This window comes from Symphalangus syndactylus, chromosome 21, assembly GCF_028878055.3.
Source record: "Symphalangus syndactylus isolate Jambi chromosome 21, NHGRI_mSymSyn1-v2.1_pri, whole genome shotgun sequence".
Taxonomy (NCBI): Eukaryota; Metazoa; Chordata; class Mammalia; order Primates; family Hylobatidae; genus Symphalangus; species Symphalangus syndactylus.
This window is the reverse complement of record NC_072443.2, coordinates 25,186,982-25,457,755: the sequence shown is the minus strand read 5'-3', so window position 1 is coordinate 25,457,755 and position 270,774 is coordinate 25,186,982. Positions and strand designations below refer to the sequence as shown.

Here is a 270,774-nt window from a genome sequence, read left to right as displayed (position 1 = left end):
TTACAGAAGGGGAGTGGTGTAAAGTTGTTAAATATTTTGGTGTAGGGGAAGAAATATGACTATCTTCCCTTCATGAGTTCTTAGCTGAGACTCTGTAAAAAAAGACAGATTGAACAAGAGAAAAACAAGTTTAATAACTTGTATGCCTCTTGTATGCATGGGACATAACCCAGAGAGATGAGTAAATCTTAAAAAATAAAAATTAACAAAAAAGATTTTAAACTTCAGACTTGAATATTATCATTTCCTGAAAACAACAACAACAACAACAACAAAGAAGGATGTGGAGACAGAGACAGATTCAGTTAAGTTGAGATGACCAGCAAAATTACCTTAAACAGAGATAAGGTTTGTTATGCAGATTTCAGTTGATTCTGTCTTGATTGTTTAAGAGTCTCTAGTGATTTAGGGCCGGACTGGTGGCTCATGTCTGTAATGCCAGCACTTTGGGAGGACGAGGTGGGCTGATCACCTGAGCTCAGGAATTTGAGACCAGCCTGGCCAACATGGCAAAGCCCAATTTCCACTAAAAATACCAAAAAAAAAAAGATTAGCTAGGCATGGAGGTGCATGCCTATAGTCCCAGCTACTCGGGAGACTGAGGCAGGAGAATTGCTTGAACCCTGGAGGCAGAGGTCATGCCACTGCACTCCAGCCTGGGCAACAGAGTGAGACTCCATGTCAAAAAAACAAAAAGCGTATCTAGTGATTTAATAATCAGTGTCTTCTTGGTGCAGAGAGGGAGACATCCTTATCAATGGAGATTTCCTTTATTGAGATAAAAGGACAACTTTTCATAGCTGCTTCTGTGTCTGCAGCTTCCCAGAATAACTAGATCAGAATAATCAATATGTCAAAGAGGCATATTTTAGGGTTATGTGTTCTAGTCTCCTATGGTCATATTTTGGGTTGGTGTATCCTGAGCCCCATCATCAGCATCAGAGTGGCTGCAGGAGTGGTCTATAGAGTCTATAGGAGATCAAAATATACCATCCCAAAAAATGTCTCTCTGGTGTAAGGATTATTTTGAACTGAAGACAATTAATAAAAAGCAGACATAACATGAGCTCTCTGCCCTCTCCTATCTGCCTGAGAGTAAAACATACATTTCCTCTTGTGAAGGTGTTCCTCCCACCCGCTCACACACTTAATGAAGTTGTTGTCACAGGGTTAGCAAGAATAATGGACAGAAATACAATTATAATTAAGCATTAATCAAGCTGCACTTTGACTCACTTCCTCATAACCAAAAATTACATAGCACCAGATTTGCATCCCCATTGTTCCTATAAATAGAATTTCTGATGTTAAAATCATAACGTTTTTAAGATAGGTAGGAGCTCTGATATTAGAATCATAAGAATTTTATTTAAAAAGTGCTTGGCCAGGCTTAGTGGCTCACCCCTATAATCCCAGCATTTTAGGAAGCTGAAGCGGGAGGATCAGTTGAGTCCAGGAGTTTGAGACCAGCCTGGGCAATATAATGAGATTCTGTCTCTATAGAAACTAAAAAAAATTAGCTGGGCATGGTGGTGCATGCCTATAGTCCTGTTACTGATGGAAGGTATCTGAGTTACTGGCAGCAGCGACTTTGTATGGGTCTGCAGCAACTTCAGTTCTTGTCTCCTCGGAAGAAAGATTTCAACTGAGGGGCATAAGGCAGAAGAAGAGACAGAGGTGAGTTTCAGAGCAGGAGTGGAAGTTTATTTTAAAGGCTTTAGAACAGGAAAGAAGGAAAATTCACTTGGACGAGATCCAAGTGGGCACCTGATGGTCAAGTGTGGTGTTTAATCTCGATCCTAGGATTTTATAGGTGTGTTAGTCTGTTTTCATGCTGCTGATAAAGACATACCTGAGACTGGGCAATTTACAAAAAAAGAGGTTTAATGGGCTTACAGTTCCATGTGGCTGGGGAGGCCTCACAATCATGGCAGAAGGCAAAAGGCACTTCTTACATAGTGGCGGCAAGAGAGAGCTTGTGCAGAGAAACTCCCATTTTTAAAACCATAAGATCTCATGAGACCCATTCACTATCATGAGAACAGCCTAGGAAAGACCCACCCCCATCATTTGATCATCTCCCACCATGTCTCTCCCACAAGTGGGAATTATGGGAGCTACAAGATGAGATTTGGGTGGGGTCACAGAGCTAAACCATATCATTCTGCTCCTGGCCCTTTCCAAATCTCTTATCTTCACATTTCAAAACCAATCATGCCTTCCCAACAGTCCTCCAAAGCCTTAACTCATCTCAGCATTAACTCAAAAGTCCACGGTCCAAAGTCTTATCCAAGACAAGGCAAGTTCCTTCTGCCTATGAGCCTGTAAAATCAAAGGCAAGTTCCTAGATACAATAGTGGTACTGGCATTGGGTAAATACAGCCATTCCAAATGGGAGAAATTGGCCAAAACGAAGGGGCTACAGGGCCCCTGCAAGTCCAAAATCCAGCAGGGCAGTCAAATCTGAAAGCTCCAAAATCATCTCCTTTGACTCTATGTCTCACATCCAGGTCATGCTGATGCAAGAGGTGGGCTCCCATGGTCTTGGGCAGCTCCGCCCCTGTGGCTTTGCAGGGTAGAGCTTCCCTCCTGGCTGTCTTCATGGGGTGGCATTGAGTGTCTGCAGCATTCCCAGATGCATGGTGCAAAGCTGGCAGTGGATCTACAAATCTGGGGTCTGGAGGACAGTGGCCCTCTTCTCATAGCTCCACTAGGGAGTACCCCAGTAGTAGGGACTCTGTTTGGGGGCTCCCATCCCACATTTCTCCTCTGCACTGCCCTAGCAGAGGTTCTCCATAAGGACCCTGCCCCACAGCAAACTTCTGCCTAGGCATCCAGGCGTTTCCATACATCTTTTGAAATCTAGGCAGAAGCTCCCAAACCTCAATTCTTGACTTCTGTGCACTCGCAGGTTCAACACCACATGGAAGCTGCTAAGGCTTGAGGCTTGCACCCTTTGAAGCCATGGCCCAAGCTCTATGTTTGCCCCTTTCAGCCATGGCTGGAGTGGCTGGGATGCAGAGCATTAAGTCCCTAAGCTGCGCACAGCAGGTGGACCCTGGGCCCAGCCCACAAAATCACTTTTTTCCTCCTAGGCCTCTGCCTGTGATGGGAGGGGCTGTCACAAAGGTCTCTGACATGCCCTGGAGACATTTTCCCCATTGTCTTGGTGATTAACATTCAGCTCCTCCTTACTTATGCAAGTTTCTGCAGCCAGCTTGAATTTCTCCTCAGAAAATAGGATTTTCTTTTCTATTGCATTGTCAGGCTGCAAATTTTCTGAACTTTTATGCTTTGTTTCCCTTTTGAAACGGAATGCCTTTAACAGTACACAAATAGCCTCTTGAATGCTTTGCTGCTTAGAAATTTCTTCCACCAGATACCCTAAATCATCTCTCTCAAGTTCAAAGTTCCACAAATCTCTAGGGCAAGGGCAAAATGCTGCCAATCTGTTTGCTAAAACATAACAAGAGTCACCTTTGCTCCAGTTCCCAATAAGCTCCTCATCTCCATCTGAGACCACCTCAGCCTGGACCTTATTGTTCATATCATTATCAGCATTTTTGTCAAAGCCATTCAACAAGTCTCTATGAAGTTCCAAACTTTCCCACCTTTTCCTTCTTTTGAGCCCTCCAAACTGTTCCAGCCTCCGCCTGTTACCCGGTTCCAAAGTCACTTCCACATTTTTGGGTATCTTTTCAGCAACGCCCCACTCCACTGGTACCAATTTACCATATTAGTCCATCTTCATGCTGCTGATAAAGACATACCCAATACTGTGCAATTTACAAAAGAAAGAGGTTTAATGGGTTTACAGTTCCACATGGCTGGAGAGGCCTCACAATCATGGCAGAAGGGGAAAGGCACTTCTTACACGGTGGTGGTAAGAGAGAGCTTGTGCAGAGAAACTCCTGTTTTAAAAACCATCAGATTTTGTGAGACCCAATCACTATCATGAGAACAGCACAGGAAAGACCCATCCTCATGATTCAGTTGTCTCCCGCCAGGTCCTTCCACAACACATGAGAATTATGGGAGCTACAAGATGAAATTTGGGTGTGGACACAGAGCCAAACCATATCAATAAGCTTGCTTCTTTCCCGTGATTCTTCCCTTAGGATGGGCTGTCTGCATGCACAGTGCCCTTTTTACCCTTGGAAAATGAGCACATACATGAAGTGTGTTTAGGCAGTTGTACGCATGCCCATCTGAGGCTTTCTTCCCTTTTCCAGTGGAGTGTCCCTGGAAGGTCATACTTCACCATTTTGTCTCTTAATGTGCATGCCCAGGAAATTGCTTCTCCCTGGCGTCTGCATTCAGTTAACACTTTAATTAGTTTTTTTTGTTTTTCTTTTTAAGACAGAATGTCACTCTGTCACCCAGGCTGGAATACAGTGGCACAATCTTGGCTCACTGCAACATCTGCCTCCCAGGTTCAAGCGATTCTCCCACCTCAGCCTTCCGAGTAGCTGGGACTACAAGTGTGTACCACTAAGCCCAAATACTTTTTGTATTTTTTGGTAAAGACAGGGTTTCACCATGTGGGCCAGGTTGGTCTTGAACTCCTAACCTCACATGATCCACCTGCCTTGGCCCCCGAAAGTGCTGGAGTTACAGGCATGAGCCACCGTGCTCGGGCTTTTTTTTTTTTTGAGACAGAGTTTCACTCCTTCACCCAGGCTGGAGTGCGGTAGTGCCATCTCGACTCACTGTAACCTCTGCCTCCAGGTTCAAGTGATTCTCGTGCCTCAGCCTCCTGAGGAGCTGGGATTACAGGCATGCACCACAATGCCTGGCTAATTTTTTTTTGTATTTTTAGTAGAGGCAGGGTTTTGTCATGTTGGCTAGGTTGTTCTTGCACTCCTGACCTCAAGTGATCCACCTGCCTTGGCCACCCAAAGTGCTGGGATTACAGGAGTGAGCCAATGTGCTTGCCTAACACTTTAATGGTAATAGCTGTGGGTCATCAGGAGATTGTCCCTCCCTGTCACTGGCTGCCAAATTATTTTTAGAGAGTCAGTGTGAAAATTGTTGAACCATCACCTGACATTCTTAGTGGGTGGGGAAGAAGAGCCCTGTCCTGACCCACACATGCCTATTTAACTACCTGTAACAGTCCCAGCCATTCAGGAAGCTGAGTTGGGAGGATTGCTTGAGCCCAGGAGGTCAAGGCTGCAGGGAGCTGTGATTGTGCCACTACACTCAGCCTGGGCAACAGAGTGAGACAGTGTGTAAAAAAAAAAATAAATAAAATAAAAGTGCTTAAGCAGATTCCGAATTCCAGTGGTACAACTTGAATGTTTGAAGACCCCCACAGAGGAACTGAATCAACATGAGAATACAGTTTCTTTGAGCCCAGGAGGTCAAGGCTACATTGAACTGTTATTGTGCTACTGCACTCCAGCCTGGGAGACAGAGTGAGACTCTGTCTAAAAAAAATATATATAGATATACAGTTTATTCATCTCCCTCTTCCATGGCTTCACTCTATAATTTTCTACAAATCAACAGTCTCCATACTTCAGCCCACTGCAAAACCCTTAAAATCTCTAACCCCAAACCCCTTGGGGAGATGGATTTGAGGTTTCTTCTTGTCTCCTTGTTTGCAGCCCTATGATTAAAACTCTTTGCTGCAACCTGGTATCTCAGTATATTGACTTGCTGAGTGCATCAGGAAACAAATCTATTATGGTTACATACCAGGAAGAAAACAACTTATCACCAGAGATGAGATGGCACTGAGAAAGAGTCTACATAAACAAACCTACTGACTAGCCCTTATCTATTGTCAGTTTCCCCATATATTTGCCTTTCCTCAATTTGTTACTCATAGAAGCTCAAAGTCCCTTTCCTTTGCCTTGTCTCTTCTCTCTAAGTTTATCTTTCTTATGAAAAAACTAGCTGAGCATGGTTGTTTGCACCTGTAGTCACAGCTACTTGGGAAGCTGAGGCAGGAGGATTGCTTGAGTCTGGGAGTTTGAGACTGCAGTGAGCCATGATCACACGACTGCACTTCAGCCTGGGTGACAGAGTGAGATCCTGTCTTGAAAAAAAAAATTATCTTTCCCAGTCCAAATTCTCCAAGCCTAGCTGTTTTTTGGGGGATTTTCTTTTTTTCTATGAGGACTCCTGTGCCATGTAAAACATTTAACATCAAATAAATTTGTATGCCTTTTCTCCTGTTAATTTGTATGTTGTCAGTTTATTTCAAAGACCCAGCTGGAGAACCTGAGAGGGTAGAGGAAAGTTTTCCTCCCCTACAAGTCCCAGCTGTATAATGAGAGGCAAATAATAATAGAAGGTGGGATGAAAGACTGTAGAAAGTAAATGAACAGTTGACTGAAGATTTCAGAGGAGTTGAGAAACAGGTTAGTAGATGTAATTGAGTAAGCAAGCTGAAGTGATAGGAGGTTGTGGTAGAATCAGGTATCTGCTTTTGTGAATGTCCTGATGGAGCAATATCAGGTAATGCCAAGATTTATAATATAACCACAAAAGTGAGTGGTAGGCATATAAGAGAAGAGGTCACTAGAGATGATCTAGGAATGGAGGTCAAAGTATAATTACTTTTGTTTCAAAAGTCAGTTTTGTTCTCTGTATTTAGTACCATATGAATGTTCTCTTTTGCTTTTGGTGTAGGTATTTCTGTCCTAGAGCCTGCCAAAATTAGGAAGGCCCCTTCTTTCTGGGCCCGTAATTGCCTGGTGAGTTCTTCCTGAGTGCTGCACAGACAAAATCAATTCACTGAGATCCCCACATTGCAGTAATGAAAGTTTAATTGACGTGAGGCCAGCATAGAGGAACTTGAATTCTCAAATCAGTTCTCTGAGAACTAACAGGCTAGACATTTTATGGACCATTTGGTGGCCAGGTGGCTAGGGAATGGGTGCTGCTGATTGGTTGGAAATGAAGTCATGGGGGTGTGGAAACAGTCATCATGTGCTAAGTCTACCTCTGGGTGGGCCACAGGACCAGCTGAGTCAAGAGTCATGGGTCCTGGTGGGATCAGTTGGTTGCCAGAAAGTCTGAAAAAAATCTCAAAAGACCAATCTTAGTGATGTTATCTATAGGAGCAATTGGGAAAGTCATAAATCCTGTGGCCACATGACTCCTGAGGAACAAGGGATTATAGAAACTATACTAGAATTCAGGCCCCTCCCATAATCCTAATCTTGTGGCATTTCATCAATCTTATAAATGTGGTTTTCAATCTCTGAACAAGGAGGAGGTTAGTTTTAGAGAGGAACTATTATTGTCCTTGCTTTCAAGTTAAAATATAAATTCCTCCCATGCTTAGCTTAGGCTACACTGAGGAATAAGCACAGACAGCTTAGAGTTTAGAAGAAAGATGGAGTCAGCCATGTCAGACTTCTTTTACTATCATAATTTTGCAAAGGTTGTTGAAGGCCAGGCCTTTTTTGCTTTTTAAAACTTTTAATTTAATTTTTTTTTTTTTTTTTTTTGAGACAGAGTCTCGCTCTTTCACCCAGGCTGGACTGCAGTGGTGCTATCTAGGCTCACTGCAAGCTCCGCCTCCTGGGTTCATGCCATTCTCCTGCCTCAGCCTCTCGAGTAGCTGAGACTACAGGCGCCCGCCACCGCGCCTGGCTAATTTTTTTGTATTTTTAGTAGAGATGGCGTTTCACCATGTTAGCCAGGATGGTCTCGATCTCCTGACCTCGTGATCCGCCCGCCTCGGCCTCCCAAAGTGCTGGAATTACAGGCGTGAGCCACCGCACCCGGCCTGCTTTTTAAAACTTTAATGAAATGAAAGTCTTTGGACAAAGAGAATCAGAGGCCTAACAAAAGAATTGTGCTGTACAGCAGGTACTCAAATAATATGGGTGTGGGTTTTCTCTTAGTACTCCAGTTTCCTTTCACAATCTAAAGATGTGCACATTAGGTTAATTGGCATGTGTACATTGTACCAATCAGAGTTAATTCAGGTGTGTGTGAGGGCACTGTGCAATAGGATGATGTTCTGTTCAGGTCTGGTTTCTGCATTATGCCCTGAGCTGCTGGATAGACTCTGGCTATCCCTGACCCTGAACTGGTGGAATAAATAGATTGGAAAATGAATGAAAAAGTTAATACAGATTATTGTAAAATAAAATTTGTAAATTATACAATGATCATACAAAATATATGACAATAAACAATGTGGTATGAAAGCGCTCAATGACTCTGCCATGTTCGTGATTGTTATTGAACTGCATGGTGGGAGGAAGTGCTGTTTATGTCAGAGACATTTGAACCAAAGCAACTCCATCTTTTTTTTTTTTTTCGGAGACAGAGTTTTGTTTTTGTTGCCCAGGCTGGAGTGCAATGGCTCCATCTCGGCTCACGGCAACCTCCGCCTCCTGGGTTCAAGCAGTTCTCCTGCCTCAGCCTCTGGAGTAGCTGCGATTACAAGCATAGGCCACCATGCCTGGCTAATTTTTTTGCATTTTTAGTAGAGACAAGAGTTTCTCCATGTTGGTCAGGCTGGTCTCAAACTCCCGACCTCAGGTGATCCGCCCGCCTCGGCCTCCCAAAGTGCTGGGATTACGGGTGTGAGCCACCACGCCCGGCCTGCAACTCCATCTTTTGTAGGGACTGGGTAAAATAAGGCTGAGACCTACTGGACTGCATTCCCAGGAGGTTAGGCATTCTTAGTCACAGGATGAGACAGGAGGTCGGCACAAGATACAGGTGGCAAAGACATTGCTGGTAAAACATCATGTTATAAAGAAGCCGACCAAAACCAAGATGGTGACCAAATTGACCTCTGATAATTCTCACTGTTCATTATATGCTAATTACAATGCATTAGGATGCTAAAAGACACTCGCATCAGCACCATGACAGTCTACAAATGCCATAGCAATGTTGGGAAGTTACCCTATATGGTCTAAAAAGGGGAGAAACCCTCAGTTCTGGGAATTGTCCTTTCCTGGAAAACTCATGAATAATCCACCCCATGTTTAGCATATAATAAAGAAATAACTATAAGTATTATCAGTTGAGCATTCCAAGCTGCTGCTCTGCCTATGCAGTAGCCATTATTTTGTTTCTTTACTTCTCTAATAAACTTGCTCTCAGTTTCTGGATTCGCTTCAAATTCTTTCTGGCATGACATCCAATAACCTTCTCTTGGGGTCTGGTTTGGGACCCCTTTCCAGTAACCCCTTTCCAAAAACTTAACAGTTTTTGCTTTGCAAAAGTATATTTCTTGATTTAACCCAACACCATTATGACTTTCATCACTTACTGATTCACCAAAAATTGGACAATTATCTTGTTTTTATTAATCCTTTAAAAACGTATGTATAGCTCACATTTATTTCAGTGTTTAATATTGGGGTGTTTTTTCTCTTTATTTAGAAGTTTTGTAATGTTTTCGTTACTGGAAATATGCCTTAGGAACTTAACTCTTGTTTATATCAATTAGCATAAGGTAAATTTGGTTTTATTATGCATTATTTAGCTTAAAGTAACAGCTTCAATAACCTATTGAGGAAAGAAAAATAGCTCAGAGCAGTCTCAGCTGTGTGAAGTTTGCAAAATTTTTAAGCCCAGAGAAACATGAGTATGGGACTTTGGCCACATATACCCCCATTTCCACTGCTCTCCAACCCAGGCCCAGGGGTGTTTTTTGTTTGTTTTTGAGATGGAGTCTTGCTCTGTCGCCCAGGCTGGAGTGCAGTGGTGTGATCTCGGATCACTGCAACCTCCGCCTCCTGGGTTCAAGCAATTCTCCTGCCTCAGCCTCCTGAGTAGCTGGTATTACAGGCACCTGCCACCACACCCAGTAATTTTTGTACTTTTAGTAGAGACAGGGTTTCACCATGTTGGTCAGGCTGGTCTTGAACCCCTGACCTCGTGATCCACCCATCTTGACCTCCCAAAGTGCTGGGATTACAGGTGTGAGCCACCATGCCCGGCCGCCCAGGTGTAATTGTTTAAAAGCAATTGTTCTCATGACTAGGTGCTTCACTTATTATTTTCATGCTCCTGGAATTTGTGATACAAAGAACAATGTATAGACAATCAATAGCTTATGTTATTTTGATGTAAATTCTTGGTAAAAAATGTATGAACTGCCTCTTCTCTTTTGCTTTAAAAAGCCACTTGTAACTGCTGCTAATCAGAGTGTACATTTAGGACAACTTGAATCTATGCTCCTGGGTAGCCATCCTTAAGTTTTGAGATCAGATAAACTATATTTAATCATATTTTCTGAATCTCATTATTTTAAGGTTGACACTATCTATGAAGTTAAATGAGGACTTACTGTAGTTTAATGCTTTGCAAAATTCATTGCTCTGTAATACCTTTGCTGCTTCCTCCTCTCTCTGCCTGAAGGTGGTGTCTTCTATTACCTGATTGCTCCAGGACTTAGGAAATGGTATATTATTGTTGGGAAAATGCAATTAAAAACAAAATCTTCCCAGCATTTTGGGAGGCCAAGGCAGGAGGATCACTAGAGCCCAGGAGTTCAAGACCAGCCTGGGCAACATAGTGAGACCCTGTCTCTCTTAAAAAAAAAAAATCGCCCAACCCCAAAATCCTCTCCACAATGATATTAGAGATAGAAAACAGTTTTATTATTGAATGAGCATTAAACCACAATGTGATGGACATCATAGGCAACTCATTAAGAGATTGAAAAGACACATGGAATCTCACCCCTTTATACTGACAAGCAGATGCAATCTATTACATACATGTTTTCAAGATAAACAAAAATAGGCTTCAAGTAAGAAAACTTGACAGCATATTTTGTCACATATAGTTCATCTTAAGTTTAGCATAATTGTTAGGAGGACCACCAGTGTTAGCTAATTGGTTTTATCCAAATGAGAAGAAGCAAACTCCTCAAATCTTTTCATAAGGATATAGTTTTGAAGATTGGGCCAAGGCACCCTGCCCACCAAAATTCAGTTCATATCCTCCCAGAACTATGAGAGCTATCTCCCTTGAATATGCATTTTGAAACATGGCTCCCAGGCCCTAAATTGTGAGACTGAGAAGAGGTTTATTTAGCCATTATAAAGATGTAACATACATTTGAAAAGGACAGAGGATTAAATTCTGAAAGAAAAAGGAGGGGTCAGAGCTGTGTCTTCCCTTATTTCCACAGAAAAAAAAATTAAGTCTTTTACTTTTTTTTTTTTTTTTTTTGAGATAGAGTCTCATTCTGTTGCCCAGGCTGGAGTGCAGTTGTGCAATCTCTGCTCACTGCAACCTTCACCTCCTGGGTTCAAGCAATTGTTGTGCCTCAGCCTCCTGAGTAGCTTGGGTCACAGGCCCACACCACCATGCCCAGATAATTTTTGTATTTTTAGTAGAGATGGAGTTTCACCATGTTGGCCAGGCTGGTCTCAAACTCCTGATCTCAGATGATCCGCCCACCTCAGCCTCCCAAAGTTCTGGGATTACAGGTGTGAGCCACCACGCCCAGCCTGGGGCAATTGTTTACAAGGCATTTTATGCCTGACTAGCTACCTAAGCCATTATCTTCATGTTCCTAGAATTTGTGATACAAAGAAAAATGTATAGCCAATCAGTAGTTTATTTTAACGTAAATACTTGCTAAATAATTTAAGAACTGCCTCTTCTTTTCTGCTTTAAAAACCCATTGTTACTACTGCTAATTGAAGTGTATATTCAGGGCAACTTGAATGTATGCTCCTGGGTGGCCATCCTCAATCTTTGAGCTCTAGTAAACTCTATACGTAATCATATTTTCTAAATCTCTTTATTTAAGGTTGACACATTATTGTAAAACAACAGGAAGATTGGTCTTATGAAATGCACCACTTCCTTTACTACAGGAGGAAAAGATAAATGTTTCAGTTTGAGTCTTTGGGTGAACAAAACTGGTTTAGCTAACAACCTCCTTTTGTTGCTTTTCTCAGGGGTGGAACTATGGGGCTGATGATATCCATCATAACTCACACCTCATGTAAGGTAGATTCAGCTTTCTTTTTCTTTCTTTTTTTTTTTTTTTTTTGAGATGGAGTTTCGCTCTTGTTGCCCAGGCTAGAGTGCAATGGCACGATCTTGGCTCACCCCACAACCTCTGCCTCCTGAGTTCAAGTGATTCTCCTGCCTCAGCCTCCTGAGTAGGTGGGATTACAGGCATGTGCCACCATGCCTGGCTAATTTTGTATTTTTTTTTTTTTTTTTTTTTTTTTTTTTTTTTTTGAGACGGAGTCTTGCTCTTTCGCCCAGGCTGGAGTGCAGTGGCGCAATCTCGGCTCACTGTAAGCTCCGCGTCCCGGGTTCACGCCATTCTCCTGCCTCAGCCTCTCCAAGTAGCTGGGACTACAGGCGCCCGCCACCACGCCCGGCTAATTTTTTGTATTTTTTTTAGTAGAGACGGGGTTTCACCGTGGTCTCGATCTCCTGACCTTGTGATCCGCCCGCCTCGGCCTCCCAAAGTGCTGGGGTTACAAGCGTGAGCCACCGCGCCCGGCCTAATTTTGTATTTTCAATAGAGATGGGGTTTCTCCATGTTGGTCAGGCTGGTCTCAAACTCTGACCTCAGGTGATCCACCTGACTCAGCCTCCCAAAGTGCTGGGATTACAGGCATGAGCCACTGTGCCTGGCCAGATCCAACTTTCTTACTGTAAACCAAAAATAAAATTATAAGCCCCCAACTGACTGATGGACCCTCCTCTTGGCCAAGGGCATTCCAAAATTAATCCGAAAAACTAGTTCAGGCCATGATGGGAAGTAGAGGGTGGTGGGTGTCAGACATGCCTCACACATGACCAACATTAACATAAACATAGAGACCTTAAGACTGATAGAAAAGACTCCAAGTCTGGTAAGAAACATCTATAATCTATTCTCTCTGAAGCCTGCTACGTGGAGGCCTTATCTGCATGATGAAACCTTGGTCTCTATAACCCCCTATCATAACCCAGACATTTCTTTCTATTGATTCCAAGTCTTTAGATAATAACTCTGTAAACCAATTGCCAATCAGAAAATCTTTAAATTTCTAAAATGTATGACCTGGAAGATACCCATCTCCAAACCCCACTCCCAGTTGTCCCACCTTTCTGGACCAAACCAATGTACATCCTACATGTATTGATTAATGTCCTATGTCTCCCTAAAATGTATAAAATCAAGTTGTAGCTCGAGTTGTAGGGCACATGTTCTCAGGACCTCCCAAGGGCTGTGTCACAGACCAACGGTCACTCATATTTGTTTGTTTTTGAGACAAGGTCTTGCTCTGTCACCCAGGCTGGAGAGCAGTGGTGTGATCTTGGCTCACTGCAGCTTCAACTTCTTGGGCTCAAGTGATCCTCCCACCTCAGACACCTGAGTAGCTAGGACTACATGCATGCACCACCATGCCAAGCTAATTTTGCTTATTTATTTTTAGAGATGATATCTGACTATGTTGCCCAGGCTGGTCTCAAACTCCTGCACTTAAGCTATCCTTCCATCTAGGCCTTCTAAAGTGCTGAGATTAAAGGCATGAGACACCATGCCTGGCCAGTCACTTATATTTGTCTCAGAATAAATATCTTCAAATATTTGAGATTTATTTGACTCTTTTCTTTTTTTTTTTTCCTTCCGAGATGGAGTCTTGCTCTGTCACCCAGGCTGGAGTGCAGTGGCACGATCTTGGCTCACTGCAACCTCCACCTCCTGGGTTCAAGCAATTCTCCTACCTCAGCTTCCCTAGTAGCTGGGATTACAGGCCTGCACTACCACGCCCAGATAATTTTTGTGTTTTTAGTAGAGATGGGGTTTCACTATGTTGGCCAGGCTGATCTCAAACTCCTGACCTCAAGTGTCCTCCTGCCTTGGCCTCCCAAAGTACTGGGATAACAGGTGTGAGCTGCCACACTTGGCCTATTTGACTCTTTTCATCAATATAACTGACAAGGATTATTTCCTTGACCTAACTTTACTCAAGTTCCCAAAACTTCTCCTGAGCCCATCTGTGCACTTCTTTGTAAAATCCAATTTTAGGAATGTAGGCTTGCGGTTCCAAGATGGCCGAATAGGAACAGCTGCAGTCTACAGCCCCCAGCGTGAGCGATGCAGAAGATGGGTGATTTCTGCATTTCCAGCTGAGGTACCAGGTTCATCTCACTGGGGCTTGTCGGACAGTGGGTGCAGGACAGTTGGTGCAGCCCACCGAGTGTGAGCCGAAGCAGGGCGAGGCATCGCCTCATCTGGGAATTGTAAGGGGTCAGGGAATTCCTTTTCCTAGCCAAGGGAAGGGGTAACAGATGGCACCTAGAAAACCATCCTAATACTACGCTTTTCCAATGGTCTTAGCAAACAGCACACCAGAAGATTATATCCCATGCCTGGCTCGGAGGGTCCCATGCCCGCGGAGCCTTGCTCATTGCTAGCACAGCAGTCTGAGATTGAACTGCAAGGCAGCAGTGAGGCTGGGGGAGGGGCACCCACCATTGCTGAGGCTTGAGTAGGTAAACAAAGTGGCCAGGAAGCTCGAACTGGGTGGAGCCCACCACAGCTCAAGGAGGCCTGCCTGCCTCTGTAGACTCTACCTCTGGGGGCAGGACATAGCTGAACAAAAGGCAGCAGAAACTTCTGCAGACTTAAATGTCCCTGTCTGACAGCTTTGAAGAGAGTAGTGGTTCTCCCAGCACAGAGTTTGAGATCTGAGAATGGACAGATTGCCTCCTCAAGTGGGTCCCTGACTGCTGAGTAGCCTAACTGGGAGGCACCTCCCAGTAGGGGCTGACTGACACCTCACACGGTCGGGTGCGCCTCTGAGACGAAGCTTCCAGAGGAATGATCAGGCAGCAACATTTGCTGTTCTGCAATATTCGCTGTTCTGTAGGCTCCACTGCTGATACCTAGGTAAACAGGGTCTGGAGTGGACCTCCAGCAAACTGCAACAGACCTGCAGCTGAGGGTCCTGACTGTTAGAAGGAAAACTAACAAACAGAAAGGACATCCACACAAAAACCCCATCTGTATGTCACCATCATCAAAGACCAAAGGTAGATAAAACCACAAAGATGGGGAGAAACCAGAGCAGAAAAGCTGAAAATTCTAAAAATCAGAATGTCTCTTCTCCTCCAAAGAAACGCGGCTCCTTGCCAGCCACGGAACAAAGCTGGATGGAGAATGACTTTGATGAGTTGAGAAGAAGAAGGCTTCAGACGATCAAACTTCTCCGAGCTAAAGGAGGATGTTCGAACCCATTGCAAAGAAGCTAAAAACCTTGGAAACAGATTAGACAAATGGCTAACTAGAATAACCAGTGTAGAGAAGTCCTTAAATGACCTGATGGAGATGAAAACCATGGCACGAGAACTACATGACGCATGCACAAGCTTCAGTAGCCAATTTGATCAACTGGAAGAAAGGGTATCAGTGATTGAAGATCAAATGAATGAAATGAAGTGAGAGGAGAAGTTTAGAGAAAAAAGAGTAAAAAGAAATGAATGAAGCCTCCAAGAAATATGGAACTATGTGAAAAGAACAAACCTACGCCTGATTGGTGTATCTGAAAGTGACAGGGAGAATGGAACCAAGTTGGAAAACACTCTGCAGGATATTATCCAGGAGAACTTCCCCAACCTAGCAAGGCAGGCCAATATTCAAATTCAGGAAATACAGAAAACACCACAAAGATACTCCTCGAGAAGAGCAACTCCAAGATACATAATTGTCAGATTCACCAAAGTTGAAATGAAGGAGAAAATGTTAAGGGCAGCCAGAGAAAGGTCGGGTTACCCACAAAGGGAAGCCCATCAGACTAAGAGCTGATCTCTCAGCAGAAACTCTACAAGCCAGAAGAGAGTGCAGGTCAATATTCAACATTCATAAAGAAAAGAATTTTAAACCCAAAATTTCATATCCAGCCAAACCAAATTTCATAAGTGAAGGAGAAATAAAATACTTTACACACAAGCAAATGCTGAGAGATTTTGTCACCACCAGGCCTGCCTTACAAGAGCTCCTGAAGGAAGCACTAAACATGGAAAGGAACAACTGATGCCAGCCACTGCAAAAACCTGACAAATTGTAAAGACCATCGATGCTATGAAGAAACTGCATCAACTAATGGGCAAAATAACCAGCTAACATCATAATGACAGGATCAAATTCACACATAACAATATTAACCTTAAAGGTAAATGGGCTAAATGCTCCAATTAAAAGACACAGACTGGCAAATTGGATAAAGAGTCAAGACCTATCAGTGTGCTGTATTCAGGAAACCCATCTCACGTGCACAGACAAACATAGGCTCAAAATAAAGGGATGGAGGGAGATCTACCAAGCAAATGGAAAACAAAAAAAAAGCAGGGGTTGCAATCCTAGTCTCTGATAAAATAGACTTTAAACCAACAAAGATCAAAAGAGACAAAGAAGGCCACTACGTAATGGTAAAGGGATCAATTCAACAAGAAGAGCTAACTATCCTAAATATATATGCGCTCAATACAGGAGCACCCAGATTCATAAAACAAGTCCTTAGAGACCTACAAAGAGACTTAGACTCCCACACAATAATAATGGGAGACTTTAACGCCCCACTGTCAGCATTAGACAGATTAACGAGACAGAAAGTTAACAAGGATATCCAGGAATTGAATTCAGCTCTGCACCAAGCAGACCTAATAGATATCTACAGAACTGTCCATCCCAAATCAACAGAATATACATTCTTCTCAGCACCACATCACGCTTATTCCAAAACTGACCACATAGTTGGAAGTAAAGCACTCCTCAGCAAATGTAAAAGAACAGAAATTATAATAAACTGTCTCTCTCAGACCACAGTGTAATCAAACTAGAACTCAGGATTAAGAAACTCCCTCAAAACTGCTCAACTACATGGAAACTGAAAAACCTGCTCCTGAATGACTACTGGGTACATAATGAAATGAAGGCAGAAATAAAGATGTTTTTTGAAACCAACAAGAACAAAGACACAACATACCAGAATCTCTGGGACACGTTCAAAGCAGTGTGTAGAGGGAAATTTATAGCACTAAATGCCCACAAGAGAAAGCAGGAAAGATCCAAAATTGACACCCTAACGTCACAATTAAAAGAACTGGAGGAGCAAGAGCAAACACATTCAAAACTAGCAGAAGACAAGGAATAACTAAGATCAGAGCAGAACTGAAGGAGATAGAGACAGAAAAAAACCCTTCAAAAAATCAATGAATCCAGGAGCTGGTTTTTTGAAAAGATCAACAAAATTGATAGACTGCTAGCAAGACTAATAAAGAAGAAAAGAGAGAAGAATCAAATAGATGCAATAAAAAATCACAAAGCGGATATCACCACTGATCCCACAGAAATACAAACTACCATCAGAGAATACTATAAACACCTCTACACAAATAAACTAGAAAACCTAGAAGAAATGGATAGATTCCTCAACACATACACCCTCCCAAGACTAAATCAGGAAGAAGTTGAATCCCTGAATAGACCAGTAACAGGCTCTGAAATTGAGGCAATAGTTAATGGCCTGCCAACCAAAAAAAGTCCAGGACCAGATGGATTCACAGCCGACATCTACCAGAGGTACAAAGAGGAGCTGGTACCATTCCTTCTGAAACTATTCCAATCAATAGAAAAAGAGGGAATCCTCCCTAAGTCATTTTATGAGGCCAGTATCATCCTGATACCAAAGCCTGGCGGAGACACAACAAAAAAAGAGAATTTTAGACCAATATCCCTGACGAACATCCATGCAAAAATCCTCAATAAAATACTGGCAAACCGAATCCAGCAGCACATCAAAAAGTTTATCCACCATGATCAAGTGGGCTTCATCCCTGGGATGCAAGGCTGGTTCAACATATGCAAATCAATAAACATAATCCAGCATATAAACAGAACCAAAGACAAAAACCACATGATTATCTCAATAGATGCAGAAAAGGCCTTTGACAAAATTCAACAGCCCTTCATGCTAAAAACTCTCAATAAATTAGGTACTGATGGGATGTATCTCAAAGTAATAAGAGCTATTTATGACAAACCCACAGCCAATATCATACTGAATGGGAAAAAACTGGAAGCATTCCTTTTGAAAACTAGCACAAGACAGGGATGCCCTATCTCACCACTCTTATTCAACATAGTGTTAGAAGTTTTGGCCAGGGCAATCAGGCAGGATAAAGAAATAAAGGGTATTCAAGTAGGAAAAGAGGAAGTCAAATTGTCTCTGTTTGCAGATGACATGATTGTATATTTAGAAAACCCTATCATCAGGCCGGGCGCGGTGGCTCACGCTTGTAATCCCAGCACTTTGGGAGGCCGAGGCGGGCGGATCACGAGGTCAGGAGATCGAGACCATGGTGAAACCCCGTCTCTACTAAAAATACAAAAAATTAGCCGGGCGTGGTGGCGGGCGCCTGTAGTCCCAGCACTCGGAGAGGCTGAGGCAGGAGAATGGCGTGAACCCGGGAGGCGGAGCTTGCAGTGAGCCGAGATTGGGCCACTGCACTCCAGCCTGGGCGACAGAGCAAGACTCCTTCTCAAAAAAAAAAAAAAAAAAAAAAAAAGAAAACCCTATCATCTTAGCCCAAAATCTCCTTAAGCTGAGAAGCAACTTCAGCAAAGTCTCAGGATACAAAATCAATGTGCAAAAATCACAAGCATTCCTATACACCATTAATAGACAAACAGAGAGTCAAATCATGAGTGAACTCCTATTCACAATTGCTACAAAGAGAATAAAATACCTAGGAATCCAACTTACTTTGAGATGGAGTTTCGCTCTGTCGCCAGGCTGGAGTGCAGTGGCGCCATCTCGGCTCACTGCAACCTCCGCGTGGGTTCAAGTGATTCTCCTGCCTCAGCCTCCTGAGTAGCTGGGACTACAGGTGCCACCACACCCATCTAACTTTTGTATTTTTAGTAGAGACAGGGTTTCACCATGTTGGCCAGGATGGTCTTGATCTTTTGACCTTGTGATCTGCCTGCCTCAGCTTCCCGAAGTGCTAGGATTACAGGCATGAGCCACTGCACCTGGCCACTTTCCTACTTTATTAAATGCAGCATTTACGGTTTTCAATAGCTGGGAGGAAACATCAAAAATAAGAAAGGCCCAATTGCAGGAGGAAAAATGCTGCCACCAAGCTAATTACATGGCAACAGCATTGGCATATCATTTTTCATTAGCTGATAACTGCAAGGCTCATCCCTATAATACTAACAGAATGGGGCCCTGTAATTTTGGCAGGAATCCAGGACACTGGAATAGAGAACATTCTAAACCTCTGGGTAACAAGCCATTCATGGGACCCTATCATCCTTGCAAACAAGAGGGTCACTGGAAGAGTGAGTGCCTCTCTCTCTCTCATGATTGGAGGCCACCTCTTCCTTCTAGGCTATCACACCCACAACCTCACCAAACCATCTGACAAAGAGGTCCTGCAGAATGAGGACAAGGGCAAGGGCAAGGGCAAAGGCAAAGACAAGCACCTCTAACTCTTTTCCAGGATTCTGATCAAGCCTCTGAAAGTCATCCTCTAGATGACTGATAGGGCCTTGAGGCCTTCCAGGCTCCTATCATTTCCATCTCTACAGACAAGCCTTGGGTAAATCTGATTGTGGCTGAACAGGAGATAATGTTCCTCGTAGATACAGGAGCCAGTTATTCAGCTTTAAATGTTTACTATGGCCCAATATGCCAGTCCTCCATTTTCCTCATGGGTACTGATGGAAAACCCCAACAAACCTGTTTCATGCCACTACTCCCTTGAAAAATGGAAGGCTCTTCCTTTACCCACTTCTTTTTCATCCTGCCAAGCTGTCCTGTTCCATTATTAGGTTGTGACTTAACTCAAGCTAATTTATAATTACAAGCTAATTTTTAGACAAGGCCCCACCTTCTGGCTGTATTAACTCACACTTCACAAAACGAGCTCCTGCAGTCGATAAAATCTTACATTCTGGCTGGGCATGGTGGCTTATGCCTGTAATCCCAGCATTTTGGGAGGCCAAGACGGGTGGATCACCTGAGGTCAGGAGTTGGTGACCAGCCTGGGCAACATGGTGAAACCCTGTCTCTACTAAAATACGAAAAATTTGCCAGGCATGGTGGCACAATCCCTGTATTCCCAGCTATTTGGGAGCCTGAGGCAGGAGAATCACTTGAACCTGGGAGGCGGAGGTTGCAGTGAGCTGAGATTGCGCCACTGCACACCAACCTCGGTGACAGATCAAGACTCCTGTCTCAAAAATAAATAAATAAATAAAACCTTACATTTTAAAACAAATGCCATTTGAGTTTTGGAATACTTCTATTCCTGTCCATTCAATATCAGCTGCTCCCATCATTATTCAGCTTAAAAATCCCAATAAGTTCCCTAGAAACCCTCAATACCCCTTGAAACCTGAAGCACAAAAAGGGTTAAAGCCCCTAATAACAAAATTTTTAACCCATGGATTCTTATGCCCATGCTATTCATCTGGCAACACTCTTATTTTAGCTGTATAGAAACCTGATGGCTCCTATTGACTAATACACGACCTTATGATTATTAATGAAGCTGTTATTCCTATTCATCCTATTGTCCTAAACCCTTGGGCTCTTTTGGGACACACTCCCTCCACCACAGCTTGATTTACTCTACTTGATCCTAAGGATGCCTTTTTCTGCCTATTTGTACACCCAGATAGCCAATTTTTGTTTGGTTTTGAATGGCAAGACCCAGATACTCAAATTATCAAGTTAACTCAGACACTTTTGCCCTAGCAATTCAGAGATAGTCTCTACTCTTTTGGATAGGTCCTAGCTAAAGACCTGTATACCCTGCAGCTTCTCCCAGATAGCAATCTATTCCAGTATGTGGATGACCTACTAATCTGTAGTCCTAACAATGCTATTTCAGACCAAAATATGGTATTAATACTAAAAGAACTTGTTGATTGTGGGTACAAAGTATCTCCTTCTAAGGCACAAATATGCATACAAAGAATTCAATTTTGGAGTCTTATCTTAACTCCGGTTACAAAGAGCCTTCCTAGTGTTCATAAAGATCTTATTTTACATGTGAGAACCCCAGTAAATAAACAACAGCTTTAGTCCTTCTTGGGTATGGCCAGGTTTTGCAGTATATGAATTCCTTCCTTTGGAGTACTAACAAAACCTTTATAGGAAGCTCTCAGGGAACTGAGGAACAACCTCAATGCTGGACTATTGATATGAAGCATGCTCTAAACATTTTTTTTTAGGGGGACACAGGCTCCAGTGTGAACTAAAAGAATGCTCCCTCTAAACACTGTAAAACAAACTTTAATCTGAGCTCCGGCCTTATCCCTACCAGATCTGACTAAGCCTTTCTTTTTGTATGTGTATGAATGAAGAGGAATATCTTTGGGAGCCTTATCCCAAGATCTGGGGTCCTCTAAGTGCCACGTAGCATATTTTTCAAGAACTTTTGACCTGGTATCCCAGGGATACCCCTGGCTTAAGAGCCTTAGCAGCCATGGCCCTCTTAGTCCAAGAAGACTCAAACTATATTATCTGCCCTTCCTGGACTCTTATGGCTTTATGGCATTGCTAATACTTATTTAAACCTTTTTCAAGCTTTGGTCCTATCCCACCTTGATAATTCTCTTCATTATAGTGATTGTACTCTGGGAACAATGGCTCCCACTGAATTCACTGTCTTGAACATAACTTCCAACCTAGAACTACATTCTAGAAGAAAAAGTGCCCTAGGAGTTATTGTGGCTGGAGTTGTGGGAACTATCACAACTCTCACCCCTTGTTAGGTTTTACTTACCATGAAATCATAACCATGAGAATTTAATGCCTCCCTTGAAATAGTCTTAGTGAAAGCTGGCACAAGTCTATCGGCACTAGAAAAGTCCTTAAACTGACTAGTAGGAATGGTTTTTGATAATAAATGAACTCTGGTTTAACTTCTAGTAGCTGAACAAGGAGGAGTCTGTGCTGTCATCAAGAAAACCTGTTGCACCTACATTAATGTGTCTGGAGAAGTAGAAACTAATGTCCAAGGAATTTTCAAAGAAGCCAGATGGCTACACACACACTTTTCTGAAGAAACCAAGACTGAGTCAAAACCTTTACTGATTTTAATTTTCCAAAAATAACTTGGCTTCTCCCATTCCTTGGACCTTTGCTCCTTTTCAATCTTCCTTTAATATTTGGTTCCTGCCTTTTTAATGCTGTCATTAAGTTTATATCTTCCAGATTACAACGATTCTATTTATAGATGACTATGCAATCCCAATACTGGCCTGCAACAGCAACTTCCATTTACACGAGGCCTCTTGATGAAGTCTCATTCCTCTGTGACCTCTGTGCCTGCCCTGTGAACAAGTTTGTCGTGACCCTTCATCGCCTAATGACAGGGAGCAAGAAGGAGAAAAACACAACTTATCCTTTCAATGTCCCCTTTCAGCAGAAAGTAGCCAGACAGACTCGACGTCCCTTTTCACTGTGCTGTTTTTCCTTTCTTCAGACCCTAATAGGCAGCAGGTAGACATGAGCATGGGGGAATATAAAAGGTCAAAGATTTGACCAAGATATTTATCGGGGGGAAATGAGGACAGCAAAGATCGCCTGGTGACCATCAAGCACAAAACTCCTTATTTGAGGAATTCAGAAATAATTAGACTTCCCTATTATCTAAAGCAGGCATCTGGTACGAGGCTTAAGAAAACTGTAAGTAACTAGAATTTCTATACATCTCTGGAATGTATGCATGTCAAAACTTGTTGTACAGCCCTCACTGACATCAAGGCACCAAAATGTCTACAAATGTAACCATCTATCATGACCTATGTGGCTAATACGGTCCAAATTACCCTTAAGCTCCCACTTTAAGTTCCATAGATATCCCTAAGGAAAAATCCACCGTGTCTGCACTGTGGCAGTCCTCTCTTTCTGAGGCAACCTACTGCACTCTTCTGCAGTGTTCTTTCTATCTGATAAAATTTTCCTTTTCAAACCTATTCTGTTGTCAGTAAATTCTTCTTACCAACCTGTGAGTCGACCAGTTTCTGATGCTGGGGCTCTGACACCTCACCTGGCAAATATATGATCAAGTTCCTCATCTTCCATCATTCCCCAGTTGATGTTTGATCACACTGGCCTGTTTTCAGCAAGAATTGTGTTAGGTTTAGACATAATCCCCTTTACCCTGTCCTCCAGAGAACTTTCTGTCACTGACACTCCACTCCTTGGCTATAAATTCCCACTTGCCCATGCTGTTTACAGTTGAGCCCAACTTTCTTCCTCACTGTAAAATCATACTGCTATAGTCCCTATCCCTATTGCATGGTCCTGAATAGTCTTCCTTACCATGCTTTATTAAGTATCATTGATTATTTTTTTCTTTAACATTACCTCCCTAGCCTGTCAACTGAAATGAAAGACTGAGGCAGGAGTCTCAATCAGTTGAGGTTTATTGAGCCAGAGTTTGAGGATGCCCCTGGGAAAAACCCAAGTCAAAGAGGCATCTGTGGCCTGTACTCTCCAAAGAGGTTTTCAAGAAGCTCAGTATTTACATTTTTCTTTAAGGAGGAGAGAACATTCAGGAAAATGTGGAGGTGGGGTGGGGGTGAGGGAGGGTAGGCAGTGAGGCAAATGATTACATTCTTGTGAGGCTCCAATTAGTACCCAGTGATCTACATTTTACATAAGATAATGTGAACATTCAAAGAAAAGGGAATAAAGAGCCAATTATACAGTCGTTTCAGTGTAGGCAGAATGATTGATCTCATCTTGTCCTTGCTCTGACCTGTGAAGATAAGCTTGTAACTGACATTGTCAATGTGAGATTTAACATATCTTAGTTTTAAAAGTTAAACAGGTTGCAGACCTATGGTAACAATTGATAAGTGCTTATTTTATAGAAGGATATATGTCCTGAAAAATTTAGGGGCCACCGAAGATTTCCTTGTAAACAATTTGTGAGGGCAGCCCTTTGCAGAGGCATGAAGCCTTTTGTCTGTGGGGATGTGGTATGACACAGGGTTTCAAAGTAATAGTTATCTGTTTGGGGAAAAAGGATGGCAATGTTGCATGACTCATTTCCCAGGCTTAACTCTCCCCTTGGCATAATGAGTTTGGGCATCCTGAGATTTTTCTTTTCCTTTACAAGCCATTCTTATCATTTCTTTTCTTTTTTTTTTTTAAGATGGAGTCTTGCTCTGTATCCCAGGCTGGAGTGCAGTGGCATGATCTCAGCTCACTGCAATCTCTGCCTCCTGGGTTCAAGTGATTTCCAGCTAATTTTTGTATTTTTAGTAGAGACAGGGTTTCACCGTGTTGGCCAGGCTGGTCTCTAATTCCTTACCTCAAGTGATCCACCCACCTTGGCCTCCCAAAGTGTTAGGATTACAGGTGTGAGCCACCATGCCCAGTGCATTCTTAGTCTTTCTAACAGTGGTTCATGAAATGTGGTCCTTGGACCAGCAGCATCACCATCACTTAGGAACTGGTTAGAAGTGGAAATTTTTGGCTTTCACCTACTGATTTTACTGAATCAGAAACGCTGGCAGTGGGCCCCAGCAATCTTTGTCTTAACAAGACTTCCAGGTTATACCGATGCACTCTAAATTTAGAGAACCATTTCTTTTGAAGAAACATTGAAAAGCAAATAAGTGTAATTTCCAGTTAATGAGACGTCCCATAGCAAATCTGTAAAAATAATGATAGAGGAGATAGAAATTATTTAGGTAGTTAGGGTAAAAGAGTCCCTGACAGAAACTTTTCTTCTAACAAAAAGCAGCTCAGAAATTACTTCCTTTCTAACAACATGAAGTTCAAAGAAATCACTTCTTTTTTTTTTTTTTTATTTATTTTTTATTTTTATTTTTTTTTTTTTTTTTTGAGACGGAGTCTTGCTCTATCACCCAGGCTGGAGTGCAGTGGCCCGATCTCGGCTCACTGCAAGCTCCGCCTCCCGGGTTCACGCCATTCTCCTGCCTCAGCCTCTCCGAGTAGCTGGGATTACAGGCGCCCGCCACCACGCCCGGCTAATTTTTTTTTTTGTATTTTTAGTAGAGACGGGGTTTCACTGTGGTCTCGATCTCCTGACCTCGTGATCCGCCCGCCTCGGCCTCCCAAAGTGCTGGGATTACAAGCGTGAGCCACCGCGCCCGGCAGAAATCACTTCTAACAGAAACAGCCTAGAAGATTGGGCTATAAAAATAGATAAGCAACTCTGACATAGAGGGAGAGTTTCCTGGGTAATCACCAAACTTCATATACATACAATGGGTCCCAGTAAAGACAGTGGGCCTTAATGAGCACATTCCTTTCCCTTTTTGGGGGACACTAATATAGGGAAACTGGAAGCTTGCACAGGGTGGCAGATGCCTGCAGTTGCAATGAGGTACCCGCCACCAGGCACAGAAACTCCCCCTCCGCTTTTTAGCACATGCATGGTGGAAGGAGATAAGCAGTGTGGAGTAGCCCAAGCTAAGAGCCCAACTGCATGATAAAGGAGTGGGGTGGGGGCTGCCAGAGACTCTGCTCTATGCAGATGGCACACCTGGTTCTAACTGTTTTTTCATGCCCTATGTAGATAAGATACCCCCTTCCCCACTAGCTCATTTATAAAAACCCTTACATTTTACACAGTAACCCATTTGGAATCCCTCTCTGTGATAGACAGCTGTTCTTTTCCTTTCACCTATTAAACTTCTGCTCTAACCTCACCCTTTGTGTGTCTATGTCCTTGATTTTCATGGCCATGAGACAAAGAATCTCAGGTGATGTCCCAGACAATGCAGCTGCTTCAATAATATGTTCTCCTTTTTTGTTGAGCTATATTTGGTCTAGTATTGGAAAGTAATACACCAATTTTCGCGTGCCTTGCTTAAGAACAACGATCAATTGATCAATTATCTCCAACTATTTTCCACAAGAAAGCAAAAAAATCATTACATGGTGATGTCAGAAGTTTTAGGATTTCCCTAAAGGCCTCCCATATCAGTCTTCTGTCAGCATACATCCCTGGTTTTCAGTTGACAGCCAAAAAAGCAGAGATGTTCTTTATTGACTTCAAGCTGTAAAGACAGATCAATATCAGAAGTCAGAGTAAGGGAATAATAAGGGACTAGGAGAGAAAGCTTAAAATAAGCTGTGCTTTCAACACAAACATTTCCTGTCTGGAGCAAAAATGATGATGCTTTGCATAGAAAAACTGTTTCTAAATATACAGAGCTGTTTATCAAAACATGAAATATTTTGAAGTGACAAGATAAACACATTCTGCTTTGGTCTATTTGGGCTGAAATTGTTGAAAAATTTCTTCAATGATACCTGTTAAAGCATGGTAAGGAAGACTTTATTCAAGACCATGCAATAGGTATAGGGGCCACAGTAATGGCATCACAATATTGGCAAGTAGGAATTTATAGCCAAGTAGTAGGGTGGGGTCAATAGATGAAAATTTCCTAAGAGGAAACATCAAGGATAAGGAGGATTATGGCTAAACCAACCTAACAGGATTTTTGCTGAGGATAGGCCAGGGTGATCAGGCATCACTGGTGGGTGGTAGAGGATGAGAAACCTGATCAGGTATTGAGGGTGATCTGGCATTAAGGGTGAGGGATTCTTGCTAAACTGACTTAGCAGGGTTCTTTACTAAAATTGGATTTTACAACAAAGTGCACAGTGGGCCTAGAGCAAGGTTCAGGAGCCTGAGTAAAGTTTGGCCAAGCAAAGAATTGTTACTTTAGCAAAAATACCACAGACTAGGTGGCTTGTAAACAACAGATGTTTGGCCAGGCACGGTGGCTCACACCTGTAATCCCAGCACTTTGGGAGGCTGAGGAGGGTGGATCACGAGGTCAGGGGTTCAAGACCAGCCTGGCCAATATGGTGAAACCCCGTCTCTACTAAAAATACAAAAATTAGTCAGGTGCAATGGCAGGCACCTGTAATCCCAGCTACTTGGGAGGCTGGGGCAGGAGAATCGCTTGAACTCAGGTGGCAGAGGTTGCAGTGAGCCAAGATCGCATCACTGCACTCCAGCCTGGGTGATAGAGTGAGACTCCATCTCAAAAAACAAAATCAAAAAATAAAACCCCAACACACACACACACACACACACACACACACACACACACCCCAGAAATTTATTTCTCACAGTTCTGGAGGCTGGAAAGTTCAAGTCAAGGCACCAGCAAATGTCTGGGTCTACTTCCTGGTTCACAGATGGCCATCTCTTCACTGTGTCTTCACATGGCAGATGGGGCAAGACATCTCTCTGGGCCCTCTCTTATAAGAATACTAACCCCATTCATGAGACTGGAGGCCTTATGAACGAATAATCTCCCCTAATCACACCCTACCTCCAGATACTATCATATTAAAGATTAGGTTTCAACATATAAATTTTGTAGGGAGAGAAGGGGACACAAATATTTAGTCTATAGCACTCCCAGAGCAATATAATCTTATAACCACGACTGAGTTGAGCTACTTCATTTTTTTTTGCCATTTAAATGGCAAAAAACACAATAACTTTTGCACCAACCTAATGGTTTCAGTTAGCCTGCTTAGTCCAGTTGTAGCAAGAATTCTGTTAGGGCTGGGCACAGTGGCTCATGCCTGTAATCCCAGCACTGTGGGAGGCCAAGGCAGGAGAATTGATTGAGCCCAGGAGTTTGTGACCAGCCTGGGCAACAGAGCAAGACCTCATCTCTACAAAAAGTTTTAAAAATAGTGAAGTTTTGGTGGCACTTGCCTGTAGTCCCAGCCACTCAAAAAGCTGAGGTGTGAAAGTCACATGAGGCTTGGAAGGTCAAGGCTGCAGTGAGCCATAATTGTACCACTGCATTTCAGCATGGGTGAGAGTGAGACCCAGTCTCAAGAAAAGGAAAAAAGAAAAGAATCCTCTTGAGTCATTTTAGTGAAAATCCCCACCCTTGATAGCTGAAAACCTTTGATATCTGATCAAATTCTTCACCCTCCATGCATGATGTCTTATCACCCTGGCCTGCCTTAGCAAGAATCCCTCTTAGCCTGTATTAGTCAGGGTTTTCTTAGAGAGACAGAACTAATAGGATGTGTGTGTGTGTGTGTGTGTGTGTGTGTGTGTGTATAGGGAAGTTTATTAAGCATTAATTTACATGATCACAAGGTCCCACAATAGGCTGTCTGCGAGCTGAGGAGCAAGGAGAGCCAGTCTGAATCCCAAAACTGAGGAACCTGGAGTCCGATGTTTGAGGGCAGGAAGCACCCAGCACAGGAGAAAGATGTAGGCTGGGACGCTAGGCCCATCTCTCTTTTTTCATGTTTTTCTGCCTGCTTTATATTCGCTGGAAGCTGATTAGATAGTGCCCACCAGATTAAGGGTGGATCTGTTTTCCCCAGCCCACTGACTCAAATGTTAATCTCTTTTGGCAACACCCTCACAGACATACTCAAGATCAATACTTTGTATCCTTTAACCCAACCAAGTTGACACTCAGTATTAACCATCACATAGCCCTGATATTTTCTTTTACTAATTTTTCATCCACTGACCCCACCTTGCTCCTTGGCTATAAATCCCCACTAGTCCTTGTATTCAGAGTTGAGCCTGATCTTTCTCTCCTACTGCAAATTCCTCACTGCAGTAGTCCTTTTTGTATAAGGTCTTCCTTACTGTCTTTAACAAGTATATTAGGCCATTCTTGCATTGCTATAAGGAAATACCCAAGAGTGGGGAATACATAAGAAAATAAGTTTAATTGGCTCACAGTTCTGCAGGCTGTACAGGAAGCATAGCATCAGCATCTACTTCTGGAGAGGCCTCAGGAAGCTTACAATCATGGAAGAAGGTGAGAGGGGGGCAGGCATCTCACATGGTAAGAGCAGGGGCAAGCAAGGTAAGCAGAGGTACCACACACTTGTAAATGATCAGATTTTTTGAAAACTCACTATCATGAAGACTGCACCAAGCCATGAGGAATCTGCCCCCATGACCCAAACACCTCCCATTAGGTCCCATCTCCAGCATTGGGGATTACAATTCAACATGAAATTTGGGCAGGGACAAATATCCAAACTTTATCATTCTGCCCCTAGCCCAAATCTCATGTCCTCCTCACTTTGCAAAATACAATCACGCCTTTCCAACAGTCCCCCAAAATCTTAACTCATTCCAGCATTAACTCAAAAGTCCAGAGTCTCATCTGAGGCAAGGCAAGGTCCTTCCATGTATGAACCTATAAAATAAAAAAGAAGTTAGTTACTTCCAGGATACAATGGAGGTATAGGCATTGGGTAAACATTCCTATTCCAAAAGGGAGAAATCAGCCAAAAGAAAGGGGCTACAGGCCCTATACAAGCTTGAAACCTAGCAGGGCAGTCATTAAATTTTAGAGCTCCAAAAATAACCTCCTTTGACTCCATGTCCCACATCCAGAGCACATTAGTATAAGGGGTGGGGCCCCAAGGCCTTGGGCAGCTCCACTCCTGTGGCTTTGCAGGATCTAGCCCCTACAACTGTTCTCATGGGTTGTTGGCAGCCAGGAGCTTTTCTAGGTACAGGTTGCAAGCTGCCAGTGGCTCTACCACTCTGGGGTCTGGAGGATGGTGGTCTCCTTCTCACAGCTTCACTAGGCAGTGCCCCAGTAGAAACTCTGTGTTGGGCCTCCAACCCCATATTTCCCCTTGGCACTGTACTAAGAGAAGTTCTCTGTGAGGGCTCTGCCCCTACAGCAGGCTTCTGTCTAGACACTCAGGATTTTTTTTTTTTTTTTTAGACAGGGTCTCACTCTGTTGCCCAGGCTGGAGTGCAGTGGCACCATCATGGCTCACTGTGGGCCTAGGCATTCCAGGCTCAATCTTCCCAACTCAGCTTCTTGATTAGGTGGGACTACAGGCGTGTTCCATCATACCTGGCTAATTTTTGTATTTTTTGTGGAGATGGGGTTTTGCCATGTTGCCCAGGCAGGTCTTGAACTCCTAGGTTTAAGTGATCCACCTACTTTGGCCTCCCAAAGTGCTAGGATTACAGGTGTGAGCCACCATGCCTAATCACTCAGGCTTTTTCATATATCCTCTGAAATCCAGGCAGAGGCTGCCAAGCCTCAACTCTTGCACTCTGTGCACCCACAGGCTTACCATTATGTTGAAGCCCCCAAGACTTATGGCCTGCACCCTCTGGAGCTGTGGTCTGAGCTGAACCTGGGCCCCTTTGAGTCCTAGCTGAAGCTTGAGTAGCTGGGATATGGGAAGCAGTGTCTGAGGCTGCACAGGGCACTGGGGCCCTTGGTCTGGCCCATGAAACCATTCTTCCTTCCTAGGCCTCTGGGCCTATAATGGGATGGGCTGCCTCAAATGTCCCTGAAATGTCTGTCCTCAAGGACTTTTCCCACTGCCTTGGATATTAGCATTTAGCTCCCTGTCAGTTATGCAAATATCTCTAGCAAGTGGTTATTCCACAGCTCACTTGAATTCCTCTCCAGAAAAAGCCTTTTCTCTACCACATGGGCAGGTTTCAAATTTTCCAAACATTCACTCTCTGCTTCCTGCTTAAATATAAATTTTAAATTTGAGTCATTTCTTTGCTCCCACATTTGAATGTAGGCTGTTAGAAGTAGCCAGGCGACATCTTGAATGCTTTGCTGTGTAGAAATTTCTTTCTGTCAGATACCTAAATCATCACTCTCACGTTCAAATTTCCACAGAACCTAGGGCAATGACACAATGAGCCAAGCTCTTTGCTAAGGCATAACGTGTGAACTTTGCTCCAGTCCCTAAGTTCCACATTTCCATCTAAGACCTCGTCAGCCTGGTCTTCACTGTCCATATCACTATCAGCATTTTAGTCACAACCATTTAACCAGTCTCTACAAAATTACAAGCTTTCCCTCATCTTCTTGTCTTCTTTTGAGCCCTGCAAACCATTCCAACCTCTGCCCATTACCCAGTTCCAAAGCTGCTTCCACATTTTCAGGTATCTTTCTAGCAACATCTTTCTCCTTGGGACTAATTTTCTGTGTTAGGGTGTTCTTGCATGCTATAAAGAAATACCTGAGACTGGGTAATTTATAAAGAATAGGGGTTTAATTGGCTTATGGTTTTGGAGGCCTCACAGGAACATGGTACTGGAATCTGCTTGGCTTCTGGGAAGGCCTCAGGAGCTTTCATTCATGGTGGAAGGTGAAGGGGAGTAGGCCACTCACATGGCAGAGCAGGAGAAAGAGAGAGAGAGGGTTGGGGAGGCGCCACACACTTTCAAATGACCAGATCTCACTAGAACTCAGTATTGTGAAGACAGCACCAAGCTATGAGGGATCTGCCCCCATGACCCAAACACCTCCTACTGGGCCTCACATTCAGCACGGGGGATTACAATTCAACATGAGATTTGGGTAGGGACAAATATCCAAATCCAAACTATATTAACAAGTGTCATAAATAATTTATTTCTGAACACACTACTCCTTCTCAGTCTTTCAGCTGTAGCTGAGCTAGCCTTCTTTCTCCTGACTGAACACCTTTACATAGGCTGTTCATTTGTCTGTGACTTTGTTCCCCTAGCCAACTACTATTATTCTTCAAACTAAGCATCATTTTCTTTGGGAAATATTCCCTGAACCCCAAGGCTAGTTAGGTCTCATGCTAGATATTCCATGGCACCTTTTCCTTTTCCTTTTTTTTTTTAAGGATGGAGTTTCGCTCTTGTCGTCCAGGTTGAAGTGGAGTGGCACGATCTTGGCTCACTGCAACTTTTGCCTCCCAGATTCAAGTGATTCTCCTGCCTCAGCCTCCCAAGTAGCTGGGATTACAGGCGCTCGCCACCATGCTTGGCTAATTTTTGTATTTTTAGTAGAGATGGGGTTTCACCATGTTGGCCAGGCTGATCTCAAACTCCTGACCTCAGGTGATCCGCCCACCTCGGCCTCCCAAAGTGCTGGGATTACAGGCATGAGACACCGTGCCCAGTCTCCTTTACTATTTAACACTCTTCACATTTGTAATTTCTTGGCCATTGTAAACTCTGTAAACAGAAAGGCAATGTTGGGGTTGTTTGCTATGGTGTCCCAAACACCTAGTCTTGACTGGCACATAGCAAGCACTCAGATATTAGTTGAAGATATGAGTGAACACACGCACAAGACCAAGAAATTTATTAAAAATTTTTTTTTCTTCAGACCTGGTGAACAGGGAGTACAACAAATTTTAACAAAAAACATAAACATACAAAGAATGCAGTTTGCTTATGATGTTTAATTTTTATGTTCACTTGTAATTTTACTATGGTATTAATATTATAGAAATCAAAGATTGATTCAATATCTAATTTTTATCAATTGCCATTTTGTTGTCATTATATCAAACCATAGCTTTTTAAAAGAAAGATCTTCACACTTAACACTGTAAAATATTAATGATGACACTGAATTCCCAGTTCATCAATAGGCTATAAGAGAGAATATGTTCACTTTTCAAAGAAGCAACAAAATGGCCAGGTGCAGTGGCTTATGCCTATAAGCCTAGCACTTTGGGAAGCCGAGGTGGGTGGATCACCTGAGGTCAGGAGTTCTAGACCAGCCTGGTGAACATGGCGAAACCCCGTCTCTAGTAAAAATACAAAAATTAGCTGGCTGTGGTGGCACGTGCCTGTAGTACCAGCTACTTGGGAGGCTGAGGCAGGAGAATTGCTTGAAACTGGGAGGTGGAGGTTGCAGTGAGCTGAGGTCGTGCCATTGCACTCCAGCCTGGGCGACAGAGTGAGACTCCTCCTCCTCCAAAAAAACAACAACAACAACAACAACAACAAACCTGGCCATGTGCAGAACCTGGCCATGGCCATGTGCAGTGGCTAATGCCTATAATCTCAGCACTTTGGGAGGGTGAGGTGGGAGGTTCGCTTGAGGCCAGATTTCCATACCACCCTGGGCAGCAAAGTCAGACCCTGCCTCATAAAAACAAAATAATAAAAACTAACAAATCAAACCTCAAGCCAGAACATCATATTGTGTGTGAGTTGAAAGTGTTTTTTTTTCTTCCAGAATCTATATTAGCAAAGTTGCAGAAGGACAAAAAAAATCTTAGATGACAAAAGTAGTTTAAGCACTTTGCTTTCTTTTGGTGGAGCTTCTAGTCACTATTGGCATTCGGGAGAAATTAATGGTTGTTCTGGCTTTTAAAGCTTTTTTAAAGTACTTAAAAATTGACTGAAGGCTAGAGGAAGGGGCTAAGCTATACTTTTCTGTACCAGCAGAAACCATAGGAAATTCCTTTTTGAAAACAGTAGCTGTAGGTTTATCCAAAGGCTTAGGACTTGTCACCCATTCACGGCAGTGGTGCTTTATCCATGCTAATAACTGTACATCACTTCCCAGCTGGTGTCCTACATGATGTTCAGAGTCAATAAGTGCAACAGCATATACTTTGCTCATCACTTCCCACCTTCTACGAACAAGCAAGTCCATAAAAACCAAGCCTCCATAACCATGTACAATGAAGGCAATATCCTTGTCTTCAGTCTTTGAAATGAAGTAATCCCATATGTAAGCCATGTGTTCTTCAGGGGTGTTGCTGCATCTTTTTGGAATGCATTTGGGAGGATTCTGGAGAGAGAAAAAGCTCCCACCTTGAACCATTTTTAGAGAAGACTCAATATTTTGTGTTAAAAGGCCTTTCCACTCTTTTTCCATCTTTAGTTCCACAAAATTATCATTGGGGTTTAGCACAATTACATCATAATGTGCCTGCATAGCCATTTGAATACATGGTATCTGACTTCCATGTTGGAGACCATGATGTATTATTGCCTGCTGACTCCACTGACCGGCTCGAAAGACCCCATGGTCTTGAAGAAGGACAAGAAGAGCAGAATGGTGATTTGTTAATGCTTTCTCGCTCATGAAAAAGAAGCTTCTTTGTTCTTCTTTATCAGCCTCAGGTGGGATATATACTTTTTCTAATTTGCACACTTTCTCCAAAAGCTCATAAATGTATTGTTCAAGCAAATGGCCAAGGGCCTGGTAGCGCATGCTATTTTTCTCAAGGACATTTTCATAATAGTTAAAGACAAAAGGCCTTTGTGTCTCAGTGTGTCTGAATTCAGCTTTTTCATTGAAGTCATATTTAAGTTCTCCTAGTAAGTCAGATTGTTCAATAAATTTTTGGAAGCTCAGCTCCTGTGTCATTGGTAACCACTGAAAGTTAAAAGAGTAATAGTATATAAGTGCTAGCAAAAGTAAAATGAAAATTTCAGCTTGCCAAATTCTTCCTATGGCACATGTTGCTAAATTAAGCATGTCAGAAAGACATTAACCTTCTAACCTATGGTAAAGATGTCAATTCGAAACAATTGTGAATGATTCAAAGCAGTGAAAGACTGAATATATGAAGGGACAATGGAGAGACTATATGTAAATATGGATTTTTTTGACACACAACCTGCAGCAACCTGCCCAGGAAGCCAACCCCTCATTTACAATAAACAACTCAGGAAGTCAGTCTGGTATAAGTAAGACTGGCAGGAAACCAGATTTCTATCACTAGTGAAAATTCAGGAAACTAACAAGTAACTTCTATAATAATTGGTGCCAAAGGGCAAGAACTTCATTAATAACTGACAACTTTCCTAATTTTGTCTCTATTTCCAACTTGAGACCAACCACAGAGAGCCAAATATGTACCCCTAGCCAATCATGCAAGATGTCCCCATTTCTAGTTAGCTTACCTACAGCTTCCCCATGACAACTTGCAATCAGGGCAAATGTGAAGTCTTCACTTTTTTTCCCCACTGTACAGCTCTCCTACTCTTCTGCCTGCCTTGAGTCTCAGCCAAAACGCAAGGGATAGTGGTGGACTCCCTTGCTACAGCAGGTTCAGAATAAATAGGCTTTTCTCATTTGGTTGGTCTTCATTTATTTCTACAGAAGTTATTTAATAACTTTTGCTGTTAAATGAACGGCAGAAGATAGAAGCGGGAGTGAAATGTGAATCAGGCAATGGAGATTATGATCAATTCAGCGAATACTAGAAGATACAGTTATTCTGATGTCTGAGAAGGAAAAAAATAGGCTAGATGAGAAGTTAACTTAGTTCCTGTAGGTAGAGCTTAAAGCGGGGGAAAAAAGGCTTTGAAAGGTTAAGTGGCTTTCTCTAAAGCCAAACAACTACCAAAGAAATGATTGCGTATGAGGCTGACTCTCAAATGCACATTCTTAACAGATATATTAACACTCTGCCTTCTTAATTGCTTAACACTGACACTGGCAAGCTACAACCTACTTCCAATAAGTTGCACTCAAAATGATTTTCAGTGCAACTCGAGTTGCTATTAGGCCTAAGGCAAAATTCAAATGGTGCTTGCTTGGATGTCTTAAATCTCTTTTAATTTTTTTTTTTTTTTTTTTTTTTTTTTGAGATGGAGTCTCATCTGTCGCCCAAGCTGGAGTGCAGTGGTGTGATCTCGGCTCACTGCAACCTCCACCTCCCAGGTTCAAGCAATTCTCCTGTCTCAGCCTCCCAAGTAGCTAGGATTACAGGTCCGCGCCACCACACCCAGCTAATCTTTTTGTATTTTAGTAGAGATGGGCTTTCACCGTGTTGCCAGACTGGTCTTGAACTCCTGAGCTCAGGCAATCCACCTGCCTCGGCCTCCCAAAGTGTTAGGATTACAGGCATGAGCCACCACACCTGGCCAAATCTTTTTAAATTTTTAATTTTTTTCCCCACTTCAATAAGCTGGTCTAAGATTTCTTAACTCCCTTCTCACTTTCTAAATCTTATTCTCTAACCCCTCTAACCCAACAGGTACTTTATAAAGGTTTTTGGTTGTCCAAAGCACTATCCACACTGCTCTCCATTCCTTCCTTTTCTATTAAAAATGCTTCTAGTCTTTGCTGATCTCAGGTGTTATTTTTGAGAGACAGGGTCTGACTCTGTCACCCAGGATGGAGTGTGGTGGTGTGATAACAGTTCACTGCAGCCTCGACCTTCTTATCTTAGGGAAAAAAAAATATTAAAAGAGATTTAAGACATCCAAGCAAGCACCCCCTCAGCCTCCCAAGTAGCTAGGACTACAGGCACATGCCACCGTGCCTGGCTAATTAATACAAATTTTTTTTAGAGATGGGATCTCACTATGTTGCCTAGACTGGTTTGAAACTCCTGGGCTCAAGTGATCCTCCTGCCTTGGCTTTCCAAAGCGCTGGGATTACAGGTGTGAGTCACCATGCCCAGCCTCTCTCTCAGATGTTATTATGTAATTAATTTACTTTTTCTAAAGTGTAAATAATTGACAGACTTAACTATCCTTAAAAAAAAAAAAAAAGGCCTTGAAAATGGATGCAATTCACGGCAAAAATCCATGGTCCAAAAATCCAAGAATTTTTTTTTTTTTTAGACAGAGTCTCGCTCTGTTCCCCAGGCTGGGGTGCAATGGCATGACCTTGGCTCACTGCAACCTCCGCCTCCCAGGTTCAAGCTATTCTCCTGCCTCAGCCTCCCAAGTAGCTGGGATTACAGACATGTGCCACCAAGCGTGGCTAATTTTTTCTATTTTTAGTAGAGAGAGGGTTTCACCATGTTGGCCAGCCTGGTCTCGAACTCCTGACCTCAGGCGATCCACCTGCCACGGCCTCCCAAAGTGCTGGGATTACAGGCATGAGCTACCGCGCCCAGCAAATCCAAGAATGTTTTACATTGAGGCCGTGGTGAAACAATCTAATGGGATGTCACAACCTTGTTCAAAATTTTCAATGGTGATGTTTGTTGACTTCTTGTTTCCAGACTGGCATGTAAAAATCTTGGAAGTTGCTACTCAGTCCTAAAAACAAGTAAAAAGCTAGACAAACCAAAAATCAACAGCTCTTCTTCATAAGATCCATAAAATAAGTAAGGTTACTGGGCATACTACCACCTCCAAAACTGGAGGGACTGAAAGCAGGTGAATGTAGAGAATCACAACTTACCAGAGCAGAAACTAGCTGCTGAAGCCTCCAATGGAACAAGTACCAGGATAGGTAAACCTGAAGGATCAGTGTGGACAAGTCAGAGGGACCTAGCCATTCCCTCTTCCCCGCTCCCCAATTTTTTTTAAGCTCCTGGAGCTCTCACATGTCCTCAGGGCGACTATCCACGCCTCTGGTAGTGGGTGGGGAAAAGCAGCCATTTTGAAATACGCCAGAGCGTTTTGTTCTTCTTAACAAGGTCTGCCCTCAGGAGAAGCTATTTAATCAGAAGCTAACCTGCTGGGGTTTTATCAGAGCCTAACTGACTTGGGGGAAGGGAAATACCCAACTCTAGCCCACTCTAGTTACCCTGCCCTACCCAAGGGGGTTGTAGTGAACTGAGACCTGTGAAGTTCACAGTCTAGATGCATAGGCTTACTAAAATTCTCAATGGTCTCCCTTCTCACTCAGAATGAAAACTAAGTTCTTACCATGGCCGACAAGGTCTCACATGGCCCTTAGCTCTCCGATGTCATTTCCTACCACTCTCTCACTGGCTTACTCATCCAGTTACATGATCCGGGTCTTAGCTGTTTCTCAGGTGTCATTTCCTACCACTCACTCGCTGGCTTACTTATCTAGTTACATGATCTGGGTCTTAGCTCTTTCTCAGGTGTCATTGCCTACCACGCTCTTGTTTACTTCACCATAGTGGCACCTGGTCTGCTTTGCCGTCAATTTGTGAAGCAAGCTCCTGTTTTAAGGGTATTCACTCTTGCTATGCCCACAGCCTGGAATATTCCTCCCCATTATAGATATCTATAGGGCTTTTATTTTAAAGTTTCTGCCCACTTTTTATCTCATCAGAGTGATTTTCTTTGAGCAGTCTATCTGAAAGAGCAACTCTCTCCCTTCCTTTTTTTTTTTTTTGGCACTTATTACCAACTGACGTATGTTTGCTTAGTGTCTACTTCTCTCCATTAGAATGTAAGTTCCATGACAGTAGAAACAGGGACTTTGTTTTGTTCACTACTGTATCTCTAGTTCTTGGAATAGTGTCTGGTGCACAGTAGGCACTTAAATATTGTTAGAATTTTACAATTTTTTGCCAAGCACATAAAGAAGTAAAGCACACTTTAAAAGTTCTCTAGCAATATATTAATACATAAGAGAAAGATGCAAAGCTTTTGAAAAATTATAGAGACTTCTTTTATAATTCTAAACGTAATAAATGTCAAAGGTTTATGAATTATTCTTAGAGAATATCCCATCCATCAATTTATATATGCTTTGTCTTTTGCAAATCAAGATAAACCATCTCTCAAGCAAATTCAACATGGTTCATTAAAATAAAGAGGGAGAGAATCAAACAATTTTTATGCTTAATTTTCCAAAGAATGGATTAGAATAAGAGAGTGTAGGGGAGGAAAAATAATTATTTCCTTAACTCTCGTGAGTTCTTAGTTGGAATGAACCCTTGTAACAACAGAAAAACAAAGAAGTTTATTAATGCATGCAGCGCACATCACCTTAGAGAAACCTAAATGCGGAGTAACTCAAAACAGTGGCTTACAACTCTGGCTTATGTATCTTCAACGAAGAACAATACATTTGTGGAGAGAAGAAAGAACAAAGGAAAGAGTTTCAGGCTTCCCAGGGTGAGAAATTGTGGGAATGTAAATCTACAGAAGGAAACTAATACAGTAAGATTTGTTTGTAGATTCGTCTAGGGCTTTCTGGGCTGGTAAGAGTCTAGACAGAATTTATGTCCTGCCTTTTAGGCAGAAAAAAGAGGAGAGAGAGAGCTTTCTCTCCATTTTCTGCTTCTTAATTGCCTTCAGCTCAAAAATAATTTTTATATAAAAGAGGTATATTTTGGTCTGGCGCAGTAGCTCACGCCTGTAATCCCAGCACTTTGGGAGTCTGAGGCAGGTGGATCACGAGGTCAGGGCGTCAGAGACCAGCCTGGCCAACATGGTGAACCCTCGTCTCTACTAAAAATACAAAAATTAGCCGGGCATAGTGGCGGGCGCCTGTAATCTCAGCTACTCAGGAGGCTGAGGCAGGAGAATCACCTGAATCTGGGAGGCGGAGGTTGTAGTGAGCTGAGATTGTGCTATTGCACTCCAGCCTGGGCAGTAAGAGCAAAACTCAGTCTCAGAAAAAAAAAAAAAAAAAAAAAAAGGCATATTTTGAGGTGACATTCTGGTTTCCTTCAATAGTTTACCTTCAAGAATAAGACTGTTAGAGCTAGAAGGGACCTTATTGATATTCTTAGCTAACATGTTTATTTTATAAATGGAGAAGTTGAGGCTTTCAAAGGTAAAGTGGCATGCCCAAAGTAGCTGAGGCAGCTCAGGAGCCTGAGAGATTTTTTTTCCCCTTTTTTGACTTTTATTTTAGGGTCGGGGGAACGTGCAAATGTGTTACAAGGGTAAATTTTGTGTCACTGGGGTTTGGTATACAAATGATTTCATTACCCAGGTAGCAAGCATAGTATCTGATAGGTAGTTTTACAATGCTCACCCTCCTCCCACCCCAAGATTAGTTTTTACCAAAGATTTAAAAATGCATAGTATTTGACTTTTTATTTCATTAATTTACCAAAAATTTAGTGAGGCCATTTGGTAGGCACTTTGTTTCCTATGTCAAGTACTCCAGTCGTTTTATGTAGACTAAAATTTTAAAAAAGGAGAACAGCATATATGGATTAGAGAAAATTTGAAATTAGGCTTTTCCAGTATCCTGGATTAGGTGGTGACACAGCTGTAATGATTTGTTCTAGGTGTGGTTATTTCTTAAAATAAAAAACAATTGTGAAAATATACATAACAAAATTTACCATTCTAACCATTTTTAAGTGTGCAGTTCAGAGGCATTACGTACATTCACATTGTTGTGTAACCATTACTGACATCCATCCACAGAATGCTTTTCATTGTACAAAACTGTAACTCTATACTCATTCAACAGTAACTCCCCATTCTCCTCACCCTAGGCACTAGCAACCACCATTCTACTTTCGATCTCTCTGAATTTGACTTCTCTGGGTTAGGTGTGATTATCTTTAAAGAAGAGGGTGGGTGGGACACCAGAATCATAGACGCAAATAACTTTAATTAGCATATTTGGATTTTTAAGGAACCCCTTTCCTTTCTAGGATCAAAAGTGGTTACATTTAACAATATTTACATTTTTCATAGGTGATTAGTAAGCTTTTATAAAAGGTAATTTTATAATCTGAGAAGTTAGGAAATCCCCTGGTTACAGAGTAATAATCTAACACAGTAATTATAATCCTTTTTTATATTTAGGAAGGTCCTTTTGTATATACCATGCCATTAATAAGCACAGAATAGAGAATATTTTTACTCAGAAGATTTAAAAATGTCTAATGATACTTTTTTTTTTTTTACAATGAGTAAGTTTGCATTTATTTTCATATTTAGGAAAGCAAAACAAAACAAAAAACCTCTAGAAAATATGTTTTAAAGAAAGAATACTGTTTTGGTACAAAAGCAGTACCATTTTTCTTTTCCCAACACAGAAAGCAATTATGCAGTTTTTTAGAAAAATAATAATGCCTGTATTACAATTCCACTTAGTAAATTGTAGAAAATAATAGTGGTTGTGAAATTATATCTGTAGAAATTTCAAAATAAGATGAAAGTACATAATGTTCCTCCCCACTGTTCACCTCTCCCTAGGAAACAAAAAAGCTGTATTTAATCCACCAGAGGCAAGGACACATAGAAAAAAGAATATTAGAGATAGGAAAAAGAAAAAAGCAGATGTCACTAAGTGTTGGTTTTACCAAATTGGAGTATGCAACAGAATCGTCTGGGAAGTTTATTTTTTATTTTTTTTTTGAGACAGGGTACCTGTGTGTCACCCAGGCTGGAGTACCATGTAGTGATCATAGCTCACTGCAGCCTCAAAGTCCTGGACTCAAGTAATCCTTAAATCTCATCTTCCCCAGTAGCAGGGACTATAGGTGTGCTCCACCATGCCTGGGTCATTTTTTTTTTTTTTTTTTTTTTTTGAGACAGTCTGGCTCTGTCGCCCAGGCTGGAATGCAGTGGCCTGATCAAGGCTCACTGCAACTTCAACTCCATGGGCTTAAGTGATCTTCCTGCCTTAGCCTCTTGAGTAGCTGGGACTACAGGCATGCGCCACCATGCGTGGCTAGTTTTTAATTTTTTTTGTAGAGAGGAGGTCTCACTATATTGCCCAGGCTGGTATCAAACTCCTGCATCTGGCCTGTATATTTTTGTGGAGAGGGGGGTCTTGCTTTGTTGCCCAGGATGGTCTTAAATGTCTGGGCTCAAGCTATTCTGCCTCGGCCTCCCAAAGTGCTGGGATTACAGACTTGAGCCACTGTGCCTGGCCCAGCTTGACTTTAGAGTCAGTTAAGTTCTTTAGTTAAAAAAGTTAATTTGGGCCGGGCGCGGTGGCTCATGCCTGTAATCCCAGCACTTTGGGAGGCTGAGGCGGGCGTATCACGAGGTCAGGAGATCGAGACCATCCCGGCTAACATGGTGAAACCCTGTCTCTACTAAAAAAATACAAAAAATTAGCCGGGCGTGGTGGCGGGCGCCTATAGTCCCAGCTACTCGGGAGGCTGAGGCAGGAGAATGGCGTGAACCCAGGAGGTGGAGCTTGCAGCAAGCTGCGATGGCGCCACTGCACTCCAGCCTGGGCGACAGAGCGAGACTCTGTCTCAAAAAAAAAAAAAAAGTTAATTTGTGAGAAAACTGAAAATTCAATTATTTTTCAGAAAGCAATGTTTTTGTTAAACAGAAATTAACCAAATAAACCAACAAAATGAAATCCTTACAGTGAACTTTAATCCCAGCAAGACTTAAAGTATTTCTGCTTTGCAGTCATTCCTGCCATGTAGAACACTTCCCCAAGCCCAACACCCCACAACACCTGGGGCCTTACCTCTACCTGGGGACTGAACACATTATAATTAAGAAGGTTTGACTCACGATGAAGGGGACTGCTATAGTGGACGAGTTGGGCCGATCCCTTTATTGACTCCCGTAGGATGGGAGTTGGGGGTTGGAGGGATAGGGGTTAGAGGTATAAAGGGGCCAGCTTGGGAATCAAACCCTATTTCCAGAGTCCCTTCGGGCTTGGAACATGCCAGAAACATTTTCCCTGCTTAGAGCACTGTGCTGAATTTTGTTAAACTTGTGATTAAATCGTCATGAAAGCTTACACGTTCATTTAAAAATTATTCAGATATGCACCATTAGGGATAATCAGGCTAATAGTACCAGACGTTGAGTTCATTCAGGACTGGGCTAGTCCCTTAAGTATCGTGGTAAATGTTAATTGAACAAATTCCAGTTTATAGCCACCCACTTTCTGTCATATCAGCATTTCAGTTATTGAAAAATTAAGTTCTAGCTTTTCTTTTAAGGAACTTTAAAAATCACAAGTTTGAATTTTAAAAATAAATCCTAAGACATTTTTCCTCGTCTGCTGACATATTTCCACAGCAAACGCTAAACTAAAAGCTAGGCTATTATTAGGTGATTTTGCCATCTTAAAATCTTTTGGTTTCTGAGTTCGAGTTAGGGCGTTGGGGGCAAATATGTAAGAGAGGCTGTGAGGAATGTAATACTGCAAACGCTAACGTGTTGTTTTCATAGTTGTTTGGCCACCTCGCGAGATCCAGTGAACAGGAGGAGTTCCTGTTTTTCTCTTTTAATTTTTGTCAATCTAATCTTCAAAGTCAACAAAGCTAAAATCGAGCACCCAGGTGGTTCACTTCCCCAGAGGGGCTCAGATCATGAAATAAACGCCACCAAAAAAACGCTGGGAGAGGCAGCCCACAGTCAAAAGTCCCAGGAAGTGCTTTCCGGTTGAAGGTGGGAGGGGCGGCTGATTTCCGGTCGAAGGGCAGGCGACGGCTCTTGCGCAAGCGCGCTTCGCACTTTGCTGGCTTTTTTTTTTTTCCCCCTCCCCCTCCCTCTCCCAAGCCGGAGGGGTCCTGAGGTGACAGCGCCTGCAACTGAAATTTCAGCAGCGGGAGAAGATGGACAAGAGAAAGCTCGGGCGACGGCCATCTTCATCCGGTGAGAAAGGGTCGGAGAAGGGCTGAACATATTGTCTTCTACCCGGGGCAAACGGGAGGCGCAGGCGGCAGCTGGGGTTGCGGCCCGAAGCCGCGAGGGCGAGGGCAGGGGCGGGGAGAGGAGGGGGCGCGCACAATGGAAGGCTCCCGGGTCGCCCCCGCCCCTCGAGTCGAAGACCCAGTCCGAGCTGTCATCGAAGCCTCGGGCGCTCTTCACCTCAAAACCCCTTTTATTTTTTCCCTCCTCCCGCGAACACCCTCCTTGCGTCTCATCGGCCCATGGATCTCCCCGGTTGGCTTGTCACTCTCTGCCACGCCTTCCTCGTAATTCCACCAATGTTCCAATTTCATTTCGGCTTCTCAGCGCCTGACCCCACTTTCCTCTCTTCCTTTGATTCTCGACTTTGCGTCCCTTCCCCTCTCCCTCCTCTTTTCCCTCAGCAGGTAGCTGCTGCTGGGGAGGAAAGGTGGGGCTTGCGAACGGAGACTCTTTTTCTTTGATACAATGCCTCGCCGGGTCTCTCGTTCTGCTGAACAGGCCCGCCTAATAGCCTTTTTCTTTTCCAGCCTCCCCTGCGTCTTCCAAAAGTGATTGGAAAGTCAAACAAAGGATTTGAAGCCGTGCTTTCGTTGTGTTTTTATTTTCAGCATATTTTTGTTTTGGACGTTACTTTGTTTTAAATGACTATCTTCAGTTTTGTGAACAACGTCTTGGAAACAAGAAAGTGGAGTTATAAAGACGTGAGGTAGAGCTCCTCCCAGTCGAGAAGTTTTTGTCAAACGTTTCATCCATTAAGGGGTCCTCAAGTCCTTGTGTTAAGTCCTATGGATGGTAGGAGGAGAGGACGAGGACTCATATACTTACAGTCCAGTACACAAACGAACGCCCAATGAATCAATTATTTCATTTCATTTTTCTGTTTCTTATGGTACCGTTGATTTCTGCAGAGACAGTGTTAACAATTCCAAATTTATTGGCCGGGCACGGTGGCTCACGCCTGTAATCCCAGCACTTTGGGAGGCCGAGGCGGTCAGATCACAAAGTCAGGAGATCGAGACCGTCCTGGCTAACATTGTGAAACCCCGTCTCTACTAAAAAATGCAAAAAATTAGCCGGGTATGGTGGCGGGCGCCTGTAGTCCCAGCTACTCGGGAGGCTGAGGCAGAATGGCGTGAACCCAGGAGGCGGAGCTTGCAGTGAGCCGAGATTGCACCACTGCACTCCAGCCTGGGCAACAGAGTGAGACTCCGTATCAAAAATCAAAAAAACAAAAAAAAAAAATTCAAAATTTATTTAGGAGTGCCCTGTGGCAGTGCATCTCAAACTGCTTTCTGCCTTAATTGCAAAGGAGAGTGATTATGGATCTCTGGGGACACTGCTTGAAGCAGTTGAAAACCTGAAATCCCTTTTCATATGCAACCAATGTTATTGATGTTCTTGGTGTGTATTCTGGAGATAATAGTTTTTTCCTTTGAAAGCACATGTATAAATGATATATACATGTATATTTATACATACATGTAGGTGTATGCCTCCAACTGATGAGTGTTTTAATAGTCTCCACCCCCCACCAAACCTCTAAGTAAAATGGACACATTAGGAAAACGCACAATGCTTAGCGGGTGTCATTTGCGTGCTTCCAACACAGAACTTTATCTTCGTTTGAGATGCACAGTCTTTTTTAAGTAAATGCATTTTTAAGTAAATGCATTTCATCTAGGTTTAATACATTTTTGAGGAGGGAAGGTAAGATATTTGCCTTGTACTTAAACAAGTCACATTCCCCTTTACCTGATTGCACTTAGATTTATTTATTTGTCACAGTAACTTGATGTAAGTAGTTGTGGGAAGTGGATTTTGATAATAAAGCTGTTAATCCTTAAAAGACATTGATATTTACGTTAGTTATATCTCTAGAGAGCGTTTTCTTTTTCTCGTGATCTCTCTTTTGGAGCTGTCCTTTCTGAAAAGTAAGGTATAATAAAATCCATACCCAAATCTAATGTTACCTAGCTGTTCTCCAGTATGCCTCTAGTTTTAAGATGTGCACTGATTAATTTTGAAGTATGCTTCTGCTTTTCTTAATAGTGTATATTTAATTTCCTGAATAAATTCTCAGAAATAAAAAATCAGCTGGTTGAAAGATTCCGTGTAATGGTTGTATGCATGCAGTTGCCATTTCCTTGTAAGTTGTTGCTAACTGGAACCCAAATGAAGTGACTTTTTTTTTTTGAGATGGAGTCTCGCTCTGTTGCCCAGGCTGGAGCGCAGTGGTGCAATCTACCACCTCTGCCTCCCAGGTTCAAGCGATTCTCCTGCCTTAGCCACCCTAGCAGCTGAGATTACAGGTGCCTGTCACCATGCCCAGTTAATTTTTGTACTTTTAGTAAAGACGGGGTTTCACAGTGTTGGCCAGGCTGGTCTTGAACTCCTGAGCTCAGGTGATCCACCTGCCTCGGCCCCCCAAAGTGCTGGAATTACAGGTGTGAGCCACGGCGCCTGGCCATGAAGTGACATTTATAGTCATCAAAGTTTCCTAAGTACACAGAAGAGTTTGATTAATAAAACAGGAAGAAGAGGTAGAAGGAGGGTGGGTAGCAGTAGAAAGATAAAATAAAACACAAAATTTGAAGTTTTATCTGTGAGACTATATTAGGCTGCCCTAAACTTTCTGCTAAACAAGGAAGAACTGTAAAATGTTCACAGTGTACCGCTCAAAACTTTTTCAGTTGCAAGTAGCAGAAACCCAATTCCAGCTGGTTTAAGCTAAACACATGTATTTGTAACTCATATAACTGATAACTATAAAGCAGTATGTTAGATGGTGATACACATTAAAAAATGGCTGGCATCAGAGACAGGTTCATTGAAGTTGAATGATAAAGTGTGTGGAAGCAAGGGAGAATGACCATTAAAAGTGTTAACAAAAATACAGCACAGATAAATTAGAATCATAGACTGCAATTTTCAAGTGAATTTTTGAATCAAAATAGGAAACGTCAAGTAAATTTGAACCAGTTTTCAACTGATTGCTTCAGGCAATATTCTTGGAGGCCTGTGTCACTCTCATTTGCAGTTAAGGATGCATGCGTTCTTTAAGTACTTAGGCAGTAGACACTGTGCTAAGAACTTTACAAACTTCAATATTTTCAAAAGCCTTATAAGGTAATTGTTTTTCATTTACAGATGAGAAAACTGGGATTTAGGGGCAGGATAAAGATTAGTAATAGCTAGTAAGAAACAGAATTCAAAATGTGGTCTCTAATTACAAAATCGATAGTTTTAACTTCATTTACTGCTACTAGTGTCCCTGGTGATATAACTTTCTTAAATCTTTCAGTGGGTCCAGATGATGTTTGTTTTGCATTGAAAGTGTAATGAATGATAATTGAAGCTCGAGATGAGAACTTAACAATTAGTTATTATAAAGCTGCATTATTTGCAGAGATCTTAGTTGAAGTCATTGGAATGAATGGAATTGCCCACAAAAATAGTATAGAGTGAGGAAGGTCTTAAATCACGTACAACTAATTTCAAAGTGGGGAGGAAGAGATATTACTAAGCAGTTAGATAGGCCGATTAGGATTGTGACAGGTTCGGGAAGAAAGGGAGGAGAGTAAAAAATATGTTAGCCTTTCAGAGAGTTAAAGTAGCATGAGGGTACTGGATTTGGCAATTAGGAGGCCACTTTTACTGATGGTAAGAGTGGTTAGTAGACTAGTAGACAAAAGCCAGATTTCAACAGGCTAGAGGAATGAGTGGCAGTGAGGAAATGGGGCAGCAAAAGTAAGCTGAGAAAATGAGATGGGAAGGAAAGATTTCTAGAACAAGCTTGAGTAGGAAATTAGGTAGAAAGGCTTGTTTTTTTTAAGAATATAAGAGACTTAAATCAGGTTGGTAGGGAGTGGGAAAGGGGTGGAGAGGGAAAGATTGAATATATATCAGGTAAGAGATAATGGAGTGAGGTCCCAGAAGAAATGGGAGAGAGGGATGACATCAAGGAACAGTTTGGTGAGATATAGGGAAAGGAGAAAAGATGGATAAAGATATAGACAAATCTTGAGAAGCTAAAGATGCTGCAGTTGTGGCTTCTAAAATGAAATAATAAGGTAATTTTTTGAGAAAGGGACTTTTAAATGGTACTGGGAATGCAAAATAGGTCAATTAGGGATGAATATATATTAAGTACTCTTGCAGTCTTAGTTAAAGCAAGTGTGAGTTTTATAGTAGTTGGAGCTGTTAATACTTTGTGACTTAGTAGTGCCAAGCAGTACAAGAGCAAGAGTTTGGAAGAAAAATGAGTTTAATTTTACTTAAAGGGTGTAGCAAGATAAAAGGGCAAAGAGTGGATTTAGTGGCAGTGAGGAAGACAGTATATAGAATGAAAGGTTTGCATTTGAGAACTTGAGAGTTTTCCTTAAAGCCATAAGGAACAGTTTTCCTTAAAGCCATTCTTTTTTTTTTGGGGGGGCGGAGTCTCGCTCTGTCCCCCAGGCTGGAGTGCAGTGGCACTTTCTCGGCTCACTGCAAACTCCGCCTCCCGGGTTCCTATCATTCTCCTGCTTCAGCCTCCTGAGTAACTGAGAATACAGGAGCCTGTCACCATGCCCGGCTAATTGTTTTTTGTATTTTTAGTAGAGATGGGGTTTCACCGTGTTAGCCAGGATAGTCTTGATCTCCTGACCTCGTGATCTGCCTGCCTCGGCCTCCCAAAGTGCTGGGATTACAGACGTGAGCCACTGCGCCCAGCCTCCTTAAAGCCATTCTTGAATGCATATTGCTGAAATGGAGATATGTAGAAGTTTGTACCATTAAATGAAGATGAGTCCATTGTTTTGAGTGAGTTGATTAATGGATGTTTTAGTGCTTCAGAATGATGGTGAATTTTGATGATACATAAACTATGAACCAAGAATCAGAGTATTCTAGACATGTTGGAGGGGATCTTGGGTCAGTAGATGGCAGTCATAAATATGGGAAAGGGAATATATCCAATTTTTTTTTTTTTTCTTGAGATGGAGTCTCGCTCTGTTGCCAGGCTGGAGTGCAGTGACGTGATCTCAGCTCACTGCAACCTCTGCCTCCTGGGTTCAAGTGATTCTCTTGCATCAGCCTCCTGAGTAGCTAGGACTACAGGTGAGTGCCACCATGCCCAGCTAATTTTTGTATTTTTAGTAGAGACAGGGTTTCACCATGTTGGCTAGGATGGTCTCAATCTCTTGATATCATGATCCACCTGCCTTGGCCTCCCAAAGTGCTGGGATTACAGGTGTGAGCCACTGTGCCCAGCCAGGAATGTATACAATTTATGTTAATTTTAAAGGAGGAATTATTATAATAAAGTTAGAATATTAATGGGAGATGGTGGCGGTGGGGAAGGAGATTTTTTTTTTGTCTTCCTCCCCCAGGAAACAATGGAGATTGTTCATCTCTACTTCTGTTTTATAAGTGGGAGAGTTTTAACAAAGTAATATATCTAATAAAAAGCTAGGATTTAGTTAACCTAAGGTGGAGGAGAAGTTCAAGGAAAATATTCAAAATTTAAGGAAACTGTATTGACTTTGGAAAAGAATTTGGTAAACTAGGGAAGAGATGGAGAAGATGTAGATGAGGGGGTAGAATTCAATTATATGAGGTGTGATAATAAGAAGGTGATAGGCTATAGGGATTGACATCTTGGTGGTGATTCCCAGGCCTGATGATGGAAGGCAGAGGATTGAAAAGTAAATTAAGGGGGTATGGTAACACAGAGAATGGGTTATGAATAAGATTGAGTAGCTCCAAAGATCCAGACTAGAATTCTGTTATAATGCCTTCCTGATGAATAACTTTCATTTGGGTTTTCAGTAATTTATGAATCTGGCTGATGTGGTCTGCTTCATCCTAGTTCGTGTGTGCTTGTATTGGTAAATCACCCTTGGGTTCTGCCTGTCTAAACCTTATTCTTCAAAGTCCAGTTCTTTTTTTTTTTTTTTTTTGAGATGGGATCTTGCTCTGTTGCCTGGGCTGGAGTGCAGTGGCACGATCATAGCTCACTGCAGCCTTGAACTCCTGGGCTCAGGCTATCCTCCTACTTCAGGCTCCGGAGTAGCTAGGACTATAGGCCTGCACTATCACGCCTGGCTATTTTTTTAAAAAACTTAGTTTTTGTAGAGATGGGGTCTCACTGTGTTACCTGGGATGGTCTTGAACTCTTCACCTCAAGCGATCCTCCCACCTTGGCCTCCCAAAGTGCTGGGATTATAGGCATGAGCCACCATGCCTGGCCCAAGCCCAGTTCAGTTGTGCCTTTCCAAGAACCATTTCCTTAATTAACTCAAACTTAAATTTATGCCTGTTTCTGCACTTCTGTGGGTTTTTATGCCTCTTATATGATAATTATCAGATTCCATCATATATTCTAGCTTGCTGAGTTGTCTAATGTCTACTGCTATACTATTAACACTGTGACAGGGACTGTCATTAATTTTATTTCCCCATAGCATCCAGTATGCCTAGAGTGTACTGGTTTAGAGTACCATCTCTGGAATATGACCAGTGATGGATCACTATGGTAACATTGGGCAAGTTATTTGGATTCCTCAAATCTTAATTTCTTAATCTATGAGATGGAGATAATACATTATTGATTTCATGATATAAGGATTAAGGAAAATAATTTGTGTAAAGCACTTAGCATAATTCCAGGCAATGATAATTACTATTATGTCAAATAAATAGGCTGGGCGCGGTGGCCCATGCCTGTAATCCCAGCACTTTGGGAGGCCAAGGTGGGCAGATCACTTGAGCTTAGGAGTTCGAGACCAGCCTGGCCAATATGGTGAAACCCTCTCTCTACTAAACACATAAAAAATTAGCCAGGCGTGGTGGTTCCTGCCTGTAGTCCCAGGTACTCAGGAGGCTGAAGCAGGAGAATCGCTTGAACCTGGGAGGTGGAGGTTGCAGTGAGCCGAGATCGTGCCACTGCACTCCAGCCTGGGTGACAGAGCAAGACTCAGTCTCAAAAAAAAAAAAAAAATTATAGAATAAATAAGTGAATGAATGGGAAAAGTTATGCTTTTAGTTTTTTGACTCATATATTTAGAATGAGATTAATTGGAGAGATTTTCCTATATGCTAATGCTAATATACTGCGGTCTCTTAAAGGGAGATACTTGACTATAAAATGTTATAGTTACCATTTCTTTTGCACTAACTATAGGTTAGACATAATGCTAAATGCCTTAATATAGACTATCATGCTTTTATCTTAATGATTAAAAAGGCAGATATTCTCCCCCATTTTACAGATGAGAAACTGAGACTCAGAGAAGTCACACCTAGTAAGCTGAGATACAAATTTAGGTTGTCTAGCTTTAAAATATGTACTCTTGAGTATGATAACTATACCATACAGTCTCAAGTCGAGGCACATCATATGCTTATTTAAACACTCCAGAGCTAACCTGGTATAAGATGGAACAAGTCAGCTATAAGAAAATTGTAAATTTTTTTATTAGACAAAGTTGGCCAAGAAGAAAAAAACATACATATTTGGGAATTCACAGTAGCTTTAATGAAAGGAAATAGGGGAACATACTACAAAACAGGATGGAAGCACTTTTAACCCAGTGAGATATTTTGGGGATATAAATTTGTAAATTAAAATTTAAGGAACTGATATTCCTTTAAAAATGACATGTACTTTTTTATTTGTGTAAATTTACGGGGTACAAATACAGCTTTGTTATGTGGGTATATTGTGTGGTGGTGAAATCTGGGCTTTTAGTGTAATCATCACCTGAATAGTGTACATTGTGCCCATTAAGTAATTTCTCATCCCTCACTGCACTACTCTTAGCCTTCCAAGTCTTCAATGACTGTTATTCCACACTCTATGTCCATGTGTACACACATTATTTAGCCCCTACTTATAGTAAGAATATGTGTATTTGACTTTCTGAGTTCTTTTTTCTTTTTCTTTTTGAAATGGTTTCGCTCTGTGGTCCAGACTGGAGTGCAGTGGTGCAAAAACGGCCCACTGCAGCCTCGACCTCCTGGGCTCAAGCGATTCTTTCACCTTAGCCTTCCAAGCAGCTGAGACCACAGGTGGTGTCACTGTACCCAGCTAATTCAAATAAATATTTTTAGAGACAGGGTCTCACCATGTGGTGCAGGCTGGTCTCAAACTCCTGGGCTCAAGAAGTCATCCTGCCTTGGCCTGTCAAAGTGTTGGGATTATAGGTGTGAGCTTCTAATCTGAGTTGTTTCACTGAAGATGAAGGTCTCCAGTTCTGTGTTACTGTAAAAGACGTGAGTTCATTCGTTTTTCATTCCTGAATAGTATTCCATTGTGTACATATAGATAATGTGTTTTGTTAAATTTAAAATTGACTAGAAAATGAATTTCTACAGGATACTTTCTTATCACTTACTTAAAAAATTCTTTATTTTTGGTAGTCAACTTGAGTACTAGTTTATTGAAATTATTTGAAGTTATCAAAAGCTTAAGTATAGAGGTGAAAATAATTTTTTTTTTTTTTTTGTGATGGAGTTTCACCCTTGTTGCCTAGGATGGAGTGCAATGGTGTGATCTTGGCTCACTGCAACCTCTGCTCCTGGGTTTGAGCGATTTTCCTGTCTCAGCCTCCTGAGTAGCTGGGATTATAGGTGCCTGCCACTACACCCAGCTAGTTTTTTTTTTGTATTTTTAATAGAGACGGGTTTCCCCTTGTTGACCAGGCTAGTCTCGAACTCCTGACCTCAAGTGATCCAACCACTTCGGCCTCCCATTAGTGCTGGGATTACAGGCGTAAGCCACTGTGCCTGGCCCAAAAATAATTTTTTTTTTTTTTTTTTTTTTTTGAGACAGAGTCTTGCTGTTGCCCAGGTTGGAGTGCAGTGGCGTGATCTCAGCTCACTGCAGGCTCCACCTCCCGGGGTTCACGCCATTCTCCTGCCTCAGCCTCCCAAGTAGCTGGGGCTACAGGCGCCTGCCACCTCGCCTGGCTAATTTTTTGTATTTTTAGTGGAGACGGGGTTTCACTGTGTTAGCTAGGGTGGTCTCGATCTCCTGACCTCGTGATCCGCCCGCCTCGGCCTCCCAAAGTGCTGGGATTACAGGCGTGAGCCACCGTGCCCGGCCCCAAAAATAATTTTTTAGATCAGGAAAACATTACATGGTTTCTCAGGAAATGCATATAGTGAAACTAATGCTGTGTATTATGAACTTAGAAGAAATCATTTCAGCAATATAGATTTCTGGGCAGTCTATATTTCATTAGTTATTATTATTTCTGATTTTAACTACCATATAGTACACATATCTTTAGTATATAGTTCTGTGACTTTTTTTTTTTTTTTTTAAATTTGAGACAGTGTCTTGCTCTGTTGCCCAGGCTGGAGTGCAGTGGTGCCATCATGGCTCACTGCAGCCTCAACTGCCTGGTTCAAGTGATCTTCCCACCTCAGCCTACTGAGTAGCTGGGAGTACAGGTGCACACCACCACACTCGGCTAATTTTTGTACTTTTTTATGCAGACGGGGTTTCACCCTTTTGCCCAGGCTGGTCTCAAACTCCTGAGCTCAAGCGATCTACCCACCTCAGCCTCCCAAAGTGCTGGGATTACAGGCATGTGCCACCATGCCTGGCCCCCGTCACTGTTTTAACTAGTGTTACCATAGGTTTATTTAAACTCTTCTTGAATTTCAGAGAAATAGAATCATATATTCTTCTGCATCTGGTTTCCTTTGAGCATGCCTGAGAGATGTATCCATATTGTGTGTAGCAGTAATTCATTATCTTTTATTGCTGTATAGTTTTCCATTATATAAATATGTTTATCCATACTTGATGGATATTGGGGTTGTTTCCAGTTTTTGGATATTAAGAACAAAAATACCTGAATATTCTTATTTCTGTTGGTTATTTATCTAAAAGTGTAATTGTTGGACATTGCATAGGCAGGTGTCTAACTTCAGTAGATGCTGGTGAAGCAGATGTACTCATTTACACTCTTATCAAGAGTATATGAGTTCTAGTCTCTCACCAATACTTGGTGTTGTCAGTCTTTTTACTTTTACCCATTCTAAATGGCTGTTTAATGGTTTTCATTGCCATTTTAATTTTGCATTTCCCTAGTGATTATGAAATTGAGCACCTGTTTATATGTTTATTGGCCATTTGGATATTCTTTTTTTGTGAAGTGCCTATTCAGGCTTTTGTCCATTTTGAAGATAGGATTATCTTGCTTTTGCTTTGTAGGAGTTCTTTATATATTCTGGTCATGAATTCTTTGACAAATACATGTATTATAAATATTTTTCTTTTAATCTTGACATGCCTTTTCACTCGATGATTTTTGATGAACAGAAGTTCTTTTTTTTAAATCTGAGACAAGGTTTCACTCTGTCACCCAGGCTGGAGTGCAGCGTTGCAGTCATGGCTCACTGCAGCTGTAACCTCCCAGGCTCGAGTGATCCTTCCATCTCAGCCTCCTGAGTAGCTGGAACTACAGGCATGTGCTACCATGTCCAGCTACTTTTTAAATATTTTTGTAGAGATGGGGTCCCACTGTGTTGCCTAGGCTGGTCTCAAACTCCTGGGCTCAAGTGATCCCCATGCCTTGGCCTTCCAAAGTGTTGGGATTACAGGCATGAGCCACTGTACCTGACCCTTTTTTTTCTTTTTTCTTTTTCAAAGTGAATCCAGGCCAGGCTCGGTGGCTCATGCCTGTAATCTCAGCACTTTGAGAGGCCGAGGTGGGTGGATCACCTGAGGTCAGGAGACCAGCCTGACCAACATGGAGAAACTCTGCCTCTACTAAAAATACAAAATTAGCCGGGCGTGGTGGCACATGCCTATAATCCCAGCTACTTGGGAGGCTGAGGCAGAAGAATCGCTTGAACCCGGGAGGTGGAGGTTGCGGTGAGCCGAGATTGCGCCACTGCACTCCAGCCCGGGCAATAAGAGCAAAACTCCGTCTCAAAAACAAAACAAAACAAAAAAACACGCTAATCCAGTGTGGTTCTTTATTTTTTTTTCATGTCAGATGGGTAATACGCTGACCTGGTAACAAGGTTCAAGGTGGCGCATCTCACAGATGCGTGTGAACACCCAGTCATCATGCTCATGAGCTACAGTAGGATCAGAAGTTCTTAATTTTAATGAAGTACAGTTTATTAACGTTTTCATTTGTGGTTAGTACTACTTGTGTCCTCTTTGAAAAATCTTTGCCTACCCAAAGGTCATGAAGATATTCTCCTACTTAAATGTAGATGCTTTGTTTTTATCTTTGACATTTCAATCTATGATTCATTTCAAATTAATTTTGTGTATGGTGTGAGGTAGTCAAGGGTGTTATTCCCCCATTTGGTTATCAGATTGCCTCAGCATCATTTTGAAAATCATCCCTTTCCTATGGAATTGCAGTTGTGCATTTGCCACAAGCAGGTCACCATATAGATGAATCTCTGCCATTTATTTTTTTAGTAAAATCTGTGATATATTCCAGTAGACTATAAGTTCCAGGAAAGTTTGGAATTTGCTCACTATACTGTACTGCCTAATTTGCCCACTATACTGTACTCATTGCCTAGCACAGTGTCAGGCACATAATAGACATTGAATTAATGTTTGCTGGTTGGAAGTTAGAACTCAGAAAAATCCACAGCAAGTCTGAAAAATGTTGGTGAGTAAAAGAGAGTTAAGCTGTTCCCAGTTGCACAGCATGCTTAGATATGTAGTAGAACTGAAAGTGTTTTTATAGAATATTCTCAACTTCTAACTTCTAGAATGTCACCTGCTTCTACCTCCCCCATTATAAGAATTTGTCTGATCAAATGGTTCCACTACTAGGTGTGAGGTCTTTGGTCAGGGAATTTCTGTTTAGTTCTTAGAGCCAAGTTTTCCTCTTTCTTTTCTATTGTCATGATATATATATTTATATATATAAATATTTTACTGGAGACATTTTGTGAGAATCTGCTATTCTTCTGACACATGTAGTTATTTTTTGACTTTTGTGTTTAGCCCTTCAGTTTTGTAAAATGTGTAAGTTCTAAATCTAACAAGTTAATTTAAAACAAAGGATGAATGTGAAAGAATCTCCTTTGTCAAACTGTTTATCTCATTTAGATGTTAAACGATAATTTTTACCACATCTTTGGTTTTTGTAGAAATCATCACAGAAGGAAAAAGGAAAAAGTCATCTTCTGATTTATCGGAGGTAGGCATTTGTTTTGCTTTTAACCTATTATCTTTGGAATTACTGATATTGAAAGTATTTTGCTGTTTGTCTTTTTAATAACATTTTAAAGAAAATAGTATAAAACTTCAGTCAGTGTTTTGGGAGAGTGGTGTATTCTAATTAACTGAAGGTTAACCAGGAGACTCTTCTACCAACTTTGTTTAAATAGTTGACTGGTATACTTTCTGGACCAGATGACTGGTATACTTTCCAGAGCTCATTTTAGATTTTATTTAAAACATAGCACAGCATTTCTTTGATGACTTAATCTATTAGAGTACCAATGTTTATTCATTAGTAATGCTGTAGATGCAGAATAGTTGTACTCAAGGTATGTGCTGAACATTACTATTGGGAATATGTCCTTTTAAGCCTCTTTTTTTCATTTATTTCTTCTACATAAGCCAAGAGTAGCAAAACAAACAAAATGAAGTTTCTACCTATATAGGAAGTGTTTTAAAAAATTAATTCCTTTTAAGAAAGATAATCTTTTTCTTTTCTTTTTTTTTTTAAGAGACAGGGTCTTGCTCTGTTGCCCAGGCTCAAGTACAGCTCACTGCAGCCTTGAACTCGTGGGCTTTGGTGATCCTCCTGCCTCAGCCTCCCATGTAGCTGGGAATACAGGGATGTGCCACCATGACCAGCTAATTTTAATTTTTTCTTGTAGAGACAGGGGTCTTGCTATGTTGCCCAGGCTGGTCTTACATTCCTGGCCTCAAGCAATCCTCCTGCCTTGGCCTCCCAAAGTGTTGGGATTATAGTATAAGCCACCATACCTGACATACAGAGATAATTTTTTTTCTAGAATTTTGTTCTTTAAATGCAGTAATATCCCGATTTACATTATAAGAATTTATTAAACCCTTTTCTCTGAAGCAGTCTAAGTTATGCACAGAGAACTTTAATATAATACATCTTCATGTTACATAGTTACAGCATTTAACAAAGAAGGAGAAGTCATAAAGGAAGACAATGAGAGGAAATCAAGAGTACCTTGGAAGACCATATAGAAAGTATGGCTTTAGATACACTTTCTTTTTTGGCTTAAGATTTGCACGGTGTGGTTTCTCTATTTAAAACTCTGGATTTAGTTTAAGTGGGGTAAATAGGAGGTTAAAAAAAATCTTATGCTGAGGTGGGCAGATCACTTGAGGTCAGGAGTTCAAGACCAGCCTGGCTAACATGGTGAAACCCCGTCTCTACAAAAATACAAAAATTGTCTGGGCGCAGTGGCTCATGCCTGTAATCCCAGCACTTTGGGAGGCTGAGGCGGGCAGATCACGAGGTCAGGAGATCGAGACCATCCTGGCTAACATGGTGAAACCCCATCTCTACTAAAAATACCAAAAATTAGCCGGGTGTGGTGGCGGGTGCCTGTAGTCCCAGCTACTTGGGAGGCTGAGGCAGAAGAATGATGTGAACCTGGGAGGCGGAGCTTGCAGTGAGCTGAAATCATGCCACTGCACTCCAGCCTGGGTGACAGAGCGAGACTCTGTCTCAAAGAAAAAAAAAATTAGCCCGGCATGATGGCGGGTGCCTGTAGTCCCAGCTACTTGGGAGGCTGAGGCAGGAGAATCACTTGAATCTGGGAGGCAGAGGTTGCAGTAAGCCGAGATTGCGCCATTGCACTCCAGTCTGGGTGACAGAGCGAGACTCTGTCCCCCACTCCCCCCCAAAGAAAATCTTACGTTGCCAGGATGAATACTATCATATCTACTTTGAAATACCTCTGTATTAACTACCACTATTTTTGTTTTTATTCTATCCAGTGAAGTGAAATATCCTGCTTTAGACTATTGCATTATTCATGCAATTAATCTGAAATCCTGCCATTAGAAATTAATACTGAGTTAATCCATTTCTCTGATTTTTAGATGTACTACAGTGTTTCTTAAATTTTTTGTTTACAGGGAAGTTGAGACTTACAGAAAAGTTACAGAAATTTTACAGAGTTCCTGTACAATTCACTCAGATTCTCCCAATGTTATTATCTTATATAACTTTAGTATGATTTTAAAAAACAAGGAATTTATATTGATACAGTACCTTAAACCAGTGGTCCCCAACCTGTTTGGCACCAGGGACCAGTATCGTGGAAGACAGTTTTCCCATGGACAGGGTCAGGAGGATGGTTTCGGGATGAAACTGTTCTACCTCAAATTTTCAGTCATTGGGTTCTCATGAGGAGTGTGCAACCTAGATCCCTTGCATGCACAGTTCACAATAGTGTTTGTGCTCCTATGAGAATCTAATGCCACTGCTGATCTGACAGGAGGTGGAGCTCAGGCCCTAATGGTCCCGTGCTGCCCACCTCCTGCTGTGTTGTCCTTGGCCTGGGGGTTGGGGACACCTGCTTTAAACTATAGACATCATTTGTATTTCTTCAGTTTCACTAATGTCCCTTTTCTGTTGCCAGATCCAATCCAGGATCCCACACTGCATTTAGTTGTTAGGTCTCCCTAGTTTTCTTAAGTCTATGACAATTCTTCAGTCTTTTTTCTTTCATGACCATGACACTTTTGAAGAAAACTGGACAGTATTTTGTAGAATATCTCTCACTTTGGGTTTGTTTCAGGTTTCTCAAGATTAGATTAAGGTTATGACTTTTTGGGAGGAATACCACAGAAGTGATGGTGACCTTCTTAGTACATTATATCAGGGGGTACATGATAGTGATATATCTTAATACTGGTAATGTCAGCCTTGATTGTTTGGTTAAGATGGTATCTGCCTGTTTCCTCCATTGTAAAGTTACTTTTTTCCTCTTTATAATTAATAAATATCTTAGGGGAGATGCTTTGAATCTATGCAAATATACTATTTCTTCTCAAACTTTTGTTTACTATTTTAGCATCTATCAGTGTATCTTGCCTGCAAATTTGTATATGTGGTATTTTGGTGGTTTTCTCTTTTGTTCATTCATTATAGATTTATGAATGTAAATTCTTCTATAAGGGGCCAGTGTGGTGGCTCACAACTGTAATCTCAGCACTTTGGGAGGCCGGGGTGGGAGGATCACTTGAGGTCAGGAATTTGAGGCCAGCCTGGGCAACATAGTGAGACCCCGTATCTAAAAAAAAAAAATTAGCTGGGCATGTTGGCATATGCCTGGAATCCCAGCTACTTGGGAGGCCGACATAGGAAGATTGCTTGAGCCAGGGAGGTTGGGGCTGTGGTCAGCTGTGATCGCACCACTGCATTCCAGCCTGGATAACAGAGTGAGACACTGTCTCTAAAAAATAAAAACTCTTCTGTAAGGCAGAGCTGATCCTCTTCCCCCACTTACTTACGTATTTATTTATTTATTTATTTAGAGATCCTCCCGCTTCAGCTTCCCAAAGTGTGAGGATTCTAGGCGTGAGCCACTATACTTGGCTTCACTTATTTATTTATATCAATATGGACTCATAGAATATTTAGTTTATTCTATGAGTTATAATCCACTACTGTCATTACAGATTTGTTGGTCAAAGTATTCCAGCCTTGGGAGATCTTTCATGTTGGCTGTACCCTTGTGATGTGCTCCTATCATTTTTTTTTTTTTTTGAACACTTACTTTCTGACACTGTATATCTTTTGGCACTGCAAGATGCTTATGTTGTGTTTTCCCTGCCCCAGGCTTGGAATCAACCACTTTCCCAGGGAGCCCTGGTTCTTTCAATTGAAGGATGATATTTAGAAACCCAGGTCTGTGCTAGGTGTATTTGCAACTGGGATGTCATTGTTTTTAGGCTTTCTCAACAGACAAGACTAGAAAAATATATGTTCACACATACAACATACATATGTCTATTTATTTTCCCACACAAACACACATATCTATATTTATTTCTCTATCTCTATCTATATATCTATAAAAAAATGAATACTGATACTTCTGATTCCAGTCCAACACCACAAGGCTTATTCTAGCTTTTCTTCTTTCCTTATTTTTTTCTGTTTCTCATTATCTACAATATATTTACTTATTTCTTAATCCCATAATTTATATATAAAGTTGTGTTAGTGCATTTAAAAAAGGTAGACTTTTTTAGAAAATTAGCATATTTCATTATTGTTAGTAGTTTATATTACTGCCTTTTCCCTCCAGGCTGCTAGTGGAAATAAGTTACCAAAAGGATAAGAGCTTTGATGGATATAGGGAGAAGATACTAATACATGTTGAATTTAAAGTGTTTGGCCTGGGTCTGGCGGGTTGGCTCATGCCTATAATCCCAGCACTTTAGGAGGCCAAGGCGGGTGGATCACTTGAGGTCAGGACTTCAAGACCAACCTGGCCAAGATGGTAAAAGCCCATTTCTACTGAAAATATGAAAATTAGCTGGGTATGGTGGTGCATTTTTGTAATCCCAGCTACTTTGGAGGCTGAGGTGGGAGGATTGTTTGAACCCAGAGGCGGAGGTTGCAGTTAGCTGAGGTTGTGCCACTGTACTTCAGCCTGGGAAACAGAATGAGACTCTGTCTCAAAAAAAAAAAAAAAAAAAAAAAAAAGCGTTTGAAGTGTTTGTCTGGGCGTGGGAGCTCATGCCTCTAAACCCAGCACTTAGGGAGGCCAAGGTGGGAGGATTGCTTGAGCCCCGGAGCCCAGGAATTCGGGACTAGCCTGGGCAACAAAGTAAGACCCTGTGTCTGCAAAAAATAAAAAAATAAGTCAGATATGATGGTGCATGCCTGTGGTCCCAGCTACACAGGAGGCTGATGCAGGAAGATTGCCTGGGCCCAAGAGGTAGAAGCAGAAGTAAGTTGAGTCACTACACGCCAGCCTAGGTGACAGAACGAGACCCTGTCTCGAATAAATAAATACATGTTTAAGAAATATTTCTAAAATGACACTAGATTGTTGTAGAGATATTCTAAAGTTCAATTAAACAAAAAGAAGACCACCCAGACACAACCAGAATTAATACTTTGGTGTGTATCCTTCCAGTTTATTTGTCTCTTTATAAGAAACAAATATTAAAAAATAGAAAACCACAAAATACTGTCTTGTAATCTTTTTTCCTACTTACCTATATATCATGAACATTATTTTCTGAAATCTAATTGATTAAAGCATTGGTCAGTAGATATTTATTGGGTATTCAACATGTATTGGACACTGTGTGAGGCATAAGTACCAGGGAAACAGTGGTGAACATTTTTTTCTTTGACTTCTATTTAAGTTTGGGGTACACGTGCAGGATGTGTAGGATCGTTGCATAGGTAAATGTGCACCATGGTGGTTTGCTGCAAGAACAACCCATCACCTAGATATTAAGGCCAGCATCCATTAGCTATTCTTCCTGATGCTCTCTCTACCCGTCTGACAGGCCCCGGTGTGTGTTGTTCCCCCGTTGTGTCCATCTATTCTCATCATTCAGTTCCCACTTAAAAGTAAGAACGTGCATTGTTTGGTTTTCTGTTTCTGCGTTAGTTTTGGCTTCCAACTCCATCCATGTCCCTGCAAAAGACATCATTGTGTTCCTTTTTATGGCTGCATAGTATTCTATGTATATATGTTTTATATTTTCTTTATTCAGTCTATCATTGATGGGGATTTGGGTTGATTCCATGTCTTTGCTATTGTGAATAGTGTTGCAGCAAACATGTGCATGCATATATCTTTGTAATAGAATGATTTATATTCCTTTGGGTATATACCCAGTAATGGTGTTGCTGGGTCAAATGGTATGTTTGCCTCTAGGTCTTTGAGGAATCACCACACTGTCTTCCACAATGGTTGAACTAATTTACAATCCCAGCAGTGGTGTAAAAGTGTTCCTTTTTCTCTGCAACATTGCCAGCATCTGTTGTTTTTTGACTTTTTAATAATAGCCATTCTGAGTGGTGTGAGATAGTGTCTCATTGTCATTTTGATTTGCATTTCTCTAATGATCAGTGATGTTGGCCACATGTGTGTCCTCCTTTATGAACTGTTTGTTCATATCGTTTGCCCACTTTTTAATGGGGATGTTTTTTCTTATAAATTTATGTTCCTTGTAGACTCTGGATATTAGACTTTGTCAGATGGATAGACTACAAAATTTTTCTCCCGATCTGTAGGTTGTCTGTTCACTCTTTTGCTGTACAGAAGTTCCTTAGTTTAATTAGATCCCATTTATCAATTTTTGCTTTTATCGCAATTGCTTTTGGCATTTTTGTTATGAGATATTTGCCTGTGCCTATGTCCTGAATGGTACTGCCTTGATTTTCTTGTAGGGTTTTTATAGTTTTGTGTTTTACATTTAAGTCTTTAATCCATCTTGAATTAATTTTTGTATATGGTATAAGGAAGGTGTCCAGTTTCAATTTTTTACTTATGGCTAGGCAGTTCTCACAGCACCGTTTATTAAATAGAGCATTATTTCCCCATTGCTTGTTTTTGTCAGGTGTGTCAAAGATCAGATGGTTGTAGGTGTGTGGTCTTATTTCAGAGTTCTCTATTCTGTTCCATTGATCTGTTCCATTGATTCTGTTCCAGGAATGCGTGGTATGGTGTGATGGTTGTGTAGATAAAATAGTAATTTTGACAAGAATCTGGAGTACTTCACTAGGGAGAAAAGGAAGAGCATTCTAGATTGTGGGAGGAGTATGTGCAAAGGTTTAGAGATATAAAATAATATAGTGTGTTTGAAGAAGGTTGATTCATTCAGTATGGTTGAGTTGTGGTTTTGATGTGATGTGATGTGATGTGAAAGAGCCCAAATGGTAAAGAGTTTTACAATTGTAAAGAGTTTTATCTGTAAGTAATGGCTACCATTGTTGAATTTTAAGTATTGCAGCCATAATTAAGTTTTATGTATTAGAGAACTCTGGGGCTGACATTTGAAAGATTAAAAGGGGAAGAGACAGCAGACAAGAGAATAGTTAGGAAGCTCTTGTGATTCTTCATTTAACTTTCATTTGACTTTCAGAGTCAAGGAGAGGTTTCTTGTAAATAAAATTATATTTAATTGCATATAAATTAAGCACTGAATTTAAAACTCTTTAAAACTGTTAGCAAATTATTGATGCAGGGTAATATAGTGGTTCTGTTAGCTGAATTAGCTCTTGTATATAGTTCAATTAAACTAATTATTTTCTCATCCTATTTTCAGATAAGAAAGATGTTAAATGCAAAACCAGAGGAGGTCCATGTTCAATCACCACTGTCCAAATTCAGAAGCTCAGAACGCTGGACTCTCCCTTTGCAGGTGGTAAATAAAATTAATTTATTTTAAGTATACAGTTTTATTTGGTATGTTTAAAATATTGTAATAAAACTGAATGTTTATTTTCTGATACGTCCCTTTTTTGGTTTTCTTGTAATTGCAGAGTTTAGTTCACTTTTGGCATGTTGAAATGATACTTTGAGGTTAGGCTCTTCAGTTTAAAACTATGTATATATAATTAGGCATAATTGATTTCTTCATGAAATTTAAATCTTTTTTTTTTTTTTTGAGACGGAGTCTCGCTCTGTCACCCAGGCTGGAGCGCAGTGGCGCAATCTCGGCTCACTGCAAGCTCCACCTCCCGGGTTCACGCCATTCTCCTGCCTCAGCCTCTCGGAGTAGCTGGGACTACAGGCACCCGCCACCACGCCCGGCTAATTTTTTTTTTTTTTTTTGTATTTTTAGTAGAGACGGGGTTTCACCGTGGTCTCGATCTCCTGACCTCATGATCCGCCTGCCTTGGCCTCCCAAAGTGCTGGGATTACAAGCGTGAGCCACCGTGCCCGGCCAGGGCATTTAGGTTCTTTAGAGTCAGGGTCTGTGTTGCTCACACTGGAGTGCAGTGGCACAATCATAGCTCATTGAATCCTTGAACTCCTGGGCTCAAGTGATCTTGCTGCCCAGCCTCCTGAGTAGCTGGGAATACAAGCAGATGCCTGGCTACTTAAAATTTTTTTCTGTTGAGGTGGGATCTTGCTATGTTGCCTAGGCTTGTCTTGAACTTCTGGCCTTAAGCAGTCTTCCTACTTTGGTCTGCCAGAGTGCTGGGATTAGAGGCATGAGCCATTGTGCCTGGCTTTGGAATGTGGAAGTCCAAGATGAAGGTGCTGGCAGGGTTGACTTCTGAGGCCTCTTTGCTTGGATTGCAGATGGCTGTCTTCTCTCTGTGTTTTCACATGGCTTTTTCTCTGGGCACACGTATCCCTAGTGTCTCTTCTTCTTATAAGGACATTAGTCCTATTGGATATGGACTCCACGCACGTGACCTCATTCAACCCCTTTTAAGGCCCTGTCTCTGCATACAGTCACACTGGGAGTTGGGGCTTCAACATATGAATTACGGAGGAATACAATTCAGTCCATAACTAGCATTTATTTTAGGATAACATGTTTTAAGTAATGTTAAATATGTATATTTTTGGTTACAAGAAAAATTAACCCTTATTTATTTACTTATTTTTTTTTGAGACAGGTTGTTGCTCTGTCACCCAGGCTGGAGTGCACTGGCGCACTCACGGCTCATTGCAGCCTCAGCTTCCTGGGCTCAAGCTGTCCTCCCACCTCAGCCTCCTGAGTATCTCGGATTAGAGGCATGCGCCACCATGCTTAGCTAGTTTCTAAAATTTTTTTGCAGAGACAAAGTTTTGCTATGTTGCTTAGGTGATCCTCCCACCTCAGCCTCCTGAAGCGCTGGGGTTACAGGCGTGAGCCCCCGCACTTGGCCCTATTAACCATTTTTTTTTTTTTTGAGATGGCGTTTTGCTCTTGTTGCCCAGGCTGGAGTGCAATGGCGTGATCTTGGCTCACTGCAACCTCTGCCTTCCGGGTTCAAGCGATTCTCCTGCCTCAGCCTCCTCAGTAGCTGGGATTACTGGCATGCGCCACCACGCCTGGCTAATTTTGTATTTTTTAGTAGAGGTGGGGTTTCTCCATGTTGGTCAGGCTGGTCTCGAACTCCTAACCTCAGGTGATCCACCTGCCTTGGCCTCCCAAAGTGCTGGGATTACAGGCCTGAGGCACCATGCCCGGTCTCCTATTAACCATTTTTAAAATTTGTTCTTAGAGGAGAGATTTGTCCTCAGTATTTTTTGCTTAAAATTAGTGTAAAAGAACATTTAGAAATTTTGTTATTAAATAATACATTTGTTGGTTTGTATTGGATACAAAAAGTACATAAAATGGGAAACAATAAAGGAGACCAGGTGACTTCTGTTTACTTAAAAAGAAAATAATATATTTGCATAAGGTTAGAAAATTTGGGCTGTGTATAAAGGTACAAGGTGGGCTGTGTGTGGTGGCTCACACCTGTTATCCTAGCACTTTGAGAGGCTGAGGTGGGAGGATCTCTTGAGCCCAGGAGTTGGAGACCAGCCTAGGAAATATAGCGAGATCCTGTTTCTACTAAAAATTAAAAAATAAGCTAGGCATGGTCTTGTGCACCTGTAGTTCCAGCTACTCAGGAGGCTGAGGTGGGAGGATCCTTTGAGCCCAGGAGTTCAAGATTAAAGAAAGCTATGATTGTGCCACTGTACTCCAGCCTGGGAAACAATGAGACCCTGTCTCAAAAAAAAATATATATATATATAAAATGAAGCAAATAAAATCTCGTTCTGTCCTTTTTTCTCTAAAGGCAACCACTATTAATGAGTTTTTTTCATTTATTTCTAGAAAAAAAGCATATTTCCATATATATGGGTTTATACTGTTTTTTGATATTCGCAAAAGTTGAGTGATACTTAAATTTTGGGAAATCGACATCCTGTTTGTGATTGGAATTGGCACATGTCAACCTTACTGTGCTCTGTGCTTGGCTTAAAGTTCACCATATTTGCTAAATATTTGCTCATACTTTGTGTAGTGTTTGAGGCTGTGCAAGTATCTTGCCACATTTCCACTACTCAACTTCTTTGTTGTTGTTTTTAGTGGTTTTCAATGGAAGAGAAAGGAATAAATGCTCCTTTCCATAGTCTTTAGGAGAATTTTAACTCATCTATTGATTTGTTTGTGATTTTTATTGACATATAGTTACATTAAACAGGCAATCTTAAGTGTAAAGTTAGATGAGCTCTGACTAGAGTAACATATTGTCATGCTCCAGAAATTTTCCTTGTTTTCATTTTATCTTTTAAAAAAAATCAAAAGAATTTAATATATTTTTAATTAATTCATTTTTCTTTTTTATGTGACTCCAGTATATGACTCAACCATTGTGTCTTTTCCTCTTCTGTTGCTTGTACCTCCACCATGATTCTGGCAACCATTCTTCTGATTTCTGTTTCCATAGTTTTGCCTGTTCTTAAATTTCATAAAAATGGAATCACATAATAGGTACTCTTTTGTGTTTGGCTTCTTTTTATTCAGTATAATATTGCTAACATTTATCCATGTTTTGCATCTGTCACTGGTTTGTTTCTTTTTATTGCTATGTAATATTCCATTATGTGAATATATCATGGTTTATTTAATTCTCTATTGACTGACTTTTAGGCTTTTTTTTTTTTTTTTTTTTTTTTGAGACGGAGTTTCTCCCTTGTTGCCCAGGCTGGAGTGCAATGGCACGATCTTGGCTCACCACAACCTCTGCCTCCCGGATTCAAGCGATTTCTCCTGCCTCAGCCTCCCGAGTAGCTGGGATTACAGGCATGCACCACCATATCCGGCTAGTAGAGATGGGGTTTATCCATGTTGGTCAGGCTGGTCTTGAACTCCTGACCTCAGGTGATCCGCCCACCTCAGCCTCCCAGAATGCAGGGATTACAGGCGTGAACCACTGTGCTCGGCCTGGGCGTGGTTTTAATTTGCATTTTTGTGATGACTAATGATGTTAAAAACATTTTCTGTGGCTGTTAGGTGGAGTGTTCTGTAGATGTCTATTAGGTCCAGTTAATCACATCTGAGTTTAAGTGAGAGTCTCTTTGTCAGCTTTCTGCCTCAGTGATCTGTCTAATGCTGTCAGTGGGGTGTTGAAGTCTTTCACTATTATGATGTGTTTGCCTAACTAAGTCTTTTTGTAGGTCATGCAAAACTTGTTTTATGAATCTGGGTGTACCAATAGTGGGTGCATATATAATTAGATAGTTAAGTCTTTTTGTTGGATTTTACCATTTATCATTATGTAATACCTATCTTTGTCTTTCTTAATTGTTATTTGTTTAAAGTCTATTTTATCTGATACAAGAATAGTGGCTCCTGCTCTTTTTTATTTTCTATTTGCATGGTAGATCTGTCTCTATCCCTTTACTTTGAGCCTGTGAATGTTGTTACATGTGAGATGGGTATCTTGAAGATAGCAGATGGTTGGGTCTTGTCTTTTTATCCACCTTGACACTCCATGTCTTTTAAGAGGGACGTTTAGCCATTTATACTCAGGATTAGGATTAGTATTGATATGTGATATTTTGATCCTGTCATTACGTTGTTGGTTGTTGTATAGACTTGATTGTATGGTTACTTTATAGTGTCTGTGGGCTATGTGCTTAAGTGTATTTTTGTGGTAGTAGGTGTCATTCTTATGATTCCATGTTTAATACTCCCTTAAGGACCTCTTTCTTGTAAGGCTGGTGTAGTTGAAGCAAATTCCCTCAGTATTTGCTTGTCTTAGAAGGATTTCATTTCTCTTTCACTTATGAGTGTTAGGCTGGTAGGACATGAAATTCTTAGTTGGAATATCTTTTCTTTAATGTTGCCTAAAAGAAGCCCCCAGTCTCTTCTGGTTTGCAAGGTTTCTGCCAAGAAGTCTGCTGCTAGCCTGATGGGAGTTCCTTCTGTACGTGACCTGACCCTTCTCTCTAGCTGCCTTTAAGATTTTTTCTTTTGCGTTGACTTTGGTGATTTGATGACGATGTGCCTTGGGGATGGAGTCTCTCTCTGTCGCCAGGCTGGAGTACAGTGGCGCGATCTTGGCTCACTGCAACCTCTGCCTCCTAGGTTCAAGCAATTCTCCTGCGTCAGCCTCCCGAGTAGCTGGGACTACAGGTGCATGCTGTCATGCCTGGCTAATTTTTTGTGTTTTAGTAGAGAAGGTTTCACTCTGTTGCCCAGGCTGGTCTCGAACTTCTGAGCTCAGGCAATCCACCTGCCTCGGCCTCCCAAAGTGTTAGGATTGCAGGCATGAGCCACCGCACCTGGCCTGCATGTCAACCTTTCTATTGTGATTAGGGAAATTTTTGTGAACCATATCCTCAAATATATTTTCCAGTTTGCTTATTCTCTCCCATTCTTTCTCAGGAATGCCAGTGAGTGACAGATTTAGTCTCTTTACATAATCTTATATAAATTATCCCTCCACTGATGAAATGTTTCTATACCTATAAAACTCTGAAGACTCTGCCAAAGGGTTCCTAGAACTGATAAAGAACTTTAGCAACCTTTCAGGATACAAAATCAATGTAGAAAAAATCAGTAGCATTTCTAGACACCAGATAATGTCCAGGCTGAGAATCAAATCAAGAACACAATCCCATTTGCAGTAGCCACAAAGAAAATGAAATACCTAGGAGTACAGTTGACCAAGAAGGTGAAAGAGTCTACAAGAACCACAAAACACTGCAGAAAAAAATCAGAGGTGGCACAAATAAATGGAAAAACAATCCATGCACATGGATTGGAAGCATCAACGTCACAAAAATGACCATACTGGCCCAAAGCAGTCTACAGATTCAATGCTATTCCTATGATACTACCAATGTCATTTTTTGGAGAATTAGAAGAAACTATTCTAAAATTTATATGGAGCAAAAAAGAGCCCAAATAGCTAAAAGAATCCTAAACAAAAATAATAAAGCTGGAGGCATCACAGTACCTGACTTCAAATTATATTATAAGCCCACAGTAACCAAAATAGCATGGTACAGGTATAAAAACAGACACATAGAGCAATGGAGAAGAATAGAAAACTCAGAAATAATGCTGCACACCTACAACCATCTGATCTTTGAAAGGCTGACAAAAACAAGTAATGGGGAAAGGATTCCCTATTCAATAAATGCTGCTGGGACAGCTGGCTAGCCATATGCAACAGAATGAAACTGGACCCTTACCTTTTACCATATACAAAAATTAACTCAAGATGGATTAAAGATTTAAATGTAAAACCTCAAACTATAAAAATCTTAGGAAAAATATTTAGGAAATACCCTTCTTGTTATCAGCCTTGGCAAATAATTTTTGGCTAATTCCCCAAAAGCAATTGCAACAAATACAAAATTGACAAATGAGACTTAATTTAATTAAAGAGCTTCTGTACAACAAAAAACCAAAAAAACAAAATCCCTAAGGAATGGGAGAAAATATTCACAAACTATGCCTCTGACAAAGGTCTAATATCCAGATTCTATAAGGAACTTAAACAAATCAACACATGAAAAACCAATAACCTTATTAAAAAATAGGCAAAGGACATGAACAGATATTTCTCAAAAGAAGACATACAGGTGCTCAGAATTCCTATGAAAAAGTGCTCATTGTGACTAATCATCAGGGAAATACAAATCAAAACCACAGTGAGATACCATCTTACACCAATCAGAATGACTATGATTAAAAAGTGAAAAAACAGATGCCGGCAAGACTATGGAAAAAAGAGAACACTTACATACTGTTTGTGGGCATGTAAATTAGTTCAGCCACTGTGGAAAGCAGCTTGGAGGTTTCTCAAAGAACTTAAAGCAGAGCTACCATTTGAACCATCAGTGCTATTACTGGGTATATATCCAAAAGAAAATAAATAGTTTTTCCAAAAAGACACATGCAGTTAAATGTTCATCATTGAGCTATTCATAATAGCAGAAACATGGAATCAACCCAGGTACCCATCAATGGTGGATTGGATAGAGAAAATGTGGTTTTATATGTCATGGAATACTACGTAGCCATGAAAAAGAATGAAATAATGTCCTTTGCAGCAACATGGATGCAGCTGGAGGCTATTATCCTATGCAAATTAATGCAGGAACAGAAAACCAAATAGTACATGTTCTCATTTATAAGTGGTAAACACTGAGCACACATGGACATAAAGATGGGAACAACAGATGCTGGGGACTACTAGAGGAGTTAGGGAGAGATGGGGGAATAGGTTAAAAAACTACATATTGGGTACTATATTCACTACCTGGGTGATGGGATCTGCACCACCACCCCAGCACCGCTCAATATACCCATGTAAGAAACCTCCACATGTACCCCCTGTATCTAAAATAAAATTTGAAATAAAAAAATCCATCTCTATTAAAAAAATACAAAAAACTAGCCAGATGTGACCCATGACTGTAATCCCAGTTACTCACATGGCTAAAGTGGGAGGATCTCTTGAGCCTGGGAGGTGGAGGTTGCATTGAGCTGAGATTGTGCCACTGCACTGCAGTCTAGGCAACAGAGTGAGACCCTGTCTCAAAAAAGAAAAAAAATCCTCAGATTTGAAAATAAAACCTTTTCAGCTGTTGATTACCAATTCTTTTTTTTATTATTATACTTTAAGTTTTAGGGTACATGTGCACAACGTGCAGGTTTGTTACATATGTATACATGTGCCATGTTGGTGTGCTGCATTCTATGTCTTCTTTTGTGAAATGTCTTCTAAATTTTTTTGCACTTTAAAAAACAAATTTTTCTGTTTTTGTTTATTCATTTATTTAATTTTTTTGGGTTGAGATGGGGTCTTGCTGTGTTGCCCAGGCTGGTCTTAAACTCCTGGCCTCAAGTGATCCTCCCACCTTGGCCTCCCAAAATTCTGAGATTACAGGTGTGAGCTGTTGTACCTGGCCTAAAATAAATTTCCTTGTTGATTAATTTAGAATTACATTCATCCATCTTATTCTCTGAATTTTGATAAATGTATACACATCGCAACTACCATCATAATAAAGATGTGTGTGGGTGTATGTGAATGAGAGAGAAAGAGAGAGAGAGAGAGAGAGAGAGGAAATTTGTATACTCACACCTTAGAGATACTGCTGGTTTGGTTCCACATCACTGCACTAAAGCAAATATTGCAGCAAAGCGTCATCTGATTTTTTTTTTTTTTTGGTTTCACAGTATATACAAAAGTTATGTTTACACTATACTGTAATCTATTAAGTGTGTAATAACATATCTAAAAATGTACATACCTTCATTAAAAAGTACTTTACTGCTTAAATATTCTATCCATCTTCTGAGCCTTCAGCAAATCATTGTATTGCCACTTGAGCATGGCTCAAAGTTGCCTCAAAATTGATGGCTACTGACTGATCAGGGAGGTGGTCACTGCTGAAGGTTGGGATGGCTGTGACAATTTCTTAAAATAAGACAACAATGAATTTTTCCACTTTGATAGACTCTTCTTTTCATGAAAGATTTGTCTGTATTGTGCCATGCTGTTTGACAGCATTTTATTTACAGTAGAACAGCTTTCAAAATTGGAGTCACAGTAGAACTTCTCTCAAACCCTGCCACTGCTTTATCAACTAAACTTATGTGATATTCTAAATCCTTTGTTGTCATTTCAGCGATGTTCACAGCATCTTCACTAGAACTAGATTCCATCCAAGAAACTACTTTCTTTTAAAAAAGAAGCAACTCCTCATCTGTTTAAGTTTTTGCATAAGGTTGTAGCAATTCTGTCCTATCTTCAGGCTCCACTTTTTTTTTTTTTTTGAGATGGAGTCTCCCTTTGTCACCCAGGCTGGAGTGCAGAGGTGTGATCTCGGCTCACTTGCAACCTCCGCCTCCCAGGTTCAAGCGATTCTCCCGCCTCAGTCTCCTGAGTGACTGGTACTACAGGCGTGCACCACCATGCCTGGCTAATTTTTATATTTTTAGTAAAGACAAGGTTGCATCATGTTGGCCATGCTGGTCTCGAACTGCTGACCTCAGGTGATCCACCTGCCTCAGCCTCCCGAAGTGCTAGGATTACATGCATGAGCCACCATGCCTGGCCCAGGCTCCACTTACAATTTTAGTTCTCTTGCTGCTTCCACCACATCTGCAGTTACTTCCTCCACTGAGGTCTTCAACCGCTCCAAAGTATCCGTAAGGGTTGTAGTCAGCTTCTTCCAAACTCGTGTTAATGTTGATATTTTGACCTTCACCCATGAATAACAAATGTTGTTAATGGTGTCTACAATGGTAGATCCTTTCCAGAAAGTTTTCAGTTTACTTTGCCCAGATCCAGCAGAGGAATCACTATATATGGTAGCTATATGATGTATTTCTTAAATTATAAGACTTGAAAGTTGAAGTTACTCCCTGATCCATGGGTTGCAGAATAGATGCTGTGTTAGCAGGCATGAAAACAACATTAATCTCCTTGTACATCTCCATCAGCGCTCTTAAGTAACAAGGTGCATTGTTAATGATCAGTAATATTTTGAAAGGAATCTTAAAAAAATTTTTTTTCTTTACTTTTAAGCTCCATTGGATTTGAGGACTCTCTTTCTGAGTAGTAGTTCTCAAAGCTTAAAAGATTCAGAAAGTCATGCTGTAACAGATGTTCTGTCATCCAGGCTTTCTTGTTCCATTTCTAGAGCACAAGCAGAGTAGATTTGGCATAATTCTTAAGGGGCCTAGAATTTTTCATATGGTAAATGAGCACTGGCTTCAACTTTAAGTTACTAGCTGCATTAGCCCCTAACAAGAGAGTTATCCTGTTGTTTGAAGCTTTGAAGCCAGGCATTGACTTCTCCTCCTTGGCTATGGAAGTCCTGGATGGTATCTTCTTCCAATAGAAGGCTGTTTCATCTACTTTGAAAATGTATTGTTTAGTGTAGCGACCTTCAGCAATTATCTTAACTAGATCTTCTAAATAGCTTGCTGTAGCTTCTGCATCAGCACTTCCTGCTTCACCTTGCAATTTTATGTTATGAATATGGCTTCTTTCCTTCAACATCATGAACCAACCTCTGCTAGCTTCAGACTTTTGTTTTGCAACTTCCTTACCTCTCTCAGCCTTCATAGAATTGAAGAGAGTTAGGATCTTACTTTGGATTAGATTTTGGCTTAAGAGAACATTGTGGCCGGTTTGATGTTCTATCCAGACCACTAAAACTTTCCCTATCAGCAGTAAGACTGTTTTGCTTTCTTATCATTGGTGTGCTCACTGGAGTTGCACTTTTAGTTTCCTTCAAGAATTGCTCCTTTGCATTCAGAACTTTGCTAACTGGTGCAAAAGTCATAGCTCTTGGCCTGTCTCGACTTTCATCATGCCTTCCTCACTAAACTTAATCATTTTTAGTTTTTGATTTAGAGTGAGACACTTAAGACTCTTCCTTTCACTTTGAATACTTAGAGGCTACTGTAGGGTTATTAATTGGACTAATATCAATATCCTTGTGTCTCAGATAATAGGTAGGCCCTAGGAAGAGAGAAACTGAAAAATGACCAGTTGTTGGAGCAGCAGAACACCTACATTTATTAACTTTGCTATCTTACGTGGATACAGTTGGTTGCACCCCAAAACCGTTACAGTAGTAACATCAAATGATCAGAGATTGCCATAACAGATGCAATAATAATGAAAAAATTTGAAATATTGTGAGAATTAGAAAAATGTGTCAGAGAGACATAAAGTGTGCATGTGTTGGAGAAATGTTATTGATAGACTTGTCCGGTGCAGGATTGCCACAATCCTTCAATTTGTTAAAAATGTAATATCTGGGCCAGGTGCGGTAGCTCACACCTGTAATCCCAGCACTTTGGGATGCCGAGGCGGGCGGATCATGAGGTCAGGAGATCGAGACCATCCTGGCTAACATGGTGAAACCCCGTCTCTACTAAAAATACAAAAAATTAGCCGGGTGTGGTGGTGGGCACCTGTAGTCCCAGCTACTCGGGAGGCTGAGGCAGGAGAATGGTGTGAGCCCTGGAGGCGGAGCTTGCAGTGAGCTGAAATTGTGCCACTGCCCTCCAGCCTGGGCGACAGAGCGAGACTCTGTCTCAAAAAAAAAAAAAAAAGTAATATCTGATAAGCACAACAAATAAAGCAAAGCACAATAAAACAAGGTATGCCTATATTATAGTTTTTTTGATGTGTTTACAGTAGTATGAATTACAAAACTTGCATAGACGCATATAGTTATCACAACTAAAATATTAGGTCCATGACTTCAAAAAATATATTTGTGCTGTCCACTTTGTAGTAATTCCTCCTCTTACCCCTAACCTCTGGTGACATTGGTGTTTTTGTGCCTATAATTCTCTGTTTTCTAGAATGCCACATAAATACAATCATACAGTATGTAATGTTTTGAGAGTGGCTTTTTTCACTCAGTATAATGCCATTGAGATTGATCTCTGTCCTTGAAGGACATTTGGATTGTTTCCAAGTTTTGATGATTATGAATAAAGCTGCTATAAATATTCATAGGTTTTTATGTGAATGTAAGTTTTAATTTCTCTGGGGTAAATAGGAGTGAAATTTCTAGATTATATGGTAAATGTGTATTTAACTGTCAAACTGTTCTAGAGTGGTTGTAACATTTTACATTCCCACCAGTAATGAGTGGGATGAGATTTCTGGATGCTGTCTGTCTTTGGTAGTACTTGGTATTGTCAAGGTATATTTATTGGGTTGCCACAAAAGTAATAACAGTTTTGCCACTAAAAGCAAAAACTGCAATTACATTAGCACCAATCATATTTCTTAAAATAATAGACTTAACTTTGTTGGAGGAGTTTTAGGTTTACAGAAAAATTGAGGGGAAAGTACAGAGAATTCCTATATATTCTTTTATAGCCTGTCACTCTTTTCCCCTAGTTTCTTCTACTACTATCTTACTGTGAAAGTTGTCAGAATCCAAATGGAGTCACTAATGTTAAAAAAGCCCTTAAAAGTAGAGCTGGGGAAGGCTTTCACACTTGTATGCCTGTTAACAAAAACTGTCACAGAAGACTCTGAAAACCACAACCTTGCACAAAGGCCATTACAGCCTTGCACAAAAAAATCTCTGCATGGATATTTGCACAACTGCCTGTCTAACCTTGTGTAGGGGTCACCCTTGTTAATGATTTTTGTAGCCAGGGTTACTTATTTTGAAACAGTTGTGTAAGCCTCCTCATATTTTACTTTAAGAACCTTTGTCTTTCTTTCCTCCCTGAAAACACATAGTTTGCTATGACACATATATTCCCATTGTAATGCTCGACTCCCCAGTAAATATCTTCTTTTAGAGAGCTTCTCTGTTTTATAGGTACACATTATATTAGTGTGGTACATTTGTTACAATTGATGAGCTGATATGAATATGTTATTATTTAACTAAAGTGTACAGTTTTACATGAGGGTTCACTCCTTGCATTGTATATTCTATAGATTTTGACAAATATGCAGTGACATGTGTCTATCATTACAGTGTAGTACAGAAAAATGTTATGGCTCTAAAAATCCTCTATATCCTACTGATTTAAAAAATGTCCATCGTGTTTCCCTTTTCAGAATTCATATAATACTTGGAATCATAGCCTTTTCAGGTTGGCTTCTTTCAGTTAACAATATACTGTTAAGATCACTCCTTGTTTTCTAGTAGCTTATAGTTCATTTTATCTCAAAATTAAAAAAACATACTTTTTCTCTTTTTCTTTCTTTTTTTTTTTTTTTTGAGACAGTGTCTCGCTTTGTTGCCCAGGCTGGAGTGCAGTGGTGCAATCACAGTTCACTGCAGCCTCGATCTCCTGGGCTCAAGCCATCCTCCCACCTCAGCCTCCTGAATAGCTGGGACAACTGATGTGTGCCATCACACCTGGCTAATTTTTACTTTTTTTGTATAGATGGAGTCTCCCTATGTTGCCCAGGCTGGTCTCAAACAAACTCCTGGGCTTTAGCAGTCTGCCCACTTCACCCTCCCAAAGTGCTGGGATTATAAGCGTGAGCCACTCTGTCCAGCAAACAAAACAAAACGAAACAAAAAAAACAAAAAAACACCCAGGTATATATCTATATACACTTTGTTTTTTTATAGCAGTTATTGGTTCATGGCAAAATTGGGCAGAAAGTACAGAGTTCACATATACCATCTGTCTCCCCTGGAGAGTCTCCCTGATATCCTTTTTTAAATTGCTAGACACATTCTAAAAGAGTTGTAACACTATCATTTCTTTTTATTGGTGAATAATATTCGATTGTGTACATGTATAACAGTTTGCCCATTCACCTATTGAAAAAACAACTTCTTGTTAGGGGGGTGGAGCCAAGATGGCCGAATAGGAACAGCTCCGGTCTACAGCTCCCAGCCTGAGCGACACAGAAGACGGGTGATTTCTACATTTCTGTTTGAGGTACCGGTTTCATCTCACTAGGGAGTGCCAAACAGTGGGTGCAGGACAGTCGGTGAAGCGCACTGTGTGCGAGCCAAAGCAGGGCGAGGCATTGCCTCACTCAGGAAGTGCAAGGGGTCAGGGAGTTCCCTTTCCTAGTCAAAGAAAGGGGTATCAGACGGCACCTGGAATATTGGGTCACTCCCACCCTAATACTGTGCTTTTCCAACAGGCCTGGAAAACGGCACACTAGGAGATTGTGTCCCGCACCTGGCTCGGAGGGTCCTATGCCCACGGAGTCTCGCTGATTGCTAGCACAGCAGTCTGAGATCAAGCTGCAACACAGCAGCGACACTGGGGTAGGGGCGCCCACCATTGCCCAGGCTTGCTTAGGTAAACAAAACAGCCAGGAAGCTCGAACTGGGTGGAGCCCACCACAGCTCAAGGAGGCCTGCCTGCCTCTGTAGGCTCCACCTCTAGGGGCAGGGCACAGACAAACAAAAACTCAGCAGGAACCTCCACAGACTTAAATGTCCCTGTCTGACTGACAGCTTTGAAGAGAGTAGTGGTTCTCCCAGCACGCAGCTGGAGATCTGAGAATGGACAGACTGCCTCCTAAAGTGGGTCCCTCACCCCTGAGCAGCCTAACTGGGAGGCATCCCCCCAGTAGGGACAGACTGACACCTCACTCGGCCAGGTACTCCTCTGAGACAAAACTTCCAGAGGAACTATCAGACAGCTGAATTTGTGGTCTCACGAAAATCCACTGTTCTGCAGCCACCGCTGCTGACACCCAGCCAAACAGGGTCTGGAGTGGACCTCTAGTAAACTCCAACAGACCTGCAGCTGAGGGTCCTGTCTGGTAGAAGGAAAATTAACAAACAGAAAGGACATCCACACCAAAAACCCGTCGGTACATCACCATCATCAAAGACCAAAAGTAGATAAAACCACAAAGATGGGGAAAAAACAGAGCAGAAAAACTGGAAACTCTAAAAAGCACAGCACCTCTCCTCCTCCCAAGGAACGCAGTTCCTCACTAGCAACGGAACAAAGCTGGATGGAGGATGACTTTGACGAGTTGAGAGAAGAAGGCTTCAGACGATCAAACTACTCTGAGCTACGGGAGGAAATTCAAAACAATAGCAAAGAAGTTAAAAACTTTGAAAAAAATTAGAAGAATGATAACTAGAATAACCAATGGAGAGAAGGGCTTAAAGGAGCTGATGGAGCTGAAAGCCAAGTTTCGAGAACTACGCGAAGATTGCAGAAGCCTCCGTAGCAGATGCAATCAACTGGAAGAAAGGGTATCACTGATGGAAGATGAAATGAATGAAATGAAGCGAGAAGGGAAGTGTAGAGAAAAAAGAATAAAAAGAAATGAACAAAGCCTCCAAGAAATTTGGGACTATGTGAAAAGACCAAACCTACGTCTGATTGGTGTACCTGAAAATGACGGGGAGAATGGAACCAAGTTGGAAAACACTCTGCAAGATATTATCCAGGAGAACTTCCCCAATCTAGCAAGGCAGGCCAACATTCAGATTCAGGAAATACAGAGAACGCCACAAAGATGCTCCTCGAGAAGAGCAACTCTAAGACACATAATTGTCAGATTCACCAAAGTTGAAATGAAGGAAAAAATGTTAAGGGCAGCCAGAGAGAAAGGTCGGGTTACCCACAAAGGGAAGCCCATCAGACTAACAGCTGATCTCTCGGCAGAAACTCTACAAGCCAGAAGAGAGTGGGGGCCGATATTCAACATTCTTAAAGAAAAGAATTTTCAACCCAGAATTTCCTATCCCGCCAAACTAAGCTTCATAAGTGAAGGAGAAATAAAATACTTTACAGACAAGCAAACGCTGAGTGATTTTGTCACCACCAGGCCTGCCCTAAAAGAGCTCCTGAAGGAAGCACTAAACATGGAAAGGAACAACCGGTACCAGCCCCTGCAAAAACATGCCAAATTGTAAAGACCATCAAGGCTAGGAAGAAACTGCATCAACTAACGAGCAAAATAACCAGCTAACATCATAGTGACAGGATCAGATTCACACATAACAATATTAACTTTAAATGTAAATGGGCTAAATGCTCCAATTAAAAGACACAGACTGGCAAACTGGGTAAGGAGTCAGGACCCATCAGTGTGCTGTATTCAGGAAACCCATCTCACGTGCAGAGACACACATAGACTCAAAATAAAGGGATGGAGGAAGATCTATCAAGCAAATGGAAAACAAAAAAAGGCAGGGGTTGCAATCCTAGTCTCTGATAAAATAGACTTCAAACCAACAAAGATCAAAAGAGACAAAGAAGGCCATTACATAATGGTAAAGGGATCAATTCAACAAGAAGAGCTAACTATCCTAAATATATATGCACCCAACACAGGAGCACCCAGATTCATAAAGCAAGTCCTGAGTGACCTACAAAGGGACTTAAACTCCCACACAATAATAATGGGAGATTTTAACACCCCACTGTCAACATTAGATAGACAGATCAACGAGACAGAAAATTAACAAGGATATACAGGAATTGAACTCAGCTCTGCACAAAGTGGACCTAATAGACATCTACAAAACTCTTCACCCCAAATCAACAGAATATACATTTTTTTCAGCACCACACCACACCTATTCCAAAATTGACCTCATAGTTGGAAGTAAAGCTCTTCTCAGCAAATGTAAAAGAACAGAAATTATAACAAACTGTCTCTCAGACCACAGTGCAATCAAACTAGAACTCAGGATTAAGAAACTCACTCAAAACTGCTCAACTACATGGAAACTGAACAACCTGCTCCTGAATGACTATTGGGTACATAATGAAATGAAGGCAGAAATAAAGATGTTCTTTGAAACCAACGAGAACAAAGACACAACATACCAGAATCTCTGGGACACGTTCAAAGCAGTGTGTAGAGGGAAATTTATAGCACTAAATGCCCACAAGAGAAAGCAGGAAAGATTCAAAATTGACACCCTAACATCACAATTAAAAGAACTAGAAAAGCAAGAGCAAACACATTCAAAAGCTAGCAGAAGGCTAGAAATAACTAAAATCAGAGCAGAACTGAAGGAAATAGAGACACAAAAAACCCTTCAACAAATTAATGAATCCAGGAGCTGGTTTTTTGAAAAGATCAACAAAATTGATAGACCGCTAGCAAGACTAATAAAGAAGAAAAGAGAGAAGAATCAAATAGATGCAATAAAAAAAAGGGGATATCACCACCAATCCCACAGAAATACAATCTACCATCAGAGAATACTACAAACACCTCTATGCAAATAAACTAGAAAATCTAGAAGAAATGGATAAATTCCTCAACAAATACACCCTCCCAAGACTAAACCAGGAGCCGGGCGCGGTGGCTCACGCTTGTAATCCCAGCACTTTGGGAGGCCGAGGCGGGCGAATCACGAGGTCAGGAGATCGAGACCACGGTGAAACCCTGTCTCTACTAAAAATATAAAAAAATCAGCCGGGCGTGGTGGCGGGCGCCTGTAGTCCCAGCTACTCGGAGAGGTTGAGGCAGGAGAATGGCGTGAACCCGGGAGGCGGAGCTTGCAGTGAGCCGAGATCGCGCCACTGCACTCCAGTCTGGGCGGCAGAGCGAGACTCCGCCTCAATAAAAAAAAAAAAAAAAAAAAAAAGACTAAACCAGGAAGAAGTTGAATCTCTGAATAGACCAATAACAGGTTCTGAAATTGTGGCAATAATCAATAGCTTACCAACCAAAAAGAGTCCAGGACCTGATGGATTCACAGCTGAATTCTACCAGAGGTACAAGGAGGAACTGGTACCATTCCTTCTAAAACTCTTCCAATTGATAGAAAAAGACGGAATCCTCCCTAACACATTTTATGAGGCCAGCATCGTCCTGATACCAAAGCCTGGCAGAGACATAACCAAAAAAGAGAATTTCAGACCAATATCCTTGATGAACATTGATGCAAAAATCCTCAATAAAATACTGGCAAACCGAATCCAGCAGCACATCAAAAAGCTTATCCACCATAATGAAGTGGGCTTCATCCCTGGGATGCAAGGCTGGTTCACCATACGTAAATCAATAAATATAATCCAGCATATAAACAGAACCAAAGACAAAAACCACATGATTATCTCAATAGATGCAGAAAAGGCCTTTGACAAAATTCAACAACCCTTCATGCTAAAAACTCTCAATAAATTAGGTATTGATGGGATGTATCTCAAAATAATAAGAGCTATCTATGACAAACCCACAGCCAATATCATACTGAATGGGCAAAAACTGGAAGCATTCCCTCTGAAAACTGGCACAAGACAGGGATGCCCTCTCTCACCACTCCTATTCAACATAGTGCTGGAAGTTCTGGCCAGAGCAATCATACAGGAGAAGGAAATAAAGGGTATTCAATTAGGAAAAGAGGAAGTCAAATTGTCCCTGTTTGCAGATGGCATGATTGTATATCTAGAAAACCCCATCGTCTCAGCCCAAAATCTCCTTAAGCTGATTAGCAACTTCAGCAAAGTCTCAGGATACAAAATCAATGTATAAAAATCACTAGCATTCCTGTATACCAATCACAGACAAACAGAGAGCCAAATCATGAGTGAACTGCCATTCACAATTGCTTCAAAGAGAATAAAATACCTAGGAATCCAACTTAAAAGGAATGCGAAGGACCTCTTCAAGGAGAATTACAAACCACTGCTCAAGGAAATAAAAGAGGATACAAACAAATGGAAGAACATTCCATGCTCATGGGTTGGAAGAATCAATATCGTGAAGTCAATCCTAAGCCAAAAGAACAAAGATGGAGGCATCACACTACCTGATTTCAAACTATACTACAAGGCTACAGTAACCAAAACAGCATGGTACTGGTACCACAACAGAGACATAGATCAATGGAACAGAACAGAGCCCTCAGAAATGATGCTGCATATCTACAACTATCTGATCTTTGACAAACCTGACAAAAACAAGAAATGGGGAAAGGATTCCCTATTTAATAGATGGTGCTGGGAAAACTGGCTAGCCATATGTAGAAAGCTGAAACTGGATCCCTTCCTTACACCTTATAGAAAAATTAATTCAAGATGGATTAAAGACTTACATGTTAGACCTAAAACCATAAAAACCCTAGAAGAAAACCTAGGCAATACCATTCAGGACATAGGCGTGGGCAAGGACTTCATGTCTAAAACACCAAAAGCAATGGTAACAAAAGCCAAAATTGACAAATGGGATCTAATTAAACTAAAGAGCTTCTGCACAGGAAAAGAAACTACCATCAGAGTGAACAGGCAACCTACAGAATGGGAGAAAATTTTTGCAACCTACTCATCTGACAAAGGGCTAATATCCAGAATCTACAATGAACTCAAACAAATTTACAAGAAAAAAACAACCCCATCAAAAAGTGGGCAAAGGACAGGAACAGACACATCTCAAAAGAAGACATTTATGCAGCCAAAAAACACATGAAGAAATGCTCATCATCACTGGCCATCAGAGAAATGCAAATCAAAACCACAGTGAGATACCATCTCACACCAGTTAGAATGGCCATCATTAAAAAATCAGGAAACAACAGGTGCTGGAGAGGATGTGGAGAAATAGGAACACTTTTACACAGTTGGTGGGACTGTAAACTAGTTCAACCATTGTGGAAGTCAGTGTGGCGATTCCTCAGGGATCTAGAACTAGAAATACCATTTGACCCAGCCATCCCATTACTGGGTATATACCGAAAGGACTATAAATCACGCTGCCATAAAGACACGTGCACACGTATATTTATTGCAGCACTATTCACAATAGCAAAGAGTTGGAACCAAGCCAAATGTCCAACAACGATAGACTGGATTAAGAAAATGTGGCACATATACACCATGGAATACTATGCAGCCATAAAAAATGATGAGTTCATGTCCTTTGTAGGGACATGGATGAAAGTGGAAAACATCATTCTCAGTAAACGATCGCAAGGACAAAAAACCAAACACCGCATGTTCTCACTCATAGGTGGGAATTGCACAACGAGAACTCATGGACACAGGAAGGGGAATATCACACTCCGGGGACTGTTGTCGGGTTGGGGGAGGGGGGAGGGACAGCATTAGGAGATATACCTAATGCTAAATGACGAGTTAATGGGTGCAGGAAATCAACACGGCACATGGATACCTATGTAACAAACGTGCACATTGTGCACGTGTACCCTAAAACCTAAAGTATAATAATAAAAAAAAAAATAAAAATAGAAAGAAAAAAAGAAAAAACAACTTGTTGCTTCCAAGTTGTTAGCAGTTATGAATAAAGCTGCTATAAACGTTTGTGTGCAGGCTTTTGGGTAGACCTAAGTTTTCACCTTATTTGAGTAAATACCAAGGAGGACAATTGCTGAATTGTGTTGTAAGAATATGTTCAGTTTTTGTCAGAAACTGCCAAAGTTTCTTCCAAAGTGGTTGTATCATTTTGTATTCCCACCAGCAACTAATGAGACTTCCTGTTGCTCCAAATTCTTGCCAGAATTTGGTTTGTCAATGTTTTGGATTTTAGTTATTCTAACCTATGTATAGTGGTATTTTTATTTTATTTTATTTTTTAAACTTAAAAGTTTTAAATTTTATTTTTAAGGATTTTTTTTAGAGCAGTTTTAGGTTCACAGCGGAATTGAGAGGAAAGTACAGAGATTTTTCATATGCCCCTTTCCCCCATACATGTATAGCCTCCCACATTATCAGTATTCCCCACCAGAGTGATACATTTGTTATGATTAACGAACCTACCTTGACACCATCCCCAAAGTCCATAGTTTACATTAGGGTTTACTCTTGGTGATGTGCATTCTATGAGTTTGGACAAACGTCTAATGACATATATCTACCCTTATAGTATTATATACATTATTTTCACTGTCCCCCATATCTTCTGTGCTCCAATCATCCCTCCCCGCCGCCGAACCCTGGCAACTACCAACCTTTTTACTTTCTCCATAGTTTTGCCTTTTCTAGAATGTCATATAGTTGAAATCATACAGTACATAGCCTTTTCAGATTGGCTTCTTTCACTTAGTAATTTGCATTTAAGTTTTCTCCATGTCTTTTCATGGCTTCATTGCTCATTTCTTTTTAGTGCTGAATAACATTGCATTGCCTGGATGTCTTACAGTCTATTTCTGCATTCGTATACCTAGGACATTTTGGTCACTTCCAAGTTTTGGCAACTATGAATAAAGCTACTGTTAACATCTGTGTACAAGGTTTTGTGTGGACATTTTTTCAGCTTCTTTGGGTAATAAGTAATAAGGAGCAAGATTGTTAGATCTTATGGTAGGAATGTGTTTAGTTTTGTGAGGAAACTACAAAACTACCTTCCAAAGTGGTAGTACCATTGCGCATTCCCTACAGCAATGAATGAGAGTTCCTGTTGCTTCTCATCTTTGCCAGCATTTGGTGGTATTAATATTCTGGATTTTTGCTGTTTTAATAGGCATGTAGTAGTATCTCATGGTTGTTTTATTTTCATTTTTCTGATTGCATGTGATGTGGAGCATCTTTTCATATGCTTATTTGCCATCTGTGTATCTTTGGTGTTATGTTTGTTAAGATATTTGGTCCATTCTTTAATCAAGATTTTCATTTTCTTTTTTTAATTATTTATTTTCCATAAGTTATTGGGGTACAGGTGGTATTTGGTGCCACAAGTAAGTTCTTCAGTGGTGATTTGTGAGATTTTGGTGCATCCATCACCTGAGCAGTGTACAGTACACCATATTTGTAGTCTTTTGTCCCTCGCCCCCCTCCCACTCTTCCCCCAAGTCCCCAAAGTCTATTGTATCATACTTATGTCTTTGCATCCTCATAGCTTAGCTGCCACATATCAGTGAGAACATATGATATTTGGTTTTCCATTCCTGAGTTACTTCACTTAGAATAATAGTCCCCAATCTCATGCAGGTAATTGCAAATGCTGTTAATTCATTCTTTTTTTAGGGCAGCTCACAGTTTCTTTATCCACTTGTTGACGGATGGACATTTGAGTTGGTTCCACAATTTTGCAATTGTGAACTGTGCTGCTATAAACATGCATGTGCAAGTATCTCTTTCGAATAATGACTTCTCTTCTTCTGGATAGATACCCAGTAGTGGGATTGCTGGATCAAATGGTAGTTCTACTTTTAGTTCTTTAAGCAATCTCCACACTGTTTCCATAGTGGCTGTACTAGTTTACATTCCCACCAGCAGTGTAGAAGTGTTCCCTGTTGGCTGCATCCATGCCAACGTCTACTGTTTTTTGATTTTTTGATTATGGCCATTCTTTCAGGAGTCAGGTGGTATTGCATTGTGGTTTTGATTTGCATTTCCCTGATTATTAGTGATGTTGAGCATTTTTCATATGTTTATTGGCCATTTGTGTATCTTCTTTTGAGAATTGTCAATTCATGTCCTTAGCCCACTTTTTGATGGGATTGTTTTTTTCTTACTTATTTGTTTGAGTTCGTTGTAGATTCTGGATATTAGTCCTTTGTCAGATGTATAGATTGTGAAGATTTTCTCCTACTCTGTGGGTTGTCTTTTTACTCTGCTGACTGTTCCTTTTGGCCTGCAAAAGCTCTTTAGTTAATTAGGTCTCAGATATTTATCTTTGTTTTTATTGCATTTGCTTTTCAGTTCTTGGTTCATGAAATCCTTGCTTAATCCAATGTCTAGAAGGGTTTTTCCAATGTTATCTTCTAGAATTTTTATAGTTTCAGGTCTTAGGTTTAAGTCTTTAATCCATCTTGAATTGATTTTTGTATAAGGTGAGAGATGAGAATCCAGTTTCATTTTCCTACATGTGGCTAATCAATTATCCCAGCACCATTTGTTGAAAAGGGTGTCCTTTCCACATTTTATATTTTTGTTTGCTTTGTTGAAGATCAGTTGGCTGTAAGTATTTGGGTTTATTTCTGGGTTCTTTATTCTGTCTCATTGGTCTATGTACCTATTTTTTTCTTTTTTAAATTTTATTATTATTATACTTTAAGTTTTAGGGTACATGTGCACAATGTACAGGTTTGTTAAATATGTATACATGTGCCATGTTGGTGTGCTGCACCCATTAACTCATCATTTAGCATTAGATATATCTCCTAATGCTATCCCTCCCCCCTCCCCCCACCCCACAAGGACAAAAAAACCAAACACTACATGTTCTCACTCATAGGTGGGAATTGAACAATATGTGCCTATTTTTATACCAGTACCATGCTGTTTTGGTGACTATGGCCTTATAGTATAGTTTGAAATGAGGTAGTGTGATGCCTACAGATTTGTTCCTTTTGCTTAGTCTTGCTTTGGTTATGCGGGCTCTTTTTTGGTTCCATATAAATTTTAGAATTGTTTTTTCTCATTCTGTGAAGAATGATGGTGGTATTTTGATGGGGATTGCATTGGATTTGTGGATTGCATTTGGAGAATGGTCATTTTCACAATATTGATTTTAACATCTGTGAGCATGGGATGTGTTTCCATTTGTTTGTGTCATCTATGATTTCTTTCAGCAGTGTTTTTTAGTTTTCCATGTAGAGGTCTTTTGACTCCTTGTTTAGGTTTATTTCTCAGTATTTTATTTTATTTTTTTTGCAGCTATTGTAAAAAGGGTTGAGTTATTGATTTGATTCTTTGCTTGGTTGCTGTTGGTTTATAGAAGAGCTACTGATTTGTGTACATTAATCTTGTATCCAAAAGCTTTGCTGAATTATTTTACCAGTTCTAGGAGCTTTCTGGAGGAGTCATTAGAGTTTTCAAGGTAAATGATCATATCTTAAGCAAAAAGTGACAGTTTGACTTCCTCTCTACCGATTTGGATGCCCTTTATTTCTTTCTCTTGTGTGATTGCTTTGGCTAGGACTTCCAGTACTGTGTTGAAGAAGAGTGGTGAGAGTGGGCATCCTTGTCTTGTTCCAGTTCTCAGAGGAAATGCTTTCAACTTTTCCTCATTCAGTATTATGTTGGCTGTGGGTTTGTCATAGATGGCTTTTATTATATTGAGATATATCCCTTGTATGCTGATTTTGCTGAGAGTTTTAATCATAAAGGGATGCTGGATTTTGTCAAATGTTTTTTCTGCATCTATTGAGGTGATCTTGGGGGTTTTTGTTTTTAATTCTGTTTATGTGGTGTATCACGTTTATTGTGTGTTAAACCATCCCTGCATCCCTGCTATGAAACCACTTGATCATGGCAAATTATCTTTTTGATATGTTGTTGGATTCAGTTAGCTAGTATTTTGTTAAGGATTTTTGCATCTATGTTCATTAGGGATATTGGTCTGTAGTTTTCTTTTTTTGTTTTGTTTTTTCCTGGTTTTGGTATTAGGGTGATACTGTCTTCATGGAATGATTTAGGGAGGGTTCCCTCTTTATCTTGTGGAATAGTGTCAATAGGATTAGTATCAATTCTTCTTTGAATGTCTAGTAGAATTCTGCTGTGAATCCATCTGGTCCTGGACATTTTTTTGTTGGTAATTTTTAAATTACTATTTCAGTCTCGCTGCTCATTATTGGTCTGTTCAGGGTATCTAATTCTTCCGGATTTAAGCTGGGAAGGTTGTATTTTTTCCAGGAGTTTAGCTATCTCTTCTAGGTTTTCTAGTTAATGTGCATAAAGGTGTTCATAGTAGCCATGGATGATCTTTTGTATTTCAGTGGTGTCAGTTGTAATATCTCCTGTTTTGTTCCTTAGGTTATTTGGATTTTCTCTCATCTTTTCTTGGTTAATCTTGCTTATGGTCTATTAATTTTATTTGTCTTTTCAAAGAACCAGCTTTTTGTTTCATTTATCTTTTGTATTTTTTTGGTTTGTTTATATTTCTTTAGTTGTGCTCTGATCTTGGTAATTTCCTTTCTTCTGTTGGGTTTGGGTTTGGTTTATTCTTGTTTCTCTAGTTCCTTGCGGTGTAACCTTAGAATGTCAGTTTGTGCACTTTCAATCTTCTTGATGTAGGTGCTTATGGCTATGAACTTTCCTCTTAACACTGCCTTTGCTGTATCCCATAGGTTTTAATAGGTTGTGTCATTATTGTCATTCAGTTCAAAGAATTTTTAAATTTCTGTCTTGATTTCATTTTTGACCCATTGCTTATTCAGGAGCAGGTTATTTAATTTCCATATATTTGCATGGTTCTGAAGTTTCCTTGTGGAGTTGATTTCCAGATTTATTCCATTGTGGTCTAAGAGAGTGTTGATATAATTTCAGTTTTCTTAAATTTACTGAGGCTCGTTTTATGGCCTATCATATTGTCTTGGAGAAAGTTCCATGTACTGTTGAATAGAATGTGTATTCCGCAGTTACTGGGTGAAATGTTTTATATATAGTCCCCCACTATTATTATGTTGATGTCTATTTTATTTCTTAGGTCTATTCGTAATTGTTTTATGAATTTGGGAGTGCCAGTGTTAGGTGTGTATATGTTTAGGATTGTGATATTTTCTTGTTGGACAAAGCCTTTTACCATTATATAATGCCCCTCTTTGTCTCTTTTAACTGCTGTTGCTTTAAAATTTGTTTTGTCTGATACAAGAATAGCTACCCCTGCTCGCTTTTAGTGTCCATTTGCATGAAATGCCATTTTCCACCTCTTTACCTTAAGTTTATGTGATTCCTTATGTGTTAGGTGAGTTTTCTGAAGGCAGCAGATGGTTGGTGAGTTCTTATCCATTCTGCAGTTCTGTATCTTTTAAATGGAGCATTTAGGCCATTTACATTCAATATTAGTATTGAAATGTGAGGTACCGTTGCATTTATCATACTTTTTGTTGCTGGTGTACTTTGGTTTTTTGTTTTTGCTTTTTGACTTGTATTTTTGTTTTATATGTCCTGTGTAATTTATGCTTTGAAGAGGTTCTGTTTTGGTGTGTTTCCAGGATTTGTTTCAAGATTTAGAGCTCCTTTTCTCAGTTCTTGTAGTGGTAGCTTGGTAGTGGCAAATTCTCTCTGCATTTGTTTGTCTGAAAACGACTGTATGTTTCCTTCATAAATAATACTTACTTTCGTTGGATACAAAATTCTTGGCTGATAATTGTTTGAGGAGTCTGAAGATAGCCCCAATTCCCTTCTAGCTTCTAGAGTTTTTACTGATAAACCCAGTGTTAATCTGATAGGTTTTCCTTATAGGTTACCTGGTGCTTCTGTCTCACAGCTCTTAAGATTCTTTCCTTTGTCTTAACTTTTGATAACCTGATTGCCGTGTGCCTAGGTGAAGATCTTTTTGTGATGAAATTTCCAGGTGTTCTTTGTGCTTCTTGTATTTGGATGTCTAGGTCTCTAGCAAGGCCAGGGAAGTTTTCCTTGATTATTCCAGAATATGTTTTCCAAGCTTTTAGAATTCTCTTCTTCCTCAGCAACACTGATTATTCTTATGTTTGGTTGTTTAACATAATCTCAGACTTCTTGGAGACTCTGTTCATATTTTCTTGTTCTTTTGTCTTTGTTGTATTGGGTTAATTCGAAGACCTTGTCTTCGAGTTCTGAATTTTTCTTCTACTTGTTTAATTCTATTGCTGAGACTTTCCAGAGCATTTCACATTTCTAAAAGTGTGTCCAAAGTTTCCTGAACTTTTTATTGTTTTTTTTCTTTATCTATTTCCTTGAATATTTGTCCCTTCACTTCTTGTATCATTTTTTGGATTTCCTTGCATTGGGCTTCACCTTTCTCTGTTCCCTCCCTGATTAGCTTTATGACTATCCTCCTGAATTATTTTTCAGGTAAATCATGGATTTCTTCTGGGTTTGGATCCATTGCTGGTGAACTAGTGTGATTTTGGGGGGGGATGTTGAAGAGCCTTGTTTTGTCATATTATCAGAGTTATTTCTGGTTCCTTCTCATTTGGGTAGGCTCTGTCAGAGGGAAGGTCTAGGGCTGAAGGCTGTTGTTCAGATTCTTTTGTCCCATGGGGTGTTCCCTTGATGTAGTACTCTCCCCCTTTTCCTACGGATGTGGCTTCCTGTGAGCTGAACTGCAGTGATTGTTGTCTCTCTTCTGGGTCTAGCCACCCAGCGAGTCTTCCCAGCTCTGGTCTCGTGCTGGGGGTTGTCTGGACAGAGTCCTGTGATGTGAGTCATCTGTGGATCTCTCAGCCGTGGATACCAATGCCTTTTCCAGTGGAGGTAGTGGCGGGGTGCAATCGACTCTGTGAGGGTTCTTAGCTTTGGTGTTTTAATGTTATATTTTTGTGCTGGTTGACCTCCTGCCAGGAGGTGACACTTTCCAGAAAGCATCAGCTATGGTAGGATAGAGAGGCACTGGTGGTGGGAGGGGCTCTAGAACTCCCAAGGTTATATTTCCTTTGTCTTATGCTACCAGGGTGGATAGGGAAGGACCATCAGGTGGGGGTGGGGCTAGGCATGTCTGAGCTCAGATTCTACTTGGGCGGGTCTTGTTTTGGCTACTGTGGGGGATGTGGGTGAGATTCCCAGGTCACTGGAGTTGGGTACCTAGGAGGATTATGGCTGCCTTTGCTGAGTCATGCAGGTTGTCAGGGCAGTGGGGGAAAGCTGACAGTCACAGACCTCACCCAGCTACCAGGTAAAATGAAGGGCCAGTCTCTTTCCCACTGTGCTCCCCTCAACAACCCTGAGTCTGTTTCTAGTCTGAGGGCGTGAATGGGCTTCTCACACCGTTCAAATGGTTAGAAAGTTCTGCTAGAGATTTCCTTCTCCCTGTGGAGTTATACCCCTGCTCCTCTGGTCATCCACCCAATGGATTCCTGTGGTGCCAGGCAGGAATGGCTTGCTAGGGGACGCAGCGAGCTCCCAGGGCCTTTTTGCTGCTTCCTCTACCCCTGTATTTCACCTGGCTCTCTAAATTGGCTCAGCTCCAGGTTAGGTCGGAAACTTCTCCTGCAAACAGAACTTCAGCTTCTCCAGTGGGGGGCACGTGTTCGGGAGAGGAAGATCTCCCTTTCCCACTTCTGCATTTGGGGCACTCACAGTATTTGGAGTGTCTCCTGGGTCCTGCAGGAGCAGTCCACTTGCTTTAGAGGGTCTGTGGGCCCTCTTGGGATTGCTGGTTTGTTGTTGCTGTCGATCTGGGGCTAAAATCCACAATAAGAGCTTCTGCAAGCTGCTCTGCATGTAGCTGCAATCTGGTCCTGCCTCCTGTCCACCATGATGATTTCAAGCTGTTCATTTTCTTACTGTTGAGTTGTAAGAGTTCTTCGTATATTTAGATAACAGTCCCATACCAGATATGTCATTTTCAAATATTTTCTCTCAGTCTTTGGCTTGCCTTCTCATTCTCTTGACATTATCTTTCCAGAGCAGAAATTTTTAATTTTAATGAAGCCCAGCTTATCAATTCATTCTTTCATGGATTGTGGCTTTGGTGTCATGTTTAAAAAGTCATTGATAAACTCAAAGCCATCTAGATTTTCTCCTATGTTATCTTCTAGGAGTTTTATGGTTTTGCATTTTGCATTCAGGTTTGTGATCCAGTTTGAGTTAATTTTTTTTTTTTTTGAGACAGAGTCTTGCTCTGTTGCCCAGGCTGGAGTGCAGTGGTGTAATTTCGGCTTACTGCAACCGCCGTCTCCTGGGTTCAAGCAGTCTCCTGCTGCAGCCTTCTGAGTAGCTGGGATTACAGGTACCTGCCACCATGTCTGGACCTGGCTAATTTTTGTATTTTTAGTAGTGGTGAGGTTTCACCATGTTGGCCAGGCTGGTCTCAAGCTCCTGACTTCAAGTGATCAGCCAGCCTCGGCCTCCCAAACTGCTGGGATTACAGGTGCAAGCCACCATGTCCGGCCCAGTTTGTGTTAATTTTTATGAAGGATGTGAGGTCTTTGTCCAGATCATTCTTTTGCATGTGGATATCCAGTTGCTCAAGCACAGTTTGTTGAAAATACCTTTTTCTTTTTAATAATTTGAACTTTCAGACTCAGCTAGTACATATGCAGGTTTGTTACATGGGTATACTGCTTGATGCTGAGGTTTAGGGTACTATTATGCCATCACGCAGGTAGGGAGCATAGTATCCAATAGTTAGCTTTTCAACCCTTTTCCCACCTCCTTTATTCTCCACTAGTAGTCCCCAATGTCTGTTTTTGCCATCTTTATGTCCATGATTACCCAATGTTTAGCTCCCACATTGGATGCTCATGGACATAAAGATGGTATGGGTGGCCATAAGTGAGAATATGTAGTATTTTGTTTTCTGTTCCTGCATTAATTAACTTAGATGATCCTACGTTGCTGCAAGGGACATGATCTTGTTCTTTTTTTATGGCCGCATAGCATTCCATGGTGTGTATGTAGCACTTTTTTTAAATCCAATCCACCACTGATGGGCACCTACGTTGATTCCATGTCTTTGCTATTGTGAATAGCACTGCAGTAAACATTTGACTGCATGTGTCTTTTTGGCAGAATGACTTATTTTCTTTTGGACATATACTCAGTAATGGGATTGCTGGTTTAAATGGTAGGTCTATTTTAAGTTCTTTGAGAAATTTCCAAACTGCTTTCCACAGTGGCAGAACTAATTCCCACCAACAGTGGATAAGCATTCCCTTTTCTTTACAGCCTTGCCAGCATTTGTTGTTGTTGTTTTGACTTTTTAATAATAGCCATTCTGACTGGTGTGAGTTGGTATCTCATTGTGGTTTTGATTTGGATTGAGAGGAACTTTTTTCATTCTATTGCTTTTGCCTCTTGGGCAAAGATCAGTTGACTATATTTATGTGGGTCTATTTTTGGGCTGTGTGTTCTGTTTCTTTGATCTGTTTATTAAAAAAATTAAAAAGATAGGTCACCATAGTGTCTAAGAAAAAGTAAGAAAAAATATTCTTTCACCCATACCACACTCTTGATTAGTGTAGCTTTGTAATAAGTCTTCAAGTTTGGCAGTGTCAGTCCTCTATGTTTTTCTCTTTAAAAATTTTGTTTGTTATGCCTAGTCATTTGCTTCTCTATAAACTTTCTAGTCAGTTTGTTGATATCCACAAAGTAACTTGCTGGGATTTTGATTGACATTGCATTGAATCTGTTGATCAACTTGTGAAGAAATGACATCTGAATAATATTGAGTCTTCTTATCTATGAACATGGAATATTTTTCTGTTTATTTGGTTCTTTGATTTCTTTCATCAGAGTTTTGTAGCTTTCCTCATACAGATCTTGTACATATTTTGTTAGAGTTATACCAAAGTATTTCTTTCTTTCTTTCTTTTTTTTTGTTGAGACAGAGTCTCGCTCTGTTGCCCAGGCTGGAGTGCAGTGGTGCGATCTCAGCTCACTGCAAGCTCTGTCTCCTGGATTCATGCCATTCTCCTGCCTCAGCCTCCCGAGTAGCTGGGACTACAGGTGCCTGCCACCACACCTGGCTGATTTGTTTGTATTTTTAGTAGAGACAGGGTTTCACCATATTAGCCAGGATGGTTTCGATCTCCTGACCTCATGATCCGCCTGCCTTGGCCTCCCAAAGTGCTGGGATTATAGACATGAGCCACCGCGCCTGGCCAAGTATTTCATTTTTTATGTGCTAATGTAAATGATACTGTGTTTTTAATTTCAAATTCCAGTTATTTATGCAGGTATATAGGAAAGTGATTGACTTTTGTATATTAATCTTGTATCATGCGACCTTGCTGTAATTACTTATTGGTTTCAGTTTTTTTGTTCATTCTTTTGGAATTTCCACATCAACAGTTACATCATCTGCAAACAAAGACAGTTTTATTTCCCAATCAGCATATCTTTTTAAAAAGTGATAAATATTTGTACATATTTATGGCATACATGTGATATTTTGTTACATATAAAGAATGTATAATGACCAAATCAGGGTTTTCAGCATATCCATCATCACAAGCATTTATTATTTCTATATATTGAGAATATTTCAAGTTCTTACTTCTAGTTACTTTGAAATATACAATACATTGATGTTAACTATAGTCACCGTATTCTACTACTGAATATTAGAACTTACTCCTTCTATCTAGCTGTATGTTTGTAGCCATTAACCAACCTCTCTCCATTGTGAACTCTCCCTTCTACACCCTTCCCAGTCTCTAGTGTCTATAATTCTACCCTCTACCTTCATGAGATCAACTTTTTCAGCACCCACATATGAGCGAATACGTGGAATATTTTTCTTTCTGTTTCTGGCTTACTTCACTTAACATAATGACCTTCAGTTGCATCCATGTTGCTGTACATGACAGAATTTTATTCTTTTTTATGGCCAAATTATGTTTAATTGTGTAAATACACCATATTTTCTTTATCCATTTGTCCATTGATGGGCAGTTTGGTTGGTTCTATATCATTGCTGTTGTGAGTAGTGCTGCAGTAAACATGGGAGTGTATGTATCCTATTGAAATATTGTTTTCCTTTCCTTTGGATAAATACCCAGTAGTGGGATTACTGTATCATGGGTTAGTTCTATTTTTAGTTTTTTTTTTTTTTTTTGGGATATCTCCATACTGTTTTTCATAATGGCTATACTAATTTACATTCCCACCAACAGTGTATGTGAGTTCCTTTTTTCCCGCATCCTCACCAGCATCTGTTAATTTTTTGTCTTTCTGATAATATCTATTCTGACTGGGATAAGACGATATCTCATTGTGGTTTTATTTACATTTCCCTAGTGGTTAGTGATGTTGAGCATTTTTTCATGTACCTGTTGGCCATTTGTATGTCTTCTTTTAAGAAATGTCTTTGTAGGGACATGGATGAAACTGGAAACCATCATTCTCAGCAAACCGTCACAAGGACAAAAAACCAAACACCGCATGTTCTCACTCATAGGTGGGAATTGAACAATGAGAACACATGGACACAGAAGGGGGAACATCACACACCGGGGACTGTTGTGGGGAGAGGGGAAGGGGGAGGGATAGCATTAGGAGATAGATCTAATGCTAAATGATGAGTTAATGGGTGCAGCACACCAATATGGCACATGTATACATATGTAACAAACCTGCACGTTGTGCACATGTACCCTAAAACTTAAAGTATAATAATAATAAAATTAAAATAAAAAGAAATGTCTATTCACGCCCTTTGCCCACTGTTTAATGGGATTCGTTGTTTTTGTTGAGTTTTTGACTTCCTTGTGTATTCTGGACATTAGTCCCTTGTCAGATGAGTATTTTGCAAATATTTTCTCCTATTCTTTAGACTATCTCTTCATTCTATTGATTGTTTCCTTAGCCGTACAGAAGCCATTGTCTATTTTTGTTTTTGTTGCTTTGCTTTTGAGGTCTTAGTCATAAAATCTTTGCCTAGACCGATGTCCTGAGGTGTTTCCTTCTAGTAGTTTTATAGTTTCAGGTATTATGTTTAAGTTGTCAATCCATCTTAAGTTGATTTTTGTATATGGTGAGGAATAGGGGTCTGGTTTTATTTTTCTGCATATGGATATCCTGTTTTCTCAGCACCATTTATTGAAGAGAGTGTTCCTTCCCCAGTGTATGTTAGGGTGCCTGAGTTGAAAATCATTTTACTTTAACTACATGAATTTATTTATGAGTTCTTTATTCTGTTCCATTGCTCTGTGGGTCTGTTTTTATACCAATACTATGCTGTTTTGGTTACCATAGCCTTATAATATAGTTTGAAGTCAGGTGGTATGATGCCTCTAGCTTTGTTCTTTTCGCTTAGGATTGCCTTGACCATTCGGGCTCTTTTTTGGTTCCATATGAATTTTAAAATAGTTTTCTCTAGTTCTGTAAAGAATGTCAGTGGTAGTTTGATAAGAATAGCATTAAATCTATAAATTGCTTTGGGCAGTATGACCATTTTAACAATATTGATTGTTCCTATCCATGAGCATGGAATGTGCTCGTGTCATCTCTGATTTCTTTGAACAATGTTTTGTGGTTCTCCTTGAAGAGATCTTTCACCTCCCTCGTTAGATGTATTCCTAGGTATTTTATTCTTTTTGTGGCAATTCTGAATGAGTTCGTTCCTAATCTGGCTCTCAGTTTGATTGTTGTTGGTATATAGGAGTGCTAGTGATTTTTGGACACTGATTTTGTATACTGACACTTTGCAGAAGTTGCTTATCAGTTTAAGAAGCCTTTGGGCTGAGAATACGGGGTTTTCTACATCTAGGATCATGTTGTCTGCAAATAGGAATAGTTTGACTTCTTCTCTTCCTATTTGGATGCCTTTATTTCTTTCTCTTACCTGACTGTCCTGGCCAGGACTTCCAATACTATCTTGAATAGGAGTGATGAGAGTGGGCATCCTGGTCTTCTGGCAGTTTTTAAGGGGAATACTTCCAGCTTTTGCCCATTCAGTATGATGTTGGGTGTGGGCTTGTCATACATGGTTCGTACTATTTTGAGGAATATGAGAGGAGTAAGTCTTCACTACCAATAACAACCTGAACATAACTGGTTTAAACTCCACAATTAAAAGATTTAGACTGGCTGCATAGATAAAACACAAGACCCAACAGAATGCTGCCTACAAGAAACTTCACTTCACCTATAAAGACACACATGAAGTGAAAGTGAAGGGACGTGATGGATACATATATATATCCCATGTAAATGGAAACCAAAAGTATGCAGGAGTAGCCATACTTACATCAGACAAATAGACATGAAGTTAAAAAAAAAAACTTAAAAAGAGACAAGACAGTGTGGTGATTCCTCAAAGATCTAGAAGCAGAAATGCCATTTGACCCAGCAATCCCATTACTGGGTATACACCCAAAGGAATATAAATCATTTTATTATAAAGATACATGCACACGTATGTTCACTGCAGCATTATTCACAATAACCAAGACGTGGAATCAACCCAAATGCCCAACAATGATAGACTGGATTAAAAAAATGTGGTACATGTACATCAGGGAACACTATGCACCCATAAAAAGGAAAAAGATCATGTCCTTTGCAGGGACATGGATGGAGCTGGAAGCCGTTATCCTCAGCAAACTAACGCAGGAACAGAAAACCAAACACCACATGTCCTCACTCATAAGTGGGAGTTGAACAATGAGAACACATTGGTGGGGAATAATACACACTGGAGCCTGTCAGGGGGACTGAAGGGAAAAAGAACGTCAGGAAGAACAGGTTTGTTACATATGTATGTATCCATGTGCTATGTTGGTGTGCTGCACCGACTAACTCTTCATTTAGCATTAGGTATATCTCCTAATGCTGTCCCTCCCCCCTCCCCCGACCCCACAACAGTCCCCGGAGTGTGATGTTCCCCTTCCTCTGTCCATGTGTTCTCATTGTTCAATTCCCACCTATGAATGAGAACATGCGGTGTTTGGTTTTTTGTCCTTGTGATAGTTTACTGAGAATGATGGTTTCCAGTTTCATCCATGTCCCTACAAAGGACATGAACTCATCATTTTTTATGGCTGCATAGTATTCCATGGCGTATATGTGCCACATTTTCTTAATCCAGTCTATTGTTGTTGGACATTTGGGTTGGTTCCAAGTTTTTGCTATTGTGAATAGTGCCACAATAAACATACGTGTGCATGTGTCTTTATAGCAGCATGATTTATAGTCCTTTGGGTGTATACCCAGTAATGAGATGGCTGGATCAAATGGTATTTCTAGTTCTAGATCCCTGAGGAATCGCCACACTGACTTCCACAATGGTTGAACTAGTTTACAGTCCCACCAACAGTGTAAAAGTGTTCCTGTTTCTCCACATCCTCTCCAGCACCTGTTGTTTCCTGACTTTTTAATGATGGCCATTCTAACTGGTGTGAGATGGTATCTCATCGTGGTTTTGATTTGCATTTCTCTGATGGCCAGTGATGATGAGCATTTCTTCATGTGTTTTTTGGCTGCATAAATGTCTTCTTTTGAGAAGTGTCTGTTCATGTCCTTTGCCAACTTTTTGATGGGGTTGTTTGCTTTTTTCTTGTAAATTTGTTTGAGTTCATTGTAGATTCTGGATATTAGCCCTTTGTCAGGTGAGTAGGTTGCAAAAATTTTCTCCCATTGTGTAGGTTGCCTGTTCACTCTGATGGTAGTTTCTTTTGCTGTGCAGAAGCTCTTTAGTTTAATTACATCCCATTTGTCAATTTTGGCTTTTGTTGCCATTGCTTTTGGTGTTTTAGACATGAAGTCCTTGCCCACGCCTATGTCCTGAATGGTATTGCCTAGGTTTTCTTCTAGGGTTTTTATGGTTTTAGGTCTAACATGTAAGTCTTTAATCCATCTTGAATTAGTTTTTGTATAAGGTGTAAGGAAGGGATCCAGTTTCAGCTTTCTACATATGGCTAGCCAGTTTTCCCAGCACCATTTATTAAATAGGGAATCCTTTCCCCATTTCTTGTTTTTGTCAGGTTTGTCAAAGATCAGATAGTTGTAGATATGCGGCATTATTTCTGAGGGCTCTGTTCTGTTCCATTGATCTATATCTCTGTTGTGGTACCAGTACCATGCTGTTTTGGTTACTGTAGCCTTGTAGTATAGTTTGAAGTCAGGTAGCATGATGCCTCCAGCTTTGTTCTTTTGGCTTAGGATTGACTTGGTGATGCGGGCTCTTTTTTGGTTCCATATGAACTTTAAAGTAGTTTTTTCCAATTCTGTGAAGAAAGTCAGTGGTAGCCTGATGGGGATGGCATTGAATCTATAAATTACCCTGGGCAGTATGGCTATTTTCATGATATTGATTCTTCCAACCCATGAGCATGGAATGTTCTTCCATTTGTTTATATCCTCTTTTATTTCATTGAGCAGTGGTTTGTAGTTCTCCTTGAAGAGGTCCTTCACATCCCTTGTAAGTTGGATTCCTAGGTATTTTATTCTCTTTGAAGCAATTGTGAATGGGAGTTCACTCATGATTTGGTTCTCTGTTTGTCTGTGATTCGTGTACAAGAATGCTTGTAATTTTTGTACATTGATGTTGTATCCTGAGACTTCTCTGAAGTTGCTTATCAGGTTAAGGAGATTTTGGGCTGAGACAGTGGGGTTTTCTAGATATACAATCATGTTATCTGCAAACAGGGACAATTTGACTTCCTCTTTTCCTAATTGAATGCCCTTTATTTCCTTCTCCTGCCTGATTGCCCTGGCCAGAACTTCCAACACTATGTTGAATAGGAGTGGTGAGAGAGGGCATCCCTGTCTTGTGCCAGTTTTCAAAGGGAATGCTTCCAGTTTTTGCCCATTCAGTATGATACTGCTGTGGGTTTGTCATAGATAGCTCTTATTATTTTGAGATGCATCCCATCAATACCTAATTTATTGAGAGTTTTTAGCATGAATGTTGTTGAATTTTGTTAAAGGCCTTTTCTGCATCTATTGAGATAATCATGTGGTTTTTGTCTTTGGTTGTTTATATGCTGGATTACTGATTATTAAAATTTATTAAATTTATTGATTTATTAAATTTATTGATTTGCGTATGTTGAACCAGCCTTGCATCCCAGGGATGAAGCCCACTTGATCATGGTGGATAAGCTTTTTGATGTGCTGCTGGATTCGGTTTGCCAGTATTTTATTGAGGATTTTTGCATCAATGTTCATCAAGGATATTGGTCTGAAATTCTCTTTTTTGGTTATGTCTCTGCCAGGCTTTGGTATCAGGACGATGCTGGCCTCATAAAATGTGTTAGGGAGGATTCCCTCTTTTTCTATCGATTGGAATAGTTTCAGAAGGAATGATACCAGTTCCTCCTTGTACCTCTGGTAGAATTCAGCTGTGAATCCATCAGGTCCTGGACTCTTTTTGGTTGGTAAGCTATTGATTATTGCCACAATTTCAGAACCTGTTATTGGTCTATTCAGAGATTCAACTTCTTCCTGGTTTAGTCTTGGGAGGGTGTATTTGTCGAGGAATTTATCCATTTCTTCTAGATTTTCTAGTTTATTTGCATAGAGGTGTTTGTAGTATTCTCTGATGGTAGATTATATTTCTGTGGGATCGGTGGTGATATCCCCTTTTTCATTTTTTATTGCATCTATTTGATTCTTCTCTCTTTTCTTCTTTATTAGTCTTGCTAGCGGTCTATCAATTTTGTTGATCTTTTCAAAAATCCAGCTCCTGGATTCATTAGTTTGTTGAAGGGTTTTTTGTGTCTCTATTTCCTTCAGTTCTGCTCTGATGTTAGTTATTTCTTGCCTTCTGCTAGTTTTTGAATGTGTTTGCTCTTGCTTTTCTAGTTCTTTTAACTGTGATGTTAGGGTGTCAATTTTGGATCTTTCCTGCTTTCTCTTGTGGGCATTTAGTTCTACAAATTTCCCTCTACACACTGCTTTGAATGTGTCCCAGAGATTCTGGTATGTTGTGTCTTTGTTCTCGTTGGTTTCAAATAATATCTTTATTTCTGCCTTCATTTCATTATGTACCCAGTAGTCATTCAGGAACAGGTTGTTCAGTTTCCATGTAGTTGAGCGGTTTTGAGTGAGTTTCTTAATCCTGAGTTCTAGTTTGATTGCACTGTGGTCTGAGAGACAGTTTGTCATAATTTCTGTTCTTTTACATTTGCTGAGGAGTGCTTTACTCCAACTATGTGGTCAATTTTGGAATAGGTGTGGTGTGGTGGTAAAAAAAAATGTATAGTCTGTTGATTTGGGGTGGAGAGTTCTGTGGATGTCTATTAGGTCTGCTTGGTGCAAAGCTGAGTTCAATTCCTGGATATCCTTGTTAACTTTCTGTCTCGTTGATCTGTCTAATGTTGACAGTGGGGTGTTAAAATCTCCCATTATTATTGTGTGGGAGTCTAAGTCTCTTTGTAGGTCACTCAGGACTTGCTTTATGAATCTGGGTGCTCCTGTATTGGGTGCATATATATTTAGGATAGTTAGCTCTTCTTGTTGAATTGATCCCTTTACCATTATGTAATGGCCTTCTTTGTCTCTTTTGATCTTTGTTGGTTTAAAGTCTATTTTATCAGAGGCTAGGATTGCACCCTGCCTTTTTTTTGTTTTCCATTTGCTTGGTAGATCTTCCTCCATCCCTTTATTTTGAGTCCATATGTGTCTCTGCACATGAGATGGGTTTCCTGAATACAGCACACTGATGGGTCTTGACTCCTTATTCAATTTGCCAGTCTGTGCCTTTTAATTGGAGCATTTACCCCATTTACTTTTAAAGTTAATATTGTTATGTGTGAATATGATCCTGTCATTATAATGTTAGCTGGTTATTTTGCTTGTTATTTGATGCAGTTTCTTCCTAGCCTTGATGGTCTTTACAATTTGGCATGTTTTTGCAGTGGCTGGTACCGGTTGTTCCTTTCCATGTTTAGTGCTTCTTTCAGAAGCTCTTTTAGGGCAGGCCTGGTGGTGACAAAATCTCTCAGCATTTGCTTGTCTGTAAAGTGTTTTATTTCTCCTTCACTTGTGAAGCTTAGTTTGGCTGGATATGAAATTCTGGGTTGAAAATTCTTTTCTTTAAGAATGTTGAATATCGGCCCCCACTCTCTTCTGGCTTGTAGAGTTTCTGCCGAGAGATCAGCTGTTTGTCTGATGGGCTTCCCTTTGTGGGTAACCGAACGTTTCTCTCTGGCCGCCCTTAACATTTTTTCCTTCATTTCAACTTTGGTGAATCTGACAATTATGTGTCTTGGAGTTGCTCTTCTCGGGGAGTATATTTGTAGCATTCTCAGTATTTCCTGAATCTGAATGTTGGCCTGCCTTGCTAGATTGGGGAAGTTCTCCTGGATAATATCTTGTGGAGTGTTTTCCAACTTGGTTCCATTCTTCCCGTCACTTTCAAGTACACCAATGAGGCGTAGGTTTGTTCTTTTCACACAGTCCCATATTTCTTGGAGGCTTGGTTCATTTCTTTTTATTCTTTTTTCTCTAAACTTCCCTTCTCGCTTCATTTCATTCATTTCATCTTCCATCACTGATACCCTTTCTTCCAGTTGATCACAACAGTTACTGAGGCTTCTGCATTCTTCACGTAGTTCTCGAAACTTGGCTTTCTGCTCCATCAGCTCCTTCTAGCACTTCTATGCATTGGTTTTAGTTATACTTTCATCTAATTGTTTTTCAGAGTTCTTAATTTCTTTGCCATTGGTTTGAATTTCCTCCTTTAGCTCGGAGTAGTTTGATCGTCTGAAGCCTTCTTCTCTCAGCTCGTCAAAGTCATTCTCCATCCAGCTTTGTTCCATTGCTGGTGAGGAACTGCGTTCCTTTGGAGGTGGAGAAGCGCTCTGCTTTTTAGAGTTTCCAGTTTTTCTGCTCTGTTTTCTCCCCATCTTTGTAGTTTTTTCTACTTTTGGTCTCTGATGATGGTGAAGTACGGATGGGTTTTTGGTGTGGGTGTCCTTTCTGTTTGTTAGTTTTCCTTCTAACAGACAGGACCCTCAGCTGCAGGTCTGTTGGATTTTGCTAGAGGTCCACTCCAGACCCTGTTTGGCTGGGTGTCAGCAGCGGTGGCTGCAGAACAGCGGATTTTCGTGAACCGCATATTCAGCTGTCCGATCGTTCCTTTGGAAGTTTTGTCTCAGAGGAGTACCGGGCCAAGTGAGGTGTCAGTCTGTCCCTACTGGAGGGTGCCTCCCAGTTAGGCTGCTGGGGGGTCAGGGACCCACTTTAGGAGGCAGTCTGCCCGTTCTCAGATCTCCAGCTGCTTGCTGGGAGAACCACTACTCTCTTCAGAGCTGTCAGACAGGGACATTTAAGTCTGCAGGGGTTACTGCTGGCTTTTTGTTTGTCTGTGCCCTGCCCCCAGAGGTGGAGCCTACAGAGGCAGGCAGGCCTCCTTGAGCTGTGGTGGGCTCCACCCAGTTCGAGCTTCCTGGCTGCTTTGTTTACCTAAGCAAGCCTGGGCAATGGCGGGCGCCCCTCCCCCAGCCTCACTGGGGCCTTGCAGTTTGATCTCAGACTGCTGTGCTAGCAATCAGCGAGACTCCGTGGGCATAGGTCCCTCCGAGCCAGGTGCGGGACACAATCTCCTGGTGTGCCGTTTCCCAAGCCCTTTGGAAAAGCGCACTATCAGGGTGGGAGTGACCCAATTTTCCAGGTGCCGTCTGTCACCCCTTTCTTTGACTAGGAAAGCGAACTCCGTGACCCCTTGTGCTTCCTGGGTGAGGCAGTGCCTCACCCTGCTTCAGCTCGTGCATGGTGCGCTGCACCGACTTTCCTGCACCCACTGTTTGGCACTCCCTAGTGAGATAAACCTGGTACCTCAGATGGAAATGTAGAAATCACCCATCTTCTGCGTCGCTCATGCTGGGAGCTGTAGACTGGAACTGTTCCTATTCGGCCATCTTTAGAGGATTATTCTTATTCTATTTTATTTCAAGTAGAATTCTTGCTGATTTTTTAAATCCGAGTTTTTATTTTATATATTTATTTATTTTTTTATTTATGGTACAGGTTTTTGCAGTGTCACCGAGGCCTGAGTGCAGTGGTACGATTATAGCTCACTGCAGCCTCAAACTCCTAGGCTCAAGTGATCCTCCTGCCTCAGCCTCCTGAGTAGCTGGGACTACAGACACGTGCTACCACCTTTATTGTAGATATAGGGTCTCACTGTGTTTATCAGACTGGTCTCAAACTTCTCACCTCAAGTGGTCTTCCTGCCTCAGCCCCCCAAAGTGTTGGGATTACAGGCATAAGCCACTGTACCTGGCTCAAGTCTGAGTTTTAGTCTTTGTTATTGATGTGTAGGAATTCTTTATATAATAAGGATATGAGTCTGTTGTCAGTATGGTTATTGCAAATACTTGCAATCTGTGGCTCTTTTATTTCTTAATTGTATGTCTTTTGATGAGCAGAAATATTTGATTTTGATGAATGTAGTTTATCAGTCTTTTCCTTTATTCTTAGTGGTTTCCTTCCTTTTTTTTTCTAGGCAGAGTCTCACTCTTTTGCTGAGATTGGAGTGCAATGGTGTGATCTCAGCTCACTGCAACCTCTGCCTCCTAGGTTCCAGCGATTCTCATGCCTCAGCCTCCCCAGTAGCTGGTACTACAGGCCTGCACCACCACGCCCAGCTAATTTTTGTATTTTTAGTAGAGGTGGGGTTTTATCGTGTTGCCCAGGCTGGTCTTGAACTCCTGGCCTCTAGCGATCCATCCACCTTGGCCTCCCAAAGTGCTGGGATTACAGATGTGAGCCACTGCACCTGGTCTCTTTATTCTTAGTGTTTCTTTTCTTTCTTTTTCTTTTCTTTTCTTTTTTTTTTTTTTGAGACAGTTTCACTCTTGTTGCCCAGGCTGGAGTGTAATGGTGCGATCTTGGCTCACCCCAACCTCCACCTCCTGGGTTCAAGTCATTCTTCTGCCTCAGCTTCCCGAGTAGCTGGGATTATAGGCATGTGCCACCACGCCTGCCTAATTTTGTATTTTAGTAGAGACGGGGTTTCTCCATGTTGGTCAGGCTGGTCTCGAACTCATGACCTGAGGTTATCTACCAGCCTCAGCCTCCCAAAGTGCTGGGATTACAGGCTTGAGCCACTGTATTCTTAGTGGTTTCTTAATGCTGTATTTCTTACTGGAGATTTAGTCATATGCTTTTTTGCTATTGTTGTGACAAAATACATATAACACAAAATTTACCATATTAGCCATTTTATAGCATTCAATTTAGTGGCATTTAGTTCACTCACAGTGTTGTGCAACCACTTTCTCTGTCTAGTTTCAGAAGTTTTTCATCACCCCAAATGGAAACTCTTTAACCATTAAGCATTCACTTCTTATTTTATCTCTCTATTCACCCCACTTCCCAGCCCCTGGAAATTACTACTTTGTGTTCTGTTGCCTGGATTTTCCTGTTCTAGATATTTCACAAAAACAGAATCACTCAATATATGATCTTTTGTGTCTATGGCTTCTTTCACTTAGCACAAATGCTTTCAAATTTCATCCATGTTATAGTATGTGGTAGTACTTTAGTTCTTTTTATGGTCTAATAATATTCCATTGTATGGATATATCACGTTTGTTCATCTGTTCATCTGTTTGTATTGTTTTCACCTTTTTTGCTGTTATTGAATAATGCTTCTATGAACATACAAGTATCTGTTAGAAAACCTGTTTTCCATTCTTTTGTTTTATACTTAGGATGGGAATTGCTGTGTTAGGTGGTAATTTTATGTTTAAGTTATCGAGGAACTGCGATACTGTTTTTTTTTTCTTACAGTAGCTGTACCATTTACATTCCCACTAGCAATGTATGAAGTTTCCAGGTTCTTTATATACTTACCAACACTTATTTTTTTTCTCTCTTTCTTGCGCTTTTACTTCCTTTTCCTTCTCTCTTCCTTCATTCTTCATCCTAGTGTGTACAAAATGATATGTCACTGGGGTTTTGACTTGCATTTATTTGTGTTTCCATATAAATTTTAGGGGTATTTTTCCTTCTTCTGGGAAGAATGTTATTGATATTTTTATAGGGATTTTGGTGAATCTATAGATTTCTTCATTTCGTGTGGACGTTTTAACAACACTGATTCTTTTTTCATTTTTCTTTTTTTCTTCTTGAAGGAGATAAACAATATTTATTCAAACCATGTCCATGGAGTATCTTTCCGTTATTTTGACGTTCTCCAGTTTCTTTCATCAATGTTTTATGGTTTTCATTGTGGAGATCTTTCACTTCTTTGGTTTGGATTTGCATTTCCTAATGACCAATGACATTGAGTGTCTTCTAATGTGCTTTTTGTCATTTGTGTAGTTTTTTGGAGAAATATCTATTCACATTCTTTGCCCATTAAAAAAGTATTTTTGTCTTTATCTTACTGAATTGTAAGAGGTTTTTTTTTTTAATTTTGAATACTATACCTTTATTCTTTTAAGAGATGGGGTCTTGCTATGTTGCCCAGGCTGACCTGGAACTCTTGGCCTCAAGCAATCCTCCTGCCTTGGCCTTCCAGAGTGCTGGGATTACAGGTGTGAGCCATTGTGGTTGACCTGGATACTATACTTTTATCAGTTATATTATTTGCAAATATTTCCTCCCATTTGGTGGGTTGGTTGCCTTTTCACTATTCCAGTAGTGTACTTTGATGAATAAAAGTTTCAAATTTTGCTGATGTCCAATTTATAATTTTTCTCTTGTTACTTGTGGTTTTTTTGGTCATATCTGTGAAGTCATTGCCAAATACAAGTCATGAAAATGTACTGCTGTGTTTTTTTCTAAGAGCTTCATAATTTTAGCTCTTCTCTCCATTTGAATTTAGGTTTTCTCTCCATTTGAATTCATTTTTGAATATGGTGTGAGGCAAGGGTCAAAGTTCATACTTTTGCATGTGGTGGTTCAGTTGTTCAAGAACTATTTGTTGAAAGTTTATTTTTCTCCCATGAATGGTTTTGGCATCCTTGTTGAAAATCAATTATTGGTCCTAGATATATGGGTTTATTTCTAGACTTTCAATTCTGTCCCATAAATCTGTATGTTTACCCTTTGCCAACATTGTTTTGATTACTATAGCTTCATAGTAAATTTTGAAACTGAAATGTGAGTCCTCTAATTTTGCCCTCCTTCTTCAAGATTGTTTTGGTTCTTCTGAGCCTCTCGTAATTAATCGTCAGATCAGTTTGTCCATTTCTGCAAAACAGGCTGTTGGAATTTTGGAAGGGAGCGAATGGAATCTGGAGGTCATTTTGGGGAGTAATGCCCAACTGCTAACCAAAATAGTTGATATAGTTAATAAAGTCTTTCAGTCCTTGATTAGGGGATGTCTTTTCATTTATTTAGGGTTTCTTTAATTTCTTACAGCATGTTTTGATATTTTCAGCAGAAAAGTCTTACATTGCCTTGACTAAATTTATTATTGGGTGTTTTATTCTTTTTGATATGCTATTGTAAGTGGAATTTTTTTTTTTTTTTTTTTTTTTTCAAAAATATGGAACGCTTCACGAATTTGCGTGTCATCCTTGCGCAGGGGCCATGCTAATCTTCTCTGTATCGGTTCAATTTTAGTATATGTGCTGCCGAAGCGAGCACTGTAAGTGGAATTTTTTTCTTAATTTCTCTTTCAGATTTCTCATTGCCATTAAATAGAAATACAACTGATTTTGGCCTTTCGATCTTATATCCTGCAACTTTTCTGAATTAGTCGATCAACCTTAACATATTCTTTTTGGTGGATTCTTCCCTCTTTTGGTTACTGCGAATCATGGACTACAAATATGACTGTACAAATATCTCTTTTATGAAGACAGTCTTGTAAATTTATTACAAATGTCTGTTCTGTGATGTGGAAGTAAAACCAAAACTTAATACAGATGTAATCATTGTATATCTTTGTGAGGTAGCTACTGTTATTATATCCCTTTTCAGATAAAGAAACTAAGACATAGAGAATATAAATGACTTATTTGCCTAGGCTAACACTGTGTATTAAATAAATTAATTTGAACCTTTTATTCTAGTCATATTTAATCTAAACTCTATCAATAAGGTGTCTGGCTCTTTCCTAAAATTTTCCATGTGGCAGTTCCTAGGTAACTAATTTTAATATCTTTCAATTTTTATAGGTACAGTTACTTTAGAATCATAGGCCCTATTTAACCTTCTGTGTAATAATTTTTGTCACTTCCTTTAAGTACATTCCAGATTTTAATAGCTATTTAAGCTTTGGAATCTCAAAGTGTTGATTTTTTTATTAAATTACCTTGGTATTTTAAAATGTCTTCCTAGTATTTTTTGGTGGACTTACATTTATGCATTAGCAAAAGAGCCAGATATTCCATAGATTGCACTTATTATTTTTCTTTGTGAACTATGTAGTTGATCGTTTATAACAAATTTCCAAATAAAAACGAACAGTTTAAATACCTCTTGTCATATTGATGTGTTTATTATTAAAATTTCATTTTTTTTCCTAGTGGGAAAGAAGCCTAAGGAATAAAGTCATCTCTCTAGACCATAAAAATAAAAAACATATCCGAGGATGTCCTGCTACTTCCAAGTCATCACCAGAAAGGTAAGTAAGATATGTGTGTGTGTGTGTGTGTGTGTGTGACATAGTATGGGCTTATCCTATAAAGTTGACCATAAATGATTCATTTAATCTTGTTGGATCTCAATTATGATCACATGTTTAAAATAGAAGGTTTGAATTCAGTGGACTCTAAGATTCTTTCAGCCTCTAACTTTCTGTGATTTTAAGTATCTTAACTCCCTTGTTTTTGTGCATTTGGAAATCTTGATAAACTTTTGCTGATAATGCAAGAGTTATACATAGACTGATAATGATGATTGAGTCATTGTTTGCGATCAGCAGTGAGAAAGGGTGCTCTATTTCTTCTTCTTTTTTATTTTTTAAAGGCTAGTCAAATGAAGCAGTGGGAGTGGAGCAGAAACAGACATCTGCAACTTGTAATCAACTGGTTGTAAACACCTCTGTACTTGGGCCAGCCAAAAATGCTCCGTTTAGCAACTATGGTCCTGCTATAGTCATAGTGTTAACAAATTATTTGTATAGGGGAATTAAATATCTGGAGGATTCAAATTACAGTTGTTAGTAGAAATAATTTAGAACATTTCAGAATAGGACATAAATCAATGATTAGAAAGTTATTTTAAAAAGAGTATTGAATTTTCTTTTTAACATATTGAATGAAAAAATGACAATAGCAAATTATAATTATTGGAAAGTCACACAAATTTAGAAGACTCATTGGGGTCCTTGAATTTATCTCAAAGTACTTCTATAAACTACTTAGTCTAATTCTCCCTTTTCAAGTAAATTGTGTGTAGGAAATATAAACACATATTAGTGACTCCATAGCAGTTTATGAGCCTCTTGACATTATTACCATACCATGGATAAATTGTCAAGGTGAATAAGGCAGGTCTATTGATGCAGTGATGATGCTTTCATCCTTAGAACAAGCACACACTCAGTTTTCAGACTTGGTTTCTCAAAAAGATTTACATGAAAAATTGTACTTGGTTTGAGAGATGGAATTCTAGAAGTAAAGGAATGATAATTTTTAATTAATAAAAACCAAGCCACATTTTCAGAAAGGTTTGCACATACAAAGTTGTTTTATCTTATGGGAGACATACCCTGAAGACTTTGCATGCTTCACAACATATATCATTCCCCTTTAGCTGCCATCTTGCATCTCCGCATGTGTGCGCCTAATCTCAGCTGGTCCACCCGAGACCCTCTGAGCACCAACCCTAGTTCTCTGCATGGCCCTTTATCTGCTCTGATAGGATGAAAGAAACAATCATGAACCAGGAAAAACTTGCCAAACTGCAGGCACAAGTGCTTATTGGTGGAAAAGGAACTGCTCGTAGAAGGAAGGTGGTTCATAGAACAGCCACAGCAGATGATAAAAAACTTCAGTTCTCCTTAAAGAAGTTACGGGTAAACAATATCTTTGGTATTGAAGAGGTGCATATGTTTACAAACCAAGGAACGGTGATCCACTTTAACAACCCTAAAGTTCAGGCATCTCTGGCAGCAAACACTTTCACCATTACAGGCCATGTCGAGACAAAGCAGCTGACAGAAATGCTACCCGGCATCTTAAACCAGCTTGGTGCAGACAGTCTGACTAGTTTAAGCAGACTGGCTCAAGCTTTGCCCAAACAATCTGTGGATGGAAAAGCACCACTTGCTACTGGGGAGGATGATGATGATGAAGTTCCTGATCTTGTGGAGAATTTTGATGAGGCTTCCAAGAATGAGGCAAACTGAATTGAGTCAACTTCTGAAGATAAAACTTGAAGAAGTTACTGGGAGCTGCTATTTTATATTATGACTACTTTTAAAGAAATTTTTGTTTATGGATCTGATAAAATCCAGATCTCTAATATTTTTAAGCCCAAGCCCTTTGGACACTGCATCTCTTTTCAGTTTTTGCTTATACACAATTCATTCTTTGCAGCTAATTAAGCCGAAGAAGCCTGAGAATAAACTTTGAAACAAAGGTTAATAAAGTTCTTTGCCTAGTCAAAACAAAACAAAACAAAAAACTTGTATCATTCAGGCCGGGCACGGTGGCTCACACCTGTAGTCCCAGCACTTTTGGAGACCGAGGCAGGTGGATCACTTGAGTGCAGGAGTTCAAGTACAGCTTGGGCAACATGGCGAAACACCATCTCTACAAAAAACTAATAAAAGTAAAATTTAAAAAATACTTACATTATTTAAATCTCACTTTTCCATACGAATGCTTGTAAAGTGGTGAGCACAGGTTCTTTGGGATATCAATCAATAATTTTGCAACATATTATTACTTTAATTTTGCCTTTTAGTTTTCTGGCATTATCTCTAATTTTTTTTTTCAGTTTATTTTTTGCTAAATTATCAGCCTAGCATAAAAAGATAATTGTTTGGCCTTCCTTATAGAATTTACGACATCTGACTTCTGTTCCAGAGTTAGTGATTTTCAGGCATGGTCACGGCATTAACGTTATAACATCTATTTAATATACACTTAATGATATTGTTAGAGGATAAAAAGGTTTTAAAATTCAATAGCAGTAGAAATAGAATTAAAAATACAATAATGACCCAAATCACCATATTTTTAATAAACAAAAAGAACAATGTGGTTGACATGATCCTAACAAAGGAAAATGATATATTTTTTAAACTGATAAAAGTGATGTAGCCAACAGGCAATAGTGTAATTAATTAGTTTTATAGTTTACTCAGCCAATTTTTGAATAATATAATGTGATTTTTGACAGATTTTTAAAATCTAGAGGGCTTTGTATCATTTCAAAATTTTGTACCGAAGACACATATATGTCTTATATAACTAATTATCTATATTAATGCATAATTAGTTTAAATTCACAATGTTAAAATGTTCATAAAAGATTCCCGGGGGATGTGTATGAATATTAAAAAGTGGAATTTAAAAAGTATCTCTGATGTATGGTAGAAAGGACCTGAGTCATTTCCAAATCCTGGTTGTCTTAAGCTAGGAGCAGGCATCTTGTCTATACTTTAGTTTTTCTCTACTGAAAGTTCTGGAGCTTTTGATTCTTAACCTTTTTCTGAATGTTCTACTTCTAAAAGGTAGGTAAAATGGGATGGTTAGGATATCTAGACTATCTGGAAACTAAGGTGGGACAGAACATGATGAGTTGTTTAGATGAAACTGGATTATGACAGTTAAGTTAGTAGGCAGAATTAGAAGTGACTTGGTTCAAAACAACAGGAATGGGAAATTATGATGTATTTGCTTCACAGCACAAGAATTTTGTAAAATTCTCTTGGGCAGATTATTTTTAGAAGAGAACCAGTTTGGTTTTTCTCTTTTAATGGGATTCTTTATTCCTTGCTTGATCTCATTTTCATTATCAGTGAGCTTACATAATTTGTACCTACAGATTTGGTTGTCTTGTAGTGTAATTTTTTTTAAATCAAGTTATGCTGTTCTTCCTACTCCACTAATTATTTGGCATATCAGTCATAAGAGTACATGAGCAATATCAGGTTGGAACTGAAAACCCTCTATTTATAATTATGGCAGCTAATATCTGTTGAGTACTTATTATATGTTAAGCATTAGGCTAAGCCTGAACTGTCCTATTTAGTTTTCATAAGTCTGTGAGATGTAAGTAGCATTGGCCTTATCTCATAGTTGAGGAAATTTAGGCCTTCTTACTATAATGGAGAGGAATGTTATTAATGCATCTCTAGGAAACCTAGTTCAGTATTAACAGGCTTAAATTTTTTTTTTTAATTATACTTTAAGTTTTAGGGTACATGTGCACAACGTGCAGGTTCGTTACATATGTATCCATGTGTCATGTTGCTGTGCTGCACCCATTAACTCGTCATTTAGCATTAGGTATATCTCCTAATGCTGTCCCTCCCTCCTCCTCCCACCCCACAACAGTCCCCGGAGTGTGATGTTCCCCTTCCTGTGTCCATGAGTTCTCATTGTTCAGTTCCCACCTATGAGTGAGAACATGCGGTGTTTGGTTTTTTTGTCCTTGCGATAGGTTACTGAGAATGATGGTTTCCAGTTTCATCCATGTCCCTACAAAGGACATGAACTCATCATTTTTTTATGGCTGCATAGTATTCCATGGTGTATATGTGCCACATTTTCTTAATCCAGTCTATTGTTGTTAGACATTTGGGTTGGTTCCAAGTCTTTGCTATTGTGAATAGTGCCGCAATAAACATACGTGTGCATGTGTCTTTATAGCAGCATGATTTATAGTCCTTTGGGTATATACCCATTAATGGGATGTCTGGGTCAAATGGTAAAGCTAGCAGAAGGCTAGAAATAACTAAAATCAGAGCAGAACTGAAGGAAATAGAGACACAAAAAACCCTTCAAAAAATTAATGAATCCAGGAGCTGGTTTTTTGAAAAGATCAACAAAATTGATAGACCGCTAGCAAGACTAATGAAGAAAAGAGAGAAGAATCAAATAGATGCAATAAAAAATGAAAAAGGGGATATCACCACCGATCCCACAGAAATACAATCTACCATCAGAGAATACTACAAACACCTCTATGCAAATAAACTAGAAAATCTAGAAGAAATGGATAAATTCCTCAACAAATACACCCTCCCAAGACTAAACCAGGAAGAAGTTGAATCTCTGAATAGACCAATAACAGGCTCTGAAATTGTGGCAATAATCAATAGCTTACCAACCAAAAAGAGTCCGGGACCTGATGGATTCACAGCTGAATTCTACCAGAGGTACAAGGAGGAACTGGTACCATTCCTTCTGAAACTATTCCAATCAATAGAAAAAGAGGGAATCCTCCCTAACACATTTTATGAGGCCAGCATCGTCCTGATACCAAAGCCTGGCAGAGACATAACCAAAAAAGAGAATTTCAGACCAATATCCTTGATGAACATTGATGCAAAAATCCTCAATAAAATACTGGCAAACCGAATCCAGCAGCACATCAAAAAGCTTATCCACCATGATCAAGTGGGCTTCATCCCTGGGATGCAAGGCTGGTTCAACATACGCAAATCAATAAATGTAATCCAGCATATAAACAGAACCAAAGACAAAAACCACATGATTATCTCAATAGATGCAGAAAAGGCCTTTGACAAAATTCAACAACCTTCATGCTAAAAACTCTCAATAAATTAGGTATTGATGGGATGTATCTCAAAATAATAAGAGCTATCTATGACAAACCCACAGCCAATATCATACTGAATGGGCAAAAACTGGAAGCATTCCCTTTGAAAACTGGCACAAGACAGGGATGCCCTCTCTCACCACTCCTATTCAACATTTTGTTTACTCTTATGTCTTGGTGGTTTTCTGTAGTGATAATGACTGATTCCTCTCTCTCATTTGTGTCTGCTCTTCCAGTTAGTTTTATACTTTTGTGTGTTTTCATGATGGTAGATACTGTCTTTTTGCTTCTAGATATATGACTCCCTTAAGCATTTTTCATAGCATCAGTCAACCAGTTATAAATTACTGTTTTTGTTTGTCTGAGAAAGACTTTATTTATTCTTCATTTCTGAAGGATAGCTTTGCTGAAAATATCATTCTTGGCTGGTAGCTCTTTATTTCAGTGCTTTGAAGATATCATCCCATTCTCTTCTGGCCTAGAAAGTTTTTGTTGAGAAATTTAGTCTGATGGAGATTCCCTTATATGTGACTTGATGCTCTTCTCTTGCTATTTTTAGATTTCTGTCTTTGGCTTTGATTTTTGACAGTTTGATCATAATGTCTGGGAGAAGTATAGTGTCTTGGATTGAATCCATTTGGTAAAATTTGAACTTACTGTATGTTGATGTGTATTATCTCTCATAAGAGTTGAGAAATTTTAGCTATTATTTTGTTAAATAGGTTTTCTATGTCTTTGCCCATCTCTTCTCCTCTGAAACAACTGAAATCTGAATATTTGGTCTTTTTATAATGTAACATGTGTCCTGTTGGCTTTATTAATTATTGTTTTTTGTCTGACTGGTTTATTTCAAAAGAAATGTCTTCAAGTTCAGAATTTTTTTCTTCTGCTTTGTCTATTGTTGAAGTTCTTAATTGTGTTTTTTATTTCATTAATTGAACTCTTCTATTCCAGGATTTTTGTTTGGTTCTTTTTAATGAGACCTATCTCTTTGTTGATTTCTCATTTATATCCTGAATTTCTTTTCTGATTTTTTTTGTATTGCTTTTCTGTGTTCTCTTGTAACTTTTTGAGTTTCCTTAGATTGGGATCCCCAACCCCTGGGGCCATGGACTGGTACTGGTCCGTGGCCTGTTAGGAACCAGGCCGCAGAGCCAGGGGGTGAGTGGCAGGTGAGTGAACATTATTGCCTGAGCTCTGCCTCCTGTCAGATTTGTGGGAGCATTAGATTGTCACAGGAGCATGAACCCTATTGTGAACTGTGCATGCAAGGGACCTAGGCTGCATGTTCCTTGTGAGAATCTCATGCCTGATGATCTGAGATGGAACAGTTTTGTCCTGAAACAATCCATACTCCCCTGCCATCCCCTGGTCTGTGGAAAAATTGTCTTCCCTGAAACTGGTGCCTGGTGCCAAGAAGTTGGGGATTGCTGCCTTAGTTAATTATTTTGAGTTTGTTTTCAGGCATTTCATACATGTATTTTTCTCTGTGTTACGTTACTGGAGAATTATTGTATTTTTTTGGAGGTGTCATGCTTTCTTGCTTTGTCATGTTTCTTATGTTCTTATGTTGATATCCATGCATCTGGTGTGACAGTTGTTTCTTTCAGTTTTACGGATTAACTTCATCTGGTAGAGACTTTTTCCTGTAGATGTATCTATGATGTTTGTTAGGGTTGTATTCTGAGTAGATGCAGTGGTATAATCTCCGTGTTATTTCTTTGCGTCGTAATCAGTGATATTGGTGTCTGCAAGGTCCTTATTGTCTTATACTGCAATTTATTTATTTATTTTTAAAATTTTCAGACTCGTCAGCAGGAAGTGAATCTGTGGTTTCTAACGGAGACTGTGGCAAGGCTTTACTGGGGACAGGTACACCAGGCTTGCTAGTCTTTGGACCCCTGGGTGGCATGTATGAGCATCAGTCATGGTAGGGATGAGCCATTTGTGCCAGTTCTTGGGATTCCTGGTGGTAACATGGGTTAGGGTGGTGGTTAGGGTCCAGGCAGGTCAGTTCTTGGGTCCCCGGTCAGCATGTTTGGTGCCGGCTGTGGCCGAGGTAGGTGGCAGGAAACAATGGGTGGGTTCTCAGGTCACTGGATGGTGTACTTGGGCATTGGCAATGGTGAGTAGGGTGGGCTAGTACTTAGGCCCCTTGATGGTGTGTGTGGGCTGTGGTAGTGGCAGTGGACAGGGCAGCCCTGTCTTTAGGCATAGTATTGTGCGGGCAGGTTCTGGTGGCAGCAGATTGGGTGGGCCTGTTCTTTCTTCCTGGGACAGTGCCTGTGGATACTGTTTGCAGGGGACAGGGTGTACCTGTCCTTGGGTCCCCAGGTGGTGTGCATGGGTGTTGGCTGTAGCCATAGTGGTGGGCGGTGGCAGCTGTTTTTCAAGTTATTGGTGCTGTTGGGCACTGGCGGCAATGAGTGGGCCTGGCCAATACTCATGCTTCTGGACAGCATGGGCATAGGCTTGTCCTCAGGCCCTTACTGTACAGGTAAGCACTGGTGGCAGCAAATGAAGTGTTACTATTTGGTTCTGGGATGACATGCTTGTGTGCTGTTTGGAGTAGGCAGGTCTCACTTGTCTTTAGGCACCTGGATGGCGGGTGTGGGTGCTGATGGTTGTGGTGAGCTGGGCAGGCCTCCATAGATGTACTTTATCATGTTGGAGAATTTCCTTCCTATTCTTAATTTGGTAGCGGCTTTCAAAATAATGTATGCATGTTTGAATTTCCTGCATTCTCCTACTGTAATTTATATTCTTTATTTTACTAATCAAATTTATTGGATAAATTCATATTCATATTTTAAAGTAACTTTTCATTCCTGGGATAAATCTCTTTGATCTGATTTATAATATTCTTAATATGTTATATTAAGTTTTCTTGGAGATGTTTTCTTGAGGATGTTTATGTTTCTTGATTCAGGTTTGTTGAGGATGTTTATGTTTGTATACAAGAGAGAGATTCATATATGGTTTTTTTTTTTGTACTGTCTTTTTCTGGTTTTGGTATCAGGCTAATACCATCATAGAATGAGTTGGAAAACTTTCTCTCCTTCATTGTTTTCTGGAAGAGTTTTTGGGGAAATTGATACTCGTTCTTTTTTAAATGTTCAGTTGAATTCATCAGTGAAGCCATCTGGTCACACGCTTATAGGACAATTCAAGTTTTCTATTTACTCACTTGTTGAAACCAACTTTATTTATTTATGATTTACATAGAAGAACATATATCTATTTTAAATATAAATTTCTATGCTTTTGGACAAGTGTACTAAATGATTTTTAAGACTCTAAAGTTTTTTTATTATAGTAAAATACACTTGACATAAATTTTACCATCTTAATCATTTTTAATTGTACAGTTTAATGTTGTTAAATAAATTCATAATGTGCAGCCATCACCATCATCAATCTCCACAATATTTTCCATCTTGTAAAACTGAAACCCATTAAAAAAATAAATTCCCATTTCTCCCTCCACCCCATTCCCCTTACCACCACCAGTTTACTGTTTGTTTTGATGATTTTAACTTTTTAAAGTACCTCATATAGTATTTGTCTTCTTGTGACTGGCTAATTTCACTTAGCTTAATGTCCTCAAGGTTCATTCATGTTGTAGAATATGCCAGATTTTCTTCCTTTTGAAAGGTGAATAATTTTCCATTGTATTTATATGCCACATTTTGTTTCTGTATTTATTCATCTGTGGGCACTTGGTTTACTTTAATATTTTAGCTATCATTAACATGGGTGTACAAATATCTCAGCTCCCTGTTTTTAATTCTTTTGGGTGTATATCCAGAAGTGGAATTGCTTGATCTTATAGTAATTATATTTTTAATTTCTTGAACAACTGCTGTATTATTTTCTGCAATGGCCGTACCTCATTTTATGTTCCTGCTAGCAGTGCGTAAGTTTCCAGTTTCTTCACATCCACATCAACACTTGTTACTTTCTGTTTTTTTTTTAAATTTGTAGTAGCCATCCTAATGGTATGAGGTGGCATTTCATTGTAGTCTTAATTGCATTTTCCTATTTATAAATGATACTAAGCATCTTTTTATGTATTTATTAGAGATTCATATATCTTCTTTGGAGAAATGGCTACATGAGCCCTATGCTTATTTTTAAATTGTTTTTTTTGGTTTTTTATTGTTGAGTTTTAGGATATTTTTTCTTTTTTTGAGACTGGGTCTTGCTGTGTTGCCCAGGCTGGAGTGCAGTGGCATGATCACATAGCTCACTGTAGCCTCAACCTCCTGGGCTCAAGCCCTCCCACCTCAGCCTCCCAAGTAGCTAGGACTACAGGCACATGCCACCATGCCTAGCTATTTTATTTTTTATTCTTTTTAAAAAATTTAAAATCATTAAAAATTTTTTTTGTGGGTACATATTAGGTGTATATATTTATGGTCTACATGAGATGTTTTGATATATAGGCATGCAATGTGAAATAGGCACGTCATGGAGAATGGGGTATCCATCCCCTCAAGCATTTATCCTTTGAGTTACAAACAATCCAATTACATTCATTAAGGTATTTAAAAATATATGATTAAGTAATATTGACTATATTACTGTATTGTACTATCAATAGTAGGTTTTATTCATTTGTTCTATTTTTATTATAGCCATTAACTGTCCCCACCTGCCTCCCAGCCCACTAGTTCTCTTCCCAGCCTCTGGTAACCATCCTTCTACTCTCTAGGTCCATGAATTCAATTGTTTTGATTTTTAGATCCCACAAATAAGTGAGAACATGTGATGTTTGTCTTTCCATGCCTGGCTTGTTTTACTTAACGTAATGATCTCTAATCCCATCTATGTTGTTGCACATGATTGAATCTCATTTTCTTTTATGGCTGAATATACTCCATTGTATATAATGTACTACATTTTGTTTATTTATTCATCTATTAATGGGCACTTAGATCACTTCCAAATCTACTGATTTCCTGTTTCTGGTGTAAACCAGCAGTGGAATGGCTGGATCATATGGTAGTTCAATTTTCAGTTTTTTAAGGAACCTCCAACCTGTTTTCCATAGTGGTTATATTAATTTACATTCCTGCCTAAAGTGTGTAGGTGTTCCCTTTTCTCCACATCCTCGCCAGCATTTGTTATTGCCTGTTTTTTGGCTATAAGCCATTTTAACTGGGGTGAGATGATATCTCATTGTAGTTTTGATTTGCATTTCTCTGATGATCAGTGATGTTGAACACATTTTCATATGCCTGTTTGCCAATTGTATGTCTTTTTTTTTGGAAAAATACCTATTCAAATCTTTTGCCTATTTTTTGATCACATTATTAGATTTTTTCCTGTAGGGTTGTTTGGACTCCTTATATATTCTGGTTATTGATCCCTTGTCAGATGGGTAGTTTGCAAATATTTTCTCACATTCTGTGGGCTGTCTCTTCACTTTGTTGATTGTATCCTTTCATGTACAGAAGCTTTTTAACTTGATGTGATCTTATTTGTCCACTTTTGCTTTGGTTGTCTGTGCTTGTGGGGTGTTGTTGAAGAAATATTAGCCCAGACCAATGTCCTGGAGATTTTCCCGTGTTTTCTTGTAGTATTTTCATAGTTTGAGGTTTTAGATTTCAGTCTGTAATCCATTTTAATTTGATTTGTGTATATGACGAGAGATAGGGGTCTAGTTTATTGTTTCGCCTATCAATATTCAGTTTTCCCAGGATCGCTTAATGAAGAGGTGTCTTTCCTTCAGTGTATGTTCTTGGCACCTGTATGAAAAATGAGTTCACTGTAGGTGTATGGGTTTGTTTCTGGGTTCTCTATTTTGTTCCACTGGTCTATGTGTTTGTTTTTATGCCATTTCCATGCTGTTTTGGTTAGTATAGCTCTGTAGTATAATATGAAGTCAGGTAATGTGATTCTTCCAGTTTTGTTCTTTTTGCTCAGGATAGCTTTGCCTATTCTGGCTCTTTTGTGGTTCCATATAAATTTTAGGATTATTTTTTCTATTTCTGTGAAGAATGTCACTGGTGTTTTGATGGGGATCGCATTGAATCTGTAGATTGCTTTGAGTGGTATGGAGATTTTAACAAATTGATTCTTTCAATCCATGAATATGGAGTAATTTTCCATTTTTTGGTGTTCTCATCATATTTCTTAATAATTGTTTTATAGTTTTTATTGTAGATATCTTTCCTTCTTTGGTTAATTCCTAGGTAATTTTATGTGTGGCTATTATTGTAAACGAGATTACTTTTTAATTTTTTTCATGTTTTTCACTGTTGGCATATAGAAATGCTGCTGATTTTTTTATGTTGATACTGTATCCTGCAACTTTACTGAATTTGTTTATCAGTTCTAATAGTTTTTTCGTGGAGTCTGTAGGTTTTTCCAAACGTTGGATCATGTCATCAGCAAACGAGTAATATGACTTCTTCCTTTCCAATTTGGATGTCCTTTATATTTTTCTGTTATCTGATTGCTCTAGCTAGGACTTCCAATACTATGTTAAATAACAGTGGTGACAGTAGACATCCTTGTTGTGTTCTAGATCTTAAGGGAAAGTTTTCAGTGTTTCCCTATTTAGTATGATACTAGCTGTGGGTCTGTCATATATGGCTTTTATTATGTGAGGCATGTTCTTTTTATTCCCAGTTTTTTAAATTATGAAGAACTGTTGAATTTTATCAAATGGTTTTTCAGCATCAACAGAAATGACCATATGATTTTTATCCTTTATTCTGTTGATATGATGAATCATGTTGATTGATTTTTGTATGTTGAACCATCTTTGCATCATAGGGATAAATCCCACGTGGTTATGGTGAATGAGCTTTCTAATGTATTGTTGAATTTGGTTTGCTAGTATTTTGTTGAGGATTTTTACATGAATGTTCATCAGAGATACTGGCCTGTGGTTTTCTTTTTTTTGATGTTTCTTTGTTTGGTTTTGGTGTTAGGGTAATACTGGACTTGCAGAATGAGTTTGGAAGTATTCCCTCCTCCTCTCTTTTTCGGAATAGTTTGAGTAGGATTGGCATTTGTTCTTACTTGAATGTTTGGTAGAATTTAGCAGTGAACCCACTGGGTCCCGGGGTTTCCTTTACTGGGAGACTTTTAATTACAGTTTTGATCTCATTGCTTGCTATTGGTCTGTTCAGATTTCGGATTTCTTCCTGGTTCAATCTTGTTAGATTGTATGTATCCAGGAATTTGTCCATTTCTTCTAGATTTTCCAATTTATTGGCATATAATTGCTCATTGTAGCCACTAATGATCCTCTGAATTCCTGTAGTATCAGTTGTAATGCCTCCTTTTTAATTTCTGATTTTATTTGTTTGTATTTTCTCTTTTTGTTTTTCCTTAGATTGGCTAAAGGTTGGTAAATTTTCTTTTAACTTTTGGAAAAACCAACTTTTTGTTTCATTAATCTTTTGTATTTTTAAAATTTCAATTTCATTTGTTTTTTCTCTCTTTATTCTCTTCTAATTTTGGGTTTGGTTTGCTCTTGCTATTTTAGTTTTTTAAGATGCGCATCATTAGATAGTTTACTTGAAGTTTTTTCTCTTTTTTGATGTATGCACTTAAAGCTGTAAACTTTCCTCTGAATATTACTTTTTCTGTATCCTGTAGGTTTTGCTATATTGTGTTTCCAATATCATTTGTTTCAAGAAATTTTTCAGTTTTCTTTCTTAATGTCTTCATTGGCCCATTGGCCATTCAGGAACATATTGTTTTATTTCCATATATTTGTATAGTATCTAAAATACCTCTTGTTATTGATTTCTAATTTTCCTTTGTAGTCAGAGAAGATGCTTGATATTATTTCAGTTTTTTGGAAAGTTTTTAAGACTCGCTTATTGACCTAACATATGGTCTGTTCTTAAGAATGATCTATGTGCTGAGGAAAAGAATGTGTATTCTGCAGCTCTTGGATGAAATAGCCTGTAAATATGTATTAGATCCATTTGGTCTATAGTGTGGATTAAGTCTGATGTTTCTTTGTTGATTTTCTGTCTGGAAGATCTGTTCAGTGCTGAAAGTGGGGTCCTGAAGTCTCCAGGTATTATTTTATTGGGGTCTATCTCTCACTTTAGCTCTAATATTATTTCCTTGGTATATCTGGGTGCTCCAGGGTTGGGTGCCTATGTATTTTAAATTGTTATATCCTCTTACTGAATTGACCTCTTTATCATTATATAGTGACCCATTTGTCTCTTCTTATCATTTCAGTCTTGAGATCTGTTTTGTCTCATAGAAGTATAATGACTCCTGTTCTTTTTTGGTTTTCGTTGGCATGGAGTACATTTTTCTATCCCTTTATTTTTAGTTTATGTGTGTCTTTACAGGTGAAGTGTGTTTCTTGTAGGCAACAGATCAATGGGTTTTTCATCCATTCAGTCAGTCGATGTTTTTAAGTTGGAGAGTTTAGTCCATTTATATTCAATGTTATTATTGATAAGTAAGAACTCATTTCCTGCCATTTTGTTAATTGTTTTCTGATTGTTTTGTGGTATTCTCTTTCTTGTTTTTTTTTTTTTCCTTCCTGTCTTCCTCTAGTGAAGGTGATTTTCTCTGATAATATGATTTGGTTTAATGCTTTTTATTTTTTGTGTATCCATTGTATGTTTTTTGGTTTGAGGTTACCATGAGGCTTGCAGATACTATCTTATTACCCTTTATGTTAACCTGATAACAATACTATTTGCATAAACAACAAGCAAATGAAAATTAATAAAAACTCTAAGCCTTAACTTTGTCTCCCTGCTTTTTAACTTTTTTGTTGCTTCTATTTATATCTTTATTGTATTGACTCTCTTGAAAAGTTCTTATAGTTATTACTTTTGGTTGGTTTATCATGTAGTCTTTCTACGTAGGATAAGAGTAGTTTACACACCACAGTTACAGTGTTATGATATTCTTCGTTTTTCTATGTACTTACTACCAGTGAGTTTTGTAGCTTCCAGTGATTATTTTCCTTGGTGATGTTGATGCTAGTAGATGTTCTTCATTGTCTGGGCATTGAAGAGTTAGGTTTTTATTGTAGTCTTCTCTATCTATGCTTATTTGTAGCCATCCTTTTTGGGAAGGCTTTTCAGATATTTGAAAGGAGCTGGGTGTTATGCTCTAAGCTTTAGGGTGCGCCCCAGCTCAGTAATGCTGTGATTCTTACAGACTCATAGAGGTACTGTCTTGATAGTCTGTACAAGAACTGGGAGAATTCTCTGGATTACCAGGCAGAGACTCTTGTTCTTTTCCCTTACTTTCTCTCAAACATACAGTCTCTATTCCAAGCCACCTAAAGATGGGGGTGAAGTGACTTAAGCACCCCTGTGGCCATCAGCATTGTGACTGTGCTGGGTCAGACCTGAAGCCAGCACAGCCTGGGTCTCTCCCAAGGCCTGCTGTCACTACTCCCTGGCTACTGCCTATGTTTGCTTAAGGGTCCAGGGCTCTATGATCAGCAAGTGGCAAAGCCAGCCAGGCCCGTGTCCTTCCCTTCAGGATGGCAAGATCTCCCAAGCCCTTGGTGAGTCCAGAAGTGCTGTCTGGGAGTCAGGGACTAGAGTCAAAAACCTTAGAAGTCTACCTGGTGTTCTATTGTATTGTGGCTGAGCTGGCACTCAAAGGACAAGATGCAATCCTCTCTACTCTTCCCTCCCTTTCCCAAAAGCAGAAGAGCCTCACCCCATAGCCATTGCTACTCCAGGCCACAAGGAGTACAGCCAGACTACCTACGATTTCCCTTAAGGCCCGAAGTCTCTTAAGTTGGCTTGTTGTGAATGGTGCCTGGCCTGGGACTCAACCTTTAGGGCAGCGAGCTCCCCTCTGCTCCAGGTCAGGTCCAAAAGTGCTATCATAGGGTCACGTCCTGGAATTAGGGACCCCAAGAGCCTCTTTGGTGCTCTACCCTGCTGTGGCCATGCTGGTACCTAAGGTGTAAGACAAAATCCCCTTTTAATTTCAAAGAATAAGATAACTCCTTTTCTTTCAAAAACTGCTTTCCTTAGTATTTGGCCACTTGTCAAGTAACAAATGCATGTACTGGAAAGGTAGAGTCTAAGGCAGATTTCAGGGATGATGATTTATTTATTTATTTTTTTGAGATGGAGTCTCGCTCTGTCCACCAGGCTGGAGTGCAGTGGTGCAATCTCGGCACACTGCAACCTCTGCCTCCTGGGTTCAAGCAATTCTCTTTGCTTGGCCTCCCGAGTAGCTAGGACTACAGACCCATGCCACCACACCTAGCTAATTTTTCTATTTTTAGTAGAGACAGGGTTTCACCATGTTGGCCAGGATGGTCTCGATCTCTTGACCTCAAATGATGGAGAAAGATCTACTAGGCAAATGGAAAGCAAAAAAAAAAAGAGGCAGGGGTTGCAATCCTAGTCTCTGATAAAACAGACTTTAAACCAACCAAGATCAGAAAAACCAAAGAAAGGCATTACATAATGGTAAAGGGATCAATGCAACAAGAAGAGCTAACTATCCTAAATATATATGCACCCACTACAGGAGCACCCAGATTCATAAAGCAAGTTCTTAGAGACCTACAAAGAGACTTAGACTCCCAAACAATAATAGTGTGAGACTTTAAAACCCTACTGTTAATATTAGACAGATCAATGAGACAGAAGGTTAACAAGGATATCCAGGACTTGAACTCAGCTCTGAACCAAGCAGACCTAATAGACATCTACAGAACTCTCCACCCCAAATCAACAGAATGTACATTCTTCTGAGCACCACATTGCACCTATTCCAAAATTGACCACATAATTGGAAGTAAAACACTCCTCAGCAAATGTAAAAGAACAGAAATCACAACAAATTATCTCTCAGACCACAGTTAAATCAAATTAGAACTCAGGATTAAGAAACCCACTCGAACCGCACAACTACAAGGAAACTGAACAACCTGCTCCTGAATGACTGCTGGGTAAATAGCGAAATGAAGGCAGAAATAAAGATGTTCTTTGAAACCAATGAGAACAAAGACACAACATACCAGAATCTCTGGGACACATTTAAAGCGGTGTGTAGAGGGAAATTTATAGCACTAAATGCCCACAAGAGAAAGCAGGAAAGATCTAAAATCGAAACCCTAACATCACAATTAAAAGAACTAGAGAAGGAAGGGCAAACAAATTCAAAAGCTAGAAGAAGGCAAGAAATAGATCAGAGCAGAACTGAAGGAGATAGAGACACAAAATCCCTTCAAAAAATCAGTGAATCCAGGAGCTGGTTTTTTGAAAAGATCAACAAAATAGATAAACCAATAGCCAGACTAATAAGAAAAGAGCGGAGAATCAAATAGACGCAATAAAAAATCATAAAGGGGATATCACCACTGATCCCACAGAAATACAAACTACCATCAGAGAATAAACACCTCTATGCAAATAAGCTAGAAAATCTAGAAGAAATGGATAAATTCCTGGACAAATATACCCTCCTAAGACTAAACCAGGAAGAAATTGAATCTCTGAATAGACCAATAACCGGCTCTGAAATTGAGGCAATAACTAATAGCCTGCCAACCAAAAAAAGTCTAGGACCAGATGGATTAACAGCTAAATTCTATCAGAAATACAAAGAGGAGCTGGTACCATTCCTTCTGAAACTATTCCAATCAATAGAAAAAGAGGAAAATCTCCCTAACTCATTTTACGAGGCCAGCATCATCCTGATACCAAAACCTGGCAGAGACACAACAAAAAAAGAAAATTTTAGGCCAATATCTCTGATGAACATCGGTATGAAAATCCTCAATAAAATATGGGCAAACCGAATCCAGCAGCACTTCAAAAAGCTTATCCACCATGATCAAGTCTGCTTCATCCCTGGAATGCAAGGCTGGTTCAACATACACAAATCAATAAACGTAATCCATCACATAAACAGAACCAATGGCAAAAACCACATGATTATCTCAATAGATGGCAGCAAAGGCCTTTCACAAAAGTCAGCCCTTCATGCTAAAAGCTCTCAATAAACTAGGTGTCGATGGAACGTATCTCAATAATAAGAGCTATTTATAACAAACCCACAGCCAATATCATACTGAATGGGCAAAAACTGGAAGCATTCCATTTGAAAACTGGCACAAGACAAGGATGCCCTCTCTTACTACTCCTATTCAATATAGTATTGGAAGTTCTGGCCAGGGCAATCAGGCAAGAGAAAGAAATAAAGGGTATTCAGATAGGAAGGGAGGAAGTCAAATTGTCTCTGTTTACAGATGACATGATTATATATTTAGGAAACCCCATCATCTCAGCCCAAAATCTCCTTAAGCTGATAAGCAACTTCAGCAAAGTCTCAGGTTACAAAATCAATGTGCAAAAATCACAAGCATTCCTATACACCAATAACAGACAAACAGAGAGCCAAATCATGAGTGAATTCCCATCCACAACTGCTACAAAGAGAATAAAATACCTAGAAATCCAACTTACAAGGGATGTGAAGGACCTCTTCAAGAAGAACTACAAACCACTACTCCAGGAAATGAAAGAGGACACAAACAAATGGAAAAACATTCCATGCTCATGGATAGGAAGAATCAATATTGTGAAAGTGGCCATACTGCCCAAAGTAATTTATAGATTCAATGCTATCCCTATCAAGCTACCAATTACTTTCTTCACAGAATTGCAAAAAAACTACTTTAAATTTCGTATGGAACCAAAAAAAGAGCCGGCAAAACCAAGACAATCCTAAGCAAAAAGAACAAAGCTGGAGGCATCATGCTATCTGACTTCAAACTATACTACAAGGGTACAGTAACCAAAACAGCATGGTGCTGGTACCAAAACAGAGATATAGACCAATGGAACAGAACAGAGGCCTCAGAAATCACACCACACATCTACAACCATCAGATCTTTGACAAACCTGACAAAAGCAGCGGGGAAGGGATTCCCTATTTAATAAATGGTGTTGGTTAAACTGGCCAGCCATATGCAGGAAGCTGAAACTGGACTCCTTCTTTAGACCTTATACAAAAATTAACTCAAGATGGATTAAAGACTTAACTGTAAGACCTAAAACCATAAAAACCCTAGAAGAAAACCTAGGCAATACCATTCAGGACATAGGCATGGGCAAAGATTTCATGACTCAAACACCAAAAGCAATGGCAACAAAAGCCAAAATTGACAAATGGGGTCTAATTAAAGAGCTCCTGCACAGCAAAAGAAACTATCAGCTGAGTGAACAGGAAACCTATGGAATGGGAGAAAATTTTTGCAATCTATCCATCTGACAAAGGGCTAATATCCAGAATCTACAAAGAATTTAAACAAATTTACAAGAAAAAAAGAGAACCCCATCAAAAAGTGGGCAAAGGGTATGAACAGACACTTCTCAAAAGAAGACATTTATACAGCCAACAAACTTCTGAAAAAAATTCTCATCATCACTGGTCATTAAAGAAATGCAAATTAAAACCATAATGAGATACCATTTCACGCCAGTTAGAATGGTGATCATTAAAAAGTCAGGAAACAGCAGATGCTGGAGAGGATATGGAGAAATAAGAACACTTTTACACTGTTGGTGGGACTGTAAATTAGATCAACCATTGTGGAAGACAGTGTGGTGACTCCTCAAGGATGTAGAACTAGAAATACCATTTGACCCAGCAATCCCATTACTGGGTATATACCCAAAGGATTGTAAATCATTCTACTATAAAGACACATGCACATGTATGTTTATTGCAGCACTGTTCACAATTTGGAACGAACCCAAATGCTCATCAATGATAGACTGGATAAAGAAAACGTGGCACATATACATATACACATATACACATATACACCATGGAATACTATGCAGGCATAAAAAAGGATGATTTCACGTCCTTTTGCCAGGACATGGATGGAAGTGGAAACCATCATTCTCACAAAAGTAACACAAGAAGAGAAAACAAAACACTGCATGTTCTCACTCATAAGTGGGAGTTGAACAATGGGAACACATGGATACAGGGCAGGGCATATCACACACCAGGGGCTGTTGGGGGTGGGGGCTGGCGGAGGGATAGCATTAGGAGAAATACCTAATGTAAATGATGAGTGGATGAGTGCAGCAAAGCACCATGGCACATGTATACCTATGTAATAAATCTGCACGTTGTGCACATGTACCCCAGAACTTAAAGTATAATAATAAAAAAATTTAGGCAGTGGAGCCAAGATGGCCGAATAGGAACAGCTCCGGTCTCCAGCTCCCAGCCCCAGCGACACAGAAGACGGGTGATTTCTGCATTTCTGCTTGAGGTACCGGTTTCATCTCACTAGGGAGTGCCTAACAGTGGGTTCAGGACAGTCGGTGAAGCGCACTGTGCGTGAGTCGAAGCAGGGCGAGGCATTGCCTCACTCGGGAAGCGCAAGGGGTCAGGGAGTTCCCTTTCCTAGTCAAAGAAAGGGGAAACAGACGGCACCTGGAATATCGGGTCAGTCCCGTCCTAATACTGCGCTTTTCCAACGGGCCTGGAAAACGGCACACTAGGAGATTGTGTCCCGCACCTGGCTCGGAGGGTCCTATGCCCACAGAGTCTTGCTGATTGCTAGCACAGCAGTCTGAGATGACACTGCAAGGTGGCAACGAGGCTGGGGGAGGGGCGCCCGCCATTGCCCAGGCTTGCTTAGGTAAACAAAGCAGCCAGGAAGCTCGAACTGGGTGGAGCCCACCACAGCTCAAGGAGGCCTGCCTGCCTCTGTAGGCTCCACCTCTGGGGGCAGGGCACAGACAACCAAAAACTCAGCGAGAACCTCCACAGCCTTAAATGTCCCTGTCTGACTGACAGCTTTGAAGAGAGTAGTGGTTCTCCCAGCACGCAGCTGGAGATCTGAGAACGGACAGACTGCCTCCTAAAGTGGGTCCCTCACCCCTGAGCAGCCTAACTGGGAGGCACCCCCCCAGTAGGGACAGACTGACACCTCATTCAACCGGGTACTCCTCTGAGAGAAAACTTTCAGAGGAACTATCAGACAGCTGAATTTGTGGTCTCACGAAAATCCACTGTTCTGCAGCCACCGGTGCTGACACCAAGCCAAACAGGGTCTGGAGTGGACCTCTAGTAAACTCCAACAGACCTGCAGCTGAGGGTCTTGTCTGGTAGAAGGAAAATTAACAAACAGAAAGGACATCCACACCAAAAACCCATCTGTACATCACCATCATCGAAGACAAAAAGTAGACAAAACCACAAAGATGGGGAAAAAACAGACCAAAAAAACTGGAAACTCTAAAAAACAGAGCACCTCTCCTCCTCCAAAGGAACGCAGTTCCTCACCAGCAACGGAACAAAGGTGGATGGAGGATGACTTTGATGAGTTGAGAGAAGAAGGCTTCAGACGATCAAACTACTCTGAGCTACGAGAGGAAATTCAAAACAATAGCAAAGAAGTTAAAAACTTTGAAAAAAAATTAGAAGAATGGATAACTAGAATAACCAATGGAGAGAAGGGCTTAAAGGAGATGATGGAGCTGAAAGCCAAGTTTCGAGAACTATGCGAAGAATGCAGAAGCCTCAGTAGCAGATGCGATCAACTGGAAGAAAGGGTATCGCTGATAGAAGATGAAATGAATGAAATGAAGAGAGAAGGGAAGTTTAGAGAAAAAAGAATAAAAAGAAATGAACAAAGCCTCCAAGAAATTTGGGACTATGTGAAAAGACCAAACCTGCGTCTGATTGGTGTACCTGAAAATGACGGGGAGAATGGAACCAAGTTGGAAAACACTCTGCAAGATATTATCCAGGAGAACTTCCCCAATCTAGCAAGGCAGGCCAGCATTCAGATTCAGGAAATACAGAGAACGCCACAAAGATACTCCTCTAGAAGGGCAACTCCAAGACACGTAATTGTCAGATTCACCAAAGTTGAAATGAAGGAAAAAATGTTAAGGGCAGCCAGAGAGAAAGGTCGGGTTACCCACAAAGGGAAGCCCATCAGACTAACAGCTGATCTCTCAGCAGAAACTCTACAAGCCAGAAGAGAGTGGGGGCCGATATTCAACATTCTTAAAGAAAAGAATTTTCAACCCAGAATTTCCTATCCCGCCAAACTAAGCTTCATAAGTGAAGGAGAAATAAAATACTTTACAGACAAGCAAACGCTGAGTGATTTTGTCACCACCAGGCCTGCCCTAAAAGAGCTCCTGAAGGAAGCACTAAACATGGAAAGGAACAACCGGTACCAGCCCCTGCAAAAACATGCCAAATTGTAAAGACCATCGAGGCTAGGAAGAAACTATAGCAACTAACAAGCAAAATAACCAACTAACATCATAATGACAGGATCAGATTCACACATAACAATATTCACGTTAAATGTAAATGGGCTAAATGCTCCAATCAAAAGACACAGACTGGCAAACTGGGTAAGGAGTCAGGACCCATCAGTGTGCTGTATTCAGGAAACCCATCTCACGTGCAGAGACACACATAGACTCAAAATAAAGGGATGGAGGAAGATCTACCAAGCAACTGGAAAACAAAAAAAGGCAGGGGTTGCAATCCTAGTCTCTGATAAAATAGACTTTAAACCAACAAAGATCAAAAGAGACAAAGAAGGCCATTACATAATGGTAAAGGGATCAATTCAACAAGAAGAGCTAACTATCCTAAATATATATGCACCCAACACAGGAGCACCCAGATTCATAAAGCAAGTCCTCAGTGACCTACAAAGGGACTTAAACTCCCACACAATAATAATGGGAGATTTTAACACCCCACTGTCAGCATTAGACAGATCAACGAGACAGAAAGTTAACAAGGATATCCAGGAATTGAACTCAGCTCTACATAAAGTGGACCTAATAGACATCTACAGAACTCTCCACCCCAAAACAACAGAATATACATTTTTTTCAGCACCACACCACACCTATTCCAAAATTGACCACATAGTTGGAAGTAAAGCTCTTTTCAGCAAATGTAAAAGAACAGAGATTATAACAAACTGTCTCTCAGACCACAGTGCAATCAAACTAGAACTCAGGATTAAGAAACTCGTCAAAACCGCTCAACTACATGGAAACTGAACAACCTGCTCCTGAATGACTATTGGGTACATAATGAAATGAAGGCAGAAATAAAGATGTTCTTTGAAACCAACGAGAACAAAGACACAACATACCAGAATCTCTGGGACACGTTCAAAGCAGTGTGTAGAGGGAAATTTATAGCACTAAATGCCCACAAGAGAAAGCAGGAAAGATTCAAAATTGACACCCTAACATCACAATTAAAAGAACTAGAAAAGCAAGAGCAAACACATTCAAAAGCTAGCAGAAGGCTAGAAATAACTAAAATCAGAGCAGAACTGAAGGAAATAGAGACACAAAAAACCCTTCAACAAATTAATGAATCCAGGAGCTGGTTTTTTGAAAAGATCAACAAAATTGATAGACCGCTAGCAAGACTAATAAAGAAGAAAAGAGAGAAGAATCAAATAGATGCAATAAAAAACGAAAAAGGGGATATCACCACCAATCCCACAGAAATGCAATCTACCATCAGAGAATACTACAAACACCTCTATGCAAATAAACTAGAAAATCTATAAGAAATGGATAAATTCCTCGACAAATACACCCTCCCAAGACTAAACCAGGAAGAAGTTGAATCTCTGAATAGACCAATAACAGGTTCTGAAATTGTGGCAATAATCAATAGCTTACCAACCAAAAAGAGTCCAGGACCTGATGGATTCACAGCTGAATTCTACCAGAGGTACAAGGAGGAACTGGTACCATTCCTTCTGAAACTATTCCAATCGATAGAAAAAGAGGGAATCCTCCCTAACACATTTTACGAAGCCAGCATCGTCCTGATACCAAAACCTGGAAGAGACATAACCAAAAAAGAGAATTTCAGACCAATATCCTTGATGAACATTGATGCAAAAATCCTCAATAAAATACTGGCAAACCGAATCCAGCAGCACATCAAAAAGCTTATCCACCATGATCAAGTGGGCTTCATCCCTCGGATGCAAGGCTGGTTCAACATATGCAAATCAATAAATGTAATCCAGCATATAAACAGAACCAAAGACAAAAACCACATGATTATCTCAATAGATGCAGAAAAGGCCTTTGACAAAATTCAACAACCCTTCATGCTAAAAACTCAATAAATTAGGTATTGATGGGACGTATCTCAAAATAATAAGAGCTATCTACAACAAACCCACAGCCAATATCATACTGAATGGGCAAAAACTGGAAGCATTCCCTCTGAAAACTGGCACAAGACAGGGATGCCCTCTCTCACTGCTCCTATTCAACATAGTGCTGGAAGTTCTGGCCAGAGCAATCAGGCAGGAGAAGGAAATAAAGGGTATTCAATTAGGAAAAGAGGAAGTCAAATTGTCCCTGTTTGCAGATGACATGATTGTATATCTAGAAAACCCCATTGTCTCAGCCCAAAATCTCCTTAAGCTGATTAGCAACTTCAGCAAAGTCTCAGGATACAAAATTAATGTACAAAAATCACAAGCATTCTTGTACACCAATAACAGACAAACAGAGAGCCAAATCATGAGTGAACTCCCATTCACAATTGCTTCAAAGAGAATAAAATACCTAGGAATCCAACTTACAAGGGATGTGAAGGACCTCTTTAATGAGAACTACAAACCACTGCTCAATGAAATAAAAGAGGATACAAACAAATGGAAGAACATTCCATGCTCATGGGTTGGAAGGATCAATATCGTGATAATGGCCATACTGCCCAAGGTAATTTATAGATTCAATGCCATCCCCATCAAGCTACCAATGACTTTCTTCACAGAATTGGAAAAAACTACTTTAAAGTTCATATGGAACCAAAAAAGAGCCTGCATCGCCAAGTCAATCCTAAGCCAAAAGAACAAAGCTGGAGGCATCATGCTACCTGACTTTAAACTATACTACAAGGCTACAATAACCAAAACAGCATGGTACTGGTACCACAACAGAGACGTAGATCAATGGAACAGAACAGAGCCCTCAGAAATGATGCCGCATAGCTACAACTATCTGATCTTTGACAAACCTGACAAAAACAAGAAATGGGGTAAGGATTCCCTATTTAATAAATGGTGCTGGGAAAACTGGCTAGCCATATGTAGAAAGCTGCAACTGGATCCCTTCCTTACACCTTATACAAAAATTAATTCAAGATGGATTAAAGACTTATATGTTAGACCTAAAACCATTAAAATCCTACAAGAAAACCTAGGCAATACCATTCAGGACATAGGCGTGGGCAAGGACTTCATGTCTAAAACACCAAAAGCAATGGCAACAAAAGCCAAAATCGACAAATGGGATCTCATTAAACTAAAGAGCTTCTGCACAGCAAAAGAAACTATCATCAGAGTGAACAGGCAACCTACACAATGGGAGAAAATTTTTGCAACCTACTCATCTGACAAAGGGCTAATATCCAGAATCTACAATGAACTCAAACAAATTTACAAGAAAAAAACAAACAACCCCATCAAAAAGTGGGCAGAGGACATGAACAGACACTTCTCAAAAGAAGACATTTATGCAGCCAAAAAACACATGAAGAAATGCTCATCATCACTGGCCATCAGAGAAATGCAAATCAAAACCACAGTGAGATACCATCTCACACCAGTTAGAATGGCCATCATTAAAAAATCTGGAAACAACAGGTGCTGGAGAGGATGTGGAGAAATAGGAACACTTTTACACTGTTGGTGGGACTGTAAACTAGTTCAACCATTGTGGAAGTCAGTGTGGCGATTCCTCAGGGATCTAGAACTAGAAATACCATTTGACCCAGCCATCCCATTACTGGGTATATACCCAAAGGACTATAAATCATGCTGCTATAAAGACACATGCACACGTATGTTTGTTGCGGCACTATTCACAATAGCAAAGATTTGGAACCAACCCAAATGTCCAACAACAATAGACTGGATTAAGAAAATGTGGCACATATACACCATGGAATACTATGCAGCCATAAAAAATGATGAGTTCGTGTCCTTTGTAGGGACATGGATGAAACTGGAAAACATCATTCTCAGTAAACTATCGCAAGGACAAAAAACCAAACACCGCATGTTCTCACTCATAGGTGGGAATTGAACAATGAGCACTCATGGACACAGGAAGGGGAACATCACACTCCGGGGACTGTTGGGGGGTGGGGGGAGGGGGGAGGGACAGCATTAGGAGATACATCTAATGCTAAATGACGAGTTAATGGGTGCAGGAAATCAACATGGCACATGGATACATATGTAACAAACCTGCACATTGTGCACATGTACCCTAAAACCCTAAAGTATAATAAAAAAAAAAAAAAGAAAAAAAAAATTTATTTGATATTCTTTTCTTCAAAAGAAAAAAAAGAAAAAGGAAATTCTGTGCTGAGGCATTGTACCTGAATGAAAGCAGAGGTGCATTTTGCCAGGTCCCACAGAAATTTAATTTTGCATGTATTGAGGTAATCACGTGGTTTTTGTCTTTAGCTGTGTTTATGTGATGAATCAGATTTTTTTTTTTTTTTTTTTTTTTTTTTTTTGGCGACAGAGTCTTGCTCTGTCACCCAGCCTGGAGTTCAGTGGTGCTATCTGGGCTCACTGCAACCGCCACCTCCTGGCTTTAAGTGATTCTCGTGCTTTAGCTCCCCGAGTAGCTGAGACTAAAGGTGTGCACCACCACTCCTGGGTAGTTTTTTTTGTATTTTCAGTAGAGACAGGGTTTTGCCCTGTTGCCCAGGCTGATCTCAAACTCCTGAGCTCAGGCAATCCTCTTGCCTTGGTCTCCCCAAGTGCTAGGACTACAGGTGTGAGCCACTGCACCTGGCCTCAAATTTCTGTTTTGCATATGTTGAACCCTCATTTCATCCCAGGTGTAAAGCCTGCTTGATCGTGGTGAATAAGCTTTTTGATACGCTGCTGGATTTTATTTGCCTGTATTTTGTTGAGGACTTTTGCGTTGATGTTCATAAAGGATACTGGCCTTAAATTTTTCATTTTGTCTCTGCCAAGTTTTTGTATCAGGATGATGCTGTCCTCATTGAATGAGTTGGGGATGTTAGCTAGTTATTATGCAGACTTGTTTCTGTAGTTGCTTTATAGTGTCACTAGTCTGTGTACTTCAGTGTGTTTTTGTAGTGGCTGGTAACATTGTTTCCTTTCCATATTTAGTGCTGCTTTCAGGAGCTCTTCCAAGGCAGGTCGTGTGGTAACCAATTTCCTCAGCATTTGCTTGTCTGAAAAGAGTCTTATTAGGCCAGGTGCCGTGGCTCACGCCTGTAATCCTAGTACTTTGGGAGGCTGTGGTGGGAGGATCACTTGAGGTCTGGCGTTCAAGATCAGCCTGGCCAACATGGTGAAACCCCCATCCCTACTGAAAATAAAAAAAATTAGCTGGGCGTGGTGGCGGGTGCCTGTAATCCCAGCTACTCGGGAGGCTGAGACAGGAGAATCACTTGAGCCTGGGCGGCAGAGGTTGCAGTGAGCCAAGATGGTGCCACTTCACTCCATCCTGGGCAGCAGAGTGAGACTCTATCTCAAAAAAAAAAAAAAAATCTTATTTCTCCTTCACTTATGAAGCTTAGTTTGGCTGCATATCACATTTTGGGTTAGAATTTATTTTCTTTAAGAACACTGAATACTGTTCCCCAATCTGTTCTGACTTTTATGGTTTCTGCTGAGATGTCTGCTGTTAGTCTGATGGGCATCCCTTTGTAGGTGACCTGACCTTTTTAGCTGTCTGTAACATTTTTTCTTTGATTTTGACCTTGGAGAATCTGATGAATATGTGTCTTTGGGATGATCTTGTGAAATATCTTACTCGGGTTCTCTGCTAGGCCTCTCTAGCTAGGCTGGAGAAGTTCTTATGAGTGACAGAACTCATGAATGATAGGTTGGGGAATGTTGGCCTCTCTCACTAGGTTGGGGAAGTTCTCATGGATGATATTCAGAAATATGTTTTCCATGTTGGTTACCATCTCTCCATCTCTTTCAGGTACACTAGTGAGTTGTAGATTTAGTCTCTTTACATAATCCTTTATTTCTCAGAGGTTTCATTTGTTTCTTTTCATTCTTTTTTCTCTATTTTTGTCTGACTGTCTTATTTCAGAAAGTCAGTCTTCAGGCACTGAGATTCTTTGCTCCACTTGGTCTATTCTGCTATTAATACTTGCAATTGCATTATGAAATTCTTGTATTTTTTTTTAGCTATATCAGGTTGGTTGGTTTCTTTGTGTACTGGCTATTTTGTCTGTTAGCTCCTGCATTTTTTTTTTATTATGATTCTTAGCTTCCTTGGATTGGTTTTCAACATACTCTTGCATCTCAATGATTTTCATTCTTACTCATATTCTGAATTCTGTTTCTGTCATTTCAGCCATCTCAGCCCAGTTCAGAACCCTTGCTGGAGAGATGGTTCGGTTCTTTGGAAGAAAGAAGGCACTCGGGCTTTCTGAGTTGTCAGTGTTCTTTTGCTGGTTCTTTCTCATCTTTGTGGGCTTATGTTCCTTCAATCTTTGAAGTTGCTAACCTTTGGGTAGAGTCTTTTTCTTTTATCTTATTTGATGACTTTGAGGGTTTGATTGTGGTAAAAGGTGGAGTCAGCCAACTGGCTTTGTTTCTGGAAGATTTTAGGGTACCAGCGCTCAGCTCCCAACTCCTCCTGGACTGTGTGCTCTAACTCTGTGAGACTTGTATCAGACCCCGACTTTGTTCTCTGGTACCTCAAGGTCAGGCATCCACTGTGTTGGGGGGCTGAGGTGCTCCTGGACTGCTGGTCACTACTCTCCAATGGGTGGTGTCAGCCAAAGCATTTCGTAGTGCAGTGGCAGCTGGATGTATCCTCATTTGCATGTGCCAGCAGCAGTGGCAATGTATTAGTGTGTTCTTAGGCTGCTGATAAAGGCATACCCCTGACTGGGTAATTTATAAAGAAAAAGAGGTTTAATAGACTCACAGTTCCATGTGGCTGTGGGGGGACTCACAATTATGGCAGAAGGTGAAAGGAACGTCTTACATGGTGGTGGACAAGAGGGAATGAAAACCAAGTGAAAGGGGTTTCCCTTTATAAAACCATTAGATCTCATGAGACGTATTCACTTCCATGAGAACAGTATGGGGAAACTGACCCTATGATTCAGTGAACTCCCACTAGGTCCCTTGCACAACATGTGGGAAGATGAGATTTGGGTGGGGACACAGCCAAACCGTACCACACAGTGTGGCCTAGTGCATGTCCGTTGGCTGTGGCAAGGTGCTAGTGGGCGCCAGGGTGCCTGTCTTCATGTGAGTGTTCACCACAGTGGCAGTGGCAATGTGGCTGGGGAGGAGCAGGAGTCCCTGCTGGTGACTGTGTGTGTGGTTGTGCTGTTGGTGGTGTTGGCACGGGTGTGGTGGTGCTGGTGGGTGCAGGTCTTTGTGCTTTCTCTGTGCGCTGTAGGCAGGGGTGGTTGCTCAGGGTGGGGGGAAGGTGTGCTGTTCTTTGTGCCTGGCTTCACCTCCTGGCAGTGTTGGTGCAAGGGTGAGTTACCTCCAGGGGCAAGGCTGGCTGGCTTTGTGATCGCCATGGTTTGCACTGCAATGGTGGTCAGTTGGAGCCGGGTGGACTGCACTCACACTGTGGCAGGGCAGGGTGCATGCACAGTCACATGCTGCTGGGGCAAGGAAAGCAAAACCCTCCTGCACACATATACATCAGCAAAGCAATGTGCGGGGGTTGGGGGTGGGTTGCCATGGGCCACCGGGAAGCTGTGGTGTGTGGAGGGAGTGGCAGGCTTGTGCATGGTTTTGGGGGCCACCCCACTGGAGCTCTCTGTCTGTTAGGCAGGTCCTCCAGTGATACAGGACCCCAGGGCACCAAATGCTGCCCTGCAAGTAGACACCACCAGGCTCTGGGAGTGGCCACAGACCAAGGATGGTCAGGTCAGACTGGCCTTGTTTGATAGGCAAGACAACCCTGCAGAGTTCAGGTCCAACAGTTCCCTGTCTTATGGGAGCAAGTCAAGCCTAGAGGGATGGCCCTCACTGGTCATGCTCTGCTACAGACTCTCCCACACCAAACCTTCTGGGCTCCACATCAGCTGGTGTGCTGCCCCTACCACTTCTCTAAGCAGCTCTCCCTGCCAACTGAAGTGTCCGTGATGGTTGAGGGGTCTCCTCCTACTAGGATTCCAGAGACCCTTCAGGAGAGTGGATTGCTCCTTGCCAGTTCAACTCACCCGTTGCCTCCCAGAGTCACTGGGGTCTATGAATGAGTCCTGGTACATGGTAAGCCTGTGCAAGGTTCCCACCTTCCTCCCTCTTCAGCCTAGCTTCTGTGTCTTCCCTCCATCCAGTCTCTGTGCCTTCCCTCTGAATATCTATTAGGAGTGCACCCATCATCTTGGTCCCTTGGTGGTAGCTATTCCACCTGGCTGTGTCTAGTCAGCCATTGTGTTGGAAGCCTGTTTTCATTTCTTTTGGGTAAATACCTAGGAGTTGGATTGCTGGGTCATATGGTAGGTGCATTCTTAACTTTGTAAGAAACTGCCAAGCTGCCATAAGTGATTGTGCCATATTACATTCCCACCACTAGCCATGTAGGAGGGTTTCGTTTTCTCCACACCCCTGCCAACACTTATATAGTCATCTTTATTATCATCCTTTCTAATGGAGGTGTAGTAGTATCTCTGTGGTTTTAATTGCATTTCCTTGATGACTGATGATGTTGAACATTTTTTCATGTGCTTTATTGAACTTTAAAAAATCTTCTCTAGAATATCTGTTGAATTTCTTTTGCTCCTTCCTCCTTTTTAAAACTTCTTTTAAAGACCAGAAAGATAAGATTAATGATATTGAATGTCTTTTTGTATGCATGTTGGGCATTTGTGCATTTTTTTGGTGAAGTGTCCAAATGTTTTGTCCGTTTTTTTTTTTTGAAGGACAAGAAATACCCTAAATAAAATTATCACAAAAGACATGAAAACAATGCCTTCATCCCAATTGTTAGTTTATTTTCCAGAATCAAAATGTAGGACTCCAAGTCTGAGGGAGAATTCTTTTTTCTGATTTCTGAATTTATTTGGCCAAGCTATATAATTAAGTCATGTTTATGTATTCATTGATAAACTACTTTTGTTGAAAAATTTTTAAAAATTGAGGTTTTCTGGAAAACCAGTGTATTTTTTTTTATTCATAGGCAAAAAAATGTTATTTTTTTTCTGCTGTGATTATGCTGGGTCTTCCTACAATTATAAAATTTCTCATATATAAAATAGAAAAGATACAGTATATTTCTTATTTTTTAGGAATGCGATTTTTTTAAAGAATCTGAGTATATGGATCAATGATCATTTCCCCTCATAAAAAATTAAGTGAGTATGAGTATAATGGTTTGGAGCTTTCAAAGGGACATTTTATAAATAGATAATTGGATGGTTCTAAAAAGCTTAGGCAAGTAACAGGAACCAGCCTACCTAAGTAGATAGATTGTTGGGTTAGGTGGAGTTCTCTGTTTAGCTGCCTTTTACTTTTCATTTTTACTGTGAAATATAATGTAACTAACAAAAAATGACTAAAAGGTAAACAGTTCAATGAATTATTCATTAAATTTAATGTATTTTTAATAAGGTAGATTTTAACCACCACTGAGGTACAAAACAGAAAACTGCCCCAGAAGTTCTCAACCCCTGCAAATGATAACCCTTTAAAGCAGCAGTCCCCAACCTTTTTGGCACCAGGGACTGGTTTCATGGAAGATGATTTTTCCACGATGGGGTTGAGAGTGGGGGTGGGTGGGTGTTGTGGGGAATGGTTTAGGCATGAAACTGTTCCACCTCAGATCATCAGGCATTAGATTCTCATAAGGCGTGCACAAGTTAGATCCCTCGCATGTGAAGTTCACAACAGGGTTTGTGCTTCTATGCGAATCCAATGCTGCTGCTGATCTGACAGGAGGCAGAGCTCAGGTGGTAATGCTCGCTCGCCCGCCGTTCACCTCCTGCTGTGTGGCCCAGTTCCTAACAGGCCACAGACTGGTACAAGGCAGCCTGGGGGCTGGGGACCCCTGCTTTAACGATAACCACTCACCTAACTTTCAAAGTAATTACTTTCTTATTTTTGTTGGATAGTATTGTTACCTAAGTATATATCCCAAAATACTAAATTTAGGTTTTATTTTGCCTGGTTTGAATGTTGTTCTTTACTCTTAAGTTTCACTTCTGGTATACAGAGAAATCTTATGACACTTAAATGTTGTAGATGTTTAGAATTTTTTCACCTTACTAGTTTGGGGGAAAAAGATTACTGACTTCTGTTGCTGGATATTTTTAGTCAGACAAATTATAATAAAGCCAAATGTGAAATAAGTATTTTCCTGGAGAAGCCAAATTGCCCATCTCATTTAGAGCCTCATTATTACAATAATCAGTAAAATTACCAATGATTTGTTATTTTCCAACATAAATTCTTATTTGGTCTGAGTGAATAGAAAAATGGCTTTTTCCAGCATTGAATAGTCTCATATTTGAAATTATTAAAATTACCATTGAGATACTAATTTCCCCAATAATTTAGCAAATACCTAAGTCATATAGTTTTTCCATTAGACTTAATTACATTTTATCCTTAAAATAAATTTCCTTAAAGTTTTGTTTGCATTTTTATTTGGTCATTTAGAATTTTAAATTGTACAGTTGTAAAACTTATAAATAATAGACTGGTAGTCTTTAAACATTTTGGCACATTTGCCGTCTCTCGGTGTCTCTTTATGCATGTATATAGATGGGCATCACATACATATATATATACATACACATATACATACATTTTTGGGGGACCCATTTGAGAGTCAGTTGCAGGCATCATGGTATTTTATCTTCAGATACTTCAGCTTGCTTTTCCTAAGAACAATGACATTCTCTTACATAACAATTATAATATACTATCAAGAAAATTAACAGTAATTTCATATCATCATCTGCTATGAAGTCCACAATCAGAATTTCCCGAGTGTTCCCAAAATGTCTTTTATTTATTTATTTTTAAATCTATTTGGCCAAAACCGCAGTTACTTTTGTGCCTGCCTAATAGAATCAAATTCAGATTCATGCATTGTATTTGGTTATTATACCCCATTAGTCTCTTAATCTAGAAGAGTTCCCACCTGCTGTGCCCTTTCCCTTTTAACCATCACATTGAGTTTTGAGGAGTCCAGACCAGTCGTTCTGTAGAATGCCTCACAGTCTATATTTTTATTATTTTTCTGGGCTTGCCCGTATGATTAGGTCCAGGTTACGTTTTTGGCAGGAATATTTCATACCTGATGTCATGTACTTCTTATTGCACATATCAGGGGATAACATAATTTCTGGTTGTTTCACTCTTAGTAGTCCTATGTTTGATCATTTGCGTAAGATGGTGCCTGCCAGATCTGTTCATTGTAAAGACACCTTTTCCTCTTTGCATCTGTGAGCTCAATTATCTGTTTGCAGGAAAAAAGGATATTTGTGGCATTATACATGCGTTAATCTCACAGGGATTTCTTAACTGTAAGACAGCCTTACTGTGTTTCTTTAGTAAGCTTGTGTACCCCCTCTCTACAATGATTATTTGAAAACTTTTTTCAGACCTATGTTCCTTTATCTTTCCTATCACTTTTAAGAGAAGGTCTTGGTTGGAATGCCTCTTCTCCTATCATAAACCAGTGTAGTGTGAAGCAGTTAAGAATGCTGGCAAGAAATTTGAGAGTGTATGGTTCTGGATCCCATTTTCACTACTCACTCGTTTTACTTAGATATTGATCCCGTTTTCACTACTCACTCGTTTTACTTAGATATTAATCAGTCTATCTTGGTCTCCTCAACTGCATGAGAAGAATAATTTGTAAGCCCCTCATGGAGTGGTTGTGACGATTAAATGAAATAAATCATTGTAAAATGCTTAGCACAGTGCCTGGTATATAGTACATGTTCAATAAATATTAGCACTTATGCAATTTCTTAGGAAACTTACTGTGTTAATTATCCTGCCTTCTGTGTCTTCAACCCTTACGTGCTTCCCATAAGCATTTAAACTTACACAAATCTCTATCTTAAACTAACTAATCAACCAATAACTGACTAAAAACCTTTCCTGCTTCTCACGTCTATTTTCAGGTCTTGTCTTACTTTCCACTTTCACAACCATGTTTCTCAACTACTTTGATTTGCTCTATCCCTTTGCTCCTTTCCCTTTACTGATCCCACTGTATTCTGGTTTCTGCTCCCACCATTCTACTAAACTACCTCTGATAAAGTCATCATCTCCGTAAATTAATTTTTATTCCCCATTATTCCTAGCACTTCCATTTTATTCTTCATAAACATCAGAATGATCTTTTAAAAATGTAGCTCTGATCTCACTGTTTTCTAATTAAGACTAGTGGATTTCCATTGTTGTTGACATAAAGTCTCAGATCCTTAATATGGTTTGCTAAGTCCTGCCTAACTGCCCATTCTTAGACACATTACCTCTTTATTCTAAGTAAATGAGTCAGGTAAGTCCTTTAATTTCTTTGAAGAAGCTTTACTCAATACATTTGCATTTTGTCCTGTTTTTTGGACCTTTCTCCATTTTTTACTTGTTTCCTTTGGGTAGTGCCTGTCCTTCTTTGAGACTTCAGCTTCAAGGTCATATTCTCAGAAACTTGGCTCAGAAGAAATGCAGCATCTGTATTTCTTCTTCATAGCACATATTAGAATTCTAATTAAATAATGAATTGGTTTATTCTCTGTAATGTACACCCCATGAAGGCAAAAACTCAACTATTTTCTTTGTAGCTGAAACTCCAGATTATACTAGCATAGTTGTTTTGCTGGAAGATGTTAAGTGCTTGTAGAATGAATTATTATTGATCCATAGAGATGTCACTTATTTATTTTTTAATAATTTTAAAACTAATAGCTTAACTTTTTTTGTGTGTGTGCAACATGTTTGGAGTTTTCAGTGTGTTCTATGGAAGTACCCTGGGGACTTGTACCCTCTTCCCGCTAGATGGTCTGGGGATATACACTCAAGTGGCTGCTGCAAACAAGTGATTTTTTTTGAGAGTTCCCGTTTTATCTTGAAAATATGTGAACATATTGCTGTTTTTTAATATTCTTGTGTTTGTTAAGCAAACAAACAAAAAGTGCCTAAAACTGTTTCATAGGTAGTAAAATAGACACTCTTCTGATTAAACATTTCCCAGTACTTTCAGCCATTCCTTACTTGACGTTGTTTTAAGTGCACTTGGTAGTCTATTCACACCACTGCAGAAACTATATTCCATAGTTTTTGGAATTCCAGAACTAAACATAGTTATTCAAGTATTCAGCATAAGGATGTATTGAATGAGAAGATGGGTAAAACATGATGGGCAAAACTGTTGCTGGAACTGCTTGCATTTGTCAGTCTTTTTTTTTTTTTTGAAATTGGTATAGGTACAGTAAGGTAAATGTTTTAAGTTGACCTATTTTAGAAATAAGGTAAAATTAAATCTGTATCTTAAGACTCTATAGCCTTAAGAATGTAAGTGATACAGCAGTGCACACTTAGTTTTAATAATGTTTTCTGAATCAACAAATGCCAAAACAAAAAATACATTTTTAGCGCAAACAGCGGTTACATCTGTGATGAGATCTGCAAATGAACACTGTCCTTCAACTAACATTGTTAATAAACATGAATGCATTGCCAGGAGTCTAGCAGCTGTATGTGTGTAATGATAGTTGTAGTATACTTGACAGAATTCTGAAGAAAATCCCAACTTACGTGAAACAGACTTTACTTTTTAAGGTATCTTTGGTAATAGGCATTTTTTCTTTTTTTCTTAGGGTATTTACTATAGTTGCTTGAAGAACTGAAATTTAGAATTTCTGGAGATATTAGTTTGTGATGAATTCATGTATTCTACAATGTGTAGTACCATATATACTAATTATTTATGTGTATAACAGGCAACTCAAAGTTATGTTGACGAATGTCCTATGGACGGATTTAGGACGAAAATTCAGAAAGACCCTACCTAGAAACGATGCTAATTTATGTGATGCCAACAAGGTGCAATCAGACTCATTGCCTTCGACATCTGTTGACAGCCTAGAGACATGTCAAAAATTAGAACCTCTTCACCAAAGCCTTAATTTATCTGAAAGGTATGTTGTTCAGTATTGATTTTGTTCAACTCACCACATTTGAAATATGAATCCCGTACTCCTAACGATAAAATTGTTGAAATGACCTCAAAGAAGATTTGCATATATAGGCATACCACACTATAAAGCAAATCTTAAAGCTGCCTATCTTAATTTACAAAGTTAGCTGATGTTTCTGTACTTCATTAAGCAGATTGACATGGAATTATATTTAAAAATGAGTATCAGTAGTACATTTAACTTATTTTAATTTGATACATGTACACATCTTTTTAGGGATTATTTTATGATTAAAATGAAGATACATATATATACGTGTGTGTATATGTATTATATGCATATAAATGTGTGTGTATATATATGCATTAATATTTTCTTCATCTTTAACATCGTTTCAAAATGTTATCTAATCTAGATCCTAACCACTTTTGACTTTTGTGAGCTTGTATTTTAAATGAATTTTTAAAAACGGAGATGATGTTAAAATATTGCCTCTAGGTTTTTAATAGTAAATGTTCAGTTTAATTTTGTAGAGTAACAAGACCAATTTTTGTTTTGTGTTTTTTGAAAGAATTATATGGGAGTTTGGGGCTGAAAACTAGGAATTAGCTCTAGGAATCTATAACATAATATCTTTTATATATTACCATTTACAGTTTCAGCCATTAAATGAATGTTTTGGGGGGAAGGTACTTTATTTTCAGTTAGAATAACCTAAATTAGCGAGACAGTACTTTGGTTATATGGTCTGTAATCTGAATGACAGTATATAAGTGCTTTAAGCCAAGACCCAGATAAAAACTGCTTTCAACACAGTTATTTTTAAAATAAAAGTAGAATTCTTGTCAAAACATCTGAAGATATTATACATTAATTTTTAAAGAGAATACTTCTTTTAAAAAGACAAAATCATAAAAAGCCAAGTTTAATGAAGAAATGTCTCACTAGCTCATACCTGGTATAAATTATTTTTCTAAAACACTGTAAATCTTAGAGTCAGACAGCTTAGCATCAGTAATTTATGAAGCAGCTTGCTCTCATTCTATATTCTAGCAGATTTCCTCCCCAGTACAGGTTAACTAGTCTCTTACTGTGCTGACAGATGTAAATAAAAGGGCTACTTAAAGGAGTGGCTTTCTAATATCTTTGACTCTTTTGAAAGGAAGCTTTAAACTCTCTTCAAATGACAACAAACTCATCAATCTCCTCATCCCACATCTATCCTTTTTCCAATCAGAACAGTGTGGTAGTCCATTCTCTCAGAATAATAGTTTTACCACTAGGAATTTTTAGCACATAGATTATGTGCTCATGAAATTTAAATATAATATGAAGTAAAGAGTCCCAGTAAGATTCTAATTTGTTTTTTGCTGTGTTTTTAAATTGTTGTTGTTTTTTGTTCAGTTAGTGGGTGAACTACCAGCTAGTCCAGACCTCTTTCCTCAGCTCCAGGTGTCCTAAACTCAACTTGTTGTAAAGTGAGAACCTCATCTTTTCTCAAACTTGTGCCTGTTTTTGTATTCCCCCCGTCTGAGTGATTGACACTACTTACAAATTAGAACTTGGGAATTGTCTTTGACTCCTCTTTTTTCCTTATCCTTATATCCAGTCATTTAACATATATACATATATATATATTTTTTTTTGGGGGTAGAAAATTAAACCTTATTTGTTTTTAAAACCAAAGCACTAGGAAAATATATCATAGCCTGGAAACAGTAAATGGACAGGCTATATTATCACTTCAAGTAATAAGTTGGTGAAAATACAGTGAGGTTGCTATCAAAACAATAAGGTGCCATGCTGGGGCAGGAACACTGTGTTTCAAAAGCCCCAGGCAAAAATGGTATTTGGTAATGGGGTCTGCCTCTCCTTTGCTTTAAAGGAGTCAGCTCATCCTAGCCCAAGTTGCTTACTTTTTCTTCCTTGAATTTCCTGTTGCCAGGGGTTTGTCTCAGTTGGGATCTGTTAATTCAGGGGGCTAAGTATGCAATGTTAGGTTTAGGCTTTCATTCTATCTCTTCTATAAAAACCAGGTTTTTCCAAATCCAGTACTTTATGACTTTTATAATCAAGTAGCCAACTGCTTCTCTTTTACTGTTCATTCCTAGATACTAGTATATATCACAGTCAAAACCCCTTTCTCTTCCAAGGGGAAAGTGTTGCTGCAAGATTGTCCTTTCATTTTGCTACACACAGCCTCAGGGTCCATCAGCCAGTAATTATGCTTCCCATAATTAGTGTGTCGTCGCCTCTCATGTTTTTGCACGGTCTCCAGGCTGAAAGATACAGCATGTAATAATATTAAGAAATGTACCTCCACATCTTGATGACCAGAAATGGGGATCCACAAGGAACCTTTCAAAGTTCTTATCCAAACTATTCTGCCTCCCAATTCGACATCTTAAAATCAACTTGTATGCCCTTGTATAAATTACACAAAAGCAAGAAAACAAAGACCCAGAAAACTTTTTTTCCCTTCTAAGTTAGTGACCTCATGGATTTTGTTTCACAGCTTATGGAAAATGGTGTGGTGACACTTCTGGTAAACAGGATGTTGGCAACAAAGAGAAAATATCTCTCTTCAAACTCCACCAACTCTAACCTGCCAGCCTGTTGGTACCTGTGTAGTAAGAAGAGTCTGGTGCCTTGGAGGGCTCTGGCCTGTTACAGGGGAGATCCTTACTGCCAGGACAAGCACTAGCCACAGGAAATATAAGATCTAAAACTCTCCTGTAATATCTCTGACCCAATTTAGCCCCACTTTTTTCCATTTCATTTTTTAGGACTGAAACATAAAAGAACCACTGTCTAGAGGCAAGTGACATATGCATTACACTTGTGGCCATCCTTAATTTCTTCATTCATAAACTTTGGTTAAAAGACTAAAGTTCCCAAATTCCTTATAAAAAATATATTCTTGTCCTCAGCCCCGATGGCCACTGGCAAAGACTTTTATTTCCCAATGGCTAAGAGAGCTTCATTCATCTTCTTGGTCATAGTTGGGATGAGGTGCATGTGGTCATCCACACACTTGGTCACACAACCGGACGTCCAGCTGCTGCTTCACCTGAAGTTCCTTACTCCCAGCAGCTATTGAATCTTTGGCTTTGTTGTTGCATTGCATGGTGCATCGGGCCAGGTGGTCCTGGAACATCTCCAACTCACTGGTGACCAAAGCCTGGGCTTGAGCCAGAGGCACATGCAGCACTTGATGCACTGGTGCACCTGCTGCAGGGAGGCCTGGCTGTCCTCACAACAGCTGGTGCTGCACCGGAACACGAGACCCTGCATCTTCCAGATGTTCTCTCTCTCCAGACTCTTCACCATGGATTCTACCACCTCCTCACCTGCAGCTGCTGTAGATCTGTCACGGTGACCCCGCGCTGCCCCATGCTGTGCGGCCATATATAGTTATTTTTAACCCCTAAATCTGTCTTATAAAGGATCTGTTCTCCATCTTTATTGCCAGTGCATCAGTTCAAGCCCTAATAACTTCGTGCCTTTATTACTATGGTAGTAACTTGATTAGGTTTCCTTTACGTAGTCTTTTTCTTTTTGTTTTATTCTTTATATTGTTGTCAAAATATTTATTCTAAAAGGCAGATCTTACTTGGCACTTACTGGTTTAACATCTTTCAATGGCTCCATATGATCTTCTGGATAAAGTTCAAACTTCTTAGTTTGGCACACAAGGCCCTTAATGATCTCGCCTTTGCTTATCTCTAGCTTTGTGTCTGTCTGTTCCTCCATATTCACAATGTACTTCAGATTTAGGGAACTATTTTCAGCTTACTGAATGTATATACTGTTGTATACATCCTGTTTGTTTTCTTGTCTTGGAAACTATCCTCCCCCCCCGCTTTTTTAAGGAAGCCTTCCTTGATTCCACCCTCCAAATCTATATATGATCCCTTTCTTTGTCTTGCTAAACAGCTTGTTAGTATATCATAACACTTATCACACTATGTTGTGATATTTTGTTTCTCTTCCTCCCTGCAGCAAACTTCCTGAGGATAGGAACTATATTTTATTTCTTATTTTTTCTTTATTTCTAATCTGGTACTGGACACTTATTAAATGCTTAATAAATGTTTGCTGGATAAAAGAGATTGCTTCTCACCAGAGTTACATCTCTAGACTCTTTGTCTAACATATATTTTCCCTGTAAGAACCAATTATATACTCAGTAATTTTGGTGACAACCAGGAAAAGAGATATTACAAGCGTCAAATAAGGAAACTGGAGAACTCTTTTGTGTATGGCTTTGGATAGATGTTTTCTACCTGAGACTTGCTATATATAATAGGAGACGTATGCTTTCTTGCTTAACTTTGATATGAGGCTTTTTGTTTTATTTTCATTCCTACTCAGGACTTAAAATTTTAGAAAGATAAGAGGGAGAAACATTTATTTTTGCATTTTAATTTTATCCTAAAGTTTAATCATTGAGTAAACCAAAATTACTCATTCAGTTCCAGAAATGGTATTTTGTTGGACATTTTATTTGCTTTCTGGAATCTAAAGTAGTGAACTAAGTATCTTGCCTTTTATGTGAGGGCGGTTTGGCTTTTTGATTTCAGGATAAAATTGAGGAGAAAAATAGAAAAGACAGTTCAAATCAATCTTGTACGTAATGGAGAAAAGGGTTTTCGCAATATCAAAAGAGTTTTAGAAATATCAAACTAGCAGTATGTGGAATGCACATTTATTTTTTAAAAATATGTAAACTGCATTTTAGTGTTAGTTTTATCTCCATGTATGGTTCATATCTATTTTCCTGGGAGAAAATTCCAGACATCTATAAGTCTTTGTCAATAGGAAAGAAAGAACCTAGTGGGACACATATACAAGGCTTTTGAGAAAATAAACTATCTTTTTTCTGCTTTCATCAGTTTGTACCAGAGATTGTTAGAGAAATAAGGAGATAGTGTACCCCATATTCCATTAAGAAGAGTTAGCTGCTGGTACTTGGAATTTCTGTAAATATATTTATTTATCTTTGTCTTAAATTTATATGTGTTTGAAGTTGAAAAAAAAATTACGTATTCCAGATACGTGATGGTAAAACTACTTGGATATTGCAGTGTTCCTGTCATTTTAAGATTTTTAAAGCCAGTAATCTAGTTGAGTGATAATTATTCACTTAAAATTTAGCTTAATAAAAGAACAAATTTGGAAACTAATCTGTGAATCTCTTTAATAAAGTTACTCAAAGATTAAATTTTTTATACATACCTTTAAGATGCTGATTTAGAAGGTATATTTTAAATTATATCATCTGGGACAAGCATAGAGTTATGAGAATCCTCTTAAAATGCCACATAGCACAATTTTAGAAAGGAATTCATTGCAGCAAAATGAAAACTAAATTAGTATTGTAATTTTTGGCTCATTATAGATTTATTAGTGGATATAATTATGTTATCTTTCAGCAAGGACTTCATTTCTCTAAAAATTTGCTCTATATATGAAGTTGTATGTTAATAGCTCTTTCTAGTTCTTCAGAGTTTTCCCTGCATTATTAAGTTATTTGAATATGACAGTTTCCTTGCTATTTAAGGAAGGAACCTGTAGTTTGCAATTGAGAAAACTAAGAGTCAGAGAGAATAACCATGCAGAGACACAGTCAGAAAATGGTACTACTTCTCAGGCCAGTATACTTTCTGCTACCTCTCACTGCATTTCAAAATTTGTTTCTGCTTTGGTTTAGTATATTTATGATATTTTGAAGTGGGATTTCATAATATTAGTAAATAAAATTAAATAAATTATATCCTACGTACTGATACTGTTTACATACTTAGGAAAAATTGTGTAAATGTGTGAAATGAGAACTTTTAGTTCTTCCTTCCAGATAGAGATAGTATGAAAGATGAAGTATACACCTTTATATACTTAATTCCTTGCAGAAATTCAGAACTTCTGAAATGCTGGCTAGCCCTGGAATATCTTTGACTGTACTAATTTATAAACCTGTACTGCAAAAGACAGCTTAGGTATTGTTAATTTAGTTCTCAGTTTATAGATTTGTGTTCTTTAAGGCTATCACACAGAATTCCTTGTTTCCTCAGGGTACCCAAACTGGATAAGTTTTCAATAGTTGATGAAAGGTGTTTGGGCTGTGGCTGTGTGCTATGAAGAGCTATGTGTACCGTAGTCATTGCTGTTTAATTATATACTTTAATTGTATGTTGAAAATTGCAAACATCTAGTAAGATTTTTTATCAAGATTGCAGAGCATAGTAAATTGTAAGTATTATTTGAAAGGGTAGTTTATAGCTTTGAGCAAGACTACAGTAATATGAAAATTATTATAGAAATATGAAAATTAAGTGTTATTCCATTTATTGTGTATTTACTATGTGCCAGGAATTATGCTAACTGCTTTCCATCTATTATCTCATTGAATCTTAACAACTTTATGAGGGAGATATTATTCTTCCCATTTTAGAGATGAGAAGATCAATGTGTAGAGGTAGAAATTATGGTAATTAACTTGCCCAAAGATTTATAGTTATAAGGTGGTAAAATAAGAATCCAAACCTATGTTGGTCTAACTTCAAAGTCCTTGCTGTTAATTCCTGTGCCATACTGCTTCTCTTTGCATTTTCACCCTTCTGAACTTTAATTTTTGTCATCAGTAAAGTAGGAATTGGACTTTGCTACAGATACCATATCTAATTCTTTATTTTATTTTATTTTATTTATTTTATTTTATTTTTGAGACAGAATCTCACTCTGTCATCCAGGCTAGAGTGCAGTGGCGCAGTCTCTGCTCACTGCAACCTCTGCCTTCCAGGTTCAAGTGCCTATATTCTTGTGCCTCAGCCTCCCGAGTAGCTGGGATCGCAGGTGTGTGCCACCATGCCCGGCTAATCTTTGTATTTTTAGTAGAGATGGAGTTTTGCCATGTTGGCTAAGCTGGTCTCGAACTCCTGACCTCAGGTGATCCACCCACCTTGGTGTCCCAAAGTGCTGGGATTACAGGCGTCAGCCACTGTGCCCGGCCTTTACCACAGTTTCTTTATCCACTTGTTGATGGATGGGCATTTGGGTTAGTTTCACGTTTTTGCAATTGTGAATTGTGCTGCTATAAACACATGTGTGCAAGTAGCTTTTGCCTATAATGACTTCCTTTCCTCTGGGTAGATAGCCAGGAGTGGGATTGCTGGATCAAATGGTAGTTCTACTTTTAGTTCTTTAAGGAATCTCCACACTTTTCCACAGTGGTTGTCCTAGTTTACATTCCCACCAGCAGTGTAGAAAAGTTCCCTTTTCATCACATCCATGCCAACGTCTACTATTTTTTGATTTTTTGATTATGGCCATTCTAGCAGGAGTAAGGTGGTACTGCATTGTGGTTTTGATTTGCATTTCCCTGATCATTTGTGATGTTGAGCACTTCTTCATGTTTTTTGGCCATTTGTATATCTTCTTTGAGAATTGTCTATTCATATCCTTAGCCCACTTTTTGATGAGATTGTTTTTTTCTTGTTGATTTGTTTGCATTCATTATAGATTCTGGATATTAGTCCTTTGTCAGATGTATACATTGTGAAGATTTTTTCCCACTCTGTGGGTTGTCTGTTTACTCTGCTGACTGTTCCTTTTGGTATGCAAAAGCTCTTTAGTTCAATTAAGTCCCAGCAATTTATCTTTGTTTTTATTGTATTTGTTTTGGGTTCTTGGTCATAAAATCCTTGCCTAAGCCAATGTCTAGAAGGGTTTTTCCAATGTCATCTTCTAGAATTTTTATAGATTCAGGTCTTAGATTTAAGTCCTTAATCCATCTTGAGTTGATTTTTATATAAGGTGAGAGATGAGGATCCAGTTTCATTCTCCTACGTGTGGCTAGCCAATTATCCCAGCACCATTTGTTGAAAAGAGTGTTCTTTCCTCACTTTGTTTTTGTTTGCTTTGTTGAAGATCACTTGGCTGTAAGTATTTGGGTTTATTTCTGGGTTCTCTATTCTCTTCCATTGGTCTAGGTGTTTATTTTCATATCAGTACCATGCTGTTTTGGTGATTATGGCCTTATAGTATGAGTTCAGGTAATGTGATGCCTGTAGATTTGTTCTCTTTGCTTAGTCTTGCTTTGGGTATGCAGGCACTTTTTTGGTTTCTTTTGAATTTTATAATTGTTTTTTCTAATCCTGTGAAGAATGATGGTGGTATTTTGATGGGAATTACGTTGAATTTGTAGATTGCTTTTGGCAATATGGTCATTTTCACAATATTGATTCTACCCAACCATGAGTATGGGATGTGTTTCCAGTTTGTGTTGTCTGTGATTTCTTTCATCAGTGTTTTGTAGTTTTCCTTGTAGAGGTCTTTCGACTCTTTGGTTAGATATATTCCTAAGTATTTTATTTTTATTTTTTGGCAGCTGTTATAAAAGGGGTTGAGTTTTTGATTTGATTCTCTGCTTGGTTGCTGTTGGTGTATAGAAGAGCTGCTGATTTATGTACATTAATCTTGTATCCAGAAGCTTTACTGAATTCTTTTATCAGTTCTAGGAGTTTTCTGGAGGACTCCTTAGGGTTTTCAAGGTAAATGATCATAGCGTCAGCAAATAGGGACAGTTTGACATCCTCTTTATCGATTTGGATGCCCTTTATTTTTTCTCTTGTGTGATTGCTCTGGCCAGGACTTCCAGTACTATGTTGAAGAGGAGTGGTGAGAGTGGGCATCCTTGTCTTGTTCCAGTTCTCAGAGGGAATGCTTTCAACTTTTCCCCATTCGGTATTATGTTGGCTGTGGGTTTGTCATAGATGGCTTTTATTATATTGAGGTATATCCCTTGTATGCCGATTTTGCTGAGAGTTTTAATCATAAAGAGATGCTGGATTTTGTTGAATATTTTTCTGCATCTATTGAGGTGATCATGGGATTTTTGTTTTTAATTCTGTTTATGTGGTGTGTCACATTTATTGACTTGCGTATATTAAACCATCCCTGCATTCCTAATATGAAACCTACGTGATCATGGTGGATTATCTTTTTGACATGTTGTTGGATTCAGATAGCTCATATTTTGTTAAGGACTTTTGCATCTGTGTTCATTGGGGGTATTGGTCTGTAGTTTTCTTTTTTTGTGTATCCTTTCCTGGTTTTGGTATTAAGGTGATACTGTCTTCATGGAATGGTTTAGGGAAGGTTCCCTCTTTCTCTATCTTGTGGAATAGTGTCAATAGGATTGGTACCAGTTCTTTGAATGTCTGATAGAATTCTGCTGTGAATCTGTCTGGTCTTGGGCTTTCTTTTGTTGTTGGTAATGTTTAAATTACCGTTTCAATCTCGCTGCTTATTATTGGTCTGTTCAGGGTACCTAATTCTTCCTGATTTAAGCTAGGAGGGTTCTATCTTTCCAGGAATTTATTCTTCTCTTCTAGGTTTTCTAGTTTATGAGTATAAAAGTGTTTATAGTATCCTTGAATGATCTTTTGTATTTCTGTGTTGTCAGTTGTAATATCTCCCGTTTTGTTTCTTATTGAGCTTATTTGGATTTTCTCTCTTCTTTTCTTGGTTAATATTGCTAATGGTCTATAAGTTTTATTTGTCTTTTCAAAGAACCAGCTTTCTGTTTCATTTATCTTTTGTATTTTTTTTTTGGTTTTAATTTCATTTAGTTCTGCTCTGATCTTGGTTATTTCTTTTGTTCTGCTGGGTTTGGGTTTGATTTGTTCTTGTTTCTCTAGTTCTTTGAGGTGTGACCTTAGATTGTCTGTTTGTACTCTTTCAGACTTTCTGATGTAGGCATTTAAGGCTATGAACTTTCCTCTTAGCATCGCCTTTGCTGTGTCCCAGAGGTTTTGATAGGTTGTGTCACTATTGTTGTTCAGTTGGAAAAGTTTTTTAATTTCCATCTTGATTTCATTTTTGACCCAGTGATCACTAGGAGCAGGTTATTTAATTTCCATGTGTATGCATGGTTTTGAAGGTTCTTTTTGGAGTTGATTTCCAGTTTTATTCCACTGTGGTCTGAGAGAGTGCTTGGTATAATTTCAGTTTTCTCAGATTTACTGAGGCTTGTTTTGTGGCCTATCATATGGTCTATCTTGGAGAAAGGTCCATGTGCTGTTGAATAGAACGTATATTCTGTGGTTGTTGGATGGAATGTTCTGTATATAAACCTTAAGTCCATTTGTTCCAGGGTATAGTTTAAATCCACTGTTTCTTTGTTGACTTTCTGTCTTGATGACCTGTCTAGTGCTGTGAGTGGAATATTGAAGTCTCCCACTATTATTGTGTTGTTATCTCATTTCTTAGGTCAATTAGTAGTTGTTTTATAAATTTTGGGAGCTCCAGTGTTAGGTGCATATATGTTTATATTTTCCTGTTGGACTAGTCATTTTGTCCTTATATAATGCCCCTCTTTGTCTTTTCTAACTGCTGTTTCTTTATAGTTTGTTTTGTCTGATATAAGAATAGCTATTCCTGCTTGCCTTTGCTGTCCATTTCCCTGAAATGTCTCTTCCATCCCTTTACCTTAAGTTTGTGTGAGTCCTTAAGTGGTAGGTGAGTGTCTTGAAGGCAGCAGATAGTTGGCTGGGGAATTCTTATTCATTCTGCAATTCTGTGTCTTTTAAGTGGAGCATTTAGGCCACTTACATTAAATGTTAGTATTGAGATGTGAGGTACTATTCCATTTATTGTGCTATTTGTTGCCTGTATACCTTATTTTTTGTTTTTGTTTTTAAAATTGTATTTGTATTTTATAGGTCCTGTGAGATTTATGTTTTAAAGAGGTTCTGTTTTAATGTCTTTCTAGGATTTGTTTTAAGGTTTAGAGCTCCTTTTAGCAGTTCTTGTAGTGCTTGGTAGTGACAAATTCTCTTCCCATTTATTTGTCTGAAAAAGACTGTATCTTTCCTTTGTATATGAAGCTTAGTTTCACTGGATACAAAATTCTTGGCTAATAATTGTTTTGTTTGAGGAGGGTGAAGATAGGGCTCCAGTCCCTTCTAGCTCGTAGGGTTTTTGCTGAGAAATCTGCTGTTAATCTGATAGTTTTTCTTTATAGGTTACCTGGTGCTTTTGTCTCACAGCTCTTAAGATTCTTTCCTTCATATTAACTTTAGATAACTTGATGACAATGTGACTAGGTGATGATCTTTTTGTGATGAATTTTCCAGGTGTTCTTTGAGTTTCTTGTATTTGGATGTCTAGGTCTCCAGCAAGGCCAGGAAAGCTTTCCTCGATTATTCCCCAAAATATGTCTTCCAAACTTTTAGATTTCTCTTTTTCCTCAGGAACACCTATTATTCTTTTTTTTAATTTTTTTAATACTTTAAGTTCTAGGGTACATGTGCACAGTGTGCACCTTTGTTACATATGTATACATGTGCCATGTTGGTATGCTGCACCCATTAACTCGTCATTTACATTAGGTATATCTCCTAATGCTATCCCTCCCCCCTCCCCCCACTCCACAACAGACCCCAGTGTGTGATGTTCCCCTTCCTGTGTCCAAGTGCTCTCATTGTTCAATTCCCGCCTATGAGTGAGAACATGTGGTGTTTGGTTTTTTGTCCTTGCAATAGTTTGCTGAGAATGATGGTTTCCAGCTTCATCTATGTCCCTACAAAGGACATGAACTCATCCTTTTTTATGGCTGCATAGTATTCCATGGCCATAAAAAAATGTGCCACATTTTTTCAATCCAGTCTATCATTGATGGACATTTGGCTTGGTTCCAAGTCTTTGCTATTTTGAATAGTGCAGCAATAAACATACGTGTGCATATGTCTTTATAGTAGCATGATTTATAATTACGCAGTAATGGGATTGCTGGGTCAAATAGTGTTTCTAGTTCTAGACCCTTGAGGAATCGCCACACTGTCTTCCACGATGGTTGAACTAGTTTACAGTCCCACCAACAGTGTAAAAGAGGAACACCTATTATTCTTAGATTTGGTCATTTAACGTAATCCCAGACTTCTTGGAGGCTTTGTTCATATTTTCTTATTCTTTTTTCTTTGTCTTTGTTGGATTGGGTTAATTTGAATACCTTGTTTTCAGGCTCTGAATTTCTTTCTTCCACTTGTTCAAGTCTATTGCTGAGACTTTCCAGAGCATTTTGCATTTCTGTGTGTCCAAAGTTTCTTGAAATTTTTATTGTTTTTTATTTATGCTGTCTATTTCCTTGAATATTTCTCCCTTCACCTCTTTTTTGGACGCCTTACATTTGGCTTCATTTTTTAGACTTCCTTACATTTGGCTTCACCTTTCTTTGGTGCCTCCCTGATTAGCTTAATAACTAACCTCCTGAATTCTTTTTCAGGTAAATCAGGGATTTCTTCTTGGTTTGGGTCCATTGCTGGTGAGCTAGTATGATTTTTCGGAGGTGTTAAAGAACCTTATTTTGCCATATTACCAGAGTTGGTTTTCTGGTTCCTTGTCATTTGAGTAGGCTCTGTCAGAGGGAAGGTCTAGGGCTGAAGGCTGTTGTTCAGATTCCTTTGTCCCACAGGGTGTTCCCTTGATATAGTACTCTCTCCCTTTTCCTATGAATATGGCTTCCTGAGAGCAGAGCTGTAGTGATTGTTATCTTTCTTTTGGATCTAGCCATCCAGCTATTCTACCAGGCTCTGGGCTGGTACTGGCGGTTGTCTGCACAGAGTCTTGTGACCTGAACCATCTATGGGTCTCTCAGCCATGGATACCAGCACAGTATTTGGGGTGTCCTGGGTCATGCTGGTGCACTCTGCTTCCTTCAGGAGGTGTGTGGGTCCTCTTAGGCTTCCTGATTTATTCCTGCAGTTGTTCTGGAGCAAAAATTCATGATGCGAGCTTCCACATGCTGCTCTGTCTGTCGAGTCAGAGCTGCAATCTAGTCTGCCTCCCATCTACCATTATCCCCTTTTGTTCCCAGTTCTGGAGGCAAGAAATCCAGTCAAGGTATTTTGAGGGCTGTGAGAGAAGGGCCTGTGCCAGGCCTCTCTCTTTGGCTTGTAGATGGCTGTCTTCTCCCTGTGTCTCTTCACATTGTTTTCTCACTGTGCGTCTCATTGTGGTTTTGATTTTTATTTCTCTAATGATCAGTGATGCTGTGCTTTTAAAATATTATTGTCTGCGTGTGTGTCTTCTTTGGAAAGGTGTCTGTTCATGTCCTTTGCCCACTTTGTAATGGGGTTGTTTGCTTTTTTTCATGTTAATTTGTTTAAGTTCCTTGTAAACTCTGGAAATTAGACATTTGTTAGATGGATAGATTGCAAAAACTTTCTCCCATTCTATAGGGTGTCTGTTCACTCTAACAATAGTTTCTTTTGCTGTGCAGAAGCTGTTTAGTTTAATTAGATCCCATTTGTCAATTTTTGCTTTTGTTGCAATGGCTTTTGGCATTTTTGTCATGAAATCTTTGCCTGTGCCTGCCTATGTCCTGAATGGTATTGCCTAGATTTTCTTCTAGGTTTTTTATACTTTTAGGTTTTACATTTAAGTCTTTAATCCATCTTGAGCTAATTTTTATATATGGTGTGAAAATGGGGTTCAATTTCAATTTTTTGCATATGGCTAGTTCTTTTCCCAGCATCATTTATTAAATATGGAGCTCTTTGTCCATTGCTTGTTTTTGTCAGGTTTGTCAAAGATCACAGAATTGTAGGTGTGTAGTCTTATTTCTGGGCTCTTTATTCTTTTCCATTAGTCTGTGTGTTTATTTTTGTACCAGTACCATGGTGTTTTGGTTACTATAGCCCTATAACATGGTTTGAAGGGAGGTAAGGTGATTCTTCCAGTTTTTTTCTTTTTGCTTAGGATTGCCTTGGTTATACGGGGTTCTTTTTGGTTCCATATGAATTTTAAAGTAGTTTTTTCCAATTCTATGAAGAATGTCGTTGGTAGTATGATAGGAATAGCATTGAATCTGTAAATTGCTTTGGGATGTGTGGCCATTTTAATATTGATACTTTCTATCCATGAGCCTGGGATGTTTTTCCATTTGTTTGTGTCTTCTCTGATTTTTTTAAGTAATGTTTTATAGTTCTCCTTATAGAGATCTTTCACCTCCCTGGTTAGCTGTATTCACAGGGATATTATTCTTTTTGTGGCTGTTATGAATGAGATTGCCTTTGTGATTTGGCTCTCCACTTGGCTGTTGTTGATATATAGGAATGCTAGTGATTTTTGTATATTGATTTTTTTTTTTTTTATCCTGAAACCTTGTTCAAGTTGTTTTATCAGCTGAAGGAGCTTGACTTGTGCTGAGACTATTGGGTTTTCTAGATAGTTGTTGCAGCACTTTTTATTCTGATTATGGTATAAATGGATATTTTCAGGAGTTTCCTGAAGTATCTATTGGCAGTCTCAGTTATCTGGAATCTTTTGGCAAATTAGTATTGAGGATGTAGTATAATGTAATAGGACAGATGAAAAACCGCCAAAGATAATAGGCTCAGGTTCTTCCACTAGGAAAGCTACTTATACTTGGGCAGCTTATTTAACTTTTCTGAGCTTTGGGTTCTTCATGTTTACAATAAAGAGAGGACTAATTTATTTTAAAGTTCTCCAAGGATCTAAAATGTTATGCTGTCTGGAACATAATGAAAAGAACATAGTGTGTTTATGTAGGGAAAAATAGTTGTAAAATTTTTAATTAGGGGATGTGCATTTTTTTAGCCATAGTGCCATTGCACACTTAATAGACTACAGGATAGTGTAAACATAATTATATATTCACTAGGAAGCCACAAAATTCGTGTGACATGTTTTATTGTGATACTTTATGGCGGGGGTCTGGAACTGAATCGGCCCTGTCTCCAAGTATATGCGTACACTTTTGTTTAAGTGAAAATGTGAACTTCACTGTACTTTGTTACCTTTGTTGTTTTATGCAGAGGCATCTAGAATGATGAATCCTTTCCGGAAGATTTTCAGTTTACTTTTCCCAGACCCATCAGAGGAAATCACTGTTTGTGGTAGCTATATGAAATGTATTTCTTAAATTGTAAGACTTGAAACTTGAAATTACTTCTTGATCCATGGGCTATAGAATGGATGTTTTATTAGCAGGCATGAAAACAACACGAATTCTCTTGTACTTCCCCATCAGAGCTCCTGTGTGACTAGGTGCATTGTCAACGAGCTGTAATATTTTGAAAAGAATTTTATTTATTTTTTTTTCTGAGTGGCAATTCTCAAAGGTGGTGTTAAGTGATTCAGTGATACATGCTATAAACAGATGTGCTGTCATCCAGTCATCCAGACGTTGTAGTTTCCATTTTTAGAGTACAGGCAGAGTAGATTTAGCTTTTTTTTTTTTTTTTTTTTTTGAGACAGAGTCTTGCTCTGTCGCCCAGGCTGGAATGCAGTGGCATGATCTCATTGCAACCTCCGCCTCCCAGGTTCAAGTGATTCTCCTGCCTCAGCCTCTGAAGTAGCTGGGACTACAGGTGTGCACCACCATGCCTGGCAAATTTTTTTTTTTTTTTTTTTTTTTAGTAGAGATGGGGTTTCACCGTGTTAGCTAGGCTGGTCTCGAACTCCTGACCTCAAGTTATCTGCCAACCTCTGCCACCCAAAGTGCTGGGATTACAGGCATGAGCCACCATACTCGGCCCAATTTAGCATAATTCTTAAGGGCCACTGGATCTTTTGTGTGGTAATTGAGCACTGGCTTCACAGTTAAGACACCAGCTTCAGTAGCCCCTAACAAGAGAGTCAGCCTGTCTTTCGAACTTATGCATTGACTTTTCCTTTCTAGGTATGGAATTCCTAGATGTCATTTTATTCCAGTAGAAGGATCTTTCATCTACACTGAAAATCTGTTGTTTAGTGTAGCCACCTTCATCAGTTATCCCAGCTAGATCTTCTGGATAACTTGCTGCAGCTTCTCCATCAGTACTTGTTCCTTCACCTTGCATTTCATGTTATGGAGATAGTTTTTTATTTTTATTTTTATTTATTTATTTTTTTTGAGGCAGGGTCTCATTCTGTTGCCCAGCATGGCTCATTTCAGCTTTGACCTCCCAGCTGGCGCCATGATGGCTCACTACAGCCTTGATCTCCCAGGTTAAAGTGATCCTCTCACTTCAGTCTCCCGAGTAGCTGAGGCTACAGGTGCATGCCACCATACTCAGCTAATATTTTCTATTTTTTGTAGATACAGGGTCTCACTATGTTGCTCAGGCTGAGACAACTTCTTTTCTTAAAGCTTGTAAACCAACTTTTCTTCTGCAGCTTCCTAACCTCTCTCAGTCTTCATAGAATTGAAGAGAGTATCTTGCTCTGAGTTAGGCTTTGGCTTAAGGGAATGTTGTGGCTGATTTGATCTTGTGTTCAGACTACTATAACTTTCTCCATATCATCAGTAAGACTGTTCTGCTTTCTTATTATTTGTATATTCATAGGAGTAGCACTTTTTTTCCTTTTTTTTTTTTTTTTTTTGAGATGGAATGTCGCTCTGTCGCCCAGGCTGGAATGCAGTGGCAGTATCTTGGCTCACTGCAACTTCAGCCTCCTGGGTTCAAGTGATTCTTCTGCCTCAGCCTCCTGAGTAGCTGGGATTGCAGGTGCCTGCCACCACACCTGGCTAATTTTTGTATTTTTAGTACAGACGGGGTTTCACCATGTCGGCCAGGCTGGTCTTGAATTCCTGACCTCAAGCGATCTGCCTGCCTCAGCCTCCCTAAGTGCTAGGATTATAGGTGTGAGCCACTGCACCTGGCCAGGAGTAGCACTTTTAAATTTGTTCAAGAACTATCCTTTCGCATTCACAACTTGACTCTTTGCAGCAAGCAGTCTTGCTTTCAGTCTGTCTCAGCTTTCAACGTGCTTTCCACACTAAGTTAATAGTAATTTTTAGTTGTGGTTTTTTTTTTTTTTTTGAGACAAGGACTTGCTCTCTTTCCCAGGCAAACAGAGGTGGCGCAATCCTAGCTCTCTGCAGCCTTGAATTCCTGGGGTCAAGTGATGCTCCTCTCTCAGCTTCCGAAGTAGCTCAGACTACAGGCATGTACTTCCATGGCTGGATGGCTCGTTAATTATGTTTTGTAGAGATGGAGTCTTGCCGTGTTGCCCAGGCTGGCCTCAGTCTCCTGGCCTCAAGTGATTGTCCCACCTTGACCTCCCAAAGTGCTGGGATTGCAGGTGTGAGCCACCACACCCGGCCATTTCTAGCTTTTGATTTAAAGTGAGAGACTTGGGACTCTTCCTTTCACGTGAATATTGAGGCCATGATAGCACTGTTAATTGGCATAATTTCAATATTGCTGTGTCTTAGGGGATAGGGAGGAGGCCTGAGGAGAGAGAGAGAGAGGTAGGGGAATGGTTGGTAGGTGAAATAGTCAGAACACACACAACGTTTGTTAATTAAGTTCAATGTCTTATGCGTGCGTGGTTTGTGGTGCTTCAAAGCAATTACAATTGTGCCATCAAATATCACTGATTATAGATCATCATAATATAATAATAATGAAAAGATTGAAATATTTTGAGAATTACCGAAATGTGACACAGAGACACAAAGTGAGCACATGCTGTTGGAAAAATCATGCTGATAGATATGTTCTACTCAAGGTTGTGACAAACCTTGCATTTGTGAAAAACACAGTATCTGTGAAGTGCAGTAAAGTGAAGCACAATAAAATGAGGTATGCTTGTACTCTGGCCCTTTCTATATATTGTTTCTTACAAAGTATAAGTAAAGTATTGCTAGTGGCATATTGATAACAGTCAACCGGGCATTTGGAAAACTTTAAAATTACATAACAAGAACTTAAAAAAGTCACAATAATTTGGCTTGGGCCAGTGAATTCTGGGCTGAGTATCAATATTGAAGGCATTATTGTAGTGTGGCAAAGTAATGTTCATAATAATGACTGGCCAGCAAAGTAAAGATTGCACTAATTTTATACCAAATGTACTTCTTTATGTATCAAATGTACATCTTCTGTTTAAGAAGATGTCAGGCTTATATAGTGCATTTGATATAAAACTCACCAATTTATGGTCTGGAGACTTAAAAATACAGTCCAGGCTAGATGCAGTGGCTCACACGTGTAATCTCAGAATTTTGGGAGGCTGAAGTGGGAGGATTGCTTGAGCCCAGGAGTTTGAAACCAGCCTGGGCAACATAATGAGACATGGTTACTACAGAAAATAAAAAAGTTAGCTGGGTGTGGTGGCTTGTGCCTATAGTCCCAGCTACTTGAAACCAGCCTGGGCAACATAATGAGACATAGTTACTACAGAAAATAAAAAAGTTAGCTGGGTGTGGTGGCTTGTGCCTATAGTCCCAGCTACTTAAGAGGCTGAGGTGGGAGGATTACTTGAGCGGGGAGGTCGAGGCTGCAGTGAGCTGTGATTGTGTCACTGCACTCCAGTCTGGGCAACAGAGTGAGACCCTGTCTCAAAAAAGAAAAACCATCTAAACAGAAACTTTAATTTTCTAAACATTTAAATGTATTGACTCTTTTCCTGATGCTATTATATATTAGCATATATGTTATCACCATTATATGTGCTGTTTCAGTTATGGAATCTTTCATTACCAGAGATGCATTCTGAATGGTGTCTTGTTGGATTTATCATTTGTCATTTCCCAATTGCAAGTATGTAAATTACTTATCAAAGACATTTCTGTTAAATGAGAAGAACAGATTTCTTGAATTGATTTGTAGTAAGCTGTGTCTTTAATAATTTCTGGAAAAGGAAAGCAGTTTTAGAGAAGAATTTGTTAAAATTTTAAGCCCCTCAATGGCATCCATTAGTATAATTAAAGACATTGTAGTGGCAGGCTAATCTATGTTATAAGTGATAAGAAACAAGTGCTTCTATAAAGAAAAAGATTGTGTTTTTCTAAATTTTTGAGTATTTATGGGTTAATTTCTAGGGTAGTATAGTTCGAACGGCTTTTTTGTGCTAAGATGGCAATGATTGAAAATTCAGCTTCCTGGAATACTTTTTTTTTTTAACTGAAAACTTCAGTACAGTACAGTGTTTGTTATTCTGTGTGACAGGATACCCAGAGTTATATTGACGAATGTCCTGGGAACGGAGTTAGGAAGAAAATACATAAGGACCCCACCTGTAACTGAGGGAAGTTTGAGTGATACAGACAACTTGCAATCAGAGCAACTTTCTTCATCATCTGATGGCAGCCTAGAATCTTATCAAAGTCTAAACCCTCACAAGAGCTGTTATTTATCTGAAAGGTATGTTTAGTGATAACTTTACTCAAAATAATTATATTTATTTTTATGTATCCTTCCCTGTTCTTTTTCACAGATACATTATTGCTAAATGTGAGGTAAATGTGCTCTGATAGCTGGTATTATTTTTCTCCGCTGGTGGCTGGAATGGCTATTGGAACCAACAGTCCATGGTTAATAATGTGTTTCAGAACCACTGGCCACCATACTTGTATTTTGGAAAAATGGATACAGATACTTAATGAAAATCTGGTAACCTATTTCAGTGTCCCAGTTTGTCTGGTGTAACTGAAATCCATTCCTCTGACATTAGTCTATTCCCCTCTTTTTTTCTGTTCTATTTGTCCATCTGTCCATCTACCCATTCAGTCTTGTCTGTTATTTTATTTTACTTTGATTTTTTTGAGGCAGAGTCTCGTTCTGTCACCCAGGCTGGAGTGCAGTGGCGCGATCTCGGCTCACTGCAACCTCTGCCTCCCAGGTTCAAGTGATTCTCCTACCTCAGCCTCCCAAGTAGCTGGGACTACAGGCACGTGCCACCACGCCCAGCTAATTTTTTATATTTTTTAGCAGAGACAGGGTTTCACCGTGTTAGCCAGGATGGTGTCGATCCGTGATCTGCCTGCTTCGGCCTCCCAAAGTGCTGGGATTACAGGTGTGAGCCACTGCCCCGGCCTTGTCTGTTATTTTTATATTTAGACCCCAGAATTTTAACTAGTACTTAGTGCTCAGTAAATATTTTTTGAGTGAATGGCTGAACACATTACTTAAAAATTGGTTTGAGATTTTCCATTAACAAATGGAAAAGCTGAATTCCATTGACAAGTGTAGCTTGTTGGGCCAATAAGAGAAATGCAGATCTGAAGTTGCCTTTGTTTTAAGCTCTAGGAGAGGATTGTGTGTGAACTGGAAATAGAAAAAATCTGTGGCACAAAGCTAGGGATGGTCAGTTAGTAAATTCTATTAGATTTATAAACTTCCATTTGCTACAAGCTTCTGAACCTTCTCTTTTTATTTTCTGTGTTCAGCCTGTAGGATACTTTTTATATAAATGAAAAGTTGATTATCTTAATTTTTTTCCCCCCAAACTATCCAAAGCTAACTTCTGGTTTGTATTTCTATTGTAAGCCTAATTACATTAAATAGTACTTATAGTTGCCTTTTTAAATATCTACAACAAATTTTATTATTTTAAACTCTTTAATTTCTATGAATTCTTGAATTTTTCTTCTTTTGGACAATATTGTCATCTAGGTTCTACTTAGTGAATTAGTAAAGACAGTTTTAACTTTCTACTTTATTAGGTCTCTTGCTAAGTTTTTCCCCCAAAATGAGAATTTCGGTGGCATTATTCAGTTACTAAATGTAATGTGTAATTGGGGAAATTAGTAATGTATCTATCAAGTGGCTCATGCCTATAATCCTAGCCCTTTGGGAGGCTGAGGCACGAGGATCACTTGAGGCGAGGAGTTCAAGACCAGCCTAGGCAGCATAGTGAGATCTTGTTTCTGCTAAAAATGAAGAAAATGAGCCAGGTGTGATGGTACATGCTTGTAGTCTCAGCTACTTGGGAGGCTGAGGTGGGAGGATTGCTTGAGCCCAGGAGTTCAAGATTGCAGTGAGCTGTGATTGCCACTGCATCTTAGCCTGCGTGACAGGGCAAGACCCTGTCTCAAAAACAACAGCCGGGCATGGTGGCTCACGCCTGTAATCCCAGCACTTTGGGAGGCCGAGGCAGGTGGATCATCTGAGGTCAGGAGTTCGAGACCAGCCTGACTAACGTGGTGAAACCTTGTCTCTACTAAACATACAAAATTAGCCAGGCACGGTGGCAGGGGCCTATAATCCCAGCCACTTGGGAGGCTGAGGCAAGAGAATTGCTTGAACCCGGGAGGTGGAGGTTGCAGTGAGCTGAGACCACACCATTGCACTCCAGCCTGGGCAACGAGTGAAATTTCATCTCAAAAAACACACAAAAAACAATAACAACAACAACAACAACAACAAAAGTACTTATCCACGTTGCAGTATAGATGTTTATTTCTACCTCCTCTGCTATACCATGAGCTCCTTGAGGAGAAGAGGTATTGTGTCTTATTTCCATTTATACCTAGGACTTAGCTCACTGTATACTAAATTTTTTGCACTTGGGTTAATGCTTATCTCATTTAATGTAAACTTCAGTTTTCTGAGTTGTAAAAAGAGAAGTAATTTTGAATGCCCTATCTACCTCACAAAAATGTTCTTTTTCTTTTCTTTTTTTTTTTTATTATACTTTAGGTTTTAGGGTACACGTGCACAGTGTGCAGGTTTGTTACATATGTATCCATGTGCCATGTTGATTTCCTGCACCCATTAACTCGTCATTTAGCATTAGGTATATCTCCTAATGCTATCCCTCCCCTGTCCCCCAACCCCACAACAGTCCCCAGAGTGTGATGTTCCCCTTCCTGTGTCTATGAGTTCTCATTGTTCAATTCCCACCTATGAGTGAGAACATGCGGTGTTTGGTTTTTTGTCCTTGCGATAGTTTACTGAGAATGATGTTTTCCAATTTCATCCATGTCCCTACAAAGGACATGAACTCATCATTTTTTATGGCTGCATAGTATTCCATGGTGTATATGTGCCACATTTTCTTAATCCAGTCTATCATTGTTGGACATTTGGCTTGGTTCCAACTCTTTGCTATTGTGAATAGTGCCGCAGTAAACATACGTGTGCATGTGTCTTTATAGCAGCATGATTTATAGTCCTTTGGGTATATACCCAGTAATGGGATGGCTGGGTCAAATGGTATTTCTAGTCCTAGATCCCTGAGGAATCGCCACACTGACTTCCACAATAGTTGAACTAGTTTACAGTCCCACCAACAGTGTAAAAGTGTTCCTGTTTCTCCACATCCTCTCCAGCACCTGTTGTTTCCAGATTTTTTAATGATGGCCATTCTAACTGGTGTGAGATGGTATCTCACTGTGGTTTTGATTTGCATTTCTCTGATGGCCAGTGATGATGAGCATTTCTTCATGTGTTTTTTGGCTGCATAAATGTCTTCTTTTGAGAAGTGTCTGTTCATGTCCTTTGCCCACTTTTTAATGGGGTTGTTTTTTTTTTCTTGTAAATTTGTTTGAGTTCATTGTAGATTCTGGATATTAGCCCTTTGTCAGATGAGTAGGTTGCAAAAATTTTCTCCCATTCTGTAGGTTGCCTGTTCACTCTGATGGTAGTTTCTTTTGCTGTGCAGAACCTCTTTAGTTTAATTAGATCCCATTTGTCAATTTTGGCTTTTGTTGCCATTGCTTTTGGTGTTTTAGACATGAAGTCCTTGCCCATGCCTATGTCCTGAATGGTATTGCCTAGGTTTTCTTGTAGGATTTTAATGGTTTTAGGTCTAACATTTAAGTCTTTAATCCATCTTGAATTAATTTTTGTATAAGGTGTAAGGAAGGGATCCAGTTTCTTTTCTTTTCAATCTCACTTCTGAGAATTCTTTGTGCCCATAAAATATTATAAATAAAATAAATGAAAATATTATTGAAGGTACTTTCTGTTGGAGAAAAAGTTGTGATGATTGAGCTTTAAGTCAAATGATGAGCAAAAAAAAGGAAAAAGATTAAAAGAAAAAACTTATGATGTGCCATTGCCATGGAACTCAGATGATGTCAGTGCACATTTATGTTGTTATGAAAAATTGCACTTTTGAAGATTGTATGAAACAATCAAATTGTAATCTGTACACTTCTGTCTTTATGCCATTCTGGGGCTAAGGTTTAATAATATTAATAGGTATAATATTTCCAGTCATTCCCCAAAAACTATTCAGTGGGAACACTAGCTCTCCTTTAAATCCTTTCTAAATAGATGTGGAATTTCCAGGTGGTTTTGATGTGGACCTTGAAAATCATTCTCTTAGTGACAATTTTATTTGATTCGTGTATTTGGAATAAGCATGAACTTTGGAGCCAGACATCTGGATTAAGATATTAGCTATACTGCTAATACACTGACTTACCTTGGGCAAGTTTCTTACCCTGTCTTTAAAGCAGGGATAATAATACACACCTTATTGGGTTAGTATGCAGATTTAAGGAGATGATCCATGTAAAGTCCCAAGTATAATGCCAGGAAGTTAGTAGGTGATTATTAAAAGTTAGTTATTATTTTTGTGTCTCTCTTATTGGTGCTGATATCAAAAGTACTATTAAAGGATATTGCTATATTTGATGTTACTGAAGTCTTCTACAGAGAGGGTGCCAACATGTGTTCCTGAGTCCACTATTGTCATCACCATTGCTGCCAAAGCAATTGTTATGGCTTTGTTAGCCTCCCCATTTAATTTAACAAATACTGAACTCCTTAAACCAAGCTTTAGTTCTTTCTTCCCTTAAGATGAATTTGTTAATCTTAACCCTAAGATCATAGGGAATTAAAAAAGAGCCCAAATAGCCAAAGCAGTCCTGAGTGAAAAGAATAAAACTGGAGGCATTACACTACCTGACTTCAAAATACATTACAAGGCTATAGTAACCAAAACAGCATGGTATAAAAACAGATCCATAGGCCAGTGGAACAGAACAGAGAGCCTATAAATCATGTATTTACAGCCAACTGATTTTCAACAAAAGGTGCCAAGAACATACACTGGGGAAAGGACACCCTCTTCAACAGTGATCCTGGGAAAATATGCAGAAGAGTGAAACTAGACCCCTATCTCTCACCACATATAAAAAATCAACCCAAGATAGATTAAATACTTTAAACGTAAGACCTGAAACTATAAAACCACTGGAAGAAAACATAGGGGACATGCTTCTGGACATTGGTCTAGGCAAAGATTTTTTGACTAAGACCTCAAAAGCACAGGCAACAACAAAAAATACATAAATGAGACTATATTAAGCCGAATGGCTTCTGCACAGCTAAGGAGCCAACTCATCAACAGAGTGAAGAGACAACTTCCAGAATGGGAGAAAATGTTTGTAAACTATTCATCCAAGAAGGGACTGATACCCAGAATATATAAGGAATCCAAACAACAGTAAAAATAAACAAATAATCCCACTAAAAAGTGTGCAAGTGACATAAAAAGACATTTCTCAAAAGAAGACATATAAATGGCAAACAGGTATGTGAACAGTGCTCAGCATTGCTAAGTATAAGGGAAAAGCAAATCAAAACTACAATGAGATATCATCTTACCTCAGCTAGAATGGCCGTTAGAAAGACAAAGAATAGCAGATGTTGGCAAGGATGTGGAGAAAAGGGAACTCTCATACACTGTTGGTGGGAATGTAAATTGGTGTAACTATTATGGAAAGCAGTATGGAGATTTCTCAGAAAACTAAAATAGATGAAAAAAAGAAACAAAAAAAACAAAAAAATTTTAAAAAGAAACATAAAAATAGAACCACTGTACAATCCAGTAGTCCTGCTACTGGTATTTATCTAAAGGAAAGGAAGTCAACATACCAAAGAGATACATGCACCTACCATGATTTTTTGCAGTACTATTCACCATAGCAAAGATACAGAATCAACCTAAGTGTCCCATCAGTGGATAATGAAAATACGGTGTCTGTATACATAATGGAATACCATTCAGCCATAAAAAAGAATGAAATCCTGTCATGTGCAGCAACATGGGTGGAACTAGAGGTCATTACATGAAATAAGACAGGCACTTCTTTCTAGATAAATATTGGATGTTCTCTCTCATATGTGAGAGCTTAAATAAGTTGATCTCATAGAGGCAGAGAGTAGAATTATAAACACTAGAGGCTGGGAAGTATATGTGTGGTGGGGGGCAATGGAGAGAATTTGGTTAATGGCTACTATATAGTTAGATAGAAATAATACGTTTTAATATCCAGTAGCAGAGTAGGGTGACTGTAGTGCATTGTATATTTTAAAATAGCTAGAAGAGAGGAATTGAAATGTTCCCAACACATGGAAATGATAAATACTTGAGGGGATGGATACCCCAGATAATTTGACTTGATCATTACACATTCTGTGCATGTACCAAATATCACATGTACTCATGAGAATGAGTTGTTATAAACCTGTTTGTCCTGTTTAGTCTTTTTGCACACTCCTGCTTCCTCTTACACTTTTCTACCATGCTATGTAGAGCAGGAAGCCCTCACTAGAAGCTGCCAGATGTAGCCACCCAGTTTCAAACTTTTCAGCTTGATTAGCTGTGAGCTAAATAAATTTCTGTTCATTGTATTGTATTACCTGGTCTCAGGTATTCAGTTACAGCAACACGAAACAGACTAAGACATTTATATTTCCCTAATTAGTGAAGTTGAGCATTTTTTCATATGTCTATTGGACATTTGTATATCTTCTTTTTTTTTCTTTTTTTAAAATTATTATTATTATACTTTAAGTTTTAGGGTACATGTGCACAATGTGCAGGTTTGTTACATATGTATCCATGTGCCATGTTGGTGTGCTGCACCCATTATCTTCTTTTGATAAATGTCTATTCATTCTGTTACCCATTTTTAAAATTGGATTATTTGTTTTCTTTTTATAGAGTTGTTTGAGTTTCCTTACATATTTTAGATATGTATGTATCCCTAGTGAGATATATGATTTGTGACTATCTCCCAATCTATAGGTTGTCTCTCCACTCTGAAAATGATTTCACTGGTTGTACAAAAGCTTTTAATTTTGATGTAATCCCTTTTGTCTGTTTTTTGCTTTTGTTACCTGTGCTTTTTGGGTGAAATCTAAAAAATCATTGCTCAGACCAATGTCATATAGTTATTCCCCTGTTTTCTTTTGGAAGTTTTACATTTTCAGGTCTTATGGTTAAATTTTTAAGCCATTTTGAGTAGATTTTTGTATATGGTGAGAAATAGGGGTATAGTTTCATTCTTCTGCATATGGATATCTAGTTTTCCCAGCAACATTTATTGAAGAGGGTGTCCTTTTGCAGTATATGTTCTTGGTGCCTTTGTTGAAAGTCAATTGACTCTAAATATGGGGATTTATTTCTAGGTTTTCTATTCTGTTCCATTGGTCTATGTATTTGTTTTTTAAAGAGATGGGGTCTTGCTTTGTCATCCAGACTGTAGTGCAGTCCATGATCATAGTTCACTGTACCCTTGAACTCCTGAGTTCAAGCAATCTTCCCTCCTCAGCCTCCTGAATAGCTGGGACTGCAGGTGTGTACCACCACACACAGCTGTTTTTATACCAATGTCACGCTGTTTTGGTTACTATAGCTTTGTAATATATTTTGAAGTCAGATAGTGTGATGCCTCCAGCATTGTTCTTTTTGCTCAGTATTGCTTTGGTTATTTGGTGTCTTTTGTGGTTCCATATGAAATTTTGGATTGGTTTTTCTGTTTCTAGGAAGAATATCATTGGCATTGGCATTTTGATTGGGATTACATTTTATTTGTAGATTGCTTTGGGAAATATGGTCATTTTAACACTATTAGTTCTAATCCATGAGCTTGGGATATCTTTCCATTTGTTTATGTCCTCTTTAATTTCTTTCATTAGTGTTTTGTAGTTTCCAATTGAGAGATCTTTCAACTCTATGGTTAAATTTATTCTTAGGTATTTTATTCTGTAGCTGTTCTAAGTGGAATTACTTTATTTTTTTTCCAGCTAGTTCATTGTTGGTATATGCAAACTGATTTTTCTGTGTTGATTCAGTGTCCTGCAATTTTAATGAATTTATTAGTTATAAGAGTTTTTGGATGGAGTATTTAGGTATTTCTATATGTATGGTCATGTCATCTGGAAAGAGGGATAATTTGACTGCCTCTTTTCTAATTTGGATGCCCTTTATTTCTTTCTCTTACCTAATTGCTCTGGATAGGACTTCTAGGACTGTGCCGAATAAGAGTGGTGAAGGTGGGCATCCTTGTCTTGTTCCAGTTCTTTGAGGAAAGGCTTCCAGGTTTTATTCAATCAGTATAATTTGGCTGTGGATTTGTCATATAGGGCCTTAATCATGTTGCAATGTGTTACTTCTTTGCCTATTATTTTGAGAGTTTTTATCATGAGGGGATATTGAATATTACAAATGCTTTTTCTGCATCTGTTGAGGTGATCACATGGTTTTTGCCCTTCATTCTAATATGAGGTGTCACAATTATTGATTTGTGTGTGTTGAACCATCCTTGCATCCCTGAGATAAATCTCACATGATCATGGTGCATTATCTTTTCTGATGTGTGGTTGGATTCTGTTTGCTAGTGTTCTGTTGAGGATTTTTGCATCTGTGTTGCTCATATTGGCCTGAACTTTTTTTTCATGTCCTTGTGTAGTTTTATTATCAGGGTAGTGCTGGCCTTGTAGAATGAGTTAGATAAAATTTCCTCCTCTTAAGTTGTTTGGAATGGTTTGAGAAGAATTGGTGTTAGTTCCTCTCTGTAAGATTGATATAATTCAGCAATAAAACCGTCCAGACCTGGGCTTTTCTTTGTTGATAGACCTTTTATTACTGCCTTGATCTTGTTGCTTGTTACTGGTATGTTCAGGTTTTCTCTTTCTTCCTGGTTCAATCTTGCAGGTTGTATGTCTCTAGGAATTTTTCAATTTCCTTGAGATTTTCCAATTTGCGGGCATATACTTGTTCATAATATCCTCTAATTATTGTTTGTATTTCTGTGGTATCAGTTTTAATGCCTCCTTTTTTTGTTTCTGATTGTATTTATTTCAGTGTTCTTTTTTTTTTTTTAATCTTAGTTGGTATGGCCAGTGATTTTTGTTTGTCTTTAAAAAACAATTTTTCCTTATGTTGATCCTTTTAATTTTTCTTACTGTATTTCATTTAGTCTATGACTTTATTATCTCTTTGTTTCTACTAATTTTGGGTTTAGTTATTGCTTTTCTAGTTTTTTTTAGATGCATCATTTGGTTGTTTATTTGAAATCTTTCTACTTTTTGATTTAGGTGTTTACTGCTATAAATTTCCCTCTTAGCACTGCTTTTGCTGGATCCCATATGTTATGGTATGCTGTATTTCTGTTTTCATTTGTTTTAATACTTTTTAAATTTCTTTTTTATTTTTTTTCCCTTGATCCAGTGGTTCTTCAGGAGCATGTTGTTTAAGTTCCATGTACAGTTTCTAAAGTTCCTTTGTTACTGATTTCTAGTTTTATTCCATTGCAGTCTGAGAAGATAGTTGATATGATTTTGATTTTTAAAAAGTTATTGAGATTTGTTTTGTGTCTTAACATATGGTCTAGGAGAATGTTCCATATGCTGATGAGAAGAATGTGTATTCTGCAGCCTTGGATTAAATGTTTTGTAAATGTCTGTTAGGCCCATTTGATCAACAGTGTAGATTAAGTCTGATACTTTTTTGTTCAGTTTCTGTCTTGATGATCTGTCCACTACTGAGAATAGGGTGTTGAAATCTCCATTATTTTTGTATTGGAGTCTGTCTCTTCTTTTAGATCTAATAATATTTGCTTTATATTTCTGTGTTCTCTAATATTAAGTGCGTGTATATTTGGAATTACATCCTCTTAGCTTATCCCTTTATCATTATATAATGTTGTTCTTTGTCTCTTTTTACAGTTTTTGACTTAAAGTCTACAAATGGAAACCAAAAGCATGACTTAAAATCTGCAAATGGAAACCGAAAGCAGACTTAAAGTTTGATGTATGTATAGCTACTCTTGCATGCTTTTGGTTTCCAGTTGTGTGGAATTTTTTTTTTTTTTTTTTTTTCTGTCAATGTATGTCTTCATAGGTGACGTGAGTAGGGAGCATACAGTTAGGTCATTTTTAAAAAATGGATTCAGCCACTTCATATCTTTCTGGGTTTTTTTTTTTTTTTTTTTTTTTTTTTAGACAGAGTCTCGCTCTGTTGCCTAGGCTGGAGTGCAGTGGCATAATCTCGACTCACTGCAACCTCCGCCTCCCAGGTTCAAGCAGTTCTCCTGTCTCAGACTCCCAAGTAGCTGGGACTACAGATGCCCACCACCATGCCTGGCTAATTTTTGTATTTTTAGTAGAGATGGGGTTTCACCATATTGGTCAGGCTGGTCTCTAACTCCTGACCTCAGGTGATCCACCCACCTCAGCCTCCCAAAGTGCTGGGATTACAAGCATGAGTCACTGTGTCTGGCTCATATATTTCAAGTTGGGAATTTAATCCTTTTACATTCAGGCTATTATTAATAGATGAGGACTTAACTCCTGCATTTTGTAAATTGTTTTCTGGGTGTTTTATATATCCTTTTTTTCTTTCTTCCACTTTTATCATTTATCACTTCAGTTTGGTGGTTTTCTGTAGTGACAGTGTTCAACTCCTTTGTCATTTTCATTTGTATATCTGTTCAACAGTTAGTTTTGTACTTTTGGGTATGTTCATTATTTTAGATAGTGCCATTTTGCTTCTGGGTGTAGGATTCTCTTAAGCATTTAACATAAGTAGGGCCTGTCTAGTGGTGAAGAGTTCTCTTAGCTTTTGCTTGTCTGGGAAAAACTCTTACTCATTTATGAAGGATAACTTTGCTAGGTATGGTATCTTTGGCTGGCAGTTTTTTTTTTTCTTTTAGTACTTCAAATATGTCATCTCATTCTCTTCCGGCCTGCATGTTTTCTGTGGAGAAATCTGCTCTTTGTTTGATGGAGATTCTCTTATAAGTGTCTAGACATGTTTCTTTTGCTGTTCTTAGAATTTTCTTGTTTTCTATGACTTGGTAGTTTGACCATGATGTGCTGTGGAGAAGACCTTTTTGTATTGTATCTATTTGAGGATCTCTGTATTTCCTGTATCTGTATGTCTAAATCTCTTGCTAGATTTGAAGGCTGAGGTGGGAGGATTGCTTGAGCCCCAGAGTTCAAGGCTGCAGTGAGCTAGGATTGCACCACTCTACTCTAGCTTGGGTGGCTGAGGGAGACCCCACCTCTAAAAAGGTAAAAATTAAAAATAAAATAATAAAAATAAATCTTTTGCTCAACTTGGGAAGTTTTCAGCTATTATTTCTTGAAATATGTTTTCTATCCCTTCGGTTTTTCTCTTTGCCTTCTGGGACATTGAAAATGGAATATTTGGTCATTTTATGGTGTCTTATATGTCATGTAGGCTTTCTTCATTTTTTAATTCTTTTTTTCTTTTTTTATGTGTGTGTTTTTTCAGAAGATCTGTCTTCAAGTTCAGAAGTTCTTGGTCTAGTCTATTGTTGAAGCTTTTGATTGTATTTTTTGTTTCATTAATTGAATTCTTAAGTTCCAGGATTTCTGTTTAGTTTTTTTTCCTTGATATCTATTTATTTCCTGAATTGCCCCTTCAGATCCTGAATTGTTTTCCTAATTTCTTCATATTGTATATTTGTGTTCTCTTATATCTCCCTCAGTTTAAAAAAATCATTATTTTGAATTCTTTTTCAGATATTTTATGGATTTCCTTTTCATTGAAATATGTTATTGGAGAATTATTATATTCCTTTGTACATGTCATGTTTCCTTTTTCATGTTTCTTATGTTCTTACATTGATATCTGCACATCTGGTTGAACAGTTATTTCTTCCAATTTTATGTATTAGCTTTTGTAGGGAAACTTTTTCTTGTAGATGTGTATGTATAGTGTTGCTTGAGTAAGATGCTATGGCTTTGATTCTGTCTGGATGGGCATTATGGTGCAGTCTGTGTATAATTTTTTTGGCTGTAATTAACGTCAGTGGTGTCTGTGTTCCTCAGTGGCTTAGGTTTTTGTTGTTAGTGGAGGCTGTGGTGAGGCTCTGCTGAGATGGAGACTCCAAACAAGCTGGCCCTTAGATACCTGTGGTGGTGGTGGAAGGCTGGATGTGCTGGTCCTTGGACCCCCAGGCTTCTAACAGTTGTGCTGGTGGTGGCATGTCCTGGTGGGCCAGTTCTTGGGCCTTCGGGTGGGCTTGCTCAGGTGTCATTGTGGCAGTGGTGGTTCATAGACTTTTGTGATGTGTGAGTGGCATTGGTGATGGTAGTAGCTGTGACTGGTCAATCCTTATTCCTTAAGCACTGCACAAGTGGGTGCCTGTGGTGGCTGGGCTAGCCAGTCCCTGAACTTCCAGGAGGCATATGCAGGAACTGCCAGCAGGCTGGTGGGCCTATGCCTAGGCTCCCAGACAGTGCATGTCAGGTAGGCTTGTACTCAGTCCCCCAGAAGCCATCGGTGGTGTGCTCCCTAATCGATCCCTAGTCCCCCTGACAATACATGTGCTCATTGGCAGTGATGGCAGTGGGTAAGATGGACTTGTCCTCTAGCCCCCCTGATGGTGTGTGAAGAAAGTTACAGATGGGGCAGGTTGATTTTCAGGCTCCCAGAAGAATCATGGGGGTAATGACTTAAGCGGTGGCTGGCAGGAAGTGCCTGTCCTCATGCTCCCTGATGGAGTGCACAGGCAGTGGCTGTGGCAGCCTGGGTGTGTCATTTCCCAGGCCTCTGGATGGCACACTGTGGTGCTGGCAGTGGTGGTAATGATGGCTGTGTAGGCACCAGCAGTGGTGGGCAGGGAAGGCCCCAGGTCCCTGAATGATGTGTGTGGGTGCTGCCAGCAGAAGTTGTGAGGGGGCAGGTCTCTAGTCAGGCTCTCTGGCCATAATGGGTGGGTTGGGTTAATCCTTGGACATGTTGACAGTGCACTTGGGTGCCAGCAGTGGTATTGGTCGGTGGGGTGGGCCTGTTTCCAGGCCCCAGAATGGCTCATGCTGGCTGTGATGTTGGTGTATGGGGTAGGCCTATTGTCAGGCCTCTCAATGGTATGTGCTGGTACTGGTGGTAGTTGGTGTGGTGGGTTGATTTTTTTTTTATCCCTGGACAGCACATTCATGTGTTAACAGTGGCAGTGAGCAGGGCTGACCTAGTCTTATGCTCTCTGATTGTGCATGTGGGCACCGGCTGCATTGGGTAGGGCTGGTTGCTTCCCAGGTCCCTCAACCATGCACTCAGGCCCTGGTGATGGTGGGCAGGGAAGGCATGTACTCAGTCCCCTGTATGGTGCACATGGGTGCCAGCAGCAGCAGTTGTTAGGGTCCATTGATTCCAAGGCTCCCAGATGATGTACTTGGGTGCCAACATTGGTGGTGTTGGCAGGGCTTGCCCATTTTTAGGCCCCTGTATGGCATGTGCTAGTGCCTGCAGCAGGTAGGAGACACTTATTCTAGGGGCCTGGGATGTCAGCTGGGAAGGCTGGTCCCCAGACCCTCTGAAAATGTGTGCAGATGTTGTAGCAGCTCTGGCCTTGGAGGGAGCTAGGTTGCTGTTAGTGCCTAGGCAGGCACCTCTCAGGCTCTGGGAGAACATGCTTTGACTCCCTTTGTCCTGGGGGCAGCCTTCTGGAGCATCGCACTACTTGTTTTCTGGCATGCAGGATACTGTCTGGACTAGAGTGCTGGGGATCTGGCCACACTGCTGGTTCCAGCCAATCTTGCAATGCTGCAGCCTTCTAGGTGGATTTGGGGAATGTCAGCAGACCTTCAGGGATGTGGAAATAGAGGGGCTGTTGGGCCTCAGGGCATGATGTCGTCTGTTGGTAACTAGGCTCTCAAAATGGTGCTGTATTGCAGCTGCTTGAGTCTCAGGGGATGTGTGAGATCCAGCATGATCTCTCCCTACTGAACAGTGCAGTTATGTGGACTCCAGGCAGCCCCCATATTAGTCTCAGGTCCCGCCAGGGCCAAGGGGCTCTCCTTTACCTAGGATTACAAGAGTCTTCAGTGGAACATGGACTTCTGGGGGTTTCTCGCTTACCTTTTCCTCACAGCAAGGAGTCTGTCCTGGCTCTGAGTGCATCTTAGCCAGGCAAATGCTTCATTTCCCTTTTTCTGTGCCTCAGAGATTCCCTGTCAGTTCTCTGCTGAATTATAGTGTTATTTTTTAGAAGCTGTATTTGATAGGTGGTTATCTAACAGCTGTTTTGGTTCGTAATTGTGGAGGAGGCAAGTGCCAGATGCCTCTAGTCAGCCTCTTGAAGCCCCCTCGTTAATTTTTTTTATCGATGTGTTCTTGTAGTTCACTGAAATTCTTTAAGAGGATTATTCTGTATTTCCTGTCTGTCCTTTCACAGATCTTTCTTCAAGATCCTGTTGTTAGCGGCTTTACTCATTTTATTTTGGAGGTGTCATGATATCCTGATTTTTCTGATCCTTGTGTCCTTGTCTTGTTGTCTGCTCATTTGAGGGTAGCTACCTTTTTTAGTTTTTACAGTTTTGGCAGAGATGGACCTTCACCATTTAGTCTGGCCTATAATTCTAGATGTGTTAGCTGGTAATGATCATTGGTAGACAGAGTTTGCTGTTGGGTTCTCTAGATGACTGGGCTGCTGCCTTTGCTCTGAGTTTGGGTAGGTCAGCTGACTGGGCTTTGCTATCGACTGAGGCCACTGGAGGTGCTCTGCAATTCATTTGAGCTCTGGATAGTTGTGCAATTGTCTTAGATGGAGAGAGTCACAAGATGTATTCTCTGGCTGTGTGATACTGCTGTTTGAGTTCAGCAGTTGGACGAAGTTGCAGGAGAGGCCCTAAGTTTAGGTGGAGTTGCCCATCAGATGGATAGGACCACCTGTTGCTAAGTAAAAATGCATAGTTGACGTTAGACTCTGCCTATGTGGGGCCTTGGTGTAGGCTTTGAAGCTGGACTGAGCACTGTTTAATCTCCTAAATGTGGCAGATTTAGCCCCTGCCTTTTGCCAAAATCTGCTGTGGTGGTCATCCTTGTCCTTGGGTGGGGTCTGAGGGTGGGCTTTAAGGTTGTGGGGAGTGTTCACTTCATTTAACTTATGTGTAATTCCTCATGAGAAGATATTCAAGGTATTTTTTTTTTGTCTATATGTCAATGCTTCAGTAAGTGGCACATGTATATGTATAATACATAGATATATATATACACACATGCACACACACACACACAACACATCTCCATATATTTATTTTAGTAAATCCTTTCAGTTTGAATCTGTTATACTCTAACAAGAATTAGGTGTGATGATTAAACTTTTTTTGATAAGCTATAGGCAAAAATATATAATTGTTTTCATTAAATTGTCATTTCATTCGTCTTTTTTTTTTGTATTAGGCCATTCTTGCACTGCTATTAGTGAAATACCCAATACTGGGTAATATATAAGAAATGAGGTTTAATAGACTCACAGTTCTACAGACTGTACAGGAAGCATAGCAGCACTGCTTCTGGGGAGACCTCAGGAAGCTTACAATCGTGGTGATGTCACAGGATCCTTGTGACATCTTTGCCTGAGTTTTGCTTGAGTCTGCTGGGCTTGTTCTGCCCACTTGGCCTGGCAGGCTGTGCTTGGCTCCCAACTACTGGCCCGGATTCCATACCTGCCAAGGGCGAGCCAGGTGCAGAGTGGCGAGGGGTGTGTGAGCGAGTGAGTGCTGGGTCTGGCTGCTGTGCACAGCCAGGCATGTCGGCTGTGGTGGGACGGGCATCTCCAGGTGCTGGCATGGGTACTGGCTTCCCACAAGACTGTAGTTGGACTAGTCCTACTGCAAGTGGCTTCCACTGCTGGCACCGGGGATTGAGGTGGTGCCCAGAAGCTTGGAGACACCAGGAACTGCAGAGCCCCAAAGAGGGTGTCACAGCCCTGGCTAGGGGAACTCTTAGGTCTGGGCTCCCTTAAGGGTCACAGCTCTTCTCTCCTTCTGTCTTCTCTTCTTCTAGTCGCCCCCAACGTGGCAAGAGTGTGTAGCACCCTTTTTAGCCCTGTTTGTATCATAGTTCTTCCAGTCCTGCCACTCGGCAGGTCGTGAATTCTTGTCCTGTGTCCAGGAAGAATTAGGTATGTGGACAACTGGAGGGTGAGTAAGGTAAAGTTGTGCTTTATTGAGTGACAGTACAGCTCTCAGGAGACCCGAAGTGGATAGCTCCTATTTGCAGGCAGGTCATCCTGTCGAGTGTACAGCTCTCAGCTGAGGGGGGACCCACAGTGGGTAGCTCCTCTCTGCAGGCAGGTAGTCCTGATATCTGCCCGAGTCTAGCTGAGTCCAGGTGTTTTTATGGGCTTCGGAGGGTAGGAAGTGCATGCTTATTGGTCCATAGGCAGCCATGGGTCAGCCTGGAGAAAGCACCATAAGTTGTCACTCTGGTCCACGGAACTGGGAGCCTGGGCCCTAGGCTTCAGGCTGTCCCAGGCCTGAAGGAGGGGCTTCACTGGGGACACTCCCCTTTCTGCCCAGGAGCTGGTCTGCCTCCCACTGCCATCAACCTCCTGTCCCCAGTGCCCAGGCATTTCATGCTGAGGGGTGCCTGCAGGCCCACACTGAGCTGCCCTCAGCATCCTCTTCCCTTCTGTGCTTTTTGGCCCCCAAAGTCCAGAGGGGGCTGAGGTGGCAGGAGGCTGGCATGTACCCGAGCATGTGTATACCTGGCCAGGTTGTGACAGCACCTGGCCTTGGCCTCAACTTTGCTCCAGAATTGTAGTGGGCACTGAAAGTGGAGAGGCTGGGCAGTGGAAGCAGACACTTCTGAGCCTGTGGGGGCATGGGGGCCTTCCCGGGCTCTTTAGAGTACAAGAATGCCCAGGTTTGCAGCTGTGGCTGTGCGGCTGCAGCAGTGCTGGGGAAGGCAGGGCTCCTGTCCCTCCAACTTGGAAGGGGGGTGGGGCTTCTGTCTGTTCCCAGCTCCCACCAGATCTGTGGAATTTGCAGTCCCGGCTGTGCCTCCCCCACTGCAGCCGGCCTCTTTGCAGCAGCTGCTCCAGATGGGCTGCTGCTGCTGCCATCAGTGGAAAGCAAAGGGGGAGCAGGCACATCACATGGTGAAAGCAGGAGCAAGAGAAAGAGGGGGGAGGCTGCTACACACTCTTAACCAGATATAGCAAGAACTCACTCACTATCATGAAGACAGCACCAAGCCTTGAAGGATCTGCTCCCATGACCTAAACACCTCTCACCAGGCTTCACCTCCAGCATTGGGGATATAATTCCCCATGAGATTTGGTCAGGGACGATTATCCAAACTAAATCATTTTTAGTGAATATGTTTTTAAAAATTTCTTATATGAGTTTCTGTTAGTATTTGTCCTTATTAGGGTGCTCATCTCTTATTCATTTTAAAAACTCTCATTAAAGGTATTGACTCTTTGTAATATGTGTTGTAAATTGTTTTTCAAGTTTGCTATACTACAATTTCTTTATAGTATCTTCTTTGATATAGAAGACTTTTAGTTTATTTTGCAAAATATGTTAGTGTTTAACTCCTGTGTTTTGGCTTATCCTTGGGAAGACCTCTTTAACCCCAAATATGGAGATAAGTCAGCCAGCTACTGTTCTCATTTGTACTGCTTTAGATGAGCTATCAGTTCCTGAACAAGTCTGTAGATTACTTTCCTAATTGAAGTTCTGATTCTTTTTTTGCCCTTCCATTGTAAATATTTATTAAGAACTCCCTTTTAGGTCAGACTGAGCAGAATTTTTTAGTATTTTTAAATTTTACTTCCCATTGGGATTTTTAGAAATATTTTAAAACTGCTAATGTAAAGAAGTCTAATTTAATTTCCGAATAATATGTACTGAATTGTATTAGAAAATAGGCTTGGGTGTGGTGACTCATACCTGTAATCTCAGTGCTTTGGGAGGCCAAGATAGGAGGATGGCTTGAGGTCAGGAGTTCAAGATCAGCCTGGGAAGCATAGCAAGACCCTGTCTCTACAAAAAAACTTTTAAAAAAAGAATTAGGCGCAGTACTGTGTGCCTGTAGTCCTATCTACTAAGGAAGCTGAAGCTGGAAGGTCGCTTGAGCCCAGGAGTTAGAGGTTACAATGAGCAATGATCAAGCCACTGCACTCCAGCATGGGTGACAGAGTGAGACCCTGTACCTAAAAATAAAAAAAAAAGAAGAAAAATATTTCATAAAATTATGTTTTACAAAAGTAATAAAGGTTTTATTGTAGCTAGCCACTCAGCAGAGATTGGTAATTAGCCTTGAGTGAAAGGGATCAAATTGCTATTTTAAGTTGCAAGACTGTAATATAGACTTCCAACAGAGGGAGCCCAAAGCTTTTAAATGGAAGTGGAGGAGGTTTCATTTTTATTAATGTATTCCAGCTCTGTCATAGTTTCCTATATTCATGTCAGTTGATTTTCTTTTTAAGCTTTCCTTTGGTAATTTGGTAATGACAATAATCCACATAACCACTAAAGAAGATACTCTATTTTGAGATCATTTTCCCCTGTTAACTTAAAATTTCTCTTCTATATGTTTTATGTCATAAATTTTCTTCTGACTAGCAATTTGAAAAACACTGATACAAATAGTACATATATCCTAAGTTCAACTCCATTATGCTAGAAACATTAGTCAGTTTTGAATAAAATTACTAATAATGATACTCATTTGCACTGTTAACTCTTGAACATTTGCATTATATGGTTATCACTCTTTTCAAAATAATATTTCATTATTATCTATTTGTAATTTATGTAAACATTTAAACTTTTTCCTAATTTGAACAATAATGCATATTTATATTAAAAAATATATAGAAAGGTATGAAATTGATATTACCTATAATCCATTCCTCAATAATAAGCATTGATAATATTTTGATATGCTTTTGTCTAAATATTTTTCTGGATTAAATGATTAGAATCATGAAAAATGGTGTTATTTTTATTCATTTCACACTATCCTATTTTGATATTAATCTTTAGGCCTATGATATAGATAGGAGAGCAATTAATATTTCTATTTTATAAATGTGGAAACTTTTTGAGGTTCAAAGAGATTAAGTAGCAGAGGTAGAACTATAACACAGGTCTAATACATATCAGATGCATTTAAGTTAAAAAACATAATGTTAAACACCCAAATGTTCACCTTCTATTAAAAAATAGACTATTACCAGTATCACTGAAGCCTTCTGTGTTCCCCACTTTGCCCATTCTGTCCCATTCCCATGCATTCGCCTTAGAATTAACCACTTTTCTGAATTTTAAGTTTTATATAATTGTGAACTTTAGAAAAATGATTCAGGTTACTGAACAATATGTATTCTTACATAGCATGCATTTTTTTGTGAGATTCATTCATGTTGATGCATAAAGGTAGAGATCATCCAGTTTTACTTATGTATTTATTGTGTTAATATTAAAAATAGATTTACCTACTTTTTATTGATGGAGTTTGGATTGTATCCAATTTCTTTTCTGTCATAAACAGTGCTCCTTTGGACATTTTCATTTTATATGTGTTGCCAGTAAATAGTATGTATCTGGATACTTCTCTTTTTACATTCAATCTACATTTATTTTTAACTATAAGGCATAGTCTGTTTATATTTTATACTACCATTTTTCTTTATGCTTTTTGTTTGGTCTGCTTGATCTTTTTTCTTTTCTTGTATTTTTTTTTTAGAGTTGGGTCTTGCTATGTTGCGCAGGCTGGAGTGCAGTGGCTATTTACAGGCATGATTATAGTGCACTACAGCCTTGAACTTCTGGCCTCAAGTCAGCCTTCGAAGTAGCACACTATAGGTGTGCACCACTGTGCCCAGCCCATTCTTGTATTTTAAAAATTAGTTATTTTTGTGTGTGTGTGTGGGGGGGGGAGGGGGTTTGCTTTACGTTTTAGAAGATTTAGACTCTATTTTTAAATAGTTTTCTATAAATTGTAATATACTTGATTGACCTATCAAAGTCCAAAGTTAATTAGTATCTGTGTTCTCATTTTGAATAATAGAGACTTTAATCTATTTTAAGTACATTCACATTATTGTACAACCATTACCACCGTTCATTTTCAGAACTTTTTTCATTTTTACCAAACTGAAACTCTGTATCTGTGAAACAGGAACTCCTCATTCCTCTCTCCCCCTAAGCCCTGACAGCCACCATTCTACTTTCTGTTTCTATGATTTCATGACCCTAAGTACCTTAAATAAGTGGAATCACAGTATTTGTCCTTTGCTAACTGACTTATCTCGCTTAGCATAGTGTCTTAAAAGTTCATCTATGTTGCAGCATGTGTCAGAATGTTCTTCCTTTTTAAGGCTGACTATATTCCATTTTATGTATCAACTAAATTTTGTTCTATTCATCTGTTGATAGATAGTGGAGTTGCTTCTACCTTTTGGCTATTGTGTATAATGCCATTATGAACATGGGTGTTCAGTGTGTGTTTGTGTCTCTCCTTTAAGTTCTTTTGGGTATATATCCAGAAGTGGAAGTGCTGGATCATATGGCAATCTATTTTTAACTTTTTGAGGAAACATCATGCTATTATTCATAGTGGCTGCACCATGTTACATTGCCACCAGCAGTGCACAAGGGTTCCAGTTACTCCATATCTCGCCAATACTTGCTTTCGGTTTTTTGATAATAACCATCGTAATGCATGTGAGGTGGTATCTCATTGTGGTTTTGATTTTCATTTTCCTAATGAATAGTGATATTGAACATCTTTTTGTGTTGTTGGCCATTTATATGTCTTCTTTAGAGAAATGTTTATTCAAGTACTTTGCCTGCTTTTGAATTGGATTTTTTTGTAAGTTGTAGGATTTCTTTATATATTCTGGATATTGATCCCTTAATAGATATGGGATTTGCAAATATTTCATCTCATTCTGTGGGTTGCCTTTTTACTCTGATGAAGTCTACTTAATCTGTTTCTTTAGTTGACTGTGCTTTTGTTGTCATATCCAGAAATAGTTAACAAATCTAATGTGAAGATTTTCCCCTATGTTTTCTTCCAAGAATTTTCAAAATAGCTTTATGCCTTATGCTTAGGTCTCTGATCCATTTTGTGTTAATTATTGTATATGGTGTTAGGTAAGGGTACAGATTCATTGTTTTGCATGTGGCTATTCAGTTTTTCCAGAATCATTTGTTGAAAAGGCTGCCCTTTCCTCATTGAATGGTCTTGGTACCCTTGTTGAAAATCATTTGACCATGTATTTGAGGGTTTATTTCTGGGATCTCTATTCTGTTCTGTTGGTGTATGTGTCTGTTTTTATACCAGTAGCACACTGTTTTGATTACCATAGCTTTACAGAAAGTTTTGAAATCAAAGAATATTAATCCTGCCACTTTTTACTTTATTTATTTATTTATTTTTCTAGGTTGGTAGGTTTTTTTTCTCTGAACACTTAAAAGATTTCACTCCACAGTGTTCGTACTTGCATGGTTTCTGAGAAATGAGATACAATTCTTGTCTTTGTTTTTCTATAGTTAAGGGCTTATTTTTTTCTGGATTTTATGAACTGTTTTTAAATCTTTGATTTTTTTGCAGTTGAATATGATATGCCTAGGTGTTATTTTTTGGGCATTTATTCTCTTTGGTGTTCTCTGAACTTGCCAGTCTGTGATTTGGTGTCTGACATTAATTTGGGGAAATTCTCATGCATTATTGCTTTGCATTTTTCCTCTGTTTCTTTACCTCTTTCTTCTTCTTATGATATTCCCATTATGCCTGTGTTACACCTATTGTAGTTGTCCCACATTTCTTCAATATTCGGTTACGTTTTTTTTTAGTCTTTTTTTCTCTTTGCTTTCCTGTGTTGGAATTTTCTATTTCTATATACTCAAGTTCAGAGATTCTTTCCTTTTCCATATCCTGTCTACTGGTGAGCCCATCCAAGGCATTGTTCATTTCTGTTACAGTGTTTTGATCTTTAGTATTTTTTTTCATTCTTTCTTACACTTTCTGTCTGCTAACATTGCCCATAAGTGCTTATATGCTGTATAGTTTATCTGTTGATCATATTTGTTTTAAATTCCTAGTCTGATAATTTAACATCTCTGACATGTCTGGTTCTGGTTCTGATACTTGTTGTCAAACTGTGTTTTTTTTTCTTTTAGTGTGGCTTTTAATTTTCTTTTTGTTTTTTGCTTTTTTTGGATAGTTGGACATGATGTACTAGATAAAAGCAACTACTGTAAATAGACCTTTAGGAATGTGGTGGTAAGATGTGAGAGGAAGAAAAGCATTCTGCAGTCCTGTTAGGTTTCAGTCTTTTAACCCATTTATGCTTACTGTTCCATTACTGGAATGCTACGCATGTGGAAGTTATTTATATCCTACTGCTAAAGGTTATCACCAAGCTCTGATTGCAAAAATTCAAAAAATTGCAACCTCAGGCATAAATGGGTTAATGAGCCTTTGTCCTTGGCCTGTTAACTTTACAAGTGCTTCTCATTCTCTTCTGAACACTTTGGTGCAACAGCATACCTGGAATATAATGAAGTTAGGTATTTCCCTTCTCCCACATGGAAAGCTAGATGGTCTTGGAATTGTATATTTTCCTTGCTTTCCCTCACACAGAATGCTAGACAGAGCTAGAGTTGGGTATTTTTTATTTCCCCTGGTGGACTAGGCTCTGAAAAATAACTCATAGTTTAGGCTCTGTTGAAATAGTTTTTCTTGAGGGCAGGCCTTGTTAAGAACAGAATGCTCTGGCATATTTGAAAATGTTTACCTTCGTCTCCTGAATCATGAGGGGATTTTTCTGATATTCACTGTGAGAACCTGGTTGAACTCCTGGAGATAAAACTCACAAAAGTGTGCGACCCCCTTTATGACTAAGTCCTCTGGGATTTTTAACTCTTAGACTTATGTACACTGAACCCTCAGCAATTTATCAATTGTAGTTTAGGTCTTCATACTCCAGTAGTAGTTACTGGGACTGTTTCTGCTTGTGGGTTTTTGCTTTAGTAAGTTGTGATTCTCTGTATTCACCTGGCTGTCTTTCTCCCATTTTGGGGGCAGCCATTCATCCTGTGACTTCACTTTTCTGTCATGTCCAGGAAGACGTGTTGTTGATTTTTCAGTTTTACCCGTTAGGATAGATAACTTCCAAGCTCCTTTCATGTTGGACTGGGAACTGGAACTCCTGTGTATTGCACTTCGTTTGATGCAGTTTTGGGTTTAATTTCTCTTTTATTTTGATGCTCTTAGTTTATCATTTATTAAAAGTTTACCGTGTGTGGTTGAATCCGATCATATTTTTCTCTATAATTTCTTTACTTCCATTCTCAAGAAATTCTTCTTCCACAAGACTAATAAATATAGTGTTTTTCTTCTGACGGTTGTTTAAAAAAAAATCTTACAACTTTTAATCATTAGCATATGATAGTTCATTTTACCTTAGAGTATTGGATGTAGTTCTGAATTCTTTTTTTCTCTGTTGTTACCCAGTTAGTCCACTACAACTGAATTTGAAAGCTTTGTTTCCCAGCTTTGTTTCAAATTCTTCTGTTTTTTTCTTTTGCCAGCCATTTCTTATATACTAGTCTGTAGTACTATACTTTACTTGTTGATGTTACTCTGTATTATGTTTTATTATGAAATTAGTAGAACCAGTTCTCCTATTCTCTTCATTTATTGTACATTTTAATACCTTTTTTGTATTTGAAAGATTGTAATAGAATATTAGTAACCTAAAAATTGCCATTTTAACCATTTTTAAGTGTACAGTTAACTGCCATTAAGTACAGTCACATATTTGTCCAGCCATCACCACCACCATTCTTTTCCAGGACTTTTTCCATCTTCCTAAACTGAAACTCCATATCTATTAAACTCTAACTCCCCATTTTTCCCTTCTTCCAGTCCCTGGCAATCACCATTCTACTTTCTGCCTGTATGAATTTGACTATTCTAAATATGTCATCATATGAATGGAATATCAGTATTTGTCTTTTAGTTAGTGGTTTATTTTTTCTTAGCATAATGTCCTCAAAGTTCATCCATATTGCTGTGCAACCATTATCACAACTTTTTCATCTCAAGCAGAAACTGTTTTACCATTAAATAATAATTCCCCATTCTCCCCTCTCCTAATCCCCTAGTAGCCTCTAATCTACTTTCTGTCTCTGTGAATTTGTCTATTTTAGTTACCTCTTTAAGTGGAATCACACAATATTTGTCCTTTTGTGTTTGGCTGAGTTTACTTAGCGTAATGTGTTCAAAGTTCATTCATGTAGCACATATCACAAGTTCATTCCTTTTTATGGCCCAATAATATTTTATTGTATGAATATACCACATTTTGTTTTTCTTTTCATTTGTTGATGGATCCTAAGGTTGTTTTTACCTTTTGGCTATTGTGAATAGTGTGCTACAGTGAACAGTGGAGTACAAGAATCTGTTCATGTCCCTGCTTTCAATTCCTTTGGGTATATACCTAGAAGTGGGATTTCTTGATAACTTTGTGATTATGTGTTTAGCTTTTTTTTTTTTTTTTTTTTTTTTTTTTTTTTTTTTTTTTTGAGATGGAATTTCGCTCTTGTTGCCCAGGCTAGAGTGCAATGGCATGATCTTGGCTCACCGCAATCTCTGCCTCACGGGTTCGAGTGATTCTCATGCCTCAGCCTCTGAGTAGCTGGGATTATAGGCGTGCGCCACCACGCCCGGCTAATTTTTGTATTAGTAGTAGAGACGGGGTTTCTCCGTGTTGGAGAGGCTGGTCTCGAACTCTCAACCCAGGTGATCTGCCCGCCTCAGCCTCCCAAAGTGTTGGGATTACAGGCGTGAGCCACTGCGCTCGGCCTGTGTTTAGCTTCTTATATGGTAGTTCTCTATTTAGCTTTTTGAGGAACCACCAAACCGTTCCACAGTGGCTGCACTGTTGAACATTCCCACCAACAATGTACAGAGGTTCCAATTTTTCTACATTTTTGCCAATGTTTGTTAATATTTTTTTAATGAAAAAAAATTTTTTTTTAAATTACTCTGTCCTAATCTGTGTGAAATGGTATGTTGTTGTTTGGGCTTGCATTTCCTTAGTGATTAGTGATGTTGAACATCTTTTCATGCTAATTGGCCATTTGTATGTCTTTGGAGAAACATCTCTTCAAATACTTTGCCCATTTTTTGATTGTTATTTATTTTGTTGTTGACCTGTAGGAGGTCTTTATATGTTATCAGTATTAATCGTTTAATATATATGTGGTTTGCAGATATTTTCTCCCATTCTGTGGGTTGTCTTTTCACTAGTGTCCTTTGATAAACAAAAATTTTTGATTTTTTTTTTTTTTTTTGAGACAGAGCCTAATTCTATTGCCCAGGCTGGAGTGCAGTGGCACAATTGTAGCTGCCACTTTGAACTCCTGGGATCAAGTGATTCTCCCCTCAGCTTCCTCAGTAGCTAAGACTACAGGGGCATACCATCATTACTAGCTAATTATTAAATTTTTCGTGTGTGTGTGTGTGGGCGGGGTTTCATTATGTTCCCCAGGCTGTTCTTGAACTCCTGGCCTCAAGCAATCCTCAGTCCTCAGCCTCTCAAGTAGCTGAGATTACAGGCGTCAACTACCCTGCCCAGCCATAAGTTTTAATTTTAATGAACTCCAATTTATCTTTGTTGTTGACTGTGTTTTTGTTGTTATATCAAAGAAATCACTGCCAAATCTAATGTCATAAAGATTTCCCCTATGCATTCTTCTAAGAATTCTATAGTTTTCTGCCTTATATTTAGGTGTTTGATCCACTTTGAGTTAATTTTTGTAGATGGTGTTAGATAACTGTCCAACTTCTTCCTTTTGCATATGACTATCCTATGTTCACAGCACCCTTTATTGGCAAGACTGTCCCTTCTCTATTGAATGGTTTCAGCATCCTTGTCAAAAATCTTTTGAGCATATATTTGAAAGTTTGTTTCTGGGTTCTGTTTTCTATTTCTATGGTCGATATGTCTCTTTATTCTAGTACCACACTTAATACATTTTTATAATTTAAAAATATATTTGCTTGGCTATTTAAAAAAATTCTTAGAATTTTGTTGCATTGGAAAATATTTATTTTGAGCTTTTATTACATTTATTAACTTGAATAATGTGAATATTTATATTTATTGTTCAGGAACTTGGGTGTTTCCAGTCCATTCATTTTCTTTTCTTATAAGAGGATGGAAGCTAATAGTGTTTGAACATTGCTGTCCTTATCTTTAAACACATGACTTTCCACCATGTACACTTTAGAACCAGATTGTCATATTCTGCAAAAAAACTGTTATTTGGATTGAGATTATATTACAGATGTGTTTGGCTTCACTGTGTGTGCATTTGAATCATATGACCTTACCTTTTGAAAATACTTACTCATTTTTATTTTTGGTTTCATGCCAACTACTTAATGCTTAGCGTTTGGTCAGGAAAATCCTCTATTATAAAGTCTTTTTTCTACAACCATATAACTTTTAATGTGCTTTACATGTGAAATCTTATTTTGTTTTTCAGTGTTCATTGTGCTAGAAAAACAAGGACTATTACGCTGTTTGCTTCTTATATCAGGGGAAACATAAGTACCTAAGCATCTTTTTAGATCATCTTTTAGGTCACATTCTATTTTTGTTTATAGTGCCTGTAGTGATAATTCTTTCAGGGAGAACAAATTTTTTTTGACTTCTCTTTTGGTTTTCATTTTCAGTAAACAAAACTCTATGGTATAAATTTGCTTAGATGCCCTTATTCTTCAAGAATGATTCTTGAGGGTTGAGGAGTGGAATGATTTGACTCAGTCAGAACCTCTTTGCAAGTGAAATTGGCTCACCCTTACGATTTTGATTATTTTGGCCTTTTAATATCCAATCTGAAAATAAAGAAAATTTTACCAAAGTAAATATGAAAATGAGCAATGTAATAGCAGCAATAACCCTTTCTTTAACTATGACACTACACTGGTGATGTTTGGATACTGTAGCTTTTTTTAATTTAAAGTTATTTTTAGCCTTCCAAATAATACTCTCAAAACAAGGAAGCATTATGTGTTATTAGTCTTTATAGTCCTTGTTTCTCACTTATACTAGTTGCCTTAGTTGTAAATAATTTATGTATTTTAAAATTATGAAATGCTTCAAATATGCACATAAGTATAGAGAATAATATGCCAATATATCTCACTCAGATTTAACCAATATAATTCCTATTTTTTTCAGATTTAAATTTGTTTTTAAAGAAGTATTATAGAAAGTTGAAAACTTATTTATTTTATATTCCCTGATTCTAATACTCTCCCTCTTTAGAGTTATCTGCTATCCAAATAGGCTTGAATCCTTCCAGTCTAAGTTTTTATATTTTGTTTCATATGTATGCACTTATACATTCTAATATGTTTTATATTTCTAAATTTTTATTAGTAATAATGTTGTGACTATCGTTCCAAAATTTGTTATTTTACCAGTACCTTAGACTTTAAATTATTTTCTCTGTAGGTAAAATTTATTACCACATACTATTGAAAATTTGTTACCATACTTTTGGATATATGAACCATGCTTGAAATATATTAACATTCAGCTTTGGCTTATAATTGTTTGACTATACATAGGTTTGGTTATTGAGGTACTTGTGTCCTTGGAATTTTACTTTTTAAGCCTAACTTATTTAATACTTGTATAGTATTACTCTTTTGCTCATTTTGCATGTACACAATCCTCCAATGTTGATATCTCATTTTTTTTTCCCCAAAAACACACATGGGGAATTTAAAGGTAGAAAAGGGAGGATAACTTATTTCTTAAATCTGAGTTCAATATTTTTTTACTACCCAGATCTTATAGTCTGCCATGTGGGACTGTATTTGTAATCTGTTGGATTTTTAAATACATGCTAGTTGGCTTCTAAATTCATTTAGGCTTTATTAGAATTGAGTATAATACAGTTGTCTTTTTCAGGGGCTCACAACGAAGTAAGATAGTAGATGACAATTCTACGAAGCAGGCTGTGCACAATAAAGAAAAACGAAGAAAGGATGATGACATTTCTCTTTTAATGTCTGATACTCAGCCTAAAGGTTTGTGAACCTTAGAAAACTGTTGGAATTTGAATTTTTTCTTATTGTATTAATAACAATTTTTGTTATAAATAAATTATTTTATTTTACTTTGAAAGGATGTGTGAAAGTAAAGGGAGATTATTTGGCAACACAAAGAAAATTGCTAAACCTACTCTTTATGTAGTGTAGTACTCATTTCTGGATTTATTTATTAATCCCAAAAGTTAAATTTTAATATATTTTTTTCTTCTTTAGGGAGACTTGGATATAGCTATGAAGTTATGTTAATTTAGCTGTTTCTAAGTGTTGTTTCCGTGGATATTAATGTTACTGCTAACTGGGTTTTTATTATTAACTTATCACTCTCTATTTGCCTACCATGAAATACATTCTCTATTTATTAGAATTTCTCTCAACTTCAGGAGGATGCCAAACAAGCCACTATTAGCAAATTTGAAGGTAAATACTTCCTAGACTTGTGAAAATTTTTTGTAGGCCTCCTTGCATATGGGATTTATGATTTGACTTCTTTTTCTTTTTTGTCTCTGTTTCAAGAATTAAAAATATTTTACTGATACTTGAAGAAAAACAATTTTACATTATTTATTTGTGAAACTAACACCTTTAGGGATCTGTTGGATTACTGATAGCTTCAAATGTTTGTTGAAGTCTCTTTCTTGCTTGCTTGCTTTCTTGCTTTTCTCTTTTTCTTTTTCTTCTTAAGACAGGGCCTCACTCTGTTACCCAGGCTGGAGTACAGTGGCATGATCACACATGATCACAGCCCACTTCAGCCTCTACCTCCTGGGCTCAAGTGATCCTCCCACATTAGCCTCCCGAGTAGTTGAGACTATAGTCATGCACCACCACGTGTGGCTAATTTTTTGTATTTTGCAGAGACAAGGTCTTGCCATGTTGCCCAGGCTGGTCTCAAACTCCTGGGCTCCAGTGATCTGCCTGCCTCGGCCTCCCAAAATGCTGGGATTATAGGCATGAGCCACCGCGCTTGGCCACTATTTTATTTTTGAGTGATTTCGTAAGTTATTCACAATACAAAAAAATCTTTTGACGACACTATGCAAAAATTCATTACACTTCATTTGGAGCACAGCTATTTAAAGATTCTTTTTAGTAGCCTTTTTAATAGAAAAAAATTTAAAATGAAACTAGAGTAATAACTTTTATTTGTACAAGAAACCAGCTGAAACTCTTATAAAGGCAGTCTTTGGAGAATGTGCTGTGACTTTGTACAGATAAGCTTCCAATTAGTCACTGTCAGTGTATAATGAAAAACATTTATTTTCTTATAAACTGTACTTTTCTTAGAAGTAATTACAATCATCTCTCTGTATCTTTGTGTTCTGCATCTGCAGATTCAACCTACCAAAGATGGAAAATATTTGAAAAAAACTTCAATAAAAATAATACAATCATAAAAAATATGTATAACAACTACATAACATTTATGTTGTATTGGGTATTATAAGTAATCTAGAGATTATTTAAACTATACAGGAGAATATATATAGGTTATATGCAAATACTATACCTTTAGGGGCTTATGGATCCATGGATTTTGGTATCCTGGGTCCCTGGGACCAATCCCCTGAGATACTGAGGGATGACTGTATTGATTACCAAGTAAAAATGTAAGTATTTGTACAAGTGGGCTCAGTTCAGATACTATCAAGACAAAGATTCCTACTCTACCCAGGAAAGCAGTAGAATGTGAGGAATAACAGTCCTCACATTGACTTGAATAAAATACTTTCTGATTTGTACCCAGGAGTATTACCTCAAGATCACAGTGGCATTTTAGATATGCATCAGGGAAGAGTACATGACAAAAGAAACATTTTTTAGTTTTTTTTTTTTTTTTAGAATAAGCAGTCAGGATCTGGTTTATTTGCTTTTTTTTTTTTTTTTTTTTTAGGGAAATTCCACATTTTCACCTTCTAGTGCAAGGCACACTTTTATAATCCAGACAGCTTGACTTGACAGGTCTGAATCCCAAAGAATAGTATTAAGATGGTTAGAATAAAAGGAAAATAGCAGGAAACTAAGATAACAGCACACGCATCATGCAAACTAATAGTATGCTGGTAGCCTATAAAAGCATATACAGAACCTACAGCAATAAAATAATACATGCTTTCTTCTCCAGTTTGTCAATTCCAAATACAAAAGCAGAGGAGAAAATGTTATGTTCCCTGTCTTTCACCATTCTTCCTCCCATTTGGAAAGCCAATTCTAGAAAACCTTTTGTGAGGAAAAGCCATAGGAATCTATGCTGTGTAAGGGAAGCCATGGACAAATGCCCCAGGCTGGTGAGCTTTTATGAGTCTTTTTTTTTTTGTTTGTTTGTTTTTAATTAATTTTTTTTTGCACACAAAAACAATAAACATTTTCTAAAAATACATACAAACAAAAAGATGCGTATCAAACATATTAGGAAGGTTGCACATGGGAAGTCGGGGAATAGAAATGGGGGGTGGGAGTTAAAATAAATGAGAGAGGGACTTTATATGGATCAGTGATAATAACTCAGTCCTCTATTTGACAAAGAAGAGGGAGAAGGAAGAGGAAGAAAAAGAAAGTGGGATAAAGGATCAGAAAGGGAGGAAAATGGAAAAAATTAGAGTATGACTCCAGGGTAGACCTGTTTTGTTGTCACTGAGTTGGTTGGTTGGTTTGTCTGTTGTATTTTTCATGTTTCGCCAAGTTGGCCAGACTGGTCTCGAACTCCTAGCCCGAAGTGATCAACCCGCCTCGCCCCCCAGAGTGCCGGGACCACAGGCGTGAGCCACCACGTCCAGCCCCCACATTGCTTCTGGCCTCCGTGGTAGACCTCCCAGACGGGGCGGCCAGGCAGAGACGCTCCTCACTTCTTCCCAGACGATAGGTGGCCGGGCAGAGGCGCTCCTCACTTCCCAGACGAAGGGTGGTCGGGCAGAGGCGCTCCTCACTTCCCAGACGGTGGGTGGCCGGGCAGAGGCGCTCCTCACTTCCCAGACGATGGGTGGCCGGGCAGAGGCGCTCCTCACTTTCCAGACGGTGGGTGGCCGGGCAGAGGCGCTCCTCACTTCCCAGACGGGGCGGCCGGGCAGAGGCGCTCCTCACCTCCCAGACGATGGGTGGCCGGGCAGAGGCGCTCCTCACCTCCCAGACGATGGGTGGCCGGGCAGAGGCGCTCCTCACCTCCCAGACGATGGGTGGCCGGGCAGAGGCGCTCCTCACTTCTTCCCGGACGGGGCGGCCGGGCAGAGGCGCTCCTCACTTCTTCCCGGACGGGGCGGCCAGGCAGAGGCGCTCCTCACTTCTTCCCGGACGGGGCGGCCGGGCAGAGGCGCTCCTCACTTCTTCCCGGACGGGGCGGCCGGGCAGAGGCGCTCCTCACTTCTTCCCGGACGGGGCGGCCGGGCAGAGGCGCTCCTCACTTCTTCCCGGACGGGGCGGCCGGGCAGAGGCGCTCCTCACTTCTTCCCGGACGGGGCGGCCGGGCAGAGGCGCTCCTCACTTCTTCCCGGACGGGGCGGCCGGGCAGAGGCGCTCCTCACTTCTTCCCGGACGGGGCGGCCGGGCAGAGGCGCTCCTCACTTCTTCCCGGACGGGGCGGCCGGGCAGAGGCGCTCCTCACTTCCTCCCAGACGATGGGTGGCCGGGCAGAGGCGCTCCTCACCTCCCAGACGGTGGGTGGCCGGGCAGAGGTGCTCCTCACCTCCCAGACGGTGGGTGGCCGGGCAGAGGCGCTCCTCACCTCCCAGACGGTGGGTGGCCGGGCAGAGGCGCTCCTCACCTCCCAGACGGTGGGTGGCCGGGCAGAGGCGCTCCTCACCTCCCAGACGGTGGGTGGCCGGGCAGAGGCGCTCCTCACCTCCCAGACGGTGGGTGGCCGGGCAGAGGCGCTCCTCCCTTCCCAGACGGTGGGTGGCCGGGCAGAGGCGCTCCTCCCTTCCCAGACGGTGGGTGGCCGGGCAGAGGCGCTCCTCCCTTCCCAGACGGTGGGTGGTCGGGCAGAGGCGCTCCTCACTTCCCAGACGGTGGGTGGTCGGGCAGAGGCGCTCCTCACTTCCCAGACGGTGGGTGGTCGGGCAGAGGCGCTCCTCACTTCCCAGACGGTGGGTGGCCGGGCAGAGGCGCTCCTCACTTCCCAGACGGGGCGGCCGGGCAGAGGCGCTCCTCACTTCCCAGACGATGGGCGTCCGGGCAGAGGCGCTCCTCACTTCCCAGACGGGGCGGCCGGGCAGAGGCGCTCCTCACTTCCCAGACGATGGGTGGCCGGGCAGAGACGCTCCCCACCTCCCAGACGGGGCGGCGGCCGGGCAGGGGCTGCAATCCCAGCACCCTGGTAGGCCAAGGCAGGTGGCTGGGAGGCGGAGGCTGCCGCGAGGCCAGACCACGCCACCGCACTCCACACCGAGCACCGGGTGAGCGAGACTCCGTCTGCAGTCCCAGTACCTCGGGAGGCTGAGGCGGGCAGAGCACTCGGCGTCAGGAGCTGGCGACCAGCGTGGCCAAGATGGCGAACGCGTGCCTGCAGCCAAAGGAGAAAAAGCAGGCAGCGGTGGCGCGCGCCGGCAGTCCCAGGCAGTCCGCGGCGCGGGCAGCAGGGAGCCGAGTAGATTGCAGCCTGGGCCACAGAGAAAGAAAGAAAGAAAGGGAGGGTGGGAGGGGGGGAGGAAGCCATTTTTTAGTTTTTCAGTATCCCTGAAGGTACCACTACTGGTAGGGAAAGTGTTTCTAATACAATTAGCTATTGGATCTTTATTAAAGCAGTGTTTATTCTCCCACATCTGATACCAGTATTTTTAAAAAACCTGTAAATTAATGGAAATTCCGCATGAAACCTTAGGTGTACCATTTTTTTTCCATAGCACATTCAGTTTGCCTTGTGGAATTTGCTTTCACCAACATAATACCTTGGAAATACTTAATATTCTTTTGTTTACAGGATTTTGTCACCTCTTTAGTTTTATATGCTAGTAATATTTGCAGGTTAAATTATATATTATGCAGGTGAATTCCTATTTTTACAATATTTCATTCTATATAATAAAGTTATTCCTTTTTTCATGAGGCAGGCTTGACTGATGTGCAAATAATAAATTGTTTAAAAGAAAACTCTTGTATAATCAAGTTTTTCTCAATCCCCTTTCCTTTCATGAGTCATTTTACTGTAGTATAATATTTATGTTTAGAAATTATAGTTTGATACATTGTGTGTGGAAATTGTGTTAGACCACTTTTATAGTTTACAATATTACATATAAAATTTAATGTGCTATCCTAAATATTGTGTTGATGATTTGGGGGGAGTTTTATTTTCCTTAGGGAATAAGGTGTTTTCTCTGGAAATTGAAAGGCGATTGACTATCTTGGAATTTTTACCCTCAATCCTGTTCCAGTGCCTTCCTTTAAGTAATGTCAAAGACAAATTATCATGAATATTAGTTATTAGGAATTGTTGAAGCTACAGTAAAAGCAAGAATAGTTTGAAGAGAAGATGTGTGGTGTTGAAGAACGTTCCATGAACAGAAAAGTCAGGCCAGTCAGATGAATTGAAAATTGTGAATTAAAGGCAACTGCCTTGTAACTTGCTGTGTATAAACTTTGAGTTGGTACTTGTATGGCATAGATTCAGAAAGCAAAATAATTCAGAATAACTTTTAGTCAGTTAGGTGGAAACTTTTGGAAGGTATTTTTGTACAGTACATATATTTGATGACAGAAATATTAAATATTTTTAGTAATGATTGGCATGAGTTTCAAAATGATGTCTTGTTGACTTAAAAAAGGAAGTACTTCTCTAGAATGATGAATTTATTGGAGACTTAAAATGACAGGGTCTTGATTATTGAAAAGAAGAAATAAACGGGCAAGTAAATTGGTAACCTTGTGAATGATCACATATTATAGCCAACTACAGAGCAAAGGTATTTTGGCTCCTTTTAAAGAGCAGCGATCAACACTTTCAAATTATAGTCCCTTTCCACTAAAAATATGTATTTATGTAAATTACATTTTAAAAGACTAGTTTATAAAGTCACATTGAATTATCAAACTTAAAGACGTGAATTTTCTAGATTTTAATAAGACCCCCCCTTTATTATTATTATTATTATTATTATTATTATTATACTTTAAGTTCTAGGGTACATGTGCACAACGTGCGGGTTTGTTACATATGTGTACATGTGCCATGTTGGTGTGCTGCACCCATTAACTCATCCTTTATATTAGGTATGTCTCCTAATGCTATCCCTCACCCCTCCCCCCACCCCCACCCCCCGACCCCATGACAGGCCCCCAGTGTGTAATGTTCCCCTTCCTGTGTCCAACTGTTCTCATTGTTCAGTTCCCACCTATGAGTGAGAACATGCGGTTTTGGTTTTTTGTCCTTGTGATAGTTTGCTGAGAATGATGGTTTCCAGCTTCATCCATGTCCCTACAAAGGACATGAACTCATTCTTTTTTATGACTGCATAGTATTCCATGGTGTATATGTGCCACATTTTCTTAATCCCCTTTTTTTTTGATAGTACAGCCAAATGCATTTATAGCAAATGGAAAAACAGTTTGGTGGCTTTGCTTTGGCTACTATGAAAAAGGATATTTTTTCTTTATGTGTTTTTCTCACCTCACAACTATTGTGTAATGAACATTTACTTTGTATATACCAATTAAAATAGGGCATGCCTTTACCTTCATCCAGTGTCAGTATGAGAATTTAACAGTACATTTCTGTTTCAATGAGCTTTGGAAGTAGTATAGCAATTTTGACGATGTTACTTCGAGCTCTTCTAAAAGAGATTCCTTCTATACTTTTTTGTCCATATTTATGCTTCATTTGTTTTTTAAGACCTTAACAGTGGAAGTAGAGGTTGTGATCATCTCGAACAGGAAAGCAGAAACAAGGATGTTAAATATTCTGATTCAAAAGTGGAACTCACTCTGATTTCCAGGAAGACAAAGAGAAGGCTTAGAAATAATTTACCTGATTCTCAATATTGTACTTCTTTGGATAAGTCAACAGAACAGACAGTAAGTAGAGGTATTTAGATATTATAGGAAATAATTTCATGCTATGATAAAAATGAGTTGACTGTGGCCAAATAATGTTCCTCTAGCTTTCAGCTTTTCTTATCAGATTTCTTTAGTTTTTGGTTCACTGTTAGCTTTATTATTAAAAAACAATTTTAAATGTAAGTTTTCTTGGTGATACAGAGTTATTGGAACACATTTCAAATACTATGAATGATTAAAAAAGTTAAAATTGCTCCTTTTCTTGTATCACTCTTTCCTTAGTAGGTAGTTGTACATCCTCCAGACTTTTCTTTTTCTTTATTTCAGCCAAATACTATTCATACTGTCTAGTCATTTTTTTTTGCTTGCTCTGTAAAGTTATTATTAGATTTATTTTATCAGTAGCAATTTACTTACCAAATTCTTTAAGCTTCTGTTTATCTACAGTTTAGGGAATTTATTCTAAGTAAAGAATTATCATATTAAATACATACATTTTGTATTTTCAAAGACTTAGTATATAAGTAGCAATAAAACAGTAAGACAGCTTTTCAATTTCTTTGATCCATAAATCATTTCAGGACCTTGTAATGTTTTTGGGTTGTAATTATAAACATGATTTAGATTTATAAAGTAAATGAGATATTGAAGGCAGTGGTTGATTTTCATAATTTTTAATGTTGTTATATTGTTAATTTTTAAATCTCTTTACCAAAGTAGTCACATTGGCATTATTACTTTTGCAAAATAAAAATACGTAAATACATCTTCTCATTCTAAAGTTGACTTAGATCATGGGAGACCGTCTGACAAAGTATTTGTAATGATGGAAATCTCCCAATTTCACCCTTTAAAAAATTATCAGGCATCAGATTGGACAGACCAAACCCTGTATCTTTAAATTTGGGAGACATTGGCAAGTATAATGTAGTATAATTGTTTAGTTTTCTATCCATGTAGTTATAGAAGTGATATAATATTTTTCCTTTTTTTTTTAGGAATTTAAAAGTGTTTTAAGCAAGCCAAATTTGAAAAATGCAATTTTTTTCTATGTGTTTATGTTTAGAAAAAACAAGAAGATGACTCAACAATATCCACTGAGTTAGAAAAGTCAAGTGAAAACTATCATCAGGATCCAAAACTGCCTGAAGAAATTACAACTAAACGTACAAAAAGTGATTTTACTAAACTATCCTCACTTAACAGTCAGGAGTTGACTTTGAGTAATGCCACCAAAAGTGCCTCTGCCAGTTCAGCCACTGAAACTGTTGAGAACTCTAAATCCATTGATACTGTGGGGATTTCTTCCCTGGTTGAGAAAGATGAGAACGAGTTGAATACCGTAGAAAAGCCTATTCTAAGAGGACATAATGAAGGGAACCAATCACTGATCTCAGCTGAACCAAGTAAGTGACAGGAGGATTATAAAGATACTTAATTTCCTCTGCTTTACTTAGTTGTTTTTTTCTTCTTCTTGAACAAATTTGGCTAAGGCCATAAGCTGTTTATGACATCACTGTGGAATATATTAACTTTAGGAAAAAAAGGCTTGGGGTGTGGGGTCTGCTTCATGAGTTTTAAAATATCGATTTAGGTAAACTAATGGAGGACTTGAAAACAGAAGTAATTTTTTCTTAGATTAGTACACTGTAATCTCAATAGTTTTAAAATAGATTATTTAAGGACCATCATTACTGTCATTTGGTTGATGAAGTATGCAGAGTTTAAGTGCTACCTAAGTATTATTATTAATTTTGATTTAATCAGCTTCTGAGTAGTTGATGCCGTCACATGGTACTAAGAAATTCCAAAGGTGTTAAAGGATCTCCAGTGAATAGTCTCCCACATCTTCCCCTAGTTATTAATTTCCCATTCCTTGAAGCAATTCATGTAACAGGACTTAAAGTACAATTTAGAGTGATGGCACAATACACTGTTAGAACTAGAATTTGTTCCTAAGGCCTCCTCATGGCTTTATCCATTTTTAAACATCTTTATTCTTTAGGAGGTAAGGGTGCAGGTAACTGCTGAATAATTGCACTGATATGGAGTCATTGTCTGTAACTACTGTAAATCAGATAACAAATGATAGGCCTGTTTCTAAATTGAATAAATTTAGATGATTAAGTTTAACAGGATTATTAAAAATAAATTGCATTAATTAGAAAGTTCTTTTTTTTTTTTTTTTTTTTTTTGAGACAGAGTCTCGCTCTGTCGGCCAGGCTAGAGTGTAGTGGTGCAGTCTTGGCTACCTGCAACCTCCCTCTCCTGGGCTCAAGTAATTCTTCTTCATCAGCCTTCCGAGTAGCTGGGAATACAGGCATGCACCACCATGCCCGGCTAATTTTTGTATTTTTACTAGAGACAGGGTTTCACCATGTTGGCCTGGCTGATCTTGAACTCCTGACCTCAGGGAATCTACCCACCTCAGCCTCCCAAAGTGCTGGGATTATAGGAGTGAGCCACTACTCCCAGCCAAAAGTTCTTTTTTTGATATGTGATTGTTACACATTTAAAATACATTTTTTGGCCGGTTGCAGTGACCCACACCTATAATCCCAGCACTTTGGGAGGCCAAGGCGGGAGGATCACCTGAGGTCAGGAGTTTGAGACCAGCGTGGCAAACATGGTGAAACCCTGTCTCTACTAAAAATACAAAAATTAGCTGGGCATGGTGGCGTATGCCTGTAATTCCAGCTACTCGAGAGGCTGAGGCAGGAGAATTGCCTGAGCCCGGGAGGTGGAGGTTGCAGTGAGCCGAGATGGGGAGATTGTGTCTCAAAAAAAAAAAAAATAAATAAATAAATAATGCATGTTTCTTTTCCTTTTTAGTTGTTGTTTCCAGTGATGAAGAAGGACCTGTTGAACATAAAAGTTCAGAAATTCTTAAGTTACAATCTAAGCAAGACCGTGAGACAACTAATGAAAATGAGAGTACTTCTGAATCAGCATTGTCAGAACTACCATTGATTACATGTGAATCTGTACAGGTAATTTATTTCTGTCTTCTCACAGATTAACAATGAAATATACACTATTGGTTAATGACTGTTATTTGTTTTATCAAGCTGAATATTGTAATGAAAATTACAAATTTTCTTAGTTTGAATTTTCAGACAACTTTTATAGTAGTTTGAGTGAAATATGTAGTTGTCTTTATTTTGAAATGAAAAGATTATACCATTTTTCTATGGTGATTTATATTTTTTCAGTTTGAATATTCTATTACTTGAATATTTTTCTTATGGCTTTCATTGGACATTTCACTAACATTTTGTAGAATTAAACACATTTTCTAGTATTTATATGTCTGGTCTTGGAGTATTATGGTTACTTAGAATTACTCCTTTTCCTCACATACTATGAAGGCAGTATGATATAGAGGAAAGAACATGGCTTTGGAGATGTAGGTCAGAAACCTATCAAGTTTGGCCTCTTCATTCTTATAGAAAATAATAAATGGAAGTGTGTTAGTTTAATATCAGTCGATTAATTCAGTCCTTTGAAGAGAGTAGGTCTAAAATAAGGTTCAAATCATTTATTATCAGTATTCTTTCTTTCTTTCTTCTTTTTTGAGACAGGGTCTTGCCCTGTCACCCAGGCTGGAGTGCAGTGACATGATTATGGCTCAGTGCAGCCTCAACCTCTTGGGCTCAAGCATCCCTCTCATTCAGCCTCTCAGGTAGCTGGGACCGTAGGCTTGTGCCAGCATGCCTGGCCAATGTTTTTAAAATATATATTATTTTTAGAGATGAGGGTCTCTCTTTGTTGTCCAGGCTGGTCTCTAACTACTGGGCTCAAGCAGTCCTCCTACCTCCACCTCCCAAAGTGCTAGGATCACATGCGTGGGCTACCACTCCCAGCTGGTACTCTTTCTTATTATTAGTCTGTGATTATTCTATTTGTAAGAAAAGATCATTGACCACCAGTGCAGAATTATGGTAAACTTATCTTGTTTTGTTTTTGAATAATGTCAGAGGCTGTTATTTTGCAGAGTATGATGAAGAGTTGGCCTGATCTATGAAAACAGTTTGGTCTGATTATTGTTTCATGGGTATTTTCTATTGTATTTGGTATTCCACGTAGAAATCACCTCAGCAGCTTTGTTCTGAATTTTTGCAAAAATGTAACCATTTTCGCCAGATTGGGTCAATATCCTACTTGATGGTTTAGTTGTATATATAATTAAAAGTATCATTGTTGATAATGAATTTAAACTTGTAGAAAAATTAGGCCTTGGCAGGGTATCAATTGACAATGTAGTATGAAATGATCATATTATAAGAAAATAACATATCTTGTGGAATTTACTACATTCATTATCACAACCAAGCAGCCAATACTGTGGAGATCTACAAAGACATATAAGTCAGAATGTCACATCGCTATGCTCTCTCTTGTTCCAGTTTTATTTTATTTTATTTTTTTGAGACAGAGTCTCAGTCTGAGGCCCAGGCTAGCATACAGTGGCACAATCTCGGTTCACTGCAACCTCTGCCTCGCAAGTTTAAGCGATTCTCCTGCCTCAGCCTCCCTCAGTAGCTGGGATTGCAGGCACGTGCCACCATGCCCGGCTAGTTTTTGTATTTTTAGTAGAGACGGGGTTTCACCATGTTGGTCAGGCTGGTCTGGAACTCCTGACCTCGTGATCCACTCGCCTCGGCCTCCCAAAGTGCTAGGATTACAGGCGTGAGCCACCATGCCCGGCCTCCAGTTTTAAATGAATTATGAGAAATATGGATTGGTCATTTTTAGGAGCCAGCTAGTTTTTACAAAATGTGAAGCCCAATGAGAAATTATTTCTATACCAACTTCTCATTTTATCACTAAAAAAGCCTACAGTTATTTGTCTGACTGATATTGGAGCTACCTGATTTGATTTGATTGATTGATTCCCTTTTTTACTTAGGGAATAAGAAGATATTAATAGTATACTAAGCAATAAAACATGAGAATGACAAATTCAATTAAGCAGGTAAATGGCGTTATGAGCTGGGTTTAAAATAATGAGTATGATATATGTTTTAGATAAGGATTAGTCACATTTGCTAGAGGTAAGAGGGGAGTGAGTACATATGCATAATAACTGCTTTAGTAGTAATCTGCTCATGTGTGATGTTACGGATAATGTGCAGAGGTTAGGCACATTTGAAAAAGTTGAAAAAGTCATCTGAAAGTAGTGTAAATTTCAGAAGAAATAGTGGGAAAGAGTTGCTGCTGATATTGCCTGGTTTTCTATTATAATTTAAAAGCAAAGTTATATAGTCACTTGAGTGGAAGTGATGATTTTTGAGGTTTTAGGCAAGTATAAGCCATTTCTGGTTGGTTGTCTTCAAACATAGAGTATACAATAAAGCATATAAATTTGATATAACATATGGTTCTTAGGTACTTACATTCCTTCATGGCATTTTAAAAGTGCAATAGCACACAGGCATAAAGATGGGAACAATAGACATTGGAGGCTCCAAAAGTAGGGGGAGGGATGAGGAGAGCCAGGGCCATAAAACTTCCTGTTGGGTATTATCTGGATGACAGGTTCAATAGAACCCCAACCCTCAGCATCACGCAATATTATCCTTGTAACAGATCTGCACATATACCCCCTGGATCTAAAATAAAAAATATTTAAAGTGCAGTAGCAAGAACATTATTTTGGTTAATGGAAACAATTTTATGTGGTTGAAGTGACACTGGACCTGGAGAGAGAAACCTGTGTTTGAATCTTTGTTTTGCTTCTTACTAATCACATGATTTTAGGCAAGTCGCTTAACCAGTCTAAGCATCTGTTAACTTTATTTATGAAATGGAAAACTGAAAAACCTGCCTATAGGGTGGTTGTGGGGATTAAAAGAGATAATATATTTAAAAATTCATTTTAAACAAAAGTACAATATATGTTTAAAACTTACTTCTGTCAAGTTAAAAATGAATAAAACCTATTAGAGAGTACTGAATGTGAAACCATGGCTTTGATACAGAGGAGTATATATTTCTGGAGCTTAGGCTGTGGAATTAATTTTGGATTCAGCTATTTAGTGTAATTTTCTCAAACGTAAGTCATATTTTTTTCAGAAAAAAAATCTAGATAACTTTCTTTACAGTAAGAACAGTATAAAATTCTTTAAAAATTCACTAATAGTAATTTAAAGAAGAATTTGATGGTGAAAGTCATTTTCAGCATTTATATAATAGTTAAGAGTTATATGCATTTTATGATTTATTCCTTGTTAGATGTCATCTGAATTATGCCCATATAATCCTGTCATGGAAAACATTTCCAGTATTATGCATAGTAATGAGATGGATCTACAACTGGATTTTATATTTACTTCTGTTTATATTGGTAAAATAAAAGGAGCTTCTAAAGGTTGTGTTACAGTAAGTATATTTTCTTTAATTTTCTTTTAGTTTGGATCTTGGACAAGGCATTTTAATTTTTTTCCTTTTTTTTTCTTAGCACAAATAAGAATAGAATTAATATTTATTTTATATGGGACACTTTGGATATGTTGAAAGTCATTATACCTAATTTGAAATGTGTCTTTAATTCTCCCCTCCTAAAATCCTGCCTAATCTGACTACTCTAATGAAAATCATGTGTGAAAAAAAAATCACACGTATTGATAATCTTTGAGTTCCAGAAGTTATTTGATAGTATAATTTTTTTCAAGGTATAGTTTGGAACATAAAGAAGAAATCTCATTTTGCCAGTTTAAACGGTTGTAAACTGACTTCTCCAAATTTCTAAATTAAGAATATCCAGGAACTAATTCTACTCTGTTTTTCTAATTAAAAAAAAAATACTCCTCCTCACCTACGTATATGAAAGTGAGACTGTATTCTACTCGGTTCTCTCTCTGTCTGTTTTTTTTTGGGGGGTGGTGGACAGAGTCTCACTCTTTTACCCAGGCTGGAGTGCAGTGGTGCACTCCACTGATCTTGGCTCACTGCAACCTCTGCCTTCTGTATTCAAGCGATTCCTGTGCCTCAGCCTCCCGAGTAGCTGGGACTACAGGTGCATGGCACCACACCTGGCTAATTTTTGTATTTTTTGGTAGAGATGGAGCTTTACCATGTTTGCCAAGCCGGTCTTGAACTCTTGGCCTCAAGTGATCCACCTGCCTCAGCCTCCCAAAGTGCTGGGATTACAGGTGTGAGCCACTGCGCCCAGCCAGTTCTCTATATTTTCTTACCATTTCGACCTTTTAAAATCCTAATCATCTTTTAAAGCTTCTCTGATATACTGACTCTTCTAGGAAACTTTCCATGATCCCTCCTTTTCAGATAGAATTAACTTCTCCCTTTGCTGTACACTTATAACACTTCATTTGTACTTCTAAGATTTATTCTGTGTGTTTTATAATTACTTATATTCTTGTATAAACTTCTCCATTAACCTTTTAAGCTGCTTATGGTGAAGAGCCACGGTTTTAGTTCCTTTTATACCTTCCATAAATGTTTCCACTCTAAGTAGGCACTTAAATGTTTGTTGAAGTGACTGTGTCAGATTTAGTAACTCAGGCATTTTTTTTTATTAATTTTTTTTGCACACAAAAACAATAAACATTTTCTAAAAATACATACAAACAAAAAGATGCGTATCAAACATATTAGGAAGGTTGCACATGGGAAGACGGGGAATAGAAATGGGGAGTGGGAATCAAAATAAATGAGAGAGGGACTTTACATGGATCAGTGATAATAACTCAATCCTCTATTTGACGAAGAAGGAGAAGGAAGAGGTAGAAAAAGAAAGTGGGACAAAGGATCAGAAAGGGAGGAAAATAGAAAAAATTAGAGTGTGACTCCAGGATAGACCTGCCTTGTTGTCACTGAGTTGGTTGGTTGGTTTGTCTGTTGTATTTTTCATATGTTTCGCCATGTTGGCCAGACTGGTCTCGAACTCCTAGCCCGAAGTGATCAACCCGCCTCGGCCCCCCAGAGTGCCGGGACCACAGGCGTGAGCCACCACATCCAGCCCCCAGATTGCTTCTGGCCTCCGTGGTATACCTCCCAGACGGGGCGGTCGGGCAGAGGTGCTCCCCACATCCCAGACGGGGCGGCTGGGCAGAGGCGCTCCTCACTTCCCAGACCGGGCGGCCAGGCAAAGACGCTCCTCACTTCTTCCTAGATGGGGCGGCCGGGCAGAGGTGCTCCTCACTTCTTCCCAGACGGGGCGGCCGGGCAGAGGTGCTCCTCATTTCTCCCCAGACGGGGTGGCCGGGCAGAGGCGCTCCTCACTTCCCAGACGGGGCAACTGGGTAGATGCGTTGCTCATTTCTTCCCAGACCGGGTGGCCAGGCAGAGACACTCCTCACTTCTTCCCAGACGGGGCGGCCGGGCAGAGTCGCTCCTCACCTCCCAGACCGGGTGGCCGGGCAGAGGCGCTCCTCACTTCTTCCCAGATAGGGCGGCCAGGCAGAGGCACTCCTCACCTCCCAGACGATGGGTGGCCCCGGGCAGAGGCGCTCCTCACCTCCCAGATGGGGCGGCGGCTGGGCAGGGGCTGCAATTCCAGCACCCTGGTAGGCCAAGGCAGGCGGCTGGGAGGCGGAGGCTGCCGCGAGCCAAGACCAGGCCACCGCACTCCAGCCCTGGCCACACGGAGCACCGAGTGAGCGAGACTCCGCCCGCAGTCCCAGCACTTCGGGAGGCCGAGGCGGGCAGAGCACTGGGGGTCAGGAGCCGGAGAGCAGCGTGGCCAACATGGCGAAACCGGGCCTGCAGCCAAAGGTGGAAAAGCAGGCTGGCGAGCGCTGGCAGTCCCAGGCAGTCCGCGGTGCGGGGCAGCAGCTAGCCGAGTAGATTACATGCAGCCTGGGCCACAGAGGGGAAAAAGAAAGAGAAAGAAAGAAAGAGAGAGAGAGAGAAAGAAAGAAAGGGAAAGAGAGAAAGGAAGGAAGGAAGGAGAAGGAAGGAAGGAGGTGTGTAAGAAAGAAAGAAAGGCACTCAGGCATTTTTTATAGCAGTTTCATTAATATTTCACTGTGTTAGGGATAAGGCGGAGAATATGAAAATGCTAAGATATGGTTTCTGCTTTCAGGGAGCTTTTAATCTAATGGAAGAGACAGACACATAAATATTTACATTATGGTAAAATGTAAAATAGAAGTATGTACAAGAAGGGTGCATATGGCAATGGATATCTCTCAATGTCTGGAGGAATCAGGAAAGGCTTCACAGAGAAGACAGCACATGAATAAGACATGAAGTACCTGTTGTTTACTTGGTACCCATGCAGACAAAGACCTAATCCCAAATTCTGGAAACTGCAAATAATAGTAATTTGTGATGTAGTCAACATTGCTTTGAAAGCTCAAGAATGAATTGATTTAAAATTAATATTTTTTTGGCTACTGGTTTTAACTGATTTTGGCATGTCTGGGGTGATTTTACAATTTTTTTTCTTTAAGGAATTTTATTCATTTTTCAGGATTTTCTCCCCTATTTTACTTTATTATTTTAAATTCAGGTTTACCCAGTTATTTCTGTTGAGTTCTTTGTAATGGCAAAAAGTTGGATAACCTAAATATATGAGAGTAATGATTAGCCGGGGGGAGGAAAATCCAATATAAATATTAAACAATGGAATTTCTATTAATTAATATATTAATTATATTATTACACAGGTGGGCATGTTATGCTCAAAAACCAAGAGCAAGCAAAAAACCACAAACAAATTAGTAAAGGAACAATGTTACAAACACATATAATCTTGCCTATTTAGAGACAGCTGCCACTCACTGTATAGTATATATCGTTGCATATTCTTCATACATATATAGATACATTAAAACAAAGGGATATTACATAATATGTACTATTTTGTAACTTACCATAATTTCATTAATTTAATTCCTCTACTTATTTTGGGATATTTGGGTTGTCTTTAAAAATTTTTACTTGTTGGTCATTTCAAATTGTCCCAATATTTTACTATTACAAATAGTAGGGGACTGCAAATATTCAGTAAGCATTGTAAAGTGGTCCTAAAAATTAATTGTCAGAAGTCCTGGCCAGGGCCATCAGGCAAGAGAAAGAAATAAAGTACATTCAAATTGGAGGAGAGGAAGTCAAACTATCCCTGTTTGCAGATGACATGATTCTATGTCTGGATTTTATATATATATTTATATATATTATATATAAATTTTCTAGATATAGGGTCTCAGCCCAAAAGCTCCTTCAGCTGATAAACAACTTCCGCAAAGTTTTAGGACACAAAATTAGTGTACAAAAATCACTAGCATTAATGGCTTTTCCATATTCTTTATATTTGGACAATTTTTCTCAAGGGTAATAGCTTTCCTGTGAAATAAGGTGTAAGCACAGGTTAAAAGTTTTGCCACATTCTTCACACTTGTAGGAGTTTTGCCAGCATGAATTATCTTACCTACAATCAAATGTGGCAACCATATAAAGGCTTTGTCACATTTTATACATTTCTAGGGTTTCACACTAGTATAACTTTTTTTTTTAATGTATTGCAAAGTTGGAGGTGTTGGTAAAAGCACTGTCAAATCTTTCAGGTTTGTAGAGTTCCTCTTCAGCACGAATTATCGCCATGTCTCTTAAGAATTGAGAACTTATGGCTAGGCGTGGTGGTGCATGCCTGTAACCAGCACTTTAGGAGACTGAGGCAAGTGGATCATCTGAGGTCAGGAGTTTGAGACTAGCACGGCCAACAAGGTGAAACCCCCTCTCTACTAAAAATACAAAAATTAGCCAGGCATGGTGGTGGGCACCTGCAATCCCAGCTACTCGGGAGGCCGAGGCAGGAGAATGGCTTGAACCCAGGAGTTGGAGGTTGCAGTGAGCTGAAATCACGCCATTGCCCTCCAACCTGGGTGATAAGAGCAAAATTGTCTCAAAAAAAAAAAGAATTGAGAACTTGTTGTAAGCTTTGCCACGTTCTTTACACTTGTAGAGTTTCTGTCCAGTATGAATTATGTGTAATAAGGGTTGAGAACTTCCTTAAAAAGCTTTGTCACATTCTTTTTATTTGTAGGGTTTATGTTCCATATAAATTCTCATATTTACTAAGAGTTGAGGGCTGTTTAAAGGTTTTCCCACATTCATCACATTTATAGGGTTTCTCTCCAGTATAAATTATCTTATGCTTATTAAGGGTTGAGGAACATTTAAAAGATTTGCCGCATTGACTCTGTAGGGTTCCTGTCCAATATGAATTCTTTCATGTTTATTAAGGGCTGAGGACCAGTTGAAAGCTTTGCCACATTCTTCACATTTGTAAGGTTTCTCTCCAGTATGAGATCTCTTATGTTTAGCGAGGCTTGACTAAACCAGGTGAAGGTTTTGCCACATTGATCACATTTGTAGGTTCTGTCTCCAGTACGAATTATCTTATGTTTAGTGGGGTTTGAGGAACAGTTAAAATTTTGCTACATTCTTCACATTTGTAGGGTTTTTATGAATTATCTCATGTTTAGTAAGGGTTGAGGATGAAATGAAGGCTTTGCCACATTTTTCACACTTGTATGGTTTCTCTCCAATATGAATTTTCTTAGGTGAAAAAAAGGGTTGAGGGGTGATTAAAAGCTTTACCACATTCTCTACATCTGTAGGGTTTCTCTCCAGTATGAATTATCTTATGTGTAGTAAGGTTAGAGGGCCGCTTAAAGTCTTTGCCAGATTCTTAACATCTGTAGTGTTTCTCTCTGGTATGAATTTTCTTATGTGTAGTAAGGGTTGAGGACTGGTTAAAAGCTTTGCCACATTTACATTTAAAAGTTTTTTTTCCAGTATGTCTTATGTCTGTTTGACTTCGAAAATTTGTGAAAGACTTTCACATATTTATCACATTGAAATATTTTTCTCTGGATAGTTGTCAAACATTGGTTAAGTCCATTATAACCGATTTTGTGCACCTTATACTCATCCACACTTTTACAGCCTTTTTTAAACTGTAAATTATCATGTCCACATTTTTCATGTCTTCTCAGTATCACTTTTTGGAAAGAATCTTTTATGCTCTGCTCTGGCCAAAGATCTTGGGCAAAATGAGAACATACAACTGGGGGTTTGGCAATCATCTTACGTCTCTTCATAGTCAAAGGTTTTTTCCCTTGCTCCAGACCGGTGATCAGGTCTGGCTTAGAGACAACAATACCAAGGAAGAACAGGTTTCTGTAGTTCTCTAACATCACATCCCTATATAAATTCTACTGTGCAGTGTCCAGGCGATGCCACTCCTCGCGGTGGCTCACGCCTATAATCCCAGCACTTTGGGAGGCCGAGGTGGGTGGATCACCTGAGGTCAGGAGTTCGAGACCAGCCTGACCAACATGGTGAAACCTTGTCTCTACTGAGAATGCAAAAATTGACTGGGCATGGTGGGGCATGCCTGTAGTCCCACCTACTTGGGAGGCTGAGGCAGGAGAATCGCTTGAACCCAGGAGGTGAAGGTTGCAGTGAGCCAAGATTGCGCCATTGCACTCCAGCCTGGGCAACAGAGCAAAACTCTGTCTCAAAAAAAAAAAAAAAAAAGAAGGTTCATAGTTAATAAAAGCATTAAAAGTGCAATTACTGTTAAAAATTCTTTCAGAAAATATAAGCCTTTAAAGTGAAGAGTATTTATTCTGAAGACAACCATTACAAATATAAAGGGGGTTGTAGTATCTTTACTTGTATCACAGATCTTATTGCACACATTTTGTACTAGAGGAAAACCCTGAAGCAGTTGCTCAAGCTTTTTTCAGCATCAGGGAATTTATATTGGAAAAGAGTCCTGCAAATATAATGAATTTGAAAACACTTTTTTTTTTTCAAAAATTACTGCTTAGAAAACACCAGAGTTTATACGAAAATATATTTTTGCAGATGCAGTAAATATGAAAAATATTTAATTCAAAATTGATTCTATGTAAATATCAAAGAATTTACAGTAGAATAAGGTACTGACAGTTCAGACATTACATGAAACCAGAGTGTTGAGTATAAAAACTAATCTACAACTGAAGTTGTTAGATAAATTATTTGTATATAACTTTAAAGGGAGTAGATTTTTTGAAGCATTGTAATTACATTGAAAATATACTTGTTTCCTTGAAAAAATTTTTTTGAAAAGTGAATAATGATGTAATACAGCTTTCAAATTACTGTATGCTGTTATTTTATTCCTATTTTATTCACATGTGAAAGCATGTGATCAATTGTTGCTGCATCAGAGATATCAGAGATTCTTTTTTATTAGTTGGGCATTATTTATGACCTTTTCTATAAAAGAATAAGGAAATTAAAATGTAAGATGCATGATGAAAATGTAAGCGGAGAGGCTCTTTGTAGTTAACTTATATTAAGTAATGTGTAAGTTAGGTGTTCAGAGTAATGCTTTCAACATTATAGTGAGAGGAAGGAATGATTTATTATAGTTAAAAGTATATTCAAATAAATTAGTATATTATTTTACTAATTGTACTTTTATGTAATAAAATGCAGTACATTAAAAAAAATCACTAGCACCCCTATACACCAACAGCAACAAAGCCAAGAGCCAAATCAGGAATGCAATCCCATTCACAATTGCCACAAAATGAATAAAATACCTGTGAATACATCTAACCAGGGAGGTGAAAGATCTCAACAATGAAAACTGCAAAACACTGCTCCAAGAAATCAGATGACACAAACAAATGGAAAAACATTCCATGTTCATGGATAGGAAGAATCAATAGAATTAAAATGGCCATCTTGTGCAAAGCAGTTTATAGATTCAGTGCTATTCCTATCAAATTATCAATGATATTCTTCACAGAAATATGAAAAACTATTTTAAAATTCATATGGAACCAAAAAATAGAGGCCTGATTGCCAAGGCAATCCTAAGCAAAAGGAACAAAGCTGGAGGCATCATGTTACCCAACTTCAAACTGTGCTATAGGGCTATAGTAACCAAAACAGTATGGCACTGGTACAAAAACAGACACATAGGTCAATGGAATAGAATATAGAGCCTAGAAATAAGGCTGCACACCTGTGACCATCTGATCTTTGACAAAGCAGACAAAAGCAAGCAATGGGGAAAGCACTGACTATTCAATAAATAGTGCTAAGATAACTGGCTAGCCATATGCAGAAGACTGAAGCTGGACCCCTTCCTTATACCATACACAAAAATCAACTCAAGATGGATTTAGAGACTTAATGTAAAACCCAAAACTATAAAAACCCTGGAAAACAACCTAGGCAATATTATTCTGAATGTAGGCACAGGCAAATATTTCATGACGAGGATGTAAAAATCACAAAAAAAAACAAAAATTAACAAATGGATCTAGTTAAACTAAAGAACTTCTGCACAGCAGAAGAAACTGTCAACAGAGTAAACAGACAACCTACAGAATGGGAGGAAATATTTGCAAAGTAGGCATCTGACAAAGGTCTAATATCTAGCATCTATAAGGAACTTAAATTTACAGGAAAAAAACAACCCTATGAAAAAGTGGACAAGGGACATGAGCAGACACTTTTCCAAAGACATACATGTGGCCAAGAAGCATGTAGAAAAAAAGCTCAATATCACTGTTCGTTAGAGAAATCCAAATCAAAACCACAGTGAGATACCATCTCATACCAGTCAGAATGGCTATTGTTAAAAGGTCAATAACAGATGCTGGCGAGGTTGCAGAAGAAAGGGACACGCTGTCGTTGGGGGTGCAAATTAGTTCAATCATTGTGGAAAGTAATGTGGCGATTCCTCAAAGAGCTAAAAACAGAATTACCATTCAACCCAGCAATCCCATTACTGGTATTATACCCAGAAAAATATAAGTTATTCTACCATAAAGACATATGCATGTGAATTGCAGCACTATTCATAATAGGAAACACATGGAATCAACCTAAGTGCCCAACAATGACAGATTGGATAAAGAACATGTAGTGCATATATGCCATGGAGTACTATGCAGCTAAAAAAAGAATAAGATCATGTCTTTTGCGGGAATGTGGATAGAGCTGGAGGCTATTATCCTTAGCAAACTAACATAGGAACAGACAACCAAATACTGCATATTCTTAGTTATAAGTGGGAGCTAAATGATGAAAACTCGTGGACACAAAGAAGGGAGTAACAGACTCTAGAGCCTACTTGAAGGTGGGAGGAGGGAGAAGAGCAGAAAAAATAACTATTGAGTACTAGGCTTAATACCTGAGTTTCAAAACAATCTGTACAACAAACCCCTGTGACACAGGTTTACATGTATAACAGACCTGTACATGTACCCCTGAACCTAAAATAAAAGGTAACATTTTATTTATGTTTGCTGGAAGATTTCTTATAATTAGATTAAAAACTTGAATGTTTATAGGAAAGTGATTTAGCAAATCAAAGTAAATATATGCATGTGAACAAAGGCTGAGAAGAATTCTACAAAAATTAGGACAGTTATGATGGAGAGAACATAAGTAATTAAAAAAAATTTTAAGTATAATGAATAACCTAAAAAAGGGAAAAGGGTAAAAATTTCAGGTTTTTGAGGTTTTTATGTATATTCTTTTTCAGACAGTTCAGGATGCACTGTAATAGAAATTAAAGAACTTTTTTTTCTTTTTTAGTGGGTAAAGATATTAGAGAATTAAATTCATTTATTCTCCATACATTCAGTGACTACCTACTATGTGTTAAGCGTTATTGTAGACACTGGAGATACTGTCCTCCCTCTCACAGTAGTTACAATTTAGCTGAATTAGAAAAATACTTACGGCTGGAAATTATTACATAAATTAGAGCCATGTTCCTATAGTTAGACACTTATTTTTTTAGTGTAGCAAATGCTGCAATGAATGTAAACATTGTCTTTCTTAAAAGTCTTTGTTGATAGTACGAGAAATTAAGTAATACTATATTCAGATAACTATTAGCTATTGTAAGAAATTACAAAATAGCTCTTATTATTAGCTTTATTCTTAAGTTTAAACAAAGTTGGTATGATTTCAGAGAACTAGGTTTACCTTACTGCCACAAAATTTTTCTTATTTTTAAATCTAGGGGTTAAGTCTGCTGGGAGTAGGGTTTTAACTCTGGAGAGGTAACCTATTGGCTTAGTCATTATTCAGAGGTATAAATGAATATCAGATCCTTGCCAAGTAGAAAAGTTTGATAGCTCCTGAGCATTTGATGGGGGAAAGTGAGAGAATAGTGTAGTAAGTAGTGGGTGGGGTCATACAGATGCACTACTTCTACTTTATACTTTGGAAGTTATGGCTGTGCAGATTCTGGAAGGCAAACACCGCTTCTGTTTATTTTTTAGTACTAATGATTTACGTTTGCCAAGATATATTTTATAGGATTAAAGACCCTGTGAAACATGCCAGAAAGAGTTTGGAAAGGGACAATATACATTAAATATGGTGGCAGTTATGTGAAAGTAACAATAATTAGATATTTGATTAAATTATGTAACATTCTTGATCAGATGCTAGTGTCTAATGGTAACAACTTCCTTGATTAAGGGTTTTACTAAAGCTGGAAGAAGTTCAATAAGTTACCTAAGTTTACCTACTTACTACTTGTGTAAGTGGTAGTGACAGTAGAGGCAGGATTTTAACTCCAAGCTCAGCTTTTAGCTAATTGTGATCTATTGCCTCACATTTGGTTTTAGTGGCTGACTTACTCTATGGAATATAGGGTTTTATATTTGTGAAAGTACAAGATGAAATAATTTTTAAATTGGAAAATAAATGGAGTCAAAATAAACCTGTGGTTTCACTGAACATTGTTTGATACTTATATGGAGCTCACATACCAAGAATACTTTGATTTCGTTTTGTGCTCACAGACCATAGCCGATTTGATCAACAAAATGTATTGAACAACAACAACAAAACTTAACCAAATAATAAATAAACAGGTACAAATTCATTTGATATTAATGGAAAAACAAACTTCAAAGCAGAAGCCTGCTTTAGATAGTACATGTAAGATTTAGCTAGGTGCTCCACAACCCTATTATAAAAGCAGCTCTTAAGGAAGTCAGATATATACAAAAGGTACCTAGGGAAAAGTGTCCTGGGACAGAAGGAGCAGAAAGAGCAAGAACCTCAGTTAGAAGGGAATTTATAACATGAAACAAAGATGAATGCTAGGAATGAAGACAGTGGTACCCACCTAAAAGTCATCCAGGGAAGAGGGTGTTCTGGCTTAGGGACTTAATTTATATTACCATTTTGACAGGTGCATCACTGCTGTGAATGAAGTTGAATCTATGACTTTTGTAGCCATTTCACATTAAACAACTGAATTTTCTAGTTCTGCTTTTATGTGGTAAAAGCAAATTTTAAAATTATAATTGGTAGTTTTTGTACAGAAACAGAAAACTCACATCAGATTGGACACAAGCCTTCTGACAATTTTAATTTCTCATTATAAAATAATATGTTGGCATTTTGGTTTGTTTAGCAGTTTCTTGTGAGTTTGGTTAGTGTGAGTTCATCACCAAGGGAATCATCGTCAGTTGCTCAGTCAGCAAAGCCAAAAATCAAACTCTGTTTTATGGAATATTTATATTTACCAGAGTCACTGCTACTTAGAGGTCTCTTGGCAGTTTCTTCTGGGCTTTATCTTAGTCTTTACATTTTCAGAAAATATTTTTGAAAAATATATTTATTAGTCTTACTGGTTTTTGTAAATGAGCATATTGAGAATTAAATTACTTACATGGGGTTCTTAAAATTTCCATAAAACTAAGTCTTTGTAGTGAAATATTTTATTGGTTTATTGATAAAAAGGCTTGAGCACTTATAATGTAGACTTTGAATATGTACTTGTGATTTGAAAAAAAATAATTTGAATAGTAACACATTGAGTGATAACTCATTGTTTGCTTTTTAATTTTTTCTTCAGATCACAAAAAAATATATTAAGATCCCATTTCAAGGTAAGTTATCATTCTCTTATGACCTTGTCTTTTTATTATAGTTTTTAGTATAAATTTAAGTGAAACTGAGTTTAATAATGTTTCACCTTAATATTTTTTAGCAATTCCAAATGGAGTAAAAATGTTTTATAATAGACTTGTTCTGAAAATCGTATGCTATTGTTTTAATGACTATAAATCAAACAGCATTAAAGGATTCATGGTGATTTCTTGGGATTAACAGAAATACAGTTTTGATAAGATAGCAACAATATTTTGGTATATATAAAAATGGATAACAATAGTAACTATAAGAAAAGCATAAGGAAAATGTTTAATATTACACACAAACATGTAAAATGTTTTTGCATAGAGGGTAAGAGAATTTTATACAATTGCATATCTGAGTAAGGGAAAGTAGACTGGAAAACGTACTTGTAACTTATAGAGACTCACACCATTTTCTCATTCTCTTCCCAACTGAAAACCTTTCAGAATAAATTATGACACTAAGAAAACCAATAAACAATAGAGAATAATCTTTTTATATAATGAATTATAAAAAGAACAAGGAAGAAAAACACACAAATGGCATAGATAGGAATTAAAGAAGAGGAGGCTTCTGTTCCACGATTGGAGATGCTATCAAAGTAGCTTTAGTTGGATTCGTTGGATTTAGTTGGATTCCACAGATACTTTATGTACAGAATCCAAAACTATGTTATGATAATTGTTCTAATAATCTGATTGCTTACTGTATCTTAATTATTAAGAATATAAAGGGCACAGACTAAGTATATTGGTAGTCCTAAATGGGAAATATTAATAAATTATTAAGGAATAATATAATATTTGTTCTGTAGAAGAAACAAAAAAAGTCATGTGATTTTAAAAGGGGATGATAATTTCAGAAAAGATAGCACTACAGTTCATAGTTAAAGACCTGGGTAACAGAGCTACCTCACAAATTCTTGTGATACAAACATCAAAAATGATATTTTAGATTTTCGTAGTTAATATTTATAATATTGCTTTCTTATTTTATAACTTTTCTATTGCATATAATTTTTAAAAGAAATTTTATTACAGATTGTGGAAAAATACTCTCTTCAGTGATAATAGGTTTATAATTTTATAATGAAAGAAGAAAATATTAGTCTTCTTCCTCAAATCCTGTCCAAGTTCCCATAAATCTTTTTAAAACAAAGCATGCGTATAAAAGGTTTTTGTAGGTGGGAACCTGAGGGTCTAAATGTTTCCTCTTTTTCTATGCAGCTGGGGAAAATTGATTTATCCATATTTATATTAGGTATTAATTATGTTTGGCTGTTAGTAACAATGGCATAAAGAAAATATTTTATTTTTCTTTCACATAGAAGAAATTCAGAAGTAATCTGAACTGATGTGATGTTTCCTTGGTCATCGGGGGGCACATGACCCTGACACATGAGTTGCATTTTTCTATTCTGTCATTCCTGACATATGACTTGCATCCTCAAGTTTGTCTCATGGCCATTATTGTAGCTCATACTCTGTCATCGTGTTGGTATTTTAGACAGAAAGCAGTAGGAAAGGGAAACCGTAAACAGAGCACATGCTACCAATCTCTTGCCCTTTTAAGGAGCCTTCTTGGATGTCCATGCGACATAACCTTTTCTGCTTACATTTTATTAGCTAGCTAGTCAAGCCCACACACCTATTTGTAAAGGAAGCTAGGAAATTGAGTTTTCAAAACTGTGTATTTTGCTTCCCTCAATAAAATTAGGGTTCTGTTACTGAGGAAGAAGAAGAAATGGATAAGTGGGTAGGCAACTCCCACTTTTAATATCTGCTATACACCTGTAACAGAATATACCATATATTGGGGGCAGACTTGGTAATGAGGTATAAATTTTTCTCATGATGGTGTCAAATTCCCTTTTTTTAAAGAGATAATCTTTATTATTATTATTATTATTATACTTTAAGTTTTAGGGTACATGTGCACAACGTGCAGGTCTGTTACATATGTATACATGTGCCATGTTGGTATGCTGCACCCATTAACTCGTCATTTAGCATTAGGTATATCTCCTAATGCTATCCCTCCCCGGAAACCATCATTCTCAGCAAACTATCGCAAGGACAAAAAACCAAACACCGCATGTTCTCACTCACAGGTGGGAATTGAACAATGAGAACACATGGACACAGGAAAAAGATAATGTTTTAAAGTTGTCTTCCTAAAGAAAATTTAGCTTTCATTCTAAACACCAAGAACAATTACATTAGTAATAGTTGTGTAGATTTCACAGAAATAGGATCAAATGTACCTGTGGGGCTGTGAGCTTCATGAAAAAGAAATGGTGAGTAGTATTCTGAGGGCTCTCATTCTGGTTTTGATTTAAGCTTTGCTGCCAGTTTTTACTGACAGTTTTCAGAATGGAAGAGTTACAGTGTGAAGAATAGAATGACTGGCTTGGGAACATTAAGATGACTGGTAAATACTCATCATGGAAAGATTTTCATATTTTAATGTTCATATGAATCACGGGGTTGGAGTGGGCTGTTAAACTGAGATCTACTGGTTCAGTAGATGTAAGGTGGAGCCTGATACTCTGCATTTCTAACAGTCTTCCAGATGATGCTGATACTAATGTCACAAGCTCAGCTTAGACTACAATTTGAGTAGCAAAGTTCTAGGAAATAATGCTGGGAAGAATACTAAGAGGTGTGTTTCAAATAGATGCCCAATACGCTTGACTGATATTTGTATTCCAGTTCGGTTGCTTGCTGTCTTGCAGTTGAACTAGGTGACCTTCAGGACTTCTTTAAATCAGTTTTTTTTTTAATGTTTCTTTGAATTAAAGAGTAAAAGTCCTCAGAGGAGATTCCTTTAGCTCCCTAAGAGGGAGAAAGACTAATAATTTAGAATGATCATCTGGAAGTTTTGAGAAATAAAACCTGGAGGAATTTTAAAAGAAATGTCTCCTTAGACCATTCAGAACCTCCTAATTTTCTTGAGACCCTTTTGATAGTGGCTCGTCTGTATAGCGGAATGCAAATGCCTTAGGAGAAGAAAGATGGGCAGGAATTGGCCTGTGTTAGCATTTGTGATCTTAGTTTATATAGTATTGACCAATATAGAAAAGGTGGAAATATATAATTTTCTGAGTTATACTGTGCTTAGTTTTCTGCATTGATAGACTTTTTTTTCCTTTTTGCTAACGATTATCAGAATTCTTGGAGAGAATTCTCTCCAGACAGAGTTTTTATGCTATGAATATTTAATCTCAAATTTTCCCTCTCTGGTTATAACTGAAATCATATAATGTGAGAGATTAAATCTTGATTTAATTGTCATTTAATAATTATTTAGCCCTTCCTAATTGTAATGTGACTTTTTTTTTACTGTAATAATACTGCTTGGGGCATTTTAGCTAAGGTTAGCGAAGTGCACTGGACATATATTTTTGAAAAAATTCTATATAATTTTTTAAAAAAAATGTAGTGTGTTAACAAGTGTTATATAATGTTTAAGTGGTGTATTCTTAAATGGATTAATTTTTTAAATTGTTATCTTTTATTTGTTTCAGTGTCCCTGAATGAGATTTCATTGCTAGTGGATACCACACATTTAAAGCGGTTTGGGTTGTGGAAAAGTAAGGATGATAATCACAGTAAAAGGAGTCATGCTATTCTTTTCTTCTGGGTCTCTTCAGATTATCTTCAAGAGATTCAGACCCAATTAGAACACTCTGTATTAAGCCAGCAATGTGAGTATAAAATGATTTCTAAATTTCAGGATAACTTGAAATCGTCCTATAGTTTTTTTCTAAAATAATTTAATAGAATGTTATTTCAGTGAATTGAAATTAATTTTATTTATTTTATTTGGTTAAAATAATTTTGTTTCTTTTTTTTTGTTTTTGAGATGGAGTCTTGCTCTGTCACCCAGGCTGGAGTGCAGTGGCACTATCTATCTCTGCTCACTGCAAGCTCTGCCTCCCTGTTTCATGCCGTTCTTCTGTCTCAGCCTCCTGAGTAGCTGGGACTACAGGTGCCCGCCACCACGCCCGGCTAATTTTTTGTGTTTTTAGTAGAGATGGGGTTTCATCGTGTTAGCCGGGATGGTCTTGATCTCCTGACCTCGTGAGCCGCCCCCCTCGGCCTCCCAAAGTGCTGGGATTAGAGGCGTGAGCCACCGCGCCTGGCCCTAATTTTGTTTCTTAATTTTAGGATAGATTATTTAATTCACATAATTTCTCCTTGTAGTTGTATTCAACCAATTGAAATTCTCATCTAAAATAAAAAGAATAGCTTACAAAATCTTAAATGTTTACCTTGAAAATTGTAAGTTCTTAAAAAAAGAATGCCTTATCTTTTAGTCATTTGTCATGTTTGACTACTTTCCTTCCTTTCTTTCTTTTTGTTTGAGACAGAGTCTTACTCTGTTGCCTGGGCTACAGTGCATTGGCATGTTCATAGCTCCCCACAACCTCAAACTCCTGGGCTCATGTGATCCTTCCACCTCAGCCTCCCAAGTAGCCGGGACTACAGGGGTGCAGCACCATACCTGGCAATTTCTGTCCTTCTTTCTTCTTTCTTCCTTCCTCTTCCATCTTCTTCCTCCTCCTTCCTCCTCTTTCCTACCCCTTCCTCCCTCCTTACTCCTCCTCCTCCTTCCCTCCTCCCTCCTCCACCTCCTTCTTTTTTTAAATAGATTGAAATCTTTTATTAAAGTTTTTTTTTATTTCCATAGGTTTTTGGGAAACTGGTGGTATTTGATTACATAAGTTCTTTAGTGGTAATTCGTGAGATATTGGTGCACCCATAACCTGAACAGTATACACTGAACTCAATTTGTAGTCTTTTGTCCCTCACCCCCTTCCTACCCTTTCCTCCTGAGCCCCCAAAGTCTATTGTATCATTTTTATGCCTTTGCATCCTCATAGCTTAGCTCCCACTTATGACTGAGAACATGGGCTGATTGGTTTTCCATTCCTGAATTACTTCACTTAGAATAATAGTCTCCAATCCTATCCAGGTTGCTGTGAATGCCATTAATTCATTCCTTTTTATGGCTGAGTAGTATTCCATCGTATATATGTACCACAGTTTCTTTATCCACTCATTGATTGATGGGCATTTGGGCTGGTTCCACATTTTTGCAATTGTGAATTGTGCTGCTATAAATGTGTGTGCAAGTATCTTTTTTGTATATTGACTTCCTTTCCTCTGGGTAGATACCCAGTAGTGGGATTGCTGGATCAAATGGTAGTTCTACTTTTAGTTCTTTAAGGAATCTCCACACTCTTCCATAGTGGGTGTACTAGTTTACATTCCCACCAGCAGTGTAGAAGTGTTCCCTTTTCACTGTATCCACACCAACTTCTATTATTTTTTCATTCTTTGATAATGACCATTCTTGTGGGAGTAAGGTGGTATCGCATTGTGGTTTTGATTTGCATTTCTCTGATCATTAGTGATGTTGAGCATTTTTTCATGTTTATTGGTCATTTGTGTATATTCTTTTGAGAATTGTCTATTCATGTCCTTAGCCCACTTTTTGATGGGTTTGTTTTTTTCTTGCTAATTAATGTTTGAGTTCCTTGTAGATTCTGAATATTAGTCTTTTGTTGGATGCATAGATTGTGAACATTTTTTTTCCCACTCTGTGGGTTGTCTGTTTACTCTGCTGACTGTTCTTTTTGCCATGCAAAAACTCTTTAGTTTAATTAAGTCCCACCTATTTATTGTTTTGGTTGCATTCGCTTTGGGTTCTTGGTCATGAAATCTTTTCCTAAACCAATGTCTAGAAGGGTTTTTCCAATGTTATCTTCTAGAATTTTTATAGTTCCATGTCATAGATTTAAGTCTTTCATCCATTTTGAGTTGATTTTTGTATAAAGTGAGAGATGAGGCTCCAGTTTCATTCTCCTACATGTGGCTTGCCAATTGCCCAGCACCATTTGTTGAATAAGGTGTCCTTTCCCCACTTTGTTTGTGTTTGCTTTGTTGGAGAATCCAAATCTGTAAAGGGGAAGTCAAACTGTCACTGTTTCAGGATACAAAATTAATGTACACAAATCAGTAGCTCTGCTATACACCAACAGCGACCAAATTGAGAATCAAGAACTCAACCACTTTTACAACAGCTGCAAAAAATAAAAATAAAATACTTAGCAATATAGCTAGCCAAGGAGGAATATAGCTAACCTCTACAAGGAAAACTACAAAACACTGCTGAAAGAAATCATAGACAACACAAACAAATGGAAACACATCCCATGCTCATGGATGGGTAGAGTCAATACTGTGAAAATGACCATACTGCCAAAAGCAATCTACAAATTCAATGCAATTCCCATCAAAATACCACCATCATACTTCACAGAACTAGAAAAAACAATCCTAAAATTCATATAGAACCAAAAAAGAGCTCGCATAGCCAAAGCAAGACTAAGCAAAAAGAACAAATCTGGAGGCATCACATTACCTGATTTCAAACTATACTCTAAGGCCATAGTCACCAAAACAGTATGGTACTGGTATAAAAATAGGCAAATAGACCAATGAAATAGAATAGAGAACCCAGAAATAAGCCCAAATTCTTTCTTCTCCTTTTTTTTTTTTTTTTTTGCTTTCTTTTTTTCTAGAGATGGGCTCTCAATATGTTCCTCAGGCTGGTCTCAAACACCTGGCTTCAAGCTGTCCTCCTGCCTTGGCCTCCCAAAATTGTAGTATTATAAGTGTGAGCCATCATGCCTGGCCAACTACCTTTCTTATGAGTTTCTTGCCCTTGGTCATAATGAACTCTGACAGAATTAGCAGCAAAGTTAAATAAAATATAGAAGTCTTTGCCTTCAGTCTTTAGTTTCTAAAAAGTGACATTCAGTTTACTTACATATTATTCCTTTAAGATTCAGTTGAATACTTTCCCATATGCACCTATAACACTTATCTACATAATATACATCTTGAGATATTTTTCAGCTTTGTTTAGTCTCCAACTCCTAAAGGAGTTGGGTTTAGAACTACATCAATCAAATTTAGTAAGGTTCTTTCTTACCTGTTTGATCCCTCTACCTTTTTCCTACTCTCCTGCACGGTAAAGATGTTAAGTAGTGAACTAAATTTTATAGCTTTCAAATTTGTTATTTTCTTGTCCTAATTACTTCTAGTAGGAAAATTCATGATTAAATAGCAGAGGAGGTGGGGAAAATAGGAACAGCCATTTATAAGTATTATCTGGGAAGAGAATGTCTTGAGATCACCATTGAAATGACTGAGGAGAAAATGTAGGAGGTGTTTAATTGGAATACGTTTCTAGTTGATAGAGTTGATTCATAAAGCAGGCTAGAGAAAAATAATTATTAATCATTCATACGTCCATTAACAAATGTTTACTATTACTGCAGATATAGCAATCAGTACTATTGTGACATTTTAGTGCAGTAGAACAGGAGTCCACCAATTGTGAGTTTTGGTTCTGGATTACTAATGGCTTACTTTTGGGATATTAATTTGCCTTGGTTATTACCTAAAATACAAAATACTTGGGGTTATATTCCAACCTTACTATTATTAATAATTAAATTACTTTATTATAATCCTCTTGAAAAATAATACTATTGATACAAATTATTTTTTCCTTTTGTAGCAAAATCTAGTGAATTCATTTTCCTTGAACTACACAATCCTGTTTCACAAAGAGAAGAATTGAAGCTGAAAGATATTATGACGGAAATAAGTATAATCAGTGGAGAATTAGAGCTTTCTTATCCGTTGTCTTGGGTTCAGGCATTTCCTTTGTTTCAGAACCTCTCTTCAAAAGAAAGTTCTTTTATTCATTATTACTGTGCTTCAACTTGTTCTTTCCCTGCTGGTGTTGCTGTTGCTGAAGAAATGAAGCTGAAATCAGTATCTCAGGTTAGCATATCATTAATATAATCGGCAGAGAAGGGGGAGGTTCAGAAAACATTTATTCATTGATATTAGGCTGCTTTCAAATGCTACATTTTGTGAAAAGGGCACAGGAACCAACCCAAAAGAACTCCTGTTGCCAATGCTGGAACAATTTGTTAAACAAAATCAATAATGACAGCATGGGATTATAACCAAATAAAAAATAAATATTTATGAGTCTATATTTATATAAATAGATAACTGAGTAAATGAATGAATAAGTAATACATGGTGGATAAGGGACAATTATATCTTAGAAAAAAATCCAATTAATAAATGAAAAGGAATAAGAGAAATATAAAACCACAAGTAGGACACTATGTTTATGATTATTGCAGTCAAAGTCCACCGACAGATGCTAAATTTAATGAGTAAAAATTTAAGTAGAAACAAAATATATGCATAATCTCAAAGTCTCTTGCATAAAATATGTATTATTTACAAAAAGAAAAGTGGTAACTTTGCAGTGGAGAAACCTTGTAGACATCACTTTAACCAAGTTATCAAAATTAACATCACCAGTAATAAGACATATTGACATAACACGCCCCTTCATATCATGCACTGAGAAGTACCACATCACTTCTGTGGTATTCTTTCCGGTAATATGTAATCTCAATATAATTATGAGAAAAATGAGACAAATCCTGTTACAAAATAATTGACCAGTACTCTTTAGAAGTATCAAGGTCGGCCGGATGCAGTGGCTTACACCTGTAATCGCAGCACTTTGGGAGGCCGAGGCAGGTGGATCACGAGAGGTCAAGAGATTGAGACCATCCTGGCCAACATGGTGAAACCCTGTCTCTACTAAAAATACAATAATTAGCTGGGTGTGGTGGCGCACGCCTGTAATCCCAGCCACTCGGGCGGCTGAGGCAGGAGAATTGCTTGAACCCGGGAGGTGGAGGTTGCAGTGAGCGAGATTGTGCCACTGCACTCCAGCCTGGCTACAGAGCGAGACTGTCTAAAAAAAAAAGTACTAAGGTCATGAAAAACAAGGAAAGACTAAGGAATTGTAGGATCCTGTAACAGAAAAAGGATATTAATGGAAAAGTGAAATCAAAATGAAGTCTGTAGCTTAGTTAATACTATTATGCCAGTGTTAATTTTTTAGTTTTGGTCATTGTATTATGGTTGTGTATGACAAGATTAGGGGAATTTGGGCAAGGTTGATTTCTTTCAACTCTTCTGTAAGTCTAAAATTATCTTGAAAACAATAGTAAGTTTTAAAATGCTATGTTTATTTTTATAGGAGGTTGGTAATATACATGTAGCTTTATATCTCTGCCAAATAGTTCTAGAAAGAAAATAATTTATTAAGAAGCTATGGCATACTCATATATACACCTGTGCACATGCATGCACATACACGGGTTTGGCCAGAGGCTAATCTTTTATTCAAAAGGCCTATAGAAAGCCACATTAGTGTTAGATAAAGTACAAGACTTCATCTCTATCTTTCTTTATGTATAATGTCAATATTTTGCATCCTAATTATATTGTATATATAAATTTATATATTTTCCATTTAGTGGAATTACATTATTATAAATGTAGCATCTTAATTTTAAATTTTATTTTCTCCTATTTATTACATTTTTTGATTATTTTTAACTGCAAAATTGTTATATTCTTAATTCTGTAGTCCATATCTGTAAATAGTACTTCAAGTTAATCTTTGACCATTGTTTATACGATCTCTTTTCATCACAGGTATTATTTTGGTTTGGTTATATCTATAGAAAATTTAAAAGTATAGATATAATTCATAGGGATTTTTAAAGTCACATTTTCTCTTACAAGTCTACGTTTTGACTTTGTTCTTTTAAAAGTTATGATGTTTGAGACCCTTTTGCTTGCCACTTTCTGTCAGCCCTCAAACACAGATGCGGCCAAGCCTACTTACACCTTCCTGCAGAAGCAAAGTAGTGGTTGCTACTCCCTTTCTATTACATCTAATCCAGATGAAGAATGGCGAGAAGTCAGGCACACTGGACCTGTTCAGAAGTATGTACTGTCATAGCATGTTTGTAGTAGATGGGCATATTAGTAGTTTTTATTCATGTTGCTGCTTTTCAGTAGTTTAACTTTTGAAATGTTTTAAGTTTTACTTTCATGCTGACAGTAATGGAAATAGGTTTTTTTTTTAAAGAAATTGTGAGGAAGTTAAAAAATTGATTAAGAAAACAATAGGTGCCATTTTACTTTTATGTCAGTAAGACATAAATGGCAGACAAAGTGTCATATTTGGTAAGATTAAAGTATTAAAAATATTTGAGTAGCAATGTATGATTTAAAAAATTCTACATTCCTTATCTGAATGTATGATAGGGAAAATGAAATTGCTTACTGAAATATGCTTCAATTTAAGGTACTTTGGAGTTTGTTACAAGTTCTCTTTCAGAAATTGCTTCTTTGTTCATATTTCATCCATGTCTTCTCATGGTGCTAAGGAAGAATATGGAGTCTGTGCATTTAATGGTGATTTCTATACCTCCATGTGATTCTATTTCTTTGTTTTGAAAAAAGACACTTGAAAGAAAGACTAGGATAGGAAAATAGCCAATAAGGTAGAAACTATCATATTAGCACTTTAAGTTTACAGTTTTCTTTTTTGATTTAGGTGCCATGGTACTAAGATTAAATCACTGTGGATGACTCTTACCATCCTGAACCTTTCTGGTGCAAGAAGTACATATTACACCTTCATTACTGACTACATTTTTCATTGAGTACTGCTCTACCTATTCCAAGATTATAGCCCGGAATTCACAACCGGTCTTATTTCTAAGCTTTAAGAGAGAATACCAGCAGAAGGATGACTAATTAGTTGTCATCTCTTCTCTACTACTTTCTGGTTGTGATTAAATTATTTGTTTCCTTTGTGGTCTCTTAAGTTTTACGTGGCAGGCACTTTTTATGGGGAGACTTGCCTCCTAAACTCCCATGTTATTTCTTTTTTGTCCAGCTGCTGGTATAGATTAGCCACCAGGAGCAGAGCACAATTTTTGACTGCTAGCTTTTCTGAAAGGAAGGGAACTAGTCTTGAGGATTCGAACTTAGAAAGCGGAGAAAGGAAAAGCTATATTTTATTACATCAGTTTATTGAAAGTTAAAAATTATGAAGAAGAGAAACATCTTCAATGGTATAACTGATTGTGAGATAAAACCTATTGATTAGAGACTATCTCAGATAGTAGCCTATTGAGACTAGCCCACATGGGAAGTGTTGGAAAAGAAAAGATAATACTCAATCGGAGTACCATTAGTGGCTTGTGAGGATAAAGGAAGGAAAATATCATTGTTTATGCCTGGTCAAATGTTTTTTACCCTATAGATTTGAGTTACAGAATACCACTGCCCAGTTACTGTTTCATATAAGAAATCTCTTAGATAATAGGATTTTCAATATCAATATATTTTAACTTTATTTTTACTTTTAAGGTTGATTGTATATCCTCCACCACCTACTAAGGGGGGATTAGGAGTAACTAATGAAGATCTGGAGTGTTTAGAAGAAGGAGAGTTTCTTAATGATGTAATCATTGATTTTTACCTTAAGTAAGTACAATGATAAATTATCCTATATGTTTTACAGATTTTACTGAGAAACTTAAAATAAATGTTTTTAGCTCTGAATTATTTTAAATCCTGTTAAAAGTAGCCTGCCAAGATTTCAGATTTGGAAAATGTTTGCTTACCAAGGTTTTCTAGAATTGACTAATTCAGTTTCATTGCTTTACTTACTGTGGATGCTATATAGTTAAGAAGAGTTGCTGCTTTTTTGCTTTTTTAGCTTTTGTTTTTGATATAAATTTCTTTAACTATTGTATTATGGTGGTGAAAGAAGTTACTTACAAATTACAAAGCATTTTGGGAACTAAAAAACAGCAGCTCTATTTAGATACGTGTTGTATCTTTTTTTTGTTTGTTTGTTTGAGATGAAGTCTCGCTCTTGTCACCCAGGCTGGAGTGCAGTGGCACAGTCTCGGCTTACTGCAACCTCCGCCTCCCGGGTTCAAGCTATTTTCCTGCCTCAGCCTCCTGAGTAGCTGGGATTACAGGCGCCCGCCACCATGCCCGGCTAATTTTTGTACTTTTAGTAGAGATGGCGTTTCATGTTGGCCAGGCTGGTCTTGAACTCCTGACCTCAGGTGATGTGCCCTCCTCGGCCTCCCTAAGAGTTAACTATCATTTTAAGAATCCATATCACTTAATTTCTCCCCCAACTTTTTGTATAGCCGGAGCTGCAGGAATTGGTATGAAAACATTTAAAACTTTATGCAAAGGAAATTTGCTTCTAGCCATCATTTTGTACTGTATCTCTAGACCTAGATTCCCAACAGTTGATGGAGATATCTCCTAATTATTTTACACATCTCTCCCAAACCAAATTTATTATAATCTTACCTAAGCTGTATTGTTTTACTAATAATACTAGTAATCTTTATCCCAGTAACTCAGGTCAAAATCTCACATTATATTTACAGACATTGTAGATTTAATCTCTAGGAATTAAATATGGGTCTCTTTTATATCTTCCATGTTTCTTTTTGAACATATGGAATACAGTTATAATTGTTTTAGTATTCTTTTCTGCTAATTCTAACATCTCTGTCAGTTCTGGGTTCAATTGACTGATTTTTCTCTTCATTGAGTCATTTCTTTGCGCATTTGCATGTCTGGTAATTTTTTTATTGGGTGCTGGATATTTTTGTATTTATAAATATGCTTGAATTTTGTTTGGGGACACAGTAAAATTATTTGGAAAATGTTTGATGCCTTTAAGATTTGTTAGATGAGGCCAATAACTTAATCTTACTACTGAGGAAAGACCTTTTTGAGTACTCTACCCAATGTCTCAGGAATTACGAAGTTTCCAGTTTGGCTGATAGGAACAGGCATCATTCTTGGTCTCTGTGAACACTTGGTATCATTCTCTCTGATCTTTTTGGGTAGTTCTTTCCCTATCCCTGGGTACTTTCCTCACATACATTCGGTGTTTAATACTCTCCTAAATACTTGAAGAGGACTCTCTGCAGCTGTCTGGAGTTCTCTGTATAGCTCTTTCCTTTCCAGTATTCTGATCTGCAAACTCTAGCTACTCCATTTTTAAGAAACAATCACACATTTTCAAGACTACATAAACTATAAAGAATAGCCGAATTTTCTAATTATGAAGGGGTTAATTACTAAGTGATTGAATTATAAGCTTATATGGAAGGATTGTTTTAGTACAGAAATGGACCAAGAATTTAGAGATGAATCATATCACACAGTTATTAACATTTTTCTAGATTATTTAGCAGTGTCACAATTTCACTTTTATATTTGAGTATATGATTATTTGATTAATATTTTCTACCCTCACTCCTCTGGATTATAGGCTCTACAGGGGCAGGTACTTTATTTTTCCCCTCTTGTTTTGTGTCTCTAGTGTAAACATGGTGTTTGGCACATGTTAGGAATTTTTTAAAGTTTAAAAAAATTTTTTTTTAATTTTTGAGACAGATTCTTGCTCTGTCACCCCGGCTAGAGTGCAGTGATATGATCTCAGCTCACTGCAACCTCTGCCTCCCGGGTTCAAGTGATTCTCCTGCCTCAGCCCTCTGAGTAGCTGGGACCGTGGGTGCACACCACCACACCCAGCTAATTTTTGTTTTAGTAGAGACGGGGTTTCACCATGTTGGTCAGAACGATCTTGATCTCTTGACCTCGTGATCTGCCCACCTTGGCCTCCCAAAGTGCTTGGATTACAGGCATGAGCCACCGTGCCCGGCCACATGTTAGGAATTTGATAAATAGTCGTTAAGTAAATGAATGAATTAAGTGGATAATTTCTGCTTTACATAATGGAAGGCTAGGTAACTAACCAAACTGAAAGCCGAAATCAGAGGAAACTGCAGGATTGCTTTGAATCAAAATAGATAAAAAATAAAGATTTCCAGAACACATAAGACAATTGGGGGAAGACCAAGTAAAATCTAAAAATAATTTACTTTTGTGGGGTTACTACTTTACAGGTATCTTATATTGGAGAAGGCATCAGATGAACTTGTTGAACGAAGTCACATTTTTAGTAGCTTTTTCTATAAATGCTTGACAAGAAAGGAAAATAATTTAACAGAAGATAATCCAAATCTTTCGTAAGTTAATCCTCTAATGTACTTAAGTTTTAAGAGAAAATATACTTTTTTTTTATTATACTTTAAGTTTTAGGGTACATGTGCACAATGTGCAGGTTTGTTACATATGTATACATGTGCCATGTTGGTGTGCTGCACCCATTAACTTGTCATTTAGCATTAAGTATATCTCCTCATGAAAATATACTATTTTTGATACTCCTAGTAAAGTAACTTCTTTATAGTATTTCCTCAAGTAGGCAGTACTACCATTTGTGCAGGTCCTGGGTCTGTTTGCCATGAGAGCCATTTCTCATCCTTCCACTGTTTTGCTGCCCATGACAGGGAGGCTGACACTTGCAGTCTGCATTTCCAATTGCATGTCCCTGGGGGAAATCCTGGAAGTTGGAGGGCAAGGAAGAAAGAAGCTAGGTTATTTCTTCCCTACTGTCTTTGCATTGGGAAATTATTCTGACAGTGGCTGTATTTCCTTTGTGAGTCCACCTCTCACAGGACAGACCTGCTATAACTCCAGCTTCCATCTGGAGGTACTGCTTCCTCTCTTTGCCCGGTATAGCAGTTTCCTCCTCTGCTAATCTTTGGCTGTCTCACTGTCCCCGTTTTTGTTTTCTTTTTTTGTCAATGCTATAACCAATTTCCTGCATTAAATTCTATCTGTTTTATAGGGTTGTTTTTGTTTTCCTGGTTGGATCCCCAATGACAGACTATTTAAGCCTATGCTACATTATATGAAATACCGTATTTATTTGTGCAATTTAGCTGATTTTTGCCCAAGTATTTTTTTGTATGATAATCTGAGTAGACTCATGATAAAACTGAGTTATTGTTATTTTAAAAGTTAATGTAAACATTTCTCTACTGCCTTACAATTTACAACTCCATTTATTGACATTATTTCAGTTTTTCCTATCATGACAGTACCTTTTGATAGGGCATATAAACTGTATCCCAATTTTTCATATGAGGAAGCAGTCTAATGAAGATTAATAAATTTTACTTAAGATGAACAGCTAGTGAATGGCAGAACTGGTTGGTACTTGAATCTTTACCTTTTAACTTCTAGTCCAAAGTTTCTTTGTTTTTTTTTTTTCGACGGAGTCTTGCTCTGTCGCCCAGGCTGGAGTGCAGTGGTGCAATCTCGGCTCACTGCAAGCTCCGCCTCCCGGGTTCATGCCATTCTCTTGCCTCAGCCTCTCTGAGTAGCTGGAACTACAGGCGCCCGCCACCATGCCCGGCTAATTTTTTTTTTTTTTTTGTATTTTTAGTAGAAACGGGGTTTCACCGTGGTCTCGATCTCCTGACCTCGTGATCCACCCGCCTTGGCCTCCCAAAGTGCTGGGATTACAAGCATGAGCCAACGCGCCCGGCCTCCACAGTTTTTATTGTACTAGATTGCTTTAAAAAAAATGGCTACGAGAGTTTGTTTCATCTCGTTAAAATAACAGGAATAATAAACAAGAGTTAGAAGAGGATTAATGGATAAACTGCTTGAATTTGATATATTGTTGGAGAAAGAGGGTACGAATAGGGAGACTAATTAATATTTATTGAGTGCCTGCTAGGAACTAAGACAGTGAACATAAGGTTATTTGATTCTGCAATATTATTGTCATTGTCTTTATTAATTGAAGCTTAAAGAAGTTATATAAGTTTTTCAAAGTTGGATATAGCTTTCCAGTTTCAAAGTTCAACTCTTTCTGTTGTTCATAGTGTTGTGATTATGTAATTAATGGTCTAAATTGGGATGCTTGTGAGAATAATAGGAGGCTGTGTTAGTGGGTACACTAGACAACGAGTGCGTATACCAGGGCTTTCCTAGACAAACTGGGATGTATGATCAACTCCATTTTGAGTGTCTTTACAGGTTTGGAATTTATCCTGATGGACAAGACCTGTGAGGATCAATTAAGGAGAAAACTGCAATTTGAAAATATTTCTGATAATCAGGGCTAGGAGAGGGATATATGGAAGGGGGAGATTTATTAAATAAATTAGATAACATTTCTGATGCCCTCCTGTTCTGTTTTATGTATACAGAATTTAATGGTTGGTACCATGCACTTAATCTCATGTTTTATTTCAAGATTATTCAAAGTAGAGATTGTGAATTTTGTACACTCACTTTCAAACTAAGGAAATGAAAGTAGATAGATTCTGCTGTATTACTAAGTTTTTTCAAAAAACAGATATTGTGTACCTGATTATTATATACATAATAAAAATAAAGTTATGTGAGTGGCATCCTCTAGGGTAAGATGCCTAAGATACTACACACACACACACACACACACACACACACACGCACACATGCACATGAATGTGTGAATACTAATGCTTGATCTGTTAAGCATTCACACAATTTGATATATCAGACCAAGCATTAGTGTTTACACAAAGAATCCCTACAAATCAGTTTTTAAAAGTCATCAGAGCAGCAAGAGATATGAATTTTAATGGCCAATAAATCCACACCAAAAGGCTCAAACTACTAGTGTTAAGAAGCTACAGATTCCTTATCATGCTTTATGAGATCCTGCAAGATCTGGCTTCTTTCCATCTCCTTAAACTCATCTCATAACATTGTTTCCTCTCATTTACCATACTTAAGTTCAACCTACCTCCTTTCCATTTTCAAATATGCTGACCTCTTTCCTATTTTCTGCCTGAAGCAACTTATCCTGGCATTTTAAAAAATTTGTTTCACAGCATGATCTCTAATCATTTTATTAGTTTGTTTGCTTCTTCATTTTCTGTTTCTCATTTGAAGCTACATGAAATTAGGGACTTTATCTTATTTTCCACTCTATCCCCAGTGCCTTGCTCGGTGCTTGGAACATACTAGGAACTCAAAATATGAGATGATAACAGTGCCTATTATTGATTATTGAGAGAACTGTTAGACATTTAGTTGAAGATTTTCTACACAGTTAGAAACTGAGAATAGGAGATTATGTTTGGCCCTCATATTCTCTCCTATCCTCCTTGCCTCATTCCATGTCTAATATATTCTCAATCAAATAAGGTTAGCATAATCAGGAAATCGACCAAATACCAATATAAAACCAGATGTCTATCTTTAAGATTTTCAAATAGAAAACAAATTAACAGACTATGCACTAGTTGAAAGTAATTGTTTATACTCATTATAATGGTTGGGTCCTTTTGAAATGAGAAAATTCAATAAACATGTGACTTTGATTTTTTTATGTGGTTAATCTTCCACATAATGTCTAATTGCTGTCAAATCTTTTAGCTCATTCTGGATCCTATGTTACTCCTAATGTTTACCCATAGGGTTTTGGTTAGATATTATTCAGATGAACAAGATGGGACAGTGATTTCAGTTTCCTATATGACTTGATAAAAATTATATAAGAATGTAATAATGGTTTGCCTTTTTTTTCCCTGCAATAAGAGTTCCATCCAAGGGACTGAGCCAGAAGTCACATACCACCTTTTTCCCCCTGTTAAATGTCATTTTCTTCCTTCCTAAAACCTTTCTTTTGACAGTCAAACTTGGTTTTATATCCTTCTTTTTTAACTCCCCTGATTAGGTAAAGAAAAGAAACTAGTATTTGTGTGTATGCAAGCCAACCCTGTTCAAGGTGGCTGTCTCAGATGGTTTAATAAGGGGGTCCCCAACCCCTGGGCTTCAGACTGGTACCAGTCTGTGCCTGTTAGGAACTAGGCCACTCAGCAGGAGGTGAGCAGCAGGTGAGTGAGCATTACCGCCTGAGCTCTGCCTCCTATCAGATCAGTGGCAGCCTTAGATACTCATAGGAGCACGAACCCTGTTGTGAACAGTGCGTGCAAGGGATCTAGGTTGCGTGCTCCTTATGAGAATCTAACTAATGCCTGATGGTCTGAGGTGGAACAGTTTCATCTTGAAACCATCCCCCCAACCTTGTCCCTGGAAAAATTGTCTTCCTCAAAACCAGTCCCTGGTGCCAAAAAGGTTGGGGACTGCTGCATTACCATAATTCCTTTGTACCTCTTATGACACATTTTAGTTATTTGTTATAGTTTTTTCTGCCCGTATTAGATTATGAGTACTTCTAGGGCAGTGTAGGTGACTTTCATTATTTATTTTTAGGAACCTAATAAATATTTGTTGAAGAAATAAAAGGAAAGATGGATGAGTGGTAGGTATATTTAACATCATTCTGTAGTTTCCTTGTGTATGAAAGGAAGGGAAATGAATTTTATTTTAAAGAATCTGAGAATAAAAGCCTCATTTCTCCTCCTCCATTCAGATTTTTAATTAAATTAACTGATTATTTTTTTAGAGATAGGGTCTTCCCTTGTTACTGAGGCCAGAGTGCAGTGATGTGATCACAGCCTCAAACTCCTGAGATTAAGCAATCCCCCAAGTAGCTGGGACTGACTATTGGAGTGTGTCACCACCCTGGCCAATTTTCTTTATATTTTTAGTGACAGGAGTCTCGCTATGTTGCCCAGGCTAGCGTTGAACTCCTGATCTCAAGTGATCCTCCTACCTTAGCATCCCAAGTAGCTGGAATCACAGGCATGAGCCACCACACTCAGCCCATTGAGTTTTAAAACCTCCCTAATGACAGGTATAACAGTTGGAGAATTCTGTTAAGGTTTAATGACAGTGTTTTGTATCATGCCCAGATGGAGCTAAGCAAAATAAGTAGATTTAACTGTGTTTATACTAAGTTGCACAGCCAGTTTTGGAATCTAAAAAGCATTTAATAAATTGCTGCCTTTATTCTGTCCATTTCATTATTGTTTATAGTTATTAAATTTAAGAATAACCAGGGGTTACTATAAGTGGATATATTTATAATGTGTTAAATATTATATATCTTAAAGAAGATGGTTAAATAAACTAAATTTAAGATATTTCAGTATATAAAAATGGCTCCTGAAGTCCCTATCTTAAATGAAAAAATTTTTATATGTCAAATCTATCTTTCATATTCTCAGAATGGCACAGAGAAGACATAAAAGAGTAAGAACATGGACTCGTCACATAAACATTTTTAATAAAGATTACATCTTTGTACCTGTAAATGAGTCGTAAGTATTTCAGATTATTTAAGAACATGTTGGAAAGAACTCAGAAAAAAATTTTGTAGTGTTTTTAGATTCATAATCAGTAAAAATTATGGCCACATACATCTCAGGTATTATTTTAATTTTTTTTTTATAAAAGTAGCTAAGGCAATGAATTCCTTATCTTGGATTTTGGTTTGACAATGGTTATGTTGTAAAAGTAGTGAAAAAAAATAAAGTGACAAATGACCACAAGACTATAATGACTGAGACATTGAATGTTTTTTCGTTTGGATTTAAGAAAAAATTTTCTAAATAAAAAAAAAAATTTTTTTGAGTGAATCTTCAAATACTTAAGAAAAACTCTTCAAGCACCAATACAAAAAAAAATAATGCCAAGAGTCTATTTATTAAGGCAGATCCTTAATAGGAAACACTGATTGTATGAAAGTAAATAAATTTGAACTACTCAGCTGTTACCCTAAATAGTGTTACTTATGCCTTGGTAACTCTGCATATTTAATTTGTGTTGATATGTATGCTCTATATTATAATGAGATATTACAGTGGATGTCTTCAAAATTAATATGAAATATTATTCTCACTTTCTCAGATGTATCTCTAGAATATATTATATGTTGTTTAGACTTTGCATGGTATTGATTGTAGTTCTTTTTCAACAGGTCTCACTGGTATCTCGCAGTCATTTGTTTTCCATGGTTAGAAGAAGCTGTGTATGAAGATTTTCCACAAACTGTATCCCAGCAGTCCCAGGCTCAGCAGTCCCAAAATGACAACAAAACAATAGGTGACGTCCATAACGTAGATGGTGTTTTTAATAATGATGACAATAATTTAATGGTTACAGGGAAGAAAATGAAGTTAACGGTAGTATAGTTATTTACTATCATTAAACCTACTTACCTACTTTAGCAGGATGAATAAAAAATCTGAAATTTTTAATGATAGACTCATGTATAGACAAAATATAATTCTGAAGTTGTACTGTTATATCAAGTTTTATTATGGCACTTAAAAATTACTACTTATCGATCTTATGAAATATTTCAAACATACAAAAAAGTATAACTAATATGACCAACATCAATACCTGTTTCACCTGGATTAAGAAATTAAAACTTTTCTGATATAATAATAATCTCCTTTGTGACCACGCCTATTTCTTTCTTTAATCCAGAAGTAACCATTACCCTAAATTTTATGTTTATTCCATGTATTATTATTATTATTTCCATTGACATTTTTTGCTTGTTTTAACTTAAAAAAATTGACAGATAAAATTGCATGTATTTACTATGTACAACATACTTTTTTTTTTTAAGAGACGTTGTCTTGGTGTAGTGCAGTGGCTCAATTATAGCTCACTGCAACCTCGAACTCCTGGGCTCAAGTAATCCTCCTGCCTTACCCTCCTGATTAGTCAGGACTACAGGGGTGCACCACCTTACCTGGTTTATTTTTTAATTTTTTTTTGTAAAGATAGGATCTCACTATGTTGCCCAGGTGGGTCTGGAACTCCTGGCCTCAAGCAGTCCTCACATCTCAGGCTCCTAAAGTATTGGGATTACAGACATGAGCCACCATACCTGGCTACAACATGATATTTTGAAATACATATACATTGTGGAATGACAAAATCTAGCTAATTAATAGTATTATAACATTTTTAAAAATACACTAGGTTTGCTAACATGACTAGGAATTCATGCCATTGATTTCCAGGCAATGCTTGAAATCCCCCATTTTTACTTAATCTAATTTCTTGTAGACTCTATTAATTTGGCTAGGTAATATAGGATCTCTTATAATTCTTCCACGAGTTTTCTTACAAGCCAAAATCTAAAGTAAATAAGCCTACTTTCTTTGAGAAAAAAGTAACAAAATTAAGTGTTTTATAGCTGTAGCCTAAGCAGTAAGCTGATTTAAAAATAGCCGTTAGCATTAATACGGGCCAAAATGTGGGGAAAAAGAAAAACTGATGAAGCAACTGATTATGTTTAATTATCTTGAAACCTCTTAAGCCTCAAATGTGTACTTACACAAAACTGTATGGTCATAGTTAGAAGCACCATTATTAAGCAGATTAACTGCCTTCTGCATTAAATAGCAGACATTTTGATTAATGAGCTATTTTTGAAGATTATCTTTTTATAGAGAATTGCCAAGCTAACTGGTATTTCAGATCATGACTCTGGGGTTTACCTATTATTTGATAACAGCCAACCATTGTCAGTTTTATCTGTTGATTGAATTTTATTCATAACACTAATCATGAAAAAAATTAAATCTCCAGTATTTTTACTGTGCATCCAGTAACTGCATAAAAATTACAATTTTAAGCTTTTCTAAGTTACCGGTATAAAAACATAAAATAAACACTCATAATTGCTTAATTATTTCTAACTAGATAATGATCTACGTACTACTTCGACACTATCTTTGAGTGCAGAGGATTCCCAAGTAAGTGTGTTCTTTACAGATGGGAAGGAAGGAAAACTCATGAATATAGTAATGTTATCTATAAAATAGAGCATAGCTAGGTGGGCTATGCTGGCCCGTCATTAGATTGTGCTGCTTTGTGATTCTTTGACAGTTTTTGTGGGGCTGGGGAAGAGAACAAGATAAGTTATTATTCTTATATCTGTTTAGCTTGCTTTAACTTTCTAGGTTATTTAGTAGTTTATCTGATGTTCGTCTTGATTAACTACTTTTCTAATTTCTAAGGATCAGATTTACTTTTATTCTTTATTATGTCAGTAACTTTTTGAACTTAGGTAATTAATCATCTTAAGCACATTATATATTCTACTTTATTTTCTTTCTTTCTTCCTTTTTTTTTTTTTTTTTTTTGTGATGGGGTCTTGCTGTCACCCAGGCTGGAGTGCAATGGTGCAATCTCGGCTCACTGCAACCTCCCCCTCCTGGATTCAAGCGGTTCTCCTGCCTCAGCCGCTCAAGTAGCTGGGATTACAGGTGCCCACCACCATGCCTGGCTAATTTTTGTATTTCTTTTTTTTAGTAGAGATGGGGTTTTGCCATGTTGGCCAGACTTGTCTTGAACTCCTGACCTCAGGTGATCTGCCTACCTGGGCCTCCCAAAGTGCTGAGATTAGAGGCATGAGCCACTGAGCCCGGCCAGAAAATTATTGGTAAAAATCATTCAAGGTAGACTCAAAGTGAATCCATGTAACTCCTTAGGCTAAAATAGTTATCATTAACTCTTCTTTATTTGGAGCTCCAAACAGATCTGCGTAGCCTAGATTCAGTGTTCTAAATTGATTAAGATTGCCACTTAATGATTTTGTGTGTGTGTGTGTGTGTGTGTGTGTGTATGTACAAATAGCAGCAGACTCCCTGGCACAGGCCTATGTCTTTACTGTCACTGATACGAACTGTCACTTCTTACGGAGGAAGGCTTCTTTTCCTGCTCTCACAGCGCCATAGGAGCATTCCTTCTTGCCTCTAGGGCCAGATTTCTCAAATTGAGTTCCTTGAATATTCATTCTAAGACGCAGTTCATGATAAGCAGGATTCCAAGGTCAATTAAGTTGGGCAAACTTTGTATACTCTTTCTGTCTTAGAGATCCATTGTGTATGTTAGAATAATGAAGGAACTGAGAAGGTCTGTATTAAATAAATGTGCTTAAGTTTGATCTGTGGTTTCTCAAACTTATGAAGAAAACGAACAACATCAACAAAACAAAATTCCCCATCCCTTTTCCCTTAATATAGATTAAGGTTCTGCATCTTATGCTTCAAAGGGAAGAAATGTGTCTCTGCTGACATCATAAATTGGAGAATGTATGTAAAGACACGTTAAATTAACTTGTTTATCTTCGCTTAAGATAATAACTTGGAATGGAAGTAATTAAAGTTCCAGATTGCTTTTTAGGACAAGTTAAAACTCCTTAACTACTTGAGACCTCATGTAAAAGTATATAGCCTACTGTTTTAGCAGTATAATAAATTTGTGGAAAATGAAGTTAGCTCACTTTTGATGATGAAGATAACTATTACTTGAAATTTTAATTTCAAAGTTTGAAACACTTTAAAGGAGTAACTGAATAGTAAGTTATTCAAAATAGCTTTAATTGCAGTCATAAAAATTTTTGTTATTTCAGAGTACCGAGTCGAATATGTCAGTACCAAAGAGAATGTGTAAAAGGTAGGTACATGCTGTAATAATAATACAGTTTTTTGAGGTATTTAGATATACTTTGTATACAAGTATGTAAATCTTGATTTTGTCCTTTGCTTTTCATAGGCCATGTATTCTTATACTAGATTCCTTGAAAGCTGCTTCTGTACAAAACACAGTTCAGAATTTACGAGAGTAAGTATGACAATTTTACCATTCAGTCTGTTATCTAAAACCTCAATAATTTTGAAGTTACCTTCAGAATTATTGAAAAGACTATATCAGGAATTATATTTTATTATCTATTTCAACAAGCCTATAAATTTAATCAATAATAAATATCTTCTGTTAATAGTCAAGTATTAATATTTCTAAAGGATTATATTAAAGGTAAATTCAGAATTTGTATTCATAATTGAACAGAAAGTATAGTTTTACAAAGAAGCATTGCATTGATTATCAAAAGTACCACTTTAGAAAAAAATAAGAACTCTTTCACATTTGTATAATTATGTGTATATATGTATGTGTAATTTTGTAATTTACTGTAGTACTTGGAAAAAACTAATGATGAAACTTTTAAAATGATTTCTTAGTTTACTTTGTTGAGTTATGAAAGTTGAGTTGTTGAAAAAAGTCTAGCTTTTAGTTTGAAAATCTCATTACACATTTTCTTTAAAGTAGTACTTGTGAGCCTCATAAAATGTAGGTTGTACTGGTAAAATTCAGTCTGGAAATTTGGCTTGAGACAGCACATCTGGCAACAAATGTTTTTCCGCCTTTCTGAAAATGTTGCATACTGATAAAGAGATTTCTACTTTAGTCACTCTATTTGTTCATTATTTCAGGTATTTAGAGGTAGAGTGGGAAGTTAAACTAAAAACTCATCGTCAATTCAGCAAAGCAAACATGGTGGATCTATGCCCTAAAGTTCCTAAACAGGACAATAGCAGTGATTGTGGAGTATATTTATTGCAATATGTGGAAAGCTTCTTCAAGGTATGTGAAGCTATAAATAAGTTTTTAATTCACAGTTACCACCATACAGTCACAAGTTACTGGGTGTAATAGTCCATTCTCATGCTGCTAATAAAGACATACCCAAGACTGGGTAATTTATAAAGGAAAGAGGTTTAATTGACTCACAGTTCAGCATGGCTGGGGAGGTCTCAGGAAACTTATGATCATGGTGGAAGGGGAAGCAAACATGTCCTTTTTTACATGGTAGCAGCAAGGAGAAGAATGAGAGCTGAGCAAAGGGGGAAGCCCCTTATAAAACCATCAGATCTCATGAGAAGTTACTAACAGGAGAATAGCATGGGGGAAACTGCCCCCATGATTCAGTTACCTCCTACCAAGTCCCTCCCACCACAGTGGGGATTATAGGAACCACAAGATGAGATTTGGGTGGGGGCACAGCAAAACTATATCACTGGGCAAGCAAAGAGGCAGGCACATGTTACAGGTAATCAAGATTTTTTTTTAAAGAGAAAGAAATAGAACCACAGGTGATCCAGATACTGTAATTAGCAGATAAGAACTTTGAAATGATTTAATTAATAGGTTAGAGAAGATAAAGCCAAAGATAAAATGGATGAAGACATGGAGTATACAAAAAAAAAAATCAAATAGACGTTCCGGAGCTGAAGATGTATGATGACATATCTGAAATTAAGAACTTATTGGACGAGTTTAATAGAGGACTAGATGCAGTAGAAGATAGGATTAGTGAACTCCAGCTATAGCCTAGAGAGAAAAAAGAATGTGAAGAAGAGAACAGAGCTTAAGAGACAAATATGAAACAGTATAATTTACTGTTTGAAAGGTATAATTTACATGTTACTGGAGTCCCAGCAAGATTGGAGAGAAAGAGAATAGGGCAGAGACAGTATTTTAAATAAAATTTTCTAAAATAAAAAGATCCGTTTATTCAAGAAGCTCGGAAAACTATAGCTGGAGAAGTACAATGACAAACATAGGTGTTATTTTCTAGTTCACTGAGACTTTGTAGGAACTGTAGCAGTATTAAAGATGAAATTTTAAATAGCAAAGAAGCACTCTTTGCTTTTTGAACTGTCATCTCATTACTTTAGTCATTACCACTATTATTTACGAAGATGGATCTAGTAGCAGGATGTTTTTGACCAGAAGTCGGCTTGGAGAATGCTTAACGGTACTTTGAAAGCATGAGAGTTATAGTATGCAGCTACAACTTTTTGATGTCTTTAATATGAGAGAGGAAGGATAATATATATTAAAATACAGTACACATTTTGGAAATCATTAAATATCTATTAGGTTTGTTTCTTTTCTCCCTTTTTTATTCCACACTGGAACTTCATCATAGGGTGTCAGGTTCTGGCCCTCTCATACCCTTTCCAAATGGATTTGATTTTGTGTTTTGAATATCCAGATTGCCTTATTACATAACATATTCCGAGTTTGTTTGTTACATAATTCTACTTTATATAGCCCAGTCAATAGAATATACATCTAATACAGGATGAAGCACCATGTAAGATTCCTGGGAAAACCTTCAAAAATCTAAGCCTCGTGTTTTGTAAATTTGATGCACTAAGATAAGATAGCTTAGGTTTAAAACATGGGCTTAAGGCAGACCGCTCAAAACCTATGGGACTTTGTAAGTAAGTCCTAATAAAAATAATATTACTTCTAATAAAAATATTAGCACAGTAAATCTCCACTAGCATTTGCTCCTGGACTCACAATCAGTCCATCCTTTCAGCCTTACACCCCGGGCTCTTAATTCCTTCTTCAAGATATAAGTCCTTTTTACCTCTGGCTTCTAATAATTTTATCAAGTTTATAAACATGTGCTAAGGATAGCCCTTTTCAGAAATCTTTTTTTTTTTTTTTTTTAAACACAGAGGGAACATCCCGTGGTTGCAATTTGCAATTTCCTGGTTAAGCTTAACGTCATTGAAATGGTAGTGATTCTTGAAGCCATAAGTCAGCTATTTCTTACACTGGAAGAAGGCACTTTGCAGGATTTTCCATTTTTAATCTGAGATTTTTCATTTGCTACTAAGGCTTTCTCTTTAATAGTTCAAAATCTTAACATGTTGGGAAAAGTTCTGATAAAACCAACTTCATTTCTGAATCATTCTTTATTTACCAATTCTGTCTGTGCTAATTCACTTAAACATACATTGTAGCAGAACAGAGCATTTAATTTTGACATTTAGAAGTTAACAATTTGATAAAAATGTTCTAAAACTGATTGTGGAAGTGGTTGTGCTGTGAACATACTAAAAATGCTTAATTGTATGCTATTGGTGAATTGTACTATGTGAATTGTGTCTTAATATAATTGTTATTTTTAAAAAGTCAGCAATTTGTCATTTCTTATAAAAATGAAATTAAAACAAATTTGAAATTATGCTGCTAAAGTGATTGCACTCTTTTTTTCTCTCATTAGGATCCTATTGTTAACTTTGAACTTCCAATTCATTTGGAGAAGTGGTTTCCTCGTCATGTAATAAAGACCAAACGGGAAGATATTCGAGAGCTCATCTTGAAACTTCATTTACAGCAACAGAAGGGCAGCAGTAGCTAGTTAATCTGTACAAACATGACACAGATGTTCTCTAAGATTACTGGAAAGCCTCTTACCAGCATTTGTGTTAGCCAGCTCACAGAGAAGAAAATAACTTGCAGTAGTTTTATAATAAGTCATTGGAACATTATTTAAAACACATAGGATACATTATTAGAATTGTTGGGATCTCATAGATGGAGTGGGAATGGGGGTGATATAGATAAACTTATTAGATGTAAATTAAAATTTTATAAATATTTCATATTTTTCTGAGTAAATATGATTGGATTATGCAATAGCATATGTAATATGGGAATGTTTTGTAGATAATAAAACTTACGTGATCTGTACTTCCACATGACTGGGTGCTGAGGGGAGTTAAAGCCTCCCTGGTGCCAGCCCCAGTGCTTGGCAAATTTGCTGACAGGTCACATCATATTGTAATTCTATTCTTTGCAGCTCAAGCATGCAGTATGAATACTGTGTATTTTTTTAAAAAAGAATTTAGTATCAAGGCTTCAGAAAATGCCATTTACGGCATCCCTTCTGTATGTAACAAAAAGACATTCATAATGTTAGGAAGATGATAAAAATTCGCTCTTTTAAAGTGCAGCTTATTATTCTCAATTGCTAAATGCGATTACTCTGCTCTATTTTTTTTTCATTTCTTTTGATGTCATATGTATCTTATAATTTAGTTCATTTGTTCAGGGTAAAATTTGAAACAAAAAATTTTACCTGTGCAAAATAGTTTTTTAAAAATTATACATGTAGCTCAACTTGAGGTACTGCTATATAAATATTCACTCTTACATTATCACGGAATTTATCTATAGTTTCTGTAATATAGAAGATAAAATTGGTGTCCTCATAACTTTAACAAAGAAAGTCCTCAGTCCTATTTATTAATGGTTAGAATTAAATATATAATTTTATAGCTCAGTTTACCCAGTATTCATCTGCAAAGCCAGATTGCTCTCGTTGCTTTTATATTTTTAAATTGTAGCTTTTAGAGACCTATGATCCTCATGGAACTTAATTTTTTATTAAATATTCAGGTAACAGTTCTGAATTCATGTGATAATGGTGGCATTATATATGATTAAACACTTCAGAACTTTCTAATCTTATCAGGAGTATTTTGAGGGAGATATGATTATATTGTATTTTCTCAGATAAGAAAAATGTTTTTTAACAATATTATTTTAATCTGTTTTAAGCATCTCTTAGATTTACATTATAACTACATAAAGCAGTGAAGCAAAGGCAAATTAAGATAAAGCTAGAAAGTTTGAACATTTTATTTCAAAATCATATGAATAGAGGTCAGTTAAGCCTCACTGTTCTTAGCTTTTGTTGATTTTGTCACTATCTTTATATTATTAAAGATATTTGTTGTTTGGATATTTCATATAAAGATGGTTATAATTACATATTTCATTCCCAATTTGTGTGTGTTAGGGGGTACTTTTAAAGGTGACTATTGTTTTGTACATCTAATTTTGGGAAAGCAAGTCTATAAGACATCTTGTGATTTCTTAACATTTTTATTTGTATGTTTTTCAAAGATATCACTGTCCTTTATCATGTTTTGAAGATTGTTTAAAATTCATTTTCCTAAATTAATATGCAAGTAATGTTTTGAGGATATCAGTGTTTTATATTAAACATATTTCCAATTCATTAAATTGAGGTGTAATTTTTTTCCTTAAGAAACTTGAGCTACTGTTAGAAATAAATTTCCAGTTGTATGCTGCTCTGTGTATATTATGAAATTGATGCTTATATTAATTTTTCTTCATATTTTAATAAGCATATAGTTTATTTGAGTGTAATTTCAGTTCAGGGAAATTATTTTAGCATCTACTACTAGCAGGCATTTTGCTAGGCACAAAAAATGAATGATATTTGTTCCTGAGTCATTTATGGACATGTGGACATTTTAAATATTTTCTGGTAAGAACAACCATAGAGTTTCTTTGGGAATGCAGGAGGGAGCTCAGCCTAGAAGGGTGTGTGTGTGTGTGTGTGTGTATGTTAGTGAGGAGGTAGAGAGGTAGAGAGAGGGTTGTTAGTGAACAAAGCAGGCCTTCCTAGAGAAGATAATATTATTTTGATTTCACAGCTCTTGGGATATTAAAAAAAGAAGTTATTTAAATCATATCCAATCACCTAATTAGGAGTTTAAAAAAGTTTAATATCTTTTGAAATCAACTTCTTTTATGCCAAGAGGAAAAATAGGTTTAGACTTGGCATATAGAGCCCATCCTTAATCTTGTTCCAGCCTATGTCCTGTTCTCATCTTTCCATTGTCCTCTACTTTTGCAGTTGTATAAAATTATTTGTTCATGCATTTAGATACTTCCCTCTGCAGTCTCTTGTAACTAAGCTTGTCCTTTGTGGAAATTTGGAAACTTTGCCCATGCGTTGTTAAGAGGCACAGTTCTGTGTGTTCATGAGGCTTCTGTCTGCTTCTGTGGCCTGCTCCCACCCAGGTGGTCTCTTCTGTTACAACTTAGTGCATCCTTCTTGGGGGCTGGAAAAATCAGGGCTCCTATAAAGACTACAGACGAAGATGTACTTTACTTGAAATTATTATTATAACACTGTTTTCTGTGCCATATTTTTCTACAAAGTAGGTCTGGAGCCACGTTTTGGACTGTTGTCCCATGAGTGTGAATATCACTTTGAACCCAAGACTATAGATAGTTGTGTGGAGTGGGGGTTGTGACATTGTACCTCCATACCTTTTCACCACTTCTTGTGAACTTTATTTTTTCAAAATTGAACGTAAATGTTACCACCCCTACAACTACTCAAACAATAGTTCATTCCCCCTCCTGCTCCCCTATAGCAATTTGTATATACTTCTCTAATTACTGTTTTATATTATTTGTATACACGTTTTTCTCGTTAGACTGTAAGCTCCTCAAAGACTGGAAGCATTTTTCCATTTCCGGCATTAAGTATCTTAGTAGCATATAGTAAACACTCAGAAAATTTTGTTGAGTCAATAAATGATCCTTGACTGATTTGTAATTAAGTTTAGATGAAGGAATCTGTATTTGTTGTCTCTGAAGCACAGAGTTTTATGTTTAGTTGCTCATATGCTTGTGATTCTGGGACATTTCTTGAAGCATAAAAAGGTTCAAGGACCATCCTATGAGATTTTAAAATATTACCTAAAAAGAATCTCCTTAAATAAAAACTCAAAGAATATATTTTTTTGAGTAATTAAACATTAGAGAGATAATGTTTCATCTGTAGGTAAAAATCCAAAATTCTTGCTAAAACTTTGAAGATATTCCATAATCAGTCTCAACTTTTCAGCCTTCATTCCCAACCTATTTGCTGTATGCTCCTATCCTGCCTGCTCTAGCAAATATCTTCCTATTTTCTTTATAAACAGTATACATTTCCACCTTACTGATCACGACCAGGGATTTCTCCTAACTGTTAGTTCTTCCCACTAACAATCCTTACTTCTGCCCACCAAAATACTGAAATGCCAAGTAGGCCATTGAAGGCACAGCTGAAATACCCACCCCCTGTTTCCCCCCGACCCCCTTGCTTTTTTCTAGTTGGAGTTACTCTTGCTTTTGGATTCCTATGACACAAACTTATAGCGGGCATCACCGGCTTTGTATCATAGATACAGTTATTCTAAGAATGATGCAGTTAAAAGTTACAAATAAATGTCAAGTTAAATTGAATTTGTAAAATGATGACCATATTTAGAAACAGATGAACCCATCTAATTTCTTATATTTCTTTTTTTAAAGTACAGGTTTCTGAAATTATACCAACTATATTTTATAGAACATAATATAATGTTTTAGAAGTTTTTATGTGAATTCTCTATTTGAAATATAAGTTAATGGAAAATTTATTTTGGAGCTTGAACAAAATAGAATTTCAAAGCTTGAAACACCTTTGGATTCTGTGAACACTTGTAATACAAAACAATTACTGTTTACAAAGTTTACTAGTAATACAAATGCAGTAGTTTACAGAGAACTTTCATGTCTCTTAATTCTTAACACCGACCCTGTGATACAGGTAGAGATTATCACATGTAATTTCTTTGGTGAGTAAACTGGCTCAAAGAGCTTAGGTTATTTACCAAAATCAAATATTAAGTGATAAAACCAGGATTTGAGTCCAGGTTTTCTCAATCTAAAAACAGGACTCTTTCTAGATTACTATGATTCTCAGAAGTTTTTTTAGCTTTTTGGTCAAGGCCATCAAAAAGAATAATTTCCAACTAATATTTGTTACCTAAGAGTTGTCCCATGTTCTGAATTGTCAATATGAAGCTTTTCTTAAGATTAAACTTTGACTCAGCTAATGAAATTTTCGGCTTTTTTCTCTTACTCATACAATAAATTTGGCATATAAGTTTCTTATAAACTTAGCAGTATTTTGCAAATGCAAGTATGCAAATGTATTTAATGGTCATTTAGGTTTATTACCTTTTATAAAGGCTGAAAATGTGGTTTATTTGAGGCTGTATTGAAAAAATATACTTGAGCTTTTCCTAAAGCATAAAATAACATTGAGGGTGATTTAGCTAACACAATTAGTCAAGGATTCTCAAGAGAAATGTGGTTTAGATCTTTACAATACACTTTTTTTCAGATAATTTTCCCAGAGATAACATGAAATAAAATATAATTTCATTGCTATTTGATAGTAAATCCTAGCTTCCACAGGGATTCTGATGAATTGCTTTCTACTAGGTTTATTTGATTTAAAAAACTATTCTAATATAGATAATTTCATCTGCAGAGAAAATCTTTTCTTGGTTAAGAGTTCCTCATATAGATAAACACTCTGGGCCTCACATTTAATGGCAAATTAAACAACAAAGTTATTGCACAGCTATCATTTATATTAAGTGCTTAATATGTTCCGGGCACTATTCTAAGCAATGTGAAGATTGAATTAGTTAGTTAGTTAATTTAATCCTCACATTAGCTCTACCATGACTTTACTATTTCTATTCCATTTTATAGGTGAGGAAGGAGACAAAGTAAATGATTTTTCTATCAAGGAAGGAAATTTGCAAGAGAATAGTTTCATTACAAAAGCTAAATTTGTTTTGTATGTAGCTCTGTATTATTGAAATAGGTAGATATAGTCAGTCTGGACATTTTATGCTTATACATCTTAGTCCCTAGGAAAACCCAGAAAACGTGAATCTATCAGGTTCAACTAACGGATTCAGAAAAGTTGGAAAAATCAGTGAATTATATGTGAAACACATTATTCTTAGTGGACTGCTTGTTAAAGGCAAGGAGAGTGTTAGTAAAGAGCTTAGGTAGATTAGAATAAAGAAATTGTCTCTCTCCATCTGTTCTAATTAGCTTATCTCACCAGCTTTTATAGCATGCTGGTTATTTCAGAAAAGAAGTGAGAACTACTTTGAAAGGACAACCATTTTTCTTTATGCAAATTTATAATGGTTTTGAAGTGGTTGTTCATTCTCAAACATAGACTTTTAAACGTTAGGTCTTTCCTGTAACTCTTTGTTATTGGAAGTTTCAAGGATTTGGACACTCAAGGGTTCTGTCCTCATTCCTTTGGTTTTGGCCCAAATGATTATGTTTCCTCTTTTTGGGAAGATTTCTCTGGGTATTTTGATATTTATCCTGATAGAAGGAGACTTTCCATCATTAACAGGTATTTAAAAATCTACATTTGTTTTTATCTTTCCATATCTGTAGTATATGCTCTTCAAAAATAGCATTATTTGATGTGATTGCTGTAACAAATGGAACCAAATGCTACTTTATTAATCTTTGATATTGCTTCATTTAAACCATTTTAAAATGTCTCCAATAATTTTGGTTTTCCCTCATTAGTAATTTCTGGCTTAAACCATACTTTTATTTATTGTGTTGAAATTGGATGTGCATTTACTTGATTTTGATAACAATCTTGAATGAAAAGAGTGGGAGTTAAATGGAAAAAGATGGACTGCCTCACTCCTCTTTTCCTTAGATATGCATGCCTGCCTATGATTTGGGCACTGGCTTCTATATCTTAATGTAGCACAAGTGTCAGTTTTCCTTTAGTTGTTACTTTTTGTACTGTATCTTCATTATCGAAGACTTGACTATACTTTCACTCTGTAGCACAAACCTACTTATCTTTAGAGGAGATCCAAGAACCCAAGAGTGCAGTTTCTTTTCTCCTGCCTGAAGAATCAACAGACCTTTCTCTAGCTACCAAAAAGAAACAGCCTCTGGACCGCAGAGAAACTGAAAGACAGTGGTTACTCAGAAGGCGGAGATCTATTCTGTTTCCTAATGGAGTAAAAATCTGCCCAGATGAAAGTGTTGCAGAGGCTGTGGCAAATCATGTGAAGTATTTTAAAGTCCGAGGTAAGCAAACATCCAAATCCTTCAGCTCCATAATGAAATTCAAACATAGTTTAATCATTTGTTAGGTAACATTGTAAATCAAAATTTATGATAATTTAGACGGGACTGAGCCAAAACTAACCTTTCTACTGCTAAGAATATAGTGTTAATGTAACTTCAAAGAACAGTTTACATTAAGAGAGGAGGTTTTTTTTTTTTCCAGTGCCCTCCAGTTAAGGCAATAGTATCATTTAATAATGACATGCACTTAACCAAAGGAAGAACACTTTCATGATTTGAGTTTGTAGCTTTTGGTGCGTTAATGTGAGAAACTTTTTTCACATGAGGGCAGTCACAATAAGATTTCTTTCATTAATTTCATTAACATATTCAGGGAGGAAATGTCTTAAATCTTTTTAAGCACAATACCAGTTTATGTTTTGGGCTACATTAATTTTAATTTTTACTTCTTCATTACAGTAAATGCCTAAGTATACACACAAAATAGCTTTACCAAAGTATACTCACCTGCTTGCCTATTTATTAATAGTTATTATATATACAAATATAATGTTTATATTTTATAGTTTAGATATTCTGCAGATTCACGCAGGTTGCTCTCTAGTTGGTACACATAAAATTTTCACATCTAAAATGATGGCATTTCTCAAACTCTCACATTTTATTTTGTCTTTAATTAAACAGTATTCTTGATCTCATACTTTTTATGTAAGTCAATTCTGTTTCTCATATATTTACTAACATTGCTTAACTGACCTTAGTATGTCCCTTAGACATTTGAAGGATTCCCAAACTTTGCTTTTTACTGCTCAAGAACCAATAGAAAGCCGCAATATGGATGTGATGTTAGTAAACAAGGTGAAGACAGTTGATGAAGTGATTGTAAAATGAGGCTTTTAAATTCATGCATTTATTCATTAATTAATTCAACAAATGTTTATTGAGCTCGAATTTTCCAGGCACTGGATTATATGAACCTTCTGTCTGAGCTGCTACTTTATCTTCTTTATTTTCCTCTTCCTGTCCTTCCCTTCTTCCCTTCTCATCAAAGTTTTAAAAACACAATAAAAATTTAATATAATACCAGCTATTACACATATTTATTTGATATTTTTGTTAAAGTAGTACAGTGTATTATATTGGCAGCTCTTTGTTATGAGTGTATTTCTATTTCTTGATTGTATTTGGGAGCTATCAAACATTACTATGCAATAAGCTTTCCTTTTACTTTTTAAATGGAGATCCACAGACCTGGCATTTTGAGTATAGGCCATATGCCAGAAATGGAAAATTCCAAAGACAGTGGGGAGAGAATAAAGGAACTGAAGGTGAATGAGAATGACAGTTAATAATTTATCAAGATTCGATTTCTACCACCTGGATTTTTACTTTATATTATTATTATTATTATTATTTATTATTACTATTTTTTGGGACATACTCTCATTCTGTCGCCCAGGCTGGAGTGCAGTGGCATGATCTTGGCTCACTGCACCCTCCACCTCCTGGGTTCAAGTGATTCTCCTGCCTTAGCCTCCCAAGTAGCTGGGATTACAGGCACGTGCCACCACGCCCGGCTAGTTTTTTTTTTTTTTTTTTTTTTTGTATTTTTAGTAGAGATGGGGTCTCACCGTACTTTATATTATTTTAAAATAAGAATATCTTGGTATTTTGGGAACTGATTAAATAGTGAAGAGGAAATAACCAATCATGTAAGGGATTTGGTCATACCTTTTGATTGCTTTGCTCTTGTTTTTATAAATTGAAGAGATACTGTCGAAAAAGAAGCTGACAAAAATGAACATAAAGCATTCCTAGAATAATTGATTTTAAAATACAGATGGTACAAGTAGGATCCTTGAAAAGGGATCTTATACAGCTAAAATGGTTGGCACACCACATCAAGATTATAGCTGAGATAGCTGTTACTGTCATGGTAAAGAATAAATATTTCATTTGTTATGTTTTTAAAAATTGAGAGAAATGAGTATTTCAACATAGGTCTTGCTTGATTTTGAAGAGATAATTTGTATTATGCCCTTAACACCAAATGTTTGCAATTTAGAGGGAGGGAGTTATTCAATATCCAACTAAGGATCTTAGCTCTTTCTACCAAGCTAATTCAGTCTAATGGTTTGCTCAATTTTTCCTTCATAGAGAATTTGGTATCAATTGCTAGTTGTTGTAACAAATTTGAAAATTGTTTCTAAGCAAGACACAACTATATTTAACCTAATGTTTTGTAAAATTAAACAGCATACTAGGATGCCCCTCTTTTTTTAAAAAAATATTCGTTGTTGGACTTTTTAAAATATAGCTTTATTGAGGTATATTTTAATGAAATATAGCCTGCATATATTTAAAGTATACCATTTCATTAGTTTTGACAAATTTACCCTTGAAACCATCATTATAGTTAAGATAATAAACCTATCAATCACTCTTAAACATTTCTTCATGACCATTTATAATGCCCACCTCCCTCACTACCTCTCCTTACCCCAATACTGAGGCAACCATGAATTTGCTTTCTATCACTATGCATTAGTTTGCATTTTCTCTACTTTTATATATAAATGGAATATACTCTTTGGTATATACTCTTTTTTTGGTCTGGTTTCTTTTACTCAGTGTAATTATTTTGAAATTTATGCATTTTTTTGTGTATCAATAGTTTGTTAGCTTTTATTGTTGGGTAGTATTCTATATTACGGATATACCACCATATGGGATATTTGGGTTGTTTTTAGTTATTACTGATTACAGGGAAAGAAATTATGGTTATTTGAGTACAAGTTTTTCTGTGAACATATTTTCATTTCTATTGAGTAATAATAGTGGAACGTCTGGGTCACATGATAGGTATATATTTAACTTTCCAGTAAATTGTCAAGTTTTCCAATATGACTGTATCACCAACAGTGTAGTAGGATTCCATTTTCTTCACATCCTCTCAACACTTGGTATAGTTGGTCTTTTTTAACTTCAGCTGTTCCAGTGGATGTATATCTTATTGTGGTTTTAATTTGCATTTTCCTAACCAATTATGACTAACAATTTTGAGCACATTTTTTTACACAATTATCTGTCATTTATATATCTTTTTTTAGTGAGGAGTCTATTTGAATATTTTGCCCATTAAAAAATGGGTTGCTTTTCTATTATTGAGTTGTAATAGTTCTTAATGTGTTCTAAATGTAAGTTCTTTGTCAAACATATACTTTGCATACATTTTTCTTGCAATCTGTAGCTTGTCTTTTCTATTTTCTTCATGATGTATTTTAAGGAGCAGAAGTTTTAACATTTGATAAAGTCAAATTTATCAGGCTTTTTGGGGGACTATCCTTTTAGTTTTTGATCTTAGTTTGCTTAACCCAAGATCACAAAGTTTTTTCTTTCTCAGTCTTTTCCTGTAGAATTTTTACAGTATTTAGGTTCTAGATTTAAAACTGTAATCTTCTTTAATTTTTGATTATGACATATGGATCAAAGTTAATGTTTTTATATGCATAGGTAATTGTTCCAATACCATTTGTTGAAAAAAGATTATCCTTTCTTGTCTTTGCACCTTCGTTGAAAATCAATGTTTATATATGGTGGATCTATTTCTGCCCTCTTCATTCTGTTCCACTTATTTGTCTATTTTTATGCCAATACCATAGTGTCTTATTTACTGTAAGCTTTATTATAGGTCTTGAATCAGGTAGTGCAAGTCCTCCAACTTCTGTTTTTTTTTCAAATTTGTTTGGTTATGCAGCCTTTTATATTCCATATGAAAGAATCAGCTTACCAATTTTTACAAAAGTGCTGCTGAAATTTTGATTGGGATTGTGTTTCATTCTATAGATCAATTTGGGGAGAACTGCCATCTTAACAATACAGATTGACTATTTCTCATCCAAAATGCTTGGGACCAGAAGTGTTGTGAGTTTCAGATTTTCTTGGATTTGTAAATATTTGCATAGACATGAGATATCTTGAGAATGAGACTGAAATCTATACACAGAATTCAGTTATGTTTCATATACACCTTATACACTTATCTGAAGTAATTTTATACCATATTTTTGATAATTTTGTGCACGAAATAAGTTTTTGTACATTTAACCATCAGAAAGCAAAGGTGTCACTATTTCAGGCACCCACGTGGACAGTCTGTAGTTGTTTGGCATCATCATCGTTCCTGACTCTGAATTTACATGCTACCAAAAAGCAATCATTTTCTTACACTTATTTACATATCAGTACTTCACAGTAAAAAATATGCTATACTGTTAATACAGTGAAGAAGAATGTGTTCAGGGTACTAAGCAGAACAGTGGCATCACCAGAATACCTGCCTCAGCTGTTAAACAACAGTAACAACAAACAATGGCAGGCTTCTAGTTTCTCTCTACAATTCTGTGTTTTGATTAAAGGTTATTGTACAACATACTTTATTTATTACTGTTGTTCATGTGTCTGGGCTCCATGGATGCCATTTTATGGCCTGGTGGAGTAATCTGGACGTGGGCAAAAAAGATATAACACAGCTGAAGGGAGCTGGGATAGTCTTTTTTCCCTTGGGTACTCTTGTCTAGTGTGCCTGCATTTTGACTGTCACCCATCAAAAGAGGTCAGGTGTGGAATTTGCCACTTGTGGTATCATGCTGGCACTCAGAAAGTTTCATATTTTGGAGCATTTTGGATTTTTGGATTAAGGATGTTCAACCTATATTGAGTCTTCTGATCTATGAACATGATATATCCCTCCATTTATTTAGGTCATCTTCAGTTTCTTTCAGGGATGTTTTCTGATTTTTATTCATTCATTTATTCATTTGTTAATTTACACGTGAAATCTTATTTATACTGATTCTACCAGGTATAATATTAACCACAATAATTAAAACACTGTAGAGTGTGCAATAGTAAAGGTATGTACAAAGTGTATATGTGGGAAGGACACAAGTGGGAATGGCCGTCCATGCCTAGGGTGATAGAAGTTAGTTAACCTGGATTTTGAAGAATGAGTTGGCATTTTCCAGTGAATCAGAGTGGGAAACAGCCTATGGAAGGTCTCAGGACCTAAACGCTGGGTATAGTTTCATTTGTTTAAAACCTACTATGCAAGTTTAGAGTCCTAAGGAGTGAAGCCATCCACAGCCCATACTTGACTGATACATATAGTTACCAGATTTAGCAAATAAAAATGCAGGACACCCAGTTAAATTTCAATTTCAAATAGACAACAAATAATCTTTTTAGCGTACGTATGTCGCATGCAATATTTGAGCCACAGGGCTATGCAAATCTGAGTCTGAGATACAAGTTTATTGGCTCTTTGTTTTTAGGAATATTATTCAATTTGTTAAAATCTTAGTTTCTTCACCCTTGAAATGGGAATGATAATAATATAAAATATATTTAAAGGTTTTAGTGAATTTGGCTAAGAGTTCTAGGGCCATTGTAGATCCCAAATAAATGACAATGTTATTGATTGAATGGAAGGAACATATAACCAATGTTTTGTTTAGTGTATGGATCTTGCATATCTTTTATCAGATTTATTTATAAGGATTTCACATTTTTTCATGCTATTGTTAGTGATATTTTAAAAATGTAATTTCTGATTATTCCTTGCTAGTATATAGAAATACAACTGATTTTTGTATATTGGCCTTTTATCCTGCAACTTTTCTGAACTCACTTACCAGTTCTAGTAGTTTTTTTGGGTATGTTCCTTAGGGCTTTCTACATAGATAATTATTTCATCTACAAATATAGTTATATTACTTAGCAATTTCTATACCTTATATTTCTTTTTCTTGCCTTATTGCACCAAAATAGACTATTCCATATGCTTTGGGCTCCACAATTCTGAAAGGAAAATATATTACACTAAAAAAAGATAATTCCATGCTGGATTTCTGGATTCCTAAGTTTTAGATAAGACACAGCTGGAGATCTAGTAGAAGGATTAAAGACAGGTTAAATGCTGGCATTTTCTTCAGAATATTATAACATTTTCCGTTCCACCACTAGTTTCCAGGGCAGGTTATTTCTGCCAGAAGAGAGGCCATTTGTACATTAGTTATCTTCTCAAAATAGAAAGCTCTCTTCAGAAGTTACTAAAGGCTATAATATCCTTATTTGACAAGGATGGGAATTCTGAACTGTTTAGTTACAGGCCAAGTAGTGAAGTATGCAGTATTTATCAGTGATGGAATTTTACCTTCCTTAGTACCTCTTTGCCTGGAGGTCATGCTGATTTTGCTCTTCTCTCTTCTGCCTACAGCGTCCTATCTAGGTTTCTCCTTTCTGTGCAAATGCTTCAGAACTTGTAACCATTCTGAATCCTGTTATTCCAAGTTAGTTCGTTGAACCTTCTTGTCAGATAGCTCCTAATTGAAAAGCCATTGGATTAAGGATGCATTCCCTTTCCAGAGGGAATTGCATTTTTTTACAGCTTTTATTGGGATGTAATTCATATATTATACAATTTACCCATTCATACTACAAAATTAAGTGGCTTTTTTCTTTCTTTCTTTCTTTCTTTCTTTCTTTCTTTCTTTCTTTCTTTCTTTCTTTCTTTCTTTATTATTATTATTTTTTTAAATTCTACTTTAGGTTTTAGGGTACATGTGCACAATGTGCCGGTTTGTTACATATGTATCCATGTGCCATGTTGATTTCCTGCACCCATTAACTCGTCATTTAGCATTAGGTATATCTCCTAATGCTGTGGCTTTTTAGTATATTCACAGATATACCAAATCACCACAGTCAGTTTAAGAAAATTTTTATCACCTCAAAAAGAAACATGTGACCCTTTAGCTATCATCCTTTTATCCTTTTATCTCCCTTCCCCCTCTTCCCAGGCCTAAGTAAACGCTAATCTACTTTCTGTCTTTACAGAATGGTGTATTCTGGATATATCATACAATAAGATCATATAATATATGGTCTTTTGTGACTGGCTTCTTTCACTTTGCATATTATTTTCAAAGTTCATCCATGTTGTACATGTATCAGTACTTTATTCCTTTTTATGGTCCAATAATATTTTAGTGTATGGATAGATCACATTTTGTCAGTCAATGGGCATTTGGGTTGTTTGCATTTCTCTTAGGTATTTATCTAGGAGTAGAATTTCTGGGTCATACAGTAACTCTATAATTACATGAGGAAATGTCAGACTAATTTCCAAAGTGACTGTACTGTGTTATATCCCACCAGCAGTGTATAGGGGTTCTGATTTAGTCACATCTTTGCCAGCACTGTTTTCCTTTAAAAAAGTATAACCATTCTTATAGGTTTGAAATGATGGCTCATTGTGATTTTGATTTACATTTCCCTAATGATTAATAACATTCAACTTTTCATATGCTTATTTACATTTGTATATCTTCCTTTGAAAAATGTCTGTTCAGAACTTTGCCCATTTTTAAATTACGTTGTCTTTTTATTATTGAGCTGTAATTTATTTATTCTGGCTATAAATCCCTTATCAGATAAATGATTTGAAAATATTTTATCCCATTCTGTGGGTTGTTTTTCACTTTCTTGATGGTATCTTTCATGCACAAAAGTTTTTTATTTTGACAAAGTCCAATTTATCTATTTTTTTGAGGCTTTGGTGTCATAACTAAGAATCCATTGCTGAACCTGAGGTCATAAAGATTTATTCCTGTATTTCTTTCTAAGAGTTTTATAGTTTTGGTGTGTACATTTAAGTTTTTCATCTATTTCGAGTTGATTTTTTTTTGTATATGATGTAAGGATCTAAATTTATTATTTTGCATGTGGCTATCCGGTTCTCCCAGCACCATTTGTTGAAAAGGCTCTTCTTTTCCACTGAGTGATATTAGCACTCTTGCTGAAAATCACTTGACCATGACACATGATTTCTGGACTCTCAATTGTATTCCATTGATTTATATGTCTATTCATGTGCCAGTTCTGTAGTCTTTGCTTTGTAGTATATTTTGAAATTAGGCATGAGTTCACCATCTTTGTTGTTTTTAAAAATTACTTTGGCTATTCTAGGTCCCTTGCAATTCCACATAAATTTTATAGTAAGGTTATCAGTTTCTACAAAGAAGTCAGCATGTATTCTGATAAAATTGCATTGAATGTGTAAATCAGTTTGGAGATAATGCCATCTCAACAGTGTTAAATATTCCAGTCTATAAATATGGGAAGTTTTTCAATTTATTTAGGTCTTTATTTTTTAAAATAATTTTTTGGTTCTCAGAGTATATTTTGCATTTTGGGAGACTTATGTTTATTCCTAAGGATTTTAATCTTTTTGATGCTTTTGCATACATACTTGTTTTCTTATGTTCATTTTTGGATTGTTCATTGCTATCATACAGGCATACAACTGATTTTTGTATATCAGTTTTATATCCTGCAACCCTGCTGAACTTGTTTATTAGTTCAAATAGTTTTAAAGTGGATTCCTTAGGTTAGGCTTTCCTAGATACAAGCTCATGTCATCTGTAGACAGATATAGTTTTACTTCTTTTCCAATTTGGCTGCCTTTTATTTCCTTTTCTTGCCTAATTGCCCTGGTTAGAACCACTGATTTTCACTTTTTTTTTTTAACCTAGTTGTAGTAGATTTTCCTAAGCAAATGTTTCTTCGTTTGTCATATGCCCCTAGGACCATTTCCAGAGCTTTTAAATGATTGTTTTCAAAATGATTTTTGCCCGTTTCTCTGGGGAGTGGATCTGTGTAGCTCCTCGCTCTTCATGCTGGAAATGGGACTCTGGCAATTGAATTTTAATAGACTACAAGGTATAAAAGGGTTAAATGTAACTTAAAATAGTGAATTTCTATGGAGTATTTTAGACAAAGCATTGAACTACTGAGAGAGCTTTTTATAGGAGGTGGGGAAACATTGCCCAAAGCATAATTTATAGGAGACAGCTTATGCTATTCTGTGAAGCTAGGAGTGAGGTCAAGGGGAGGTCTCCTATGAAGCCTGGTGATTTATATCACTTCTGGATGCTCTCCCATATTCCTTCCAACTACATTTCTTTGGCATACAATAATGTTTTTCTAAGATTTTCTGAAAACATTTTAAACAGATAGAAAAGTGAAAGAATGATGTCGTAAACACTCATATTCTCACAGCTTAGTTCTACAGTTAACATTTTATTATATTTGCTTTATTATGTGTCTGTCTCTCTAACCATCTTTTTTTTTTTTTTTTTTTTTTGAGACAGGGTCTCACTTTGTCACCCAGGCTGAAGTGCAGTGGTGTGATTACACCTCACTGCATACTCGATCTCCCTGGGTTCAGATGATCCTCCCACCTCAGCCTCCTGAGTAGCTGGAACTATAGGCATGTGCCACCATGCCCAGCTAATTTTTTTGTAATTTTTGTAGGGACGAGATATCATTGCCCAGGCTGATCTTGAACTCCTGGGCTCAAGTGATCTGCCTACTTTGGCATCCCAAAGTGCTGGGATTACAGTTGTGAGCCACCATGCCTGGCTTAACCATCTAATTTTTTAGTTGTATTTCACAAGTTGAAGACATCAATACAATTCCCTCTAGATATTTCAGTATGAGTATAATTAACTAGAGCTCAATATTTGTTTACTTTCATAAAGGTGAAATTTACAGAGTAAAATGCATAAATCTTACATGTACCACTTGGTGACTTTTGACTAATACACATTAACCCCAACCTCTCTTAAGTTTTAGGATATTATCACCCCGGAAAGTTCTCTTATACTCCTTCCCAGGTACTTCCTATTCTAGTATGTGACCACTCTTTGAACCATTTTTTAAACTCACAGATTATTTTCACTTTCCTAGGACTTTATATAAATAGAATAGTATGTGCTCTTTTGTATAATGCTTCTTTCACTCAGCCCTTTGAGATTCATCCATGTTGTTGCATGAATTAGTAATTTCCTTTTGATTCCATTATATGGCCGTTTGTTTATTTTTCTATTGATGGATACTTGGGTTGTTTTCATTTTTAAGTTATTATGAATAAAGATGCTCTGGCATTGAACATAAGTCTTTCTGTGGATATATGCTTACAGATGTCTTAAAGGAATACCTAGGAGGAAATTGCTGGGTCATAGGTGATATGGTTTGGCTGTGTCCCCACCGAAAATCTCATTTTGAGTTGTAATCCCCATGTGTTGGGGGTGGGACCTCATGGGGGGAGATTAGATCATGGGGGTGGTTCCCCCATGCTGTTCTCACGATGGTGAGCAAGTTCTCATGAGATCTGTGGCTTAATAAGGGGCTTTCCCCTGTTTAAGTGGGATTTTGTGGAATTTTGAACTTGAGAGAGAGCACTTCTTTCTCCTGATGCCATGTGAAGAAGGATGTGTTTGCTCCCCCTTCCACCATGATTGTAAATTTCCTGAGGCCTCCCCAGCCATGCAGAACTGTGAATAATTTAAATCTCTTTCCTTTATAAATTCTTCAGTCTTGGATATTTCTCCATAGCAGCATGAGAATGGACTAATACAGCAAATTGTTAACAAGTAGTAGGGCATTGCTGTAAAGATACCCAAAAATGTGGAAGCAACTTTGGAACTGGGTAACAGGCAGAGGTTGGAATGGTTTGGAGGGCACTGAAGAAGACAGGAAGATGTGGAAAAGTTCAGAACTTCCTAGATACTTGTTGAATGGTTTTGACCAAAATGCTGATAGTGGTATGGACAATGAAGTCCAGGCTGAGGAGGTCTCAGATGGAGATGAGGATCTTGTGGGAACTGGAATAAAGGTGACTCACTATGTCTTAGCAAAGAGACTGGTGGCATTTTCTCCCTGCCCTAGAGATCTGTGGAATTTTGAACTTGAGAGAGATGATTTAGGGTATCTGGCGGAAGAAATTTCTAAGCTGCAAAGCATTCAAGAGGTGACTTGGCTGCTGTTAAAAGCGTTCATATTTATATATTCACAAGGATATGGTTTGGAATTGAAAGTTATGTTTAAAAGGGAAGCACAGCATAAAAGTTTAGAAAATTTGCAGCCTGACAATGCGATAGAAAAGAAAACTCATTTTCTGAGAAGAAATTCAAGCTGGTTGCAGAAATTTGCATAAGTAATGATAAGCAAAATGTTAATCACCAAGACAATAGGGAAAATGTCTTCAGGGCATGTCAGAGGTCTTCACAGCAGCCCCTCTCATAACAGGCCCAGAGGCCTAGAAGGAAAAAATAGCCAGGCCAAGGGCCTTGCTGCTTTATGCAGTTTCTGGAGTTGGTGCCCTGCATGCCAGCCATGGCTAAAAGGGGCCAACATAATGCTCAAGCCATTGCTTCAGAGGGTGCAAGCCCCAGGCCTTGGTGGCTTACATGTGGTGTTGGGCCTGCAGGTGCACAGAAGTCAAGAATTGAGGTATGAGAACCTTCACCTAAATTTCAGCGGACGTAGGGAAATGTCTGGATGTCCAGGCAGAAGTTTTTTTGCAGGGGTGGAGCCCTCATGGGAACATCTGCTAGGGCAGTGTGGAAGGGAAATGTGGGGTCAGGGCCCCCACACAGAGTTCCCACTGGGGCACTGACTAGTGGAGCTGTGAGAAGAGAGTCACTGTCCTCCAGACCCTAGAATGGTAGATCAACCAACAGCTTGCACCATGCACCTGAAAAAGCCAGAGACACTCAACGCCACACAGTGAAGGCAGCTGGGAGGGGGGGCTGTACCCTGCAAAGCCACAGGGGTGGAGCTGCCCAAGACTGTGGGAGCCCACCTCTTACATCAGTGTGACGTGGATGTGAGACATGGAGTCAAAAGAGATCATTTTGGAGCTTTAAGATTTCACTTAATTTTGGCCAATTTCTCCCATTTGCAGCAGATGTATTTACCCAAAGTCTGTACCCTCATTGTATCTAGGAACTAACTTGCTTTTGATTTTACAGGTTCATAGGTGGAAGGGACTTGCCTTGTCTCAGATGAGACTTTGGACTTGGGCTTTTGGTTAATGCTAGAATGAGTTAAGACTTTGGGAGACTGTTGGAAAGGCATGGTTGTGTTTTGAAATGTGAGGACATGAGATTTGGGAGGGGCTAGGGCAGAATGATACAGTTTGCTTGTATCCCCACCCAAAATCTCATCTTGAATTTTAATCCAAATTGTAATCCTTATATTATGTGTTGGAGGCAGGACCTTGTGGGAGATGATTAGATTATGGGAGTTGTTCCCCCATGCTGTTCTCATGATAGTGATCAAGTTCTCACAAGATCTGATAGCTTTATAAGGGGCTTTCCCCCACTTCACTCAACACTTCTTTCTCCTGTTGCCATGTGAAGAAGGATGTGTTTGCTTCCCTCCCACCATGATTGTAAGTTTCCTGAGGCCTCCCCACCCATGTGGAACTGTGAGTCAATTAAATCTCTTTCCTTTATAAATTACCCAGTCTTGCGCATTTCTTCATAGCAGCATGAGAATGGACTAATACAATAGGATTGGTGTATATTTTGTTATATAAGAAACAATTAACATTTATTTTCAAAGTGGTTATACTATTATACATTCCTACCAAAAATGAGGCTTTTGGTTGCTCTGCATTTTTGCCAAATTTTGGTGTTGTCCATGTAAAAATTTCAGTAATTCTTGGTTTGTGTGTGGATACTTTAATTGGGATTTCTTCTAAAAATGAATGATGGTGAACAGTTTTTCACATACTCATTGGCTATTTGTATCTCTTCCTTTGTGAAGTATATATTCCAGCCTTTTACCTATTGTAAAAATTAGGTTGTTTGCTTTTTTGTTAGGGAGTTGCAGGAATTATTTCAGTGTCCTAAATACCAATTCTTTGTCAGATGTATGTATTTTGAATATTTTCTGCCAGATATGTGGTTTGCCTACTCATTTTTATTAACAGTGTCTTTTGATAATCAGACACTTTTTAGTTTTGATGAATTCTAATTTATTGTTTTTTCTTTCATAATTGTTGCTTTCTGTGTACTGTCTATAAAATCTTTGTCTATCCTCAAGTGATGTAGATATTCTTCTATGTTTTATTTTAGAAACTTCATAGTATTAGCCCTAATATTTCAAATCATTTTTTGTGTATAGTATGAAGAAAGCATTGGGATTTATTTTTTCTTTCCCTATGGGTAGATAGTTATTTTTTCAAACATTGTTTTATACTTTCTCTGAATCACTTCATTTCATAACCAGACATTATAGACATTCACTTTTTGTTAGTTTTTACTGACTCAGACTTTTCACCTTTGCATTGTCTTTTGGAAATTACTTTAATTTTCATTTCAAAGTTTTAAGAAGAAGAAATGAAAAACAATGATCTACAAATAGTTCAGCTCTGCCTCAGTCAGTGCCCGCTAGACTCTTCTGTATGCTGGATGGTCAGAAGTTCTGAATAACAACAATAAGGATACAGTTAGTTCACTAAAAGACAAATTAAGTTTGTAATGAAAGGTTCAGTTTAGCCCTAAAACTCAATTGATAGAGAAACTTTCAATACTCATACATTTCATAATCTGTTAAAGCTTAAGAATTTTTTCGGCTTAGACTATCTTCTTCCACCAAATAACTATTGGACAATCAGAACTGAACATGATAATAACATATGATATTCATGTAGCACTTTGCAATTTGTAAAATACTTTCACAGATAAGATAATACGGCAGTAATTATCCTGTTAAAAAGAGAGATGAGTCAATTGAAGCTTTGAATAGTTAGGTAAGTTACCCATGGTTATCAAACTAGTATACTGGAAAGCTAGAGCAGGAACTTAGATCTTCTGACTGTGTGAGTCCAGAGGCTCCACCTCAATATACTGCCTGATGTGTATTCAATCTTCTTGCTATGAAAAATAGTTTTTTTATCTCTGTTAAATCTAACTTTCTCTCTTACCACTCTCTTCCTCTTCCTTTCCATCCTGATCTATCTGTTACGTACAGTGTCCTGCAACTCTGAAATGGTTTCAGAACAGCAGTACATTCAGTACTATACAAAATGCACAGAGATACTATTTAGCAGTCTTTCAGATCTGTTGATTTGGAATAACTTAACAAATAAATTGATTAGTTTTTATTTTAATACAGCAATATATTTCTCCTGAATATCATTTTAAAGTTCATGTGTATGTACGTATGTGTGTATATATATATTTTTTTCTTAAATTAATAGGCTATATTTCTTAGAGCAGTTTTAGGTTTACAGAAAAATTGAGCAGTGTGTTTAGAGAGTTACCATATATTCCCTCAACTCCCCCACCACTTTTCCCTGTTATTAACATTTTATAGTATTGTGGCATATGTGTTACAATTTATGTGCCAATATTAACACATTATTATTAACTGAAGTTCATAGTTAACATTAGGGTTCACTCTTTGTGTTGTACATTCTATGGGTTTTGACAAATGTATAATGACATGTATCCTCCATTATAGTATCATATGGAGTACTCTTACTGCCCTAAAAATCTGCTATGCTCCTTCTATTCATCCCTGTCTCCTTCAACCCCTGGAAACCACTGATCTTTTTACTGTCTCCATAGTGTTGCCTTTTCCAGAATGATATTGGAATCACCAGTATGCAGTCATTTCAGATTGGCTTCCTCTACTTAGCAATGTGCATTAAAGTTTTATGCATGTCTTTTATGGCTTGAAAGTTCATTTCTGTTTATCATTGAATAATATTTTAGATATATCACAGTTTGTTCATCCTTTCACCTATTGAAGGAGATCTTCATCACCCCCAAGTTCTGGCAATTATGAATAAAGCGACTTTAAATACTTGTGTGCAGGTTTTTGTGTGGACATAAGTTTTTGTGTATAAAAAAGACTAATTATTATTTTCTGTTCTCAGATATGAAATGTAGTTTGAGAGTGATAATTTCAGGTGGATATCTTCTACTTGATTTTAGGTAGTACTTTCTGCTTCCTGTAAGCTTTGAGGAAAATTTTGAATACTCCTGTTTTTTTTTTTTATCAGAAATATGTGATGACTTTTTGAGCAAGTAGATGCAATGCAGTTATGTCACTGCATTTAGCCAAAAAGCTCCAGGCCATTTATAAATGTCAGTGTCTCCTTCCCCAGTGATCCTGAAAAGCAAAGAAGCTGGTTTTTGAAGTTATGACTTTAGGATAACATCTGCGAGCATTAAGGAAACTGAAAATCACAGTGTCCATTAGGAAAACATTGGATTAAATACAGTATACTCAGTATCAGCTCCACTTTTGTAAAGTATAAACATGGATTTTTTTTTAAGAGATGGGAGAGACACTCCAGCTCATGAAGAGATGAATCAATTCTCTTTGTGAGAAAGGAATGGGAAATATAAATTCTCTTCAGAAATGAAAAGTTTAAACTGGACATACATACAGAAGGCCTTTGACTGAGAATCATTCCTATGTCCCTCCAGAAAGGACCCTTGAGTGTCTCAAGGAATCTGTATGAATCAGTCTGTGATCATTTTAAGAACGCTGGCCGGGTGCGGTGGCTCACACTTGTAATCCCAGCACTTTGGGAGGCCGAGGCGGGTGGATCACGAGGTCAGGAGATCGAGACCATGGTGAAATCCCGTCTCTACTAAAAATACAAAAAATTAGCTGGGCGTGGTGGCGGGCGCCTGTAGTCCCAGCTACTCAGGAGGCTGAGGCAGGAGAGTGGAGTGAACCCGGGAGGCGGAGCTTGCAGTGAGCTGAGATTGCGCCACTGCACTCCCGCCTGGGCGACAGAGCGAGACTCTGTCTCAAAAAAAAAAAAAAAAAAAAGAGAACCCCAGAGTATGTTAGCTTTTTGTGAAAAAACACCTCTCTATTTTCTAGTGTGTCAGGAAGCTGTCTGGGAAGCCTTCAGGACTTTTTGGGATCGACTTCCTGGGCGTGAGGAATATCATTACTGGATGAATTTGTGTGAGGATGGAGTCACAAGTATATTTGAAATGGGCACAAATTTTAGTGAATCTGTGGAACATAGAAGCTTAATCATGAAGGTAAGTGTCACAACAAAGGAAGGAATTCCTGGACTATTGTAGGAGTATTTACACAGCTAAGGCCTAAAGGAAGCAAAAGCAAGTGGCAAATGCCTATATTATTCTTTTGTTGAATTGGGCTATCCCAGTAAGCTGCCCTAGGGTGTAGCTTAGTCTTTTATTCCTAGTTCTGGTCTCTATAATATACATTATTAATATTTTCATGTTATTCTGTCCACAAAAAGAAAAGAAGACATTATTAACTCAGACAAGAGCCTCAGCCTTGTTTATAGATGTAAATATTTGGAAATAATATTCAGCAAAGATTTAGGTTAAGAATATAAATCTGTGAGAGTCAAACGTTTTGCCAAAGTTTTACATGTTATCAACTCAGAGTGAATAGCAATAACTCTAATTAAGATAGAGGACATAGTTCATTTGAATAAATGTTTAGTGAGGCATAGGAATGATTCTAATAATGAGTGTGCTCACTTGTTTTCCTTGTTTAGACATTGTTTTACTCTTAGCAAAGGATAAATAAACATGCATAAAGACAAATTACCTGCCACTTTTCCCTTTTCGTGTAGCACATATATATTCATGACAAGAAAATGAAACTGTCCAGACATACGTGGCAAATTGTTCATGCTGTTTGTTATTCCGTCTATCTCCCTGTCCATCTATTCAGTTCCTCTATGTCCTCATGTGTAACTTCCCTTGCAAGGAACCAACCCTCAGCCTAGAAGATTTAGCTACCATTATTCTTTGAGCTCCCACAAGTCTTTATTGATTTTTAATACTGTACTTTTTATATTTTATGATGATTACATGTATATGTGACTAATTCCTCTTCTAGACTGTGAGTCAAAAGGCAAGGATTATGTCATTGTTTGTTCATTTTTGCATCCCCATAAGGTAGTAAATATGCAATAGATGTTTGTTTAAATGAGTATATAAGCAATAATCACATTGTATTTTTTTACTTGGTACAATTTATAAACTTTATGGAGATTATTTTAAGTACTGGTTCTAAGTATTACATACCTTACAGAGACTGAAGAAATAATTATTGACTGAATAACACTGAGCTATTTTGTGTATAATCAAATCAGATTAGTATATCGTAAAGGTAATAAAATGTATTATCCTATTCTGTTTTAAAATTTTATTTATAGTAGAATAATTATATTATATTCTTTTAACATTTAGTCCAAGAGAGGAATGATCTTATTAAATGGGGGACATTGGGGAGAGAAGGATGGTTTGATAAACATGGGTGGACCAAAGACAAATTTTGCAGGGGTATAAATGTTTTGAAGCTGTGCAGGGTTTTGTGTGTTTTAAAATGAATGCAACTTTTAATCATGGCACCTCACATTTTAATCAAAGGTATGGCATGTGTTTTTTGCCTGTCACATTTTTAACTGCTCAGTATTAATAACTATGTTAATAGCTACTATTTATTCAGTATCTACCATGTACCATGTCATGTATCAAACTCATTAATAAATTATTAGATGTTATAACAACAACCTTATATGGGAGAGACACTCCAGCTCATGAAGAGATGAATCAATTCTCTTTGTAAGAGAAAGGAATGGGAAATATAAATTCTCTTCAGAAATGAAAAGTTTAAACTGGACATACATACAGAAGGCCTTTGACTGAGAATCATTCCTATGTCCCTCCAGAAAGGACATATGTCCCTCCAGAAAGGATCTGTAATGTCTCCATTTTACAGATAAGGACATAGAATTATTAAAATATTTATTCTGTAACATAAAACCAGATATGATGGAGCTTAAATCCAAACCCAGTTCTCTTTTCCAAAATTGATGTTTTTTCCTTCACACCATTGGGCCTCCTTTCTCAGTCATTACCAATTTTACAAATTGCAGTGGCTAACATGGGATAGCTATTTAATGGAAAATACATAGACATACACACATGTATACATACTTATATTGCTAATTGCATTGCCTATCTTAATTACGTCCACAATATAGGATCAGCCATTAGTGTAGCACATATATATGATGGGTTAGTATTACCAGAAGAACAGAATCTTCTGATGTTACCTTGGAATGTATCTCTCACAAGTGGAATTTTTAGTAAATTTATATTTGAGGGCATAGAAAATATACTTCCAATAATTATTTAATAGAAAAAGCAGATGAAGGGAATGATCTGTTGCCTGGATAGAGTGGTAAATGATAAGTACAAGTTAGTTAAGTGACGAAGAGTTGAGGATAAACATTCTAGGCAGAAAGGACAGCATGAGCCAAGTATTTGTAGGGAGTGACCTGGGCCAATATACCAAAGAGGTAGACTAGGAATGACAGGAGATCAGACTAAAATAATGGATAACTGAACAAGCTTGGATTTAACTCTGTAGATCATAGGAAACCATTGAAGGGTTGTAGGTGGGTAAGTTGCAGGAGCTGACTTGGCAGTTTTGAATTTTAAAAAGGTCGTTATGGTTTCCACATAGCATAGGATGGATTATAGGAGATAAAACTGGAGCAGAGAGACAAGGTAGGGTGTTGCATCAGTACTCCAGGCCAAAGAGGATAAAGATACCAACCAAACCATGAGATAGACAAAGGAAACTTGAGAGATGTAAATAGGAACAAAATTAGTAGGACTCTGATGGGTCGAGACAGGGTGAAGGAATGGCCCAGGAAGCCTTCCAGTTTCTAGCTTGGGTAACTAAGACCAATAACGAGGGCAAAGAAGCAGCTTTGTAGATGTGGCAGGGAGAATGACTTCACTTTTGATGTGTTCATTTGAACCACCTGTGTGAAATGTGAATTGCTTGATATTTAGGTATGAAGCCAAGGATAGGGGTCTGGGATGCCAATGTTGCTATAGGAATCACCATTTTGGACTTAGTGCGGGCATACCTTGTTTTATTGTGCTTCACAGATACTGCATTTTTTTACAAATCAAAGGTTTATGACAACCCTGTGTCAAGCAAGTCTGTTAGTAGTACCATTTTTCCAACAGCATGTGCTCACTTTGTGTCTGTCTCACATTTTGGTAATTCTCAAAATATTTGAAACTTTAAAAAATTATTTTCTTTATCTCTTATGTGATCTGTGATCAGTGATCTTTGATTATTACAATTACAATCACTATTGTAATTGTTTTCGAGTGCCATGAACAATATCCATGTAAGACGACAAGCTTAATTGATAAGTGCTGTTTGTGTTTCAACTACTCCACCGACTGACTTTTCCTTGGTCTCTCAGGCCTCAGGCTGTCTCCTCAGGCCTCCCTATTCCCTGAGATACAGCAATATATATATATATATATATATTTTTGAGACGGAGTCTCGCTCTGTCGCCCAGGCTGGAGTGCGGTGGCGAGATCTCAGCTCACTGCAATCTCCACCTTCCGGGTTCACGCCATTCTCCTGCCTCAGCCTCCTGAGGAGCTGGGACTACAGGCGCACGCCACCACGCCCAGCTAATTTTTTTGCATTTTTTAGTAGAGACGAGGTTTAACCGTGTTAGTCAAGATGGTCTCGACCTCCTGACTTCATGATCCGCCCGCCTCGGCCTCCCAAAGTGCTGGGATTACAAGCGTGAGCCACCGCGCCTGGCCGATACAGCAATATTGAGATTAGGCCAGTTAATAACCCGACAATGGCTTCTAAGTGCTCAGGTGAAAAGAAGAATAGCATGTCTGTCACTTTAAATTAAAAGCTAGAAGTGATTAAGCATAGTAAGGAAAGTATGTCAAAGGATGAGACAGGCCTTAAGCTAGGTCTGTTGCACCAAACAGTTGGCTAAGTTGTGAACGCAAAGGAAAAGTTCTTGAAGAAATTAAAAGTGGGGGGCGGGGCCAAGATGGCCAACTAGAAGCAGCAGCAATCTGTGGCTCCCATCTAAAAGAACCATAACAGCATGTGAATCCTGCACTGGCAGCCAAGGTATCCAGGTTTTGTCATCAGAACTGACTAGGCGGCTGGCGTGACCCACAGAGAGGAAGGAAGAGCAGTGTGGTGCTACAGAGAGGAAGGAAGAGCAGTGTGGTGCTGCAGCCCCCAGCCAAGGCAGGCAGTGAGTGAGCCTGCTACCCAGCCTGGGAAAACGTGCTTTTTCCATGGAGCTGTGCAACCCACGGATCAGAAGATCTCACTTGTGAGCCCACACCACCGGGGCCTAGGGTCCCAACCACAGAACCAAGCAGATTTTCAACAGCCACTAAGCTAGAATCTGCTTAAGCCTGTGGAGCTCCCTGCGGGAGGGGCAACCAGCACCACTGCTGTGGCTGCCTGCTGTCTAAGCCCTTTGAGCTCCTTGCAGGAGGGGCTACAGCCGACACTGGGACTGGTAGCTGCCTAACACACTAAGGTCCCAGGGCGGGTGAAGGATGGCAGCCATGTCTATTCCAGGCCATGTCTTTCCGCTGCTGGAGCCAGGGAGGCTGGACGGCTTGGTCCCAAGAGGTATACCCCACAGCCCAACACACTGGCTGTGGCAGACTGCGGACAGAGCGCCTCTTCAGGCCGGACCTTGACACGTCCCTGCTCACTGGGCGGGGCCTCCCTGCAGGAACTCCAACAACTCCATCCAGGGGCTTAGGGACAGACTCTAATCTTCCTGGACCTGAGCCTCTAGGGGGAGGAGTGGCCACAGTATCCGCAGACCGGCAGATTTAGTCTTCCCTCCTGGTAGTTCTGAGGAATCTGGGTAGCCCAGATGAGTGGGTTTCCCCACAGTGAAGCACACCCCCTCCACCAAGGAACAAAGTGCTTTGTTAAGTGGGTCCTGTTCCCTATGCCACCCAACTGGGTGAGACCCTCCAACAGGGGTTGTCAGACACCCTATACAGTAGCATTTCTACTGGCATCAGGTTGGTGCCCCTTGAGATCAGAGGTCACAGAGGAAGGAGCAGGCACCCATCTTTGCTGTTCTCCAGCGTCCTCGAGTGACATCTCCAGGCATGGGAGTGAACCCGATGAGTAAGGCCTGAAGTGAACCCCTAGCAAACTGCAGCAGCCCTACAGAAGAGGGACCTGACCATTGCAAGAAAAACAAGCAAACAGAAAACAACAACAGCATCAACAACAAAAAATTCCCTACAAAAACCCAATCCAAGGGTCAGCAGCCTCAAGGATTGATACTAGACATACTTACAAAGATGAGAAAGAATCAACAAAAAAAGGCTGAAAACCCAAAAGGCCAGAGTGCCTCTTCTCCTCCAAATGATTGCAGTGCCTCTCCAGCAAGGGTGCAGAACTGGATGGAGGATAAGATGGATGAATTGACAGAAGTAGGCTTCAGAAGGTGGGTAATAACAAACACTGCTGAGCTAAAGGAACATGTTCTAACCCAATGCAAACAAGCTAAGAACCTTGATAAAAGGTTACAGGAGCTGCTAACTAGAATAACAAGTTGAGAGAGGTATGTAAATGACCTGATGGAGCTCAAAAACACAGCATGAGAACTTCATGAAAAATACACAAGAATCAGTAGCTGAATCGACCAAGTGGATATTAGAGTTTGAAGACTATTTTGCTGAAATAAGGCATGCAGACAAGATAAGAAAAAAAGAATGAAAAGGAACAAACAGAACCTCTGAAAAATATGGAACTATGTAAAAAAAACCAAACCTATGATGAGTGGAGTACTTGAAAAAGACAGGGAAAAAGGAACCAAGTTGCAAAACATACTTCAGGATATTATCCAGGAGAACTTCCCCAACCTAGCAAGACAGGCCAACATGCAAATTCAGGAAATACAGAGAACACTCTAAGATACTGCATGAGAAGATCAACCCCAAGACACATAATTGTCAGATTCTCTAAGGTTGAAATGAAGAAAAAAATGTTAGAGGCAGCCAGAGAGAAAGGCAGGGTTGCCAACAGAGGGGTGTCACATCAGACTAACAGTGGACCTCTCAGCAGAAACCCTACAAGCCAGAAGAGAGTGGGGGCCAATATTCAATATTCTTAAATAAAAGAATCTTCAACCCAGAATTTCACGTTCAGCCAAACTAAGCTTCATAAGTGAAGGAGAAATAAAATCCTTTCCAGACAAGCAAATGCTGAGAGATTTCATCACCATCAGGCCTGCCTTGCAAGAGCTCCTGAAGGAAGCACTGAATATGGAAAGGAAAAACTGGTACCAGCCACTGCAGAAACACACCAAAATATAAAGACCAATGACACTATGAAGAAACTGCATCAACTAGTGTGCAAAAATAACCAACTAGTATCATGATGACATAATCAAATTCACACATAACAATATTAACCTTAAATGTAAATGGGCTAAATGCCCTAATTAAAAGACACAGACAGGCAAATTGGATAAAGAGTCAAGACTCACTGGTGTCCTGTATTCAGGAGACCCATCTGACATGCAAAGACACACACAGGCTCAAAATAAAGGGATGGAAAATTTACCAAGCAAATGGAAAGAAAGAAAAAAAGCAGGGGTTGCAATCCTAGTCCCTGACAAAACAGACTTTAAACCAACAAAGATAAAAAAAGACAAAGAAGGGCATTACATAATAGTAAAGGGACCAATTCAAAAAGAAGAGCTAACTATCCTAAATATATATGCACCCAATATAGGAGCACCCAGATTCATAAAACAAGTTCTTAGATGCCTACAAAGAGACTTAGATTCCCACACAATAATAGTGGGAGATGCTAACACTCCACTGTCACATTAGACAGATCAAGAAGACAGAAAATTAACAAGGATATTCAGGACTTGAACTCAGCTTGGGATCAAGTGGACCTTAGTCATCTGCAGAACTCTCCAACCTCAAATCAACAGAATACACATTCTTCTCAGTGCCACATGGCACTTATTCTAAAATTGACCATGTAACTGGAAGTAAAACACTCCTCAACAAATGTGAAAGAACTGAAATCATAACAAATAGTCTCACAGACCACAGTGCAATCCTGTTAGAACTCAAGATTAAGAAACTCACTCAAAACCACACAGTTACATGGAAATTGAACAACCTGGTCCTGAATGACTCCTGGGTAAATAATGAAATTTAGGCAGAAATCAAGAAGTTATTTGAAACCAATGAGAACAAAGACACAACGTACCAGAATCTCTGGGACACAGCTAAAGCAGCGTTAAGAGGGAAATTTATAGCACTAAATGCCCACAAGAGAAAGCAGGAAATATCTAAAATCGACATGCTAACATCACAATTAAAGAGCCAGAGAGGCAAGTGGAAACTAATCAAAAGCTAGCAGAACACAAGAAACAACTAAGATCAGAGCAGAATTCAAGGAGACAGGGACACGAAAAATCCTCCAAAAAAAAAAAAAAAAAAATCAATGAATCCAGGAGCTGGTTTTCTGAAAAAATTAACAAAATAGATTGACTGCTAGCTATCCTAATAAAGAAGAAAAGAGAGAGGACTCAAATAGACACAATAAATAATGATAAAGGGGACATCACCACTGATCCTACAGAATTAAAAACTGCCAGCCGGGTGCGGTGGCTCACGCCTGTAATCCCAGCACTTTGGGAGGCCAAGGTGGGTGGATCATGAGGTCAGGAGATCGAGACCATCCTGGCTAACATGGTGAAACCCTGTCTCTACCAAAATACAAAAAATTAGCCGGGCGTGGTGGCGGGCGCCTGTAGTCCCAGCTCCTCGGGAGGCTGAGGCAGGAGAATGGCGTGAACCTGGGAGGCAGAGCTTGCAGTGAGCCGAGATCATGCCACTGCACTCCAGCCTGGTCCACAGAACGAGACTCCGTCTCAAAAAAAAAAAAAAAAGAAAAACAACAACAACAAAAAACTGCCATCAGAGAATACTATAAACACCTCTATGCAAAAAAAAAAAAAAAAAAAATCTAGAAGACCTGGATAAATTCCTGGACACATACACTCTCCCAAGACTAAATCAGGAAGAAGTCCTGAATGGATTCAGAATCCTGAATAGACCAATAACAGGTTCTGAAATTGAGGCAGTAATTAATAGTCTACCAACCAAAAAAAAAGACCTGGGACCAGATGGATTCACAGCCGAATTCTACCAGAGATACAAAGAGGAGCTGGTACCATTCCTTCTGAAACTATTGCAAACAATTGAAAAGGAAGGACTCCTCCCTAACCCATTATATGAGGCCAGCATCATCCTGCTACCAAAACCTGGAAGAGACACAACAAAAAAATAAAACTTCAGGCCAATATCCCTGATGAACATTTATGCAAAAATCCTCAACAAAATACTGGCAAACCCAATCCAGCAGTACATCAAAAAGCTTATCTAGCAGGATCAAGTTGGCTTCATCCCTGGGATTCAAGGCTGCTTTAACATAGGCAAATCAATAAACGTAATCCATCACATAAACAGAACCAATGACAAAAACCACATGATCATCTTAATAGAAGCAGAAAAGGCCTTTGACAAAATTCAACAACGCTTCATGCTAAAAACTCTCAACAAACTAGGTATTGATGGAACATATCTCGA

At 38.6% G+C, this 270,774-nt stretch overlaps 5 protein-coding genes, 2 non-coding genes and 1 pseudogene across 22 annotated transcripts in view; 3 read left to right on the top strand and 5 right to left on the bottom strand.

The window, feature by feature from the left end:
• Positions 1–32,054: 32,054 nt before the first annotated feature.
• LOC129471195 (putative protein ARB2BP) lies at positions 32,055–37,396 on the bottom strand. Of its 2 annotated transcripts, XM_063630496.1 has the most exons (3): positions 37,348–37,384; positions 36,878–36,934; positions 32,055–34,108 (listed from the first exon to the last, which is right to left on the bottom strand). In XM_063630496.1, exons 1-3 carry the CDS (start codon positions 37,348–37,350, stop codon positions 33,014–33,016), a joined length of 1,155 nt encoding a protein of 384 aa, XP_063486566.1. In that variant the 5' UTR covers positions 37,351–37,384; the 3' UTR covers positions 32,055–33,013. The 2 variants fall into 2 exon arrangements, with proteins under 2 accessions (XP_063486566.1, XP_055115557.2); XM_055259582.2 differs by lacking the exon at positions 36,878–36,934 and having other exon boundaries at positions 32,056–34,108; positions 37,348–37,396.
• A 5,189-nt stretch (positions 37,397–42,585) lies between these two features.
• On the top strand, positions 42,586–241,711 carry SENP7 (SUMO specific peptidase 7). 14 transcript variants are annotated; one of them, XM_055259049.2, is made up of 24 exons: positions 42,586–42,942; positions 55,099–55,148; positions 62,246–62,341; positions 106,081–106,178; positions 141,249–141,446; positions 160,409–160,603; positions 188,188–188,306; positions 195,148–195,329; positions 196,378–196,717; positions 198,144–198,301; positions 201,546–201,692; positions 213,178–213,211; positions 216,766–216,945; positions 220,833–221,101; positions 223,014–223,147; positions 224,585–224,701; positions 227,164–227,286; positions 232,237–232,329; positions 232,989–233,113; positions 234,734–234,786; positions 236,448–236,491; positions 236,591–236,659; positions 237,313–237,463; positions 239,904–241,711. In XM_055259049.2, exons 1-24 carry the CDS (start codon positions 42,903–42,905, stop codon positions 240,039–240,041), a joined length of 3,153 nt encoding a protein of 1,050 aa, XP_055115024.2. In that variant the 5' UTR covers positions 42,586–42,902; the 3' UTR covers positions 240,042–241,711. The 14 variants fall into 14 exon arrangements, with proteins under 14 accessions (XP_055115024.2, XP_055115028.2, XP_063486039.1 ...); XM_055259048.2 differs by having other exon boundaries at positions 42,824–42,942; positions 62,246–62,344; XM_055259053.2 differs by lacking the exon at positions 160,409–160,603.
• On the bottom strand, positions 53,967–54,069 carry LOC129471764 (small nucleolar RNA U13). Its single transcript, XR_008653724.1, has one exon. It is a non-coding gene; the product is annotated as a small nucleolar RNA U13 (small nucleolar RNA).
• LOC129471792 (U6 spliceosomal RNA) lies at positions 105,090–105,196 on the bottom strand. Its single transcript, XR_008653740.2, has one exon. It is a non-coding gene; the product is annotated as a U6 spliceosomal RNA (small nuclear RNA).
• LOC129470975 (transcription factor BTF3-like) lies at positions 106,906–108,310 on the top strand. Of its 2 annotated transcripts, XM_055259060.2 has the most exons (2): positions 106,906–107,802; positions 107,860–108,310. In XM_055259060.2, the coding sequence occupies exons 1-2, from the start codon at positions 107,421–107,423 to the stop codon at positions 107,904–107,906; spliced, it is 429 nt and encodes a 142-aa protein (XP_055115035.1). In that variant the 5' UTR covers positions 106,906–107,420; the 3' UTR covers positions 107,907–108,310. The 2 variants fall into 2 exon arrangements, with proteins under 2 accessions (XP_055115035.1, XP_055115034.1); XM_055259059.2 differs by having other exon boundaries at positions 106,980–108,297.
• LOC129470976 (protein FAM136A-like) lies at positions 144,197–144,874 on the bottom strand (annotated as a pseudogene).
• LOC134735404 (zinc finger protein 486-like) lies at positions 206,971–207,571 on the bottom strand. Its single transcript, XM_063630023.1, has one exon. The coding sequence runs from the start codon at positions 207,476–207,478 to the stop codon at positions 207,059–207,061; it is 420 nt and encodes a 139-aa protein (XP_063486093.1). The 5' UTR covers positions 207,479–207,571; the 3' UTR covers positions 206,971–207,058.
• A 3,909-nt stretch (positions 241,712–245,620) lies between the features above and the next one.
• The window catches only part of IMPG2 (interphotoreceptor matrix proteoglycan 2), a 101,048-nt gene continuing 75,894 nt past the window's right edge, over positions 245,621–270,774 (top strand). The window contains exons 1-3 of the mRNA XM_055259840.2: positions 245,621–245,705; positions 246,161–246,409; positions 262,166–262,332. Coding sequence (XP_055115815.2) covers positions 245,621–245,705; positions 246,161–246,409; positions 262,166–262,332 — 501 coding nt within the window. The remainder of the gene's footprint in view (positions 245,706–246,160; positions 246,410–262,165; positions 262,333–270,774) is intronic.

Excerpts from the sequence above, each read along its gene's own strand:
- LOC129471195 (XM_063630496.1), bottom strand. Across the intron at positions 34,109-36,877 it reads AGCAGCTAGTTTCTGCTCTG|TGGTTACCAATGACACAGGA; the intron begins GTAAGTTGTGAT and ends TTTAACTTTCAG.
- SENP7 (XM_055259048.2), top strand. The coding sequence starts at position 42,903 with ATGGACAAGAGAAAGCTCGGGCGACGGCCATCTTCATCCG. Across the intron at positions 216,946-220,832 it reads CTCTGTATTAAGCCAGCAAT|CAAAATCTAGTGAATTCATT; the intron begins GTGAGTATAAAA and ends TTCCTTTTGTAG. Across the intron at positions 233,114-234,733 it reads AAATGACAACAAAACAATAG|ATAATGATCTACGTACTACT; the intron begins GTGACGTCCATA and ends ATTTCTAACTAG.
- LOC134735404 (XM_063630023.1), bottom strand. The coding sequence starts at position 207,478 with ATGTTAGAGAACTACAGAAACCTGTTCTTCCTTGGTATTGTTGTCTCT.
- LOC129470975 (XM_055259059.2), top strand. The coding sequence starts at position 107,421 with ATGAAAGAAACAATCATGAACCAGGAAAAACTTGCCAAACTGCAGGCA.